Raw genomic sequence first — 281,491 nt, 5'->3', positions numbered from 1 at the left:
CACCATTGTTGTTCTCTATAAAAATACCAAATCCACACAGACTAGAAGAAAAGAATATTGAGGTTGAATTTTTTCACCTGTCAGTGTCGGAAAAGCATATAAACTAATGAGTGAGGAAATGACCTAACTAGTTATTTGCTTTGAAATAAAAGCTGCCCAGCAGAGTCACTTGGCTTGCAGGCAAATAACATTCAGCCTTTCGAACCATAGAAGTCTGGGAAACAAAGTTATCCCCTCCCAGTATTTCAGATTTTCATTTCCCTGTTAAACACAGTGAAAGGACAGGTGAACCTGCCATGCTTACATGCATAAAGGCTGGGAGACTTCCCTGGTAGCAGCTCCCTCCATCACCAGCATGCCCAGTTTGGTGAACAAGTTTTGCTTTGTGTTTTTGGCTGATGAGAACAGCTCAGCCTCCTCCTGCAGATGCATGCAGCCTGTCCAACCCTGTGCCTAATGTTTCCTGCAGGATTACACAATCCAAACCAACGCATTTATGGTTCACCTTTCAAAGGCAGAATGGTTGACAATGCTTCTGTAACTTACCAGTTGCTTGGGTGTGAAACCTTCAGCTTCAGTTGAGAGTTGGTGCTGTCTGCAACTTTGTACTTACATTTATTCACTCATTTACTGGCTTTGCACATGCTTGTGCTTTGTAGTATTTATTATTAGACTCTCAGACAGCACCTCTGAGCATGACATGAAGCCTTTAGTAAAAGGAGGGACAAGGTTTGACTTTTGTGTGGCAGGTAGCTGCCTGAACCAGCTATCAAAAAGCTAAAGGCACCTGTCTCTCACAGCCCTGCTCTTAACCCTCACCAGCCAAGGGGGCAATTCTGAAATACAATTTACACCCAGAAGTAAGAAGCTGATAGATCTGACCCTGGAAAAGAACACATGTTCTTGGATGCTAGCACAGAAGCACTGCATGAAATTGGAATTGGATTTGTTGGTGACTTTCCTGCTCTGCCATCCTTACCAACACATCAAGAGGTTTCTGTTGCAACAGCTGCCAGTCTACACCAGTGCTCAAGTGTCTGCACTGAGCTGTCAGGATTTTTAATCTGGTCCCCAGGTGGATTTTATTTGAAATCACTAGAGGTATTCTTGCTATTCCAATCCAAGTGTGATGGCTGGTAACTACAGAAGTGGGAACAGCACATTTGAATACATCCTGTCAATGAAAGGGGTTGAGGCCTTTAGTAAAGCCAGGATTAATAAATTACAATCTGGAATTAACAGAAAGAGCCAGATACAGATATTTAACAAGTAAACTCTACTAATGGCTCTGACACACAACACTGAGCAGCTGCAGAACACAGAGACGAACAGGGGGTAAGGCAGGAACACTGTCACTCAACACTGCTGAAAACAAGTGAGGAAACACAGAGTAGAAGCTGGACAGCAGAATCAGCTTCTCTGCTGCCCACAAATCTGAATGGAGAGACAGAATTTAGGTGTTATCTTCCCTACAATACTACAAAGGTAAGCTGTGGGAAATACAAATGTACAAACACAACCAGGTGTCATGGAAGCAAAGTGACAACACCCAGGACAGGAGATCAAATGACCAGCACATTTAACCATGCTCCAAGGGTATTCTGTTCCCAGACACACAGAAACCAAAAATATCATGGAATAATTTGGGCTGGAAGGGATCCTTAAAGGCCATCTAGTCCAACTCCCTGCAATAACACAGTGAGGGAGTCAAGCACACCAAACACAGACCTCTGGAAGTGCACTGGCAACTTTATGCTCTCCAGAAGAGAAGGGAGCTGGGGAAGGGTCTGGAGCCCCAGGAGAGGCTGAGGGAGCTGGGAAAAGGGCTCAACCTGGAGAAAAAGAGGCTCAGGCAGGATCTTTTGGCTCTGCACAACTCCCTGACAGCTCCACAGGAAGAGCTGAATAAGCTGCAAAAACCTGAGAAAACAAGAGGTCAAGGCTGCTTTTTGTCAGGCTTTTGGGGAGGGTTTGGGTTTGTTTTGGTTAATTTTCTTTTTCAGGAGCCACTTGCTGGTCCAGTTCACAGCGTGGCCAGGCAGAGAGCAGAATTAGTACAACCAAGGGAACAGCAAAGGCTGCTGCAGCAAAGACAGCAGCAGCCCCACAGCTACTTTTGTGCCCAAATATTCCATAGTTGTTGGCTCTAGGGTTCACGATGTCCTTAAAGCTCTCTAAGAAGAATTTACTCATAATGACTCTCCTAACAAACTCTTCATCCACCACTGGCCTTGCTGTCTGCTGTGAGCTTGTCCTTCAGCCGCAGTTCTTCCTTCTGTTTGGGATGGGGAGAAGTGGAAGCTGAGCATCCTGCAAGTGGAGGTGAGGAGCTTGAAAGTAAAAGGATTCCCCACCTGACACAGGAAGGAATGTTAGTATCACAGCTTCACATGATTTTCTAAAAAGAAAAAAGCAGTCCAGGAGCAGAGCACCCAATAGTGAAATTTTCTATCCTTGGATATAATACAGCTCTCTCCCAGGCATGGGTAATCAGAGGAGGGGAGTACCCAGAACTATTCTGCTTAATTAAATGAATGTGAGAGATTAGAAGACCACAGAGATCCCACCTTGGAGCAGAAAAATGTCTCCAACATTACTTCAGGTAACATGTGCACACAAAACTGGCAGCAAGATAAGAGGACTTAAGAAGGGCAGCAACCTCATCCAGGTTCAGCACAAAAATTCATGCTCAAATTATCACTCAAAAAATTCCTTCTGCTAGAGCTTGACAGGATGACTGAGAGATCTCCTGTGTTTTACAGCAGTAAGATGAGGAAAGTTAATCCCATTAAACAAAAGATGATACCGTGAAATCCTGACGAAACCTCACCTCAAACGCACCATGCAGCAGGACTAAGAGAGGAACTAGGATGGCCACTGCAGCCCAGAGCCTATTCCCAGATGTGACCCAAAAACCTGGGTTGATCTGAAAGGCAGAACAACTTGCAAGGCAGAGATGCTGTTCCTGGGGGAAGCTGGGACACAACATTGGCACAAGAGTTTAAGCTGGCCATGAGTAGAGTGAATGCTGGAAGTTGTCGTAATCTGATTTCAAAAGAGCCAACAGCCGAGAAATAAAAAAGAAACTAAACACAAAACCCAGCCTTTAAGATGAAGCACAGTGCACTTAGAAAAGGACTCTGCTGTGCCAGCAGGAGCTCCCTGATGCCATCAATCAGCACAGTTCAGCCTTTGCATTCGGCTACATCCTGCTGCAGCTCTGGGGCAGGCTCAGCACACCAGTGCTGTATTCCAGAGAGCAGAAAGGAGCAGCTCCTTCCTCAGCCGCACTCAGAGATCCTTGCTGACACTGTTTGCATCCCTTACTGACAGGAACTTGCCTTTTACTGTAAGAGGCAGAAAGGGGAATTCCCGAGCTCTCCAGGCTCCTTTTTACTATTTGTACTGGGTACAGTCCTTAATCAAGAGGCTGAGAAGAGGAAAGGTGATGCAAAAAAAAAATAAATTTTCAAGCAGTATTTACCCTGCATCGGAGCCACGAGTTGTTGATGAGAACTTATCCCAGCCAGTTCCTTTCCTCACACTCTCACCCAGACACTCAGCTGGGGCAGGGATGTGAACCATGGGTTCCTCTCCACACCTGCATTTGCTGCTGCGACCCTGAGATGGACAAGAGTTCTCCCTGTCTTCTTCCTTTCTCCTTACCTCGCTTCCTTAAGTTTCATTCCCACCTTTGAAAAACCTCACTCGATTAAAGCATCGGCAGAACAGGACTTTCCCTAAGAAAATTCAAACCCGTTCTATCTGCTAATCGAAACAAATATTCCCACCCTGTCTGAACACAGCCTCGCTGGAGGGAGGAAGAAGGGAACCCACAAGTTCCTCTGCCAGGGCTTGAAAAGTTTTCATCAGAGGAGAGGAAGCAAAAGCACTTGCTCTGCTCACCCAAACGAGAGGTTTACGGTAGAATGGAAACTTTACCTGCACAGAGTTTAATAATAAAACCCCGATATATTTGGGGAGGGAGGGGACAGCGAGACATACAGGTGATAACAAGGGAGCGCCGGATGAGTGATGCGGTGATAGGGTAACGACGCTTCAATAAATTTATTTCAAGGAATAAAGCAGCCCCTCTTGGGCTGGAACCCAAGCGGGACACTCCATCCATCCCCGCAGCCCCGGCAGCGCTCCCTACCCGCGATGGTCTCCTGGTAGCCCTTGGTGAAGAACTGCATGGCGGTGGCCGCTCTCCAGGGCGTCTTCAGCAGCCCCTGCCGCTGCGGGTCCTCGCCCAGCGCCCTCAGGATGGAGGTGTAGGCGGCGGCCAGGCTGGGCAGGCTCAGCTCGTTGTCCTCCTCGCTGCGGGGCCGCTCTCCCCGCCACCCATCCCCGCCGGTGCCCGGGGGAACGCGCGGCTTCTCCCCGGGCGGCGAGGGCGGCGGCCGCTCCTGCCGCGAGTACCCGTTCCAGCCCCGCGCCGCCTCCATGGGCCGCGCTCGGAGCGGGGCAGTGCGGGCAGCACCGGGGCCGTGAGGGCAGCGCTGGGCCCGAGCCGCCGCAGCCCCCGGGCTGTCCCTGCCCGGCCCGAGCGGTCCCGGCCACCGCCGCCGCCGCCGCTTTTATCCCGCCCGCGCCGCCCCCATTGGCCGCCGCCATTGGCCGCCGCCGCCGTGAGGGCCGCGCTCGGCGGGAGGGGCCCGGAGGGGGCACGGGGGGATCCCTCGGGCTGAGACCTGCGATGGGGGTACCGGGAGGTCTGAGGGGGGATCCCTCGGGCTGAGACCTGGGATGGGGGTGCCGGGAGGTCTGAGGGGGGATCCCTCGGGCTGAGACCTGGGATGGGGGTGCCGGGAGGTCTGAGGGGGGATCCCTCGGGCTGAGACCTGGGATGGGGGTACCGGGAGGTCCGAGGGGACCCCCGGGCTGTAGAGGCGGTACCCCGGGCTGGGGGCACGGGGGGATCCAGGGGGATCCCCCGGGTTGAGGCCCTGGTCGGGGTGCAGGGGGGGTCCCTGCGCTGAGGCGTGGGCCGGGGAAACGGGGTGTCCGAGGGGATCCCCGGGATGGGAGAACAGGGGGATACTCGGGGTACTGAGGGATCCGAAGGGATCCCCCGACTGAGATCAGGGCTGGGGGTACTGGGGGGATCTCTGGGCTGAGGTATGGGCAGGGGCTATGGGAGTATACCAGGAGATCTCTAGGTCTGAAGATATGGGATCCTCCAGGATGAGGTGTGCGAGCAGGGGAGGAATGCCCTGGGCTGGGGCTATGGGAGGATCCAGAGTGATCCCCGGGCTGAGACCTGGGCTGGGGTTCCAGGAGGGAATCCCACGGACTGAGGTGTGCTGGGGGTATGGGGGGATCACTGGGGCTGCGGATATGGGGCACCCTCGAGGCTGAGGGTGTGGGGGATCTCTGGGCTGAGGTGTGTGATGGGGGTACGGGGGACCCCCCAGTCTGGGGGTACAGTGGGAATCCCTGGGCTGAGACATGGGAGGCAGGTACAGGAAGATCCCCCATACTGGGAGTATTGGGGTTCTCCAGGCTGAGGTGTGGGCTGGGGTTATGGGGGGAATTCCCTGGGCTGAGGCACGGGCTGGGGATTCAGCCCCGAGCTGCTGTAGGGTGCTCCCTTCCATCACCCCACTGTGGGGAGCCCAGGGTGAGCTGCAAGGGGATGGATGGGGCAGGGGATGCAGGTTCGTGCCCTGCACAGCAGCTCCCAGTACCATTCTCCATGTTCTCCCCATCCCCTCAAACTCCTAGGGCTGGTCCCTTTCCCACCAGGGTGATGTTGGTGCTTCCCACCCAGTCACTCCCTGGCACTGCTGGAATGCAACCACCACCACTCTGAGGTGCTATGGGCTGCTGGCCTTGGCATGCAGTCACCAGAATGATGCCAGGCATGGACTGACCCTCCTTGGTGACCATTCCCACGCCCTCATCCCAGCTGGGCTTCCAGCCCTTCAGACCCCTGATCTCTGCAGACACCTTCCTGCTGCAGGGCTGGCGTGTCCCAGTGTTTTCATGTTCCCACCCAAGATTCTGGAAATGTGCTAACTCTGATGACCAAGACCAAATATTTTGGGAATCCGTAGGGATCTTGTTGGCATGTCATCCCAAAAGGTGGTTTGAGCATCTTGTGTCCTCCTGGGCACTTTTGGGGCAAACCCAGCAGACAGAGCACAGTTTGGGTTCAAGTGTTGGTGAACAAATAAATGCTGGGGCAGATTTTTTGAACACAGGTGCCCTCCAGCTGGAGCTATTCCAGGATTTTATGGGCTGGAAACTGAGTCTAAAGGCTCAGCTGAGCATAGCGTGAATGTTCCATCACCCAAGCACAAGCAGGGGGACTCATATTTTCTGGATTGCAATCAAATAAATGGCCAAGATCTAAAGGAGCCACAAACCGTTCTCTTCACACCATCAGTCCTTAAGGCAGCAGGGACAAATTGTCCCCCTCTTGTGCCTAGGAAATGGTGAATTGCTGGGAAGATAAGGAGGGGAAGGAGCTGTCAGAGGGTGGGGTGTGACTCACTGGCTTTCCTCCTCCTGACACAAGAGCTGCATTTAACAAAGACAGGCAAGAGGGGGAAAAAAAATTTTAAAAAAATACCCCAGCAGCTGTAACATGTTCCACATTTCCACATTTATCATTTGGTTTCTGATCACAGGTTTTACCAGAAGAGTCAGGATGACTCAGGTGAAATCCAGGGCCCTGCAGCCAGCCAGGCTTTACTCTGTTTTATTGCCCCGAGCTCCGACTGGGAACAGGAACTGCTGTACCAGAACGATTTGGAGCCCTGAACTGCATCCCCGCTCCTCCCCAGACACCCAGCTCATTTCCCAATCCTCTGAGGATGTCCAAATCCTCTTTTTGAACCAGACAAGTTCCCTCACGGAAAACATCAGCAGAAGGGTTGCACTTCCCTTTGGATCCCGGCCGATCAGACACGGTTCAGAGGGCTGGGTAACGTTCCTGAGGAGCTTCAAACCACTGAGACCTAATCATCCATACAGAAGAGAGGTTAGCAAAGGGTATCTAAGCATCTTGTCCCTCCCTCTTCTTTGCTCTCTTTGTTTTCTTGGAAAAGAAGATAAGCTCCCTCCAGAGTCAACCTTGACTTTGTAAGCGCCTGAGCTTAGCTGCTGTGGGAGCTGGTTGTAATTTTTCTCTTATTTATGGGGCAAGAAGGGCAGTTCCCAGCTTATTTACCAGCATGATCACTGCCTGGCTATGCAGAAAACCACTTTTTTCTGAGGATGTTTGAGCAGAGGTTGCACACACAGGAGCTGATGCCAGCACTTCTGTTAGCGGCCTTTGCCAACGCGGCATTAGGAGGTTCAGGTAATTGGGATTTGTGCCAGGATGTGGAAGGACACAGCCCAATTTCCAGCCACTGTGGAATCCTCTCCCTCTGAAACACAGCCCCACATCAGCTGGGTAAGAAGAAGCACTAGGACTTGGCCTTTTGGGTTCTTGAAGTATGTTATGATGAAATTTTATTGATAGTTCCCTGTTATTTACACCCTATGTTCATTAAGCCTTCTCAAAGAAGTTTTTCTTTGCTATTTATGAATACATACAAAAAAAAAGTTAAATACAGACTACAGACCAGAGGAATCAATGAATATTTAAGGTTGGAAATGAGCTCTAAGACCATCAAGTCCAACCATTAACTCAGCACTGCCAAGGCCACCACTAACCCATGTCCCCAAGTGCCACATCCACAGGATTTTTGAACACTTCCAGGGATGGTGATTCCACCACTTCCATTGGAAGCCTATTCCAATGCCTGAGAACCCTTCCAATAAAGAAACTCTTCCCTAATATCCAATCTAAACCTCCCCTGGCATGACCTGAGGCCATTTTCTCTCATCCTGTCCCTGTTCCCTGGGAGCAGAGCCCGATCCCCCCGGCTGTCCCCTCCTGTCAGGGAGCTGTGCAGAGCCAGAAGGGGCCCCTGAGCCTCCTTTGTTCCAGGCTGAGCCCCTTCCCAGCTCCCTCAGCAATTCTCCAGCCCCTTCCCAGCTCCCTCAGGAATTCTCCAGCCCCTTCCCAGCTCCCTCAGGAATTCTCCAGCCCCTTCCCAGCTCCCTCAGGAATTCTCCAGCCCCTTCCCAGCTCCCTCAGCTGCTCCTCACAGGACTTGTGCTCCAGACCCTCTCCTAGAGGGAATGTGCCCTGTTTTTCTCTCCTCTGCTTGCTCAGAGCTTCAACAATATTTTCACTGTTTAAAGAGAAGAAATTCTTAAAGATCAACAAAACAGGGAATACAAAAAATCCTGAGATTGCAACTTGAATTATTTTCAAATGTAGAATAAGGTTTAGAGGAGGTGAAAGCTCTGTGCACCCACTGAAGGGTAATGGGGGGTCCCTGAGAGAGTCAGGGGATGCTGCTGAGGGTCAAGGTCCATGGGAAAGCCCTTCAGAGGCCTCTCTTATCTTTGAAGGTGGGAGAAAATACCAAGCTGGAGCTTGATGGACACAGGATGGAGCAGGTCTGTGTTCAGGCTCCCGCTCCTTGACCTGCTTTAGTCTGCAGAGCTTCCTCATGGTTTTGGTGGCACTGAGTGGGACTCAACTGGGAAGGGCTGGAGCATCATTCCCCATGTGCAAAAGGTGCTTCTCAGGGTTGGAAGAGTGGAGTCCCCAAAAGAAATCTCTCCATGCCAGGGCTAAGGATGAAATACCCTCAGCAGTCCTCACTGGGGCAGATGAAGCCATCAAAAAAGTGTTTCAAAGGCAATTTCTGTGCCAACAGCTGCTAAAAAGCTGCTGGAATAAACAGAAATGATGCACAGAAGACACCTGCTTTTCCTCTGTTGGCTACAAAATGGGATCATTCAGGACTGGGCTCAGAGCTTAAAGTTAGAGATGATGAATTCCACTCTCTCAATCCAGCTGCGCCGACCCGGCACATCATTAACAGCTCAAGCAGCAAAAGAGCAAAGCAGATCAATCCTGCTGTTAACAGCAAGCCAGGACGTGGCCCCAAGGTGATCCTGGAATAACAGCTGAACCCACAGAGGTGATGGATGGCAACATCCCAGCCTACAGGCATCCTTCCCATGCTCTGGAAACACAGCCTGAGATTTATCGGCCACTGGAATCACAGTGCGTCAGTTGAAAGAGTGAATCACGAGCAGTTTAATTCTATTACCCAGAATAACGAGCAAAATTGATTACAGGCTCCTCAAATACTAATCTGTTACAGGAGGATTTGTTGCTCCATGAGGACAGAGAACCCCCAGGGTCTGAGGGGTTTTCTGCAGATGGGATCTGCACTTTAACTTCCTCAGCAGGGTCTCACAATTTAGGGATGAGACTGGAGGTGGAGGCAGCAGTTTTGCCCTGGCCCAGCTTTCCTTTCCTGCCTTCGCAGAGCAAGGGCACAGGATCTCTTGTCAATGGGCCTTTCCTCCCCCAAAACTTGGAAAACTTCAGAAGGATTGGCCTGGGTAGGCTGTAGTAGGTGAATTCATATTTAGGAATGTGAAACCAGACACATCACACAAGTCTCTTGGCTCTCATGGACAGAACAGTTCCCAACAGAAGCTACCTGAGATCATCCAGGATGATCTTTAGCTCCCTCCATTCCATCTCATTCCACAACCAAGAGTGGCTTTGAACTCACAGCCCAGGCTAATGGGAACAGCAGCCGTGTCCTTGCATCGCTCCCCTCAATTGCTCCTCACTGTTATTACCCCAAGATATCGATAATGTGATTTGGAGACCAGACTGTTCCCTGGCAACACATGGCTTGAAACTATTCCTGCAAATTTTCCCTGCCATTCATGTCCAATTGAGTCAGGATCAAGTGGCTCTTTTCACAGCCTGGGTCAGTATTTGTGTTTTGCCTGCCTTTAAGTAAATTATTTACTATTCAATTTGTTTGGCAGCATTCAGCTGAGCACATTTAGTGCAATAACCAGGCAGAGGGAGAAGCCAGATCTGCTGTTCTCTGTCAAAGAACTCCATGAGACACCTGACTTCCTCACAGGCAGCTCTCACAACTCATCTCCTCCCTGGATTATCCAGCCAGGACCACCAGGTCACTCCATGACCAGTTACATTTTTTGGAAGGAAGCTGAGGTGGATCTCATAGCCAGAGGATCTTTGAGAAGGGAAGTCTTGTCCAAATACAGGTTCTCCCCTGCCCAGCTCCACCCTGAGAATCCAAGAGTGATGGATCCATCCTGACTCACCCTTTCCACAGAATCATAGAATCATTTGGCTTGGAAAAGACCTCTAAGATCACCAAGTCCAAACATCAAACCAAACCACTGGGATTTCTAGCACAGCCAAAGAAAAAGCATCAGGCAGATTCCTTGGCACAGTTTCCAAGTTCCTGATTTTCCAGCAGAAAGGCAGAAAATTCAGGAGCATTTCTGAAGAGTTCAGTGAAATTCTATTGAATTATTCAGCCACATTGTTTACATAGATTGAAAGCAAACAAACAAACAAAAAATCAAAACCAGGTAGTAGAGATTTACCTGTTTTCACTCAAAAATCCATTCCACGTTTTCTGTTTCTTAGTCTGGCATTTCATTTCCACTCGAATTAGGATTTATTCTTATCCCTGTTCTGCCAGCGCTGTTGCTGGATGAGTGCGCCCCGTTCCTGGCTGGCTCAGCACAGCTCCCTGGAAGGCTCCAGGTGATGGAGGATGTATTTGTAGCTCTGCCTGGAGCTGTGTAATAGAGCAAAACCCATCTTTGATCATAGAAATGTAACAGCAGCCTCATGGGAGATGATCCTTCCAGCACTAAAGCAGCTGGAATATTCACTGCCATGGTCTCAAGAGCCTGTTTGCTGTTTATTTTAGGGTCATGGACAGAAATCACCAGGGAACAAGTCCTGGGAGGAGAAGCTGAGGGAGCTGGGTGGGCTCAGCTTGGAGAAAAGGAGGCTCAGGGGGATCCTTCTGGCTCTGCACAACTCCCTGACAGGAGGGTGCAGCCAGGTGTAGATCAGGCTCTGCTCCCAGGGAACAGGGACAGGAGGAGAGGGGATGGCCTTCAGTTGTACTGGGGGGTTCAGATTGGATATTAAGAAAAAATTATTCATGTGAAGAGTTCTCAGGTACTGGAACAGCTGCTCAGGGCAGTGGTGGAGTCCCCATCCCTGGAGGGATTTAAGAACTGTGTGCATGTGGCACTTGGGGACAGGGGTCATTGGTGGCCTTGCCAGGGAATGGTTGGACTTGATGGTGTGGGAGATCTTTTCCAACCTTAAAAATTCCATGATTCTACCCACAGTCACGCAGCTCCGATAAAAATTTTCAAATCTGGCATTGGAAACAGCTCTGCCAGTTCTAACCTGCTATGAGGTGCAGACTGTGACCCCAAGGCTGGGGACTTTGGGTCTGAGGACACTCACAAATATTACACTGCAAAAACTGTTACACAGGGAGAAAAACCACGTGGAAATCAGGGTCCTGCAGGATGGTGCCCAACATCCCCAGTGACTTCCATGAGACCACCCCCTAAATCCAGGAGCCTCCTTTTAAACTGACCTTTGGTGTTTGTTCAGAAGAGCTGCGAGATTGCAAACATCCAGCTCCCAGAAAACTCCCCTGGAAGTTTACTTTGGCTGTTTCCTCCCTCCACTGGGAGCCAAAAGGACTTTGGATGCTCTGTAGGACCAGTTGTTTGCAGCAGTGGATGCCTCCCCAGCTCCCTTGGAAGTTTTCCCTGCCCTCTTCCAACATCAGGTCTAGAAAGGGCTCTGGACAGGCAGCCCAAACATGGATTTTGGATGTGGATAAGAATTACCTGGAAAATCTCCCAGCACCACACTCGAGATGTTCAAGTCACCCTCAGAACAATCTCATCTAGGAGAAAGAAAACATTTCAGTTCACCAAGCCCAGTGATTTTTCATCAGGATGTTTTCCTCACCACTGCAATCCCATTTTTTCCCCAATACACCCAAACAGGCTTTACTACCTAAAAATAAATCCCAGTCTCTGATACAATAATTTCTTCTCAAAGAATACAGAAAAATCAGAATGCTTCCTGCATTATATCAGTGCAGAAAAATTATTATTTATGTTAAATATTACTTGCTGTCCACTATCAGCTTAAACAAATAAAATGTGAAATGATAGATAAACACTGTGGATGACAGAAGTATTGAAGTTATCAGGTCTTCAGGATTTTCTGTTTCCATCCCTTGTTGACATCACCACCCTCTTTTTTTTTTTTGTTTTCACCAAAATGACCTACAGCCATTGCTAAAATAGTCTAATAAAACATTTCTTATGTTAAAACTGAATGGTTTTTAGTGAAATCTCAATTTTCAATCTACAAATTTCAAGGTTTAAAGTGTGTTTTGAATGGAAAGTCATCTGCCTTTTATAGAACCAAAGAATCGTTGAGGTTGTAAAAGATCTTCAAGATCATCAAGTCCAAGTGATGTATTTTCAGTAATAATCACAGTGGTGTGGGTGGGAAGAGACCTTAAAGAACATTCAGTTCCACCCCCTGCCATGGAAGGGACAACTTCCCCTATCCCAAGTTGCTCCATGCCCCATCCAACCTGGCCTTGGACACTTCCAGGGATCCAGGGGCAGCCACAGCTTCTCTGGGAGCCCTGTGCCAGTATGAAGAAGAATGAAAAAAGAAAACAATGAAAGGCTGTGCAAACAGGAAAAAAAAAAAAAAAGAGATCATTTGAGAACTCTTCAGTCTCAGCTGTTATGCTAAAAAGTTATTTTAACTGATCTTTGAAAACTTTTCAAAAATTGAGTTTGCTTCAAATACATTTATTAGACATAGTGCTCTGTCTCCAGAGCAGGGTAAAACCAACTGACTGTCTTAGGGCTGGTAGGTAGAAATCTGTTTACTTCAATTACAACTCCAAAGAAGATTCTATCACCTTAAACAAAGAAAAAGCCATATTTTATTTAAAGAAACAAATATTACAGAAACAAACATTAGAAACATTACAAGTTCTGAGCAGTTTCTGGATCCTGCTGAGGCAGGGATTGGGAAAGCACCTTTGCACAGTCTGGAATGGCTTGGCTTTGCACACCTGACCTTCCTAACTCAGCTTCTATTCTGGTTTTCTATCCCTGCCCATATCAGGCTCTGCCACTGCCACAGGTGTTGAAAATGCAGCTTATCAAGTTGCTGGTGTTTCTCGCCCTCACACCCATTCCCTTGAGTGTCTTACTCTCAAGGCAGTAGGGATGGGTAGGGAAGCCATTGTTTTGCCTCTCTAAAACCACAGGGCAGATTTTGGATGTAGTTTACCCTCCCCAGAAGGATTAAGCTGCATTCAGCACCCAATATCACTGGCATCAAGGCACACAGGGTGTACCACAGCTACACAGTGCTGCTCAGGGCTGTGCTGCCAGGGAACAGACCCATGAGCAGGAACTTGTAAAAGACTGTGAGAGGGAACTCAGCATTCCTTTCAGAAATTCATAATAAAACACTTTCTAACAGACTATTTGGAGCCAGGCACTCTTTTTGCCAGTGCTCCTCAAGCACAGCAGCCAATTCCTCAACACAGAGGAATTTCTTCCACGAATGCTTTCAGAACACAGACACTGAGAAGGTATCACTTCATCTAGCTCTGCTTGAAGGCAAAAGATGACAATCTGTTGTTTGTGGATGGATCTAAAGGCTTGGATTTTTTGGATACATTTGTGTCCTCGGATTTCTGCTCCTGGCTCTTTTTCACTTCATCTTCCTCAGCTGTGGGACGCTTTCGCTTTTTGTCTTCTGCCAAGTCACCGACGCTTCCTCCTCTTGCTTTCTCAGTCCACACCTTTGAAGGAGAACAGAAAACTACAAATTAGGCCACAAAACTCACTACTTTGTTTTATACACATTATTACTCTGATTTTAAGGTACTGAACTAATTCCTATGAAGACTTATCAGGGATTAAGTAAGGAACTATTTCCTCACTTTCCTTTCTTCTAACAACATTCTCCTTCAAAACTGGACTTCTTTTGAAACTGTATATGAAATTGAAGCTCTTAATTGTCTTTCTGGAGAAATGAGAAACCCAAAAGGCCCAACAAGTTAAATTAGAACAAATTTAATCCCCAGTAAATTGAACCTGGCTATGTGACTTTAAAGTCGTTCCTTTTGTTATTTGTTCATTGATTACATTCCTCTCACAAGCCTCACATTGGAAAAGCTGCTTTCTGATATTGCTTATAATTCAGTTTATATTTTCATAAATTATATGTCATAGATCATGGCACAATTCAAAACTGAAATCCACAAAGATGGACAAGAGTGGATTTTCAAGAAAAAATTCCTAACTGAAAATAACCAAGGGATTCACTGGAGGGAAAGAAATTATAAAACCCACAGAATTAGAGAATGTTTTCTTACCATCCTTTCCTCTGATGTCAGCATTCTAAATCGACTCATGCCTTCTTTTATTACTTCTGCTTCATTCAGATCAGGATTATCTGTCAAAATGTTTGCTCTGTTCTCTTCTAGCCACATCTGGAAACCTGTCTTTGGTCTAAAGCAAGCACACAAAAAAATTGTCTGGTTAAGAAGATTATAGGAAAACCACATCCTCCCACAGCAACATTTCTGAGCAGCACCTAACTGGGTTTTTTCTCAGAAGACCTCTCAGGGCAGCAGCCTCCTCTGTCCCACTGCAGGGTGCTCAGAGAACATGCTGACAAGACTAAGTCAAGCATTTTTACTAAAAACTGTGATATATATATATATGTATATATATATATATATGGAGATTAACATTCCAGTTTTAGAATGACAAAGCATAATGTCTCTCTTCCTTTCCCCCATCAAGCTAAAAATAGAGCACATTCATTAGCACAGCTCAGCTCATCCTTCTCACATCTCTCCTTGCCACTTGTTGTGGAACATCACCTGTAAAGGTTAACAAAAAGAATGCCAGTCCAAATGAGTAATAACTACCTTCATCTTCCTCAGCCAAATGAAGCCTAAATGAAACATGGTCGTAATTATGCAGATTTCATGAGGATTGCAATTGTTAGGAAACACATCTGCCTCCCAGGAACAAGACAGATTAGAGCCTGAGCTAGGAAAAGATGAGCTCCTCAGGCAATTCAGGTTTTTATTGACCTTCTCTTTTAAAAAGCCACCAAAATAAAAGCATTTACTCTTTCACATAAGACCCTTAGCTTTGAGACTTGGACATTTTCTAGAGCTGTTGAAACTTCAGTATTTCCTATACTTGGAACTGACACAGCAGCATGGTTTCATTTATCAAAGGTCATTACAAGGAGTATCAAGGCAAAAATTGTTGCTTAGAGCCCCAAAATTATAGTTTGAACTCATTTATTATATTATTTATTATAGTTTGAGCTCATTTATTATTCCCTCCCACATTTTTCAAGTGGATTCATGAATGTGACAACTTGTGGGCTAAACTTTAATATTTATGTTATATTTCTTTGGCCAGTCCAACATCTTCAGAAATAGAACAGATTTTGAACTTGCATTTCTATCAAAATTGGAATATGGCACTGAGATGCAAGTATCTCTCACCTTCTGTTTTCAGTGTTTTCCTGTGCAGTGACTTTGGCTTCTTGGGACTCGTTTCCTGCTTTTTGTTCTCTTTGTTCCACTATTTTTTCACCAGAATTAGATGCAGCTGTGCGAGCCTGGAAGAAGGAGGCTGCTAAAACCTACAGAAATCAAGAATAAGAAAGAAAAAAGTAAAAACACCTCACTCTCAGACAACATGTACCATGTAGCCTAACAAACCCCAAGGCTTTCCTAAAGATAAAATAATCACTTGCATTAACAGAGTATCTAGTCCTTCCAATTTCAGAACAGCAGATGTTTACATGATTTAAAATAAAAGCACAAGGCCCAGTACAGAAAGTAAACTGATCTTTTTTTTCTGCTGTTTTATGTGCCATCATAGTTTTTGCACTATGCTTAAATGAATCCTGCTGCTTCACTCACAGGGTTTCATACTTGGATAAAAGCTGGTAAAATTCCATTTTTTCGTTCGTTCTTCACTGAAATGATGCAAGAAAGACTGCAAACATTACCTGCTTGGTCTTAGGTTTGGGAGTCAGAGGCTTTATAACTGGAGGGTTCTGCTTGTTTGCAGCTCGACTGCCAGATGAAGATGTTTTCTTTGAGTATTTGGTCATATTGTCTAAAATATTTACTGAGGGGGCCACTGGGTCCTTTTTGCTGGGTGACACCTAGCAAAACAAATAAAAAGGTGTTTTATTTATTTTCTGTCATGTTGCTCTCCAAAGTATCTGTTATATTGGAAACTCCAGACAGAATCTGGATTCGCAGAGCATCTAAATCGACCCAGCTGCAAAATTCTTACCTTAAATGGATTCACTCGTCCTCGGCTGCTGGATGCAACCAGAGCTATTTCAAAGAGAAAAAAGAATGTAAAAATGTCTGCACTCACACATATATCCAAATCTTTGAGACAATGTGCACATTTTAGATGAGTAGAGAGAGACTTTAATAACCCTGTGAAGGTTATGCTGTACGTGCTCAGCTATTCTTAGTTATCAGAAATGCCACACAGGACCAACAGCTTAAAATACAAACCCAGAGGAAGACCCAGTATTTCCTCCACTCCCAAATCCGTTTCCACTCCTATTATTCTTGCCCAAGGGTTGGCAGGTTGCTGGAGGTCACATTCTGCCCCTGCCTGCCCACACTCACAGTTCTACCTCAGGATTTCTCACTCTGCCTTGCAAGTAATAAATGTTCCTGTGATTAGTGACACAAATCCATTGACCACTGTTCTCATTTCTCCCTTGTCCCAAAGAATGCCTTCATGGAATAGCCAGGCAGGCACTGATTCAGCATTTGGCACAGCTAAGGCCATCAGAATAGTGTTAAGGAACATCATTAGGTGGTGAAGACAGGAATAGGGAACCTCTTAAAAACATGAGAACAATGAGTGTGACCAGGCCAGCTTGGACAGGGCTTGGAGCAATCTGGGATAGTGGAAGGTGTCCCTGCCCATGGCAGGGGGTTGGAATGAGATGAGCTTTAAGGTTCCTTCCAAGCCAAACCAGCCCATGATTCTGTGGGTTTGGTAGTTCTGTGAATTTACCATTTGACAACACTGCTATGCACTAAATTTAATTAGTAATGGGAGAACAAAGGATAAAAAACAGGAGCAGATATTGTGAAGAATGACAAAGGTGTCATCCTTTTGTCCTGGAATTAATGATTTACTCACCAGGCTTTGGAGTAGTCACCTCTGCTGAAGTGACACTTTTGGATAAACTATTTGGCTCTCCTGAAGAAAGAAAGGAGTACATATTTAAATGCAATAAAATATTGTAACATAAATTCCTTAAAATAATCAAGCCAAACAGACAAGTAAGGAAGGATGGGGCTTGAGCAACCTGATCTAGTGGAAGGTGTCCCTGGTCTTGGCAGCAGGGCTGCAACTGGATAATCTTTAAGGTCCCTTCCAACCCAAACCATTCTGTGAGTCCATGATTACAGTAAAATTATCTATATTTTAAAGCATGACTTTTCATTTTCAGACAGTACAAACACTTTTCCAAAACCATCTGTCACCTCTACCTAGATTTAGAGTTGTAAATTTATTTCTTAAACCTTAAGCTTATTCCTTAAAGTGTACCCAGCAAACTACTCAATCAATCCAACTCCTGCAAGATTGGAGCTGAAACCAAAGCAACTGATTAGAAGGTGAGCCAGTCCTTCAGGAATAAAATCAGGCAACAGGAAAAAATCCCCCAGGGCCCCTCTAATGGATACTGAGCACAGTGCACACACAGCTGTGACACAGCACAGTAAACTTGTTTCTCTGCAGTAACTGCAGGCATAGGCTGGAATATGGAGCCACTTAATTCCTTATTAAGTCTGCAAAAGTTGTCTGGATAACTCCCAGTCTGTTCAGAGAATATATTTTTTCTTACTCTCTTTATGCACTTCTGGGGTTTCTTCTGCTTCCTCACAGGCATCAATTTCTTCAGCATCTTCCACTTCTTGGTCCTGCTGCACATTCCTGCCTGGCAGCTGACCCCACTTCGTGGCAGAGCTGCTGTAACTAAAAGGAAGGAATTCAGCAGAAAGGAAGTGGTCACTAAATTCAGAAGGAAAACAAACAACAGATACCAAGCTCACTTACCTAATTTAGGCAATAAGAACAATAACATTTGGCATATGTGCATTATACCTTGATTAAACTGTGATGATTAAAGATTCATTAACCACTCCATAACTTTATTGCCAGAACACTTTGCAACAAATATAAATGCAAATATTAAAGACCTTCTGTAATCTCCATGTAAACATATATACCTAAAGTATCATCAGATTACTTTTCTGCATCCATGAATATAGACACAGGTGGTAAAATGGATATATAATTTCATACTGAAGGCACCAGGTTTTAAAATTTAATCTGATTATTCTCCAAATTCCCAGTATAGTAGGATGCACAATTCTTGCATTTTCCTCCTAAAATTTGCCAATTACCAAAATCTGTGTAACATATATAAACAAAAGGCCCATTTCTTTCAACCAAAACAGTCAGTATTAGATTACTCTGGCACTAACAACAACATGGTGTTTGTGATGGATTTTAACCCTCAGAGTGGTTGAAGTTGCAGACATGGGATTACAGCTTCCACACACGATCCAGAAGAACAAGCCAGAGTTATTTAGAAATGAGTTTTGACTGTGCAATTTAACACAGAAGAAGAAAGAAAAGGCTGCAGATAAGTTCAGGGACTTATCACTTCCTTTTGCTTAAATAAGTCCCAAACTTCATACATAAAATTGCTATAGGAAGACATTGCTTCCAACAATATGACATAAATGAATATAAATATTTATTATTATTGTTATTGTTGTTGTCATTATTATTGTTAATAATAATAATAATAATTTAAATATGTTAAAAAACAATCCTGTAACAATTAAAAAAAAAACACCAAGACACACACACACACCTTTTTCCTCATTGTGTTATACAAAGCAGATGCAGGTAGGAAAGACTTATAGCCCAAAGAGAAAAAGAATGCAAAGCCAACCTGTAGTATGTCCCATAGTTTTGAAGAGCTGGGATTAGTTAGGAGGGAACAAGACTAAATAAAATAAACTGAGATGGGATATTAAAAAAAAAGGGATGAGTGGGGAAAGATAGGATTTTAAGATAGGTGTGAAATGAATCAAGATTGAGAGACAAAGAGCTAAAAAAAATAGGTGGGAGCCAAATAACCAAAGGTAGGGAAAGGTGGGAAGAGAAAATTCCAGTCAGAGTAACTTAGTATTGAGCCTGCTTTGGCTCTGAGGCTGCTGGACACAGGCACACAGGAAATGAGGAGTGGAGATGTTTCCCTCTGTGCTGGTATCCTGGGACTGAGGAGTCCTCACAAGACACCAACAAGGATGTGCCATTTCACAGGTATCATTTACAGGCACAGCAACTCCAAGTGTCACTTCACCCACCAATACCCTGCAAACTGTGGGCCAGAGAAGTGCATCAAAACATCAACAGAGCAGTAAAAACCAACCCAGCTTTTCAGCCACTGAAATCCACGTTACCCAGCGTTCGAGTGCTGTCGGAAATCCTCTTCCTCCTCCTCATCTTCCTGTGCTGCTGCCAGCTCTGAGGCTTTTTCCACAGCCACCTCGCTGAGGCGCTGGGCTAAGTTCAGCCTGCGGGAGCGGGAGGCGTATTTGATGGCCAAATTCACCACATTGTGGGTCATGAGGTCAGCGAGTTCCACGCAGCGGAACTCACGCTCCAGCTTACAGGAAAGCTGCAAGAGAAGAAGCCTGGGGAGTCACACACCTCAATTCCACAGCTCCATCAAGCCTGGCCCTTGGCACCTCCAGTCTCAGGGATAAATCTTAGGGATTTTTTTCTATCATGTATTTGTACTTACAGCAAACAGCTTCATAAGAAGTTCCTGCTGTTCTTTCACTGCCTGATTTTTAGCATTTTCATCAAATTCATAGCCATTTTTTGACAAGTAATCCACGTGGCTGTGAAATACAACAGAACGCCAGTACTGTTCCTGAAAAAAAAGGGAGAAGGATGAGTGTTGGAATTCAGAGAGGAAAAAACAGTCTATAACACAATGCCTAATAATTTACAATGTATTTTATCCACTTATTCTTAAATTTCCCCTTCCTCTGATAATGAGGGTGGGGGGTAGACAATTCTCTTTCAAGTCAATACTTACGAAGGAAAAGATGGATAACAACCACACTTATACAAACTGATCCAAACAGTTGCCATATATGTTGAATTCCATTCATTTTACAGGCTTGCAGCAGGATGAAACCTACATGTTCATCAATATACTATCAAGATAGACAATTCTAGAATAAGTTCTTTTATCTACTATCCCACAGCAAACTGGAAGTATTCCAGAAACTTATGAGTTTACCTGAGAGACACATAAACTATAAGGCTAGCCTTGTTCAAAATAATTATAAAGTTATTCAAAACCAGTATGTTTTCATCAGATATATTAGAATAACTTTTCTTTACCTACACATATTACCTCAAGCCAAATTAACAGTTCTTGGCATTCTCATCCCATTATTTTGGGTAGAGGGAGGAATGGCAAACATACTTTATCAGATAAAGAACAAAACACTTAACCAAATGAGGGAGAATTCATTAAAAATGACAGTGTGTTTACTATTGAAACTTTTTATCTACACTTCTATCAAAGAGGATAAATTTCAAATAGCATTTAACTGTTCAAAGGCTGAGGTTAGAATTTCATGTTCATTTCTCTTTTGTGTATTACAGCTGAGCATCACAAGTCTGAAATATTTAAAACTGAAGAATAAATAATTATTTTTCTAGACGTTGTCCACAGGCACATCTTGCTTCAACCAGCCTCTAAATTATCCAAGCCAGAAGACCTGTGTTTTCAGTGATTATGAATCTGGATACTTAGTACATCTTTTAAAAATTTTGTTATGCCTAAAATAGTAAAACCCAGACATTTTCAAGAGCATCTTGCCTGGGATCCCCAAATCTGTTATCACAACCCACTAAAGAAATAAGAGTGAGAAATACTTCACTGGTCAAAAACAGATCGTGTGTAAATACAGCTTTGCACCAGCTCTGCCTGTTTTATTTTGTGTTCACTTGGAAACAGTTGTGAACCAAATCAGAAAAGCCCCACAATACACTGAACCCAAATAATCCACTTGGCCACGTGTTTTACTCAGGGTTTGCACTGTCCTCTTTCACAGCAGAGGTGATTAATAGGGGTCTTAGATAATCCCCACTCCAGGGACACCTGAGCCTCCCAGCTGTGGACCCCACACCATCCCATACCTCCATCTGCCCCTTCTCTGTTTCAACTTGGCAATAAGGAAGTTTAAAAGGCAGGATTACTACAGCAGGTCGTGGCAGGGTGGGAGGGAACCGGGCTCCTTTACAAGGAATACACCTGTGCACAGGAAACAAAACACACCCACACTCACCAGATGTTCCACATCTGAACCAGGTCTCCTAAGCAGCAAGATAATTTAAGAGGATTTGTCCTTGGGAAAGTGGCAATTAAATGACTGGCTTGAATGCAGCAATATATTAGTATTTAGTATTATTATTAGTATTATTAGTATTTTACAATTAGCATTTAAGACTGCTGTATTTAATGTGCATAAAAGGTTATCTTTACATGGCAAGCAAAAAAAGATTTCAAAACCAACAAGGCACACATTGCTCTTGTTCACACTTTAAAATCCAAATGTGGCACATAACACACTCTGATCTTGATCTCACATAATGTTTGATTTAACAGCTGTTACAAAGAGTAAATGCAACATATTAAACTCAGAAACCACTGAATAACTGAAGGCACAGACTTATTGTTTCATTATATTGAAAGGAGTAATTTCTGGGAACAATCACTTAAGCAAACCATTGACTGGGGAAGAGCTGTGCTTCCTGCAGCACCAATGCAGCATTGACAAAAACATCTGGGTTTCTAAGCTGCTGTTTCAGAGACTTGGAAAAAAAAAGAACAGGAAGCATCAGTGTTCTGGCTATCTCTTAATTAAGGCATGTGGTGTTTCTACAACAACCCTCCCCCCTCCTTAGCTTCATTATGCTGCTGGCTTTGAGTAAAATGTTCTTTGCAATTCAGAGAGCAGCACTCTCTTTCTTGGAGTAGAAGGAAAAACTCAGGATGAGAGACTCACAGTTAACCATTTTTATCCATGTGATGTGACCTGCACATTTTTGGTGAATTTTCTAGAGGCCAACATAATGGTTTAGAGGGAGAAACAGGCAGGGAAGTGACTTTTAAGCAGAGGTATCAAATTACTTCCCTTAGTCCAAAAAAGCAGAGTATTATAAAGAACGCCACATAAGTTTAAATAAAATGCAGTCTCTCATCAAACTCTACAATTGTCCATAATTAGTAACGTAAGAGAGTCTAAATTTTGTTAAAATATGTGAGCTAATAGTTTCTGCCCTGGTAGGAAAAGGACACACATCACTGAATAAAAAAGGCTACAAATAAAGCTTAGCAACAAAATGTCCAGCATGCAGGTCACACTAAAGAGAAACAGTTATTTAGACACAGCAGTGTAACATTTTATAAAGAAATTGTTAGCTTTCAGCTAAACATTTGAGCAATTTTGCATCCAGAATGGTTCTTCAAGGCCACAGTTTAAGTATTAATATAATATAAATCAGACAGCTCTGATTTATCTACGTCTGATGATGCAGATGAGTTACAGGATTGGATTCTTTTCAAAGTCAAAAAAGGGGAAAACGGGGGGGTTGGAAGATACCAAGAACCCCCAAAAACTTGTGAAAAAAAGAAAAAACAACCAAAACCATCAAAAGCAGGAGTAGATTTCTAACAGTCACCATAACTTTAGAAAGTTTCTCTAGAAAATCGCAGTTTTATGAATGTGTCAATAAAGTGCACACACATCTCTGAGCCAATTAATCCGTTACAAATTATAAAACTCTAATGAGTTACTCAAAACAAGTTTAATAATGAATCCTCCATGCAGAGTTCTATTTGGGGAGTTACCATTTGCTGTGCAAATGTAGCAGGCACCTGTTTCAGCACCAGCTGAAGTTTGCAGTTTCTCTCTGTAAAAAGGGATTGAAAAGAGATTCTCTAGGATTGAAAGCCAAGACAAACAAAGCATTTCCTTGTGAATTATCTGACCTGAGCTGCTGGGGATTTTCATGGATGCCAACGACCCAATAATGATCATATTTCCCTTTGCAATGCTCTCTGGTGTTGCACACTGGAATCCAAGTGTTGCCAAGTCCTCGGTTCAGCATCTGCACGATTCCCTCGGAATCCACGTAACAAGGGGTACCTGTTTGTTATAAACCAGAGCATTTCCTCTCAAAGGCAGCAAATTACAACCCAGCACGATGGGAGTGGTGGATACAGCTGGGAAATGATGGTTTACACGTTTCAGATAAGACATCTTCTCCCCCAAACACAGCACAAATGAGTTTGGAAAAGGCAGTTTCCTTGGAAAGATGCGCCACCTTCTGTCAGCCAACATCACTGCTGGTCAACTGATAAGTTCAAAATTAAAATATTTTATGGAGAAATCGAATTTATACTGCTTGGACAGATTCCCAAAGGAAATCAGCTATTATACAATTACTTTTTTAATGTTTATTATAAAAGGTCCTCCCAAGCTACCAATTTTAGGGGGTTGGGGTGCTTTTATGGTGTATTAACACAGTTTATTTCTTTTGGCTGAGCAGGAAAACCAGTCAGGAGAACAAGTTCTGATAACATTTGAATGGGAAAATATTAAAGATTTCTGACAAATATATTGAAAGAATAGAGAAATAGAATTTTGTTTATTGTTGAGGAGGTTGGAAGAAAAAGTTCAAGTCCTAAGACCAACAATATTGAGAGGGCATTAATTAGCCAAATTTATTCATAGAATAACAGGATGGTTTGGGTTGGAATGGATGTTAAAAATCATCTTGTTCCACCCCCTACCATGGCAGGTACCCTTCACTATCCCAGGGTGATCCAAGCCCCATCCAACCTGGCCTTGAACACTTCCAGGGATCCAGGGGCAGCCACAGCTTTTCTGGGCACCCTGTGCCAGAGCTCCCCACCCTCACAGGGAAGAATTTCTTCCCAATATCCCATCTATCCCTGCCCTCTGGCAGGGAAGGATTTCCTCTTGTCCTAAGTCCCTCTCCAGTTTTCCTGTAATCCTCCCAGCAGTATCAGAATTTCTCAACACTTCTCATGCAGGTGTTTCATACCTTCAGCAGAGAATCCAACCCACACCAAATAGGATTTCCTTGTAAGAGAAAGAGGGTCTCCATGCAAAATTTGCCTTTTCTTCATTCCTAGCTCCATCAGCTGTACCCCAAGGCACTGGTCCCCATCAAACCCAGTACCTAGGGAGAAGTTATTCAATGACTGTGTTAAAAAATAGAAGAATTGGCTAAATTAGTTTTGAATCAGAAATTAATTCTAATGCAGCGTTAGCCATGGATACCACTGTCAGACTATTTGATATTTTGGACACAGGAGATGTGCACAACAACTTCCTTAATTTCCTGTTGTAATTCCTTCTGGCACATCTGAACCCCAAATTTAATATATTAATTTCACTGTTTCAAAATTCTCCCCTTCCCCACAGTTTAATCTCAGCATCCCAATATCAAACACAGGCTCTGCTGTCAGAAGTCACAGATCCATGGGTTGTGATGGATGCGTTTGTAAAAGCATCACCCAGAAAAGGAGAAACATCATGAAGAAGCAGAAAACACTCTCTGGTGATTACAAACAAATTAACCAGTGTGAGAAGCCAGTGAGAAGTAAGGACTGAAAACAACCCCAGTTCAAAAAAGGACAAAAGGAGAAAACTACCTCTGTGATAAACAACCATCAGCTGCTCTCCATGTCCTGCCATGGACACCACTGGGCCTGGGAGACTAAAAATCTCTTTTTGAACTCCTCCAACTGTGAACACACGGACCAGCAGGGCAGTGGTGGCACAGGCAGCCCAGCCCTGACCCAGACAGATGGCCTCAATCTCCTCATCCTTTGGCATATCCACAGTCCACTCCTTGTTGGCATCCCAGGAGCCAAAATGGATACAGTGGAGCTTGCTAAGGCAGAGACAAAGAACCAACAAACATCTCAACATGAAGTAAATACAATATCTGAAAATACACTGGTATATTAAATTTTTATCAGAGATCTTGATGGAACTACAGATGGTACTGCAAATTTCAAGTGGTCATTTGCAAAGGTGTTGCTCTTATTATTCAAAAACTGAAGAGCCAGCTTGACCTCCAGCACTGTAGATCTGAAGCCTCTAAAGCCTGAAGCACAGACAGTTGAAAGGTCTGAGGGGAGATTTTTTAGATGGAAGCAGGTAAATATCCTCCTTGGCACCCTGAATATCAGCCCTCATTAGAAGTCAGTCATGTTATGCTCTCTTTCAAAGGGAGAAAAAGATTAGAAACTTCAGTTCTTAATAATTGAAAACTGCCTATGACCAATCCACAGACATAGTGCTTTTTGAGAGGTTACCCATTTCCATTGAGAAAAACACTGACACTTTCAAAATCAGACAATCAAAATATAGCAAATAATACTTTTAAAGGGTGCTTTTCAACTTACCACAAGGCTGTATGTGTGAAAATAAGAAGAATGCTTTTTCTTCAAGATATTTCCACAGAAACCAACAATAAAATACTGTTGAAATTATTCTTAAATGCAAGAACAGAGTTTAGCTGGCCCAGCTGCTTAAATCTTTCTGTGGTTTTCATAAACTTGTGTTCTTTACACTTGAAATTATTATGGGTATCATCAAACACCTCCTTAGCAACAGTGTGAAAAGAAATAGCTGAACCCTTATGATTGATCTTTAATCTGAGCAGACTGAAAAACTATTGTTCATGTTTACAATTCCCTTTGAGCCTGCAAAGTGTGTGAAGTTTCCAGTACATATACATTTGAAAAAGCAATTTAAAAGAAATTCTCAAGAAACAAATTACATTTTTCAGTACTCTTGAAGTCTTCAAGTAGGTGGAATCTAAAATCCTCCTTGAAAGTGGTCCCATAAATAAAAAGCACGATCAAAAGCCAAAAAGCTCAAAATTGATGGAAGCTGATAATAAAAGCCGAAATATTAGAAACAAGTTGATAGCAGCTCCCTATTATGGGTTTTGCAGAGCAAGGCCATACCTTGCAAGTTCCTCTGTACTCTCACAGGCCAGCAGAATGGCTTCAGTGGAGAGGTCAGCCATGGTGTGGCTCAGGGAGTTGGGGAGGTGTGTGGCATGATGCACAGAGGTGTCGTGGAATTCGATGTCTATGGCGTTGTCCTGCTCGTCGTTGTAGCAGCGAATGATTCCAACCGAGTTCCACACCTGGCAAAAGGAACCACACACACCCCCAAAAAACCATATCAAATCAAATGCCCTAAACCCATCAGATAGACTGCCCTAAACCAGCCTGCTGTAATTATTTTATCTGAAAGCAGACTGGGTGGAAGGCTGGAAAAAGATTGAAGAGCTGTGTAATTAGGACTTGTGGTTCCTAAAACAGCTGAATTAGGCAGAAAATAGTTTCAGTCTCATTGCTCAGCCATCATTCTCCTTACCAAAATAAGTGTAAAAAACTTGCAGATAGAAAGAGTGAATGATTAACATAGAAGTCTTAACAGCACAAAAATATCCACAGTTCTGACTTAAAAGGAATTTTTAAATGGATTTGCTAGAATTGAGTAGCATGGGTACAAACTGCACAGCTTGATTTTGTCTTAAAGCAAAGTATTTCTTTCTAAAGCAACTGAAATGTAAATCAAAGCATTATGGAGTCCTCGCATGAAAACAAAACTGTTTTCCATTATTTAGTTTCACACTGTAAAGTATTAAAATTTTTTTTAAAAAATATTGTATTAGATTAAAACATGACACAAAATGGACAATATTAAATATAAAAGAAGCATCTAAATCACCACACAGATTTACCATGAACCGATGCATGAGATGCACAGGAGTGGAGCCAGACTGGAAGGGCTTTTGCCTGGGGGTTGGCATTGGCCCATCATAGAAAGGCTGTTGTGTAGATGATGGTGGCAAAGCTGGAAAGCCACCAGTCTCATCATCACCATCATCCTCCTTTCCAAGAAGGCCAGAACTAGCTTTTATCAACCCAATATCTAGAAGTTAAAAAAAAAAAACAAAACCAAAAACTTACACACAGTATTATAACATATTATAAGTTAAAAAAAATTAAACAGTCAAGATTTCTCTGGAAAAACAAAGCAGAATATATCTGACTAGAGGATGCTAAAAGATCATCCCAGTAGAAGAGCTCTGGAAAATAAGTTCATTGTGTACCTAGTGAGTCATCATCATCATCATCATGAATTACTGCCCGTCTCGTATGGCCTGGGGGTTGCATAAGGTCGTCAGCATCATCCTCATTTTCTCCAGTTTTTGGGGAAGAAGGTGGTTCAATCATATCCCCATTTAAATAATCATCATCATCTCCATCAAACAGATCGTTGTAGTCTTTGGCCACTGCACTGGCAACCTACAACCAGATCAGCCATCAGCACAAAACTTCCTTTGGACATGAAACTCAAGAAATAAATTAACACACAACAGGGAACTTGCAAGAACAGAGTGTTCCATATAATTTATGACCTAAATAATGATATTCATTCAAGAAGTCATTGGTACTGAGCACCTTGTCATGTGGCTTCTCTACATCACCAATATTCTCCAACAGCCCCAGATTTCCTTCAGTGTCTGTGTAAGCAATTTGTTTATATTTAGGGTGCCATGCCAGCCCACAAATTGAGTATTTTTTCTCGTGCTTCATCCTAAAAAGAATATGAAAATAATGGATTTTAGTAAGCTACTCAGGACACAATCTTCCCCTCCAAGCGTTATTGCAAAAAGTGGTAACTTTTATTAGTACAAAAAAGTTATATTACATGTAAGATAATTAATAGGTCATCTTCAGAGTAAACAGCTGCTATAAAAATAGAGCAAGTCTTCCTTTTCTACAAAGAAAATAATTTAAGGTTTAAAAATCAATCAGAATCATATTCTTAAAACAATAGTTTCCTGATACACACTTAGAGGACAAAGGAACTCCTCAGCACTCATTTATTCCAGAACCATCCAGTTATAGAAAGAATATTATTTGTTTCTCTTTAATAAACTGATAAACTAATCCTCTATCTTTTCCACCTTTTATCCTTACAAAAATCAACCCACAAATTATTTATATAATCTGTCTATAATTCTTAACATAGAGATTGCAGTTACAATTACATTTCTTACACAAAATATTCAGATAATTCTCTTCCTCTCTACCACATTTAATAATACCTTTGATTTTAATTGGGGGGATATTTAGGGGTTTTTAAGAGCTTTAATTAACCAAATTGCAATTTGTCAGTCTGTCCTTTTGGCCTACAGGTGAGGATGGCTGACTGTCTGTTTCTAGAAAACATGTTACTGGGGTCTGGGATGTGAAAATTTGTTTCCATCAAAGCTATCCTTTAATCAAACATCAGTTTCAAAAATAATAACAGATACACACAAAGACAGATTCTGGGATTTGAACAAAATCCACATTCAAGTCCCTTCCCTAAGGTGCATGACAGGTTAAACCAAAAAACCGTGTAAATCTCACCAGGGCTTTTCAAGAGGCAGAGTTCTACATTTGCACAAAAACAAGTTTTACAGAAAAGACCATAAAATTCTATTTTGAGAAAAAGAGATGACATTGGGGATTTGTGGAACAACACTGAATACCTCTCTATGCACTGCTGGGTTTCCACATTCCACACCACTATATTCCCATCCACACTTCCAGCTGCCAGGAACTGCCCACAAGGAGACCAGACCACAACATTCAAGGGCTAAGGAAAAAAAAAAATAAAACAAATAATCATAAAAAGTGACCAATGCATGCATAGCATTCCTATTCTGGAGCTTAAAACAGACAGATACTCTGGAATTAAAAAATTGATAATCATCTTTAGCAGACCATATTCAGCCTCTTGTATATGGACTGGGGTTAAGTCGCTCTTTTTCTTTGAAAACTATTATAAAAATGGTTGCTTTAAAAAAACACTCTTTAAGATAGCACACCTGTATTTTTGTTTCAGAATATGCATCTTTTGTCATTAAACACAAACACATTTTTTTTGCCATGAGGCCAAACAAAACCCAATTCTAGACATGCAGAAAGAAGCTGAGTGTATTTTGTAAACTCAGCACTAAACATAGCATTATTTATTTTGAACTTAATACAGTCCCATAAATTAAAATCCAAGGCTGTGTGTTCTGCATATTAATAACTCCAGAAGGAGAGTCTTTTGAACCCAAAGATCCCTAAGTACATAGTGAGGCCAAAAGAAAGAAGGTGGCACAGTCAAATTTTGTCTCAATAAAATATAAAGTGAACAACTGACATCTCTGCTCCGTACAGAAATAATACTCCTGACATTTTCTCTAAAAAGCTCTGTATTTAGAGCAATTTGTGCAAACAGATGTTCTTCAGCTGCAGTGGGTGAGTCATCAGGAGACTTTAGAGACCTGGTGGGTTACTATAAATGAAAGAGGGGAATCAGAGCCACATGAAGGTGTTTGACACCACTCAGTATCTCTGCCCTCTTTTCCAACAGGAAGTAACAGGATCAGAAATTAAACAGAAAATGTGAACAATCATTACCAAGAGAAGGGGACCAGGGAAGGGAGAGGTACTGTGCAGAAGACAATTTCTAGCAGAATAACATTTAAAATACAGAGTATTTAATAAACCCCTGGTTTCTGCAACTACCTGTGTGATGGAGGCATCTGACAGATTGAATTGGCTATCCCAGGTTTCTCTTCGGAAGAGTTCAACAGCTTTATCTACAGGAACTGCCAGCAGCTGCTCAAAGGAAAAATATTACACAATTTAGAACAAGTTACCTGTCAAACAGAGCACTCAAACAGCACAGTTCCTCCATTCAGAAGCCTCACAGATGTGACTGCCTCAGGATTTAACAGCTCTCTAACATCCCAGCCATGCCAACTGAGAGAGGAAGCTGAAGTAATTTAAATTACAAGGTTCTTTAATGCTTTCCACAGGCAACAGAGCAAAACATGCCTGTTTTTACTGTAATCTTCATTTCCTTCTGGCAGAAAACTGCACCATAAGGTTATAATTTCTTATTTATCAAAACATGACATACACACTCATAGTTTTCAATGCCCTGAGCACAAGGCTTAGGTGATTCTTTACCCTCCCTCACCAAATTCCTTTTGATCAGGTTACAATTTCTCAATAAATCTGATTTGAATACCTGATTCCCAAACCAGCTCATTTCATCTTCCATAAAACTAGATAAATGTTAACAGCTGGTTATTTCTTTAGGATTTATTTTTGTTAGGATCTTAACAGTTTGCTTTGTAAGAGAAGCAAGACAACTGCTTACATTTTGAATACATGTGTGTGTGAAGAATTAGCTAAAAATTGAAACTATTTGGTTTTATACAACTTGGATATTGAAACAATTTGTACTAAGGGTGACATTCACTCTTCCTTGGAAAATTGATACATAACACTGTCATAGCAGCCAGGGATTTTGAAGAATCATGCAATCACTTAGGTAAGAAAAGACCTCTAAGATCATCAAGTCCAACCATTAACCAGACAGCGTCATCTGCACCACAAAGCCATGTCCCAAAGTGCCAAATCCACACAGCTTTTCAATCCCTCCAGGGATGGGGACTCCACACTCCCTGGGGAGCTGTGCCAGGTCTGACAACCCTTTGGGTGAGGGAATTTTCCCTAATATCCAATCCAAACCTCCCCTGATGCAAACTGAGGCCATTTCCTCTTGTCCTGATGTTTGTGACCTGAGAGAAGACACTGACCCCCACCTGGGTCAGTGCAACTTTGATCTTCAGGTAAAAAGAAAGGAAACAACTTACTGAAGAAACATTTACTGACTAGGGCAAAATTTACTTAAAGCAGACAAGGACAGGACTCATCTGATGCTCTGTTGTGAACAATTTGATTACTTCCCTCGTGTACAATGTTCCTTCCTATTCAGCACACCAAGACTGTTTAATGCTGGTTAGGGCTGACAGCTGGACTCCTGCCAAACTCAGTCTGGAGTTTAAACAAGGAGCCATTTCTAGCTTTTTATGTTTTCTAAAAGGGAATTTCACCCCAAATATCTTCCTTACTCCCAGGACAATTTGGGCTTGCCCAGAATGAATTCTGCCATCGGACTCAGAGGCAAAAGAAGGATTAAGATGTGATAAAACAGTCACTTACCTTGCCAGTGCCAGGTTGCCAGGCAAGCCTGCAGATTGATTTAGCATCTATCACATCATTACATTTCTGCAGCAGCAGCCAGCTTTTCATGCATGTCTGAAAACAAAATTTTAAAAAACAAGCTTTTTAGCTCAGCAAAAATCTGCTGTTTAGTACAAATTCTTAAAGGAAAAGGAAATCTATCTGAACTGAAATAATCTCTTTCATCAAAATACAGTAGTACATACTGCCTTAAAAATACTTTGTCAATGTAGCCCTGAAACGATTTTAATGATAATAAAACTACTTGTAACAGAAATAAGATCACAGAACATGTATTTTTAATCAAGTACAGAAGAAATGAGCCCATCTATTTTTAGGTTATAGAGAAATGTGGCCAAAAAGCATTTGTCAAACCCGCATCAGCTGCAGCAAGGTGACACACAGCAGCCTGAATATGGTCCCAGCAGTATAAAGAATGAATGGCTGTAATCTCAAATCACAGCACAGATTGATGCATCAAGCTGCCCCAGTCCTGGAACATTCTCAGTATAATTTCCCCAGAAGGCACCCACTGTCAGTCTGGAACATGAGATTTCACACAACTATGCTTGTGTCTTAAAAAAGTAGCAAGCCACAAGTGTGGGGGGTATATTTTCAACTGTACTTACATGAATAATTCCACAGGGATTCTTATTCCAGTCAGTGGCATTTAGCAAAACTAATGCCATATTCATATGCAGAACTGACTTATTAAAGCCTTCACCTGAAATTCTCAAATCCCTTAGAGTTCTAAGATTTAGCTCAGAGGCTAAATGTGTTTACTACAGTTAATAAATTGTTTATTATAATCGAAATTCCTTAGTCCTGAAAGCTGAAATTCTGAAATGAGGAGTCTGATGTCAGTTGCTATCCTCATTTTGTCCTTGGCACTTACAGTGTTGGCCAATTAGGAGAGATGAACGGAAGGAATCGGGGATTTCACAGACAGGAAGAACAAAACACAGCTACCCAGGCAACATTTCATAATCAGGTTTTGGAATTTCTCCCAGAAGCAGATAGGAGTATTCTGTGAAGTGTAGCTAGATTTCATCCCCAAAAGGAAAATCCTACTCCAGGAGGGTTATTTCAGTCCAGCTCCTCTTACTGCCTGTGAAATCCTGGATTTCTTCAGAAAGATTTCATGTGGGAAGGGCAGCCTTTACCTGATCTGCAAGGTTCCAGACTCTGACAGAACCGTCACAGCTCGCCGAGGCCTCGGGAAGAGAATGGAGTAAACAAATTAATAATTAAAGATGTAGAAAAATTAATGCTACAAAATGGAAAAATCCCTATAACAAATGCCACAGACACAGGATACACAGACAGTTCTAAGAAAGCCTCCCTATTTAAACCACTTTAAGATTTAAAACTTTCCAATGCTGTCATCTAGATAATTGTACTCAGCTCCAATAACAAGTTTGTAATTTCAAACCCTCATACTTCAAGTGAGCTATTTATTTGCAAAAGAAGCTCAAAATTAATATTAAATTTTTTAGTGAGGCACCTTTTCTCCTCTAAATTAAGATTCCAGAAGAACACAGACAGTAACTGATTAGTAAAGCAAAGACTGAGTCCTCCTGGGAGGCAACAGACCCCATCACCAGGAAGGTCAGATGAAATGAAGTTGTCTCCTCTGCCCACCCACTGTTGGTTTTTTTTTGGTAAAAATTACAGTTTATTTTTTTTTTCCCCAGGGAAAATGAGATTCAAAGCAGAAAGCAAGTAAGAAAAGTGGTTTTTTTTTACCAGGTAAGCATCCTTGGGGTCAAAAGACAGGCTTAAAACAGGAGCATCGTGTCCTCGGAATGTTTTCTGCTTGCTGCTATTGGTCACCTCCACAACTTTGATCATAAAGTCACTGCAGATCACAATGACATAAAATTGTCAACATTGCTATTAACAAAACCAAACTATGTTTTTATGGCAATAAAAATTGGGCATTAAATATCTTTTGGGGCAGCTACATCTCTCAACACTATATGATGTAATGGAAAATGAGAACTGAGGCTTGCTACAATAGGAATCATGCCAGACTGTTTTTATCAAAAAATTATTTTTGTACATGTCAAAATTCATAAAATATGGTTGTTTTTTGAAGAAGATATTATGCACACACAGATCATATATACCTTCAATATAATATTCTACATGATCTAATAAAAATCCTTGTTCAAATACCAGAGAGCTGATGACTTAACAAGAACTATCTGCTGAATGGGACCAATATTCATTACTATAATTATTTGGCCAAGTGGCTTTTAAAAAAAAGATGGTGCAATTAGCTCGTTTTGTGTGACCTTTTCAACAGGATTTTAAAGAATATTTAGTGTATCAGATACAATAAGAGAATTTTTACCAGTTTCATTCCTTCTTCTGAAATTGCAGCCATTGCTGCAGTTTAACTCAAAATATCAATCCTAACTGCTAAGTCAAAGAGCTCCTGTGACAAACTTTCAGTACCACTCCCTCTCAAACCTCATTGCAATACCCTCAGAAATTTCATTTTAGGATCTAATTCTATAAGGTTAACCATTACTTTTAACCTTTTTCACGTAGTTGAGGCCAGCTTTGGCAGCCAGTTGGTTGTTAAATTTATATACAACTGAAGTTTGAAGATTTCATGTAAGAATGGAGAAATATGGGACAAATAAAAGCAATTCTTCTCAGCTGCACTCCTTCACTTCATGTTTTCACCATTTTCCTTTAGTATGACACAGAAGACCTCACTGAGGGGTGGCTCACAGTCTTGTGAGCTCTTTTTCGTAAAAATGTGGGAGCGCCAGCCAGGCTGCAGGAGTACTGGGGGGTTATAAAAGTTTTAAAAACAGCAAAGAGTTTGCTGTCTGCCTAATCTCTCTAATCAAAGTCAGATCCTGGGGCAGAGCTGTTTTCTCAGAAACAAGCACTGGCAGAGGGCCCAAAGCCATGATCCCTGTCAGATTTGGAGATTACATTGGTTACTGGCCAGTTTTGGTGGAGCTGCTGCCAGAGTCCAGCATGTTCATCCAAAATGCTTTTCTGGTTCAATTCACACTTAGAGAAGTCAGGAAGCAGATCTCTGCCATCTCCCCTGTGGAGCAAAATTCCAGAAGAGAGGCAAGCAGACATCCTGAATTAGCTATGGCTGCCCAAAGAGGTCACCAAATCCAATTAAGAATCACCTGAGCCTTAAACACATAAAAAAAACCCACAAAAAAACCCATTGCCTGCTGGCTATTTTGCCTCCTCTGTTAAAGGACTAGAGTATATTCTGTCAAAGCACACGTGCTGCCCTAAGAAAAGAACTAAACTACATATTAAATTCCCCTCAGGCAAGTCTTGAAAGTGTCATCTGTTATAATTTGGCAGATCGGTGATGCTTATGCCAGAGAATGACTCAAAGCTCTCACACAAATCAGAACAAATCTAACTTTTAGATGTGCACATTCATCTGCAGCTCCATGATCCTGAGCAGTTGGGACATCATCCTCAGCTCCCAGTGACAAAACCCTCAATGAGAGGAGACATCCATAAGGGTGAATACTTGTGCTTCAGACTGAGAGCTGAAAACACTCAAGCCTCCTAAAGAAATGAAATTATTTCACAACACCAGCCTTCTATATAAAACTACTTGGTGGATCAAGTATCTCCCAGAGCATTGTTTCCTAAACTCCTCTTCATTCCTTTCCTCCCCTCCACTCCTCTGAAGGCATTTCCCAATCCTTTACAGCCCTTGGAGGTTTGGGGGTTCATGACCTCGCTGGAAACAATCAGCCTGTGAGGAATTTTCCAGATTCTGAAGGGCAGCAGTGTTTTCCTCATGGTTCCCACATTACCTGGATCCAGCAGCAACTTTGGTGCCATCAGGACTAAAGGTGACGTGGTTGACGTGCATGGTGAAACGAGTGAGGATCCCATCAGGAGCTCCCTCGGGAAACGTGTGGATCTGGACAGTGTTGTTGGAGACTGCTGTGATCAGCCTTCCATTCTGACAACAAAATCAGTCACAAAATCTGTCAGCAAAAACACATTCATGCCACAGAGACAAAAATCCCACTCTGATGTCACAAATATTCTGGCAGGTTAACTTTATTCATTCCAAAAAGGTCTGACAGCAACAGCAGTAAGGGAAATACTCTTTAACTATTTTTTTTCCACCTAAAAATACAGACAAGCATAGTAACTTTAATAATTTATCTCTTTAACCAAACTAACTTGCATGCTATTTAGATTCATCTGCTGCAGCATCAGGAGAGGGCACCCTTGGACTGGAATTCTCAATTAAATGCCACCAGAGAAAGATGAGAAGTTCATGAGCTATAGCTCAGTTCTTTGCAGAAAACAAAAGGCAGATGTTTACTAAAAATTAATCCAGATTAAAAAAAGTGCAAAACAAAAGAAATGGTTATCACACACTTGGAAAATAATACCTCTTTGAGCGACAATACTATTCCTTAGTTGCACACAGCAGTAAATCTTTAAAATAAATATAAAGAAATGCCTTATTTTCTTTTTTATTATGTGTATTTTTTGGGGGGAGGCTGTATTTTCATGAGGTTTTTTGTTAAGATGTATAAAATTATAGTAAAAAACCTGAAGGCAAAGGAAGCAGCAGTCAGTAATGAATAACCTAAAAAAATAAGAGATTAGATTTACAACGTCAACATCTCAGATCAGTCCCTTGTGGCATTTCCCTAATGAAGTGTAATTTTTGGAAAAGGATTTCCTGACATTCAAGTCTCCCACTGTTTAAAAATAAAACATCCCTCAAAACTAGGAGCACCTTTTTCAGTTTTTCCCAGGATTTTTTCCTCATCTATTCTTTAATAGTTTTAGCAATTTCTGCCTCTGCAACTGATTTGCTAAGAGAACCCATTTCAAGTCACCTCACTTGGTTTGTGAAACAATAACTGATGTGATGGAAATCTACAGCAAAAGACTCTAAAAATCAATGATGAAAATAGATTTTACAGGTTTGGGTTTTTTTTTTTCTATTTTGAAAATAGATTTTTTACAGGCATTGAGGAATAGATACCTACATGCATAGAGGTAATGTTAAAAAGGACATAAGAAAGAGGATTCATTTAAGGCAGTAATTCTGAATAAGATCTCAAATGATAACTCGTATAATGCAATATGAATATTTTAATACTCATTTATTTCCTCTTTCATACTACTCTACAAAACCACTGGTAATCGAAAAACAATTTCAGAATTTCTCTTTATCAGAGAAATAGGTTAAATACACAGTATTTGTGGAACTGATGTTGGCTTCTGGAAGTCTTCTCTTCTAAAAGTGCCACAAAGACATTATTTTAGACCCACTATGATTAATGTAATATTAAAAAAATTGGACATGAAGGAAATGATGTCAATTCTCAAGCTAAACACATGAACATGAATAGCAAAAATAATTATTTTCTATCATATAAATCCTCTTCTCACTTTGAGGACACAGGGCCAGAGGCATCTTTAGGCCAAACAACAATTTTGGGAGTGAAACATCAACCAATTACTAAAAAAAAACGTGTTACCACACCATTACTCACTTTGTAAAAGCAAGTTTTGATTAATACAGATTATGAGTCCTTGGGACTTTAACACAGGCCCACATAAAACAACCTCCTGGCTTTCTTCCTAATAATTGATGATCACACCCTATGCTGGGAAAATTCTTGCAACCCACATGGTGAGAAAACACTGAAACAGCCAAAAAAGTTCACTGCATAATTAACTTAATCTGCTGGGTTTGTTTCTCAGAAAGGAGATCAAAGTCAGAAATTAATATAACTGAACCTGAAGGAAGAGAGGGGAAAAAAACCATTACAAAAGTTTTGTATAAGTGATAATTCCTCTACAACTGTGTGTGGGGTAGAATGAGTTGTCAGAGGTAATTCTTGTTTATTGTTACCCACAGAACAATCCCTGAGCTGGCAAACCCACAACCTGCAGGAAGACGCACAACTGTGAGGAGCTGTGTTAACAACCCTACCTTCAGAGCACATGAGAAGGCCTTTTCTCCCACATTAATGGACTTTGGATCATCGTCATCCAGGTTTTCCCAAATCCTAACATCTCCATCACTGCCACAAGTCACAATGCAGCTGTGGAAAGACACAGGATTTGTCAACATCCAGGAATGTGCTTGGTTGTAATGCCAAACGAGGCTTTTTGTGGTTTCAAGGGTTTGTTACCAGACAATCTCTTATGAACAGTCTTTGCAATGATAAATGAACTTAAAAAAAGAATAAAATAATATGGACTTTAACCACAACCACTATATAAGGTTATGTTATATATCCTTTGAGTTTGTTTTGAGAGGGCTTGGGCTTTTTTCAGTTCACCTTTTAGTCTATAAAAAGGTAATACTAAATATATAGTTTGTATTTATACATTCAAGAACTAGCACAAGGAAGAGATGAAAAAATAGCAATCCCAATATTGCATTCCTTCAACTATATTTTTAATTTCTTAGTGCATACATAAACGTATTTACTCCCACACTACACTGATTTCTGCTAAAATCAATGAAGTCACTCTCATAAAATGTGCATAGAGTTTTTCTATATATATAAGAGTTACTATATATATATATATATATATATATATATATATATATATATATATGTACATGGGGATATATATATGCTTACATTTAAGTTATAAATCAATCACTTTTAAACTCAGAGCACCTAAATATGTCACACAGCCAGTTCTCAGCACAGGCAAAACACCAAGGATTTCTTGAACCATGCCAGGCCATAAATCCATCCCAGTATCTCCCACAGCAGTGGCTGATATAGAAACTTACAGAATCATTAAGATTGAAAAAGCCCTCTAAGTTCATCAAGTCCAACCATTCCCCCAGCACTGCTGAGGTCACCACCAATCCGTGTCCCCAAGTGCCACATCCATAAAGCTTTTAAACCCCTCCAGGGATGGGGACTCCACCACTGCCCTGGGCAGCTTGTGACAATGACTGACACTCTTTTAGTGATGAAATTTTTCCTAATACCAAACTCCTGGGGAAGCTTGAGAGAGGAACAAGCCCGTTCCTCCCTCGGTCTTGAGGAATGGGGCTGTTACCTGCCGGTGTCATTGAAGAAGACATCGGTGTGTCCCTCGGTGTGGCCATACCGCATGGGCTTCTGCGTCGATGGCATCTCTGCTCCCACCTGTCTGCTTAGGGAGAGGAAAAAAGAGGAGAAATAACACCAGTTAAAAGGAAACACCTCAGGAAGAGCATCAGATTATGGGGACAAAGTGAGAGCTGCTGGGACACCCACCTATTCAACCACCTGCAGGGAATGGGGACACTAAGGGGACACGAGATGGGAGATAAGGACATTATGAGGACGAGGACACTGTGAGGATGAGGACATGGGAATGGGGACATTGCTGGGAGAGGAGCACGGAGATGGGAGAGGAGGACACTCAAGAGGTTATGGGGACTGGAGATGGGGACACTGTAGGGATAGTGACACCGCAGGGATGGAGACACGGGGTTAGGGGGAGCCACAGGGATGGGGGCATTGGGAAAAAAGACGTGGGGATAGGAGATGGGGACACTGGATATTTTGGGAATGAGGGACATGCTGATGAGGTCAGTGGGTAGAAGATGGGGACACTGTAGAGACGGTGACATTTCAGGGATGGGGATATAGCAGGGATGGGAGATGTGAGCACCGTGGGGATGGGGACACGGGAATAGGGAGCGTGGGGATGGGGACATCGCGGGGATGTAGGCCCGGGTTCCCGAGGCCCGGAGGGGCCTGGAACGCCGGGGCCTCTCTCTCGGCCGTCCATCCAGGCCAGACCTCGGCAGGGACCCCCATCCCCCGCGGCTGCCCCCGCTCCGGAAAGGTCCCGCACGGCCCGCGGGGTCTCGGTGGGGCCGCAGCCGCCATCCCTCTGCCTCCCTCCCGCCGCTCACCACCGGCCCCGCCGCCCGTTCGAGCCTTCCCGCGCCCGCCGCCGCCGCTCCGCCCTCAGCGGGGCTGGGCCCGAGCCGTCAGCGCCGGGGCGGGGCCGGGGCGGGCCGGCCCCGGCAGCGGGGATGGCGGCGGCCGGCTGAGGGGTCGCGGCTGCCAGCGCCGAGCCCGCCGAGCCGCCGGCACCCGGCTGCGGACAGAGCCGGCGGAGAGCGCCGGCCCCGCGGGCAGCGCCCGCAGCACCAGCGTGAGTTGGGGCCGGGACGGCGCTGAGGGGCGGCAGGCGGGGGGCGAGCGGCGGTGCTGGGGAAATCGGGCTCTCCTGTCACCGGGGGGCTCGGGGTCTGCGCCCCCGTCAGTCACCGGGGGCTCGGACCGCGCTCTGCTGTCACCGCTGCGGGGTTGGCCTGCGGTCACCGCGGTGCTCGGACCGGGCTCAGCGCTCCGTCCCCCCGGGGGGGCTCGGTCCAGGGTCTGCTGTCACCGGGGTAACTCGGCCCGGGGGCTGAGCCTTGTCACCGGGGGAGGCTCGGTCCAGGGTCTGCCGTCACCGCGGGGCTTGGCCCGGGGTCTGAGCTGCTGTCGGGGACCGAAGGGCTCAGGGTCTCCTGTCACCGAGGGCGTTCGGTCCGGGGTCTCCTGTCACCGGGGGGATTCGGTCCAAGGTCTTTGCTCTGTCACCGCGGGGCTCCGTTTGCTTCTCCTCTGAAAATCCCTGTTCCCGACATATGTATCCTAACACAAACAGGGCACATATATTCCCTGTTTATCCTTCTGTACATGGATTTAATGGCAGCTCCTCAAGGGGCACAGGAACGGCAGGGAAAGCCCAAATGAGGATCTGTGTCCTTCACCCCCCTTGGACATCACCCCCATAACAGCGGGGGCTGCTCTCACCCAGCCGCAGGATCAAACCCCTTTGGAGATCCTGCTGGTCATTATGGAATTACTCTGGAATTCCAGCCATCCTGATGCGTGTGCGAGGTGGAGTTGACAGCAGTGGTAGTCAGGCTGGTAGCGATTGCACTGCAAAAATCATTAAGCTTTTTTCTTTTTCTTTTTCTTTTTTTTTCTCTTTTTGGCTGAAAAATAGGGAGAAAGCATCCTGACTGACCTCTTGAAGGATTAAAAAAAAAATGCTAGAATTGAACATACCTGAAATAAAGAGGAAAAACGGCGTTATCTGTTTTCCCTTTATGTTGCCTTAATGATCTGGCCCAGTTTATTCCTGTTTTTAAGAAAAAATTGCTTCCAGGCAAAACCCTTTTATCTTCAGTTTTGCTCTGCAGCGGGGTTATTGGTGGTTGGGGTGAGCAGAGTGATTTATTCACATTGGAAATGTGTTTCTCTCTAACACTCACATTGCTGGTAGTTTCATGAATGAATAAGTGACAGGATTACAAAGCAGGCACACTTCTTTAAAAAAAATATAGAAATATGGCCAGATTTCATTATTAAACCTCGTGGAAGCTGTGTAGAGACATGTTTTCCATGGGTGTATCCTACATATTTCAGTAAATCGTGATTTCTGGCGAGGATAATGTGTTCTAGAGAAATGATTCGGAGCTGAACTGCTTATCAGATGAGTGGGAAGACCAAGCTATTCCTGCTGCAAGCCTCTGCCTGGGATGGAGACAAATGCCTGTCAAATGTGTTTATTTTTCTTAATCACTTTTATTTTCGGAGGCCCTGATAGAAACTGCACTTAAAATGTTTTGCAATATAAAAGCCATTTTACATTCGGTTCTGTGTAAAAACTGATTTCCTTGTCTGGAGGTGCTGCCTGCTGGGATAACTCTTTGAACAGCACAGGAAAAGTGGGGGGAGGTTTTTCAGGGAGGTGTCAGGATCCCGTGGTCACTTGTCCAAGGGACTGCAGGTGCTGTGGTTTTGTCACATCTCAAGTGACACGGCACCAAATGCAAAGTTATACTTTAAATCCGGTTGGGAACTCGGGCTGCTGCTGGCTTGATTAATAGGTGTGAGTGGCTGGGAGCGGGGCGGGAGCCGGGAATCGCTGCCCTGCTCGGTTTCTGGGTGGAGCACGGAGTGTTGGTCATGGACCATGAAGCTTTCACTGATTTAGTGCTGGAGAGGCTGCTGGGGTTTGCCAAGCTCTGCCTGCATCTCTCCTGCCACACATGAGCAGAGCTTCATTAAGGCAGGAGATACGAGCAACCCTCACCTCTGGCACCTGCTGCCAGCTCAGTTCCACCTCCTGGGAGTGAATAAAATATCCCCCGTACTGGGGTTAGCTGGGCATGCCCCCCCTCTTCCTACAGTTCTGGGGATAAAGCAAGGCTGTTTCCGAGGAAGAAATATTTAGGATGCAAATAGTACCTTTAAAAAGTCTTTTTCTTTTGTGTATATGTGTAATAATTGCTTTAATTTGCTGTTAAAGCCTCTGGAGTCAAGCTTAGGTATTTTTAGGTGGTATCATAAATCAAAGTAAAGCCAAAACTGAAGAAAAATAATTTAAGACAGAGGACTTGAGATTTATTGTTATCCTTAGTAGGTTGGGAAGGTCAGGTTTTAAAATGTGGTCTTGTGGCCAAAATCTAATCAGGTGAAATTATTGAAAGCGGCTTGTGACCAGTGAGATTTTGTTTTAAAATAACTTTTATGTAAGTTATGGAAGAAAAAGTACTTCAGTTTATTGCAGCTTGCTGTTTTCTCTCAGGATTTTATCAGCTCTACAAAATCAACTTCCATAACAATTCCAAAATTGATTCATTGTTCTTTGAGAGCCTTCTTTTGTTGTTTAATTAGAGGCACAATACAGCGACGTGTGCTTGGACAGAAAACTTTCCAAGTACTTCCTGCACTAGGAGGGTTGTGCAGCATGGGAGCACCAGAGAGGTGGTGAGACCTTCATCCTGGGAGTTTTCAGGACATGGCCATGGCTCCCCTGAGTCCACGCTGGCAGCAATCCCAGTCCAAGTGGGAGGTCGGGCTGGAGACCCCCCACCATCTGTTCCTTCTTTATACAGAAAGGGAAGCAGCTTGAAGAGGACTGTTGGGCTAGAGGCAAGGATCCAGCAGCTCAGGACATAAGTATCAGGTTAAAGCAGTTCAGTATTCAAGTACTTATTGAATAAATAAGTACATTTATGGTTTTGATTCTCCTATTGGCATTATTGATTAGACATATGGTGAGGCTGTCTCTGTCTTATCACAGCTGTGGGTTGCAGCCTACCCCTGGCTAGGAGGGAATAGTGTTATCCCTCCAAACAGCAGCTGGATATTGTTTTCAGTCTGGGCTTGAAGTCTCAGGTTTGAGGCATCAGCTTGTGAAAGAAAAAGCACCTTGTCTGCAGACAAGAGAGAGGAACCTCTGAAGGAGGGAGCTGGGCACAGCACAAAACCAACAGCAAAAGCCACCCAGCTTTCTGCCTGTCCTTAGGGACTGTAGCTGTGACAGTGTTGAGTAACCTTGGACTAACAGCCGGGTCCTGTGGCCCAAAGTGAACTCTGCTCATCTCCCCATGTGTCTTTATCTTTGCTGTTTCCGTAGGCAAAAGGGTTTCCAGCATAAGGGTTTTGTAAAATCTGCCGTCATCAGAAGTGCCTGAGGTGTCCCCGTGCAAGACGAGGCTTTTCAGGCAGGACACTCATTATTCCTCCCAAAAGGAGCTCAGGCCTGATGCGTGTGAGCTGCACAGCACTGGACTCCTCCATTTAACCTTCCCCTCTAGGGAAAAGAACACTTTGTGTTCCCTCTCTTTTATCCTTGCCCTCCTGTCCTGCTCTTCCAGCAGCGCTCCAGCCATTAATGGAAGTACGTGGCATTTCCCTTGGATGCTGCTTTAGATGGATGGCCCGAAGTGGTAATAGAGCACTGAATGCCTTCCCTGTCCTTTCTGCCTTTTTCCTTTCTGACATTTTAATTATTTTTGGTCCCTGTTTTATTGGTGGGGCTGTGATTTACTGATCCAGAAGGGTGTGAAGGTGTGATCCCTCGCTGTAATGCCAAGCAGTGGGATTTGGGAGGCAGCTCACAGACGTTTGTAACACACAGTCAGGTTCAAACCTGGCTTTAGTAGGATGACATCCCTTTTTTCCTTCATTTGTTCCCTGCTCTTTTCACAGCTCTAGTGTTCTGTCTGATTAGCAATTCCTGCTCTGACGTGGCAGAAGCAGCGCCTGGGCTCCAGCAGCCCTTCAAACCCCAGGGAAGCAGCTCTGGCTAATGGTGCGTGGCTTTGCAGCATCACGTGCTGCTTCCCCAGCTTCTCTTTCAGGGTTCAGGTACCACTAATGATTCATGACAGGAGAAAGGTACAAAGGAGAAGGTGGTGTTACAGCTCAATACAACAGCAGCCCAGAAATTCCATAAAACCCAAGCTTCTTTCAGTTGGAAGGCTGAAGCTGGGAGATAACAGGCACTTCTGGGTTTTGTATGTTTTGCAGTTTTTTAATTAAAAGCCTGTATTCTGCATGTTCTTATTCCTTATATGGGCTGGATGAGCAGAATGAGATAATTGAAGGTTTCAAAAGCAATTACAAACTGTCGTATCCTAATTTTTAAGTACTTGACTTTGCAACCTCAGTGATATCTCTCTGTCCAATTAAAAATCCCATATATAGACAATTAATGTATTTTATCACAGGATGAATCTAAAAACTTTTTGTCTTCAGTGACTTCAGATTATCACCAGGGTAAATGAGATTGCTTTTTTCCCTCTTTTTTTTTGAATTGTGGAGAAAATTCAGTGCTCCACTCTAGGTATTTCTGGATGAAAAATATCAACGTTCCAAAAGCAATCAATGAATCCTGGTCTAAAAAAAGATCTTTTGAGTCTCACATGCAAGTGTTTTCTTTCTCCTGTCTTCATTGTGTCTTGCCATGCTTTCACTGGAAAGCAATTTGCAAAACCCTGAGAGAAGAAAAATAAATCTTTAGTGTAATCTTTGATTTGTAATGGCTGAAATATGGACCCTTTCCTGTGATTACTCTTGGTACCAGTGAGATGATATTCATCTGCATTCCTCTAATGCCATTTTTCTTCCCAACATTTTTCCAACATTGAACCTATCTTACTTTCATTCTAAATTTCTGCATCTCCTCCCTTCCCCTGCCTTTTCCTTTCCCTCACATCTCTCAGGTCTGTGGGTTTTAAATAAGGAATGCCATGTGAAAAATTCCTGGGTGAAAGTTCCATCTGGGATGCATTTGGCCCACAGATTGCATGTGAGCCTTTTGGCAAGGCTGTCTTGTTCTTTTACTGAAAGCAGAGGCTCGAACTCAGCCTGCGCAGCCCCGGGGGACTGCAGAGAGGTTGTGTCATGCTGGCTAATCCTGATGATGAGAATGGATTGAATGGAGAGAGGAAGTGGATGCCCTTTTCTTTTCCTGCTTAGTCTTTACCATGTCAATTAGCTGTAAAAAAATCCAAAACCCCAAAACAACACGACAGAAAAACCCACAGCCAAAAAAATACCCCAGTGCAACAGAGGAGCTGTGCATGGTTTTGGTGCAGAAGCATCACAGAATCATAGAATATCCTGATTATGATAAGTGATGGGAAATATTTCTACATCCTGCCATGCCTCAGGGGGTATAGCATCCATACCATATTGCTATCTACATATCTTGAAAAAATCCTGCTCCACTTTCAACTGAGTAATCAAAAGAGGATTTTTTTCATCTTTTTTTCAAAGTGCAGCAGTCAAAAGGAAACCTCTTATCTATTTGAGAATTCAATATACCTTTGGAAACAAAAGAAAATGAAATCAGCAACCGTAGGTCTCAAAGCAACACTGATTTTAATAATGTAAACTTCCTTCTCTAATGAGCAATAAGCAGTTCCATCTTTCACGGCCTTTTAAAATTGCTTTTAGTAAGGGGCTGGATTGTTTTAATCCTTTTCAGTATGTAAAGCCCCAGATATTTCAATCCCTTAGGGCCTCACTTATTTCGTAGCTCCCTTCCTTTGAAAAGGCAGAGAAAACAGCTTTCAGAAACTGACAGAATCTGTGACTGATAAAATTTAGGTGTTTTGTTTTTTTTTTTTTATCCTGAAAGTGACCCAAAAGTGTCAGTTAAGAAAAAGATCTCTGGCATCCCACCCTGTGGATTAGTAGCAAGCAGGCATATCATCTAGGTACAGTAGCTCTTTGTACTCTGACCTACTTGTTTCTGTTCTGGTTTGTTCCTTCTTGAAAGGTTATTTGGAAGAGATGCAGAATTTGCTCCATAAACAGCTAAAGCAGTATCACCTGCCCCAGGAAGGGTTTCCTTTTGAAATGGGCCCTGGCACAATGGGGTTGCCAACACCCAAAACGTTCTGCTCTGCTGCATAATCAGAATGAAAACCCAACAAATCAGATCGTTTTTTCTAGAGGATGCTTTTCCCAAGGAAGGGCTAAGAGAGCTTTTTCTGGGATCAGGCTGGTTTTTGTGGGGTGTGCTACTGAATTCACCTCAATCACATGATTTTCACATGGTCAGTAATTAATTGTCCCTGTTGTCCTGTATCCACCAAGCACTGCTGCTGCTGCACTGTGTGTGTGCATAGCAGTTAACTGAGCTGTGTTTTCTTTTTCCTTAGATATTTCCAGAAAGTGCCTCAAGGAAGCTTCCTTATGTAGAAAAACCCCACAAGAAGCACAGTGTGCGCTTCCTGGCAACTTGTGAAGCAAAGCTGTCACAATGGCAGAAAACAAGGACAGCAGTGCGAAAAACGCGGATGTGAGGCCCAAAAGCAGCCGGAGCAGAAGTGCAGACAGAAAGGATGGATATGTCTGGAGTGGGAAGAAACTCTCCTGGTCCAAGAAAAGTGAGCACTGTCCTGATGTTGAAACAGCAAATGCTGCAGGAAGGTCAGGGACTAATTTAAGGAGCCAAGAGAGGAAGTACAGCTGCTCATCCATCGAGCTGGATCTAGACCGGTCCTGTGGCCACAGGTTTTTGGGCCGGTCTCTCAAACAGAAGCTGCAGGATGCTGTGGGTCAGTGCTTTCCCATAAAGAACTGCAGCAGCCGGCACGCCTCCAGTCTGCCATCCAAAAGGAAAATCCATATCAGCGAGCTGATGCTGGATAAGTGTCCTTTCCCTCCGCGCTCGGAGCTGGCTTTCCGGTGGCACTTGATCAAAAGGCACACGGCCCCTGTAAGTCCAAAGGCAGAAGAGTGGATAATTGCTGATTTATCCCAGCACGAGGAAAGGGAGGATCAGCTGCGAGACGAGGACGTTGCCAACGGGGGAATGGACTCTCCCTCCCCATCCTGTGACTTCACGGACAGCAGTTCCTCTCGGGGTGAGCCGAGGCCTGAGCTGGTGACAGGTAAGGTGGCAAGGAGCAGTAGAGATGAGAGCGACATGGACTCCGATGATGAAGTCATAACTCTGTGCACAAGTTCTCGAAAACGAAACAAGCCCAAGTGGGAAACGGATGACGAGCTGCTACGGATGGAAACGCCCCCGAAATACCACACCCAGATCGATTATGTCCACTGCCTAGTGCCAGACCTCCTCCAGATCAACAACAATCCCTGCTACTGGGGAGTCATGGATAAATACGCAGCTGAGGCGCTTCTGGAAGGAAAGCCAGAGGGAACGTTTCTGTTGAGAGACTCTGCCCAGGAGGACTATTTGTTCTCCGTGAGCTTCAGGCGCTACAGTCGCTCCCTCCACGCCCGGATAGAGCAGTGGAATCACAACTTCAGCTTTGATGCCCATGATCCCTGTGTCTTCCATTCTCCTGACATCACAGGACTCCTAGAACACTACAAAGATCCGAGTTCCTGTATGTTCTTTGAACCACTTTTATCCACTCCCCTGAACAGGACCTTTCCCTTCTCTCTCCAGCATATATGTAGAACGGTCATTTGCAACTGTACAACTTACGATGGTATCGATGCACTTCCCATTCCTCCCTCGGTGAAGCTGTATCTGAAGGAATATCATTATAAGTCAAAAGTTAGAGTGCTCAGGATTGATGTACCAGAGCAGCAAAGCTAGAAAATATTTTTGTGAAAGAAATTTTCTCTGAACAGACAATAGTATGTTCAATCTCTTTTCCTTCTAGGTTTTTTGGGATTTTTTTTAATAGCAACTTATTTTTTTCCTTTTTCTGCATATTATTTACCACCCAAACTAGTCTCTGTTTAAATGTACTTTTGAGTCTTCACAGCTCTCTTTTTTAGAAATTATATTCATTGTGGGCTTTTGGAACAGTCCCTAGGTTAGAGTTTTATGGAATTCCAGGTAGGCTTTCTGGTATTTCTATAGATGGATAGTCGTTAGATCTAAAACCCCCTGAAAATCAGTTTTGAACTTGATCTGTCTTTTCTATTGTAGTTGACACGTGTTGCTGACATGATTTAAATAATTCACTGTTAACTAAAGATTGACTCATCTGTATTTTCTGCATTTCTTTTAAAATGAGTGCTCTAGCTTGTGTGTGTGTGTGTGTGTCTGTCCATCCCTATCCACTGCAGTAAATTTGTCAGTCTATTTCTAACATTACTATTCCAAGCAAAATGAAGTTTGAAAGAGGATATGATCTTTCTATAAATATATCAGGGGACTAAATACCAGGGAGAGGAAAAACAATTCAAGTAAAGGACAACACTCAGTGCAGGAACAAACATGTATAAACTGGTCCTGAAAAGATTTTGGTTGGAGAGGAGGAAGACTCATCGTCGTCAGAGCAGCAGGGTTCTGGAAGAGCTTTTCATTTTGTATAATAGCAGTAAAAATCAAACTGCTCATAAACTGGGATTTGATCAGTGTCTGGAAGAGATAATCTTGTAGTTACTTATGATAGATGGGACTTGGACTTGGGAGCTCTGTTTCTGTGTTACTCTTGCATTATATGAAATACCCAGTTTTTGCTGTAGGAGCTGCCACTGCTTAAATGATAAAGCACAGGGTAAGAGAGTGGGAAGGAAGATATTTCCTTAAAAATCTGCATATTTAACGATTTGATTCTGCATGGTTGAGCCTGAGGTGGTGGTGAATAACTTTCCTACTTTGTTAGTGGGGGGGTTGGTTTTTTTAATAAGTATAGTTAAAAAAGAAAACAAGTCTGGTGATTTTTCTTGCAATGTGAAGCATTCAGTCAAATGGCTTCCTGCCAAATTCCATGTACGGGAAAACCATGCATGGATAATGCTCCTAAAAGCATTACTTACATTGCATGGATAGGCAGATCTGCTGCTGAGTCGTTGGTGGAATCCCACGAGACTCAGTGGATGTAGGTTCAGGCAGGAAACTCCAGGCTGGCCTCGGGGTGCAGCTCCAGGAGGTGCAGCAGTGACCTGCGGTTCTGTTCCCTCTATGTGCTTTATCTCCTCTCCATAACTTCACCCTGAACTCCTCTGCCAAAAGAATGTGAGATGGTGTAATTGTAACTCCAATGAGCACATTGTTTCCTCTCCTTTGACCACAGGGAGCTTTTGTATCCTCTCAAAATACTTTTGAAATTGAGCCCCAAGCCTGCCGAATTACAAATGTGTTTAATTTCATGCATGTGAAGGATCCTATCAAAAAATCAGCAATGACCTGTGGGTGAGGTTATCACTGAATGGTTGGGGTTGGAAGGGAGCTCTGGAGAGGATCTCATCCAAGCCCCCTGCTCAAGCATAGGATCACATCCAGGTGGGTTTTGAACATCTCCAAAGCAGGAGACTCCACAACCTCTCTGTGCAGCCTGTTCTAGGTCTCCGTCACCTGCACACTAAAGAGGTTTTTCCTCATGTTCAGATGGAACTTCCTGTGTTTCAGTGTGTGCCTGTTGTTCCATGTCCTGTCTCAGGGTACTGCTGGAAGAAGTCTGTTCCCATCCTCCTGACACCTGCCCTTAAGGTATTTGTATGGATTGATTGGTTCCCTCCCAGCTGTCACTTCTCCAGAGTTGAGGCCCAGCTCCCTCAGCCTTTCCTCATAGGAGAGAGAGATGATCCAGTCCCCTCACCACCCTCACAGCCCTTCCACTGGCCCACTCCAGTAATTCCTTGCATTTCTTGTACAGCAGCCCAGAACTGGACACAGCAGTCCCAGCTGAGCCCTCACCAGGGCTGAGGAGAGGGGCAGGATCACCTCCCTTGACCTGCTGGCCACACTTTCCCTCAGGCAGCTGAGGATACCATTGGCCTTCTTGGCCACAAGGACACAGTGCTGGCTCACCATGGGGTTATTCTTCCCCAGGATAGGGGCACCCTGCTTGAACTTCCTTAGGTTCCTCCCTGCCCATCTCTCCAGCCTGTTCCGGGTCTGGCTGAGTGTCAGCACAGCCTGGTGGTGTGTCAGCCACTCCTCCTAGTTCTGTGTCACCAGCAAACCTGCTGAGGGAACACTCGGTCCCTTCATCCAGGGTGGTGAATAAGCTGAACAAGACTGGACCCATCACTGATCCCTTGGGAATCTGTCTGCAGGCAAGGAACAGTTGAGCACAGTGCTGTAGAGTCTGGCTGCAAGATTGTAGACTCAGACTAAGCAATACTTCTGTTTGAATCTTTTTATTTCACCTCGTACAGACTCCTACAGATTTGTGGACATCAAATACGTCCTTCAAGGTGGCTGCTCAGGACTTACCAAGGGAGTTTTGCCATGCAACTCCACCAGGACCTTCCACCCTGCCCTTACCCCCAGCCTGAGCAGATAAAACCCTTTCCACTGAGCTGCTGCCACTGTGATGATGTAAACAGATTTCCAGGGACATCTGCCTAGAGACCAGCCCGTTTGTTTTCACTGGGTTTTAAATAGGTTTGGAACCAAAGTCTCCAGGGAGAAAATGCTAACACATCAATCCATGGCATCGCACATGGATGAACGCTCTCCGGGACGAATTCTCAGCTGCTATAAATCAGTGTGGATTTATTGATACACTTATAGTGGCTTATCCCAGCTGAGATCCTCCCTCCTCCATATCCTAATGGAATTGTGGGACTGATGTCAGAAAAATGACCCTGTTTTTTTCTGTAATTTTTATCTTGTGCTGCTTCCATTCATTGTCTTTTGCATAAACTGTATTTTATCAAGGGCAGCTTTATTGCTAAGTCTATTCTACCCTGTCACTGCCATTTTCCAGACACAACGTAGGGATCGTCATTGCTCTGCTCTTGTCCACTGTGCCCATCCCAATGGGATGGTGGGTTGGGATTTGGGTGGCTGCAGTATGAAGGAAGAGCTTCTGGTTCAAGATCTGGAGTGACACCAAAGATATGTGCAGTCTGCTTGATTAAAATTCTCTCTTAGAAACTCCTAATTAGGGCAAAAACCTCATACTTTTAGATAGGGAGTAGCATTATTTTTATGGCAGGACCACAACAATTAGATTTTGACCAAAAGTTGTGCTTCAGAAGTTGGTGAAGGCCGCCACCATTTTCAATATCAGCAAAGATTTTGTCCCTTCAAAATTAAAGGCCAGGAGAGAACCTTTTTTGGGGTATCATTCCCCAAAACACTGCATTTCAGTGTCACTTTGGATGCAGCCTACATTGTTTTGACATGAGTTGATGCAACACTTACCCCAAAAAACATCTTGAGCACTCCAAATTTAGGAGACCTATATAATACAGCAGTTGGGGGGAAAAAGGTGTGACACATAAAAATACTGCCTTTGGACTGTGGAATCAGTTAATTGCATTAGTTTAGAGAAATCATATGTGGAAAGTATTGATGAATGATATTTTGTGAAAGTTCCTGCTATTTTTTCCTGATTTTTGTCCACCTGTGTGACATTTGTCCCTAATAACACTGAGTCGTGTCACACATGCAGTCTGTGCAAGATCCATGGCATGAACTGTGCATGTTTTATGAAACAGAAGAATTCAAAAGGTCTATTTTGTTTAAATCCATTTACCTTTTTTTCCTCTTCTTTCCCTCTATATTTTAAATAAACCTGGTAGGACTGGTTTTACAATATGCCAAGAACTGTCATCCTGAAGTTCTCCTCCCACTGCTGTCATTATCAGTCCTATCAGTGCTGCTCGTTCCAGTACCACCTTAGTACACCTTGACCCAAAGACAAGCAAGTGGAATTCCATTTTGAAACCCTCTTAAAAATTAGCCTCAAAAACAGGGTAAAAACTGCCATTTTCTAAAATCACAGAATCCCAGAGTGGTTTGGGTTGGAAGGGACCTTACAGATCAGGCAGTTCCACACCCTGCCATGGGCAGGGACACTTTCCACTACCCCAGGTTGCTCCAAGCTCCACCCAACCTGGCCTTGAACACTTCCCAGGATGAAGAGTCCACAGCCTCTCTTCTCAGCCCAAATCCTGCCAAGACAGAAATCGCCCATTCTTCAGGATGAAGATTTAAAGTGGAACAAGGAAAGGTGCAGAGATGTGCCAAAACCCACGTGTTCAAGATGCAGCAGGCCAGTGGCTGAGCAAGGTCAAAAATCCAGAGGTGACTCTGGCCACAGCTCCCCCGTTTTGGGGCACCAAACCAGATTTGCATCAGGAATTGTGTCTGCAATATGTGCTTTGAATTGTTTTGAAGGTTGTCCCATAGCAGCACAGTGGAAACAGAGTGTATTGAATTGGTGTGAACAGCTTCTGGTTAAAAAAAGATCTGATTTTCATAAATTATTTTGATATAAGGGAGGAAAAAATGGTCAGGTTCTTGATGCACGCTGGGCCAACTACATATACAAGTTATTTTTATGGGATGGTTTAGAAAAAAATTAAACACTCTTTCCATTAATTGTGTCCTCTGGAGTTTGCTTTTGCCTGGAATGACTTTTTGCAGGTTTGTAACAATGTCATTTGTTGACCTGGGGCCATTGATACAGAGCGACTTCAGCTCCAGCAGAATCATTGATGGGCTTGGGGTAGTTGGTGTGTCTGATAATTGGAAATACGTATTTCTTCTCAATTTTCCTGTTCTCAGCATTTGTCTTGATTAAATCCAGGCTGTTTTTGGAGTAGGATATGTATATATATAGCAGTACATCCAACTTTAAAAAAACAAACAAACCAACAAATTATCATGATTTAAATGCTTTCCTTTTAAAGATGCAGGTGGGCTTCCAGTGTAAAAAAGAAATCCTTGTATGGTGCAGTCATACAGGGCCTTACTATAAAATTGACATGCTCTTAAATAATTAAAAACGGGGATACTTTAATTTTGAAAAAGGATGCTGGAGGAAGGAGGTTAAAGGAAGCTTTTAGTCAGATCCAAGGTTAGATTTATTGATCTAGTGATCAATCCTTTTCTCTTTCCTGAATTTAAAGCTAATGGGACACTGTGGTCAGAGATGAGTGGCTTTTAGTTAAGGTTTTTGACTCTTATAAATAATACAACAAATGTCCTAATAAGTAATAAGAAATAAGATACTCGCTCATTCTTTTTAAATAGAACAAACGTGGCAAACAAGACTCAGCTGTAATTTTTGAAGTCATTTATTAGACAAATTGCTCTTCTCTACTTCTTTTACAAGAGAGACATAAACCATTATATTATTTATTCATGAATCATAGCCATTAAGATGATAAATCAAATTATCAGCTTCCTGTCTCTCTTCAGTTTTAATCATTTTTTATAGTTCATACACTAAAAAGACAGCTTCCTTCCTATGAAACAAGAGACCTTCAGAGACCTTTTTATTGTAAATGTACATTTCCTTCCCATTTTTAAGTATATCCTAGTGATTTTCCTTGTCACTTTTATCTGCAATAAAAATCCAATAAGGAACTTGTTCATTGATTCAATATAGCAAAGTTAGCCATGAAGTAAGTGATTTTGGTTAACCTCTGAAACAATGGAGCACTGGAAAATGTAGTTAGAGGACTTCCTTTCTGCCACCCCTAAATGTGCATGGTGGCATCATATATTTAATAGAGAGAAATATTTAATAGAGAGAAATCTTGACACAAGCTGATAGCCAGACCCTTTACAAAAGGTTTAATGTAATCTCTGCAGTAGTATCACTTTTAAAATGCATTCAAGCTTATTTTTTCTGCTCTGTTCACACAGCCTTTGCCTCTGCCCAGGCGGTGGGAGAGCTGAGGCTGCTGTGTGTGAGCTGAGATGGTTTCACACATCCTCCCTTCGCTCGCTTTCCTCCCGCGTCTGTCTGGCCCCGCATCTCGGCGAGCCGCCCGTGACGTGGCGTGGGTGGAGAAGTGTCCATTCAGAAGGAAATGCACATCGATTTCCATTCCCAGCAGCGGCAGCCAGCTGGTTTTAAACTTGAGCATCCTCGGTAAAGGATACTCCTTGCTCAGGAAGCACCGATGAGGTCAGAGGTAGCCAGGGTGAAAGAGGAGCCTCTGCATCGCTACAAATACTCATCTGTGCTGCAGTGTAAAAATCAATACTTGTTTACTCAACTCTATGAATAATAGAGTTTTGGACGTAAATATATAATTTATGCATCTAAAATCTATAGCGTGGGGCTGACAGGAGGTGCAATAACTTCCCTATATCCCTTTTAAAAATCCCCTGGGCGTCTGGGTGATGCGTTATCTGGACAAAACACATCCTCAGCCCAGCCTCCCCACAGGCAGGTCATTGCAAACATCTTCCTGTGGGAATCCTTTAGGAATGACTGCCAAGTGCCCCATGGATGGCCTTGTGCGGGCATCCCAGGTATTTTATTGCTGTGGAGAATCCCTTGAACAGGGTTTGGGACCAATCTGAGGGATGCCTGCAGCGAGCAAAGCTCCCGTGGTTGCCACAATGTGGTCAGAGGGCTGGAGCAGCTCTCTTGTGAGGAAATGTTGAGAGAATTGGAATTGTCCAGCTTGGAAAAAAGAAGGCTTCAGGGTGACCCAATGGTGGCTTTCCAGTACTTTCCAGTGGCTTTCCAGAAGAGAGCCTACAAGAAAAATGGAGAGGAACTTTTTACAACAAACAGCATAAAGTGACAGGGTGGGGGGGAGTGGATTTAAACTGACAGAGAGGAGGTTTAGATGAGATATTAGGATGAAATTCTTCCCTGTGAGGGGTGTGAGGCCCTGGCACAGGGTGCCCAGAGAAGCTGTGGCTGCCCCTGGATCCCTGGAAGTGTTCAAGGTCAGGTGGGACAGGGATTGGAACAACCTGCTCATGGCAAGGGGTGGGATGTTATGATCTTTAAGGTCCCTTTCAGCCCAAACCATTCCATGATTCTGTGAGGAGCATTCCACAACATAATTACCATCATTTCCCAGGAAGGATGTCTGGCCTGTGTTGAGGGCCAAAGCCAGAGTGCTTCTGCTAAAGCTGGGCCTTGGGAATATGGATCCCTCTTCCCTGTCCTCTTGTTATTCCTGTGGTTCTTGCACATCAAAATGATGCAGTAGGAAAAACACTGGGCCCAAATTACATCCTATAATCCAACATTGCTGGGAAGTGCCAACTTAAAGATTTGAATCCAGATTCAAGGTAGGAGATCATTTGACTATCTAGAAGTTCTTCCATCTTATTTTCCTTAATTTTAATTCTTTTGCAGAAAAAAGTCTTAGTTATTTAATAAGTCTGATGTTGAGCCAGTAGCTCAGAGCATCTCTTGAGTTTGTTTCAGATGAGCAGGTTCATTGCCAGACCTTTTATTTTTAATGTGTGTCAATTGGACTAGACCACAGTCCATGGCTTGTGCTAATGTGGGATTTTTTTTGTTCAGGAAAAGGCTGGGTTTGTCCTTCCTAGCAGTTACATGATTGTATTTATAGGCCAGGTCTTTATGTGTAGCCAAATGAAGTTTCAAACTGGACAAAACACCTAGTAAGGGTCTTGATGCTGTTATGATTAGAAAGTTGTCTGATCAAATTTTGTTTCCAATTAAAAAAAAATTGGATTAGCTTTCAGACTGAGACCTTCACTGTTATTTTTAGTCTACAACTAATGAACCCCTGAAAATAGAGTGTATAATGAAAATACGGTGATTGGTTCTGCTGGGATGGTTGAGAAAATACATTAGCAGATCAGAAAGGGTAATAAATCTTCCGTCACAACCTTCCTCATTAAACTAGATAATTTGAAATTGCCTCTGGTGTATTAAACAGTTCATTATTTTGAGGGGAGCAACACACAAGACAAAAGAGTTGTGTTCTTTTAATTGATATCCAAAGCCTGAAAAAGAAAAAAAATTAAGCAAATTTAGTCAAGAATAATCAATCTGAGCACTGCCTGTGTTGTTTGGAGCCATCCAAAACTTCTCATTCTCCAACTCAGGGGAAGGAGGAAAGGTCTTTATGAACACAGAGGCAGTGAAAAGGGAGTATCTTTATTAAATATGACATTTGCACAGTTGCAAATTGAGGTTATTTCAGGTTTGTGGCTATTTTTTGGAAGGTTTTCACATATTAGAAATTAATCCACCCACACATCCCCAAACTTCATTTCTTTATCAGCATTGTATTATTATTCCAGAAGCCTCTCATGCAACAAACGTACAAAGGGTGCTGTCAGCCTGAGGGAAGGGTGTCTGCAGGGGCAGGAAGGAGAACCAGACTGGGATAAAGAGGAGCAAGAGAAGGGAACCGGGTTAAGAGCTGGAGCAAGGAAAAAATCCAGTGCTGAGGTTCAACAGAGCCTCTTCTCTGTGATGCTGGCCACGACCTCGCAGCAGTGGGAAAGGGAACCTCCACCCTGGTGGTTTTTTTGACATCTTTGACCTGGCAAGCTGGAAGCTGAGGACAAGCTGAAGGCTGTTTTTGTCCCTCTTTTCCTAGCAGAACCTCTGGCATCAGACAGGGAGCTGCCTGAGATGTCGCCGCAGCCAAGGTGCTGCAGGGCTGGCCACGGGGACATCCTGTCATTTTTACACTCTCCGAGACAAATTATATCCCAGTGTGATACTGCTGGCTCTGGTGTCCTTGTACACCAGGAATCTGGCTCCTGTGCCCAAGGAGAGAGCACACATGAAGGGGAAATAGGAGAATATTTTATTGGGGAAGATATGGCCAAGGGGGACACTGAGTGGGAAGGTGTGAATTTGAGCACTCAGCAGATGAGGCACTTCATCATCTCACTAGGAACACACACATTTATTAAGGTAAGATTAAAAAAAGTTCCCTGTTTGAGCAAAAACCTCTTCCCAAGTCTTCCCCTCCTCTGAAGGAGTTGGAAAAAAAAAAAAAAATCAGCTCTCCTCCCCTTTCCAGGCAGCCTTCCTCACACATGAGCAATGCCTGGTTTCTGCTTGATATTCCCTCCTGACAGGATCTTCTGCTACCACAGGTATGATCTGTTGGTACAAATTACCTGAGTGGGCGGCAGATTCTTGGCTAGACAATAGGCCAGCCAAGGAATAAAGGGATCCTTTCTTTCACAAGGAGCTGGGAGGATGCACAGAATACTTTGATACTGTGCTTCAAATAATAGCTAAAGCATAAGGAAATAATCCCTTGCTTTATCTGATGTGCTCCTTTTATTGATTCCAGACAGGCAGGATTATCGAGGGGGAAAGGAAGGGGAGGAAGGAGACAGAAAGAGGAGGCAGAGAAACTGAGCAACCGGAGTCACCTCTTTCCAAAGGCTTCCCAAGCTATGAGTTGTGTCCCTGCTCTGTAATCTTGTGTCCTCCTTCCCCCAGCCTGCACTCCTAATTATTTCGATACCCACACGCTGTCATCAAATACAACTCCCAAAAGCACACTTTGGAACTTTGTTTGCCAAATGTTTGGCCACGATAGGGTGGAAATTATTCCAGATAAATTCATTCAGCACTTTATGAGCTAAAAATGGCACATTTGTTAGCACACAAATAACATATGGCATTAGCAAATGAAATTTAATACTGTAACAGCTGAAATCACAAGTGGGTCTTATCCACCTTAACCTGAAATGTCCAGTGGGAGGGTGTAAAGCAAAAAAACCATGTACACTTCAATCCATCGCCTGCTGGCTGGAGCACTGTCATGAGCATCCAAAATTCCTTCTTGTGCTCTAACACACGACTTACTTGGTTTTCTCTAAAAGCAGAAGATCATCCATGGCCATGCCAGGCTGGGCCAAAAGTCCATATGGATGAGTCCTCTGTAGCCCACAGTGGCCAAAAGTGAAGGCACAAGGAAGAGGAGCTCAGGCAGTGGCCAGCACAATTTATCAAAGTGTGCTTCACTCACCTCAAAATAAAAATAAGCATTATTGTATGAAGTTGTTTTGAATGAAACATTGAATTTTTGCATTGGACAACGGTCTCAGGCACGTGTTGGGATTTTTGGGGCTGTTCTGTGCAGGATCAGGAGCTGGACTTGATCCTTGTGTGTCCCTCCCAGCTCAGGATATTCTGCAATTCTGTGATTCTGCATTCATGAACTAAATGTTATAAAGTGTCTGAATTTCTGTCAGTAGGGAGAGTCATTGTGAACAACTGACTGCAGATCAGTGAATGAGAGTGGATCTCCAAAAAAAGTGCTCTTAATTAATTTGCTAATTATAGCTCGTTTTTAACTATGAAAATACGTTTTGGCACACGTGAAATATATACTTTGTCTAAAAGAAAAGTAATTCTTAGCAATAGCAGACCTAACCTCGATGAAATCTTTGCTGAGGGAAAGAGTCCTTTCATTTTTTGCTGCACTTCAGTACAATGGTTTTGCTGGAGTCTTATCCTGCAATCCTTGCTCCTACCTACGTGCTCTTCAGAAACAATGTGTGTGATCAGGAGCTATTCAGAAGTTTAAAGAGCACTGCACTGGCTGTTTTTACCTCCTGTTACTTTATTAAACCCGAGGTTCAAGCTGGGGGAAGGCCTCGTGTTTGGGGAGTTGGTCCTCTCTGCTATTTTGGCAGCATATCTTGTTGTTTTCCCAGAATGTGTTTAGCGCCGAGGGAAGGAGGGTGACAGTCCCGAGCAAGACTGGTTTTCTCAGGTCACCAGCCGGCCTGAGAGCTGTGACACAGGGCTGGAATATCACCGAGGAAGCGTTCTTTGTGTCGCAATAGGCGCTCGGTGCTGCACACCTCGAAACCAAAGCAAGGAGATGCTCCACGTCCCGGAGAAATTCAGAGTGGGAAACAATGGATGGCTGCAGGAGCGGCGGTGGAGGCGGGAGGGCTCAGCAGTCATGGGATGGGGAATCAAAGGACGGGAATTTCCCAGAGGAGGAGGAGGAGGAGGAGGAGGAGGAGGAGGAGGAGGAAAACGAGCTCCTGCCAAGCGGAGCAAAGGCAACGAGGGAATCTGGGAAAGCAGGCAGGGGGGAGCGGAGTTTGCTGGAGGCACTTTGTAAGTGCCCGCTCTGCTAAACTGCCTCCAGCACAGCCCTGGGGGAGCACGAAAATAACGAGGCAATTATGTCCTCACATCCCTGCGATGCTGTTAGAGCTCAGCCCGGGATGTTTTGCCGTGCACTTTATCACAACAGTCAGTCCCTTTGCTTTCTAAATGCCTGTAGAGAGGAGTGTTCCCGCTAATTAATTAGGATGCCTTCGCCCCTGGGGGTGGAGAAAGAGTTTACGGTGGGGATTTGGAATCTGTTTCTTCCGACAATACTGCAAACATTCACAGGAGGAGGAGTGCAGGGAGAGCTGAGGTAGGGGATGATGCTCACTCACAGCCTGGAGTTGTAAGGCTCTGCTCTGGCCGGGGAAGAGCAGCCTGGCTGCTGGGAAGGCTCGGGATGAATTCTAGATGTAGGATTTCCATGCCAAAAAATCCGGAGCTGAGTTGACATTATTTTGCCCTGCTTCAACGAGAACTCCCCAGCGTGAGCCTGCACAAAGACAAACCTGCCACTCAAACTCAGCGGGGTTGAGACTTTCTCATCTCAAGCCTCATCCAAACGCCCTGAAATCAGTGAGGAAGATTGGAAATGAAGTTTGGATCAGGCTCATTCCCAACCTTCCGTTATCTCACTTGCAATTTATCACTGAAATGGCTGTAATTCTCCCCAGGGAGAATTTCTAGTATTTAAACAGCTACTACTCTGCATAATTTCTTCCTGTTTTCATAAGAGAAAGAGGAACTGAGAACATTATGCTAAATGCCTCAAGAGTCCAAAGAATAGTGATTTTCATGGAATTTTCTGAATTTATTATCATTGTGAGAGATGTGTCTGGAAACAAGCCCAAGGTTAAAAAGTTCAAATTATTGTTTTCATTTTTTTTAATTTTTTTTCCTTTTTTAATGACTGGAAGTGATTTGACTTCAGTTAATTCCAGCTCTATTTGCACTTTAAAGGATCTCTGTTAGGCAGATATTAAAAATATGTAAGTCTCATTTATTTATAGGACTCCTTCATAGTTGGGCAATTATTGACGTGACAAATCCATTTGACCTAAAATATGACTAAGAAGTGTATTTTTGCGGTTTGTTTATTAGTTGAGAAGTCCTTCCCGGGCTAATCTGTTTTCTGGCTGTACTCTTCCAGCAGGATGACGGAAAAATAAAGACCCAAAGAAGGAAGCGGATTCTTAACAGTGATCATGAAAACTGCTTTATTCTCAGGGCATTTTTGCATGGCATTAGCAACTAAAAGGCACCACTTCAGCCTGGCACTTAAGCTATTTGCTTAATCAGGGCCGGAAAGCTGAGGAGGAGGAGGAGGAGGAGGAATAGCATGGGTGTTATTCCCACAGAATTTCTTGAAGCATTAAATGGCTATTAGCTGATGGGACAAGATTTAACTGTATGAAGTTCCAGTGGGTGAAATTCGGGATTTTTTTTATGAGGTAGCCCAAAACTGGCAAAGGAATTGCAGCCATCAAATCTCTGCCCAGAGCAGGGAGGGTAGAGGTAAGATACAAAACTCAGTCCTGGAATGGAATCAACTCTCTTAGCTGCACCAGGCACTTGATAAATGCCCACCCCAGTTTAGGGAAGAAATGGGGAAAATTTCTCCCACCCTGAAAGATTCCTATAACTACTGAAGTTACCAGAAGAACATAGATAGGAAAGCAGAAAATGCAGCTCAGCCCATGCTGCCACATCCTCCCCCCGCCCCCGATCAGCTCTGGATGTAACACTTTGCACAGAGTGTTTTTTACTCAATACTCCTGTCGATAATTCATCACATTCCCTTCAGTAGCACCTTTGTCACATCAATGACTTAGAGATCTTTCACGAGCTTAAACGATCCTCATTCCCTGCATTACTACAAGCCATTTGCCTGTAAATGTGTTCTTTGGCACCCATCAGTGGATCATTGACCTTGCCAGTATGGCCACACCATCAATACACATCTGAACTAGAGACATGAACAGCTTGGTACCGAGCATTTCATGTCATGTACAAAATCCTAGAATCATTTAGGTTGGAAAAGACCTCTAAGATCATCGAGTACAACTATTATCCCATCACTGCCATATTCACCACTAAACCATATCCCTGAGGCTTGTGTCAGTGGCTGTGCAAAACCAGACCTCAAAGGCCCTCAGAGGTTTGCAGAGGAAAGTGCCCGAGCACCGAAACATCACCCAGTGAGCAAACGGATCCAAACACAGAAAGATAAAAATGAGGAACAAAGATACAGCCACAAATGGTGTCACGAGGAATTGATGAAAAACGGAGTGATTGAGATTTTAGCAATCCAGACACATCCTTCCTGCTGGGAGCTGCTCACAGGAGAGCAGAGATCACCAGCAGCCACCCCATGGCACAAATGACACTGTCCCACAGCCTGGCCTTGGGTGGGTCTCCCACGGCTGCTGCTGCAGATGTAACCCCAGAGTGCCAATTGCCAGGGGCCTGGAGCTTTGGCAAGGGGAGGATCACTCCACATTTCTTGTCTTTCTCCTTTTCCTGAGGACCTGGTGCTGCCCACAGTCATGAGGCCAGCTGGACCTCTGGGCTGTCCCAGTGTGACTGTTCTAAAATCTCACCCCCAGGGATGTGTGAATGTGCCTGTGTGTTTATATCTGTCAGAGCATCTGGGCCACAGAGAAAATCAACTCTGCCCTCACTGCCACGGCAAAGCCTCCACAGCCAGTTATTCCTCACCTCCTCCTCCTCCTCCCTCTCAAAAAAAAAAAAAAGAGCTTTGTTTACAATTGCAACATCAGAGTGAAATAAAATAAGGGGTCCTTTTATCTGCTTTTCAAGGTTTCGGAAAATGAATTTTTCCAGCTTTTTCTCCACAGCACTGAGCACTTGAAAACTTGATCCTTCAGAGAATGAAGGGCCATAATTCTATATTATCATCTGCCTGTTGGAGCCATGGCTGCCAGCCAGACAGCAAATGTCACACAGCTCATTGAGAGACTGCAAGGATTGCAACACCATGCTGGGAGCCACGCTCTGGGACTGGGCATGTGGAGCAAAGGGGAAGGGCAAGAAGGGATCAGAAGGAGGAATCAGAAGGAATTTTCGATATCAGAAGGAATTCCTTCATGGAAAGGGTGGTTAAACACTGGGAAGGGCTGCCCAGGGAGGTGGTGAAGTCACCGTCCCTCAAGGTGTTCAGAGAATGTGAGGATGTGGCACTCGGTGCTCTGGTCTGGTTGACATGGTGGTGACAGTCACAGGTTGGACTCAATGACCTTGGAGGTCTTTTCCAACCTAAATGATTCTGTGATTCCATGACAGAGAGTAGTGAAAAAGGTTTGGATCAGTCCAGGAAATGTGGTTCTCACTTTGGGGGTGAGGAGAAGGTGAGCACCTCTCTGAGAGGACAGATGATGAGGCGGGTTCCATTGCTGTCACCCACAGAGGAATTTCCTACTTCTTATTCACTAAAAAAGAAAAAAAAAGTGAAGAGAGCTCTGTTTTCTGCTGCCAGACATAATCACTAACTCCAAAACCTGAAAACAAACTCATACAGTAACTTGACACATGATCAAGGCTTTACATATCCACCACTGTGGGAAGAAAATGTACCCAAAAAATTCACTCCTTGTCACAGAAAGCTCATGTGTTAGTACCAAAGTGACTGTTGGAGTATCTTTAATGACAGTTCACCTGCTCATAATTTCACAACAAGCAGACAGCTACACTTCCTCTCCAGTTCAATCCAGTTTATCTCCTCTCCTCAATAGACTGAATTTGCCATCCCCATGCACTTTGAACCAGTTTTATGATTTTATCTTCATGGCAATAAGCCTCTGCTTTGAGGAAGAGCACTTATTAACTAGAGACAGCGTCATTTTCAAAGTGATTTATTTTATGAGAGTTTTGAAATAAATGATCAGTCAGTGATTTGCCATAGGGGAAAAGCATATAAAAGCTTACCACATGCATTGAACATACCATCTGGTATCCCTTAAAATCTAGCTTCAGGGTGGCTCAGCTAATTCTTCACAGTGCTTGATGTTCACAGAGCACACTGAGGCATGAATTGAAAAGCGAGTGACATCGCCCTGTAAGAATCAACACTGGAACTGAAGATTAATATCTTACATCTCACTGTTCCAGCCCATCAGCAAGAGACTGGCATTTTGTTAATGAAAGCTGACGTTACATTCCAGAACTTTAAATTTGTTAAAAAGACCTTTTATTTTCGGGTTGGATAGCAAAGTGATGCCTCCACTGTGTGCTGTTCCTCCTGACTGGCTGATGTAAAAGGGAGGTAAAACAAAGATATTGTTATTGTTCCTTTGAATTTACTGTTCATGGCATGAACAGCCCTCCGGGTGTGATAAAGTTCCCTGCCTCTGATGCCTGTCACAACTCAAGATCTGTGTTATTGTCCCTGAAAAGTACTGAATCAGACAATTTAAGTACTGTCTGTTGGTCTTTTACCCCAAAACAAAGGCTGAGGCAGGCAATTATGCCCAATTTTGTCACTGAAAGACCAGAGAGATGCTGAAACTGGAGGGAGTTCAGCAGGGGCCACTGGCACAGTTGGGGGCTAGAGCATGAAGAAAGGCTGTGGAAATTGTATTTTTGAGCCGGGAGAGAGGGTAGGAAGGACCTCACGGCAACCTCCAGCCATCCAGGCGGGTGGTACTGAGTGGGCAGAGGTATCTGGCAGGAGGACAAGCCACAAGTACAGCAAGGGAAAGTCTGACGGGATGTGGGGAATAATGGCAGCACTCACAGGGGCTGTTTTTAGGGATGGAACATCCACAGAGGTTGAGCAATCTCCAACTTTGGAGACACTCAGAACTCATGCAGACAAGGTTCACAGCTATCCCTGTTTTGAGACAGAGGTTAGACCAGACCTTCCTTCCAACCCAAATATTTACATGAAGCTGAGCTAAAAACAGAGTAGCCAATACTTGTAGCACACAGGCAGCGGTGCAGGCCCTGCAATGCAGGCCTGTAATGAAGAACTGCCCTCACATTATTACACCAAACAGCCTTTCTGAATAATTTAAATTCACAGTTTCATCCCAACTTTTCCTTCTTTACATAATTTAGTGCGCAAAGTACCATCTTCCAATAGGATGTGGCCGGGGCTTGGTGTTAGCCCCTCCCAAGACCTATTCCTGGCACTAAAATTAATCAATTGAATATAAATTCCACACTGGCACGGGCTGCTCAAAGAAGCTGTGTCTGCCTCATTTCTGGAAGTGTCCAGGCCAGGTTGGATGGGGCTTGGAGCAACTTGGTCCAGTGGAAGATGTCCCTGCCCATGGCATAGGGCTGAAACAAAATGGTCTTTAAGGTCCCTTTCAATCCAAACCATCCTGGGACTGATTTTTCCACCTTCAGCATATACACATACAGAGCTGAAGAGCTTCATTTGCCCGAGGGGGGGGAAAAAGTTCAAAAACTCATCATCCTTTTCTGCTTCTACATATTGTGTGGTCCTAACACGAAGCTCAGCGAGGTTGGCTGATGAGATTATTGATTAAAAGTGCTATTGCAGTCCCAGTCTGTTGGCTGCATGTTTGCTCGCTAATTAGGGTTTCTAACTACCAGATTGCTCAGGAAGAAACGTCAAGCTCTGGGGACTCCTGCTGTCACCACTGGCAGCCCAGGACATGGCAGCAGCTGCCCACAGCGCTGCCCTTTCAAGCATGGAAAAGCAAAGGTGCCCTGAACACAGCTGGGAGGAGGACTGATTTCATTCTTATTTTCTCATTTCTGCCAACAAGGCCACGCCAAAAGGGCTGTTCCTACAGGAACGCCCAGTGATCGCTGGACTCAGAAGGGCAATTGTGAAGGATCTGTGAAGTCAGCCTAAATTTTCCATTCCAGCCTAGATTTTATTTAAATTCAGAGGGCAGGTTGTTATGTCCTTATGGGATGGGGTCTATAGCAAATGCCCATTTAATTTTGGTAGTAATTATTTATGAAAATTGCTCAGTAAAAACATTGCAGCTTCATGCCTGTTACAGCTTCCATAGAATTTCAGAATGGTTTGGGTAGAAAGGGGCTTTAAAGACCATCTTGTTCCATCCCCTGCCATGGGCTGGGACACCTTCCACCATCCCAGGTTGCTCCAACTCCATCCAACCTGGCCTTGGACACTTCCAGGGGTCCAGGGCAGCCACAGCTTCTCTGGGCACCCTGTGCCAGGGCCTCAGCACCCTCACAGGGAGGAATTCCTTCCCAATATCCCATCTAAGCTGGCAGTGGGATCTAACCTGGCATCCTCTGGCACTGGGAGTCATTCCCTGTGTCCTGTCCCTCCATCCCTTGTCCCCAGTCCCTCTCCAGCTCTCCTGGAGCCCCTTTAGGCCCTGCAAGGGGCTCTGAGCTCTCCCTGGAGCCTTCTCCAAGTGAACAACCCCAGCTCTCCCAGCCTGCCTCCAGGCCTTGGAGCATCTCCTGGATTTACTTTGGACTTGCTCCAGCAGCTCCACTTCCTTCTGATTTTGGGTGCCCCAGAGCTGGACACAACACTGCAATGGGGTCTTAGGAAACTGGAGCAGAGGGGCAGATTCCCCCTCTCTGCCTGCTGCTCACGCTCCTGGGAACCCAGGGCCTGGGTGGTTTCTGGGCCGCCAGCACCCGGCTCCTGCTCCTGCCGCTGAATTTTCCCTGTTACTTCAGAAACAGCCAAATAATGACCTTGAAAAGCACAAATAGATGATCACTCCCAAGGGAAGTGCGCCAGCGGCCGGGTCGGCATGTGCTGGGCATCGCGTGTGCCCGCGTTTCTGCTGAGTTTAACGGAATTACCCGGGCATGGAAAGGCTCGGGATTAGTGCCATAGCTGGGAAGGGCAGGGCAGGGAACCACTCCGCGTATTTGGGCCCTGCCACAGGGGCTGGGGACACAGAGGCACACAGGGAGAGGGCAAAGGGAAAACGCAGATTTTACGTGCAACTTTAGGTTTGGAACATGAAAACTGGATGATTTGGGATAACTTAAAATAAAATAACTTAAAATGAAAATTTGGTGAGATTTTGTGCAAGATGAGGGGAAATCCCAGCCAGGGGTCACGGCCCCAAGGCTGACAGAGCTCAGGGAAAGTTTGGACAAAGCTCTCAGGAACTTGGTGGAATTGTTGGGATTAACTTCAGACGTTCTTATTGAGTGAGAAGAAAATCAGAATTGGACTTTCAGCAGTCATATAGATCCATGACAAACAGCTGTTTATATGATTATTAATTGCACTGTTTATATGACTATTAATTAGACTGTTAAACATGACAGGAGTTGTGCAGCTTCTGAAGTGTTTGTGCTGGCGGCTGTGGATATAAACAAATCAGTGTTCTTGGAGCTTTTACTGGAGCCATCAATGGCAATTTACCTTGTACACAGAAATAACATTTTAATTTCTTAGTAGCTAAATTGATATTTATATTTTTTTTACGGGGAAAATATTTTGACTTTTTTTTTTCCCGTTAAAGGGACAGAAGCGCTTTGCTTTGTTGGTTTCTGCTGGTGCTCTTGAACTGCACGGCGCAGATTTTGGTTCACGGACGAGGGGGGCGACAAATCAAGATACCACTTTATTTTATTTTTTTTTTAATGAAAGCGGTGCAAACGGTGGTGAAATGCTGTTTAGCAGAAGCTCTCAGAGCCCCGGGGACATTGCGGGGGACACTGGGCCGCGTCCCCTCAGGGATGAGTCACGTGACCTCGGGGAGGGGGGGGAGCCGCGCGCCGGGTAAGGGCGGGGCCGCGCTCGCTGTCACGTGACCCCACCCGGACAGCGCGGCGGTTTATGGGCGGATATGGGCGTGGCCTAATAATGATGGGCGTGGTCTATGACGCATGCTCGTGGCGGGGAATGGGTGGGGCGTGGCCGGGGCTGGGTGTGAACGCTATCGCGCGTCGCGTAAACGAAGTGGGCGTGGCCAGACAGGGGTGGGCGGTGCCGGTGACACAGCGGCCGTAGTGGGGCGTGGCCGAGCGCGCGCCCCTCCGGTGTGGCGAGGTGGGCGTGGCCGTCGTGACGCAGTTCCGGTTCCGGTGCCCGTCGCGGTGGCGGTGGAGCTGTGGCCGCCGCGTCGCTCCGGGCCTGCGCCGGCTCCCCCCGCACAGGTACCGCGACCCGGCCCCGCCGCCAGCACGGGCCCTGCGCCGCCGCAGGGAGCGCGGGAGGGCGGGGGGGCTGCGGCCGGGGGGCCGCCGGGCCGCGCCTCAGACATCCCGGAGGTGCCGCCCCGCCTGCGGGGGGCGGGCGGTGCTGGTCCCTGCAGAGCACCGGGGGTCGCTCGTGGTGGGGCCTGGTGGCTCTGTAGCGGCGGCGGCGGCGCTGTCTTGGCTGGGTTAAATATTTCTTCGGCTTTTTTTTGTGCGTTGTGTAGTCGTAGTTTATTAATGAGCGCATCAATGAGCGTGGATTGCATATAAGTGACTTTAAGTTAAAGATTACTCTCTAAAGAAGGGCTCGGGAAAGCCAGTTTTTCAGAGTTGATGACAAGTTGGTTTATCAAATTTTAACGTATTTAAGGCAGCTGGCTTACAGGGGAGGGCCAACACTGATCTGCCCGCCTGACAGGTTTTGTTTCTGACAGAACACTTGTTTCCAGGTGAATTCCCTGAAAATCGATGCTGATGTGACGGTACTCAGCCTTAATGTCGATGGTGTGTAAGAACAAAAGTAGCTGCTTTGTCTTTTTGAAACCAAAATGACACGCCCTGAAACTGCCCTTCCCAGGACCTGTGGAGATCAGGGAAAAAATTGTGATCAATATCAGGCCGGTCCTGGAAGGCATTTTTAGTATTCTTGAAGCTTGAGTTCGTTCAAGTGCATTTTAACAGTGCCAGTTGAAGAAAGATGCCAGGTGTGAATCCTGAAAAGCGATTTTCCTGGGGAAGAACCTCTGCCAAGGAGCAGAAAGGTGTCTGGGTTTGTGTGTCAGGTGGGGTTACAGCTGGAATGTGACACATGGGTTTGATGTTTTTTTAGGGGGTGGCACACCAAAGCCCTGCAGTGAAGCTGTTTGATAGTCACTCCTTGGAGTCATAGTGTTTATTTCATCCAAAACAATTAAAATAACTAAGCTGGTAATGCCTGAGAGGAGAACAGGGGCTGCCCAGGAAAGCTGTGGCTGCCCCATCCCTGGAAGTGTGCAAGGTCAGGTTGGATGGGCCTTGGAGCAACCTGGGATTCTGGAAGGTTTCCCTGCCCATGGCAGGGAGTGGAATGAGATGAGCTTTCAGGTCCCTTCCACCCCAAACCATTCTGGGATTCCATGAAGTGAAGCTCTGTAGCTCTCAAGATAATTTGGATCTGAAAGATCAATTTTAATCATTCCAAGCTGCTGGACTAATAGATCTCTTTCAGGATTCCCAGGGCTGGGTGGTGTGGGCAGGGGGGATCTTTGGCAGGGGGGAGTCTCTGTTGTGCCCTGACTTGGCACACAAACAAGGCACCTCCTTTTGCTCCGTGCCTGCCGGGTGTGGGGCCATCTGGCTGCGTTTGGGGACCAGATGAAGGGATCAGCTCTGGGCTTGGTGGGGAGGCAGCTGTGAAACTGAATGGCCTGATGAGGGTGAAGAGCTGGCACAGATCGCAGATCCGTATGGCTTTGTGTTTTACAGGTCTTGGAAACTGCCAGGACCTCTGTTTTTGAAGAATTATTTTCTTTTGGTAGTTGACAGTTTATAGCAAGTGCCACAATTTGGTTGTTGGTGTTAATGACATCTGTCCTGAAAATCTGAAAACTGACTTTTGGCATTTTTTCACTTAGACAGGGAAAGGGGCAGAAATATCCCCAAACCTCTCATAGCCACTGATGATGTAGCTTTTGGTTTCATTTGTCAATTAGCTTTATTCTCCCAATGGATAAACACCCAGGACACACCAAATTATTTTATGGTATGTGAGCACTGGGGAGGCTTTAAAGGTGGGAGAAGGGTCAGAGGAGGGGCCACCAAGATGATCAGAGGGCTGGAGCAGCTCTGCTATGAGGAAAGGCTCAGAGTGTTGGGATGGTTCATCTTGGAGAAGAGAAGGCTTTGGGGTGATTTAATTGTGGCCTTCCAGTAGCTGAAAAGAGTCTGCAAGAAAGATAGAGAGGGGCTGTTCAGAAGAGAAAGGGGGAATGGCTTCCCTCTGCCGGAGGGCAGGGTTGGATGGGATACTGGGAAGGAATTCTTCCCTGTGAGGGAACCTGGCACAGGTTGCCCAGAGAAGCTGTGGCTGCTCCATCCCTGGAAGGGGATGGGCCTTGGAGCAACCTGGGATAGTGGAAAAAGATGTCCCTGCCCATGGCAGGGAGTGGAATAAGATGAGCTTTAAAGTCCCTTCCAACCCAAACCATTCTGGAATTCTATAAAGGCCGGCTCTGAAGTGTTGATATTTAACGCCTGAAGCTGCAGAAATTTGCATATTTTAGAAAACATTTAGAAGCTGTCAAAGACTTGGTGTCTCTTCCATTTTCTCTGTGTGCTATGTTAGGTAGTTACACTTATGTGGGCAGAAATCCTGTCGTGGATGAGGTTATGCTGGCAGGAATTAGTCATGTTAGAGTGACAAAGGAACCTCTCTGCCGAGGCAGCCGTGCCACCCAGTGGAAATGCAGCACACCCTGTTGCATATCCAGAAAACCTTTTTCTGTGTTTGAAAGATGATCTTGGAGACAGGAACTAAATCTGGCACATCAAGTGTTGGAAAAATGTCATACAACTCAAAAAAAAAAAAAAAGAAGGCAGTTGATGCTTAGTTTTGGGTAAGGAAGAAAAAGTGCTTTGGACAGCTCTTCCTAAAGAGGGTCTGTAAGGACTGATGGTGGATAAAAGCCAGAAAAGGCAAAAGCATGGGAAAAATTGCTACAACATCCATAGTTTCAGTGAGATGGATGCAATCCAAGAGGGTTTAGAGCTGAAAAAACCAGCGTGGAGCTGGTTTGTTGTGGAAGCTGTTTAGTAGGACAGATTTAGCACGGCACACGTAGCACCACGCTTCCAGAAACAGGCGTTTCACAGACCTCTCTGAGAGTCACCAGTTGGTTGTGAACGCTGTTGGAAGAACTCTCCTGCCAGATCCGTGTTGGAATTGTGCTTCCCAGCCTTCCTCTCTTCCCAGTGCAGCGTGAGCCCAGCAGCCTCGATCATCTCACCTACCTGCTGGTAATTTTGGGAGCAGCTCATGGATATTCAGGAGGCCTTGACCTGTGGCCTGAAGGTTTTGCAGGGTATAATTTCTGGGCAGGTGCAGTGAAGTCCTTCCTGCCTCTCATGGCTCTTCAGGATAAAGGGTGAGAGCGATTCAGCTCCTGGCAGTCTTTTTTTTTTTTCTTATTTTTTTTTAAGCATTGATCATCTCTCTCCATCCCTCATTTCAGTTTCGTGTTTCTGGCTGTTTATGTGCTCTGAGGTGGCTGAGAGGTGGTGCCCTGACCAGCAGAGCTGGAGGTGGCAGGCTCTGGGCTTCTGGAAAGCCAGAGATGTTTCCAGGGGCGTTTGCCTTCAGAAAACAAAGGGAATCTTATCTTACAGCATGCTGGATGCAAGCAGGACTTCACTTTGAATGCTGCCAGCTCTGTTTTTCTGCTCTCTGCCAAATTACTTTAACTCCTGAACCCTCCTTCCATTTGCTCTTTCTGCATCCCAGCTGCAGGGAGGATAATTTGGAGTAGAGTTTACATGTGGCAGAATAAATGTCTGTTACATTACTGGGTTTCTCTCTGCTGATAACAGTGCTTGTGCACCAGGAAAGCTTCAAGAGATAATTGGTTAATTCAGGAGTCCATTTGTTAATTCTGATGACTCTAAAAATCCCATCAAGATCCCATTCAGTGTGGGTTTTTTTTTCTAAAATCTTGAGCCCATGTGTGACCAGGAGGGACTTCAAAATTTAGTTACTTGAAGGTCTTCTGTCTGACACTGTCTCTGAGTCTGATTGGTGAGCATTTGAATGCCTTGGGCAATAATTGTAATAATATAATTGATATTCCTGTAAGGTTTTGACTGGAATTCTTTAACTAGTGTTGAACAACCTGAATGGAATATAGATTCCAGATTTAAGTACAGATGAGTTCATATGTTGTCTGAATGTTAAGGGTAATTTCAGTTTCTTTTTTATGAAATGAAGGTGGCAGTACCCAGATTAAATGTCTGTTTAAAAAACATCCCTGAAATAGGCCATCCTGTCTGCAAGAGGATCCTTGACATGCTTGGCATGGGCTCAGTTATCCCAAATGTTGCCAACAAATGTTGCTCTTGTCTGCTTGCCAAAGTAAAAAAGCCACTAAATCTCATTATAAGCTATGCTTAACTACCTTTTTTTTTTTTTTTTTCCTCCCATAAATCATGCAGTAGAATTGTTCCATTCATTTTCATGGCACAGAAATATTTGGGAATGATCTGCTAACAAATATTGGGGATATTAGTTGATATTTGGGAAGCAGGCCTGTTTAAACCTTGTTCACCCACTGCTTGACTTGAATTTGCTCTTCTCTGACACTCTTGTGACAGATCACAGGATTTTCATCTGAGTTCTCCTTTAGTTTCATTTCTTCTCTTCCTTCTCTCCCTCGCAGCAAATGTTCCAACTTCTTCTGTGGACTTTTTTCAATCTGTTATAGATCTGGTGTTCAGTTGGTCTTACTCCATCTCTCCATCTGCCTGAAATCAGGATTCTCTTGACCTGTTTTGGTGGTGTTTTTTTTAATAACTTGATGATGATGATTATCTGTGCACTTATGTGTTACATAAGGGTTTTTTTGTGCTTGTCTGTATATTAATGATTGTTTTCCCTTATTTTTGGGGTTATATTAAATAGCTTCTCTGTCCATAGAAGTAAATTGAACTACAGTACCACCAAAAAGCACCTGCCAGCTTATTATTGAATGTGGTTAATTGCAAAAATTAATGAATTCTCAGCAGAAGAGGTATTTCTTGAAGATAAATTGAGTTTCTGGTGGAAACTCAGACAGCTGAGCTGTTAATAACAGGAGCAGAAACCACTTCCCTGATGTAGTTCATTTGGTTTCTCAATTTTAAACAAATAGTCCTTTATCTGAACATGTTCCTCATCTGAGACAAAGAGTCCTTACTTGAAAGAACTAGTGCTGTTATAAATTAATGCTGGATTTTTAACAAACCTTTGTATTCATGCAATTAGGCACTGAATTCCAACAACTTTGTAGATACATATTTCTTGAAAGGTTTATTTAAATTGCTAGGTATTTCTTGAAAGGTTTATTTAAATTACAAGGTATTTTTTGAAAGGGTTATTTAAATTACAAGGTATTTCTTGAAAGGGTTATTTAAATTATTAGGTGTAACTTGAAAAGTTCACTGTGTTTCCACAGAGGTCTGGGTTGTTCCATGTGGTCATAAATAACTTGGGAAATTAGATGAGCAGTGTCTTGTTGATACAAAGTCATTCAGGAAAGTAAGGATTAGGTAATAAATTCGCAGAAATAATTCAATGGCAATAAATCTGCTGTGATTCAGAGTAGATAAATGTAGAGTGGTGCATATAATTTCACATATAAAATGCTGGGCTGACCCTTGACACTGAGGAGTGAAATATTGCCACAGAAGTGTCAGTTCCATAGGGATCTAAAAGCAGCTGAAAAATTAAGAAGTATTAGGAAGGAAATAGAAGACAAACCAGAGCATAATTATGATACTGTATAAATCAATGGTTATCCCACATCTTCAGTTCTCTGTGATTCTTTCTTGTCATTCATCCCAAAAGATCCCAAAGAGTTGGAAAAGCCTTTAATTGAGGTGAGGAGAATACTCAAAGGTATGGAATAGCTGCTGCATGAGGGTCAGAGGAGTAAACTGGAGCTCAGCCTGGAGAAGGGACAGCTGAAAGAAAACGGTAAAAAATTTTAGGATAATGATCAGCATGGGCAGGGTGGATAAGAATAGACTTGCTGATTTCCTCAGCTGGTAGAATGGAGGAGCAACAAGTGAAACTAGTAAAATCCAGGTTTAGAACAAAAAAAGGAGGTGGCTCTTGTGCAACAAATAGCAGCCTGTGGAGTTCCTTGCCAGTGGGTGTTAAAGGAACAACTCTGAGGTAGGCAAATGAGACATCCCCTCACCTAAGTGAGGAAACTGGATGTGTTAGTGAAAAAGGAATTATTTGAGGGTTATTGCTCCATGGAAATTACCTAAAGCTTAGGAAGTGTCTGAGCTTGGAATCATTGAAGTGTTGGGGTGAGTGTCATTCCTGGTCTTGTTGGTCTCTACTGGTCATCATTCAGATAAAATGGATGCTGAGATAAATGGTCCCTTGTTCTGATCCAGAGCTGTCCTGAGATTAGGAGATTGTGTAGATAATAAATTTACAGTACAGTTTCAGAGATGAATGTATAAATAATGTAAATATATATTAACCTAAAGGAGCTTATAAACCTATTTGATCTATTTCCATACAAACCTTCATCCCTGAGACCATTCTCTGTCTTGGAAGTCAGATCTTCACCATCAACAAGGGGAATACAAGGATTATGTTTTGTGGGAACCAACTTTGCAGTAGTATTTGTACTCTTGACTTCTATTTTATGTTTTTCCTCCTCTTAATATTCCTTTCTGGATCCTAAACTCTCCCCTAAAACTTCCTGACTGCTCTTGGGTTATTTTTTTAACAGTTCTCACCTCTGGTTATTTGTTAATATGGCTCATTGGTCCCTATTTTTTGGTGCTTATTTTTTTTGGAAGCGTGGAGAGGTTGGAAATTGGATGCATATTAGTGACACCTCTGTAGTCACTTGCTGGAGTTGGTGAATGTAAATAAAAGCATCCTTTGCCCTTGGTGTTATTATTTATTCTGAAATAATTGGAGGATAAACAATCAGCAATCTATAGTTCTTTTATTTTTGGCAGTAAGATCCATGTGGGGATTCCAGCTCTGGGGTCCCCAACATCAGAAGGATGTGAAAGTATTGGCACAAATCCAGAGGAGGCCATGGAGGTGCTGTGAGGACTGGAGCCCCTCTGCTCTGGAGCCAGGCTGGGAGAGCTGGAGAAGAGAAAGCTCCAGGGAGAGCTCAGAGCCCCTTCCAGGGCCTGAAGGGGTTCCAGGAAAGCTGGAGAGGCACTGGGGACAAGGGATGGAGGGACAGGACACAGGGAATGGCTCCCACTGCCAGAGGGCAGGGCTGGATGGGATATTGGGAAGGAATTTTGAGGGTGGTGATGCCCCTGGATCCCTGAAAGTGTTCCAGGCCAGGTTGGACAGGATTGGAGCAACCTGGGATAGTGGAAGGTGTCACTGCCCACATCAGGGACTTGTAAGTGGGTGACCTTAATGTCCCTTCCAAACCATTCCATGATTCTCTCATTTAATCATGTTTTGGTTTAGAGGCACTGACTTCACCCACAAGAATCCAGCTATACCTTTCCCGAATCCCAGTTTAGAAAACAGCTGGAGTCCTTCCCAGGCATCCCTGTCTGGGCAGGCTCCATATGCTCCATATGAATGCTTGAAATATTTTTTCCTATTGCAATGTGACCCATTTACATCCTGTGTGGCACCTGTCTGAGAGGAGGCAGGTGGAGGCTCAGGACTTCCCTTTTCGTGGGACCTTCATCCAGAGAAAGGTGTTTGGGTTGCTCTGTGAGCACAGGGAGGCAGCTGGGACAGCAATAAATCCAGGGCTAAAACACAAAGAGTAAATTAATTCCCATTATCTCACTGAACAGGAATCCCTAAAGGAACAGCTGGCACAGGTGTCCCAGCAGCCAGGGGCAGTGAACACCCTGATCCGTGCGCCAGGAGCTGCCGTGGGCCAGAGGCAATGTGGAACCAAGGCACCAAGAGGTGCTGCCGGTTCAGCACCTGCTGTGCTCCAAATGAGACAAATGTAGATGTCTCATGAAGTCTTGCTTAAAAATACCTTTATTATTTTCAACAAATTTCACTTTATCTTACCTTACTTTTCAGCACAATGTCTGGAACTGATGATTTTTCGGTAAGTAACAGTTTTTCTTTCCTGAAGATCAGCCAATTGTGTTGATTATTCCAAAAGCTGACATAGTTTTTTTGAAGGAAAAGGGGAACTGACAGCTGAGAGATTTCTTCTGTGTCACAGTCGTGGTGTTTTCCTTTTGGGTAGATGTAGCAATCCCTGGACTAAACATCAGAAGCTTCTGGGTGCCTCGTGGGTTCTCTCCTGTGACTTTAACAAAGGAGCTGTGTTTTCATGGCATCAGGATAGTCGTAATGGAAATCTAGGAAAATGTTTTCAGCTTTGTGCTGCAGTTGCTTGTTGTTCTGTGTGGTGGGTCACCTTTTATCTCTCTGGTTTTTTAACTGCGGCCTGTCAGAACGCCTGTGCTGCCTTAGTGATAGGAGCTGCACAGGAACGAGTGTAAATCATCTGTGCCGCCACCGAGAGCTCTCCTCCTGCCGCTCCGGCAGCTGGGCTGTGCTGTGCTGGGGGGATGTCTGCAGCCGGGAATTCCGCCGGGCACCTTCCCTTCTCACCAGCTCTTTGTCTTTCAGTTGGCAGATGCTTTACCAGACCAATCGCCTGCTAAAACCTCCAAAGTGAGCAGCACCAAGCCTGGCCAGCAGCCCGGGCAGCCTCCGCAGGGCTGGCCGGCTTCCAACCCTTGGAATAACCCCAGCGCCCCCCCTATGACTCCAACCGGACTGCCACCAAACACATCGGCTTCCAGCGTGCCCTTCGGACCTCCTCCCACGGGAATGTATCCTTCAATGCCCCCGGGACCGCCTGCTCCATTTCCTCCTCCTCCTACTGGACCCTCCTGCCCTCCTCCTGGTGGTCCATATCCACCCCCAACTGTGCCAGGTCCTGTCCCGCCAGGGCAGTATCCTCCACCAAATATGCCCTTTCCAGAGCTTCCACGACCTTACGGAGGTCCAACAGAGCCAGCTGCACCTCCTGCTCCTGTTGGGCCATGGGGATCCATGCCCTCTGGAGCATGGGGACCAACAATGGGAGGGCAGTATCCTGCTCCCAGCATGCCATATCCACCCCCCGGGCCATATTCCGCTCCTACCCAGACTCCAGGGGCTGCGCCGACAGTACCGTGGGGTACAGTCCCGCCTGGAACGTGGGGACCGTCACCGCCCGGCCCATTCCCTCCACCCACAGGATCATATCCAGCTCCAGGACTATATCCTACGCCCCCTAATCCTTTTCAAGTGCCATCTGGTCCTGCTGGTGCTCCATCAATGCCTGGTGGTCCCCATGTGAGTATTTAATTTTTCTAGGTCTCAAATTACTCTATTTCACTTTTAAGCGGGGAAGTTCAGTAGTGTAAAACCTATTAGTGCAGGTAAGGAGTTTCAGCACACCTGTTTTATTCCTCGAGTCAGTGGGATAATAGCACCTTGTTAAAATATTAAATATACTAGAATGGTTAAATTATGTTTAATTGGAGCATGCCTCACATTATAGTGGTCTTACACTGCTTGGAAAGACTCTAAAAGCCAACAAAGCGGGGAAAGTGTTGTAATAATTCTGAAAGAGAAAATATTCTGATCTTTTTAATCTAGAGAGATTACCGATAGAGCAATAAGGAGAGAATAACAAAATAAAAGGATGATTAATCCTTATTAAATTAAGGTGATTAATTAACAATATTTAACTGTGAATGAACTGCTGTGTGAAAAGCCTGTACTGACCATGACTTATTATCTCTTGCAGCCTTACCGCTGAACACATTCTGGGCAACAAAATACTGTAGTTTTCCACCTTCATCCACTACTTACAGAGATTTTTACAGTTTTTGTTTCAGTAATGTATGGGGCTATGAAGAATATTGCCTCTTGTATGTGCATTTGAGGTATGAAGGAGCAGTTTACATCAATTTACCTTGCTCATATGCTGGCATAATTATTTGGTTTAATCAAGTGAAATACAAAGAGAAGAAATCAACTAACACACCTGTGGTTCTTATGTTGGCAAGTATTTCTTGGAAAAACAGTAGTTGCCATGTAAGGATTATAAAGAATCAGGCCCATGGAATTCAAAGTTAATTCTTAAATTTCCATTAATGCTTTAAGTCACGTTGCCAGACTCCTGCTGGTCATTGAACGGATGGATAGTCATATTTTGTCTATTTTCAGGTTATTCTAAAAAGTCAATAGAGAAAGTGTTTCAACATTTTAGTCAAGAAACCTAATTTTTGAACATGCTACGGTAATTCAAACTAACAAGACAGAGCATGTGAACTCGAAGGTTTTCTCAGCATTTTGTACATACTCAAACCAATTGCTCGGTCTGGGACTACGGAGGAGAAGAGCCACGTTTGGAAGCCTTGGTGTGACTTGTCAGCACACTGGTGGTGTTCACAAACAGGCATTCCTGTGCAAGTGAAATAATCTGGATGTGCAGTTAACTTTGAATCAGCAAAATGTGAGTTTTATGCATGCAAATGAGGACATCCTGTTGCCAGTTCTCATTCTGTGGTGGTTGGAAGTTTGGCTTGGTCTGTGTAAAGAGAAACTGATCCCCACGTAGGTACTTCCCTATTTCTGACCTGGGTTCTAGTCATTTCAAATTTGACTTGGCTGCTGGGTTGTGTAAACCTGGCAGACTTTTTCAGAGTCCCTGGAAACTGAACTTGAGCTTAAAACCCAACCTGAGCATTCCCTTCCCAGCAGTTTTTGGCACAGTTGTGTCACGACAGAGATCCTCGTTGCCGCGGTTGGGCGCGAGTGGGGTCTCGTTTTGCTGTCCCTGGGAGCAGCCCCCTGTTCCCAGCTGGGTGTCTGCATACCTCACGGAGTAGGTGGAATTTGGGAGAAATTGAATGTCAGGAAGCCTGTGCACTGCTGAGCAGCTGCCTCCCCCAAGGGGCGCTGCCCTAAGTTTTTGTGTTCTTGCCATATCTGTGCCAAGCGCATCCGAGGGGTTTGCCGAGACACAGCCACGTCTCTTGGTGGTACTTCATGGCCTACACTTGGACCACGGACAGTTTGTTTCTTCCCCAGCTGGGGATCTCCTAACTTAGCCTCTGTGGGTAGAATTAGGAACAGATTTTGCTTCACATGGTAGCTCATTAGGGAGTCTTTGTATCATGGAACTGTGAACACGAGTTAATTCTCTTCCAGTACCTTCATGGCTTCCTGCATGCGTGTGATGGACGCTCTAAAAGCACATGGGGTGACCTGGTGGTGATGCTCCTTGGTGGCCAATAGCCTTTATGGCAAAGTCCTACAGTATTTTTTGCAGGAGAAGGCAGCCAGCTGAGTTGTGGCTGCTTTAATCCAGCATCATGAAAGCTGATAGCAAAGGAATGTCTATTTTTTTTTCTTTAAGGAAGACAATACTGGAGCTGAACAAAAATACTTTAACATTTCAACTTAAACCCCAGCAACTTAACCCTTGGAATAAGAACCAAAAGTGCAAGTCTTCATTAACCTTAAAAAAAAAAACCCAGTTACCCCCCCCAAGCAGACTTGGCAAGACTAATTAAAAATTAACATAAGCAACATTGACTGCATTTGCTCAAGTGCTTTTTTGATACCTGCAGCCTTAGACTGTAAATCATTGTAGTGAAAAAACATTTATTCCAAATGAATGGATCATGCAGTAGCAGCACTCCAGTTGGAATTGCACTGGCCATACGTCTCTGCAGGGAATGGGAAGAGGTAGGAAAGGATAAAGCAAAAGTAGCAAGTAATGATTTTTGGAAAGGGGTTTTGTAAAAGTAACTAGACTTCTAGGTTCTTCCTGAAATAGGCAGGATTTATTACTGGAACATTTAGGCTAAAATTCAATATATATGGGATGTTTTTCAATGTATATTCGTATTTCTTGAGGTCATGAAAACTGTTTCATAACCCCTTTGTTTTTGTGAGCAGAGTTCTTTGCATAGCAGTGAAAAGGGTATTCCTGTTAATCTATTGTGTAAAAACTCAAGGTGTCACTATATACCGTGTAGTAACTTTATCACATGTTATGTCAAGTGTGAGCAACTTCTGGCCTGAAGCTTTTGCAATGGAATTTGTACATTTCTATGCATCATTTTGAGTTCAATTGCTGAGGAGTTCGTTTTGACTTGTGCTTTGAGGTTGACATACTGCATTTGTTTACAATACGAAATATAAGCAATCACATCTTTAAAGTATAGATTATCACCTGCTGCTGTATTTTCTTTAGATGAAACAAATATTGCTGTATGATAGTGAGAAGCTATAAATACAGGATTTGATATTTTTTTGAAAATGCTGTCACTTTTGTATAAGATTAGACATTAAACGTATTTTCAAGACTGTTGTGTTCACTGTTTTTCAATTCCTGCTTTTGACATGCCTGTGTAGACTTTTGCCTTGAATGAATAGTAAAAATAGGACATCCTTGATTTGCAAAGCCTGAATATAAAATCAGAATTACTTGACTTCTGTGAGTGTTTTTCCTCTTCCTTTTGTGATATTTGCAGCCTGTACCTAAGGGATATTAAATGTGGATGTGACCATGGCTCTGGTGTAGCATGTCAGCCCCAGCTATTGCCTGTTCACAAATTCCTTGGTAATTAGGAGAGAAAAGATCTGGTCTTGCTTGTTCCAGAGGAGGAATGGGACTGTTTTTTACCTGTGAAGAGTTGTGTGTGTGTTTTCTCTGCCTCTGAACAATTCCTGTGCTAGATTGACACACGTGGATGTGGTAAGTGACCCCCAAACCACTGATCTTACACACTTACCAGGAGTTTGATGGGATAAAGTGAATAACAGAAATTCCAGGGCTTGGTATCAGTGTGAACTACTACCTTGGGGCATCACATGTGGCTGCATTTCCATATATTGGCTTGCAGATCAATTCACACTGAGCTGGCCAATGCTGCTGCCTTGGTTCACACCTTCACCCTTCAGGGAAGGTAAAAATGGCAGCAGTGAACAGGAAAGATTAGAAACAAAATTATTTATCCACTTTAGGGCTTGAGAAAAGCTTTCTTGGCCATGGTCCAAAAATAATCCTTACATCTGTTGATAGAACAGTGTAGGGTGTGGGCAGTGCTTTATCCTGACTGTCCAGCAGTGGGATTGTCCCTTCCTCTGGATTTCTCAAATGAATTCTGTCTGCAACTCCTGTGCATCAATAAAGACATGGCCATGTAGATCCAGTTATGTTAATTTCTGCCCTGCAGACCCAGAAAACTTCAGGTGAATATTTTTAGGGACCACCTCCAACAAGGAGCAGCTGAGGGAGCTGGGAAGGGGCTCAACCTGGAGAAAAGGAGGCTCAGGGGGCCTTGTGGCTCTGCACGACTCCCTGACAGGAGGGGACAGCTGGGGAGGGTCAGGCTCTGCTCCCAGGGAACAGGGACAGGAGGAGAGGGAATTACTTTAAACTGCACCAGGGAATATTTGGACTGGATGTTAAAGAAAATTTCCTCCTGGGAAGAATGGTCCAGCCCTGGCACAGCTGCTCAGGGCAGCGGTGGAGTCCCCATCCCTGGAGGGATTTGAAAGCCATGTGCACGTGGCACCTGGGGACAGGGGTCAGTGGTGGCCTTGGCAGTGCTGGGGGAATGGTTGGACTTGATCTTCGAGGGCTTCTCCAACCTAAAGGGTTCAGTGGTTCTCAGTGGTATTTACCTATTTCATTGTTAGCAGTAGAAGCTGTTCCAGGATTCTTGCAGAGTGGTCAGTGCATGGTTCATCCACAGGTGGATGTGTGAGTTCTGCTCCCCTCCTGTGAGGGCAGGTGCCCAAACTCCTGCAGCTGAGTCCAGATCCATTGCTGTGCCCAGACATCAAGGGATTCACTGCCCTGCCAGTCCCAGCTGGCCCCAGGGAGAGATGGTGATCACAGCATGGTTTGGGTTGGAAGGAGCCTTAAAAAACATCTCCTTCCACCCCCTGCCATGGGCAGGGACCCCTTCCACCTTGATGGGAAGGGTGTCCTGAGCCTCAGTGCAGTGAGAGCCCTTGAGCATCTGGGGACAGATGAAATGTTCCATGCATATTTTTATTAATATTGGCTGTCCTCTTTCTCAAGCTCAGAATTCCAGTTGTTAGAGGGCAATTCCACGTGCACCAAACAGCCATTATTCACCAGGCACCAGTATCTGAGTGTTGGGAAATGAAAACCCTCAAGTCTCAGCTTTCACACAAAGCTTCCAATCAACGCATCCACGCAGCAGGAATAACTCCCAGTGTCTCACACCGGGGTGTGCTTATCCCAGAGACAGCTGCAGCAGGATCCCGAGTGGGCTTGGATCCAGATGTGCCCGTGGGTGGGTGTTGTAGGTGTTTGTGCCATGCAGGGAATGAGCTCTGCACCCACAGCCACCCATCCCTGGGGGCCTGTGCTGCTGCTGGGCAGCCCCTGGGACCCAGGAGTGTGATCTGGAGAGGGGTGGTGGCTCCACTGGTGGGATACTCCCCATTTCACCCCCTGTTGGCCCAGCTTTTCCTTTTCCAAGGTTGGTGTAGTGGGATGAGCTCCTGTAACTTTTCCTCTGCTCTCACAGGTCAGTGGAATGAGTTACCTGAAAATGCCAGCTGATAACAGTGGGGGAGGATATTTTGGTCACCCTTGCCTGCAGAATCTCTCAGGGTTGTTGGGAGCAGGTTGCCCATGGAAGCTGCAGCTGCCACATCTCTGGAATTGTCCACAGTCAGGTTGGACAGGGCTTGGAGCACCCTGGGATAGTGGCAGGTGTCCCTGCCCCTGGCAGGGGGTGGAATTGGATCACCTTTAAGGTCTCTTCCAACCCAAACCATTCTGGGATTCTGTGACACTTTTGTCTCGGAGGTTGGCTGGTCGGTCAGGTTGTTCTGTTTGATGACAGTGGGACTTTGTATCCCCTGCGCAGCAGATCATGAGCTGCGATGGAGTTACAAGTTACACCCAGGTGAGTGACAAGGGGTGGTCAGTGTAGCAGTAGGAACAGTTCTGCTCCCTGTTATCACTTTCCAAAGTGAACCCTCCCTGTTAAATGAGACACAGGGAGATAAAATCGCAGTGCTGTGTTCCTGTCCTCTTCCCAACTTTCTCATGACAAGACAGGGAAGGGCCGTGTTGAGCAGCCCTTGGCACACCTTGGGTTTCATTTCAGGTCCTCCTCCTGCTGTCTGTGCAAGATCTTACCTGCTCCTGCACATTCATGTTCTTGTGATTAGGACAGGGAATTCTGTAGCAATTAACCCCTAAACTCCTGCATCAGTTCAGTTTCATTCCAAGTGAGGGTGAGGAACAGTGTCCCTTCCCACCAGAATCACACATCACTCTTAGAAAGCAGTGCTGTTTTATGCCTGGTTAAAAGCAAATACGGAATTTATCCATTCTTGAAATAAATTTGGGAGATGACAAAAGGCACTAAGATGTCATTTGTGAATTCCTGGGCTCGGTGTGAATGGGGAATGGCATGAAGCTGTGCCAGGGTGGGTTTAGGTTGGATATTAGGAAAAATTTCTTCCCTGAAAGGGTGGTGGGGCACTGCCCAAGCTTCCCTGGGAATGGGCATGGCCCCAAACCTGCCAGAGCTCCAGGAGTGTTTGGATGATGCTCCAAGGGATTGCTGGGGTGTCTGTGCAGGGCCAGGAATTGCACTCTGACCCCTGTGGGTCCCTTCCAGGTGAGGACATTCTGTGACACCTCTGGCTCATGAATGCAGTGTTGTTCTGGGGCAGATCCATGGTGAGAACCCCACAAGTGTGTGCTGACAAGGGCATTTGGACAGGATACTCCACTTTTCTGAGCTGTTAAAGTATAATGAAAAGCAACCCTGTGCTGTGGTGCCTTTTCAAAGGAACATGCTTAATTTGCATGATGTGAAAACTTTACATCACAGTTCTTTGTGTGACAGAAATGGTTCAGAGTGGTGCTTCCAATTTGCCTTCAGTTACAGGCAACACCCTCCAGCAAAGAGAAGGTGACAGAATATCACAGTTTAAATTTACTTAAAGTGGGGAAAATTACTGCTTTATTACCCTGGTGCTGCTCTCACTGCATGCCAGGCTCTGTAAAGCCTCAAGTTGAGGAGACAGAGTTGTTTATCTTGAAAGTTTTTTAATTGAAAAGTCTCAAAGTCTCATCAGTTTCCACGCCAGGCTTTCATTTCTGCATTTCTGCCTGGATTCTGTCCTGTTTTTCCCTCAGAAAGCAGCACCCCATAAACCTGGAATACTGGGGTGATCACATTCATGGCTCTGTGCTGCCACTGTCTCCATCCTTGGGGTGCTCCTCTCCTGGGGCTCTGTCCTGGCTTTCAGGGTAAGGAGCTGCTAAAAAGAGGGTGGAAGTGGAGTGAAACCAAGCAAAAACTGCTCTGAGGGGGTAAAAAAAAAAATAAAAATTGTAAGATGTTGGAAAAACGAGCTTGTGAGTGTTGTGTAAAAGCCAAGCACAATGTCTTTTAGACATTTTTGCAAAATACCTTTTTTGCTCTCGGTGCTGGAGGCTGCCCCTCCACATCCTGCTCATCACCAGAGGCTTCTGCTGCTGCTCCACCTGCCCTGCAAAGCCTCTGGGAGAGGTGGCTGTGCCTGGTATTGATTATTTTTAACACTGAACTTGATAAAAAAATTGTGAAAAATGACATTTTAGTGAATATGGTGCTGCTGGGAGAGGTTGTTATAACCTGCACAGACATTGTCCTACCCGAGCTCTGGCTGCTGCAGGAGGAGCACAAACACACAGGGTTTAAATCTGAGCCCTGCTTAGTGTAAGGCTTCCTAGCAGAATGAATTTCTGTGCTCTACAGAAAATCTAGTGCAGGAAAGAAGGAAAGGGACTCCTCCAAAGCTCCCCTTTCCCTCTCCTCTGCTTTCCTGAGATATGGCAAAAACCACCCATTGAGGTTGGATTTGATGATCCTAAAGGTGTTTCCCAACCTCAAATAAACAAATAATAATAAAGCTGTTTTAAACTCTTCAGGGTGGTTGGTTTCTGCTGGGTGAGGCTGAGCTGTCCTGGCTTTCTTTGCCCTTCATGTTTTTTCCAACCCCTTGTGCTCAGTGTGGTGTCACACACGGAATTTCCTCTCCTTATGGAGCACCTGTCCCAGAGACAAGGGGGGTTCTCCCTGCCATGAATTGATGAAATCCCTTCCCTCAGCACAGCACTATTCCTCACAGCTTTTTAGGCTGGAGTAGTTTCTGGAGGGATTGGCTGGGCAAGAAAAGCACTTGGATTTTGATGGCAATGAGCCATGGGGGTCTTTGACCCCATCTGCACCAGCATTTGGTGTCACTGGAGGCATTTCTCCTGCAGTTATTTAAGAATATTTGTATGAAGGAAGCTCCATAAGGGCCCCTGGGCACCAGGCTGCAGAGGAGGATGGAATTTCTATGAAGTTCAAAGCCAGGGGGAGTTTGAGGACTTTTGTAAATCTCTGTTGACACAAATTGCTACAAGACTCATTTAACGCTTGAAAAGCAACTTATGCTGGGATCTGAATGTCAGGCTCAAAGTGCTTCTCTTTTTCTGGTCTTTAATAATATAAAAGCTTCAAGCCTCAGCAGGGGTTTGCTCATCTACAGCCTCAGCTTGAGAAGCTGGGTGAAGCTTTTAGGGGTGGACTTGCAGCTCTCCTGGTGCTGCCAGAGCAGGAGGGGAATGGCTGAGCTGCAGTTTTGTGTTTTCCAGGAGGAGGAGGAAGCTCCAAAGGCAGGAGTTTTGCTTTGGTGCTTCATAAAAAAAAATAAAAGAGGACAAAGAGAGCAAGTCCAGACTCGCTGGTACACGAGGGTTCATGTGAGCAGCAGGGGTGGTGCTCCTTTATCCTCTGATTTTCCTTTCTTTGCCATCAAACTTGAGCTGCTGAAGTTCTCAACCTTCCTCTCAGGGAGGTTTTCCCCAGTGCTGGGGCAAAGTGATTGGGGAGGGTGAAATGGGGATGCAGCCAAGGAAGAAGAAGAAGAAGAAGAAGGAGGAGGAGGAGGACGGTCACAGAGGAGATCCCCATTGCCTGATTTTGCCCTTTTTTATTGCCGAGGAGAGCCGGAGGTGACTCAGGCCCTGGAATGTGGGGCTGGAACTGCAGTGACACCCCAGGGAAGGGCAGTGAGGGGCTCCACAAAGGCTCCTTAAAGCCTCATCCCCAGCTCTGAGAAAGGAGGTGATGTTGCAGCTCCCCAGGCTGGGAGGTTGCACGGGGAGGAGGCAGAGATGGAGGCTGAATTTAGCGCTCTGGGACGGTGCCAAGCACGGCCCCCGTGGCAGATCTGCAGCCCAAACATTGCACACTGTGGGTGCTGCCAGTCCCACACACGTCAGGCCACAGAAATCACAAGGCAGGGAAACATGTGGATGTGGGCTGTTCTGCTCTGGGAAGGGAAGCAGATCTCTCAGGCCATGGAGTTTCTTGCCCTCTGCATCGGTTTCCTCCACGTTAATTTGCCACCAGGAAGAGAGGAGCAACTTCCTGTTTATTATTTTCTATTAAGCAGTTTGAAATTGCTGCTTTGAAGTGATTTAACTTTTAGAGATCAATGATCTATTGCAGTGGGGTGTTTTTCCACAGCCCTGCACCAGCTGCAGGGAAGAGCATCAACCTCCCCCAGCCAAACCCAGCCACTGTTGGATATCCCCTGGCTCTTGCCACTGGAGAAATGCTGAGAATTCTAAATGGGGAAAGTAGTTTGTGCTAAGAGTGTTTGGCTGCAGTGAAGGGCAAGGTGAGAGCACATCCCCAAGAAATGAGGTGGTCTCATGGCTGATCCACCTCCCTGGGTCCTCCATCTCCCACCCCCTGGGTTTGCAATTTGGGGCTTTAAATAAGGAGGTAAGGAGGGTTTTGTTTTACATTGAGGATTCTGTAAAGCAAACAAAATACTTGGGAGTACTTAAAAAATTCAAAACCACAGAATATATCGATTTTTGAGGCATGACTAATTCTTCACCCACTTTGGAAGAGCCAGGGCTGCATGGCTGGACATCACAACGCTGTGGGTGAGGAGATCTGTGTCTTGCATGTCCCTCAAAGCCGGGGTGTGCCAGCCCTGCTCTGCTCACTCCTGGCAATAAACCAACCTTTCACTTCCCTGGATCCCAGGAGGCAAAATTGTGAAGCTCAGTGGCCACACCTTGGCATCCTGTGAGTCACCATGGGGTCACTCAGACGAGGAGCATCACTGGCTCTGTGTGCAAAGGGCTCCAGCACCCACCCCATGGCTGCTGGATCATGGAATCACAGAATGGTTTGGGCTGGAAAGGACCTTAAAGCCCATTTCATTCCACTCCTGCCATGGCCAGGGACACCTTCCAGCACATCACGTTGCTCCGAGCCCCATCCAACCTCACTCATCATCCTTGCTGCAGCTTGGTTTATTTAAATGAAGGAATTAATTAGGTCTGGTTTTGATTTCTGTATTCACTGATTTCTGTATTCATTTTGGTCAAATATTTGGTCAAATATTTTTATTTATCGTGTGTCTGTTGCATAACTGAAAGGACAAACCTTAGGCCATTGGAATAGGAAAAAAAAAAAAAACAGGCAAACCTTTTTGGTTATTGTTTGAAGCTTTTTAGTAAAATCCTGAAAACAGCAATACAGGTTTTCCATGAAAACCTCTCTTCCCAAAGGCTTCTTGAGGGAATCTTAGGGAGGAAGGGAGAATCCTGTGCACGAAGGAATTCATCCAGCCTGGTCTGTGTGGAAGCTGCAGCTCCTCATGCCATGGATCAGGGATCCTTCAGCTTTGCTGCCTTGAATCCTCTCCAGGTCCCTTTGCCCTAAAACACCTCCAAAGATATTTCAGTGTCTGTTTACTGTGGGTTGGGTGCTGTGAGAGGCAAGTGAAGCAGCACTCCCTAATTAGGTGTATTTCTTATGCACTAATATTCTTAATATATATTACTTAATAGGTATTAAGTATAATACACATATTTCCATGAAATATTTAATTTCCAGCCACTCCCAAGGGCAACCCTGGAATTTTTACACCCTCAGGTTTGGTTTGAATCCCTGTGACAAATATTAAATGAAGCTGAAAGGTGTAAAAATCCAGGCTGGAGCCCTGATGGGAGGCTGCCCTCTTTTAAACCAAATATTTTAAATAAGCAGAGTTAAACCAGAGGATTTTATACTAAAATTAATCAGAGCCAAAGTGAAGAGATTTTTGCCCTTTTTTGGGGGGGAATATTGGGTGCAGTATCAGCTGAACTGCTGCCTAAAAGAAGCACTTTCTATATCTGTAATGACACCAATTATGGGGTGAGTCCCTTAATAACCTTTGGTCAGCCCTGAATTGTTCAGGGAGGTGGATTAGATGGTCATTGTGGTGTCTTCCAACTGAAATCCTCTGTTCTGTTTGATTCTAATCCAGCCCAGTCTATCCCATTCCTTTCTAATTCCCCTCCCTTCCATTCTTTTCCTTCCCTTTCCCTTCTCCCAGCGGCACATCGGCATTTCAGCACAAAACCACCTTGTTCTTTTCCACTGCTTTAAGCCGTGGAGCCCATGGAGCAAACCAGAGATGATTCACCCTCAACCTCAAATAAAATCGGGCTTGTTGAAATTCCAGCTGCCTCCATCAGCCTCCCAGAGCCCATCCTCTGCCGGCCTCACTGCGCCGGGTGAAAGCAAAACTCTTTTTTTGGATTTTTTTGGGCTTTTTTCCCTATTTTAATTTTTTTTTCCTTGGGGAGAAAACGTTCAGAACTTAAATCCAATTGGTGTTTTACCGAGCTTCACTAAAGCCGGAGGGATGGAGACACACGGGCAAACATCTGGCAAGGAGAACATCTGGCAGCGGCTCCAGGTGGGCAGGGCAGAGGAACGGGAACCTCCGTGCGAGGCGCAAACCGCGAGAAAAACCAATTATTCTCTGCTAACATCCCCTGTGGGTGATGTCAGCGCTGCTAAAGGGAAACACAGCGCTGTTCTGGGCTGGCACGGCTGGCTCCGGCCCGGGGACCCTCCCGGTACCGCCCCATCCCCGCCCCGGGCGGGTCCCGCCTGTCCCGGAGCCCAGAGCCGCCGCACGCAGGTGAGGGGATGCGGCTCCCGCGGGGATCCCGGGGGGAATCGGGGGGATCAGGCACAAATATCCGTGAAAAGGAAAGGTTTGGGGTGCGCTCGGCCCCTGGGAGTGCGAGGTGGGACGCGCCGGAGCTCCCGCGGGCGCACGGAAAGCCCTGGCTGGGTTTAGGGGGGATGGAGGGATGGAGCAGCAGCCCTGGCTGGGTTTAGGGGGGATGGAGGGATGGAGCAGCTCCAGGGGTGTTTGCAGCTCGTGGGGTGCTGGGCAAACCCTGCCCGTGCCCCAAAATCCTTGCGGGGTGGGGGTGAGGGTGGGCGCACGGGAGGCTGGAACGCCCCGGGGAGCAGCTGCAGGAATAGCACCGAAAGGGAGAGAACTGGTGTTTCTTTCCCAAATAGAAACTTTTTTCCGCTTGGTGTGAGCACTGGGAATGTTTGGGGTCAGCTCTGGGATGTTCCCTGAGGCTGATCCTCTGCCGGGGCAGGGAGAGCTCAAGCGAGCTCGGGCTCAGCTGCCCAAATGCTGCTGGAAATCAGAGCTCAAGTGCTCGACTGGCCAAGGGAGGTGGATTAAATGGTCATTGTGGGTGTCTTCCAACTAAAATCCTCTGTTCTGTTTTATTCTAATCTAGTCCAGTCTATTCCACTCCATTCTAATTCCCTTCCTTACCTTTTCCTTCCCTTTCCCTTCTCAGCTGAGGAAGCTGGGAAGGGGCTGGAGAATTGCTGAGGGAGCTGGGAAGGGGCTGGAGAATTGCTGAGGGAGCTGGGAAGGGGCTGGAGAATTGCTGAGGGAGCTGGAAAGGGGCTGGAGAATTGCTGAGGGAGCTGGGAAGGGGCTGGAGAATTGCTGAGGGAGCTGGGAAGGGGCTCAGCCTGGAGCAAAGGAGGCTCAGGGGGCCCTTGTGGCTCTGCACAGCTCCCTGACAGGAGGGGACAGCCGGGGGAGGCTCTGATCCCGGGGAACAGGGACAGGACAAGGGGAAATGGCCTCATGTTGCACTGGAGGAGCAACTGGAGGAAGTTTAATTGGTTATTAGGGAAAATTTCTTTATGGAAGAGGTTGCCCTGCCCTGGCACAGCTGCTCAGGGCAGCGGTGGAGTCCCCATCCCTGGAGGGATTTGAAAGCTCTGTGGATGTGGCACTTGGGGACACAGTGCTGGGGGAATGGTTGGACTCAGTGGTCTCAGAGAGCTTTTCCAGCCTCTGGTGCTGTGATTCCCTTTAATCCATCACTGGGGCACTGCTGAAGAAGGTGGGAGAAAACCCCTCCCCATGGCAGCAGCAAATAACCCAGAGGGGCATTTCCAGAGAGCTCCAGCCCTGCAGAGGAGGAGAAGGCGACACCGGGCTCCGAGCCTGGTGCACCCTTTGGTGGCAGAGGATTTTAGGGGATTTTAGTAACAGACTCCAAACTGTCCAGACCTGTCTGGGAGACACGAGGCTCTGGCCACCCTGTCCCACCGGGTTGTTCCTCAGGGAGCAGAACTGCAGCTCCCTGAGGTGTTCCAGGGGAACTGGGGGATCACACAGCACACTGGAGCAGCACAAACCACGGAGCAAACCTGACCTGGCTGGATCCATTCTGTGTGTGCACCCCTGGCCTCACCTGCCAAACTAATGGCAAACCCAAGGGCTTTAAAAAGAACCCAAAAGGCAAATAAAAGCTTTGGGAGACATGAGCTGCTCAAACACTCCGGGATTCTGCTGGGAAAGCTGCCTTAAAAACCTTAAAAACCACTCCCATGGGCTCAGGAGAATGAGTGTTTTGCAGGGAAAGGAGAGATTTGCTAGATTTTGTGAAACTTGGGGGTTTGTTATTCCCGAGGCAGGGCAGCCACACCTGCAAGATTTTTGCATCCGAATGTTTCTTTCAAGGAGAATTTTTCTTCTGTTTTAAATTTGGAATTTTCCTTTCCCCGTTTCTGGCTCTCCCTTTTTCCTTCTCTTATGAATGCTCCCTTTGATGGGAGGAGCCCAGCTCGGGCTATTCCTGTTCACAGGCAGGTGTGTGTTCGGCCAGGCCGTGGTGTGCACTCTTAAAACTTGCAAAGCAGCTTTTATCTGCTGTCCTTCCTGGAATGGGACAGCTGTGGATGGATGGAGGAGGAAAGGGACCTGTACCCGTGGCTGCCACCCTCCTCTCCCCGTTCCAGGCCATCCCATGTGGCACGGGATGGCTCCTGCTTGATGCTGTGCCTGCACCCCCCGGGAATTCCATTGGGTTTTTTTTTTTTTTATGGAAATACTTTCCTGGGCGGCTCCTCGGGGCTGGGGAAGTGAATGAGGCCGGGAGTGTTGTAAGCTCAGTGGTGGATTCCATCCGGAGGCTGTCGGGGCTGGCTTCACTGGGTTCTGCTCCCAGCAGCGACTCCCGTTTATCCCGCAGGTGCTGGACCAGGATTTGTTCTGTGGCACCGGAGCTGTCAGCTCTGCTGGGCAGGTAAGTGATGGGAACTCAGCAATTCCCATCAATTGCCACTCCAAACTGTAACTCCCCTCAAAAATTCTCTGGTTTTTTTGGATGGGGCAGGTTAAAAATGACTGAAACTTCCTTTTTTTTTTTTTCTTAGGAAAAATGTCAGACGGTTTCTCTGTAAGTATTCTCTGTAAAGTTTTTTCTTTAAAAAATGGAGACCTTTGGCTGGGATGGGAGGGAACACGTCCTTGCTAACCTGGGTCAATCCCCAAACCCTCTCCAGTTACACCAGCAGTTACTGGTTTTCTGGAAAAACCCCGGGGAGCAGCTGGGAGTGGAGTTCTTGCCCTGGACCACGCTGCAGGCTGCCAAAGATGGACTTTGGAGAACTCAGTGTGATCCCAGGAGGAATCTCCCACACCTGACCCTTGTCCTCTCCTCTGTCCCCAGTTATCTGATGCCTTGGCCAACAGCAACAACCCAGCCCCCTGTGCCCCCCCAGCCCAGGGCTGGCCCTCCTGGGGGAACCAACCAGCAGCTCCTGGAGCATTCCCAGGATATCCTGGAGCACCAGGGGCTTATCCTGGAGCACCTGGAGCCTACCCTGGAGCACCTGGAGCCTACCCTGGAGCACCTGGAGCTTATCCTGGAGCACCTGGAGCTTATCCTGGAGCACCTGGAGCTTATCCTGGAGGACCAGCAGGACCAGGAGCCTACCCTGGAGCACCTGGAGCATATCCAGGAGCACCTGGAGCATTCCCTGGAGCGCCAGCAGCAACGGGGCCATCTCCTGCCCCAGGACAACCATCCAGTGGCCCTGGGTTTGGGCCTTCTGCTCCTCAGGGAGGACCAACAGCTCCACAGGGAGGATCAGCTCCTCCCCAGGGAGGACCAACTCCTCCCATGGTAATGGCTCCGTCATTCTCAGGGTTTCTGTGTCTCCAGTGGCTGATTTTGCTTGGCCACAGCAGAGGCCTGGGGCTGGCTGTCCCCAGGGATGGCCCTGGGCTTTTGACATGATTTTTTTGGCTGACACCAAATCCCTGTTGTTCCTCAGAAAGTCCCCTTTGAGCTGCCCCTGCAGACAGGACTCGTCCCTCGGCTGCTCATCACCATCACTGGGACCGTGAACCCCAACCCCAACAGGTACTGGGGGTGTCCAGTTCCTATGGGGCACTGCTGGGTAGAGCAGGGGGGCTGGAACTTGCTTTCCATTCCTGAATAACCTGCCTGCTGTAACATTAAATATTACACTAAATAAGTGTGTAAATGACCTGTTGTTGCCCAGCAGGGTCTGTGGGGTTTTCTTTCTGCTATTTTTGGGAAGCCCTATAGCAGAGTCCAGGGATTTTGTGGCAAAAGCAGCAATTCCGTTCTTGTTTTTGCAGGTTTTCACTGGATTTCAAGCGAGGGAACGACGTTGCCTTCCACTTCAACCCCCGCTTCAATGAAGACCACAAGAAAGTCATCGTCTGCAATTCCATGTTCCAAAATAACTGGGGGAAGGAGGAGAGGACAGCTCCCAGGTTTCCATTTGAAGCTGGAAAACCCTTCAAGGTACCAGAAAAACCCATCCCAGCTCAGTCTCAGTGCACCAGAAGCACTGGGAGGGTTTGGGCAACAAGAGCTGTGTAAGGACAATGATGCTTCCACACAGGAATCGGCTTCCAGGGCTGTTTCTGGGGCAGACATCCCTGGCTGTCCCTACAGCACCATCCCAGCTTTTCTGACCCCCTCCTGCAGCTCCAGCTGCCCAGGGCATAACATCTCCCCCCTTCTGGTATCCCCATGGATTATGAAACCCTCCTTATTTACACTGTTGCTCTGCACAGTGGTTGAACAGGTTTCTGTAATGTGTTTTCCCTGCTGGCAGCTCCTCACAAGGTGTTTTTTCCTGCAAAGGAGGTTCACGATGTGGAGTCCTGCTTTGAGGGACTGGCATTGGGGATGAGGTGGCAGAAACTGGGCTAAAACACGGAGAAGGGAGAGCACAGGAGAGTTTTGTGAAGGCAAAGGTCACTGGTGTTGCAGCTGAGCTGCTGCACCAGCTCCTCCACACGCCCCAGGGCTGGATTCAGCTGTCAGCAGCCTCCAGCCAGTACCAGCCCATGCTAGTGTGTGGCTTCAAAACTTCTTCTGGAACAAATCCAGTTGGGTTTTGGGGCTGATTTGGGGTTTTTGTTTCAGCTCCAGATCCTTTGTGAGAGAGATCACTTCAAGGTGGCCGTGAATGACGCTCACCTGCTGCAGTACAACTTCCGTGAGAAGAGGCTGAACGAGGTCACCAAGCTCTGCATTGGGGGGGACATCGCCCTCACCAGCGTCGTGCCCACCATGATATAACGGGGGAACTCTGGGCAAACTCTGTGCTCTTTTATGGTGTAACACAAGTTCCTTCTCACCAGATCACTGAGAGGCAATAAAACATTTAACCTGGAAAATTTGGTTTTAGTAATAGCTTAAAAGACATGACACCCTCCAGGGAAGCTGAGATCTGATTTGGAATGAGCTGAATTCTGTACAGACAGCAACAAGGAGTTTGATTTCTGTGGAGGAACTTGAGAAAGCAGCCTGTGGCACTCGGTCCCTGGTCCTGTGAACAGGAGCAGCAATCCTTGAGGAAGCACAGGGAAAACCTGACAGCCTCTGAGCCTGAGCAGGATGAGGTATTTCAGGAGAGGGTTCAGAGCTGGAGACAAAATCTCTCTGCTAGACTGGCTGGAGAAGCCATCCATCCCTGTCCTTCATGTCTGCCCAGCTGGGACCCAAAGCCGCATGTCCCAGGTCCATTTCCCAGCCCAGGGAGATCCCATCCCCACGAGTGTTACGTACTCCATGGAACAGGTCACGAGCCTTGTGCTGCTCCCCACTCATCACCCCTGTGTGAGTCAAGACCGGTTTCAAGGGTGGGGAAGTTTATTGGCAACTCTACCCCGTGAGTCAGGCTGGTAAAAAAAGAAAACAGAAGTATGTTCTCTTTGCTGTGAGTCACTGCAGTCTTGTCTGGAAAACAAGAACAGTGCAACAGCCACCACTGAAGTTTCCAAAGCTTTCTCTGACGTGGCTCATGCTGTTTTATAACAGTGACTCCTTTTATACTTTGAGTGCCAAGTTACAAGTAGAATCCTTAAAATTTCCAGCAGATGCAGCAGTCTAGAGCAGCACACTGCTACCACCAGCACAGAGAAGCTGTGGCTGCCCCATCCCTGGAAGTGTTCCAGGCCAGGTTGGATAAGGCTCAGAGCAACCTGGTCTATGGAAAGTGTCCCTGCCCATGGCAGGGGTTGGAACTGGGTGGGCTTTGGGTTCCCTCCCAACCCAAACCATTCCTCAGTAGCAAAGTCATTAAAAGATACCTGAAAGAATCCCTAGAACTGGAGTTTAGCAATGAAGAAAATGGATTCCAGCACACATCAGCTTCCTCTCTTTATTCAGTGTAATCAGTACACAGCTTCCAGGTTAAAACTTAAGCCAGATGAGCTCCCCTGGCAGTGGCAGCAACACTTTCTGCTGAGGGACTGAAAACGCTGCTTGGTTTGGGATCAAGGCTGGTGGAAGGATGTGTGTGTTACACTCCGGTCACTGGCACAAGAAGAAGCCCAGTGAAGTATCAGTTAAAAATATAACAGCCGGTGGTACTGTAATGCTGCTCCTCCAAATCCAGAGTCTGTAGAACTGGAATGTTCCTTATGCACAAATATGTTACAGTCTAGATGGGGAATGCACAAGGAACAAGATGAGAGAAGAGACTGAGCATAAACATGTCAAAAACAAGTAGAAAACATGGGTCCCTAAGAAACTCAATAGAAAACTGCATTCTTACAGGAAATAATATCAATGCCTATTTCAATACATTGTCAAGAAAAGGTACTATTTAACTTAGAAATCCTTGTTTTGAATTAGTTTCTGATATTATAAAGCCAGTAGTTCCTAAACACCAGGAAAACTTTCCCAGGAAATAATTGCATGTATCCAACACTGTCCTAGCTGGTGCTGAGGCAGGTGTTAACACATCAGACACTGCAGCCTGAGGGTGCAGAGGTACCCCCAGAGCATGGCAGAGTGTTCTGGGGAGGGAACAGGCTGGGTCTCACCCCAGAAGGTGCCCTCCAAGCAGAAACAGGGCACAGGCACAGCTGCTGGGGTGGGCACCTTGCAGTAACAAATCATGAGGTCAGTCAGGTCAGGGTAGAAAAGTTTAAAGGTGAAAAGTTTTACAAACTGGAGGACACAGAAAATACATTAAATGATACCAACATCAAAATGCTTCAAGTTGCAGTCAGAATTTACAGCCAGAGGGAACAGCAGGGATCACCAGAACACAGCCCACTACTGATGTACAGCAGAGCTTGGTGCATTCACAACTGCACCATAAAATGATACAAACCAGATCCATTACCACAGACACTCTTCCTCTCTCAACACAGTTCCAGGGTAGCAGACTGTGTTCCAGATACCCTCTGTGGGCTTCCTGTTCATAGAATATACATATTTTGCATTTAAAGTCACTTTTCATTGATCCCCAGAGGGACCAACAGGAGAAAACACGATGAGGTCACTGAATACTTCAGCTGCTGCAAACTTCTGGGCTTTGGTCTTGACTGGAGTGAAGGGAAGCTCAGCATCCAGCATTGGCTGTGGGAGGAGCCAGAGTGTGGAGTCAGTGTTTGAGGAACACTTAAACCACAGAGCACTGGAAGGACTCTGATTTCCCCAAGAGTAATTTTGCAAGCTTATTTCCCAGGCATAAAATAAAGTGATTACACATGGTCCGTGTTGAAGACAGACACTCCTTACTCAAGTCAGTAATCCATATTTTAAAGAGGATTTTTCACAAGAAATCCTACCCCCAAATTCTATTAATTCTATTAAGTGTGAAAGCTTTTGAACACCTGCTTTTCCCTGCTGAATGTTACTTCCAGCCCTAAATGCTGAAGTGATTAAAAAAGAGTTGGGGTTTAAGAGTTAAAAAAAATCCAGGAAGAAAAAGAAGACTTAGTGAATATCTACAAGGAAATTTTTAAGAAACACAATTTAAAAGCTCAATCTGACAAGAATCAGACATTGTCCTGCTACAAATGTCTTGATTCATCCTACACTCATCATGTGCAATAAGGAATACCAGTGTGAGCCCAAGCAAGAAGACAGCTGGAATGTGGTTTGTATTTAAAGTTGCATCAATTGGCTTGATAACATCTTTAAGAGTTTAATTTTCTTTGTGCAGTAACTGAGTCTGCAGCAAAGGTGAACAGTCCTGCAACATGCAGCTTGTCTTAGTCAAATAAACTTGAAGGTCAACTTACCATATCAAAAGGATTTCTGTCAATGAGTGTCAAATCATTGCGTGAAACATCTGAAAAATAAGTATATAGTTTACAAAAAAAAACATTAGTCTGATGCTGCTGATGCATTTATTAAAAGAAGAAATCCAAACCCTAAATGTATTTATTTCTTTAGCTCTCTCCTTCACCTATCACACAGAAAATACAGAGAAATCCAAGGGCACTGTTTGCTCATGTGCAATGTGTGTTTAAGTCACACCAGCTAAGGGAGGCTTTTCCAACAGTACACACAAATCAAGCTGACATTGATTTCAAAGAGTAATATACAGATTATCATAAATCCTCAGAATAACCAGAAAGGCCCAAGCAATGCCACCCAAACTGCACCATGCAGATCTAAGATAAGCACCTGTCTGATGTATTTGTGGCTCTCCAGACTGAGCAAAATCTGTCTCCTTCTCTGGGCTGCACATGATGATGTCTTGTCCCTGTTCTGCAGCAGACAGTTCCATCTCTTCCATGCCATCCATTGCCTTTGATTCACTGCTAGAACTTCCCAGAACCTGAAAAACAGGGGTTTTCTCTGTTCCCAGCCACATCCTTGTTATGTCAGACCAAGTCCACACATCTAACCTACAGTTTTTATGGACAGTTCAGGAGAGACAGAATTTTAACTCCAGGCACTGTACAAGGCACAGGCAGGCCAAAGCTCAGTCAGGGTTTAAGGCTGTGACTCATATCCCAAACACCCTTTAAAGCCTGAAAATCCCTCTGAGTATAACAGGAGTATAAAGGAAGTTCTTCCACAGAAAAGAAGATTTTGAACTTTCAAGCGTTATCTGGTGACTTTTTCTCCAGAAAAACCTGTCAGCCACACTGAAAGGTTTCCCCAGAGAGTGAAATCACCAAAAAGTAATTTCTCATTTTATTAGAGAAAGGATGAAGTAAAAGGCAGAAGAAAAAAAGCAGTAACCAGGATTTTTAAAATATATATTATACATAGGGGGATGGGAGGGGAAATGACTGCTGCAGTCATGCACAGATCCAAGCAGTAACAAAATTTAAAGACTCCATTTCCAATGAAAGTTACTAAAGGATGACTGACTCCAGGGCACTGCCTTTCACTGGTAGCACAGTATCATCTAAATTAGAGGCCACATTCCTGCTTTTTTAAAGGCTACTCAAACACAGGCAAATGTCACCAAGTCTTCAAGCCTTTTCAGGACATGGATTTCTGACACTTGGGTTAGTTCTTGCTATACCTTTAAGGAGATTAGGAGCCCAATGCTTTACTGTGGAGGATGCTCTGAGGACCTTTTAGTCAAGGGCCCATAAATGCAAAAACATTTGAAAAGTCCACACCAGAAAACAGGAGGTGGTGGACTTCTAGGAACATTGCCTGTCCAAGTGACAAGTGTCCTCCTGGAGCAGCCAGGACCTCCAAAGTACAGCTCTAAAGAACAAGATAAGGTCCCCAAACTGCAGCAGTCCCTACCTTTGTTCACCAAGAGATAAAAAGCCCTGAGGAATACACAAGATTTCTAAGTGAGGATTTGGTCAGAAGTCCAAGTGTCTTGGGTAATCAAAAGAATTTTTCCTTTGCTAGTAACAATGGAATATTTAAAACACATCCATGAACAATGCATGACTTACCTTATTTCCCTCTGCTGTGTTAGCAACCAGACACATTTCTTCTGCAACCACAGAAAGGCTGGAAGAGAAACCAAAACATTTTCATTCTTCTCAATCATCTTCATCAATCACCTTCAATCATCTTCTGACTTGTCCAACTAATCTTACCATTTGTTCTGTAGTTTTGCTACCTTGGTTGGCACTGGTGAGCTACATCAAACTTCCTGGGCAAACAAACTTCTACCCCAGCAGCAAAATTACATTTGGGCAAAGCTCTGAATATTTGCTTAAGGGAAGGAAAAGTCACAAGTACTTTGCAAACTTTATCTGCCAAGTTGAAAAGTAACATGTAATAGGTTTTAACATCATGTCTTTCAGTTCCAACTCTAAAATTATTTGTACAAGGTTAATTAAAAGCTGCTTTAACATGCCTACCTTTGTTCAAGACCATCAGCGGGTTTATCCAGTGGGGGAGTGCTTTCAGTGGGAAGTTGGTCCCTTTTCAAGCTTTCTGCTGGGTGGAAGTCTTTGAGGCTTGATGGGGTTTGTTTTGCAGGTGCATCCTCAGGGTCACGGAGAGGAGAAGGAACATTCAGGAGCAAAGATCTAAAGGATGATCTGGGATTTGCCAGTTTTCCAGGGGTCCTTGGAAGCAAACCTGGAAAATGTGTTTAATGGTTCATACCTACAGCAGTTTGCAGAAGCTGAAATGAACTGATCATTATGATTCTAACCAGGAACACAATTGTATTCTCCTTGCTGAATCATTTTATAAAGTATTAGATGGAAATCTTATATACACACTTGCAAAGAGAAATTGAAATTATTAACTTCCAACTTTCAAATTAGGCAATTTTAATAGAGTTTAAAAGACACAGATTCAGAACTGATGCTTATAACAGATTCTCTGCTGGAGTTGGCTTAAACCCAGTGCTGCTCAAAGCTTTTCAGGAGTTCTCCCCTACTAACAAGAGGCACATGAAAAAAATTGTTAGTTTTGTGATGAAAAGAGATCTGCACACAAAAAAAAAAAAGGAAATTTAAAATCAAATTATGAACTAGAAATGGGAGAGAAGCAGAAGTATTGGAAATACTGGCTGCACACAGATGTCAATAAGATAAGATGCTGAAAATAAAGTTATATTTTGAGCACCTGTTAAAAAACCTGAACTTCAAACAGCTTTTATAGCAAACTGGATTATGTTACAATCTTGTTAACCATGAACACAGACTATGGGCTGACTTTATTTGCAGCTTTGAAAACAGCACTGAGAGAGGTTTAGTTAGAAAAAAAATAAGAATTCCAATTCCTGTCCTACAATTAGAGGATGTGAGCTGTCATTGATGACAAGGCTCATCAGCTGAATCTGGGAATGTTCAGATTAGAATTTCATTATTAAATTTATGCTGGAAAAACATGAACCAGCTATTTCACCTCTGTCTAAGCAGGGATTTCATGCTGCCATAACCACACAAATCAGCACGTTCACGTACACCAGCTTACTTTGGATGAAATTAGTCACTGGTTGAAACAGTGTGTCCAGTACTGGAGTTGTAGCCAGTATAAACAGCACAATTCCTCTCCCCAGTGAAATGGATTAAACTCTCTTCAGTACTTTCAGGTCACAGAAATCATGATTAAACTTCACCTACCTGAAAAGTTTTTCACAGGGCTTTCAATCCTGAAAAATCCTGCTTCAAAAACCACTTTTTCCACCTCTGGCAGCCTCTCCTGTTGTGTACCCTCAGCAGCTCCCTCCTGCTTCATTTTATCCCTCATGGCTGCTTTCACAGAAGCCAGGCGGTTCCGGGCAGCAGTTCTGGCAGCTGCTTCCAGCTTGGGTTTGGGCATTCCATTTGGAACTGCCTTTTTCTGGAATGGAAAAAAGCTGGGTCACACCTGGAAATTCTGGACAGGAGCAATTACACATGAAGCTCCACACAGGTGCTGCTGCCACAGACACAGCAGGGAGCAAAAGGAGGTTCAGGGGGAACCTTCTGGCTCTGCACAACTCCCTGAAAGGAGGGGGGTCAGGCTCTTGCTCCCAGGGAACAAGAATCAGGATGAGAGGAACTGGACTTAATTTGCATCAGAAAAGGTTTAGATTGGATATCACAAAAAATATATTCACTGAAAGGGCTGTCCAGCCTGCCCAGGGCATCCCTGGAGGGATTTAGAAGACTTGTGGATGTGGCACTTGGGGACAGGGGTCAGTGGTGGCCTTGGCAGTGCTGGGGGAATGGCTGGACTTGATGACTTTTCCAACCTCAACAATTCTACAATTTTATGCATCAAAGGCCTCTGGCCATCCCCAGCATCTCTTGGGCTGCAATCCAGTTGTTAAGATAAGTCTGTGATGGCAACATTAAGATTTATTTTTTTTTTCCAAATGAATCTGCAGTTCAAAAATCCTCAATACAACTTTTTTTTCCTAATAAATTCAGTGAGATTTTGGAAGCACTGGGATGCAGGGACTCCTAGTGGCAGGGACATAGTGTAACCACAGGACAGACTCCAGGCTCTCAGTGAAGTCTCACTTGGCATTCAGTTTTCCATGGGAAGTTTTGTTTTGTCCCACCTGAAGGGTTCTGGCATTTATGGGCAGCTCCCACAGACCACATTCCCTCTGTTTTCCCATGCCTGGAGTTTCTTATCCACCTTCATCTCAAAGTTATGATTAGTTAAGCAGTCTCAAGGAACTGCACTGAGTTTAGGCAATGCAAATACAACTCGATAGTAAGAAGCAATTATTATTCAATTATACTTTGAATTATAACTGAATGAAATAATAATTAATTATTATTATTAAGCAATTATTTCAAACCAAAGAGTAGATAAAACAACTCACAGCTTATTTTGCCATAAGCACTAACTTATTTTGGAGAGTGTCAGATCCATTTGTGCTTAGAAAAGCAGCAGTTTAAAGCCACCCATGGTGTTGGCTTAATGAGACATCATTATAATTAAACACTCCCTGCTCAAAACTGGCAGTCATTCCCAAATTTCTGTATGGTTTCCTTTCCAGTTAAGTCAGTGGCCCAGATAAATTGTTTTACATCTGAAGGGTAAGTTTATATCCTAAATTTAAGAGATAGGCCTTGCTAGCATAGTATCCCATGACTCAAAAAAAGTCATTGTTAATTCTTAGCTCTAATCTTACCAGCCAAAAGCAGAAACTAGGACTAAACTCACTAAATAATACAAGTATATGTGGGAGAGGTGAGGGAGATGGGTGCACCCTGAGAAGAATTTCATTTAATAGTCAATATATCTAAAGAAGCCATACAAGATGTACTTTAGGGGCTATTCATACCTTGACAACTGCTTTTCTTGGGACATCAAGTGGCTGCCATTCATTGTCTTGAAGCTTCTTCAGATTATCAAATTTTTTATTCACATCTTCAATCTGTTGGTCACATTTAAGGAAAGCAAAAGAATACATTGTAAAATAACCTTTATGCAAACAAGCAGACTCTTCCATCCTGCAGGAAACACTTCTCAAATACCTCAAACAGATCAAACTTTTATGCTTTCTGCTGAGAAGTCAAAACCTATGACTAGAACCATAACAAATCCATCTCTGCATTTAACTGCTTACAAACTCCTTTGCTGAGTGCTGATTTACAAATACTGTTGAGAGCTCCTTTGATAATTCAGATTATATTTCATTGTGAAACTAAAGAAAGCATCAACAGAGGAAAAGAGATGAAGGTTTTCTACCACCTAAGTTCAGCCCTAAATAGGGGTATTGTAGTTTCTGTATTATTCTCATACTGAAGCATGGAACCCCTACTTTTCAGTGAGCTTCAAGAATTTTCCAAAAACTGGGAGGCAGACATTGTGACTGTATTCTCACTCCAAAACAATAAGATTTGGCCAAACATATTCATTCCAGAAACAGACAAGATACACAGGCCACAAGAAGACACAACAGAAAAATTGGTCCATGAATTATAAAACATAGTATCCCAATTGCAACTATTCACTGTCACAAAGTATTAAAACGAGGACATGCATTTTTTTACATTAAAGATAAAAAAATAGACTCCGGATATTAAAAAAAAAGTTTCAATACTAAGTTAGCATGCAAGTACATACCTGAAAACTAATCATATCCCAAAATCCATCCAGGTCTGTACATGTTGTTTCTTTTTCACCTCGTTTAAATTCACAATTATCAACCAGTCCTTCAAACTGTTTGAACCTTTCTCCTATGAGCAGCCTTGTCTGACCAACTGTGGTACGAATCAGGTCTTTAGCTGGTAGCAACAAGAAAAAAATACAGGACATCTTGGATAAGTGTTTCAGAAGTCTGGAATTTGTTGTCCCATCTATTGCAAACCTGCAATTCAATTCAGATGGAACCTTCCTGTCCACTGAAATGCTCTTAAGTTGCTTCTTTCAAAAAATAAATTTCTCTCTCAAGTCTGAAAGATATGTATTGCTGGAGTCATCTATATTTTCCCAAATAAGGGCACTTATTCCACCCTAAAAACTGAATTTATTTCTAAAAATCAGCTTGGTTGAAGTTCATACATTTAAATACACTTCAGAGCAATACAACAACTATTTTGATGTGCACTTTGTTCACTTTATCACTCACCATCACAACAATTGCTACACAATTTTTAGGAATAGGAAACTTGTATTTTGGGGCAGACACCTCTAAATTTTCTCTGGTACAGCTTTGCAGATTTTTTTTGCTATTTTGCAAAGAGCAGATACATGTCCTACCCTCTGTCCTATTCAGTTCCCATAACTCTCCTCCCAGTGCTTGTTGTTGCAGCTCACTCTTACCATCCTCTGGAATCTCCAGCTCAAGGTTTCCATCCCACTGTAGGCACTGAGACAGCAGCCTCTCCGTCTCAGTCCGAAGAATGTTTCTGAAAATACAAGGATAGAGAAAAAAATAAGGATTTGGAGAATTTCCTGACTCATGGCTATTAATGGTTACTATCTTTTTGCTCTCAGAGAAGCCACAGTCTTTAAGCTGAAGATTAGACTGTGTTATTTTGCTGAGTGACTGAGGTGCAATTTCTTTTCTACTGCTTTCAAGCTCGTGGTCCTTAGGACAAGGTGTTAGTCTCCAGAATTTTACATTCTTTCCTTGCACCTAAGGTACAAAAAGGAAGACAGGAATGCCTGCCTGCTGAGATCACAGCTGACAGACACCAATTACCATTAAATTCAGCTGATCTTTAGAAGAGGACTCGTTATTAAGAACCTTCAAATGGACATCAGGGAAGTGAAACAAGTGAACCCAAACCTGAAATAGGCCACATCATGCTCTTGCTCTCTTGTATCATCTGACTTCACTGCAAGTCCTGTTGAGACAGGAGTTGTTTTGCTTGATCTCTGAGTGGAAGTTCTCTCATCTGATTCACCTGCAGCAAAACATGAAAGTGTTCAGAATCTGGTGATAATTAAAAGCATTAAAATAAACTAAATGTGAACTTCCTACCTTCTCCTTTCAAACTTGTGGTCATTTGCTGTTCTTGAATGCCTTTAACAGGTGAAGTTTGTATTTTTAAACTAGGATTTTGTGATTTAGTTTCACTGGATTTTTCAAATATTTTGCTGGAAACAAACCCAAGTACATTTAGTTAAGACACATTGAGAAAGTGACATCGAATATAGCCAATATTACAAAAATGCATAGTTTAGAAGGCAATCTCCACACAACACTAGAGAACTCAAATAAATAAATCTGTGCAGATAGATATAGGGCAGAGTCCTTGACAGCTGCTCCTCAAGCATGGAGAGAATTACAGACTATATCCATATCTGCTGCTAAGTCCACATTTAAGCTATGATAGAAACTATGAGGATCAGGTGTTACAACACCATAATACTTGGTTTACAATTTAATGTTATCTTTCTATAGAAAAATGGTTTTTTGCATCCCCACAGAGAGGTTCACTTGCATTTTAGGCCCCATTAGAAGGAAGAATCTTACACTGGAGATTTTGAAAAATTCCAGACAGCACTGGGTGTCAAAAAAGCATTTGCCCTTGAAGGAGACATGGGTGTCACAGTGTAGGTTGCCAATCCACTCAGAGGCTGAAACACAAAGTTTTGAGGAGCAAAGGAGCGTGTTCTGGGTCTCCTTGGAGAAAAATTGTTGTTATCCACTGAGGTTTGTTCTTGCTGAAGTTCTTCTGGCATTGAGTGCTTGGAATCAGCTGCAGAACTTTTCACTCCTGGATCCACTCCAGCATTTGTCTCCACTGCATGTTTAGAAGAAATTATCTGTAACAGCACAGATAAACAAATCAAATCATCAAATCAATCATGTGTTTGCAATAGGCATGGGTTGAATTATAACACGAATGTCTGAAAGCCATCAAGAAGGGAACAGCTTAAGGTAAATAAGCTCCTAAAACAGCACACCTGGGCAGAAGTCATGAGTTACCAAACAAGCCCAACCATTTTTGACACCTGCAAATTATTCTAGAGACAGAAGTAACACTTCACTACAAAGAATGTAACAATCCACTCCAGGGGCTAAAGCAGAACACCTCACCTACCAAAACAATAATGATTATAATTGGAAAATGCTTGCTCCCACAGCTAGGAAAAAAAGCTTTAAGGAGATAAAATCCTCAAGAGCAGAATTACTGGCTCTAAATCCAACTAGGCCTGTTGAATAATCATAGTTTATGCATGTACTCCAATCCAAAGACTGAAAAACAAGCTGGAATAAGCTGATAGCTGAGGAATGCAACCCAAGACAAGTGCAGTTAGAACCACAGAATGTCATTAAAAGAGGAGAAAAAAACTAAACAATAATTCACATTCTTATGAGATGAGTGACCAGATAGTCACACAGAACACATTTCTGAGATACCTAATTCAGACTGTTAGCTCAAGCCAGCCAAAAAACTTTGGGTGTTTTTCAAGAAAATATGCATCTTCAACCCACTGAAAGTCTTGTTATACTTCAGTCACCTCTGCTAGGAATGTAAACCTTGAATTTTGCTTTTAACCAGCCTTTTTAAATGAGCTGCCTGTGGTTACAGAAAGAGTTTACCAGCTGGCAGGGACTCCTGCCTGTGAAGAGGTGCTTGTCCAAGGAAGATACAAGTGCTCTTACCTCCTCTCTGGGTGTGATTGCACAATCTCAAACACACTAAAGCAGAGCTGAAGTTAGAGGAACAAAGTGGAAATGGGAGGTGTGAGAGGGAAGAGTGGAGCAAAAGAAGGAAAAAATTATGGATACCTCTTGCACAGAACTGGCTGCACATCAATGCATAAAAAATGCTGGAAGTGATGACACCAAGAACCACAATGACTGCCTTCAGCTGTAAATCATGCAGAGATTAGTGTTCTACTTTGCAGAGAACAGCATTTCCACCTTTATTTTTTGGTGGTTCAAAACCCAAAATTGTGTTTATTTCTTAGCTTCTAGTGTCTCATATTGTTACCTGAGCAGAAAAAGGATTCATTCAGAATACACTTCAAAAAGGAATGAACTGCACGAAATTCACAGCTGCTTGATTAAACCAGCAAAGTGGTTTTTTTTGGTTTTTGTTACTATTTAAAACATTGGATATATGTCATACAAGAACTTCTTCTCTATTTTAAATCATTGTCCAGATCTTGATTAGTAATCACATCATCCATCAGTCATGTCCATATCCATGGTGGGATTCTTGGAGCTGTCCTATGAAGGGCCAGGAGCTGGATTGCGATGATCCTTGTGGGTCTTTTCCAATTCAAAGTATTCTGTGATTCTATATGAGCACTAAATTTGATCTTAATTTTTAAAATATGGCAGTATAAATACATACAACTCCTTCCCAAATTCTATCTTATTAGTGAAATTATTACTTTAGGCTCGAGCACTTCAGCTACAATGACACAGTTATTGGCTCTTAAATCAGTTTTACTGCTTTTCCATTTCAACTATTACATGACCTACCTTTGTGGGATCAGGTTTGACAGCTTTCTTCTGCTTTCCTACATTTGCTGTCTTTCTCTGTGACTGGTTACCTACAAAAAGAGACACTCCCAGAGGTCAAAAAGGTATCTGATTAATGTAATCTTTCACCAAAACACTGCCATAAAAATCCAGTTGCTAAAGACATGGAGTGACTGTTTTATTTCTTGGGTGGGAGGTGGCTAGAGGGAAGAAATAGCATTGTAAAAGTTCATTCAAAAGAAAACCTGGCCTAGGATTTAACAACCTAGTAACAGATGTATCACTAAGAAAACAGACTCATTAAGTCATCAATCTTTTGCTGTTGCCATATAGTAAAAATAAAAGTCACCTTATTTCCTAAAAGGCTTAAGAAAGTGTCAAGCCAATTTGAGTTTAGATTTTTAATTTCTATATGGCATAGGAATCCTGTTGGTGGATTGAATTATAGTAAATTCAAGTTAAGCTAACTTAATTTAAATTAAGTTTAAATTTTAAGTAAATGAAAAAAAAATATATTAAATTATAGTAAACAGGCAAATACAAAGAGAAATTCCTGACCTGAAGAACAAAGGCTCTCATGTTTTCCAGAGATCTTCCTGCTCACACATTTAATAATTCTGTGGTCATAAAGAGCCACACACCAAAGTGCCAGTCGTTACCAGTTCTGGCTTTGTTCTTTGAGTTTGTAACTACCATGTGGACATGGATGCTCCACACTGATGGATTTTGTGGGAAACTGTCCAGTGTTGGTTTAAACATGTTGATGTAGATATTGCACTAGAGTTCCAGACAAGAGTCTGGGTGATCCAGCTTTTGGTCCTTTCTTAGATGATAATTAAGACTTAAATGCAGTCTAAGGTACAGCTGAGCTACACAACTCTGCCTCACTTACCAGCAGTAGCAGCAGCTGGTTTCAGCACCTGCCTGGCTGCAGCTGCTCTGGTGACTCTCACACTTGGGGCTGGTTGGGCTGCAGTCTGCAACACTGCAAGAGAGATTAATCCCAGAGATTCCAAGTTTAATAAGGAGCTGCACACAAAAAAATAACTGAAAGTTTGCATTTTGTAGAAATCAGAAAAATGCACCAGCAGTTATCAGTTGCATGAGTTTGCCAGAATGAAGAGGGTTGGGTGGTTTTGGTCAGTTCAGTGCACAGCTTGGCATCCAGGCAGTGCACTGAGGGATCCTGACTGGAGGTGATTTTTCTGTACCGATCCATCAGGGTACCCAAGTGCTTGATGCCATGCACAAAGCTTAAGGAATGCTTCCCACTGCTCCCTGCAATCAGAGTCAAGGCCCTCCCTATTTTATAGATGAAGTTTTTTAGAGTAATATCTTTGCCACGGTTATTTGCACAGCTGGAAGCTTAAGCAAACCATTGGGGTAACAAAGAGATGCCCTGGCCATTACATGAAAGTTTTCCAAGGTCAGAATTTAATGCAGTCTAAAAAAAGTACTCTTAAGACTTATTGGCTCTGAAATATTTTATAAAACATGACAAGTTCATGCACCATATTACCCATCTTAATAATTTTCATCTTTTATTTTAGCACTGTTTCTAATAGGCTTTTAAAATGACAGCATTTTTCTGCACAGACATATTCCATGGGAGCTCTTTATTCCGTTCCCTGTGTGTCTGAAATCCCCACTTGGTTATTGTTAATGCTATTCCTGTCTTTAATGTCAATCTGTGATACTGTAGAAGCTAGAATGAAAAGTTGGGAAAAAAGTTACTGACTAAACTACAATGGATTTATTTAGCATTCACTTCCCAAACACTTTTATATTGGTGTTACACAGAATCACAGAATGGCTTGGGTTGGAAAGGACCTTCAGGATCTCCTCATTCCAACCTCCCTGCAATGGGCACAGAAGTTTAAATGCATATAATGCATATCCTTGATTCAGTACAAAACAAATAATCGATTTTAGAAAGAAATAATCAATGGATTTAAAAAAAGAAATAATCAATGGATGACCATTTTGCAAAAATTATAAATTTTAATTGTTATATCAAACACTAATAATACATCTTTTCAGTAGTCACCAAAGGCACTACTGAAATTTATTTAAATAAAGGTCTGCTACTTGTTAATTTGATTAATGATGTGAAAGTCATTTCACTCTGAATTACTGAATATCTTGCATTAACATCAACATTCCACATGACTTGGTTACATCTACTTAAGGATATCACTGAGATATGAGGAAGTTTCTGATCCAAGGTAATCTATTCCTTTAAAGGTGGCACAGGTTGTTTGGGGTTTTTTTTTTTAATTGCTGTTTTCTTAAGAAATATCTGTAACTGTGGCACAGAAAGTGACAGACACAGAAGGCACTTGCTCTTTTCTAACAGCAGTCACCACCTGTGATATTCTTCTTGAGGCAAACAGAAACCTCTACCCAGCTCCAGGAGTTGAGACATCTGGCAGTCGTGCAATCTGCCCACTGACCTGTTTCTTTTCCCTCTCCCAGGAGGAATAATCAGTAACCAGGACTGTCAGGATCGTGCATTCCATTTCCCCCAGCCTACGGAGGCAACAAGCTCGTGTGATCCCTGGAGCCACACACTTGATAATCTGCCAGCTGCTGCCCTTGGTAGGAATGGCCATCTTCAAATCTCCCCCTTCCTTCCTACACCCAAAAATGTACTGTGGATCTTTCCCTGAAAAAACCCCAACTTTCAGGTTCAGCTGTATTTCCATACCTTTCTCTTTCTCAGCCACTTTGACTGTACTCATCTGTTTATGTCCTGCCTGTGTAGAGCGCACACTCTGCCCTTGAGCACTGACCTACAAGAAAGAAACAGGTTTTTTGTGAAGTATCAGATTTCCAGAAATTCAGCAGCCCAATTGCTTTCCTCATCTATCTATCCTAGATTACAGTAAAGGAAAAAGTCAAATAATTTGGCACAGAGGGCTTTAAAAAGTAGAGACATTAAGGATAACTTAAAATAGATTGGTTTAGGGATGTGTTATCATGCATTATCCAGCTAGTTAATAAATTGTCAAAAAAAGAATGAAGAAAAATATTTAAGCAACAGTTTAAGTATCTGGAAAAACTTGATTGAAAAATAGATCCAGAAAACCTGTGCTCTTTTCTGCTTGTACTGATCTAATCAAACTTGTAAAGATACTACCCTGAGTCTGAAATTGCATCTCTTTCTCTAAATTTATTTTGTTATATATATATATATAAAGTTTTATAAGGATATATAAATATATATAAGTTACATATGTATCTTAAAAAAACAAACCGTAGAGGATTTAGATGCAGTTGGCATCAGAATTGGTATCATAGTTTTTCCTTCTTGGATCTTGGCTTTTGATCGAGTAATCCTTCCAGAGAAAGCAGGAGCTGCCTGGAAACACCCCCAAGGAAATGAGAGTTAATAAACTCCTTTTTCCCCTTGTCACTGAGAGACTGAGCAAGAAGCATAAATGTGAAAAACAACATGTCTGTGCAAAATGGGTCAAGTCTGCAATCTGGGAAGCTTTCAAAGGTAAATTGACTAAATATGAACAAGTTACTAGTTCTAAAATAACGCAGCTCTTTCATTTGCGGATGAATCATTCCAGTTTTTAACTGAGCATAGTCACAAATACAAAAATCCACATATCATTAGTACTATTTCCAGCTTTGTTTAAAAAAGAGAATGAGCCAAATTACTCCCTTATTGTTCCTTATCATAACAAACATTAATAAGGCATTTGGAAAACAAACAGCTTATTTGGAATAACACACACATCTTGTCCACAAATAGCAATTTAAACGGAGTACACAGATGCAATTAACTTAGATATGAAATATTACCCTTGTTACCTTCTCTCTCGGCTTTGCTACTGCTGGTTCCTCAGCAGCAAGTGCAAGAAATCCAGGTGCAGCTGGTCTGTACAGCCCAACCTTGAACACCTCTTTCTTGGCTTTCTCCCTCTGCTCCTGCAGTTTGCGAAGCTCCTTTTCTTCCTTGTAGCGCTGGAGCATCTCCCTGCGCTCATTCAGCCTCTTGGTGGCTGCATTTGGGACTTGTTCTGCAGCAGATAAGGAAGACAGACGTGTTATAAAATCATGAAGGTGTTTTTGAGCCAATAAGAGTTCAGAAATTTCCAATAAACTTTTCCAAGCTAGAAGAGGAACGTAAGTCCAAGAGCAGAACCGACTGGAATCTCTAAATTGTTTTAAACCCTCCCACTAAAAGGGAACTCAGTGGTAAATTTCAACTTAAAAATAAACTTCCCCAAATATCCACCTGAGGATTACTAGAAATTCACTCCCATTTCACAGGCTTGCAAGATTACTGGTACGAAAATTAGCACTTCAACTTCTTATTTGATTTATTTGTACCAGTTTCTCTATTCAAACACTTGCAATGTCATTGAAAACTAAGCTTTAGCTCAGCTTTAGATACCGAAGTCTGACTCAGGCTGAGAAAAAATGAGGCAGAAGTTATATGAAAGAATAAAACCTTAAGATGATGCCAAACTTGAATTATGTCTACTTGAAAAATGAATATCCACTTTAAGTTGAAATTTACAAAAGATAATCAAGACAAATTTATTTAATTTCATATGATACTATTACATACAGACTGCACTCCAAAAATCTTCAAAATATTACTATCCTCCAATAATCTTCTGCTATCAAAATGCTAAAGGTGAAAGTATTTCCAAAAAAAACTTAACATTTTTAAATATTAACTTAGACCACAAGCATCCAGGAGAGGCAGGAGGTAGAATTCAGCATATATGCAGGTACTATTTTCTGAAAGGAAAATTAGTTGTCAAAAACTAGCTATTTTCAAAATAAAATCATACTGTGCATTTACCCATTAATGATTTTATATATAATATAAAATTGCCCATTGCTACTCACACTTTAAGCACATGACAGGCATCAGTTATATTTTAGATGGTATTTTAGATTGAAGTTTTTCAAACCTTAAAGGACAAAGTAAGCATAAAGGCACTTCCTATCGAATATTAATAACAAAATGCATTCTTCCTTTAACTGCTGCAGTCACATCAGAGCAAAGCTTAATTCATACAACTGGAGCAGTGAGGAGGATATAGCTGTATTAGGATTTTATTGTCTTGATTTTAACACTTGGGAAGGCTGATAGGGTTTTAAATCTTAAACATTTTCATCAAATTAAAATGTTGACTGCTATTAGGTTTCTGTGATAATGCTACTAAACTTACTTAAAATATTAAGATTTAAAAACAAAAATGTCTATAGCACGACTTACTCTGTTTCACATTGCTGTTCTCTTGAGAGCACAAATCCCTGGTTTCCTTGAGCTCAGAAATTCCCCTCTCCTTGGAGAGCTGAACATTGACATCTGCCAGCCCAAACTGCCGGCCCTTTTCAAAGAGCTTGTGCCTGTTCTCCTTCTGAAGGATGGATTTCCTGCGGGCAACCTTGGTTCTGAGGGCTTCTGTGCTCAAATTCTTCTTGTATCTACTGGCAAACTGGGAGGTAGCAGCCATCCTGATGACCTTAGACAACAATCACAGTGATTAGGGAAACACTGTCACAGTTTGTTTGCCATTTTTTGTTAAAGTTTGCATGTTATGGGCAAAGCCCTGAATTCTTTATTTCTGTAGGTGACTAGAGAAAACTTAAATGACAATTTCAGCAATTAATCATTATTTTTATTCATTCCAGGGACCAGTTTGGTTGTTGAGTAGTCACCAAGTCTGACACAGAATTAGGACACTGCACCCATGCCTGGGATTGGCTGGGCTGCTTTCTCCACAGCTGTTTTCCACATTAAGGAGACGAACAAGTAAATGACAAAGCTGTAGGACAATACTTGGAAGCAACATTCCATTTAGATTAGACCTATCTGATAGCAAGGAATTTTGTCATGCAGCAGAGTACTCGGAACCAGGATGTTTCCAGGATGCAACTGCAATACAATAGTTATTCAAGCAGCATTTTTCCCATCTTTTATAACCTGAGGAAGCCTTAAGCCCATTATCAGGTGGTTTGCACTTGCTGTGCTAACAGTACCTAAAGGGGCTGCAGGAGAGGTGGAGAGGGACATTGGGCAAGGAAGAGCCTGGATTGACAGGACAAGGGGGAATGGATGTAAACAAAGGGCAGGATTAGATGGGATGTTGGGAAGAAATTCTTCCCTGTAAGGGTGAGGAGGCCCTGGCACAGGTTGTCCAGAGATGCTGTTCCAGGCCAGGCTGGATGGGGCTTGCTGTAAAGTGAGACAGTGAAAGGTGTCCCTGCCCATGGCAGGGGATGAGAACAAGATGGGCTTTAAGGTCCCTTCCTACCCAAACCATTCTGGGGTTCTGTTATCCCTGCATCCCCACCAAAACCTTTCCACCTCAGCTGTGCTCTTTCACATCTCATTTTCCACCACTTACAGAAAACAGCTTTACAGTAAGCAGGGTGACAGAGCTAAACACTCAACAGTTATTAATTAGTTGGTTATTTAGTCATTTCAGGACAGCATGCTCTGATCAAACTGAAGGAACCATCTGAAGTGTTAGAAGAAAAAAAGCAATGCAAGGTAACAATAATGCAGAAATAAACTGAATATATGTATGGGAGAGTCAAGGAGAGAACCTGAGCTGTTGAAAGAAGGACTTCACGCCAAGCCTGTTCAGATGCCATCAGTGCTGGCAGTGGCAGCATCCTGTTCCCCACTCAATGGAAGTTCTCATGGAGGAGGGAACTTGCACAGCACCAATAGCACCTGCACAACCTCCTGGAATTGCTTAGAACAGATACTGCACATAAACCTAAATCAGTGCATTTTGCCCCTTTTTTCTGAGATGTTCAGTGCTCCATGACAGCAAAATGGTCAGTGAAAGTTAGAAAGCAAAGGGGAATATAAATCAAAACTCAAATTGAGTACTGGATCTCTTCCACACAATCCTGGAAGAGCTGGTCCACACCAGCAGCACCTGATTTGTGAATATCTTGGGCTTCACCCTGCATCTTGCATTTCAGCTTTTAGAAATTGATTACAAATGCCAGTTAATGATAAGTGCAAGAACTCCACTGCAGTTCATAGGTTGTATTTGCCCTGCTTTACATTTAAGTGATTAAGGGAGGTTAATTCATGAGCATCTCCAACAATCATATTTGAACTGATCCTGCTAGTAATTACAGAATTAGTCATTACAGAATTGTTAGTAATTACATGGCATTACAGAAAGCCATAAAGAAAACAGTGGGAATACATCTCTACTATCTGTGTCCTAGAAGCAGCAGGCTTTTGAGCCCAGTGGATGATAAATATTCCTCAAAGCAGCAGTTTAGTCTCTACACTCATCCTTTTTCAGAACAAAGTTCCTAAATTTACCCTTAACCATGTTCTTTCAGTACAGCAAAGTTACCAGTGATACCTGTGGGCTCATTTAAAATGTATGTCATGCTCAATAACCCAAAGATGTGTTTAGAACAAAAATACCTGTCTTCTCTTCTTCACAGGTTACTGTTCCCGTGGACTATCTTGCCCAAACAGGAGCCTAAAAGATTAATTGGTATTTAAATTGGCATAAATTCAAGTAAAGACTATTAGCAAAAATGATAAAGAGGGCTTACACAAACTATTTGTGACTGGCTAAGGTACAGTACCAAAAATTAAAGCTGGTAATTTATTTTGATAAATAACAGAGAAGGGAAAGAGACCCTTTTGACCAACAACACCGTAAGAACCAAGTGCAATATGAACATGAAAACATTTAGGCGCTCTTTTAACACGAAAAATGAGAAAACAGAGCAGGAAGAGCAAACATCGCTACGTTTAAAGCGGACAGAGACTGAGTAAAACCTGGACTCCACTGTTTCGAGATGGGCCCCGGGGGTCGGGCAGACCCTCAGTCCCCGCTGTGAGGGGTCGCCCCAGGATTGTCCCCTCAGCCCCTTCCCCACCAGCGCCTCCGGGTCCTCCCACCAATCCAGAAAAGCACCGCTGCCAGCCCACCGCCAGGCGAGACCCCCACCCCGGGCCGCTTACGGAGCACTCTGCCGGGGAGTCAAGGTCCTTCTGACCCCTCAAAGCCCCTCCAGGACTCCCAAATCCCGTCCTGGGTCCCCCAATCTCCCCCCGGGGCCCGACATTACCTGCCCCGCGCGCCTCTCGGCCCCCTCCGCGCGCCGCCCCGCCTCGCTTTCAAATCTCACCCGCCAACGCTCATTGGCCAGCCCCGGCCGCCGGCTCCCACTGGCCTCAGCCGCGGCCGGTGATTGGCAGCGCAGGAACCCCAAAGCCGGCTGCTTATTGGCCGCCTGATGGCCATTCTTAATTTCTATTGGCTGCTCGGGGAATTTCCCCGCCTACACTTGCCGCTCATTGGCTGGCGGAGTGAGGGAGCTGAAGCCGCTGAGGGCGCGGGGGCGAGGCCTGTCCTTGGTGTCCTGCGCGGAGATGGCGGCAGGGGTCGCTTGTGCCGGGGGTCACCTGAACCTGGAGTCCCTGTACCTGGGGTCACTTGGCTCCGGGCTCAGCCGGACCTGACGGACACCTGGCACCGGTTTGGGCTTGCAAAGCCCTCACTCCCTAGCGGGTCTCGGGGACATCTGATGAGCCCTTCCATTACCCACAGAATCTCAGAACGGGCAAGGCTGGAAAGGGACGCCAGTGGCTCATCTGCTCCAGCAGGGACATCCCAGAGCACAGGACTGTGTCCAGACAGCTCTGGAATATCCCCAGTGAGGGACATTCCACACTCTGTGGTCTCTGTTCAGGACTCGGTCACTGCACAGGGAAGTTCTTCCTCATGTTCAGGTGGAACTTGTGGGCATCAGTTTCCACTCGTTCCTGTGGTGCCATTGCTGGGCCCCCAGGAGCAGAGCCTGGTCTGTCTGTGAGCCTCCTGCAGACAGGGATGGACAAAGATCAGGTCCCCTCTCGAGGCTGAACAGCCCCCGCTCCTTCAGCCTTTCCCCGTCAGAGAGATGCTCCAGTCCCGCTGTCGTCCTCCCATGCACGCGCTCCAGGAGCTCCGTGTCTCGCCTGAACCGAGGAGCCCGCAAGGTCTGTGTCCACACCTTAATATCTGCATTGTGCCACCTCCTGAGGAGCCGAAGCCGGGTCTCCACAGGTGTGAAAGGGCCATAAACACATTATTAAAGTGGTTTTTATTAACGACCTTGCATTTCCTGCAATACCCGCATCGCACTAACCCCGCGGACTGCTGGGGTGGGCTGCGTTTAACCCCGTTCTCAGCAACCGGAGAGTTCTGTGTTAGTTTTTTAAGTGGTAACCGGGGAAATTCAAATGCTAACGGGGGAACCATCCACTTGGTGGCACTGCAAAAATGGGGACGGCGTTTGGAGGGGGAAAGAAAAAAGTGTTTGGAAAGGAGAAACTGCTGAGCAGCGGGAGCGGTGGAGGATAGCTATGCCCTTCCAGCAGCTTGAAAATGCGGGATCCCCTCTGGCGTTACACAAATATATCGGTAATTTTGTATATAAACGCGATTTCAAGACAGCAATAAATGGATTAAGTACTACAGTAAGAGCACAGAGCTGTTCCCCACGGCAACGATCAGACTGAGTGGCTCTGGGCATCCCAGAGCAGTCGGGGAAGAGTCACCCCCTGTTTCTGCAGACTGACAAAGGTTCCAGCGAAGGTCACAAATATTGACCATCCAGCCTAATCCTACAGTCATTTATTTGCTAGTGATAACAAAAGAAATCAGCATGGAGGTTATTGAGTGCTGCCAAAGTGATGGTTTGAATAAGATCCAATTAAACGACAGAACCACAGGAGCTCAGATCTGTCGAGTGCACAGAGTCCAGTCCAATGCAGTCCTCGGTATTTGCTGATTTTTTCTTAATCCGCTTTTTCGCCTATGGCAGTGGAATTTGAGGGCATTCAGCAATTCTACCTTATATCAGGATACAGACAAATGATGTGAGCCATGCTGAAACAAGTTTTAGGGAGAAAGTGAGTTTAGGAGTGTCATCATTTCGACCAAAAATCGTGTTTTTTCCTTACTGCATACCTGAATATGCTGAAACAATTCTTGTTTGTTCCTTGGAACATCTGGACTTTCACCTTTGCTCATTTCCACTCTCGTGGGTGTTGATACAGAATTTAGGAAGCTTTGCTACAGCCTGGGCTTAATCTCAGGAGCTCAAGTAACAATAGGAGTGATAACACAGCCGTGGACCCTTGAGGAACCTGAGTAGCTGCCCTGGGTTTGCTGTGCACTGCTCAGGTGTTACCTAAGCCAGGTAGGTTACAGCCAGAATGGGTTTCCTTAACGTGCTGCAGAGACACCTTCCACTGACAATATTTAGGTCAGCACAAGCTGTGTTTGAATAACGCCAAGATTTTAAAGTGTTGTGATGTCACTGAAGATAAAACACTCTAATCAGGTGTTTTCCAGCCAAATCCCTGATTGCTGCTGATTTTATTGTGCTAAGAGGAATATTCTGTTAAGAGGAATAAACATATTACCATTTCACAGAGATAAACAAGAGATATGAATTTCTAAGCTCATTATCCTGTGCAGATATTAGCCATGCTGGAAAGGTTAAACTCATTGTTCTCATACACACCTGATGACTTTATGATAATATCCCATTTTAGCCATAGAGCTTTTAGAACCAATTTGAATTTCTTTATTTCTTGGCAATATAACTGTCATTATCCTACACGTTTTGTACTGAGGAGATCATTATGTGGCAATCTTCTAACTTGTTCTTTCTGCTCTTCATTCCTTGACACAGAATATCGTTCTTTGTGAAGGTGATTCTCCCCACCCTTGCACAAATGAAGAGCAATATGGAGTGTGTAGATAAATCTATCCTCAAATTTATCCCTGAAATAATTACATTTTCTGATCATGTTTTTGGTGAAAGTACAGGCAAATGGAGTTACAAAGCTGTACCGCACAGCCACTTGCATGCAGTCCAAGAAAATCCTCTGTAGGCAAAATAAGACACTGCAGAGGGAACAGGTTGCCAAATTTAATTGATAACCTCTCAATCAACTATTGAACAACAAATTCATCATGATGCATTGGCTGCTGTTCCCACTTCTGCTCAAGGTTTTCATCTGAAGTGGTTGCTAATTTAAAGACCAGAACAAATTCTAGGAGAGAAAATAGAAGTGAAATTCCTCTCTTTGAGCAACTAGGGAAGCACAGTTAAGCTTCTTGCTCTGTTCTGTGATGTTTATTTTGCTCTGCAGCCCATTATTACCAGGAATAGGAGGAAGCCACCCCCCAGTGTCTCAGCCTGTAACCTGGGAGGAGGGCATGGTCCAAGCAGGTAGAGAGAGATGTTTGGACTCGCACCTGGATGAGCCTGCAGAGTGTCTTCCCTTTCCTGGGTATTTTTCCAACACCCAGTTCAGCACATACAACAAATAACATCAAATGCAACCTTGACACCCACGGTGTTAAACAGAAAATGTTATTGCTCCAATCCTTCAAAGAGAACTGACAGACTCTTAAACCCCAAAGTTTGGGCCTGGGATCCTGAGCTGATGGAAACACCTACACTGGCTGTGCAAAGTGATTCTAATACAGCCCTCGTTTGATGTTTCCTTCCCCCTGGTCTCTGCTCCCAGGTGGGAGTTTCCACTTGCCCTTGGGAAGTGTCTCTCTCTCTGGACTATAAATAGAAGGATGAGGTACCTGACTCTGGAGATTCTATTGCACTCTGGCAGCTGATACCCAGAAGCTGGATGTTGTAGCACATTTATTAGCTCCCAGCTTTCACAAAAATGCAAACTAGCAATGTCAGGATGCAAAGTACAGTTGGGAACACAGCTTGAGTGGTTTTATCTCAGCATATCTGTACATCCTCTCTCATTTATGGCTTGTTTACACCAAATGTTCCCTGCTGCTACAGATTTCACTCACAAACCTGCTCCAGCATTGGAGGTGAAAGCGTCCTCAGCTGGCTTCTTTTTTCAAAGTCCAAGGCCACATTCTTAAGGATATCACACTTCTTTCCAAACAGACTCAACCCTTCTTAGTTTTCTTTCATGGCAAAGAAGAGGATGGGAATTAAACCCAGAAGAAATGCTGGATTCAACAGTAAACCAACCATAAACTGAGTTGAGATCAAACCTTTTTTTTTGTTTCCGGGGACTTTGAGTGGGTTGCTTTGGTGGAAATGTGTTTTTATCCCCTTGAGCAAAAGCAGATGAAGAAACCACTTAGTGGGGTGGGATTAGATGAAGTTTCAGCAGTGGGAAGTAGGTTTCTGAGTTAGGTCAAGACTATTACATTTTCCTCTGAAAGGAGCATTTTTTTCCCTACTTGCACAATAATTCCAGTTTTTTGGGTTTTTTGGTTTTGTTTTTAATTTTGGCTGAAAACCTGTATCTTTTTTTGGCATGTGCCTCCATTGTGTCTCCACAGGAGTGGAGTCCATGTGCCCAGGAGCAGAACACCTCCTGTGGAAGCTGGATGGAACTGCTGGAGTTGTGTTTCATGGTTAAAATTAATACAGCCAGTAAGGAACTGTTTCTTCTCTTTGTTTAGAGACTATGACACAAAGCTGTGAGGAATATGACTGCTAATCAAGATGGGAACAATGAAGGAACTGTAAGGACTTGGTTAATCCTCTTTGCTCTGACAGAGTTAAACTTATCCAGGTCTCTGATAAGATAGGAGAGGTTTTCTTTATCTATTGTTTTTTTAATGTTCAAGGCTACTGAAATGCAGAAGGACCAGATGGCCATTTAAGCTAAACAATGTGCAAAATCTTTCTTATATTATCACTCAGTGCCCCGAGGGGGTGGGAGGAGAAAGGTTGTTTAATCATTAGGAGTCACTTAGCAGCAAATGGCAGTTTACTGTCTTTATCAATTTACAATAGAAGATTGGGGCCGTATCTTTGTGGGGCCTTTTTCTAATACAACAGGGCACATATTTCATTTCCCTTTAAGTGATCTAGGGATATCGTGCATCTCCCTGCATGTCACCAAACTTGGGGGCCATGCTAGTAAATAGTTGTTTTTTTTCCGTATGCATTTGGTCCTGTACCAAAGTACAGAATTTTTCCCTGGAACACAGGAAACTACTGTGTCAGCAGCAGCTAAATCCTGTTGTTGTTCTGTGGTTTGTTAGAGTCCAGTGGAGAAAGTACTGGAGAGGTGAGAACAGTGAGAACTGTTTTCTGTCCTGATCTAATATTTGACCTTCAGCCATTCAACTTACCTCTATCTTCCCTCCCACCCTCGCTTTGTATAGCAGCCATAGTCAAGAGACTTTGGGAGGTCCGTCTCAGCCATTTGAGACACCATATAAATGTGATCCTGGGCCTTGGCTAATTAGCTCTGCCCCTTGTCAGGACTGTCATGGCACAGTGCTGTGCTGACACGCTTACACTGCTTTTTAGCTTGAGAACAGTCTCAAGGATCTCCTCTCAGCAGTGTACACAGAGAGTAAGTAGTGCTGCCTTCCAAGAGGTAGGGCAGAGAATATTCTGAGTGGAAAAGGACCCACAGGGTTCATCCAGTCCAACTCCTGGCCCTGCACAGACACCCCAACAATCCCACCTTGTTCCTGAGTGTTCCAAACTCTTCTTGAGCTCTGGCAGCCTCGGGGCTGTCCCCATTCCCTAGGGAGCCTGGGCAGTGCCCAGCACCCTCTGGGGGAAGAATCAGGAAAGAACGGCTTCCTGCTGTTCCCTGGGCTGGAAAGAAACCGTGCCTTTTCAGTTTGCTGCCTGCTTCCATCCAAGTGGAAACGATTTGCCAAAATCTTTTAAGGAGAGGGGAAGCTCCTTCTTGTAGAAACCTTTTTAGGTTCTGTTGCTGTAGTGTCACAGTGCAGCTGGTCTGGACTGGACAGGGTGGGTCTAGACATAACACGGATCTGGTCTAGCCATAACACACATCTAATTTAGCTAGCCTAATTTATGTCTGAACCACTGCCCACCACTGGCCAGGACGCTGGGCAGGAAGAGAAGTATCAGCCAATGGCTGTCTAGCCCGGGAAATTTGAATTGAGTATTTAAGTGAGTTCTGAATAATAAACGAGGCTGTTTGTCTCATGAGCACCTGGAGCACGAGTCTTGAATCTTTGTCTCCCCACCCAGGACCCTCACGCTACAAGGTTCAATCTATCATCTGATGCCACCACTTAATTCCTCGTTTCCCAATGTTTTCCCTTTTTGTTTCTCTTGTTCTCAATACCTTTGATTTCAGAGGATTTCTCCAGTGCCCTTCTCTCTTTCTCGCTGCAGGCTGAGGCTTCTTGAGCACTGCACAGCAAAGATGGCTGGGGTGACACTTGCATGACAAACCACTGCTATGGACACATCTGCAGCAGGAACAGCAGCTCACGTTTTCCTCTGCCAAGGACAGATGGCAGCAAAGGGTATTTAGTGATTTTGCTGAGGAGGAAACGTTGCCAAAACAAGCTGGCAAGACTGGCACCACGCTGGTGGGGTTCCAGTAGGGAGGGACAGTCTCAGTGACCTCCCTCCAGCTCGTTTGGGATGGACTGCCCAGGGAGATGGTGGAGTCACCATCCCTGGAGGTGTTTAAAGAAAAACTAGACGTGGCACTCAGTGCCATGATCTGGTTGACAGCGTGGTGTTTGGTCATGGGTTGGACTCGATGATCTCAGAGGTCATTTCCAACCTAATTGATTCTGTGATTCTTTTGGCTCTGCAGTGGGGTGTTCAGTAGGTTTCAAAGACAAGAGATTTATCGAACGACTTTTTGGCCTCCTGTAGAGGACCTTACAGATTTTTAGCTCGTTATCACCAGACTAAAATTCACTGATAAGCTGCCGGTGCCCCGCAGCGGGCTGGGAACTGGCACCCTCGTGGCTTCCAGTGCCACGTTGGTCGCTAAGCCTCGTCGGCGAGCTGCAAGCCCGGCTCACCGGGGAGAGAGAGCGGGGGACCACGGGGTCGCCAGAGCCGGGGGCTGCCTTGGAACTCGCTGGCCTCGAACAGGGCCTTGCAAGGAGCGAGGAGCCCGGGAAGCGCCCCGAGCCGAGCCCCCGGTGCCTGGTGCGGCGGGGCGGCCGGTGCCTGGCGCGGCGCGGGGGCGGCTCCGCGTCCCGCCCCGTTCCGCCCCGGATTGGCGCGGCCGCCCGGCTCCTCCCGCCGCCGCCGGGCGCAGGGGGGATCCGGCGGAGCCGAGCCGAGCCGAGCCGAGCCTGGCGGCTCCGCCACGGCCCGTCCTCCGGCCCCGCTCCCGGTAGGCTCCCGCGGGCGCGGCAGGGGTGGGTGGGCGCTGGGTTCGGCGCGGTGCGGGCAGGTGGGCGGCGAGCGGCGAGCCGGGCCCGCTCGCAGCGCCCGCGCTCCGCCGGCCATGGCGGGTGCGGGGCCGCCGAGGGGCCGCTGCCTCCCGCAGGACGGGGCCGTGCTGAGGGCACCGCGCTCTGTCCCCGCTCCGCTCGGCTTTATTTTATCCTCTCGCTTTATTCTGTCCGCGGTGCTCCCCCAGCGCCCGTGCCCCGCTCCCGGCCTCCCCGGGCGTTTTGTGGTGCTCCCTCCCGGGCGCCGCTGGCAGCGCTGCCGCGGCTCTCCCGGCCCGGCGGGTCGGGCAGCGGGAGCTCAGGAGCGGGGCCGTGCCCCCCGCACCGCCCGATCACCGTGCGGGGTGCGGAGCATCCCCGCTCCCCGGGATTGCGTAACGCGCCTGTCCCACGCGTGGCCGGGGACACCGAGCCCCCCCTGCTTTCTGCGGGCCAGTCTTTTCGCCGACCCTCTTTTAAAAGCAACCCCCCTCCCAAACCGCCTGTTTTCCCCCCAAAATTTGATCTCCTCGGTTGCGGTCGCTTCCTGGTCGTGTTTTTTCTGCACTGTTTCCCCCGTGGTTCATGCATCGATCAGCCGCCCTTCAGAAGGGAGGGGTTGTGAACTCGCTGAACATAAACAGTGGTCCGAAAAAAGCTTTAATGGTTACTAGGTATTGTGATAATTCTTGAATAACGCCTTCACGTGGGGATGGCGTAAGAACCTAAGGAAAGGTTAAAAGTACAGTTACAGTGGAAGTGATTTCTTCTCGGAATTACTTCCTCCAAGGCCTTACTCGAAACAATAAGCGTAGCTTTTAATTTCTTCAGTAAACCGAGGTTATTGACTTGTGCCATGCGGCTCCCAGTTGGAAAAATCTGCTTGGATCAGCCGGACAAGTGGGTCTAAGGCTCGTCCTGCGAGGTGCTTCGTACAACGCCCAGCAGCCGCGTGTGTCTCTGCTGTGTTTTTAAATAACCGGCTTGGATGGGGCTGCAAAGCTCAGCCCCAGCAGCCCGGGGCGTGTTGCGGGCTGTAAAACCCTCCTGCGAGGCCGTGTAAGTACTCCTGGGGCTGCACTGCCCTGCCGGGCGCTGTCCTGGCCGTGCCACAGCGCTCGGCATCCAGTTTTGGTGGCTGGAGATACCCAGGGGAGCTGTGGAGCAGGCGCAGGCTCCAGCCGAGAGTCTTAATGAGTGTTTGCGTAGTGCTTCGTGTTTTCTCGGATGAAAGGTTTTACATAATTGGCCATTATAATTGTCTGTCACCCCTAGAGAAGAGCCAAAAAAGCCCCTAAAAAACAAGCGTGGAGGTAGGTAGTTGTCTTAAAAGTCCAAAGTCTAAATGTGCCTGTAGGTTGTGGATGCTGTTACTGTTCAGTTTGGAGGCAGCAAAATGACTGAGTAAAAAACCAAAATTAAATAATTAATCTAATTCTGTCCTCCTTTTGAGTCATTTGATCAGCATCATCGGGACAAATTACATCCTGCTAGCATTTGAGATGCTCGTTCTTTGGTGCCCAGAAGAATTCCTAATGTGACTCTGGTTCTACTGGTGTTAATGTTGGTTGTATTTTTTTGTTTGTTTCCCCTTGAAATCTTAACTGGAAGCCTTTTACAGTGTTTTGATTCCTTTTTAATAAATGGCTAATCCCTTGCTGCAGGGGATGGGAGTGTTTTGAACGCAGCGTTTTTGGATCCTGAGGGGAGGGGGAAGGGAGTGCCTTGTGTTGCTTTCCAGCAGCCACCCGCCTTCCCCAGCCTGAGTGAAAGGGCCTTATTGACTGATTTTGAAGGTAACCTGCCCAATTCTCCTCTTACATGCTAAAAACCCATAAATTTGCTGTAGCACAGAGCCTTTGAGGGGAAGAAATGGAATGTCAAGGAGCCTGGGCTTCATCAGGAGCAGCCTGGTAACAAAGGCACTGTCTGTTAATTGCATCGTGCTTATCAAAATCTCCCCTCCTAATGATTTAATAGGTGTGAAAAGTTGTGGGATTTGATTTAATACCACTGTCTTAAAATCATCCTGTATGCTCAGTATGACTAAGTTGTCGCTTTCATATTTAATTGGAGAGCGAGCAGAGGCTGAGGAGAAAGCTGGGGATGTTTCACTTGCACTAAATGATTTTTAAAATCATTTCTCCATTTGGAGAAGGATGGTGAAGAATTGTGAGTAGCTTGTTAAGTGCTAAGCTGCAGCTGAGTGACTTATACATTATAAAACATCTTTCTGTGTCTCTTAAATTTGGAAGCTCATCTTGATGCTTATGCTGCAGGTGTTTATCCCAGTGTTCCCAGACTGGTCTGCAGCTCCCATGTAAGGAAGGACTGTGCTTTTGGGGTGTGGAAGTGCCAGGTTAGGTTTGGCAGATGTGATGGTGAGCACTGTGTGGTGGATGCACGACACTGCCTGGGTAGTAACGCTCCCTGAGGTTCCAGGTGTCAACACGTTCATCACGATGTGTTATTTTAACTTCTCGGTGCCCTACAGCATAACCAAACCAGCATTTTAGTATAATCCTCACACAGAGGTTGTTGTATTCCCAGCAAATTGGGGATATTTCAATATTCCTGTTGCAGGTTTCAGAGAAGAGAGCAGCTTTTCTTGGACCTGATTGTTGAGTCTATAAGGAAAACACAGGACTGATCCTAAACCTATCATGAAAGATAATATAGCCTGGGAAACATCTCTTGCCCATGTCTGCTGGGATTTTTTGTCTCTTGTGGATTATTTGGTCATTGGATTTATCCCTGGATATTCCTATCCATAGATTTGAGCTTTTGAGGGAAATACTGGTTTAGTGAAAATTATGGTTGGAGATCTCTTCCCAGCTCTATAAGCTCTGCAGGAAGGAGGGCACAGGAATGCTGCTTTGGTATGTGTGGCTGCTCCATTTTTATTTGTACCATATTTTACTGGCTTTGTTTTCTAAGCTATTTTGATTCTCTTAACTTATTAAACTTAGAGTCTATTAAAGTCAGTGTGACAGTCTTTCTTTAATGTAGGAATGTTGTCCTTTTTTCCCAAATGTCATTTTTTTCCCCCCTAAAATATGAAATAGAATAATTGTCCATAGTGCAGATTCTGCCTGTAATTGTGGGATTGGTATTTGGAATTCACACTGTAATTGTGGATTTAGTGTTTTATTCCCCAAATAACTTTTTTTTTTGTCTTTGTTGTGGAAGGGGAATATCTGCTGTATCACTTGCTAATCCTGCTGTTGCAGTTTTATGCCTAGAGCATAACTGGAGCTGAATCTACCGCTGTAGGCATGGTGCTTGGTTTATTTAACTCATTTGGGTATCAAACACAGAGAAATCACAGCACAACTGTTTGGTGTAGGTACAGGATGAGCATCAGCGATATGATGACCTGGCTGTCCAATTTTGGGTGTCTGCAGCGTCATTGCAATGGGTGTCAGGGAGAGATGGATTAAATATAGTTCAGGTGTGCCCCAACATGTTGCAGCTCTCCTCCTGTTGCAGTACACGGCTAATAGGAATGTTTACATAGATCACCTTCCTACACACCCCAGGTTCAACCACCTCTTTGGTAGTAAGTTGCTGCTGGACAGCCACATGACTGCTTAAAGCTGTTTGGAGAGTAGAAGTACACTGCAGAGGAACACCTAAATGGCTGTTAATAAAGTGTCAGCTTTAAAAAGAAAAATTTAGAAATGGCTGACTGGTGTCTCGGGGTGTAGAAAATAGTGCTGTTTTTTTTTCTGTGTGATTAAAAAATAATCCTGCTTTAGAAGCTGTTCTGTCTGCAGTTCACAGCAAAGTGATGGCATTTGGGTAGCAGGGAGGCAGAATTCCTGCCAGTTAAAATCTTGCTGTCCTAATGTGCCATTCCGTGCAGTGCTTGGAAGCTGATATATAGTGTTCTTCTGCCTTGCAGCAAAACAACTAGTGATTAAAAATTCAGCAGATGCTGTGGTTCACTTAACTACTTGTTCTTGCATCATTCAGGTCATATCACACAATTAATGTTGCTAATGTTCAGTCTAGATTTTTTTTTGCTCTAAGAATGAAAATTATCTGAACTACCATGGGATTTACAGAACTGTTTTGGCAGGAACTGGGCTATGCAAAGTAAGTTATTCAGGACTGTTTTTGCCCTTCCCCTAACTTGGAGAATCTTCTTTTGATTTCAGAAATATTATTTCTTTGTGCCAGACAGGGCTGTAATTTCTGCAGCTTTTCTGACTTTAAAAATCAAAGTGTTTTCTTTTGATTGCTTTGAGATAAATGAGACTCCCTAGATGAGAAGGAAGAGGGGGAGAGCACGATAGGTGTAAGTGCTTGCTTTCTTATTTAAACTCAGTGTTTCATTTGGCCACAGAGGTATTTTTGTAAGAGAGTTCTCATTTTGTTGCGGGCAGGGTTTCTGCTGCTTTCAGTACATCCACTTTTAACTTGTACAATTTTGGTTAATAGTATTCAATCCAGGGTGTCACTTACTTGACTTTGAAATTAGCGTTAAACTTTATCTTCCCCTCCCTATGTTCCTTTAATTATGTAAGTTTTGGGTTCTTTTTGTAACAGGCACACATTCTAGAAATCTTTTCTGGGCTGCCTGAAAGTAATATTCATGTAGGAAGAGACTTGTGGTTTGTTTTTACTTCTTTTATCAGTTTTTTACTTGGAAGCTGGTGTTTAGGAAGAAGCTTAACCACTCTGTGATCAGTGCAGCAACTTGGTTTTGGTTGTCCTCCCTGCACCTTCTCAAGACTCTCCTGCTGCTGCTGCAGTGGGAGATTCTCCTGGGTGGTGCTCCCTAAACTGGGTGGATGTATTGATATGAGCCTTCATGGCTTGTGCTGTTCTAAGGAAGATAAAATGCAGCCTGACAACACAGAAAAATTGCTGGGTCTTTCAGTGTCTTTGAGAGGAACTTGCTGTGGGCTCCAGAGCTGGGGAGATTAAATTGAGGATATGGAACACAGGTAGAGTATTTTGGTCAAGGGCACACACGAGGTTGAGCCCTTGCTGGAGAGCTGCAGGGCTGAGGGGCAGGTTGTGTCTTTTTAAGTGCAAAGCAAGGGGCAAATCCATAATAGGAATGGAAAAGTTGAATTTGTATCACACAGTATATGATGGATGCTCCTGTGAGCCAGGTTTTGGAGAAGTAATGGGCGAAGCCAGGAGCCTTTGTTGACACATGTTGTTTGGACTTGCAGTTTGGGTGACTTTTTGTGATCTGTCAATTAGCACATCAAGAAGATGTATTTTTAGTCAAGGCAGACATTTTTCTTTGGAAAAACCTGTTTGGACTATTAACTCTAAATGTTCTTTGAGAGAACTTGTCTCATTCACGTTGTCAGCAATCAGTTTGAAAAATGAGGTCTTAAATATGTAAACCCTCCCCCAGCCTCTTGAGTGTCCTGTTCAGAATGACAGAAAAGAAGGATTCAGGCTGGTTTTTGCATATTCCTGCTTCCATGAATGCACGTATCCAATGTGCTGTACTTGCAGAATTGATATTCAGGATAATATGTTTAATCTTCAATTGCAAAAAAATAGCTTCACACATAGCTAATTCCATCTGCTGGAGAAATAAGAGCGAGGCTAACTTCATCACTTATTTGGGACCTGCTTTTTGCTCTGCTAATTACTATGTATGAACTTTGGAAATTTGCATAATTTTTTGGCAAACCTAAGCGGCAGCCATTTAATTTAGAATTTTTATTAACTTTAAACATCCCTAGCAACTCCTAAGCTACTTCTGGTTCATTTTGTGGTTTTGGTGTTTTACAGGTTTTGATTTTGAAAGCTTCAGTAGCTTCTTTTTTCCTTGCAATGACTTTGTATAAGCAACAGCAGCTTGCTGCCATTTTCAGTATCTTTCAACCTGCAACGTGACACAGAATTCCTTCTGTCATTCTGATAAAAAAAAAGTGTTGAAGTTAAGTTCTTGTAAAAAAAAAAATCTAAAAAAGTAAAATTAGAAGGTAGGTTTTGGTTGCTCTTCTGCAGTGTGAGAAGAGCACTTGCAATATTTTAAGAGTAGATGCATTTCCAAAAGTAACCTTGGGGAAACTGGGGCATGTCAAGTCTGGTCCTAATTCTGGTAAAAGCTGGTCTTATGATGTGAATTTTTAAGCTCCAAAGAATTTGGATATAAATTCATCATTGCAGATAGCTAGTAAATGTTCTGTCTTACTCAAAGGCTGCATTTTAACACTTTTTCAGCTTCCCAAGCTTCAGCATGCCTTTTCCACTTGGTTTGCTTTTGTTTTTGTGACTTCCACCTTTCACTGATTTTGCTGGTTGGCAGTCAGTGGAGGCAGATAATCTGTAAAATATTGAAGCAGTTGGAATTTTATAGCAAAAAATACTGTCTGCTTTATTGGAATGCTGTCATTTGGAGTCAGCTGTTACGTGCTGATTTTCTTTTGGAGTCAATAGACTGGATTAATTTTAAAATTTGAATTATTCATGCCCACTTTCTGTCTCAGTACCATCTGAAACTTCCTATGTTGCTCTGTGCAGTTACGCTCCTGAGTCTTTGTCCCTCTTTTCTCATCCCTCTTGCTCCGTTGACCACTTAAAAATGCAATTTCTTCCTCAGGATGAACAGGGTTATATTGCCAGACTCTTTAATTCCTCTCTAATTGGCAGAAAGCCAAGCATAAAATCTTCTTCATAAGTCACCCTAGAGGTTTCTTTGTATGTGCTATTATTTTCTTTGCGTGCTAACATTACTGAAAATACTTTTTCTTTTTTTTTTCCCCTCCCCCCAAGTCTAGACCAAGCATAATTATGTTCGTGTGTATGGGTAGGCTTGGGTGTTGCCATGCTGCAGTCCAGCAAACAATTTGAAGTCCTTGGGCAGTTTAAAACCAAAATTTCTTGTAGCATCAAAGGCAGCACTATCCCCTCTGCATCTAGGGAGGTGAAGTAATTTTCTGGTGTATCTGAACTTCAAAGACAAGCTCATGGCTTGTGCCTGTGGTCTGGCTTTCTGAGATGTGTCATACTGGAGGCTATATTTTAAAAAAATAGTTTGGACCCTAAGTTCAAGCAGGACTTGTGCATCAGTGATAGTGGCTTGTGTTGGATTGTGGATTATGTTCATGTGCTTCCAGAGGCACCCCAGTTCTCTCTTCACTTATGAAACTCTTCTTTGAAGTCTTTGTTCTGAGCTTCACCTTTATTGTAAAAATCCTTTCCATCATGAAGCCTTTGCTCTTGTGTTGAGCCTCTTAATGTTTTTATGTCTTCAGAGTTTCTGTGCTTCCTCCCACCTTGACTCCTGAGGTTGAGACAAGCTCCCTGTAAATGTACATCCAAAACTGCCCCTTTTTCTCCTGCTGAAAGGCAGCTCTTGCTTTGCCATGATGTCAACTGTGATTTTCCCTGTTCATTTCCCTTCCTGACCTCCTACATGTGTCCTGGAGGATCCTCTGCTGAGCAGTGAGGACATGCAAGGCATAGTACCTTAAGACAAGTGTCAGGCACTTGGTAAGGCAATTCTAAAAGAAAAAACCCTTAAATCTTGTTGCCTGAAAATGGTTTTATACACTTCAGTTTAACAATCATGGCACCAGAACTTGTCAGCAGGTGTGGGACAGACTGTAGTTCCTCGCATTTTTTCCACTTAATTTCCTCACTAAAGAAGGATGACACTCTACCATTGGTTGTTTTTTTTTTTTTTTTTGTTTCGTTTCTTTTGTTTTTTAATGAGATAACTTTATCTTAATAAACAGATGAATGAAGTGATGCAAAGAGTGCTTGGTTTTGCGGCTGAAATCTCTGGGAATCTGCTGCTGCTTCTGAAACTGGGGCTGTGGGAGGATTACTGATAGCAATGAATCCATCTTCCATGGTGTTAAGGAAAAAAAAAAAAGTTCCTGTATTTCTCTTAAAGTGCTTATGGATTTTTTTAGATGCAGTAGGACTGCAGATGTAATCATACTAAAATATAAAACAACTCGAATTGGTCTCTCAGCAGAAGGAGTTGGAGACGTGACTTTGGTAGAAGTTACCGAGAATTGTGTTTTTAATGCAGCTTTGCAGCCTGTGTGGATGGGAGCCCAGAGCAGTCTGAGTCATGCTTCCTCCATGGAGAGGACATGGGATGCCACCAGCAATGGACTAAACCAGTTTTCCTAATGATCGCTTTGTTCAGCTTTAGCTACTTATGGGGTTGTTAAGATGGTGTCAGCTGATGTGTCAGCTGGAGGCCATGGGGTAAATTGTAGGATAAAGAGCAGTAGTTTACATACCTTTGTAGCAAATGTCTCTGCAGCATTCTGTACACTCTTCTTGCCTTAAAAGGGTTTTTTTTTTAGCCCTTTTTGCTGTTTTGGATCAGTAGCTGTATGGAGTGAGGAAAAAAGGGTTGTGTATGGATTTTGTGAGGTTAACACAGCTTCATTCCTGACTCGACTGAATCCAACAAAGTGAAGGCACCAGTGCATCCTGCAGGGATGGCCCATTTTCTTAGGGAAAATATTTTTAAGAAATTGGGAAGAACTTAGGAAAATGTCGAGGAGCAAGTAAAAACCGAGTGAAATTCACTCAGTTGAGTGAATTCAGGGAGTGAAAATGGTTGCATCTCTAGTGGACCTATACAGAGCAAGTTTGTTGATGTTGCTTTAATGGTGGTTGTAAGGTTATTTTAATTTAATATTTATATATTTGTTTTATTTTAAGGCTTTGGGGAATGCCTCCTATCACCTGTGTTCCTTGGGTCACAAATAGACTTTACTGGGATATATATGTAAGGCAGAGGCTGCTGAGAGAAGCTTTGTCTTTAATTAGACCAGTGGGTATCACTGGGGTGGAGGGGAAGAGATGAGTGAGCTTTTGAGCCTGAATAAATGTCAGATTGTATTTTATCAGAATTACAGTTAGGAATCAGGGATTCACTGAGTTTCCATTTGGCTGTGGGCTGTCTGGGGCTTTTTTGCATCTTCCATCTCTTAGCTGCAGTTATGGGAAAGCTGCATCTACCACTTTACAGACGTAAGCACAGCTCTTCAGGGGAAGGAAGGGTAAATGACCCAGGTAAAATGAGCCAGGCTGGAGTCAGTAAAACTACCCAGAGTGCCAGCAAGTGATACCTGTGTCCTGAGTTTAATATATTCCCTTCCCAATGGGCATGCCCAGGAGGATTAGTGAGAGATGCTTTAACCTAAAGCTACTAGGATCAGCAGTACTTTTTTTTTCTCCCCTCTCAAAAGTGGTTTGCTTTTACTAAAATAACTAAATGCAGACATGTTAAGCTTAATATATACGTGTGTGTGGGTACCTGAGAAAGCATCCCATTAGGTAACCCTGTAACTTTCTTCTGGGGAGATGCTGAGAATATCACCTTTGCTGCCAGTCAGGACCAAGCCAGGCTTGTTAGCAGCTTGTAAGTGACAGCCCTACTTTGCTTTGTGGGTATTTTAAGTGATGAGGGTAGCAGAGCTCCAGGGAGAGGTGATAACGTCTGTGCTGGTTTTCTTCTTGATAGGGGGGTGGCGGAGGAGGAGGAGATAGGACTAATTGCATACCTTCCAATTCCAGTTACTTCATTACAGAATAATCATTGGAGCAGCCCTGCAATCTGCTCTGATAGCAGATAAGTGGCATGGCTCGAAGCACTTCAATCTAAACAAAACTTAAGTGCTTTTTCCTTTTTCCCTGGAGTAAAACTGTAATTTCGTTATGTGAATGTTAGCCAGGACAAAGTTGTTTTTGCAGCTGTCATGATGATTCTCTGGACTTTGTGTTAGAGGTATGTCCCCAGTGTATGTAGCAAAAATATCCTAAAATACTGCATTCCCTTACCTGGAAGCTTCAGTTGAAGGCTCTCCAAATGTTTGCCAGGTGAAGATCTGTTTAGCTTTGACGTTAGATGTCTCAGAGGGTTTAGATATAAACCAGTGAAGGTTTGGATTATATTCCTTTCCATAGCAATACATGTTAATTAGCTTCTCTGTCTGCATTGGGCCCTGAAATAGTTGAGTGAAAGAGCCTGAGTGCATCTCGGCTGCTTCAGAATACGAGTCCCTGTGGTGAGGGTGGTCGCATTGAAGCATTGCCTCATTTTGGTTCTCTGGAGTAGAAATGGTTTCAAATGTAACTTGTGATGCAAAGGAGAATTATCTGGCAGAGCTTGGGAGAGAGAATTTGCCTTTCTTTGAAACGGGGTAAAAGTAAATTTGTACTCCAGGCTGAACCCTGGGAAATCAAAAGATCCCAGAATGTTTAGGTTGGGAGGGACCTTCAAGCCCATCTTGCTCCAGCCCCGTCCCATGGGCAGGGGCACCTTCCACTATCCCAGGTTGCTCCAAGCCCCATCCAGTCTGGCTTTGGACACTTCCAGGAATGGGGCAGCCATGGCTTCTCTGGAAAACTTGGGTCAGTATCTCATAAAATACCTGGAATTGCTGTTGATGATGATGACTTTAAGGTACCGATTTAGAGCCACAAGAGCACCCCAGACAAGTGCCTGGTATTGCACAGTGCAATACCGTCCAAACCTTAAACTCTCTTCAGGCTCATTTTTTTCTGAACTGCCACAGAACCATTAAATCTGATCTGTTCCTAAAAAGACAGCTGACTGTGCAATCTGAGCCACATAAAATTCTTTGTCTCTGCTTTGCACTTGAATGGAAAAGTAGTTTGTTTTCCCATTAAATTGACCTCAACTGTCGCTGCCCCAAAGGGGGTCTGTTCTTGCAGGCTCTACTTGGCCGGGAGGCAGAGTGTGCTTGGCTCTCCCTGTGTTTTGCTGCAAGCCTGCTAACTCACTCCAGGACAACGGGAGGATGGTAATGCACTAATGCAGGTATTTGTTAGCAGGTTAAATGTTTTGGGAAAGAAAATGTAAAATACTTGCCCAGTTAAAAGTTAGTAGTTTTGTAAGTTCAGGCTTGGTTGTGTTGGTTGTAACTTGGCTGATTGGGTTGATTGTGTAGATGCAACTGCAGCATTAAGCTCTGGGAGTAAAGTGAGGTGGTGTGAATTTCAAAGGAACAAAGACTACAAGGCCCCCTTAATTTAGTCTTACATTTTTAGGGTGGCTGTCAGAGGGAAAGGCCCAAACACACTTTGCAAACCAACCTGTGCATTATATACTGTAGTGGATCCATACCTTGATAAGAACAGTGTGACTTATTTAATGAGATGAATTACATCAGCTTTTTTGTTAGAAGAGGTATTTATTTATTCATATTGGGGAAAAATACATTTTTCTTGAGAGTCTGTAGCTGATCAGACTCCTAAATGCCTTTCTAGCCACTGATGTTGCAGGGACAGGAGGCTGGCAGGCTGGATTGGGTATTGCTTAAACAAAAATGAAGTTTAAGTCTGGCAGGGCTGCCTGACCCCCGCCTGCTGGGGACATTGACTCACAGTGCTCTTTGCTCATGGTTTCTTTGGGAGAATGTTTTAGGATGTGAGTCTCATGTGGGAGCACAGGTGCCACAGTGCCTTTTAAAGAGGTTGGGTGCCTTGACTTTGTAAGGAAAAGAAGCCAAAAAATGGGCTGTGATATCTTTCATGCTGGCCAAGCTGCTCCAAGGGTAACCCAGGTGGAAAGGGACTCACCTATGGAGAGGAGGTTCAGCTGGGTAGTCAGGAAGCATCAGCAAAGCACAGCTCCTTCCTACGAGTGGGCAAAGTTCCTCCACCTGTAAACACCATCACACACACCCAGCCTTGGCTCTTCTCTGGCTTCTGTTTGCCTTTTAATGGTTGTAGAGTGCCTTGGTGCTTCCTTCCTGTCTTCCTGGTGTTTGGCTCAGGGGTTTGATGGCCCCTCAGATGTTGGAATCAGCACATAGGAGCAGGTGGGTACTTGGTGAATGTCTGTGGGATTACACTGGTGTTTTTATGACCTGGGATGGCTGCACTGGGACTGCTCATGTGATTCCATATCCAGTACTTAGTTACCATCCATCTTCACTGCAGAAAATGAAGGCAAATTGTTACTGGAGACTTTTCTAGGGAAAAAAAAATTAATGAGTATCTGAAGGGCCACAATCCTGTGGATTGTGTGTGGTGTTGTGGAGCTGTGAGCAGGTTTTCCTTATTGCAGAAGCTGGATTGATTCCTTGGGGCTGGATAACATCTGATTTTTATACGAGGGAGGGGAAAAAGCTATCTGACTTTAATCTGAATTTACTAGGTAGTTAATAAGAAAGACCTCTGCCCTGAGTGACTTGCTCAGCCTATGTTGTATTGCAGGAGCTCCATGGAGATGAAGCCCGCTGGCTTTATTTTGCTCTGAAATCCATTTAGCTTAAACTCGCTTCCAGAATCTCATCCTCCCTGGTACTTCAGACTTGTGACTGGGTAACCTGCTGAGTGTTAAGGGCTGTGGCAAAGCCTGGGTGCTTTGGTGGCTGGGAGGTGACACTGGCACATGGAACTCATCCTTCAGGTGACAGGCAGAGGCACATTTCTGAAAGCTGTGTGCTCCTGCCTGTCTCATCCCTTTATAATCTGCAATTTATATTTAAAAGGAAAGGGATTTAAATTGTTTTCTGTGCAGCTGTGGTCCGTGGGAGCAGTTGGTTGTTGTGGTGTTTGGCCCTGGAGCTGCCTTGGTGGCCGATTGCGTAAGCCAGCAGGGAGAGAGCGAAGGTATTTGCAGCAGTCACTTGGAAACTGGGGTAATTCAAATCTCAATCAAGCTCAGGCTCAAACAGGTTGTGGAATTTATTTATACAACACCAGTGGGGTGTGTGACACTGCAGAGCCAAACAAACAGCGGTTCCCAGCCCCAAGGCTTGTGTTGGGTATTAGATAACGAGGGATGGGGTAATTACAGCCAGGGACATGGGTGGAGGGGTTAGAAGTGGGTGAGGGCTACATCCCTGTGGAGAACATGAAATGTGCCTCATTAATGGCAGTGTTAAGAAACTGTGGGTGCAGCTGGGGTTATGGGAAGGCTGGAGGTCAGCCCTGCAGAAGGAAGTGTTGACTGAGTTATTGGAGACGTGTGGATTAATAAGGGAAAGCGGAAGGAGGCAAAATGAAACCAGCCAAGTGTACAGGGAGGGGCTGGGTTACGCAGAAGCTGACGTACAACAGCAGTGGCTTTCCAGGGGCTTGAGGAATCTGGGTGTTAGAACAGCCACTGGGAATCCACACCCAGACCCCAAAACATGTGTGCTTGATGGGAAGAGAGGAACAGGTAAAGAAAAGGGTCCACTGTGACTTCTGGGGGCTTTGTGGTCCTTTCTCTGCTATATGTGTTCCCTGGGCTTTCATGGTGCCCGAGTGGCTTCTGCCCAGCCACCTGTAGTTTTGCTGGGATGTTTTTGGGGTGTACTCGATCAGTCAGCACTGAAGACCTTGAATTGGTGGTTTTCCATGTCAGCAATGCATGGGTTGCTGTTCCCAACATGTTCCCATGTGCCCTTTGCTCTGGGAAAACGGGATTTTTGATGTTTTAGGAGCTGGGTAGTGGTTGTTAGCACCGTTACTGTGTCACTAATTTCCTTTTTCCTTTCCTTTTGCTCTTCAGAAATGCCATTCTCGTGAGTGTGCAAGGAACCTACAGAACTGTAATGTCTAACCCTACATGGAATAACAACTCTTGGAAGGTACCACCCTTTTTTAACTACATGGCTTTGTTACAGGTTGGGTTAATGATATACTGATCTTTGCTTCAAAGCTTGAAATTGAAGAACTGTGTCTTATGTAATGCTGTCCTTTTGAAAGGGCTGACAGTACTGTGATCCTCCAGTCTCTGATTTCCAGAAAAACTGGGTGCAGCCTAACACTTGGCTCAGGGTGCTGAGGGGCCATCCCTGTTTCTCTGTGGATGATGTCTTCAGGCAGCTCTGGTGTTGCCTTAGGAACAGATGGTGGTTTCTATTCAGAGAGCTGAACTAAGCTTTCTTCTTTTGGTGGCCATCCTTGGAAACATATTGCCCTTCTTTTTAGTGATGCATGATGGTTTGCCTATTTCTTCAATTCATTGACCTTCTGGATTGTCTTTCTTGAGGCTTCTAGGCATATTTATGAGGAATATTGTGAGGAAGTGCAGTTACACTTTAACATTTAGATTGAAATGTCTTGGCTGTTCGTGCTGCATTAACCAGCTCTCAGGCGTTGGCTTGTTCTGCTGTCTGATCCCGCAGTGATGCCATAATACTGAATTTTGGACTGCCCTGTGCATTGCCATGGCAACAGACTGATGTCACACGCTCAAGGACATGACTTCAGTGCACGATCATGCAGAGGCACAATCAGATTTGTGGAGGAGAAAGCTGACTAATGCACATCTCAAAAGCAAACAAGGGGAATGCAGGGTACAGCTGACCGGCCAAGGTGCCTCAGTGTGAAAATTCCCTACTTAGAGGAGGGGCTGATCCTGTTTCTAAGACAGGACCAGTTGTCTTGCTGAGCTTCTCTTCACCATGGAGAAGCAGATGACTTGCAGGTCTCCTATATCTTTAAAACAGGTGGTGGAAGAGATCATCGTTTCTGGGGTGGGGAAGTGCTCTCTGGTTTCAGAGCTTTGAAAGGGTACTGCTTTCTTTTAATTTTAAAGACCCTCTCAGTGGTCTTGTAAGCACCCTGAGAACACTTTGACTTGCTTAATGTTGTTCAAACAGTTTAATTGGTTTTCCAAAGCTTTTATTTTATCCATAACATTGGAAGGTGAAAGGGGAACTCCGCATCTGCATTATGGTCACATTTTCCTATATCCTATTAGCAGATTCCAAGATTGTTTAATGTGATCTCCACCCATTTCATTTGGCTGCAACCTTTGCTCCCATGAAAACAAGGCTGATTGTTCTGAATTGCTGTGTATATGTGCTTTGGCACGGCATGAAGGTACCTATAATAACACAACCATTGTCTGGAAAAAAAGGCAGTTTGCAGTAATAACTACAAATAAAAGGGTGCAGTCCAGGGGTAAGACAGATAATGGTCGTTTTCCCACCCGTTGCACAGGGCAGATTCTCAAACATGGTCACCCCTCAGCATGACAGGGCTGTGGGCTTTAGCCCGAAATGTGAATGCTGGGAATAAGGGACTGAAATATTTGCACATTGTTCCAAGTTTCTCTTTCCTGGCCCCGGTTCCATTGCACATATCTATGGATGGGGAGACTGAATGACTTTTGCACAATGTGGTGTTTTATTTGCATGCTGTGAGCGGTTTAACAAGTGTGTGTGTGCTAAATGAAGCATTCCCACTTTCAGTGAGCAGCTGATGCACCCTTAAAATAAAATAAAAAAAATTAAAAAGTGCCTTTAGGTTGAACAGTGGGGTTTTGAGGGGTGACATTGTGCTGTGTGCTCAAGTGGATGGTGGGTCGTGCCAAGCCTGAATGTTAACTAGGAATGCTGTGAGATGCAGCAAATAACCAACTCACACTTCTTGGTGCTAAAGTAGTTTTTGCTCATCTCTGAACTTTGTGGGATAAAAGCTGTTATAGTGCAAGATTTGGAAGGAATGTAATTGTTTGAAATGCTCAGTGTCACAGGAATTGAGGATATTTAACAGAAACTGGCATTTCTTGTGGCAGTTTGGTTGCCTCCCAGGACAGGAAACTGTGGAGTGCTAAAAAAAAAGAATCAGGGAAGAAGTTTAACACCCCTCTCTGTAAATCACAGTGCTTGAATTCAGATCCTGGCCTTGAGCTGAAAGGACTGGAAGCTCTGCAAGACCCAGTGATTCGAGCTGCTCTGCGGAGAACAAGAAGATAATGGTGAGGGACTATCAAGAAGGCAGCCTTGCTGAAAAGAGAGGCTTTGTGATACAGTCAGGGGAAGGAAGTCTGGAGAAGTCAGAAAAGGAACAGATGTGTTTGGTGGTGGGGAAAAACTTAACTATCCCTGTAGTTTGCTCTTGCAGCGGAGCCAGCTGGAGGAACTTGATACCAAACAAAAGTAGGCACACCCAGGATTTAGCAGAGGGGTCCTGGAAAGCTGAAAATCAGTGCTTTGGTGCTTTTCTTTTGACAAATTCCTTATACAATGGCATCTGGCAGATATATTTTATATGTGTGTGCAAAGGTGTGTGTAAAACAGCTTGAAGGTGTTTGATGCTTCTCTTTAACAACAATAAAAGTAGTATTGATATATGAAGTGATACTCAAAATGGGGAGCCAAGAGAGATGGCGTTCCCTGGGAAGGAAATAATGACAGAAGGTGCATTAAAAAAGAGGGTGAGGTTTTTTTTCTAGGGTGTGTTTATGGATGGTGATGACTTGACGTGTGATAAAACAGATTGCTGATCCTGTGTATCAAAGTACCAGTGGCAATGATTTTTCAAACTGTTGAAACCTGCATCCACAAAAAAAATATATCTGTTTTGTTCTTCCTAATGGGTTAATCCACTGTAATTGGCTGTGAAATCAACCTGGGGGAATTTTCCCATCTGTAAGTGATGCACAGCCTCCTTGCTCTCTACTTGGCAACCGTACCTTCAGATAATTAAAAGCTGTTTTTTAAAATCCACTTTTCTTTCAACTCTTGTTTTTCTGCATCTTGCTACTTCTCTGAGAGCTGTCAGTCACCCTTCTGGCCAAGGTGTAAAATGAAGATAATGTGCTTTTAGGAAAGGAAAACTGCAGATGATCTTTATACTTTAATTTTTTTAAAAAAGCATAAAAACTACAAAACTAGGTGAATATGAGGAGCTTTTTAGCATGCATGTCACTGCTGCATTTCTGAAAGTAACGAAACTTTCCCAGTCCAGTATGGAAAACTTTGACTTTCAGAGCTCTGGTGCCACTTGCCCCTCTAAAATCAATAACCAAGCCTCCATGGTTTGCTTAGGAAGCAGTTCCAGTTACCCAGAAATTACAGGAGTTGTTCAGCACAGGGATCCTCTGGTTTCAGCACATACTTTCATTGCTGTGTAGTGTTTTGAGAGGCCGAAGGGTGGGATGCAGCTCCAGCGAATTTCCAGATTTCTAGCAGTGTGAGGGACTGTTTTTAATAGTAATGATAAAAACAGCTATTCCCAGTTGGAGATTTAGTCAGTGGTATAATTATCAGAGCTATGAAATAGTGCAGGGATGGCTTGGGATGGAAAAAACTAAGGCTTGAAACTTATTTTCTTGAGGGAGCTGTTTGAAATTATTTTCTGCAAGCTCATAGAGAATTGGTGAGAGATGTCAAATGGTGATGGCTCAAGATTGGTGATTGCTTTGGTAATTCAGTGTTTGGGCTGGCAAGCTGCAGCTGGCTTTTGGGAGAGAATTAGATGTTGAAAGCCAGGGTGGGGGAGTGGGAGCTCTGGAGTGGCACATTTGGTTTGTAAAGTGCTGAGGATTTCCACAGCAGGGTCGCAATCCCCAGCTCCAAAGCTGGCTCACTTAAACCATCCCTTCTGAACCAGAGTTGTGAGCGCCTCATTTTCTGCTTTACTTTTTAGTGATTTGGTGGTGTTTATTCATATTTTCTCCATTTTGTCCAAGAGGGGGAAACTGAGAATAAAATACTGTTTGTGCTGGAGGAAGCACTGGGAATATTGTGTTAGAGAGCAATGCAGGTATTTTTTTCCTTTTCTGTCTTGATTATAAAGCTGTTTTTTGGACCTGCTAGAGCGGATCTAGAGGAAACCACAAAGATGCTCTGAGGACTGGAGCACCTCTGCTCTGGAGCTGGGAATGTTCACCTGGAGAAGATAAGAGTCTGGGGAGACCTTGGAGCCCTTTCCAATGCCTAAGGGACTTGGGGAAAAAGAGGGAGTGTGACTTTTTATGTGAGCAGATAGGGTTGGGAAAAGGGGGACAGTTTTAAAGTAGAAGGGGAGAGATTTAGATTAGATACTGGGAAGAATTTCTTCCTTGTGAGAGTGAGGAGGCTCTGGTGCAGGTTGCCCAGAGAAGCTGTGGCTGTCCCATCTCTGGAAGTGTCCAAGGTCAGTTTGGACTGGGAGCAGCTTGGGATAGTGGAAGGTGTCCCTGGCCATGGCAGGGTATTAGAACAAGGTGATCATGAAAGTCCTTTCCAACCCAAATTGTTCTAGGATTTTGTTTGCTGTGTTTTTTCCTAAAAAAAGTTTAAAGTCTTGTAAAGCAAACCCAAATCTGATTTTTTTTAGTGGACTTTAGAAAAATTCATACATCCAAAATGGTTATTAACATGGAAAGAATAACACCAGAATTGTTTCTGCTGTCCTCTTATAGGTCTGTGCCACTGAATTTTGAAGAGGAAATGTAAAAAGGGAAAGGCAGAAGCAGAAAGCAGAAGTTGTCACAGTTCATAAGCATGCAGAAGTTGTCCTTTACTGAAATTTCAATGCTATTTTCGGGCTTTTCTTTTTTCCTTAAGAATGAATGCAGTGGAATTTGTGCTATGCTTAGGATTTCTGAAATTTTAATTGTGTCAGTTGCTAGGTGTATTGACTACAAAGCTCTGAAAATATCAAACTATTTTTTACTTCAATAATTCTTGAGTTATTAATGGGGAAAAAATATCTTTAAAAATAGAGCTAAAAAAAGATTAAAGATCTGTGGAGTTGGTAGGTTTCCAGATTAGCTTAGATTTTAAACAGTCCTTTGAAACAATCATGCAATAAGATACTGTATTTAATGTTGGTCTCTATTGCAGTTTAGTTTTTTCAGAGTTTATCTGAAGCTGAGTGGGTTCAGCAGATGTTTTATGTATAACATTCTCTTGAGAATAAACCCAGGTGATAGTTTGTCTGGGAAGGATTTGTAGTGTGTCCTCTTGGCTGCCTTCTGTCTTCATCTTGAGCCCTTTGGCTGTAATGTGTCACATGTCTGGGCTTTGGGTGTTCAAAGTCCTTTCTGGTCCCTTTAAATGGTTTCTTGCTTTTTTACAAGCTGCAAAGCAGTTTAGGGTGGGAAATACCCTGATGCTGCTTTGGCATCGTTCACCTGTGTTTGTGTGAGCCCAGGTCTGCTCACCAAAGCCCTGTTCCCTCCCTGTTCTGCTCCTGCAGCTCTGTCTGTGCTTGGATGAGCTCTGCAGGGGCCTGGTTCTGGCTCATGGATATTGAGGGGTTCGCTTGGATCATGATGTCGTGCCAAGCGCTGTGAGTCTCATTTGCCTTGCTGTGCTATTCCTCCTGTAACTGGTGAGAATTCCAGCTTTGTGGTGCTGGCTGTGACACCCTGGTGTCCTGTTTCTTTCCCTTTCCTTGCATGACTTAATGCTGCAGGCCTGGAGCTGGAGGAGAGGTGCTCATTCCTGGCAGCCCCAATGATGTCAGAGGGTCCCTCCCAAAGAGACCTGCTGGAAATAGAGCTCTGGAGGCCTCTGGGTTTAGAGTGGCTGCTCCCTATCCAGGAAACTGGGGCTGAGAGTCATCTCTCCAGAAGGTGTGTCCTCATTGAAGAGCTGTGTCACCAGGTCCAGGAGTTGTATGGGAACGTGAGAAGGTTGTGTGGCGTTCATGGGAATGAGAAACCTCATCAAGTTCCACAAGTCCAGGTGCAAGGTGCTGCTCCCGGGTCAGGGCAGTCCCAGATGTGAGTACAGACTGGGACGAGAAGTCATTGAGGACAGCCCTGCACAGGAGGACTTGGGAGTTCTGGTGGATGGAAGGAGGTGTGTGAGCCAGCCATGCATGCTCACAGTCCAGAGGGATAACTGGGTCCAAGCCTGCTTCAAAACAGGAGTGGGCAGCAGCTCAAGGGATGTGGTTCTCCCCACAAAGGTTGTCTGGAGAAGCTGTGGCTGCCCCATCCTTGGAAGTGTCCAAGGCAGATTGGATGGGGCTTGGGGTTGGGATAGTTTAAGGTGTCCCTGCCCTTGACTGGGCTTTGAAACTGGATGGATTTTAAGGTCCCTTCCAACCTGAACCTTTCATGTGTTCTATGAAGTAGGATGTTTTCAGGGAGCTCAGAGACTCAGAAGTCTGAATTCCCTCCTACATCAGGGATCTGATGGGATCTTCTCACAAGAAGTCAGAAGTGAATAAAAGGGGGAGACTGGAAAGTGGTCACACTCCATTCAAGGAAGAATATTCCTGTCCCTCCTGAAGACTTGACATTAATAATTAGCTGTGAGTGATTGTAGTGGGTGGCTCCCTGCTGCAAGGGACAGACACATCCATCTGCCCACCTGATGGGTTGTCCAGAGGAGGAGGTTATTGCCTGCCAGGAACTGGAACCAGAGATGTCACGGAAGGACTGCCAAGAGAGCTTAAAGGTCAAGATAAAGTTCATGAGGTTACTGATTACTGTTGTGGACAAAACAAAAACTCATCATTTAATGATGGCTAGAATAGTAAAATAACAGTAAGAAACAAGTATAAAACCACCATATTCTCTCTCCAGTTTCACTGTGGGGCATGACCTGCTCCACCATGGGGCCTGGCATTAATTAGTGACTTTTTTTTTTTTGGTCTTAGATTGTAACCTCTTCTTTAAGGAGCTTTATGTTTCGTTTCATAAGACACAGCTGGAAAGCCCAGGGAATCCAGAGCTTGTTCAGAGGGTGTGGGTGGTGGTGTGTCTTGCTTGTTTGTGGGTGGGTGGGTTGTTTTCAGATGTTTCTAAGGAATCTGTTCTGGTGGAAGTTTGCAGATGTAATGAGGCACTTTGTTCCAAAATGTGCTGTGAAAATTTTTATGCTTTCTGCATGAAGTCTGTCCTGGAGTTGGGTATACTTGGATAGCTCTTTCCCTAAGTGTAGAGCAGACTTTTTTTGTAAACCGCTGACCTATAAATTTGAGATTTCTGAGCTCAGCATTTTTGCATTGTCCTTGCAAGGTGGAAGACAGTTCTCTGTGAAAGTGTGACATTGGGGCACCAGCAGTGGCCTACTTTAAACAAAAGTTAGAAAATACTTTAGATTTTGTAACAATTCATGAGACATTGATGCTAAAAATAGCAGAAAATGCTTTTATGTGAGAATAGAATGGATTCAGGAATATGATAGAAAAAACTTGGGCATTTTGGATGACAGAAATCATGGAATCATAGAATATTAAGGGGTTGGAAGAAACCTTAAAGATCATCTTATCCCAACCTCCTGCCACGTGCAGGAACTTCTCCCCCTAGACCAGGTTGCTTAAGGCCTTATCCAGCCTATCCAAATATTTGCAAGTAATTGGCACAGTTACTTCTAAAACTCTTTTTTGGTACTGTTATATTTAATCTAGTGTTTGTGCTGCAGAGTAAGGTTAGCTGAGTTTGGATTTGGAGACCCTGAGGAAAAATCTGGACACTTTAGAGATGCTTAATGGATATTGTAGCCTCTCAGCTCTGCAGGGGACTGGCAGAATGAACCCAGGTGGAAACTGTTCTGATTCTTTTGTGTGTCTGTGTGATTTTGGTTTGCTTGGGGTTTCTGGAGAGTGTTTTTTGGGGTTCTTTTGTGCCTCTGTCTCTGCTGAAAAGGTATCCACAGTGGTATAGAACAGAGAAAAGCACAAAATAACCTTTTGGTTAAAGGGTAAGATCCCACAGAAGTAAATAAAAATGAATTGTCCCTTATTCTGCTAAACTGTGGAGGTCTGGACCTGTGATCAGGGAATATGGGGTGGTCTTAGAAAGGAGAATGGGCAACCCAAGAGCAGGTCCAAACCAGTTAGAGCCATAGAAACCTGTTAAAGCCATATTTTGTTCAGTGAATTGAGTTTTAAATCTGATGAAATTAGTGCTTAACCTTGAGTCACCTGCTGTGGGGTTTTTCTTGTTAGCAGAGTTGCAAAGAAGAAACTGTATTTATTTTTTTGCTGGATGTTTAGAAGTCAGCTGTAAGTTTGTTTTGCTATTTTAGAAGCCATTTCATGGGGTCATGGAGAGGTGTGCAGGAGCAATTATTCCTGTGTGTTTTGTGCCATGGTGTAGGGGGCCTTCTTCCCTATGTAGTGTCCTGTATGAGATTTTTGGTGTCCTGGTGACATTTTCCTTTGTTACCATTTACCAATCAAAAGGCCAGTCCTATGCTGGAGTACACAGATGCAGAGATACACAAAGATACACTTGTAATCAGAGTTTTGCAACTGAGTTTATTTCTGTTATGTTACAAGATCTGCTATGAAACAGGAGAAGGAAACTTTAGGAATTAAAAGGGGTCGTTATCCCGCGCTGCTGGATCACTAACAAACTGTTCCTGGTGAACTGGTGAGGCATTTCTGTCAGGCAGGGCATGTCATGGTCACTTTATGAGCTGTCACAGCAAAAACAAACCCACCCTCTGCGTGCCAAAGTGAGTCAAGTCCACCTCTCCAGCCAGGATCCCTGCTATCACAGGCAAAACAGGGTGATGAAGTGATTGTTAGCAATCCTAATCTGCCACATTGGGGTTGTAATAATAATAAAAATAATAATCAGGATCTTTTTTGCAAGCTTATGTTGTGTTCTTGAAAAAGATGGATTCTTCCTGCTGGTTTTGACTGGCTTTCTCTAAAGTGGGGCAGGTTGGCTCTCTCCTGGTGTTCATGTTGATCTTTCACAGAAGCAGTCTGGGTTTCTGCCTCTGGTGTTTGTCCTGAAACTCCCTTTTCACGTCAGTTTTGCATCTTGCAGTCCTTTCTACCCATCTTTGCATGAGCAGGAGCAATCCAGTGAGACCTCAGCCTCACAAAATCAGGGCACGACGTCTCCAGAGCTCTGGGAGTGTTGCTCTACTATATTTGGAACCAGCTCTATTGCTTCTATAATAGGAAGGCTTCTGGAAGCTTTCTCCTTCCTCTCGCCCCAAGAAAGTAGCCTTTCAGCTGAGCTTTCATTAATTCACAATCTGCATGGCAAAACAGATGTAGTTTTATAGGCTAAATAATTCAGATGTGGCTCGTGGGTCACATGGCCTCGAGTGTGGTGTGTTCAGGGAGGATTTTTGCCCTTGCCCCATGAGCTGAGGGTGCAGCAGCCACAGCTCCGCTCACGGGGCCTTTGCTACCCCCAGTTTGTCATTCGGGGCACGCGACACTGACAAGAGGTGCCAAGGCAGCTTTCTAGAAAGCAAAGTGATGTGTGAGCCCCGTGTGTTTGTCACCAGAGCTGCAGCAGCACTGCCCAGTGAGGGATTTACTGGTTTTGTTTTCCTCTTGGATCAAGCAGAACAAATCTAATGAGCCAGTTCTTAACTTCTTCCCAGCTGAGCAGCGAGTGATGTCCTTACCCAAATTGAGTAAGGCAGCGGAAACCTTTCAGGAATAGTTAAACAAGGGAAACACTTGTAATATTATTTTTCCCAATACTCATGCAGGGCTAAGAGGGTGCAGCAGAGCTTGTCTTTATTTTCTTTTTCCCTTCTGAGGTTTTCTTTTTTTGAGGTGACAACTTAGTCCTACTAATGCTTACCCCACCTAGAGAGAAAGCATGTGAGCCACAAACGTGGAGCTTTTCATTCTTTATTGACGTGATCATGGAAGGAAAACAGGTTCTCCCTGTAGTGCTTCATTGGAATAAACATTTCACATGCTTATCAGTACAGCAAGTAGTGCTGTTTGACAGCAGTGAGGAGTCAGATGTTGCCTTGGAGCCCTACATACTCATTTCCCTGCTTCTGAAACACTCTGGATTTTGCCCACTGTGCATTCAGAAGTGTTCCTTTCCATTGAAAGGACCTAAAATCCACTTTGTAGCAGGCATTTTCCAACATGATTTCAGGTGTGGATTGGAGATGGCTGAGTCTAGTCTGAGTGTCTGAGAACCTTGTCTTGCTGGGCCTTGTGAGTTCCTGCCAGGTCAGGGGTAAGTGGATTTAGTTCTGACTACTTTGGGTTAATTCTGTCCTAGGTCCAGCTCCCTGAAATCAGACAGGGAGGCAGTGCTGATAAAGGGGGAGGTGTGAAAGACTAAACAGGCCCAGCTCCTGGAGTCTTTCCTCATAAGAGAGGTGCTCCAGACCCCTCATCATCAGCCTCTGCTGATTCTGCTTACATGGACATCTTTAGTTTTCATTTAAATTGCTGCTCTGTCCGATGGGATCCAAGGATAGGAGATTGGAGGAGCTTAGAGAAGGAAGGGCTGGAGTGAATTTGGTGGAGAAATGAGCAAAGAGCAATGGTAACCAGGTCCTGCTGCTTTGCCAAGCAGAAGTGCCATCATCAGGTTTTGGTGTGGGAGTAGACACAGGAAGCTTCCTCACATTAATTCCATCTGGAACCCTGTGGCAGTTTCATTGCCTTTAGATCAGATAATACCAGATCTGATTTGGCATAAACAGGGGAAGCTTGAGCACACAAAGTTTCACAAGGCAAATGATGCCTGTGATGGCTCCTTAAGGGTTAAAAGGCAGTTCTTTAGGTGTTTTAAATATGTAAATATTACCTGAAGAACAGTTAAAAAGAAATGGTTGTGTTGCTATAGGTGTCTAAGAGGCTGTGGACCTGGTGTGTTAATCACCTCTCTGTCAGACCTAGCCTGGGAGCTGCTGTGGATCGTTCCCAGTGGGAGTGTTGGGATGAGGAAACACTTTGTGCCAAAGTCTCTTGCTTAGAAGGATCTGGTGCTGTTATATGTGTCCTGAGGGGTGTTTGGGGAGGGAGGAAGGGGTGACTTGGCTGGGGGATGACAGAATTGCATGTCTGGTGAATTACTCTTTTGGAGACAAGGATCATATAACAACCTGAGCTTGAGCTCCGTGGTGGGAGAATAAACATGGAACCTGCTTCTTGCAAGAAAACAAGTACCCTTATCTTGCTATAAAGCCTCAGCACTGACTTTCCAGCCTAATGACTGCTTTTGGTATTAACACTCTGGTCTGAAATGCTGCTGATCCTGAATATGCTGATGCTCTTTGCCCAGCTGATCCAGAGTGACATCCCTATGGAGCATCCCAAAGCTTCCCCTGCATGGAGGTGGGGTGGTCAATTGTGTTTTTAAACATGTTTTTACCAACAAGGCAGTTGTTGCTCAGTTCCAGTCCAGAGGCCATGGCCTCCTTTCAAGAAAGTGAATTTTCTGAGAGGATGTGCCCACCCTTTGAACTGGTTTGTTGATCAGTTACTGTTGCTACAGCTAAAACACACTTGCACTTATCAAAATATCAAACGCTGTAGTGAATTGCTGTGCAGATGGGGAGACCTTGACTGCAGCCTGGTTGAGTTGATACATTTGTTTTCCTAAGCTGCAGCAGTCTTCAAACCTGGTGATAAGACAGGGAATTTTGTGGGACCGTTCCCTGAGCTGCCATCCGCGGCTGAGAGGATGTGATACTTTCTGCTGCCAAAACCCAAGTCCTTCCCACATCTTGTGCAGAAAGGCATATGTTTGGGGGTGGTTTCAGAGAGGGGGAAGAACACGATTAGGGTTTTAACTTCCTCTTCTGTTTTGTTTCTCTGTGCATCTGTATTTCAGTTTTTTGGGCTGTACCCGACTATGTGCAAAACTTAACAAATCGGCTGCAGCTCCTGCTAAGGATCAGCCTTGGTACAGAAACAGTGGTAGTTAAAAGGCAGTAAGTATATCTGCTAGCTTAAATGCTGGGGTTTTTTTTCTCTTCCTTTTTTTTTTAATTCACAAGCACAGCTTTTTACTCCTCACACAGTAGGAATTTGTCAGGAGCTTGCTGGCATTAATAGTCTATTTCAGCCTTTTTCTATAGCCCAGCAGCTACAGAGGGGGGAAAAAGCATGCTTTGTATGGAGCTGTGGTTGGGTCTGTGCTGCAGTGCCCATCTGAACTTGGCTGTGTCTATTTTGTCAGCTTTTGCTTCCCTCTAGTAGTTGCTGGTCCCTTCCTAAATTCACGAAATCTCATCACACAGTGCCTGTGCTTGGATCAGGGTTCTGGCTGCTCCTGACCTGAACCACTTCTCTTGATGGTTTTGCTTCTTGAGACCTTTACTGCAAACAAGATATCTTTGGGTTTCAATTCCGTCTGGCTTTTTTATCTTTTACTTCTCATTTGCTGTCCAGAGGAGTGGGACTTGGACAAAACGTGTGGTATTTTTAAGCAGGGATCCATGGAGAGGGGTTAAGCTATTGGAAAAGTGAGTGGCATTCTTGAAATGGTGTGGTTGTGTTTATTTGGGTGTGGATATAATCATGTTTCTGTGATACAGTTCCTGCTGAGTTTGAAATGCTAGTGTTAGTAAAACCAGAAGCAGAGCCAGACAAAAGACTGGAGAAAAGTCAGAATTTCAGTGACTCTTAGTGATGGTTCGTGGGAAAGTAACGATTTTGTGTTTGATTTTCCTAAAGCACTTGGGCACATGCTTTTTCTTCTCTGTGAATTACTGTTTGTGGATATATATCTTTACAGCATGAGAACATCAGAAACAGCTGGTTTTGTGCCTAGGTTTCACTCATAGAGAGGTAGGTCCTTGTTAGAGACTCTGGGTAGTCTGATGAAAATGGTGTTTAACTACAAAGCTTCAATTTCTGCTGTTGCTGATCATGGCAGCCTAATTCCTGGTCATCCTGAATCCCTGCAGCAGAGTATATGCTCTCCTTCTCCTCCTGCTCTGCCACTGCCCTGCCTTCGTCTTCTCCACCCCACACGTTTCTTAGCCTTGTGTAGAGCTCAGCAGAGATTTCTTCATGAAGACTGGAATGTGTTTATATAATATTTTATATATTATTTTAGGCTGCTGCTACTCAAATGTAGGCAAACGCTTAACCTCTTATTCGCCATCATTAAACGAACCGTGAAATTGCTGTAGCAGACATCAAGTCAGGTGGATCTAAACAAGCTTCTGCTTTTCCTGCCTGGAAGGTTCATCCTTCATCATTTTCCTGGCAAGTGTGGCTACCAAGAGCAGGTTTTCCAGCCAGGAGTGTTTAGTGGGAGCATTGGTTGTGAACCACACTGGTCAAGCAGTGCTGATCTGGGTGTAGTGGGGGTTCTTCTGTGTGGGAGGTGTTGGGAAGGGGGTGATGTGAGAGGCTCAGTCTCTGCAAAAGCAGGGGTAGAGCAGCAGTAGGAACACTGGGCAGAGCTGCTGAAAAGGAGAGAACAACCTGCTGCACTAAATCACAGCTCCCTGGGGACACAGCTCCATAGTTAGCATCCTCAAATGGCATTCCTTTATTACGGCATCATTGTGCACGGTCCTCTGGAGAGGAAGCAAACGGTCTCTAAAACAATCTGCTGGCAGCTCAGGCTGGGCTATTTGAGGTTTTCCAGGGCTCTTTTGCTGTGTCACTCTTCCCTTTAATGTTCCAGCTTGAAGGTTGTTGTTCTTTCTCCATCAAAGTGCGTTAAAGTGCCGGTAAGAGTATCTGCTCCAAGGACAAGGTGGAGAAGGCAGCAGCCAAGGGAGAACAAGAGATACTGCAGAACCAGCTTTGTTTTGGTGTAATCTTTATCTGCATGTGATGCAAAGACAGGGCGGTTTTCACAAGACTTAAGAGGCTGCGTGGTGACATGTTTTCTGTCCTTTTATAAAATCCACCACGTTATTTTGATTAGAACACTAACGTAACTCCTGGCAGCCTCAAATCTCACTGCTAGCAGCTACTTCCCTCCAAAGCCTGATGTGGTGCTAACAAGCAGAGAGATCTTGTGCGTCCTGTTTACATGGAGCTGGGAAGACAGCGTGTTCCGTGGGAGGTGCCAAGGTAGCACTGCAGTTGGATATAAGGTGAAAAAACTCTGTGTGTGCAGACAGGCCGTGGTGGGGCGTGTTCATTTGTGTTTGGTGGTGTTCAGGAACTCCAGCTGCAACACTGGCATGATGGTGTTCTTTTATATCTGAATATGTATCTTTTATATCTATGCATGCGTAGCATGTTTGTGTTTGTATATATTTATATTTATATCTGTATCTATTCTCTCTCACGGGAAAGTCCATGTCCTGATCGTCTGTGCTTGTGATCTTCTGATGAATTCTCTGTTGTTCAGTTTTTAGGTGGCAGAGACGCGGTGAAGCTGAGTGTGGGGCAGGCAGAGCTGATGGGGGAGCCTGGGGTGTAGCCCAGGATGGACTGGCTGTGACGACGTGCCTTAGCCGGAGAGGTTGTTACCATGAAGAGTTCCTGCAGAGCTGGCCTCCACAGGGAACCGCTGAATTCCACATCCTCCACCTTCCATCAAGTCAAACGGTACGAACAGACTGGCTGCTCTGCCTGCAGCTGAGGATTCAGCACCGATTTTAGCCTTCTCCTTGTCCCCTCCTATTGTCTTGTGCTGTCACTCAAACGTTTGCTCTAAATTCTGACTCTGGGGTAGTGTTTAAGCGAAACGTTGTAATGGCTTAAGGGCAGAAATGTTCTTTGACGTTTTTATTTGATAATGACAACTACAGATTTGCTGCAGCTGGTAGTGCACTTGCAGAAATCCTTGGGTTTTCTAGCAACAGCTGTAAATTAGTTTGGGAAACATGACTTTGAAGTAAAACTTAATTGGCAAAAGGATCATCAGAGTAGGCTTTAAAACATGCAGGCAGCTTAAAGCAAGTGGAAATGCTGGCAGTCATTGTTGCGGTTTGTCTTACTATGGACTAAGTAATTAGATTAGTTTAAGCTCAGATTTTGCATTGCTCACTCTCCTGTGTCTCTTATTAAGGAGAAATGCACGATTGATTTCAAACACTTGTGCTTATGTGACAATTAAGTGAATGCCTCTCACTGTCTCCTTATAGGAACACCGTGCAGAACAACTTGTCCTCATGCAAATGCAAGGACATGCCAGTTTGATGGAGTTCAAACTACTTCAAAATATATGTGTATTTTTTTTTTTAATTCTTTTTTTTGAAACCAAGGCTCTTAAACTTAGTCTGGAGGAAGAGTGCCAGCTTTTTGGTTTCCAAAGGCTGTGTGGGTTTCAAGGAAACTTTTAACCTTTGTTCTTTGTGGTTGTGTAGACAGCATATACTTGCTATGTTAGTCTCATGGTAATTTAGTGCTGGAAAAGACTTCCTGGGTCACCCAGCTCCCTGCTTTCCCAAGCAGGATCCCTTTTGTGAACTTAGTCCAGCCTCAAAACATTTACATCTTTTCTTGCATCTTTTCTTCTCTCCTCCTGTAGATTAAGCCATTACTGAAGATGACAAATCTTGCTGTGCAATTAGGAATCATCTTTTCTTTCCCAGCTGAACATTCATGGCAGTTTATAGACTCAAATGAGTTTCTGTTCCTCTATTTTCCTCCTGCCTAAGGACCGCTGCTTATTTTCTGTGGTTTACGTCTTCTTCTGCATTCTGTAAAAGGGGGTTGTGACCATCACCTGTGGTTTTGCTAAGTGACCCAAGTGTTCTCTAGTAGCTTCTTGAGTAGCGATTGCTGCTGTTCTCAGTCCTGTGCTATGCTCTGGAGCTGCTCTAGCTTCTCACTGCTGTCACAGCATCACCTGCACTTCCCTATTTCATGGATGTCTCTATGGTGGCCAGTTCACCTCAGTTACTTCCAAAATTTCTTGGTGTTCCTCTTGCTGGTGCATCACTGCCTGCATTTCAAAACCCTCCTCAGTTTGTGTTACTTGGAGCTTTGTGCCTCTGCTGTTATGGAACTGCCTCTATTTCTGTGGGTGCAGAATTAGTGCTGAGGTCATTCCTAACAAAATCAGATGTTCCCAGGGCTGATTCTTGAGGCATGTCTTTGGTTTCCAGGCTGGTATTTTCTTATTCAGCATCACCTGGGGCTGTCTGCTGCTAAGCCAACTCCTTTGTCTGTTTTCCCATTCCTCTGCCAATCTGTCTTAACCAGTAAATCTCTTTGTGCTCTCTGAAGTCCATGTGAGGAAGATATAGTAGATTGGTCTAAAAAGATGGCTTTTTTTTGAGAACCTTGAGTTTAGTCTGGCATATTGAACTATTCCCGCTTCCCTCTTTTTCTCTGTGTCACATTAATCCTCTTTGCTTGCAAAGCACCTTTGTATTGGAGTCAGAATACGAGCCCTGGAGAGGCTGCAATCATTCTTCTCCTCTTTCTCCCCTGCAGTGCCCCCTCCAATGTGCCACATGTTTATTATCTCCTATTGTTGCCTTTCAAGAGGTTTATAAATCCTGTTTCTTGGCCTGCAGTGCATGAGTCTGTCTGGTTTGGATTCTAAAATTGGGATGAGCCAATCCTCACAATTTTTATGAAGCTCTCTAATCCTCCCCCTGCCGATGCTCTTGTTCAGATTAACGCCTGGGCTTTTGCCCTCACCATCACCCTTACCTTCCCTTTTTAAAAGTGGTGCAAAGTCAAATTTGGTGTTTCGTGTTGTAGTCTTGATCTCTGCCCTGCCCTTGCTTGCAGCCCTGTTTCTCTTTTCTCTCGCAAACTGAAAAAAACCTTTCACTATTTCTTTGTTAAATATCTCTGCAGTGACTTAACGCTGCGCCAGTTCTCATGTTTATTCCTGGACTTTTTGATCTCTAAGATAGAAGTTTCCAAGTGATGTGACCTGAAACTTGTGTCTGCTTCTGGTATCCTTCACAAAGAAGGATCACATCCAGTTGGAGTTTGGATCTTGTTTGGGATGTGTTCTTAATAATGAAAACACCTTCTGACTCCTGGAGAATGCTGTGTGCAGTGAAATCCTCCCCAGCACAGCTGACTTCATGAACCAATTTCTTTCAGTCTTGAGTTTCAAAAGGGCAACCTGATAACTTGCCCTCAGCTCTACTTTTGCTTGTTTATTCTTTTGAATGCTGAGTCTGTTACTGAGTGTGTGGTCCAAGGTTAATTTCTGCAACCTTTCATGTGTTCTCATTAAGTATGCACAAAAATGAAGGCTATAAATAGCTTCACTCTGTGTTGGTTCATTAACACAAGAAATTTGTTGCACTGTGATATAAAGAAAGGTCTTGGTCCTCTTGAACTTTATAAATCAGGAAACAAATTAATAAAGGTAAAACATTTCTGGAAGGACACTTGTCATTTACCTGTGCTGCTCTGGGCAGCTTTCAGCTGAGCAGAAACCCACCAGTTTTTGTCTTGTCCCTCTATGATTTCCTCTCAACCACAACCACATGTGCCATCCCATCATCTCTGAGCTACATGTTTCTGGAGCAGCTGATAACCTTGAATTCCAAATCTTTCAGTTTCTTTTGTTCCCTTCTGCTTTGTCATCTCTGTGTCGTGTCTGGTATGGTTGGGAAGCAGGGCTTTGAGCTTCCTGAGACTCAGCACAGAATTCCTGCTACATCTCTCCCTTCACGGTAAGTGCTTTTATACAAAAGCCTGCCAAAGCAGTGGCACTTCTTTCTGTACAAAATTTAGGAAGTAGCCAGGGCAACTGTGCTTTACTGAAGGGTGTGTTTAATGTAAAACGTGTTCAAAACATTGATGGGTGGGAGCCCTCAAAGTGGAGTGCTCTGTGTTGGGTTTGGGGCTGCATGCTGTCACCCCAGTCTCTGTGTGCTGCAGATGATGGGCTTTGTGCGATGGGTTTTCTGGCTGTGCTGTGTGCAGCTGTATTTGGGTGTTGTCTCCCCCAGAGTCAGGTTATCTGAGCACCTGACACAGGTGAGCAAGCTGGGGAGGGACCCAGCCTTAGGAGTTTGATTCTTACAGTGCATTTGTCTCCTATGCTCTGCTGGGCCAGCTCTGCCCCACGGTTTTGGCATTCTTCCACTTGCCCCAGGCTGGCCACTGGAGCAGAGAGCTCTCCTTCAGCAGCCACATGCCTTCTGTTTGCCTTCAAATCCCGCTCTAATCCTTGCTGGCTCTCCTTGTGCTGCAAGAGGCATTTTGGAGGTGTTGGGAAGTGGGTCAGGAGCAGTTGCTGCTCTAAGGGGAGTGGGTTTTCAGGAAATCAGATGCTTCCACAGCTGCCAGAACCCACCCCTGCTCTGGAGCTTCCCAGGCCTCCTTTCTCTGAGCTTGGACCCTTGCCATGCTCCAGAACAAACTCCACGAGTAGCAGAGCTCCTTCCATCCCGGGACTTTCCCGCCCCGGCAGAATCCATGGAATGCCTTTGAAGCAGCTCTCTGTCTGCTTTGCTTTGCCCTGGCAGTGCAAAGGGGATGGAAATGGTACTGGAGATCGAGCCCAAAGGACCCACCAAGCCCTTCCAGAAATAACAAGTGGTTGACCGTGGTTAACTCCCACTCTGTGCTCAGTCCTTGCTAATTGTCAGTGTCCTTTATTGAGGAGGAAAACTCTATGGACAGAGAACTGGGATGCCAGGGAAGAGGAATGCTTTACCAGAGGTGTGGGGTTTTTATTGTTATTGATGTTTTTTCCCTTCTCTATTTTTTTTTCTTTTTTGGCTTCTGCCTTGTGTTAGTATGTCCTGAGGGGTTTTTCAGAGTTGTAGTTGGCACTGGTTGTGCAGTCAGCAACATGAGGAGCTGATTGTTGATTGGAGTTGGTGTTTACAAGGAGAAATCCATAGGAAACTTGGGGGTTTTGATGGAAATTTTCACCCTAATAAAACCTTCCGGTGCTTTCCTCAGAAAACTTGCAGTGTGAAAATGTTGTTTGTGAAGATTAGGCTTTTTTGTTGTTGTTCTTGCTGGTGAGAGGAAATCTTTTGGCTTCACTGGGCATCATCAGAGTCCCTGAGTTGGGAGCTGGAAGGGGAATTAAGGCTCTCTGTGGACCTTACAAAGGAGCTGAGAAAACTGAGTGTTTTATAAGATTTTTTCCTCCAACTCTGGAGTTTCCACTAAAGCAAATATATTACTGTTTTAGGCTGCTGTGATTTAGAACATACATAAATACAAAAGGATGCTGCAAGATTCTATCCAGCTTGGCAAGTAGAATCATGGAATGATTTGGGTTGGAAAAGACCTCGAAGGTCATCTCATTCCAACCCACTGCCATGGGCAAGGACACCTCCCACTAGACCAGGTTGTTCCAAACCCCATCCAGCCTGGATTTGGACACTTTCAGGGATAGGGAGTCCACCAGTGGGTTATGGATCTTCCCTTGGGTGAGGAAAAAAGGGCTGTGTGTCTGAGCACATATAAAGGAATATATTTCTGTATCAGCAATGTGTAGTAACCAACTTGATAAAACTGCTGTGGAAACAAGCTGTAGTTAGGACTTATAAAAACAGCAGTGTCATTCCAGCAGTGCAAGTATCCTGTTTTTCAGACATGGCTGATTAGAAATAGAAAAACTGGCCCCTTTATTTCATCAGCTTAAGGATGGAATAACAATATAAAGGCAGCACTGCTCGTTGTTTCAGTGCTGATCATTCCTGGCAGAATTCTCTTATCAGCAATTTAAAACCGCACATTTGGGATTGAAAACCTTTTATGTTTGCTCCCGTGGACTTCTGAAGAGTTGTTGTCTCTAAAGATAAAATTAGAGAGCTTGATAACTTAAAGGGTGGAGGAAAGCAAACAGAATTATTCTGGAATGAAGTGTCATAGGGAATATGTGATTTCACCTTTTAACAACTATTTTTGGTGGTTTTAAATATTTAAAAGCTTACCTGCAGCTGCCACAACTCTCTGCTTGCCAGCACTGAGAAACAGGGGAGTCTGTGGGTGGGGACTGGGCTCTGGTTCATCTTCAAAGCAATTTCTGCTGGGAAGCCTTGTTCTTATTCTAGAAGTTAGAGATGAAATGTGCTGCTGACATGCAGGGAAGGAGCTGTGATTACCTAAAAGTTCATTCTCAATGTCCACAACAAAGGATGTGTGAGGTGGGGGCCCGTTTTTTCCCAGTGACACTTTCAGGTAAGGCTCATTGCTAAGATGGCTTTTAAAATGAAAGTTCTCTTCCCTGCTGCTGGAAAACTCTGAGGCAGGTGGCAGCTGGTCTTGTGGAGTTTGCAATGCTCTTTATAGCTGTCTGAAGTTATTAGATGAAGGTTTTCTTTAAATCTGGATCCATTAAAACATGTGCAATGAACTGAATGCTGAATTCAAATGAGGCAATTATTCTGGCAGTAAAACTTTTGACTAAGGCGTAATTTTGTTATGTAAATTATAACTTTTCAACCTTAAATGGTATTGTTGGCTTAGCCGGGGATGAACTGAAACATAGGAAATATAACCTTAAACAAGAAATTTGTAATAGGTGAGGCAGAATTTTACCCTTTATCTTTCTCCATAGACCAGAAATAGCTGGGAGCAGCTGAACCAACTCTGCTGGCTGAACATGTCCCCTGAGCCTGTTGGGATAACCAGTTTGGTTCTGGTTTTATTCATATAATACCTGCTCTCACCTCCATTTGCAGCTTCTCTTAATGAAGGGTGTTGAGCTGATTGTCCTGCTGGATTCCTGAAAACTGCTTGAAGAAAGCGTTTTAGAAACAAGCTCAGCTCATCTTTCAAACACCTTGGCATAAAAACTCATGAATGAAATTTGATCTTCTGCTCCTGGCTCAGGAGATTTCAGCATGCAAAGTCGTGTTTTAATTGTATTCACCTCTTCTCCCCAGGGTACAGTGGCGAGCAGCCACCGGAGCTTTTCTCTCTCCAGTCTGGGAAATGTCCTTCTGGAAGGGAAGGGAGGCGAAGGCTGCAGGCACTGTTCCCTGCAGCAGTTTGCTGCAGTGCTTCACCTGCTGCTCTTCTGGGCTGGGCTTTAGCCAGGCCACATCAGTGGCCTGACCCTGCTTCACTGTGAAGTACAACCAGAATGAGGCAGCCCCTGTGAAAAATGAGGCCAAAGCAAGCTCCAGCAGGCTCGATTTCCCATTTTTCTCTCCATGCATCTATTTCAACGCCCCAAAGTTCTATTTTTATGAGATTATTTTAGTTTTTAGCATCCAACTGAGGAGGCAAACAAAGTAGCTCAGCTGCATTTTGCAGAGGAGACTAAACTGGGAGGTGACCCAATTCCAACGAGCTGGAATTGGCACGCAGGAGGCACGGGGAGAGAATTAACCCAGGGGCTGTGTAGATGTGTCTGCAGCACTGGGATCTTTTACTCCCACAGTCTCTAGGTGAGATGCAGGTGGTTTTGGCATTGTCTGGTAGCAAGAACCAGGTGATGGTCTCCCTAAAAAATCCAGAGGGAAGGAACATAACATCTGCCTTTCCATCAGCTGCTTCCTGGCCTTGAAAGCCCTGCTGGGACCAGAGAGGTGCAGAAAGGTGAACTAAGCCCTTCCTCCTGATGTACCTCCCCAAAATCTCTGTGCCTGCCCTCCCTTCTTGTCACTAGGGCCAGAAGGAGGAACCAAACCTCCAGGGACAGCAGTGGTTAGGCAGCACAGCTGCTTCTAGTCCTGGAGGCTTCCTCTGCTTGGGCAACATCACTCATAAATTTGTTGGACTTTATAGACCAATGAATTGAGGTTTTTAATTAAAAGCTGCTTTTAGGCTAGAAACCTACAAAGTTACTTAAACTTAAACAAAGTTACTTAAACAACTCTCTTGGTGTTGGCTCTCAAGGGAAACACATTCAGTGCCTGAATGTGTCTGTGTCAGCTGGTGATGAATGTGGCATTGAACCTGCTGCTCTTCAACTCTCGAGCACAGATCATCCCTGAACACCCTTTGAGTGCAACAACTCAAAGATTACCATGGAAACATAATCTATAGTTAATTCTGTAATGTGCTTATGTGATACAGCTGGGAGAAGAGCTTGGAGTCTCCTGTGTGGCAGTGCCCCGGGTTCTGGCGTTCCTGAGCTTTGAATGGAAGGTGACTGTGGAGGTGTGACAGAACAGAGGAGTCTGGGGCTGCTGCTGCAGTGTCAGCAGCATCCAAGGGGTCCTTCACAGCTCTGGAATTCCTGACTCTAAAATCCCATCCTTGAGAGTGGGTGTCCTCAGCTGGTGTCATGCTGCTGTCACTTTGGGGGGTGGCAACATAAGGGCTCTTATGGGAAAGTCACCAAATTTGCCATTATCAATATGCTAAAGGAAAGGTTTCGTTGCCCAGAGAAGCTGTGGCTGCTTCATCCCTGGAAGTGTCCGAGGATGGGTTGGTTGGGACTTAGAGCAACCTGAGATGTAGTGGAAGGTGTCCTGCTCATGGAAGGAAGCAGAACAAAATGACCTTTAAGGTCCCTTCCAACCCAAACCACTGTGTGATTTTGAGTGATACTAGGCGATTAGATATCTCCTGGGATCTCTGGTTAATACAATTACTCTTACTAATTTCCCTTTTGAGCTTTAACCACATTTTATCTACCGAAAAGAGCGTGCGTGGTAGCTGATGTCCAGATAAACCTGTGACCCACGTGTGCCTTAGAACTGGATTAAGGAATGAACAGGCAGAAGGATGGCTCTAGCTCAAGAATGAACCACTAGCTATGTTTTCACAACTGATACAATTTAAACTGTAGGATTTCTCCTCGCAACTGCCTGGAAACAGATTTCTCCGATGGGAAGTTCTCTCCTACTGCAGGAAGTTCTTCAAGGGTGGATACTGCAGCCTTGGTGGCTCTTTTCCTTTCTCATGTGGTTCCTTTTGAGGTGTGGGCTAGTGCCTGCTCTGGGCCACCTTCTCTAATTCCAGACAGGCATATTTTGCAACTATAACTTCTTCCCTCTCTGTTTTTTCAGGGTTTCTGGTATGCACTTAAAGCCATATCTCAAGTTACAGAAGAAAGAGCGATCCCCAGAAATAAGCCAGGATTCCCTGCGAGGCCACCAGGGACCAACACAAGGAGAAAAATACACCAACTGCAGCAAACTGAACGTTTTCCCCAAACCCTCCCTCGTGACTCCATCTCAGAAGCTTCTGGGGATTATTTATCCAAATACTATGTGCAATATGAACGGGAAGGGCCCAGCGGACGCTCCAAGCGCAAGGGAAAAGAAGAACGCCCTGTCTGCGACGATCCACCAGGGAGAAGAAGGGGAAGGGCCGCTGGATGTCTGGGCTGTGGTGAAACCTGGCAACACCAAGGAGAAAATCGCCTTCTTTGCGGCGCAGCAGTGCAGCAGCAACACCCGCGCGGGCTCCATGAAAATCAAGAGCACGTGGGACATCGACGGGAGAACGGCCAAACGCAGGAAAAAATCGGTGGATCTTAAAAAAGCCAAAATCCAACTGGAAAGAATGAGGGAGGCGAACGCCAGGTACTCCCAGCCGGAGCCTTTCGCCTGCGGCATCGAGCACTGCTCGGTGCACTTCGGGAGCGACAGCGGGGAGGGCGCGTTCCCGGGCCGCTCCCTGTCGGTGATCGAGATGGTGGCGTTCCTGGAGCAGCGGGCCAGCGCCCTGCTGGTGGACTGTGCCAAGACCTGCACGGCCACCTCTGCCACCAGGCTGAGCGCCCAGCCCAAGGCCGCCCCGCCCGGCTCCGACCCCTTCTCCTCAGGCGGGGCGTGCGAGGCGGAGCGCGGCCCCGGCGAGCCCCAGGGCGAGCCCGTGCGGGTGCTGGACATGGTGGCCAAGCTGGAGTCCGAGTGCCTGAGGCGGCAGAGCGAGCGCGAGGCCGGGAGCCTCTCCCGCAACAACAGCTTCCGCAGGAACGTCGGCAGGGTGCTCCTGGCCAGCAGCACCCAGCCCGAGGGAGACGGGGAGAAGGGGGACCCGGCTCAGGGGGACGGCCTGGGGGAGGCAGGGGTGGCAGAGGCTGGCTACGGAGGTCGCTGTGGCCCTCTGGGCGCCACCGAGCTGTGGGATGGCGGTGCCTCTGCTCGGCAGCCGTTTCCTTCGGGGCTGGATACCCGGGTGGGGAATGTGAATTCGGGACTTGCCCACGCGGTGTTGGCGATGACAGCTGGCAGGAATGACACTGAAACGCAGATTGAGCCTCCCAGGGCTCTGCTGTCCCCGTGTCCAGCTGCTGCCAGGCTGCCAGCGGATCCCTTGCAGAGCAAGAATGCGACTGTTGATTGTATGTCGAAAGAGCCTGTAATTTTCCCAAAGCATCCTGCTAGGAAGGAGCCCTTATGCATCAGTATATCAGTCACCAAGACAGAGGAAGGGTGCAGGAAGGAGAAGCTCTCCAGTTCTGGTGAGGATTCACTCCCAGGGAGGCTGTTTTTCCTCCAGGGTGAGCAGCCTGCTGCTCATGAGCAACAGCCACGGCGGGAGAGTATCCAGGAGAAGCCAGGGGAAGTAGCCCCAAACGAGGATGAGGATGCTCTGGCATCTGCTAGATCGTGTGTCAGAAGCAGTGTCCCTACAGAGCCATCGGCCCCTTCCGTCCCTCCCACAGAAGGGGCTTTGCAAGTACTTGACGCTTCCTGCCTAAAGCGGCAGGTTTCACATGACTTTCTGGAAACCAGGTTTAAAATCCAACAGCTTTTGGAGCCTCAGCAGTACATGGCTTTCTTGCCTCACCACATCATCGTGAAGATCTTTGGGTTGCTTCCCACCAGGAGCCTGGTTGCCCTAAAATGCACTTGCTACTACTTCAAATTCATCATTGAGTACTACAACATCAGGCCGGCGGACTCGCGCTGGGTGCGCGACCCTCGTTACCGGGAAGACCCCTGCAAGCAGTGCAAGAAGAAATACGTGAAGGGGGACGTGTCCCTGTGCCGGTGGCACCCCAAGCCCTACTGCCAGGCCCTGCCCTACGGGCCTGGCTACTGGATGTGCTGCCACCGCTCCCAGAAGGGCATCCCGGGCTGTAAGCTGGGTCTCCATGACAATCACTGGGTCCCTGCCTGCCACAGCTTTAACCGTGCGATCCATAAGAAAACCAGAGGAGCTGGAGCAGAGGTGGAAGAGGAATATTAGTGCACAAACACTTTCCTGCAAGATTGTTTGGGATAGGAGGAGGAGATTCTCATGCCTTGTGCTGTTTACAGTGTATATAATTGTCGTGATTATTTTTTTTTTCCCCCACAGGGCTATGAAACTGCACATACTCAAACACAAGAGCCTTTACCTTTTAGATTAAAAGAGAGCTTTTAGTCCATCTCTGTAAATAACACTATAAAAACTAATTGTACATACAGAGTCTACAGCTGGCTGAACAAGGTAACCCCTACAATGCAGCTATCCCAGTGTTGCGGCTATAGGTGTGTGTGTTTTTAAGTGTCTTGTTTCAAAATCTGTATATCCTGTATAATATATGAATGTTTCTGAGAAGAAACTCTAAATAGGTAAAGGTCAACTTGTTTAAAGAAGCTGCAGACAACTTAACTGGACAACAAACTTTAGACTATAGAGCAGATCCATTATATTAGTGTGGCAGTGGATTAAAAAAAAAAAGAGAAATATTATTGTATAGTCAGAATATAAAAAAAAAGTTCTTGTCTACCTTACCCATGTTGTCTGGTTGGGGTTTTTTTTTTTTGGTTCTTTTTTTTTTTTTTACATAAATAAAATGTGCATTCTAGATCTGCCTTACCAGACATTCTCTTGTAAGACTTTTGCCCCAAAATAAAAATGCTGTAAAACACGTGGCAGAAACTTGGTGCTGTGCTGTAGTTCAGACGTGCAATGTGCTTTCTCTAGCAAACCTGTCCTGCTAACAAAGAAACAAAAACTCCCAGCTCTCTAGTACTTGGAGAACTCCCTGCTGTAAGAGTCACAGATTCCAGCTTTTCCTTTCCTTCCTGCCAGCCCTGCGTGCAGCAGAGGCTCCTTTCATCGGGAATTCTGGTGCTAGGTGTGTAAAGCTTGCAAAAACTTTCTGGTCCTCCCGCTTCTTGGCTCTTGTGTGGGCACCTGCCCCATTCCCTGGATGCTCAAGGACGGAGTGTGGGTCCAGCAGGATCAGTGTGGAGTTGCCTTGGCTCTGTGGTGTGCCAGAAGCTTTCCTATCTCTCTGTATGGAGTTTTCCCTTGCAAGAAGAATCCTTGCAGTGCTTTGCCCTGCTGTGCTGCAGCCCTTGGCCTCTCCTGCCAGTGCTGTGGGTCGCTGCTTTCCAGGAGAATCGCAGAGGTTTGTGCCGGATCAACGGCGATTCCTCGCACTCGGAACGGGAGCGGAGCGTGGAATCCGTGGCAGAATTTCCCTGGATCCATTCCTGGCCATGCTGTGAGCCAGACCTCAGCCTCCCGTTAGAGCCCTCGCAGGGTGGATGGTTCGGAAGCCTGGGAATGGACCTTGTTCAGTCCAGCAGCCGCATCCAGCTCCATCGGGGGAGCAGCAGCCGTTTTCCAGGGAGCCCAACGGAGCGGGGCAGCCGTGCCTTTGCCCTGGCCACGTCTTTCTCTCCCCCACTTGGTGCTGTTGCTGTTCCTCTGCCCCTTCTCAGGGCACGGATGGACTCCTGGCTCTCACCATTCCAGCTGGAGCAGCCGAAATCTCTGACCTGGTGCAAGAAGAGCTGGTGCCACCTTCCCATGGGGCTCACCTCGGGCCTTCCTCTGCCCTGCCAAGCCCAGGGAGCCGCTGGAAAAGGCAGGGATGGGGTGGCCCTGTGCCTGGCTCATGCTGTTCTCTATCCTTTGGTGCTGGATCAGCAAGGTATGGAAAACTGCTGCCTGTGGGGGCCAGGCTGAGCCACCCACCTCCACCTGCCCTGGGCTCCCAGGGAGTGATTCACCTGGTTTTGGAGCGTCAGGAGGACAAAAGAGGGTTTTGAAGGCTTTTGTTCTTTGACAGTGGGAGAAGGAAAATCGAGCCCTGGCAGCCTGAAATGTGGGTTTAGTGAGCTCAGGCTTTTCAGGGAGGTTTAAAGGATGTGCTGGTTTTATATTTTGCCTTCACCTGCTCCTGCCACCCACCGGGTGTCAGCCACCCCTCCCAGAGCTGCTCAGCCTCCCTGCACTGCAGACATGATGACAAGCAGGAGGAATGAAATTAGGAATCTGAAAGAAGGGTGCGGCTGCCTTGTAATCGGCTGGGAAGAGGGAGAGGAAAAGCGGGATCCCTCCTTAATCCCTGACTTCATCCTCTAACAGGGTGCAGGCTTCACCCAAACTTCCATCTGCTCCCTCGGCTGCGCCCAGACCAGCAGCAAAACAACCTCCAGGCTGTTGTTTTGCCAAAACCATCGGCATCAAAGGCCTTCAGCTTAATTTTGATTAGGGGAAAAGGAAAAGAAGCTGCTTTCCTGCCCCCCCACCCAAGACTGTGGAAAACTTGAGGCTGACAGCAGCGAGGAAAGTCCCTGTGAGGCTGTAATGGAGTGGCAGAGGAAAATATTTTGTAATTAGATAAGGGGCCAGTGAGGTAATTTTATTTGGAACAGGGTATAAGATTTTGTTGAACAAGGGGAAAAACGAGGATAAAATAATACCATGAGGCTATTTTGTTCTTGGAGCAGGTAAATCCAGAGGACAACTTGCTATCTACCCTACCCCATCTCTGCCCTCCCCCAGGCTGGCTGGGGAGTGTGGGCAGGTTTATACATCATTTATTACGTTGTCTGCCGGAACTGTCCCTCCTGCACAGCACTGCTGTTAAAAATTGTTTCATGGAGCAAGCTTTTGCAGCCAGAAGTGGGTTGGTTCTGAATGTTGCCATGCTGAGCTGCCTGCAAGCTTTTTTTTTTTTTTTTTTTTTCCTGTAATGTTGTAAAATGCAGATTTCTGTTTCCTTAAGGGATGGTTCAGGGAGAAGCCAAGGTCTGATCAATGTTAGGGTTTTGGTTTTTCTTCCTAAGAAGCAATTAAAAAAAAATAAAATCCAGTGTTGGATTTACAAAGTTCAGTGTTTAGAACTGAGGATGAAGGACTGCACCATGTGCTTGACTTGCCTGCCTGGGAGCATTTGGAGTGTCTGGACTGAATTTCCAGATAGGCCTGTGAAGAAGTTGTAATAACATTTCCATTGTCCATAAGCTTCCAGTTCTCATCAAGCTCTGGGGCTCTCCTGGCATGGACAGCACTGAGAAAGCTGCCTGTGGCTGAGTCTTGTGGTTGGGTTCTTGCTCCATCCTGGCTGTTTCTGCAGCAGCTTTTCCCTTTGCTGGGCCCTGTTCCCTGTGGAGAAATCCTGGGATGCTGCAGCAGAGTTCAGTTCCTTGTGTTGGACCCAGGTCCCTTCCTGCAGCATCTGCCCCTATGCCCTGGAGCTGTTGGTAAAGCCACGGAAAAGCTCCAAGGGCTGGAGCCCCTCTGCTCTGGAGCCAGGCTGGGAGAGCTGGGAATGTTCACCTGGAGAAGGGAAAAGGCTCCAGGGAGAGCTCAGAGCCCCTTGCAGGGCCTGAAGGGACTCCAGGAGAGCTGGAGAGGGACTGGGGACAAGGGATGGAGGGACAGGACACAGGGAATGGCTCCCACTGCCAGAGGGCAGGGATGGATGAGATATTGGGAAGGAATTCTGCCCTGTGAGGGTGCTGAGGCCCTGGCACAGAGTGCCCAGAGAAGCTGTGGCTGCCCCTGGATCCCTGGAAGTGTCCAAGGCCAGGCTGGACAGGGCTTGGAGCAGCCTGGGATAGTGGAAGGTGTCCCTGCCATGGCAGGGGGTGGAATGAGGTGATCTTTAAGGTCTCTTCCAATCCAAACCATTCCAGGATTTCACACCTGCACAAAACTGCACTGACAGATCCAAGCTGTGTCTCCACTCCCACTTCTTGCACGGTGGAAATGGTGCTGAAGCCTCACCTGGGGCTGTTTCTCCTTCCCACCTGCCTTTGGCTGGTCCAGGCAGTGCTGGTGTAGGGACAGGTGAGGGCATTATCAGGCTGCTCTCCTGCCACAAACCACAGTGGGCAGAGGCCAAAAGCTGCTGCTGCTGGTCCTGTTTAAGCAGAAGTGGCCTGAGCATTGTCTGCATGAGCTGAGCTCGGCCCAGACTTTGCTCTGCCGCTGGCCATGACCCGACTGTGCTGTGACTGAGGCCATGAACTGCCCCAGCTCTGAGTGCAGGAGCCCCAGGTGGCTGCTGCTCCCAATCCCGAGTGTCCAACAGCCAGGAATCGCAGGGCCATCGCTCCTTCCCATCTGATACATCACAAAAAATGCAGTGGGAGGGGTTATTTCTCCCCCATGGTCCAGCAGCCTGTGATCCATGGGCTGCCAGGGCCCGTGGGCAGAGCCTTCCCTGCCCCTCTGACACCACTTCAGTAACTCCATCCTTCAAAAGTCACCTTCTTGCATCCCAAAACGAGCCTGTAACGAGGAGCCTTTGCATGAAGAAAGAATCCAGCAGCTGCAGAAACATCCCCCAGCACAGGAGCAGCCCCGAGCCAGGCTCACCCAAGAGGTTTATCCGTTTACATGTACATAGAGGGATGTGTGCGTGTGTGGGTGTTGTGCAGGACTCCACCCCCTGCTCCCATGGAGATGCAGTTATTTTATGTAAGAGTATTTTTTTAGAATGGGTATTGCTTATTCCACCGCTGTACAACTGATTGCACTGTAACAGGTCTGGTCCCTGTGATGCTTTGAAGGCTGGAAATTCTTGTGTTCTTTGCCCAGCACGGTGAAAAACAAACCACACAGAAATAACAGTCATAAATATACAACTTTAAAAAAATTACTGTTAAAGATTTATTGCAATAATACAATAAAATTTAGAAGAAAAAAAAACCAAAAACAAAACAAAAAAAACCCAACAAAAACCAAACCATTTGTGTTTAGTTACATTTTAAGTCTGGAAGTTGCAAGAGAGGGGCCGCGAGTTTCCGCAGGTGAAAAAGCCACCCCCAGAGGTCCCCACCCCAGACCCTGCCCAGGCACCTGATTTTCAGCACAGGGCTGGGCCCCCAAAAATCAGGCTCTTCCTTGGCAGCCTGAATTGGCCACCCCAGGCCACTGGTCAGGACCAGAAATCCCGGCCCAAACTGAAATTCCCGTGTTCATGCTACACAAAATGTTTTGTAAACTCTCAGCTGGCTGCCTTCAAATATCTATAATTACAGATATTCCCATCCTCCCTCCCCCAACCCCCCAAACAACCTGGGAAATGAATCCTGGTGATTGCACTCAAGGTTTGGACATACTGTTCTTCCTCAGCTACACATGTGCAAAACACTTTAAAAAAAACCCCACCACAACCTTGTGTTCTGTTACAAAAAAAGGTTCCATGAAAAGCCCTCTCTTAACACATCTGAACACCCTCATGGTGCCCTTGTGCACTCTCAGAGTATGACAGGGTTGGAAATAAATTATTTTGGAAAACATGGATATGAAATATATGGCTTAGAAAAGTTATTGTGTTGGATTTTCTTTCCCTAAGTTCAGTGACAGTGCACGAGGCTGAGTCATGGCCTGACCTTCCAGAGCTCAAAGCGCAAAGGCAGCAATGAAAAAGGGACTGAAATGCCTGTTAAAAAACAACCAAAAAAAGGTTTTTAGATGGCGAGGTCCAGTGCAAAATCCATGGGGAAGCTGAAGGGGCTGGGCTGTGAGCCCAGTTTCCAATACTGGCGTGTGCTGGTTGCTCAGAGCTGTGAGTGATAAAGTGCTGTGAGCCACAGAGCCCAAAGGCCTGGGCTGGGCCTGGCAGCGGGGCTGGGGGCACTGACCCCCTTGGGCTGCAGCAGTCCAGGGGCCTGGGCTGTTCTCCTAAAACAAACCCAACTCTTAGAGCAGAGGAACGGCAGGAGCGAGGGTGGTGTTGTCTGACAACGTGAGCAGAGTTAAGGGTCTTTGGTTTAAAAAAAAAAAAAAAAAGAAAAAATTGGAAGAAACTGCTGACAAGAGATGCCCGAGCTCAGGGCTAAAGCTGCCGTGGAGGGGTGGGTGATACAATGTTCAGCCAGACCCCTGGCATGGGGCACACAGGTGTCACTGCCACACCTGGCTTCCCACCCCTCCTGGCTGGGGACAGAGGCAGCGCTGGCCAGCCTGGAGAGGAACAGAGAAATCCACCACAGCACACCCTGCGAGGAGGCTGGGAAAGCTGGGATCGGGCAGGGATGTGCCCTCTGTCACCGCGTCCTTGTTAGGAGCTGTGTCCCCACAAGCTGTGGGGCAGTGCCAGAAATCCTCCCTCGTGCAGGGAGGGCAGGAGGCTCTTCCCTGGCTGGCCCTGTGGAGGAACTGTCCCAGCTCTAAATGTAAACGTTGGAAGCTCTGCTGAGCAAACCCCCCGTGGGTGCCCCATCCTGCAAGGCAGAGGAAGAGAAGGAGCCCTGGCTCACCGAGTCACCGTTCAGCACCCACCTCCTGGGGATCCCCGAGCCAGCTGTGCCAGGGAAACCAAACCAGCTTAGCAGTCAGTAAACAACAAACCCCACCAAGAACATACAATAAAATAGGGTTAAAAACACATATAGTGTGGAGAGCACGTGACTTCACCAAATTAGCTTGAAATGAGGTTTTTCTAATGCTAAAAAGTGGCAACGTGGTGTGGTAACCGATGGATATTATTGCAAAAATGCAATTCTGTATCAGCATCGAATGTGGGTCTAGCAAGAGAATGTCCAGTGTTTCTTTGGTGTATGGTATTAAAGAGCACAGAGCCTGTGTGCCTCAGCACAACACAAAACTTCTACACCTACCAGTGGAAACAAGCATGGAACGAGCCAGTATTCTGTGGCAAAACTGGGTAAAGATTCACAACCAAATCTAAAGCAAGAGCAATTTGCTGTGTGAATTCCCTGTCCATGCTGATCATTTGTATTAAAAATATGGCAACAGAGATTAGAAAACATGTTAAAAATGCATAATTTTCATGTCCTGAATGAAAAAAATTTAGAAATACGCATTTTTGCATTATGCAAGACAGATTTAAAACACACACACAAAGGAAAACCCTGTAAGGAGTTAAGAAAGTGGGAACTGCGTTTGCACCACTGTCCAGACCGCGCCCTGAGCAGCCTTCCCTGCGCTCACCCCAATCCAAACGCTCCAAAATCTGTTTCTTCTTCAGAAAGTAGAGCTGGAGGTTGCTGGGTCCTTTCACAATCCTCGATGCAGACAGAACCGAGACACAAAGTGCCCTCGCGGAATCCGTGGGGAGCACGGAGCTCATTTACAAAACGGGGCCGTCACAGTCGTCTTGGGTAAATAAAAAGGTTTTCTCCGGTTTACAAAACAGAAGTCTGACCTTTCCTTTGTTCCAGGCACTACTTAACTGAACAGGTAAAGGTTGACTACAGCACAGTCAGGGAGGGGTTCCTGGCACAGCCCCCTGTGCCCGCTAGCGGTGCCCGGTGTAGGCCTTGAGCCACGAGGTGACCGAGGCGGCTGCGGACGAGATCATCCCGCCCGCGCTGCTGCTGGCGATGGGCTGGGACACCTGGGTGCTCTGGCTCTGCAGCATCTCCACCTGCTGCGAGGGGATGTCACAGAACCTGGGGCTGGGCAGGTTCTCCCAGTCCGTGCCCAGGTCCGTCTCCTCGTCACTCACGTGCTCGTCGCCGCTCTCGTCCGTCTCGCCCGCCGCGCTGGGCTCCACGAACTCCATGGAGTCCTCCAGGTCAGCGCTGATTTCAAAGGGGCCGGACCTGTGGGTGAGGACACGGTGCCATCAGTCCCTCTGTCCTCTCAGCACCCTGCTCTGGGCAAAGCAGAGATCAAAGTCTCTATCAGCTGGCAGAGGAACTGCAGAGGGAACTTGGTGTCACCATGAGAACACAAACACTTGGCAGAGGAAGGGACGGGGTTCCAGACCACAGAGCAGGAACGCTGGGAGAGCAGTTCTGCTGTGGCAGGGATACAGAAACACACACAGAAAGCTACTGGTGATAACTCAGGGCTCCAGTGGTGGGAATCTTGCCTTGATGTGGAGCAGCTTTAAGTTCCAACACCAGCCCTGGCCAGGCCAAGAGAGCTCAGCTCTGTCAGGCTGTACCCTGCAACTCGCAGGTCTGGCACAACTCACCAGTGACTTCCCACTCTGCCCCAAGCAACACCTCAACCTCACTCTGAGGTTGGCCAGACACCAGAGCAGACTGCCCAGAGAGGCTGAGGGGTTTCCCCTGGAGACACTCCAAACCCCATCACACAGCATCACAGAATGGATCAGGTTGGAAGGCACCACAGTGGCTCATCTGGTCCAATCTCCCTGCTGAGGCAGGGACATCCCAGAGCACAGGACTGTGTCCAGACAGCTCTGGAATATCCCCAGTGAGGGACATTCCACACTCTGTGGTCTCTGTTCAGGACTCAGTCACTGCACAGGGAAGTTCTTCCTCATGTTCAGGTGGAACTTGTGGGCATCAGTTCCCACTCGTTCCTGTGGTGCCATTGCTGGGCCCCCAGGAGCAGAGCCTGGTCTGTCTGTGAGCCTCCTGCAGACAGGGCCGGACAGGGCTGAGGGCCCCTCTCAGCTGAGCAGCCCCAGCTCCCTCAGCCTTTCCTGGGCAGGGAGATGCCCCAGTCCTGGGCACTGGCTGTGCTCTGAGCAGGGCATGGGCTGGATCTCCATGGTCCTGCAGGGTCCCACCTGTGCTGTGACTCAGAGTTCCCTGCTGCCACTGCCTGGTGGGAGAAGCGATTGCATCCTGCTCCATCCCACTGCTTTGGGCTGCCCGTATTCCATGGAAAAAGGTGGATTCCCCACAGCAAGCAGCGTCCCTGACAGAGTTCACTCCAAGCCAAAACTGCCCCGTGAACATGAGCAAGAATTTGATGGAATCATGGAATCGTTTAGGCTGGAAAAGACCCCCAAGATCACCGAGTCCAACCATTAAACACAGTAACCATTTAACACAGCCAAGAGTTTAGTCAGCCTTAGAGGGAGAAGGAGCCTAAAGCAGTGATTTATCATGGGAAATATTAATCCAGATAATTAAAGCTTGGTAAAATTATAAGTGTATGAAAAAAGCAGCATATAAAGGAGATTGTCAGGCAACCACAGGCTAAGGTACCTAAAGGAAAATAAAGAGAGCTGGTTGCTGCAAACTTTGCAGCCAGCTGAGAAATTAAAGGCAAACACTCCTCTTTCATGGTCTGGAAAGGAATGGGAGTGCTGCCTCCTGGCAAAGCCTTTTGCTTAACAAGGCAACTCAAGAAGGGAGTCATCAGGGTTGAGGCCAGAAGAGACCATTAGATCATCTCAAGTCACCTCCTGTCTAACAAAGGCCACTGCGTCCCACCCGTTCTCCCTGTCCTGAGCCTAGCAACTCCTGCCTGATGACAGCATCCATTCCAGAAACTCATCCAGCCTTGAGAGGATGACAGAAGGAAACAGAATCCCCACCTTCATTCCTGTGGGTAATTAATGTCTCTGCTAAGTGCACGGGCCGCATTTCAACCAGCTCAGACTCTTTGCTCCCAGTGGTGTCTGTAAAGCCATTCAGCAGCCTGGTGGGTATTTTATCCAGCTCTCCTGTAACCCTTTCTTTTACCCTCTGGACCCAGCTGATGCATGTGCAGCTCTGTGACACCTGCACAGGTGCCCAATGCAGCCCCTGGACCTTTTAGAGCAGCTGCTTTCCTTTGAGGACACAGCTCTCCATCCTCTGGGTATTTCCAGCACTCTATTTTCAGGCAAGCAGCAGCAAGCACAGATTTCTGTCCAAAATCTTTTACAAAGATGTGGTTCCCCAAATCTTTGGGCTGAATCATAGGGATGTATCCAGAGAACACAAGGAAGTGGGAACAGGCAGCTCCTCTTAGTGGCACTGCAGGTTTTTGAATAAAACCAAATCCGTACAAGAGAACAAAGCAGAAAAGTAGATTTCAGAACATTACTGTGTTTAAGGGGAGAATAAAACACCAGGCACATCAAACAAATATTTGCAGACTGTCTTGGGCACAAGTGACTTGTGTCTGGGTTATCCCAATGGGGCAATCAGCTGTTTGCTTTCTTATATTTAATTTGTAAAAAAAGAAATAAATTCTTAAACCTGGTGTGTGCAGGCCAGAACTGACGTTCTTTCCATCACGTTCTAAGCTAAGAGAACAGCTGTCTTTAATCTTAATTTACATATAAATGAACATTATTTGAAGGGTCAGCTTTGGTCTAGGCAGTTCATTGACTGGAAGTATTTTGGGAAAGGTTTGCCTGGGATTCTTTTCAGGGTTTGTTACTGGATGCTCTCAGGTATTTGCATGTTGGCAAGGCGTGGGCAGGGTCACCCTTGGAGCATGGGCCTGGCATTGGTGCTGCTGTTCCCTGGAGGGAAGGAGTTCCTGCTCCTGGGTGTAGGGGGAATAAATCCCTCATCAGCTGCAAAGCCTCCAGCTTAGCCTGCCATAGGCAGAAGCACAACAAACACACATCTGTGAAATTTAATTCCCTACTCACGAGCCCCTTTTTCTGTCCATTCTTTCCTCCTCCTGGAACTACCCCGATTTCTGTGCTGAGGACTGATCCATAGGCACAGCAGAAGACAATTTCCCTCACAAATAACAAGGCAAAGGCAAAAATTCAAAAGGGATTCAGCCATAGGAGAGTTCATATTTTTTTCTTACCTGCCCAAGTTCTCGGTGTCTGGGCTGACCAGGTACATGAGGTTCCTGAGGGTATGCAGGGGGTGCAACAGATCTAAATTTACATGCTGACATGGGGAAGGGGAAAAAAAAAAACATGATCAGGCCCTGAAGGAAACCAGCAGGCACAGCTGATATTTAAAATGCTATTTAAAGACATCAAATGTTCACCCCCCCTACCTGAGAGAAGCAGAGGTGAAGGATATTAGCATTCAGCTTCTTCACTGCCCGTGTGAACCTGTGTCTGCTGAGATTCTCTCCACAGAATTCACTGTTAAAACACCACACACACAAAAATAACAAGAAAGCAAAATGCTGTGAAAATACACTTACTGGAGGCATCAGCATTCCGTGCCCTGGCATCCTAACAAATCCTGGAGTAAAAATCCTCGCAGCGAGCACTTGTTCAAAGTCTACAACCAGTTTTAGAGTGCTGAGGAGATTAATTTTAAACCTAGCAGGACTGTGAGCATTTTATCAACAAGCTCTGCTTGCCCTGGCCTCACCAGTTTCCACAGGACAGGTGGTGTGAACTGTAGGAAACTCAGATCCACCAGAGCCAAACGGTTTCAGATCTCCTTTAAAATCTTGCATCATTTCCTGTTCCCAACCTTTTCCTTCTGTGAGGGCTGAACACTCAAACAAAATCAGAAAATCACAGAATGGTTTGGGTTGGCCTTCAAGATCTAAACCTCCAGCCACAGGGTGGGGAAAAGCTGAAATCCTGCACAGCTTTTGTGCCCTCACTTTGACAACCACTGTTTTAAAACACTTCAAAGAATCTCAGCAGCACCTCTGGGAACCCTGGGAGTCTGACCAGGTCTGCAGCTCCTTCTGTGCAAGATCCCAGCTGCTCCACACAGACACCAAAATTCTAGCAGTGCTCTTCATCCCAAAAGGGGTTTATGCAGTGCACTCCTAGGTGTGTTCCCCGTGGGGGTTTTATCCCATTGGGAATGACACCATTATCCCACTGGGAATTACAGCCATTAATGTGGCTGCCATGCCATATGACAGGACTTGTTCTACAGCACAGGAGGCAGCAGAGCTGTTCAAGAGCTGCTGGGTTGGGCTGGGATTTTGTGAAGCACAGTGGGGTCCAATAAAATGAGAAGTGCCACTCATGCAAGTGCCATTTCATCTCTCATGTGAGGATGCTGAATATGTCAATTGTTGAGGTGTTATTTGCAACTGTGAGATGGTTGGTCTCCCTCTCAGGAAGTAAAAAAGGAGGGAGGGACTGTTAACTGTGGTGTAAAATCCTGCTATCCCTCCCCTCAAACGGCACAAAAATCCATGAGCCACCTATGTTATCAAAAGCTGTTCCAATTCATTACTTTCTTCCTCAAATTAAACTGATCTAAGGTCACTGATTCCTCTGCTGTGTTTTTACTTGCCTGTTGCAGAGCTTCTTGGGAAGATTTACATCAAGTATGAGAGACAAAGTGTTAACAAGCTGAGTTGCATAGCACAATGCAGCACTGATGGTATGAGCAGGGTTATTATGTTCCATATCTGAAAGAAATAAAAACAACATGAAATCTTTGTTTTAAATGAAGCCTCGGTGGGTGTGTTAATATGTTCCTGGAGTCTACTCTGGAATATGTCATTTCTCAGTATGGAGAACAGCCTGAATCTAGCAATCATTTCCAGTGAAATCTGTCAGAAGTTGGAAGAAAATAGTAATTCTTGGAATTCCTTTTAAGATGATGACATGTGAACTGTGTCAAAACTGTGAATAATTAACTTTCTCTATTTCACTGTGCTGTGCATCCCAGGGAGCATTTCATGCAAAAGTTTTCAGCAGACTAATCATAAAATCACAGAATGGTTTGGGTGGGAAGGGACTTTAAAAGACCACCTAGTTCTCCTAAATCTTCTCCTAAAATCCCTACTCTGGCATTTATTTCTGCCTCAGGATGAGAACAAATAGACCAGTCTACTGCTCCTCAGTGCCTTCTGCTGGCACCCAGAGCTTCTGGAGTGTCCCAGCTGCCTAGAACCAGGCCTTGCCCCTTACCAGGTCCCTGTGTAGTCTTCTTCTCCTCCACCCAGCTGTAGTAAGCTGAGTAGTCCCCGTTGTTGGGGAGGATGATCCAGGGCCCCGTGATGCTGATGCTGGTGTCCCCGTTGTGGTCGTCACACACCCACCTCCCGGACAGGTACGTGGTTCTCCGTGCTTCTGCCAGCTTGCTCACAGTGCTGGAGGTCATGGCATTGTCACTCTCTGAGGACACATCCGCAGGGTCCCTGCAGGAGCCACAAGGGGTTGAAAAAAGGTGGTTGAAAATAGAAGCAAAGGTGGACTTGGCAGGCCCTGAGCCAGATTTCACTCAGGGCAAAGTGACAGTCAGAACGCTCCTGCAAAACTCCTCAGTCCCAAAACTTCTTTCATTTGTTCTGAGGTTTTTAATTGGCTATTTTTGTAGAATCTAGGAATGGTTTGGGTTGGAAAGGACCTTATAGACCATTTCTGAAAAACTCCTCACTCCAGGAGTTCATTTTCTCCCGGATTTCACATTCTCATTCATGCTTCATTTTCTCTGGGACTTTTAATTACCTGCTTTTGTAGAATCCTAGAATGGTTTGGGTTGGAAGGGGCCTTACAGACCATCTCATTCCACCCCTGCCATGGGCACAGACACCTTCCACTAGACCAGGCTGCTCCAAGTCCAGCCTGGCCTTAAACACTTCCAGGGATAGGGGAATACATATTTTAAGGAAGTTTAACTCTGGACATGCACCTCAGATCTCTCAGTGGGGAGATGCAAGCACCTTCAGATTCAGATTCTTCTGTGGGTGAGAACACAACTCCTCCTCCCCACAGACCCTAAGGGAGGCAGACCACCTATCTTAGACTGACACAACTCCCTTCTGGCTGCCTAAAGCCAAGCCAAATGACCCCAAAAGGACAAGCCTGCCATACCTCATGCTTGTCTTCACCTCTTCGATGGGGAAGATGACCGAGGTCAGCTCCAGGATGTGCGTCCGCCGCAGGTTTGCCAGGTGCTCGTACTGCGTTTTCAGGTCGTAGGTTTTCTTCTCCACCAGGTCTCCCAGCTTCCTGTTGTGCTTCTGGATCTTCTCCTTCTTCTCCTGGTGCCTCTGAGCCCTGCGATAATGCTTCTGGTTCTCCTCTTTAATCCTCAGCAGCCCCTCTGTGTCTGTGAGAACAGCAGAAGATGTTATCCCTTGGAAAAGGAGCTGGGAGGTGCTTGTAGGAAAAGCTTGAGAAAAGCTTAATTAATATTTATGGAAAACAAGATGTGTGGCAGCCTAAAACAGAAAACCCTGCTAAACTATTAACTTCTTCCAGCTGCTCAGTGGTACAAACTTTTTAATCTCCTCTGAAGATCTCCAAAGAGACTGCAACTGGGATTATTCCTTCCCTATCTTTTACCCAGCTATTTTTGGATTTGGAGCACAAAAGCCAAGATTTCCCAGTTTAATTAAACTCCTGAGGTAATCATCCTGACAGAAATACCCTGACTGTACACGTTTGCATCATGCTGGCCAAAAAAGCCCTGCCCTGCTTGCAGCCAAAATCAAGTGCAGATAGCATCTTCATTCACCATTTCTGGCTCCTCTGCTGCTGTTAGTGTGGGTTATTTGGGCTTCGCTCCTGGATGTGCTCTCACAGCACCTGGATCCCAACAGTGCAGGCTCCTTGTTGCCACAGGGAACACTGGCTATCTCCCTTTCCACTCACAAAATGGGAATTGTGCTCCTGTGCTGAAGTGCTGCAACTGCCTGGATTCACTCCACGTGTCAGGCACACTGAGGCTTGGAAAAATACCCTGCAAGAGAGTCTTGAAGTATCCAAGGTTGGGCCTGATGATCTTAGAGGTCTTTTGCAACCCTGATGATCTTACAGTCTGCTAATTCAGGTATAAAATAAGCAGCTGCAGTAAAGCTCCCACAAACAGACAGTCAGCCACCTTTAAAAGCACAGGGAAAGATTTGTGCCCTCCCCAAATAAATGTTTAAAACTCTCCCTGTGCCCTAGTTTGAAGTGTGCCTGCCCCTGCAGACACAGAGGCTGCTCTCTCTGAACATCAGGAATTATTTCCAGTCATCTGATCTGCTGCAATTCATGGTGTGTCGGTTAGGAAGGAAGATCTGGCATGTGGGAGATGCAAAGTCCCAAATTAAAGGAGGTGAGAAAAGCTCCTCCATGCAGATAAGAACTAATAATCCTCAGGTTTATATAATATAAAAAAGTGACCCTTGTTAAAGGAGCAACAGAAAAATCCACTTTTCTCTGAGCAATACCAGAATTCCTATGTGTCAGCTGTAATTCCTTTTCCTTTAAACAGTCCTGCAACATCAACAGAAAATCAATTAACACTTGTATTCATAGTCCCAAACTCTCCCTTTGCCTAATGAGCAGGAGACAGAGGAGGAGGAAAACATCCATCTGTTCAATTTTCACATTCATATTCAACTTGAAAGGCTACTTTTTCAGAGTGAACTCCCTTCCCTGCAGGTCCAACAGCAATTATTTGGGAGCAGGGGAGACACTGCACTCACGTTTCCTCTTCAGCAGTCCCAGTGCATAAACAATTGTCCTGCTCTGTGCACAGCACCTCTGCTTTATGACCCAGTTTATGAGGTGATTAAATACCTGTCCCCAGGAGTACTTCAGGACAGCACTGTGTCCCACACACCTGCACTGCCTGATAAATGCAAGCCCAGGCACACTGATCTCTGCCCAGAGAGCTCTGCCAGGTATTTGCAAGCCTGTCTCCTTGAACTGTTCTGCACAGAAGGAAGGCAAACACACAGATTTTAAAATATTATTTTAAGCACCACCAATTATTGAGGTCTCCAGGAGAGTCAACTCCAAAAGCAGGAACCCAGTGTTCTAGAAATGGTTTTTATTTCAGAAAATTAAACTATGCCACATCCAAGAGCAGAGAAACAACCTTTTCACACTTTTCAGTGTGGCCCAAAAGTGACCAAGTTGAATCCTGATGTTGGCTACTTACAGCTGGAATTCATTTCTGGTCTCTCTCCAAAAGCAACTGAGCTAACAATAGGTCAGTTGGGCAATAGTCAGCTCAGTTTCTAGGTTAAATCTAATCAAATGCACTGTGAATCAGGAGAAGTTGCAAAAGTTGCAGATAATAAATTCCACAGAAGAGTGGGAAAATGGAGAACTCCACTCCCTAGCTGGTCCTAACACTCTGCCACCTTCAGAGCAGAGCACTGTGAGAAAAGGTGATTTAATTCCTTAAAGTCACATTGATTTCCTCTTTTCCTTTCTTCACAGGCAAAAGACAAAAAGTAATCTAATAATCTAATCTAATCCCTATAACAATAATCTTCTACCAACTGAAAAGTTTGTTTTTCTTCAATTTTCTCTTCTCTAAACCAAACATGAATTTTCTTAGCCATTCTGTTTCATTTCCAATACTCAGATTTTCCCCAGGTGATTTGTATCTTTCTTAAATTGTTTAAATTGGACACCAGACTTCCACTGAAGCAACAGCAATACCTGACACAGCAGGCTAACTGCTTCCATCTTAAATACAGCATTTGTATTAGTTAACCCAGAAAGAGGCCTGAACCTTTCTGGAGCAGCACAAGATTGATAATTTTTATTTAATTTGCAATTCCCCAGATCCCTTCCTGCTAAATCTCACCACCATCCCCCATTCTGGGTTTGTTTCTCTTTACAACAATGTATACCTTGATTTTTGTCCTTTTTAGATGATGCTGTCTATTTATCTGCACGATTTTGAATTTGGTCCTGATTTCCAGGAGTCGTTTCACCATCCAGCCTGGCTTCCTCCATTCCACCCTCTATTCTACTTAGCTATTATGGGAAATACTGAAGAGATCTGGGGCAGGAACTGGCTCCTGCTGAGCTCCACCTGTCTCACCTCCTCAGCTTGACCAGTGTCCCTGCTCTTTGAATGCAGCTTTTATAACCTTTTGTGATGACCTTGCAGGGGTTACACCCAGAGCAAATTCTGTTTGCTCACAAGACAGATTCAGACAGTGCCCAAATCCAAGTTATGTGCAGCTTCTGCTACATCCTCCACTGCACCACTTGATCTCCAGATGGGGGGTTGATTTGACACGAATATCATGACGTAAATAACAAAATATGGATTTGACATGAATATCATAACCAAGTGATGCAAATTTTTAACCACCTTATCTATCAGTTACCAGCATAGCCCCTCCAGGTCTGTTAGAGGATGCCTGTGTCATCACTTTGAGGTTCTCTCCCTTCCCTTTGAAAGCAGGGACTGTTTTCAACTTCCTCAGATACCCTTGTCCCCTCACGTGTTCCCAAGCACTCCACAGACCACTTCAGCTTGTTCCTTAAATGCTTAAAATGCTTCCATAAAGCAAACTAATGTGTAGCTGTCTGATTCCTTTCCTCAGCCTGCAGTCCTCTCATGATGTAAAATTTAACCTGGCTAAGCAGCTGATCACATTTTCTTTGCAGGAAGATGAAACAAAGGCAGCACTGAACGAATGCTTCAGACTTCTCTGCACTGTTATTTGCTCTCTTTCCTGTTAATTAACAAACTTGTCTGCTCCTTCACCTTTTCTTTATCATCCATTCGTTATTGTTACTATCCATCCTCCTTAATAATTGAAAATAATTTTGCATCTCAGCCTTTTTGATTTGTCACCCCAACCCGTGCTAATTCTTTATGAGTCTTCTCAGGTTATGCCTCTGCTTCCATTCTCTGTATGGCTCTTCTTGAATTTCAAGCTATAAAAATAACCCAGATTCAATCAATATGCTTCTGAATATGCTTCCTCTACTTCCCTTGCATGTAGGTGGTAAGGAGAGCTGCATATTCTCTTCTGAAAAATGACCCTGCAAATTTAGTGTAAAACAGTTATTTTTTTTTCATTTCAAAAACTGAAGTTTCTGAATGGAGCCTACACTGTATTTCAGTGACTCTTGCTCAAGTAGGATTATAGGATTTTCAGACAGGTGTGGGTTAAAATTCAGCAGTTTCAGGAAATCTGTGACAGCTGCAGAGCTGTTTGCTCCTCTTTATCAAGAGGAAGTGATCAGAAACACTACACTGAATAAAGCCATCTCTAGGGACACAGCCAGAGTCACAGGCTGCTAAGCATTTGCTCTTAAAGCTGTTGCAAAACCATCTCCATCCAGCTGAATAATGTCTGCTGTTTGCTAATTAAAACCCAAGCATAAAAAGGCCAAAATCCACTCAGTGATTTGCCTTCATGTTGATTTAGGAAGTGATGGTTTTGAAATTCACCATTTTTTAAAAACCTAACGCTCAAATTCACCTCAATTGATTTTTCACTCTAAGGCACAGGGAGTTTTTCCACATCACAAAAGCACAGGCATTACTCACGTCTTGTCATTTCATCATTTTCTTTGCAAATGGTCTGTTTCAGCTGCTCAATCCTCATCTTGCAAGACATTATTTTCCATCTCTGAAAAAGAACATTCGGCAACTCTAGGGCACAAACGACTTCAAACACACTGAACTAATGATTAACAACAAAGCCAGCAGCTTTAGTGCAAAAGTAGCAGGATGCTCTTGAATGGATCAAACAACTAAATATTTCATACAGTGTTCTGTGCAAAGAAGAATGCCACAAACAAAACGAGTGCTTAGTATAAAGTCAATCGGTAAAATAAGTTATTGAACAAACATCTAGTGAGAAATGAAAAATTCAGCTTGGAACACTCTGCTGGGCAGAGCCCATCGCAGTTTTGCTTACAACAGGCTATTTGGGAAAGCAACACAATGCCCTCAAGGTAAACTGTAACTTTAAACTATGAGAACTAGGAATTTGGAGAGTTTAAAAACCATGGGACACTTGGAGCAACTCACCAGCTGATCAGTTATTTCTTTCCCTTCCATGGCCTTCAAAACACTAGAGGAAAAAACATGATTGAAAGTTTTATGACTATCTGGACTCTGTCTGCCTCCAGCAACAGTGTGTTAAAAGAGACTTTTTCATTTTATGAGATCTCTTAGATTTTAAATCAATTTAATAAATACAACTTACTGTTTTTGGAATTCTCTCTGTTTGGTTTTAAGATGCATAAGCCTCTCTTTCTTGTCTGAAAACCTGGAAGAGATTAAATTCTTTTATTGGTATTTTGCACAATTTCAGCACTGTAAGTTGTCTGAAAAAGATAATAAAATTGGAGCTTGGGGATGCTCCAAACCTCAGCTATCTGTCTTCATCTTGGGAAGTTAATGGCTCAATGTGTAAAACTCTTGCAGAACTCTAGAGCATGTGTCTCACTGGAATTGCAACAGAACCTCTAAGCTGGAGAAACACCAGAATGTCAAACTATCAAACAAATAGCAAAGTACTGTTATTCCTAGATTTATAGCTTAGCAAGATCAGTATTTTGTGTGTTACAAAAAACACCGAGTACTTTAAAAGCCTTCAGCCACTGGAGAAATTAACAGTATTATCTCACATAGCCCATGACCCAAATGTCTGCTTCAGCTCTGCTTCACTGGATTCTAGGGTACGGGAATTGACCAGAAAGGAATATTTCAGGATTCATCATCCTGTGTTTTCACCCTTTGAGTACACAGAAGCCACATTCTGCCCCCCTTATTGTTCCACAATTCTTTCTATTTTCCTCTGCAACATACAGAACTGACAATTCCACTCTAACAAAGCTGTGACATTTGCAGATGTCCCCAGATCCCTGGAAGTGTTCAAGGCCAGGCAGGATAGGGCAGGAAGGTGCCCCTGCCCATGGCAGAGGTTGGAACTAGATGGTCCTTAAGGTTCCTTCCAACCCAAACCATATAATTTTATGATTTTACCTTCATTTCATGGATATTTAAGCTTTATTTAGAAATAATGGTACACTAAGCCTTGACAGAATGACATCTTGGATTTCCCTCTCTGTTACTCTGTGGGTTTGATTTCAGGTAAAACTTCAAAATGCTTCACTTTTTTCATTCAAGTGCTGAAATCTGAAAGCCTGGTGACTACCTTTGGATTCAGAGCATGTGTAACCACCCTCCCAGATGACATTAGCATTAAAACAACAAAACCACTGGCTGCTGCTTCTGTAGTCAAGCAAAAGAATCTGTTTTCCTTCTAAAACAAACCAAAACCAAATGCAGGTGCTTGGCACAAAAGCCAGAGGCCACACATGAGCTGGAGGAATGTGGTGCAACTGGAGCCCAGCTGCTCAGCCCAGCGTGTCCCCTCTTCCTGTGTGTCCTCACCCCAGGAGTCACCCTGGAAATGACAAAAGGCCCTGCATGAGCCTCCTGTTTACCACAGAGCAGCGCACACCTACTGCACCCCGATTTTTGGCTGCCTCCAAAAATCCCCTGGCCCAGAAACAGAGCTCAGCAGCCACACAGGCAGAACGCTGGGGTAATTTGGCAATTCTTGGGCTCAAAGCTGGATTAATGGGCACAGGCTCTAAAGAGAATTACCCAATTGCCATCCATCACATCAGCAAAAAGTTGAATGATGCGTAAAAGAATACAGGAATAACTTAAGTTCTGACTGTGGAGAGAAGACAGAAATATTTGTGGAAGCCTGTAGAAATTCCAGCTCACCACGCGCTCCGGCAGCGATGTCGAACAGCTCCTACCAACTTCTCCAGCAGGTTTCTCCTAAGCAAACATTTCCATTTCTTTATATAGCTCTGATTTCAATTGCATTGCATCCTGCAACTCGTTTCTCTTTATATATCTTTAGCCTTTCAATTTGGCAAAGAAACAAAACTTGGGATGAATTATTATAGGAACTCCCATAAAATGTAAACTGAGATGAGAGAATGTCTTGAATTACCCATGAAATGTTTGTCTTTCCTCAAGTCTTATCACATTAAGGTGAGATTTTCTGTGGTTGCCTGGCTTATTTCCACATGTTCATGATTAGAGAGAAGAAACCAGAGAGAGGGGCTTCCTAATCTACAGGAGCTGATTAATGCTGAAGGAGTTGAGGGCACTATATCCACTGCAACTCCCTTGCTGAAAAACAGTGGCTATTCCTAATCATAACCCATAGCTTGGAGAAATTAGCCAGGCTCAGACGTCACAATTACATTGTCTTTGGCTTTTGCCATCTGCAGACACACAAAGCAAAACAATTCAGTAGTCTGGGAAACACACTGTGAGAATTCATGCACATGACAGGCTGGAGGACACTCCCGGGAGGAAGAAGAACCTTTGAGCTGAGACCAACATCAAGATGCCAGCTTGGCTTTTGAATATACAACACATTACTCATGAAAAGAAGGATGACAGTGACTGTTTTACTGGAGGACTTCTGGACTACTCATCCTTAATTGTAGCTCTCCTTAAGTAATTAATCTTAACAGCTGAGGAGCTCCCCCTCACAGATACGGGGTGTGATTTTTGCCAGACAGATGAAAAACTTCCAATTTTACTGTAGCTCTTCTAAAAATTAGCACACAAAATAGCCCCATGAAATCTGAAATAATTGGAACACGAAATTGTTTGTCTTCATATAAGGAAAATTCACAAGAAAATTATAAAAATAAACTACTGTTGGATACAAGGAGTAATGCTTGGTTTCTTTATATTTAACCAGGAAGATAATGATCCTTTTCCCCCACCTGTAACACTTTAAAAAGACAAATGGGAGGCCCAAGTGTCCCCAAACACTTCCATGTTCTGAATTTTGCCACTCAGCAAAGCCCTTGTCATGACACTCCTCCAGCACTGGCTGATCTAAACTTAACCCAGGTACTACTAGAAGGCATAAAATAAACAAATAAATAATGATGGCTGTAAACACCAGCTGAAAGGCAGCCAGTGAACTGCACCTGTCCCTGCATGGATTTGCCCTGGTGGTGCTTGGTCACCATTTCAAACATCTCCCCCTCTCCAAGGGCTCACATCACAAGAAATTCAGAGACACTCACAAAGAGCAAACAAAGAAAACTGACCTCTTCCCCACACTTACATCAGTCATTCCAAATATTAATTAGGGAATGCAAACAAAGTATTTCAGGCACAGTTTAAACATAATCCCATTATCCTCAAAACCCAAGCTTTTGCCCTACACAGTGTTCCTGCAGCCATGGAGGATATTTAGGTTGTCAACACAGTGTTATTCATAGAGGTGTGCTATTCCTTTAATTCATTTGAATAAATTTGCCATTTTAAATGGCTTGCACAACTGCAATTCATTAATGGAAAAGTTCTGAGCAGCAGGAGAAACAAAGCCTGGGGAAATGGAGTGTGTAGGGAGGCCCCAGGTTAATACAACAGTAGTGACCCCCCAGAGATGGAACTGTGATTCAGGCAGAAGAGGGGGAAAAAAAGACCAAAAAAAAAAAATTAGATTTAATCCTTGCAGTTAAAAACACAACGTAAATATACAGGAGCTTTTCCAGCCACAGACAAATGGGGCAGTGAAAGCTTCTCAGGAGGATGCAGTGACAACTGTCAGACAGAAAAGCTGATCCTGTCTCATGTGAGAAGATAAAGAGGGTTTTCTGTTACACTGCTGCTTCTCTGGCTAAAGCTGCTTCTTTATGACTTCATTTTTCTGATGGGCAGAGACTTCTTAAGCCTTGGTTAATACAGAAAAACAGTGCTTCAACTCTAACAAAGGCTACAATTGAATTTCTATAATTAAACCTGATATTTAGCCAAAAACTTAAGGCTGCAAAAGAGACAGGAAAAAACCGAAACTTGGTTTATGTTCCAAGCTCCGTATCCAATCTTTTAATAGAATCTGCAGAAAACCCTAAGCAGTCTCACACAACTACACGTTTTCTACCTATTTTAGAAAGGCTAAATCTAGTTTGTGGTTCTACAACACAGTTTTTTTATATTAAAAAAAAAAAGGGAAAGCCATCCAGTGACAGACTAAAGTCTCAATTCTGCAAGCTGTGTCACATTGGCTGACAGCTCTCTCGTGGATGTTGATGGGTGAAAGGCACTGCTATCCCCTTGTTTCTGGGGACACAAGGAGCCTTTGGAGCGAGGACACCACCACCCCACCCGCTGCTTGCCACTTTCCCAAAATAGCTCCAGGAATCGCTCCCAACAGCTGCTAACCAAGCTGTGAGAGAGGGACCAAGAGCACAGTGCCAGCCACGAATCAGAGCCATTCCAGACACGGCACTGGGAGACTTTTTAAGAATCTGGGATGGACACGCTGTGAACAACAGCGACGGAGGAGCCATCTGAGTCATATCATGAGAAAATTTGTTTATGGGCATAGCACTCATCCAGCCTCCCTCGGGGAGAGCCAGTGCCCCAAAAGGAGCAGGATGGCACACGGTTAACTCAAGTGGAGTATTTTTTTGTAATGCTAAAGGAGGGGGTGTTCACGTTTATGGGTCTACACACAACAAAACGTTTAGTTTCTTTCTTATACACCTTCCTAATTTCGCTTAACGATCCAGGAAACTCCTGTTTCAAGGAGTGTTGACGAAAACAAGTAACCCGTTTGAAATAACACTGTACGGATTTCTGTGCCCTGAACTGCCTGGAGCTTCTGTAAGCGACACGGAGACCTCTGCACCTGACTGCGTGAAAGTCGGGGTGATTCCTTAATTATTATTATTAAAGCAATTCTCATTTCAAGGCCCGTGCCGGGGGTCCTGCTATGTCCGCCCCCAGCCCCGGGGTGGGCCCGGCAGCCCCCGGCGCGTTCCCCCGCCCACACCCCGAGCCCCGGGACAGCGGGGAAGGGGCAGAACCCGGCCCCTCATCCCCGAGGCACAGCCCGAAGGGCCCCCGAGGCGAGGCGGCCCGCGGCAGGGCAGGGAGAGGCCAGCCCGTTCCCCTCAGCACCGCCGGTACCTCTCGGAGTCGCGCCCGTCGAAGAAGACGAAGTCGCCGCTCTGCACGCACTTGGCGCAGGTGAGGCGGCGGCGCGTGGTGTTGCAGAGCGGGCACCGCTCCACCGCCACGTAGAGACCCTCGGCGTCCTCCTCGGCGCCCCGCAGAGCCCCGGGCCCGGCCCCGCTGCCCCCGCCCGGCCCCGCTGGCTGCGGCCGGCGGCCGCTGGGAGCCGCCATGTTGGGCGCCGCGGGTCACGTGGGACGCTGTTGCCGGGCAGGGCATTGTGGGAAGGGGCGCTGAGGCGGCGGGCGGGAGCGGGGGAGGGCGCGGGACGGGCCGCGCTCCGCCGGGAAAATCCCGATTTTTAATAGGAACTGCGCCCTTCTCCTTCTGCAGAAGGAAAGGCATCACCCCTGTCCTGCTCTCAGAGCGATGTGGGGTGTTGTATGCTGAGTCGTAAGGCTTCCCAGCAGGTAGCCGTAGCAGTAACGCTGCCGTAGGACTACGGCTACCAACCAAAGCACGGCCGTGTATTTACAGTAACATCCAAATCGCTTTGGCCAAATAGCAAATACAGCTGTACATCCTTGAAAACGACGCAGGGGGAGGTTGAGTCAACCCGGCCTCCATGGTGGAGCGACGATAAGGAGTTAAATACAGGGGATGATGTAGAGCTGAGGAGAAGGGAGCAGCTCTGGATCAGGGAAGGGAACCTTAAAAATCATCCAGTTCCAAACTCCTGACCTCGAGAGGGAAGCCTTCATTAGACCAGGCTGCTCCAAGCCCTGTCCAACCTGGCCTTGGTTGAGCAGCTTGTGCCAGGGCCTCAAGACCCTGTTCTGAGTGAAGAACTTTTTCCTGATATCTAATATTTCCTAATATGAACCTACTCTGTTTGAAGCCATTCCATCTTCTGTCTGTAGTGAGAAACACCAGGCCATTAGAGTCCACAGAAGCCAGAATAACTTCAGCAATATCCCCATATCCCCCTTCCCAAAAGAAATGCAACTGCAACAAAACATTGTCCAACTTTTTTTTTTTTTTAAAGAACAATTCCCAGCCTATATTTCTCCCAGTCCCAGTGTTATCAAACACTAAGCAGGAACAGCACTGTAGAGGTACAATCAAGATTGTTGTTTTTAAGACAAGAGTTACCATAGCAAACATTAACTTAATCAGTGAAAAGGCACAGAGCCCATTTCTTATCTCTAAGGCTTTATCCGTGCTTCTAAACAGCACTAATTTTACCACTGAAATCATGTGGCAAGCTCAACCAAAATGTGATTTCTTGAAGAGGGCTCATCTTAGACAAACATTTTTCCCCCACCAACACCTCAATGAAACCAGGTGTTTTCACTTACAAAAGATGATTGTAACTGAAGCTCATCAGCTGCTCCTACAGCTGCGGTGCAAATAAAAGTCCAGCCCATGGCTATGGAAAGTCTCCAGTGTTAGAAAGCAAACAGAAAAGTAAGCCTGTGTTTACAATTGACTTGAGTGTGGAAATCCACAGTTCAACAGAGAAACCGATAACAGCTAAGACCAGCTTATCATGAGGAAGTGCACAAAGTTTTTCTAACTCTTTTCCAGAGAAGCAGGGAGATAGATATAAAAACACTTGTGAGAGACACATAACAGATACCAACGATGAAGTCACACCCTTGCCGAATCAGAAATAAACTTTTGTGGCAGCAACTAAGCCCAGCAAGACCCTGTTCTGAGTTGAGCCATAGGCCATCCCGAGTATTTCCAGTAAGGACAGAGGAGGATACCACTTAAGTCATCTAAGAGCAGCCTCTAGTGGTGTTTCCAGACAGGTACCACACCTTCAGGAGGGAAGAACACAACACAGACTGTTCTGGCTTGCTTCCAGGGGCTTTCCAGAACAGCCGTGGGATCGGCTTTGCACTGTTCCTGCTACCAGAACCACTCTGAGCAAGACACCTTCTGAAAAGAAAGGCTTGAGTTCAAACCAAATACAGGAAGCCTCATTGTTTTTGCTCAAAAATTACCAAATGTACTGCCATTGGCTGAATTATGCTTAAATAATAGAGATAATTAAGTCATGAGTATCCAAGACTTTGCATATTTTCCTCAAATCCATTTTTAACAAAGTTCCAAACCAACATGGTTTTGTCTGCACCAAACTCACATGATCTAAGGGTATTTCAGTAATACAAGTGGGTACCATTTAGTTAAAATCTAACTTGTCCCGTGTCAAATTAGATAATTTAATTAGTTACCCTCCAGATTTTTCTAGGTATATTCCAGCAGTCAGGAGCTGCAATATCTTCTCTGTGAAGGAAAATCCTGCACCATCACACACAAGAGTTTACCCAGCCAGTGGGATCAGAGCGATTCAGTACATGTCTTCTAAACACCAAAATTAACTCATGGAGGATTTTGTAAGCCATGTTATAGACAATAATATATGTTGAGCTTAAAAACATGAAGCTACAACACTGCAGGAGCATTTCAGGACACTTAAAGTTGAGGATTTTAATTAAGCCAGTTTGAAGTGCAGTGTGGATTCACCTGTTCAACAGGAGAGAGACACATGGCTCCTATTACAAAATATTTTTAAGTGCTACCTTAATATACATCCTATTAAAAGTGTGTTCACTTATCAAGTGCTGTAACTTGACAAGAGTTGTCCGAACTCAGGTGGATTACAGACAATCTGAAAGAAAAGAACATTTCACAAGCTATAGAAAGGCATCAGCGTATGTGGCATTCAGAAATGAATAGTTTGCTTAATAATCCACAACCCCACAAATGGGTCCAGGAATGCCCTTGGCTTCTGTTCCATGCACAGCAGCACAAACCCAGGTGTTATTCTGGATTGCTCTGTGAGCTGTGTCACGATGGTTTCTTGAAACCTCTTAAAATGGGGTAGATGTTCTCAAATGCTTCATAGATTTCAGAACGGTCTTTTGCTCCTAAACAGACATTTAAGAAAAAAAAACAAAGACAAAACAACCCATGAATTATCAGAGTGCTGAGAGTAACTGAATGCAGTTTAAACCCAGTAGGATTACAAACCACGAAGAAACCCAGGGGATTGAAAGCACCTTACTAATATAAAGGCAGAATTTTCATCTGCCACCTCAAAGAACAATTTTTAGCTTGCTTAGCTTTAAGACTAGTTTTGTTTAATCTGTGGAAGCAAAACAGCATTTTTTTGCTCTTGACAGGTGTAAAATAGTGGGTTTGAAGAAGGAAAAAAAGCAACTGAGCACCACCATGGTGTTATATGCTTAAGCATAACAGCTCTGCCAGTTCATAAAGTGAAGGGAAAGGTAGGAACAAGAAGTGAAAGGCCTTTATTTCATACTGAGAGTTGTTCCACAGTTTGAGAACTCCCCAGCTCTGAGAAGCAATTTTAATTTTAAGCTGTGTGTTAAGGCACCTTTGATTTCAAATCCCTTTCTGTGGTACTGTAAACAAATCTTTAATACCAAGTCTTACACACAAACTGCATTGCAGTAGGCAGGAACATTCCCTTCCAGAAACACTGTTCATGCTGGTCCAACAAACATCAGCTACAAGAAAACTGCATTTAAATGAACTAAAAGGAATAAAGCCCTACTCAAGTTGAATGTGTAAATCTTCTCTCATGTCTTCACTTGGACATAAATAATTAATCTGCCTTATCACAACTTTTACTTTCAAAAGTAAAGTTAATTTCTTGATTAGGGAAAAAAAACTCCTCAAACCTCAGAAAATTCAGTTTTATCATCACAGCTGGGCCCAATACTCAGAGAAAAGAACTGAGTGTGCAGCAGGCCCTGAAGCAAGGGCATTACAATTAGTGTACCCCAAAAAATGCAAGCATCAATGGAATGGAACTGACCAGTATGATTTTACTAAGACCTAAGAAAATGGAGGACATTGGAGAGGGAAGAATTTAAGCTTTGTCCTGAGTGCCCCATCCTTCAGTTCAGTGAGCTCATTCCTGATTTATGGTTGTGAGGATCTCTGGCTAAGGCAGGCAGCACTTCTCTTGCCTTCTACATGTCTCAAAGCTGTGTTGTGAATATGAATACTGCATTCAGAGCTTCTGGGGACAAGCATCATCTACCTTTCAGTACATCTGAACAGAAGCAGTTTCATGAGCTTCACAAAAAGGATGTGCCAAGAGCTCAGAAATTCACCTTTTTTTTGACCTGGGATCTGAGGTACAGGTATCTGCTGAGCACACTGACTCAGCAAGGCTTTTGCCTCATGGTTTTTTTCCAAACAGCCTGGAACAAGCTCTTAGATCTCCACCCTTTCCTCTGATAATCCCTGCTAAATGTTGTCAGTGAAGTGTTTTAAGAAGTTTGTTTCCTGTCCAAGCAATTCTAAATTGCTTATTATGAGGTTCCTATTTAAGTGCCTGAGTAGTTGCTGGCATGTCAGCATCCTGTTGGCATCCTCTGCGTTGGCATGTGGCATCAGGCTTTGAATGAAAAAAAATACTTAACATGGAAATCTGAGACTCTATATATGAAACATGACAAGATTCCAGTGCAACAACACTGATGGTATCTGCAGAAAACACAGATAAGATGCAGCAGCCATTAGAAAGATCCCTGAGTGGCTTTGCTCTGGCAGGATACTGATTTTTAGTTAATGTTTAATTTAAATGCTCTCTCAGAAAGTGAAGTAGCAGTGGGCTACAGATATAGAGAGGCATCACTTACCAGTCAGTACAACTTTTCCAGACACAAAGATAAGCAGCACTATCCTTGGTTTGACCATCCTGTAAACCAGGCCAGGGAATAGTTCAGGTTCATAGCTGTTCAAAGCAAGCAGGTAAGATTAGTAAAATGCAAATGCTGTTTCAGTGTTGTATAAATAAAGTATAAATGAAGTGCTTTTTAGTTATAGTAACAATAGGGTAATTAACCACACAGGTTTTTTCTAGCTGCCCTGAGAAAGGCAGGTCAGGTTTTGGACATCTTGAAGGGAAACCTGTTAAACCCAGCTGGAGTTGGTGAGGGATCTCCATGATGTCTTCTAAAGACTTGTGAGCCACTTCTCATTTGTCATAGCATTGGAACCTTTATTGCAATCTTCAAACAGTCCTCAAGTCATGGAATGGCCCTTAAAAATCACCCAGTTCCACTTCCTGCTGAGGGCAGGGACACCTTCCACTATCCCAGGTTGTTCCAAGCCCCATCCAGCCTGGCCTTGGACACTTCCAGGGATCCAGGGGCAGCCACAGCTTCTCTGGGCGCCGTGTGCCAGGGCCTCCCCACCCTCACAGTAAATCCTTCCTCAGTCTGCATAGAGCCCTTATCAGGAAGCATCTTGTGCAACTTAGACAAGATAACAGCCAACATAAATATTTAATATAGATCTAATTCCTAAATTAAATGGAAACTATTAGATGCAGTGCTAATAGAAGACAACTGAATTTTGGTTTTGTCAGTGCTGAAATCATCCTTTCCTGATGGCAATATCTAGTTTTGGACAAGCTGATCTCACAGGCACATGCCCATCACTCAGCTACAGCTTTACTTTCAATTCTTGGCTAAAGAACATCCAAACAGAACCAAAACAATATCCCAGAAAAACACAATATACCTGAAATTCTGGATTTTGCAAATGCAGTTTGGCTTCATGTCTGAAGGCTGGAAATCCTTGCAGACAGGAATCTGCTTTGCTGGGAGTTAAGAGGCCACCTTGGTACCAAAATCCAGAGTGGAGCAAAGGCATGGACCAGGCTCCAGTAGCTGCAGACCCTGCTGCAAGGTGCACAGGGTTGTACCCGATTTCCTCATACCTGCTGAACTGCTGGTGGGTGAGAACCAAGCCTTCCAGCCGGATGGGGAACCTCACATCACAGCTCCCCACCATATTCTGGATCTTGAAGTCCAAGAACTTGGCAGGGAAGCCGAGCTTCTGCACCACCCGCGCGTATTTCCTGGCTGCCAGCCTTGACTGCTCTTCACTAAAGGAAGAAACCTTTATTGTAATCTTCAAACAGCCCTTGAATCCCAGAATGGTTGGGGCTGGAAGGGACCTTAAAGCCCATCTTGTTACACCCCCTGCCATGGGCAGGGACACCTTCCACTATTCCAGGGTGCTCTATGCCCCATCCAACCTGGCCTGGAACACTTCCAGGGGTGGGGCTTTCACTGAAGGAAGAGCAAAGGGGAAAAATCAACTTTTACTAGTGCTCTCCCTAAACACCAACAAGGTGGAATTCAGTTTATAGCCACCACTGTGCTAATCTGTACTCCAGAAAAAGAGATTCTGCTGCTCAGAATAGCTAGGTTCCATCCCCAGAACAGCTGCAGGGAGCTATAAGGAGTAAGGCACTTGTTCATTCACCTTCCTGTGGTCTGGTGGAACCCACTGGAGAGGTTTCATCGCTCAGAGGTTCCCCTTTTGAGAAGTTTTCAGTTCCTCAGAACAGCTTCTCAGTGCTGATCCAGGAGTTAGACTGCAGGCACCAGTACAGTCACCTACCTGAGGTGGTGCTAGGGGCTGGGGAAGAGGTCTCTTAAGCATAAGTTAATTCAAATTGACTGTTTTGGGATATAAAAACCAAGGAAATCTCTGCTGGGCTTCAGGATAAAAAGATTCAGAGTACAGAAATAAACTTTTGCTTTCCCCAATTCCTATTTCCTCTAGAGGCAGATGTGTTGACTCTTGAACACAGTCACTGATGAGAGTATTGACAGACACAAGCTATGTCCTAAACACTTTAAAATCAGTAAGAAATGCAAATAATCCTTAATCTCTTAATTTCTGGGAATTTTAGCAGCTTTTCTACTGAGGTCTGCTTAGCTCAATCTAAATTCAGAGACAGAAGTACACAATTCAGAAATTACTAAGGTGCCATCATGAAGAAAGAAAGATTTTCAATATCAGTGCTTCACTTTTTCTTGCAATTAGTCCTTTGTTAGATATTTTAAACAAGACTTCTGCATATATTCTGATGGAGAATGTTTGATAGTTGCAAGACCCAGGCCTTTAGAGGGAAGGGAAAAAACCAGAAAAATACCTCTTTGCTCCTGTGCAGACCATTTTTCCTGAACTGAAGATGAGGGCTGTTGTTCGTGGTTCCCTGATTCTCATGATCACAGCAGCAAACCTCTACAAATTCAAAGGAGGACTGAAGTTTCTGTTCAGATTTGCAACAATTAACACTTTCAAAGTTTATCACAACACATATTTGCTTTTTAAGTGTTTCTTTACCACCCTGAAGTTATTTTCCACCCACCTAGGAGCGTGAGTATTAAGACCACAGTCATGGGACCGTTGGGTTCCATCAGCACTGGGAAAGGGAAGTGAGGGTAAAGCTTTGAGTCCAAGATTTACCTTTGGGTTGTACTCTGCATTTCTGGCATGCAGAGCTATGTTCTTCAGATCCAGTTTACAAGCCAAGTTTACAGTTGACACGATATTCCTGAGGAATGAGGGAGGAATTTTCTCCTTGCAAAACCCAGCCACTGCAGAGCCACCCCCCAGCAGCACTGGCTTAATGTGGAGTCACATTCCAATTAATAATTGCCATCAACTGGTTTCCTGCCTGTCTCTTCTCCACTCTAGCTTTAAGCTTCTTCTGTCAAAACTTAAGTAATTCGATCCCAAAAGTGCACTTTGAGATAGAACAAGGCATGAAATTATTAGCCTCTGAATTATAAGTTTGTGTGTCTTCCAAAAACTGTGTCACTGAAGTCTTTCACAGCCTTGGATTGAACCATTATTGACTATTTAGAGTTGCAACAGCACCTAAGGTAGGTATGGATGGGTCATTTTCTACAAGTATAAACTACTCCAGAGTTGCTCTATCCTAGACAGGACAGCACCTTTTAATGAGGGACAGAGTTTCTCACAGACAGTTCTGTTTCTCTTGAAAAAGCAAAGTGACATCTTTAAACACCTGGAGTCTGTTGTCATCCTTCACATTCTCCCTCCTGGAAGAAATCCTCCTAGTCAAGTACCTTCATATATTTATCCAATATTGACAATTCATTTTCTCCACCTCTCCCCTTCAAAAGGAACAACTGCTCCTGTGAGTTTTTTGGTTTATTTAAGACTGAGCCGTGCTTGCTACATTCTCCAAGTGAAAAGTCAGAGCAACACCTTGCGGTTTAAGCCAAACTCTGACTATGGTGTGTGCTACATAAATAATACATAACTTACTGTAGCTGAGGGACTATTCCAGAACTTTCTGAAGGAGAGATCGCTGGGGTCATCGGAGTCATTGGAGTCATGGGAGGACACACGCCAGGTGCCTCAGGAGATGGCTGAGCTGCGCCTGGATGTGACAAGCTGCTTTCATCCATGAAAACACCACTGTCCTCATTACTTGTTGGTGACCCATCAAGCTCTTTTTGCATTTTGTGACCATCCTCAGAGAGGTTTTGTTCTTTGTTATCTTGGGTAACATCTGGGAGAAAGCTGAGATCCACGGAGGAGAAGTCTGTACAGAGCTCCTTGGAATGACTGAACTGGGAAGCAAACACCCCATCTTCAGCTGTTTGAATTGGAAGTTCTAAATCATAAAGGTTCATAGGAGTGAACAGATGAGGACTAGTGGAGAAGTCATCCTTGAATGAAGAAAAAGTGCCATTAAAGGTCTTGTATTAAAGCAAGACTGTAACTCTGTAACTGGCAGAGTAAATTAAGATTAATCCTCAGTGATTAATCTTAAGATTAATCTTCATTGAGGAAGTTTCAGTAATTTTCCCCCAATATATATTTTAACAAAGGCTAGTTTTAAAATGGAAAGTGCTTTGCTTCTCTGTGAGTGTATAAAAATCCAGATAGCTTGTATAATGCATTTTCCTACCACAGCCCTTGGGCATCCTAGAGAACTCCTGGGACAGCAGAAATTGAGAAATGCAGATGTAACACTGACACTTCACCCTTCACAGCCACTCTCACCCCCCTCAGCCATGCACACAACCACATTATCATGCTCATGAGTTTTTCCAAGGAAGACAGACAGCATTTTCTGGCTGTCTTTATCTCCCATTCTGTATATTATTCCATTTCCTCTCTCTGCAGGGGACAGTGTCAGCGTTGTTTTGTGCAACAGAGGGCAGCAGCTCACAGAACCAGCAGCAGCTCATTCCTCAGCTCCTGGAGGCCACCAGCCTGATTGAAGCTATAGATGAGAAGATGGGACTAAAAAAAGCCTCACCACAGTCAGCTGAACCAGCATCCTGCCCTGCACCAAGCACACAACACACCTGCAAGTAAGCTCTTTCATACTAATGTCCTTCTTTGTCAACTATTTATTACTAAGAGCTGTTTAAAAAGCATCATCATGTCAATGTGGCAAGAGTTTCAGGGTGGGATTTATTCCCTCCTCTCCATTGGTGCATAAACCTCTTTCTGAAGGGAGTTTCTGCCAACATCCACAGCAGGTGACAGCTTGGACTAAAGAATCCATACAAGAGGTTTTGTGTCTAGTCAGGCATTTTTAGGCTCAAGAGCCAGAAGGACTTGAAAAGTCCAAGCACAAATCAGAACAGGGAATGGTGTGTAAGACTGAGGCTCTCAAGTTGGCAGCAGCTGCTTGACTTGGAGCAGGATTTCCAGATCAATGCTTCCCAGCCCTGAGCTAGTGCTGCTCTCTTCTAAGGCAGCTCAGCTGACAACCCAGCCATGCTCATGGGGAGATCTCTGCACCTACTTTGCAGTATATTTACCTGCAGACACTTGGAAAACTCTGACAAAGTGACAAATCCTCCCAGAGGACCCTCACCAGCCTGAATACAGATGCAATCAGGAAAGCATTGCCAACACCTACATTTAAAATTGCTTTTAAATTACAGAGCTCCACAGAAGATCTTGGGGGTGGGGGGGCAGGGTGCTGTTGAATAAGTCTAGGTATTCCTTTACCCTTTAGAAAAAAGCATTAAATATGTAATTAACAGTTACAAATAAAACATTATGGAATCACAAAAATACATCTATTCTAAACAGATATTTTTCAAGTCAGCAGCAAGGGAAGGAAGTCACAGTCTCCACGAGAATTCCAGTGGATGAAGGATTAGATGTTCAGCAGCTCATTAGGGAGGTTTTATATGAACCACAGTGTAGAGAAAATGGTACAAAAGCTCCCTTGTGAGACTACTCACATCATACTAGTGGGCATCAAAGAATGAACATAACAACTAAAAAAACACCCACAAACAAACAACCAAAGTCAATTTGTGACATATCTTAAAGAAACTGATAGAGAAATGAGTGGTGCATGAGGCTGGAAGTATCACACAGCTGTAAAGTTTCCAAAAAGTAGAGTAAATTGCCTGGAGCTGGTAGAAACAGAAAGCAAATTTTCCTTTCTGCTCAGGTTTGCACCTAAGAGGTCTGAGGAAAAGCCCTGATAGGGTTAAGCACTGGGGAATATTTTCTTCATGTCAGACAGATGCTCAGAGGCTGCAAAAGGGGCACAAGACCATGTTTGCATTGGGCTGGCTGCCAAGGGTTATTGCTATAGACTCTGGGTTAATTAACTTCACCGAAAGCCCCACCAACTGCACAGCTTTGGATATCTCCCAGCAGCTCCAGGGAGGAGATTTCACACACAGATCCTGTCTGAAATCCCTTGGTTTGGGGCAGCTTGAGGGGAAACAGCCTTTCCACTTTCACTGCAGAAATCCCTGCAACTCAGGCAGACACAAATCAAACCCAGCTGCCTTAAGCAACAGACTTAGATTTTTTTTTCTTCCCCTCCTTGCAGTGATATCACACATCTGCTATTATCAAGTGTTCCAGCAAGTCTAAATATAAAAAGCTCATTAAGCATTTGTGAAAGCTGTATTATACCTTACCACATTATATACTTTGTGAGGGCACATTCAGAGGGCTTTACCCACTGGCACAGGATGGACTCTGGGATTTAAACAGCTTGTGCTAAGCCTGTTTGCTGAGCTGAAAAGTACTTTACAACAGGATGCAAAGAAGTTTTGCTCCCCGAGTAACGATAATGCTCAGCTGTAGAGTCCAACCCTCTCCTAATCCCTCACCCTGTTGTTCCTACAACCACCTGAGATCAGGACAACCACTCCAAATACCGAAATAACAAATTTTTACAGACATTTATCAACCCGAACGAGGAGACGCGAGCCTCGCACCCTCTCAGTGCACACCGCACCGGCACCCGGGCTGACCCTCACAAGCAGCATCCCACAGCAAGAGTTTAAACACAGCCATATCATCCCTCTTACAGGGAGAAAAAGCTCCAGAGAGCTCCTCCGTGCTCCCAGACAGGAGGAATCCCTCGGGACAGAGGGATTTGGGGCTCAGCCCGGCAGGAACGCGGTAATGCCGCAGTTGAGGCGCGGCTGCGGGGCTAAACTCAGCGCGGCGTTGGTGGTATAGTGGTGAGCATAGCTGCCTTCCAAGCAGTTGACCCGGGTTCGATTCCCGGCCAACGCAGCTTATTTTTGCTTCGGTTTAATTTCTCTTTTTCCCCTCACTTTATGTTTTCCTTCCTCCCTTACCTGCCCGCTATAGCTCTCTAGGTACTGCTCCAGCGGGGTCTCGCCCTCCATGGGCACAGCCGATACAAATCCCCAAACCTTCCTCCGGTCCTCATTTTAATCCCCAGGGACAGCACCGGGGCCACGTGCGGCTTGTCCGGGAGCAGAGCCCATCGCAGCTGGGAGCTCTGCCCTCATCAGGCAGCCTTGGAGCCTCTCTCCTGGCCGCACAGCTGTCTGAGAGGGTTTGCCCCGTCCTGCAGGACTAGAGAAATCAGGGTGCTCTTCTCGTGTGCTTTACAGGAGCCTAAAACCACAACCTGTCCCCGAGCTCCTCTGAGCCTATTTTCCTCTGCAGGGTTGAAGTGAAATGGAGTTGGACCTGTAGTTTAGACCTTGCACGGATTATGCTTTTTAGCAAGTGTCGTGTGCCCCTGAATTTCTCCCACCTGCCTCATCGAGTGCAATGAGGCACATCTGGTCCTTCGAGAAGAGCTGGGAACACATCCCCGTGCCTGCCTGGCTTGGTGGATGTGCTGACTGTCGTGATCACTGCACCTGTTGCTCTGTCAGATGAGACTTTGCTGTCAGATTTGCTTACAAACAGCAAGCTGAGCTGAAGAAACCCTTTGGAAGAAGATGTCAAAGCTCACACATGCAGCAGGTCTTTGGAAGGTGCTGCCAGGCTCTTCTCACTGCCCCAGAAGTGCAAAGGCTTTAACTTCGTGCTCTTTATCCAAGGAACAGAGCATACATGGCTGATGAACATCCTTCCCTCCTCAGCCAGCCTGCTGGGCTTGTTTGTGGTATTTCTGGGACTCACCTCACAAGTGAGTAATAAAAGGTGCCAAATCCTCTCAGCCCCAGAAAAATCCAGCCTCGAGCAGGTTGATTTACATCACACAGCCTGTCCTGGAGCACCCGGGAGGCAAATCAGGCAGCAAAGCAAGGAGAGGACTCAGAGAGGTTGTCTTTTGAATTAGGGAGGCTGGTGGAGCTAGCTCGGGTCAGCTCAGGATGGTTAAATCTAAAATGTCCCATTTAGGGCTGGCAGGTGATCGGGGTGCTTGCAGACAGCTCCATGGTCTCATGTTAGAAAAAGCAACTATTTTTCCCATGCCAATTTTAAAAAATATTATTTCTCTTTCAAAGTGCTTGGGGTTCCACCCACCCCCTTTTTCCCCCCTCTCCCTTTCTTCTTCTCTTTCTCCCCACCTTTGTGGGCACAACAGGTGGGGTGCTGAGGGCTGTGGTGGGGGGCTCTGCTCCCACCTGCAGTGTGAGCCCAGCCTTCACAGCTGCTTCCTGACAGCTTGGGCCTGCCCTGCCCACAGAAATGGTTGAATTGAGCACGGGGATTGTGCTGTGTTGTCCTTGCAGTGACATCTCAGGGGGCAGGAGGTTGGTGCTCCCCCAGTGCCTGACGCTATTGCTGTGTTTGAGTTGGGAAGCTGGAGCTGCTCCTGGGGCTCCTCTGGTGTGGCCCTGCCTGTAGCACTGCAGCTGTAGTGCTGTGAATATCCTCAGCTAATTAATCCTTCATTTGAAGAACCCCATGGAGAGGAGCTATGTTCATCCTGCAGCCCCTGGGAATTGATTTGTCTGTATCTTGTGAACCTGAGATACAGAAGGTCAAATTATGGTGTTCAAGTGTGTGAGGCTACATCAGAGAGGAACATAAAATACAAATCTCTTGATACTGATGTTGTTTCTTGCCTTGAGTAAGGACAAATGGCAGGGGCACAAGGAAGTGTTGAGAGTTTGGGTGAGTCATGGAGTTTTGGTGTCTCAGGTTAAGTGGGTGAAAGATTGCTTACCCTTTTGAAGGGAAGGTGTTTAGAAAGCTGAGAGAGCATGTGAGGACCCAAGAGTCACACTGTGTGTGCAATTCAAGCTTTCAGGGTTGCTTTGCAGTAGGGGAAGGGTCTTGTGACCTCTGCCCAAAGGAGGGCAGCTATGGCTGTGCCTCGGGAGGGCTCTGTGCTCGCAGCCTCCTTTTCCAAGCTGGGCATGTACCCGTGGGGGAGGCTCCATGAGAGGGGTGTGCAGTGATGGGCAGCCCCAGGGAGTGAAGGCCCAGGTGGTGGGGAGGTCCAGAGAGCAGTGTTCCAGCGAGCAGGGGGCACTGAATCCCTGGCCTTCTCCCCTCAGCCTCCCTGTGTCTCTCCTTAGTCAGCAGAGGCATCATTCCCTCTCTGCGCCTTCCTTCCTCAGCAGGAGACTGACCCCTGTCATGGGTTGGACAGATGTTAATGCAAAATGTAGCACTTAGAACTCATGAGACCTACCTGCTTAATTTCTGATCACCCAAGTCAAATCATGTTAGAAAAAGCAACTGTTTTTCCCATGCCAATTTAAAAAAATATTATTTCTCTCTCAGACTGCCTGGAGTTCCACCCACCCCATTTTTTTCCCCCCTCTCCCTTTCTTCTTTTCCTCTCCTTCTCTTTCCCCCCACATTTTAAGTTCCTTTGGGAAGCAGCAGCCACCCAGATCCCGGCCTGAGTGGGTCAGGGCAGGGAAGGAGCTGATGCAGGAGCCCTTCCCCACGTCCCCGAGAGGAGCCGGTGACCAGGTGATCAATCACTGCAGTGCACAGTTCCTGTAGTGATGAATTGTCATCAGCCTTAATTAGCAAATTGGTTAATTTTACTTAGAAAGTTGATGATTAGCGCCACAATAAGTGCTTTGTGCATTCTTTGTAAGAGTCATTCAATATCACTCTTCCTTGGATAACTAATTGGAGAAGACTGTTCCACAGAGCCCTCCTAGCACCTCTCAATCAGCCTCTTCAACATTTCTGCAGCAGGCTCTGCTGCTTCACCTGGATGCTGGAATCTCATCAGGGGATGGCACTCATCACAGGAGACTTCCAAAAACCTGGAAGGGACAAGGAGCAAGTCATTAAGGAACCTCTACCTGTTTAATTTATCAGTGCTCTGCACAGCTGCATTCTATTCTAGCATGCCCTAAATGCCTTGCTGTTTGCTTTGAAGTTGGTTAATCTGGTTTGGCTTTATCTTATCTTTTTTAGGAGGCAATTTCAGAATTAAAAGCTTGTGACTGACAGTGTTCTGCTTTCTGCTCTCCTGAGCTTTATCCTAAACCTTTATAGCTGTAATTGTCTCAGAAGAGTGTAGCTTGCCTCAGGTGTAGCTTCCATCTCCCAGTGCCTGCAGCATTAAAGCTCTGCCTTTGGAGCACAGAGAAGAGCAGCTGAGAGCTGGATCGTGTTCCAAGGGAAAAAAAAATCAATATATTATGCACAAGATGTCTCCAAATTCAGCACCTTCTAATTAGTCCAGGAGCCAGCACCCCTCTGTCAACAGCAGAATCCAAGTTTTGTTGTGGAGGTTGTTCCTTCTGTGTGGTTCAGCCTTATTGTGCCTTGATTCCCATCACATCAGAGATGTTAATAGAGTGAGGTGCTGAGGGAGACCCCAGAGAGGGTCAGGGAGAGGAGCAGGCGAGCTGCAGTCAAGTCAGTGGGAGCAAAGGATCTGTGTGGAGCTGGAAAAGCTCTCGAGAAATGCCTGCAGCCCGACAGGCAACTCAGAGAGAGATGCTGGAGTGCCTTTGGCCTGCCAAGTTTGATGTGTGCCTTCATCCTCGTACTTATCTGTCCCATAATACTCCATTCCAGACCTGGCAGTATCAGCACATACTGGATTTATTGCTAGGGAAGGAAAGAAGTTGCCATGACTACTCACCGAGTAATAGTGAGTAATTTGATTTTTAATTGTGAAATATTTAGCGTCATCATCAGGTTGTGCTGGTGTAAACAGGAACCGAATCAGGTCCATTAGAGTTGGTAGCTGGGTCTAACTTGCCCTGTGTAAATCAGGAGTAAATCTCTGGCAGAAGTGAGGTTACAATGGTTGGAAGTTGAGCCAGAAGCCAGTGTGATTTCCCAGGTTTGCTGGGTGATGGGAAGGGCTGTAACTTCCCATTTACTCCCTGGTGCTGTGTGCCCCTCCCTGGATCAGGTGATGCAGCCCAAATCACACAGTGTAAAGGCTGCCTCTTTGCCCTGGTCAAACTGGGGCTCTCTTATTCCCTGAAAAGGGCAGTAATGGAGGAATTTGATACTTTTTGCAAACATTAGTGGACTCTGAGCATTTATGTGCTAATGCCTGCGCCTGCCATGCTCACTGGCAGAGATCAGGGTGTGTTGGCTTCCGGATCAGGCAAGAAAATCACTTCTGTCAGATGGGAAAGGGGTAAACTGGCTAGAAAAGAGCCATTTTTTCTGGCTTTTACAGCTCCATTATGTGCAATGGAGACACTGACTGCCCCCATGTCAGAGAATTGCTGAGAACCAGACCCAGAGAGGATTGCCAAATTCTCCACTGAATGCCAGAGGAAGAAGCACTGTAAGTAGAAGTAATCTGTCTCAACTGAAAGGCTGAATAGTGACTTGAAAACTGTACAGTTAACTTCATTTAATTTTCCTATCTGTGTCAGGCAACCAACTGCTTAAAGGAAGGCTTTCTGTGTGTTGTTTGCATAGAAATCCACTCATCCTGTCCCAGCCTCATGTGGGGCAGGGCACAGCAGTCTATTTTTATTTTTCATTCTGTGTTGTATTTAAAATGTGGATAGGAAAGGGGGGAAAGGGATGAGGAGGGTTTTAAACATTGGCTGCCACCTTAATTGCAGCCTAGCAATGAATAGCTGCAGGCTTTCTTGGACAGCTCCTCCGTGAATGTCACACACAAATCCATCTGACACCTGGGGTCAGAAGTATTCTTCCATGCTTTTTGTTAAGTCATCTTTCCCACTCTAGTGCCAAAGGGTCTGGCTAAATTGAATTGCATTTAAATGAGGTGAGTGTGTGATGGATCATCCGAGTGCTGCTGTTTGCCTCCAAGTTTTGTGACAAATCTCTCTAATGCAAACACCGTGTCTCATACCTTGAACTCACTGCTGCAATTAAATGCTGATCCTTTAATCCTTGTCTGGAAAAACAATATAGTAATAGCAGTCCTGCATGTTTGCACAGGAAAGGAGAGGTGTGCACGCAGCAGATGCTGCCAAGAGCTCTGGTAATTCAGTTTGCAGGGGTCACAGTCACATTGGAGACACCAGCAGTGACATTAGCACGTCCAGACCTTCAGTGCAAGCTCTCCAGGAATTAGAGCATGTACTGCGATGCCTTTGCTGCTGTGTCAGCTGAGCTGTGACACCACCACAGCTTTTATCAGCTTATTGTACAAACTAAATGCAAATGCAATGAGCCAGAGAAGGGTGGGTGCTGACCAATCACTGAATTCCCCCTAAAACTGGGTTTTGTCTGAATGATCAGCAAGATATAATGACTGACACTGGAATGAGTCTGCAGGGCACACAGCTCGGTGATTAGTCAGTTCTCATTACCTCTTCCTCCAATTAACGTCAGCAAATCAGTGCTCTTGAATCAAGGAGGACCTCAGGAGAAACTAAGCTTCCCCAAAACGCTGCCAGATGTCAGCAGAAGCTCCAATCCCCTCTCCTTGATGGTTCAATACTTTTTAAACACATAATTAACTGTTAACACCGTCCTGTTTCTGTCACTCCAGCCCTTCACCTGTGGTGTGCTGATAAATGCTGTTAGTTTTGCTGTGATGGAGGAGTCTGTGCCCAGCTCTGCTGCCTCATGCTCCTGCACTTCATCTCATTTCCATGCTCATCCCAGCCAAGCAGGAACCCAGCCTGAGATCCCTTTTGCTACAGCTTCGTCACTCCATTTGGATCTTTCTCCTTGTTGTCTTTGCAGTTTCCCTTCAGCAGGTGATGGCATTTGGCTTTCATGGTCAGTCTCTGGAAGTGGAATATGAGTTAATTTCCCTCACACTATCCAAAATACTGTAGGGAATATTTTTATATATTTTTGGTATCTGCAGGTTGTGGAGGAAGCTCACTTGTCACAGTGCCCTTCATTACAAAGGTGTTATTTTTTTCCTCTTTTTTTTTTCCCTGTGACTTGTCAGGAATAATTAAATGCTGTGGTTGCTTTGGCCTCCCTTCAATGGACATTTACCCAACTCATAAATACAAGAGTAGCTCCCCTGAACTCTGTTTCACTCAGGTAGAGTTGTGAAGGTTTGCTCAGCGATGCTCTGAGGAAAATGAGGAACCCAGATGGGCTTGTGTTTGGGAGGATCCCAAGCTGGTTGCTCTCTAAAACCCAAATAGTGTTGCTCAGCTCAATTAAGAATTGCTTATTAATGTTTAAAATACATTAATCCCCAGGTATTTCCACGGTCCTTTTTGCTCCCAAATTGGCAAGGGCAGTGCTGCTGTCCAAAATAAATGAAGTGTGTGAAGACAGTTTAAAGGCATTGAGGAATTTCAGACCTTTTACATCTCACTCGGCTTTCACCTAATTTGTTAATGGGTATGTTTTTCCCTGTGGGAAAATAAAGCTTTTTTTCTCTGACATTTTGTAAAAGATCTACTAAACCTTCTTTTGTCCCTTTGGGTAAAATCAGTTGAATTAGCTTTTCTGGTGCCTTTCTGTTTTTCCTAGAGATTCTGTGTTGGTTCTTAACCCTTTCTGCCCCCTAGTTTTGAACAGTATGACAGAAATCCTTAGATACCTTAGAAGTCTAGGTACAATGTGGGCAACTGTAAGTTCACTAGGGAGAGGCTTATTACTATGTAAAAAAAAATTGATATATAGGTGAAGAGAAAAATATTTGCTTATTTTAGGTGTGAACTAAAACAGAAGCTTGCAGAAGGATGCACGGTGAGTTTGTGACATTGCTGGGAATGTTGGGATCTCCTGGGGCACCAGAGAACAGGATGTCTCCTCAGACCTAAGGATTTGTGAAGGTTTCCAAGTCTCCAACCACCCTTGGGACACAGATGTGTGTCACCACCAGGGGTGGCAAACTGGGGACCTTGGTGTGACATCGCTCTAGGCAGGCGGATGCATCCCTTGTGAAGCTTTAGACAAAATACTTTCATATTAAGCTACTCTGCTGTGGCAAGAGCAGCTGGGATGGCTCCTGTGCTCTTTGATTAATCCAGACAGGCTACCAGGGTGTTTGCTGCACGTTTCCTTAGAAGTTTGACACACGCTGTTCCCGTGATGCCTCGCACAGCTCAATCAGTGTCCTTCCCTGGCTGCGGGAGGAAAACATGCTGAGCCAGCCTTGCAAGCTGCTCCAGCCATGGGACACCTGATCCTCAGGCTGAAAGAGCACGAGGTCTGTCTGACCCTCCATTGCTTTTTTCTCCCCATCTCTCACTTTATATTCTGTTTAATGTCCATCCTGCTACATTTCAGGTGAACGACAGGTGCTGAGGAGGGACACGTTGTGTTGGTGTTGCAAAAGTTTTTCTTTGCAAAGGAAAACATCTTCATTCCATAGGTATTGATGAAGAAGAGTATTAATTAAAACCTGCCCTAGATTAATGTAGAACAGCATAAATAACGAACGGGTGCTGTGAATGATGAATGGGGGAAAAGGATTTGGACTGTCACCGTTCCACCACACAGGGAGTGTTTTACAGGAGACAAAGGTGTTTACTGTGTCATTTCTGCATTTGCTTTACATAACAATAACCATTATGTGCCCACTCTTAAAAAAATCATCTTCTGCTAGGATGCTACCAAGAAAGAAGAAGATAATTAGGAACTTGCCTTGAAATAGCACTCTTTTGAGAATTCAAAGCATGGTTATTATTGTGCTGTTTAGAAAGCTGCTTTTCTGTCCAGCTTCCCTGTGATCCCTTTAGCTCTATCTGATACCAAAGGCTTGAGATCTCCAGATTAGAAATTAAATTCCACCTCTGTGGCCCAGACCTGATGACCTGCTGGAGTCACAGCAAATAGGTTTTACTTTACAGTGAGTGCTTCCAGCTAAAGCTATTGCTTTTTGGACAAAACCAAACTTATTTGGAAAAAGAAAAAGATAATTAAAGGCATGCGATGCAGGTGTAGGAATAATAATTGACTTGAAATTGAGTAGGGATTATCCAGAGTGATGGCAGGCCCTGATCTTGCAGGGATTTAGGTGCTTGTTTTGTTCTGCTGGCATGTGTGAGTACACAGGACAGTTGGGAGGGCTCTGTCCTGGGGGATTTAGGGGAGGCTGTGGCATGGCCAGGAGCTGTGCAGTTGGGACAGCTGGGTGGGATGCAGCACTTAGAGCATCAGGCAGCAATTCCTGCTGCTGAGCTGGGTATAAACCACAGCATTTCAGGGGTGGACAGGTGTGCTTTGGGTGTCTGGTACAGAAACAGCAGCCTGAGGAGGGCAGGAGAGGGATTTTCCCATTGAGATTTCTGTTTTATTTTGCAAATGTAAGAACTGGCAGTGAGTGGTGTCAGGCCTGTGTTGGGAGGTGGGGACTGAAGAGCCTCAAGGGAAACTGGCAGAAATCATGATTTAAGTGTGATCACTGTGAAGTTGTCAGTCACTGAGATGGGTACTCAGCTATCTGGGGGCCTCTAATTGTGCTGCTCATAGTTGGTTATATTTTGAATGTGATAAGATTGAACAATACAGTTTTAAACCAAATTTTTGACTTTTCTGTGCTCTGTTAAAATGATGAAATCTAGAAATGGAAGGTGAATGTAGTTTATAATTTTTTTTTCCAGTGAGCTTTGAAACAGTTTCAAACAATTAGCTGGATTTGCAGCAGCACAAAATGTGACCATCTCAATTTAATTAACAGCATGTCTACATTGTGATAATGGGGGGATTCTGTGGAGACTGGTAGTAGCCAGATGGATTTTCATCCTGCTCACATACAATGTCATGGTTTAGATTGTTGGTTTTTTATTACGAGCTTTTACTCTTCTTGCAAGAGTTTCCAGTGTCATTTCTGCTGACAGATGCTGCTTAGGACAGATTTATTTTTATTCCCTTACAGTTGAATTGGATCAAACATCTTTTTCCATATAGCTCAAGTTTCCACAATGGAATTACTCCTAGCTGACTACTCTGAGAAGAAAATTGTAGTAATTTTTGTGACCTTCTTTAGCAGCAATTGAAATGTTTTTTGGCACGTGTGCCTATAATCTATTAATTTCCACTTCCTGTCAATTGCAGAGATTCATGATTATAAATAGTATGAAAAATTTTAGTGCAAATAGAGAAAATCCAGCATTTGGTATTTTTTTTTTCTTCCTAGTTGGATTCAGTGAGGTGTTGAAACATGCAGGGTGTTTGTTTCAGGCTTTGATAAAGATCTCTCACATTCTTATATAAAATGCTAAATTAACAATAATCAGCCCCCACGACTTACAGCCCTGCTCAGCACATAGCTTGCCTTTCTCTTGGGCTTCCTCTGAATCCACAGATTGGAGGGCTTTTTCCCTGTGATCTGAGAAATCAAAATTCCTGACAAAACTAATGACTTGGGGCTCCTGTGGTATTTTAAAACCTTTACTTTTTCCCCATGAGTGGCTGCCTAATGTGAGTGGGATTTCAGTGGCTGTTTGCATTATTTCCTCCCTGCAGTTGGGACATTCAGCACCATTAGCCTGCCCAGCTGCTCGGCACAGCGGTGGCTCCGGTGAGGTTTTCCACCAGGTTTCCCAATCCACACAACTGAGATAGTTTATTGCCTTACGTTTTGGGTAATGGTATCTGACATGGGATTTTAAAGCATTTTCAGGTCCTTTATGGTGTGATGTTGTGGCACATCTCTAAGATGTGAAGGACCAGAGACTTCTGAGCTGGTGGGAAGTGGAATGTTCTCAGCTGGAATCCTTCAGAGCAAGCAGTGACTGCCCAGCAAGGAAATCAATTCTGGAAGGAGGAAGAGGAGATAGTTCTGAATCAGAGAATATCCTGAGTTGGAAGGGGCACACAAGGATCATGAGTCTGACTGCTGGTCCTGCACAGACACCCCAACAATCCCACCCTGTGCCTGAGAGTGGTGTCCAAACACTCCTGGCAGCTTCAGGGCTGTGCCCATTCTCTGGGGAGCCTGGGCAGTGCCAGCACCCTCTGGGGGAAGAACCTTTCCTGAAATCCAACCTAAACCTCCCCTGGCACAGCTCCAGCTGTTCCCTCAGGTCCTGTCACTGGTCACAGAGTGCAGAGATCGGTGCCTGACCCTTCTGTAGCTGCAGCAGCTGGATTTGCTGGATCTGCTCTTCCATTGCAGCTCCACTCCTGGCAGGAGGGGCAGCTCTGTCCCTCCAACGCCCTTCCCAGGCTTGTGGCTCCAGTCTTTCTGTTGGCAGGACCCTCACCCACTGTCTGTGAGGCAGCAAATCCCATTCCTGGGAAGCTGTGGTTTGCTTCTGATGCCAGCTGGAAAACTCTACTGTGGACAAAAGTAATGAAACATCTGCAGAATCTGCTGCTGCTGAGCCCTGCTCCTGACCACCACTCCTGGAATGGTTAATATTAGGAAGATTTGGCCTTAAATTTTCACCTTGGAAGCGCAGGGTGGGGATGCTGCCTTTGGCTGGATCATGTGCTGATCTCAGTAGAGGAGTGACTGGCTGGGATGTGCTGAGCCAGGGAAGCTCCAGGATGAAGCAGCAAAACTCTGCCCAGCCAGCTGATGGCCGGTCACACATTGCAAGAGTCCGGCTGCCTCCACACCCCCCGTGGCCACCCCTCCAGCGAGGCCTGTGGGCCCATTTCACCTGCCAGGCAAAGGCACAGCTTCCATCAACATCCACCTCATTCCACTGCCTTTGTTTGCTCCGGAGAGTTTGGGAGTGCAGCGGGATTGCAGCTGAGTGACTCACAGGAGGGGAATGCTGAGCTCTTCCCAAAGCTCTGTGCATCGTATCTTTGATACCAAGTGCTGTGGAGTGGGTGACTTCTCAAAGATGCTGCGGGACAAATAAACAAATGGCTTGCTCTGGGCAACAGGGCCTGGAAGTGAAACCAGGCTCCTCATTGCCAGAGGTCAGAAGAAATGATGGGAGGGTTTGTGCAAAGCCCTGGGGTGATGCCAGCCTCCCTGCTGGGATGACTCCCCTTTGCCAGCTGCAACTGGGCCCCATGGACCTGACCAGCACCAGAACTTCCCTGTAGCCACCGCTGGCTCAGCCGTCCTGCTGAGTCAAAAAACGTGCTTTTTCTTGTGTTTTCCCCAACATGTTTGGGATTCTGGGAAGCTGAGAGTTAATGTCAGTCCCCCAGCGATGGAGCTGGACGGGTGCCCTCGGTGGCTTCTTGGGCTGTTTTGCTGTCTCCAAGTGACTGACAGAGCATCACTTTCCATCTCCGTGGGTACCCACAGGTCCGTGGTCAGCCGCTGAGCTCAGGCAGGGGAAAGCAATCTGCCCTGTGAGCACTTTGGGAAGGATCTACATCAGAGAGAAGGGAGAAGAACTTGGGGCTCTGTGTAGTCAGAGCTGAAAAAATCTGGTTCATCTCCTTCCCTGCAGACTCCACAGCCTGCTGGGATGTCACTGAATGAGTCCCTGTGTGGTCTGTGCTGCAGGCAGGGCCGACGGGCAGTTTTAAGACATGTAAGGGAAACTGAAGGACAAGTTCTATTCCCAGTCATGTCTGGTCTCTTTCATGTCCTGGAGGAGACCTTGGGGTGTGCTCTGTCTGCTTGCCTTGGGTCCCTGAGATCCCACACCTGCCCATTGTGCCAGCTCCGGGAAAGGGCACGGAGAGGGATATGGTGGGAACTGGTTGGGACTGGGGAGGCTGAATGGGCGGTGAATGTGCCCGGTGAGTCTGGGCAGTGGGATTCCTGCATGGGGCAGGTCTGGGGAGAATGGTCCCCACACATGGTTGGGGAGATCCCTGGGGGGACCTGGGTGAGGGAGGTGATTGGGTGGGGTTTGTGTGGATGTACCTGTGTTCCCTGCGTGTGGAAACCTGGGTGGGAGGATGCCTGTCCATGGGTGGGGAGATCCCTGGGCATCCCCCTCTGGGGCAACTTGGGGTGGGTGAGCCTTGGGGATCCCTGCCTGCTGGAAGTCCAGGTAGGTGATCCTCAGGAGCAGGTGAGGGATTGCAGCATGGGAGAGCTTGGGGGTGGTGGGATCCCCGCGTGTGGGGAGTGTGGGTGGGTGATCCCTGGGATCCCCGCATGTGGGGAGTGTGGGTGGATGAACCTCAGGACCAGGTGCGGGATCCCCACGTGGGGAGCTCGGTGGGCGATTTCCCAGCGCACGGCTGATGCACCCACACACGTGGCAGAGCCGGGCGGGCTCTCCCCGCAGCCGGGGCTCCCCCGCGGCTGGGCTGCGGCCGAGATCCGTGCCGGGCAGGGCCGGGCGGTGCCGGGGGCTCCCGGCCGGGGCGGTGCCGGTGCCTTTAACGCGCGGGGGGGCGGCCGCAGGCGCGGCGGACGTGCGGGGCCGCCTCCTCCCCTTCCTGCCGCCCGCGCCGCGCAGCACCGGCCGCTCCCGCTCCGTCCCCGCAGCCCCGGCCCGGCCCTGCTCGCCGCCGTCTCGGTGAGTCCCGCCCGGGGAACGCCGCGGGCCGCAGTGGGGCCGGGCCCTCCCGGCGAGGGGCGCTGGGCCCAGGCCGCGGCGGGCCCGGGGTTGCGGCCCGGCCTGGGGGGGGGGGGGTCCGGGCGCGGCCCCACGGCGGGGAGAGGCCGCTGCCGTGGGGCCGGTGAGGTTCGGGGGGCGCTGGCGGGGGTCCCGTGGGGCTCCGGTGCTTCCCGAGCGCATCTCCCCGGCGAAGCGGGGCAAGCACGCCGTGCCCGCGGTGTTCCCGGAGCCCGCTGCGTTAAACCGCCCGCCGAGGGGCGGCTGGGCGAGCACTGACGGCCGGAATGTGATTCCGGAGCCCCGGGTGAGGTTTGGCGAGAGGCGGCTGCTGCAGCGCCCGGGTGGCCGGACGAGCTTTAATGAGCATTGCGCTTCATTACCGCGGTCTGGGCCGCCTTGGGTGCCTGTGCTGGTGTCAGATGCTCGCAAATGCCGCTCCCCAGCCTCGTGTTGTCACTGGTGTTTCGTTTCTGAGGTTGCCCTTTGGTACAGCCCCGGTCCGGGTTGTGTGCAGCTCTGTTAACCCTGGAGGTGTTCATGCCCCCATCGCCTCTCCCCTACTCACAGCTGACTCCCTTCTTCCAGCCTGCAAGTTACGGGGAAGGAAAGAGGAGTTAAGGTGACAAAGCTACACCTTTCGTACCCGGCTGCCTTCAGTTGATGAAGTGTTTGAGTAGGTGGTTATTAAGAATAACGCAGCTTAGCATCTTTTCTGCATTAGACAGTGACAAGTTCTGCTCTCTAGTGAGGTGCATCCACCTATGTGCTTTAGGTTTGTCATTTTTTAACCTTTTTCACCCCCACACCCTCCCCGAGGCTGTGCTGTGTATTTTGAGGTCACTGTTAGAAAACTTCAAAGATAATGCCTTGCTTTCTGGAAGAGGAGCTGAGCTGATACTCTGGTGTAGATCTTTTCTGTTTAAAATTCTCCCTTTTCCCCTCCCTTGTTCCTTTAGCGTTTCTGTTGCTGCTCTGTCCACCAGCACAAGTAGTATTTAGTTGGCATAATTATTCTATTTGACGTCTCTTTACCTATGACAAGGCAAAAATCTCTCTCTGGGCAGTCCAAACTGGTTGCTTAAAAGTTGAGAAGGGATTCAGTTCCTATGTTCCACCTCGTTTGAGATGTTTTTCCTTGCCTTTTCTCTCGGTGGATCATTATCGTCCTCCTGTTTGGCTTGGGCTGGAAGCATTTCTCTGCCTCGTGGACCTCTTGCCTGTAACTGCGCTGTAATTTCTGCCCACGAACAGGCCATGCAACTCGCTTTACCACATATTTTTTCTCTTGCCTCATATGCTGATGCTGCTTTCTGCATACTGTGATTAAAATAACTTTTGTGTGTAACTGCAGCAGTGAAAGGTTGGGGATTGGAGAGAGCCACTAATTCTCTGGTAGAGTTATTACCAAATACCTTTTTTTTGCTAGTATTTTTCCTTATTACCCCCCTTTTCTAGCTGCTCTCAAGATGATGCTTTCTGCTCTCAGAAGTAGCAGCAGGAGGTTCTGAAGGACACAATGAGATTTTAATTTTATCCTTTATCCCCTCCGTCACAAAACCCTGTCACAGACCTGATGACTACTTTGTTTTTGAAACCCCTTGAAGAAAAGGGAAAGACTTGCTCAAGCCTGTGTAAAGCTGTGGTGTTGCTTGGTTAGCTCTGTAACAGCTTTCATTTGCGTCATCTGCTCTTGCTGTTGGAGATTTGGTGGTTATGGCTCAAAGATGTCTCATCATTCTTGACCCTGGGTGCTCTAAACCTAGGGCTAAATAAAAAAATCCCTTAGGAACTGGAATTCCCTGTGAATTTCAGAGATGATGGCCAGGTCTGTGTTTCAGCTACACCCAAGATCCTGTGAGGACACAGGGGACAGGACATGTGTTTTATTTTAAGCATCAAACTTGGTTGCTCCTAATCCCTTCCCCTGCTGCTGCCAAGGCACCCACCTCTCACCATTGACTCTGTGAGGCTTCAGCTCCCAAGTTTAGTTCCCTGGCCATACCCCAGTGACGTGCCTGAGTAAATAGTGTGAATGCCCCCTGTGCCATCCCGGAGGGATGGGGAGGAAGCAGAAGGCAGAGTGGCAGGAGGAGGTAATTCTTCATCCTGCTCTTCACTCCAAAAGCTGTGGCAGCAACCCAAATCGAGTTTAGTTTCCCTGTTTTCAGCACCCATCCGTGCTGAGGATCCCTTTCATAACATACCTACCTCCAAGGTGAAACTTGATCGGTTTATTCTTTCTCCATCTCTGCAGGAGAGCTGTTGGGAGAACCTCCTTGAAGTCTGGAGCAGCTGCTGAATTTCCATCCTCAAGGTGTTTGTGGCCTGTTTGTGTAATTTGGTTTTGGTTCTAGTGTTTCCATTTGCTTTAAATGATTGTTTTCCCTCCCTGATGTAATTAGAGCAATCGGATCCCCTCTTTGACCCCTTGTTTTCATAGGTTAAACAAGTTGAAGTCTTTAAGTCTCCTTGAGTTGTTCTCTTATCGATATTCTCAGGATTTCCTTGTCAGTGACAACCTTTACCCATTAGAACCTTTTTAGTATAAAGGGAATTTTATGCATCTGTGTTCAGCCCTTAAACTTCCTGCTCTGCATTGGCAAAGCAGCAGGATTGGGCTATTTTTAAAAGTAGGAATATTTTGGAGGGGGTGATTGCTGCACTAAGCTCACAAACTTTTTGACATTCCTCGGGTGATTGTTTCAGGCTAATGAGACAGGGAGTTGCAGGGCTAAATCTGTCCCAGACAAATCACTTCTTGTTAATGACTGTGCATAAACTATGGAGATGATAAATTGGAGAATTACCAGCCCATGACTCCCAGGAATCTGCTTCTCCTCTCATCGTTATACAAGATGTCCAAGCAAATAAAGCACATGGGGACTTTTTTTAAAAAAGAAGTATTTATTTATGTTTTTAGAAATGTAAAAGCTTCTTCCTGTTCGCATGCCTGAACTACAGCTGGTGGCAGGAGAGAGGGTACTTGGGAGCTTTGAAAACTTCCTATTTCTTGCCAGAATGGAGCCTTTAAAGTATTTTCTTACAATGTGGACTCCTTGGCACTTTTTCCAGGCTGATGCCTGTGGTCTGCAGTTTGGGAATGCATCTGTGCCTGCTGGTGTGGGCACTGCTTTAGAGACTGATTCCTGCTTTTTTTTTTTTTTTTCCCTCCCATTTCCAGTGATTTCAGAGCAGAAGCAGCAGCCCTTTCATGGATAAACACCATTCATTGATCTGGACTCTGCTGTTGCTTGCAGTTGAGGAATTTTTACCTGGTGCAGGGAGGAAGCAGAATGTATCCAGGTGCTGCTTGCGAGATAGTCTACAGGCATCTGCAATTCCTACCATTCCTCTGCAAGGATTTTTTTTCCCCCTCTGTGTGAGAACTAAGCAGCACCTGGGCTGAGTTCCCTGTGTTTGAACTCGTCCTCTTCTGGTCACTGCCATGCCTGTGTTTAGGACTGCTGCATCTAATTAGATTATATTAGAATGAATAAGTGAATCTCGATAAATGAGCTTACGGGGGCACTGTCGGGTCAGCTCAGTCCCTAAATATAGGTCCTGGGCAGAGGGCAGGCTTGGTGCAGGATCTCTCCATACAGCAAAATTAAACAGAGATCTCCTGGGAGTGCATAAATTACACTGCCTTGACCATCTTGTCAGCCTGGATGCTCCAGTGTCTTGGTACAAGAAATACCCAAGTCCACCCAAATATGAAGATTCTTTAATTAAAGCTTGGTGTGCAGTTGGAAGGGGAAGTCATGGCAGTGGAAACTCTAATAATCTGAGGTGCTAAAGAGTGCAAATCTCATGATCCTTTTTAATGCTTCCAATTTAACTAGAGGTGAGGGTTTTTTTTTTTTTTAAGTCTCTTAGATACTCTTAGATAGAAAACAGGGAAAAAGAGGAATGGTACCTGTTACATGAAAACTTTGGAAACAATCTCTAACTGTACTAACACAAGTAAAGAATATTATCTCCTTGTGTGGTGCAAGAGTAGTTTGAGTGCTCAAGCCTTGAGTTTTGCTGTGGAATGAGTGTGGGATGGGAGGGAGGGGAGATGGGCAGGAGCTGTAAGGTTTGTAGGGTAATCAAGAGAGTTACTTCTTTGCAGCTCTCCTCCTTCTTTTCTGCAGTGTTCTGTTTTTTTGGTGCTTTTTGCTCACCCTGCTTATCAAAATCCGCAGCTCTAAATTGCTGTTACTGAAGAGAAGTAAAAGTAGTTTCTTCCCCTTTTCTTCCCATGAAGATTTATTTAGAGGAATAGCATTTTTTCTGTTTCAAATGAAAGCTCATCTTTGCTCGTTCATTGCTGGGGCTGCATTGTAACTTGGAGAAAGCGTATGTAAATCAGTCATGTGGACAAGCTACACATTTTGTTGCACTAATAATCCCTATTATAAATAGTGTTGTCCTCTGCTTGCATTTACAGCTCTTTGATGCTGCTCTCAGGTGTGCAGGATTTTCTCTGATAAAGAAACAGAGGGAACAGCTCTTCTTGCAGGGTATTTTTCTCTTTTTCCATTGGACACTCTTCCTTCTGGCTGATCCCTCTGCCTGGCTTCCCTGTCTGGCTCTGCTCACAGCCAGGCAATCCTGCAAATCACTGCTCTGCTGGAGCTGCTGCATCACAGCTCCCCTGCTGCAGGAAGCATCTTTAAGCCCTTTTATGCTGTGAAGTTGAGGAAATAGAGCAAAACTCCTGTTTTCCTTCAAGTTGCAGTTGAATGAGTAATGGAGCATCAGGGAAGGGCTCTTTTTCTCTCCGAGGAGTTGTGTTGATGTTATCCAGCAAAACACAAGTTCTGGTTTTGGGTTTACACCTATTAATTGAATAGGTGACCTTCTCAGCCTGCCTGTCTGGTGTCCAGCTTGTCGAGCATGTGTTGAATGACCCAGGGAAAATCAAGCTGGAGTTCAGAATTATGTGGGTGTCAAAGGCTCTTAAAGCCTGGTATATTTATGCCTGTGATTCATGGTGCTTCCAAAAACAATCCAGCTCTCATCCTGCAGAGGGGAAGTACCTCAGTCCAGTGTTATCAACTTTTGCTTAGCTGCCAGAGCAATATAAACTCAACCAGAGTTATTTTGGGCTTCTTATTCTTTTGCTTCCAAATCCCACCCTGCAAGTTCGTTGTAGAAGAAATGCTGGCTTAATTCTGTTTTACACTGTCCTGTATGGACTGAAAACGGCTAAGCAGGGTATTTTATTTCGGTGTTGTTTTAGTACATCTCATTCCTGTCTGGGGTGTGAAAAGATGTCTTTTGTCCGCTTGCTACCACACGGGAAGGAAGTTGTTGAGTCTGGGAGATAAAAGCTTTATCTCCTCCCCTGCAAAGGATAAGCTGCCCACTCCTGGGCTGGCACCACTCTGCTCTGTCCTGCCTGTAGATAGGGAAGAGGGGAAAACTTTCATGGGAAAATGTGAGTGGACTGAAATCTGTTTGTAAGTGCATAGCTGTCAAGGAAGATGATGACTAAGCTATTGCACAAGGTGCAGCTCTTCAGGGAGCTCGCCAGGATTGGACCGGATCATGACTGACTCATAAAAGAGCCTATAATATCAGTCAGCTCCTAATTTTAATTATTACTGGTCTGATCTGACCACTGGCCATGACTACTTTTCTTTCCCAGCCACTTTGCTGTGGGGTTTTAAGTTGGACAGTCTACATTTGCTAACAGCAAATTAAAAAGTCCAGTTTATTGGAGGAACTGAATGGTTTCCGGACCTTGGGTGGGAAGTCCTGTGTGGCAGGAGTGCTTAAGATGTCTTATGTCTTGCATTTGGCTCACATGGGTGTTTCTCCATCAGGCACCTGCCCTGTGCTGCTGCCAGGCTCTGCCATGACACTTACCTGCCCATTTTACAGAAGGGAAAGCAGAGGCAAAGCAGGTGAAGATGCCTGGAGGTCTCCAGCAGAGCAGCTGATGGTGTCTTTTTCTTGGTCCCATATGAGACCTGAACCCAGTGACAGGACAAGGGGGAATGGATTTAAACAAAGAGAGGAGAGATTTAGATTAGATATTAGGAAAGAATTGTTCCCTGTGAGGGTGGTGAGGTCCTGGCACAAGTTACCCAGAGAAGCTGTGGCTGCCCCATCCCTTGAAGTGTTGAAGGCCGTGTTGGACAGGGTTTGGAGCGACCTGGGATAGTTGCTCCATGGCAGGGGATTGGGCTGTGATGATCTTTAAGGTCCCTTCCAATCCAGACCATTCTGTGATATGATATGAAACTGCTTTCCTGCAGCAGCCAGGACTGTTCCCATGTGCCCCCGTCCTTTCAGGGTCTCTTCCCTGGTGTGTGTGTGAGGCCAGGCCTAGCCCCAGAAAGTGATGTTACTTCTTGCCTCCCAAACTGATTTGAAAGGCTGCCTTGGTGTTTAGTGCTGCTTTGCCCTCTGAGTTATCACTTAGTGTTGCAAGTGGGCATTCCAGCTTGGCTTTCATGTAGGCATTGCCTTTAATTCTCTGTGAGGACCTAAAATCTGGTACATGGAACCAGTTGCAGCATCTCTGCTACTCCTCTCTGCTTCAGCTCCAGGTGTACCTGAGAGCATCACCATGGCTACAGCAGCTCATAGCCACTGCTGTGAGCTTTTACAGGGCATTTTCAGATCTGAAAAGTGATGGGAGTTTAGGGTGCTATGCCAGGAAGGGTCCTTTCCCCCAGGACTAGGTGGGAATTCTTTTGCCTCCTTTAGCTTGCTGTTCTCCAGGGAGAATTTGTGTCCTGTCCTTGGAGCAGGCAGTGTCTGCAGTTCTCAGGGGGGTGTGGTGCTGGGAACTGGCAGCAAATGGAGTTTACATGTCAGTGCTGTATCTCCTGTCACACCTACTGACCTTTGCTTGGTTCAGCACCTGTTGGCAGCACAAGTGGCTCCAGGTGTGATGGAAGGACAAAGGACTAAGCTGCTTTTTCTCTTCATGCTGCCTGGTTTTGTTTACAGCAGTGGTTGTGGAGGTCCATCAAACTTTACTTCCCCAAGCTCATGGAGAATTGTGCTAAGAAGGTTCCTCCCAACCCTGTCCCCAGCATGGACAATGAGCAGCGTTGTCCAGAAGAGAGATGGAGGTGGCATCTCAAAGCCTTGGAAACAACCAAGCTGCCTGGAGGATTTATGGATGTTTTGTTAGGATTTTATTGGGTTCTCTGGGCTTTCCCACAGCAGCTCAATGGGAGTACTGACAGTTTTTCCTTGTTACCTTTACCTAAGGTCACTTCCATATCTTCAGCCTGCGCTACACTACTGCTAGGATTGGGTTGCATGCTAAATTTAGTGAACCTTCTTACAGCTTGGTTTGTGTATGTAAAACCAGAGGGTTTTTTAGCAGTTTTTAAGGGGTTAGAGCCTGGTTCAAGATGCCCAACAAGGCCAGGCTTTCTTTGCACAGGTGGCAGCACCCCAGGCCAGGTGTGGGAGGGTTCTTCTCTGCCTCAGTGTACTTCCACACAGGGATTTGCTGAGGTGCAGAGCCCGTGGGTGGGAGGGAGGGCTGTGGAGGCACAATTAGAACTTGCATAACATGGTCTGCAGTCTGAGGCATGTGAGAAGTGCTGGCGAAGGGGTTGGGTTTCAGAAGTTTTAAAGGCTTGTGAAAATTCTTGATCAGATGTTTCCATTACAATCCTGCCTTTTTGGGCCCCTCCCACCCTCCCCTCCATCTCCAAGTTTCTACCTCTTTTCCGATGCTGTTTGAGTGCCAAAAGAAGAATTTTTTGGCTTCAAGTCTGGCGTACCTATTTCTAACTAAGTTTTTTAATCCTTGCTTGGCATTACAGGGTACTGGAGCAATAGTTTGAGATGTAACTTAAGTTGGAGGCAAACAGATTTAGATCTGTGTAGTTGCAATGAAATGTTTGTTCAATTCTTGCATGCCGAAGGAGGAGCAGATTGTGGGACAGCAAAGCAAAAGGAGTGAGAACCCAGAGAAGCGTGAGAGAAATGACCTCAATTACTCTGCATTTCTGTTGCTGAGCATTTTTAGGCCTTTTTAACAACCTGGCATGTTCTTGAGTTCAGATCAGTGCTGAACACGTTGGGGTGGGTGTGTGTGCTTGTGTTAGGAGGCCGTTTTGGGGGCAGAACTCTGGGATGTTGGGTTCTTGATTTCAACTCAAAACTCTTCAAATATGCAATTCACTGTTTCCAGCTTCTCTAGGAAGCTCCTGCAGTCTTTGGTCACAGGTGGAAAGAACCAGGAAACCTTTAGAGATGTGCTTTGAACATGCCTTTTGCAGGGTTCTCGTGTGGCTCTCAAAACTGCACTGAATGTGGGGCTATGCAGTGAACTGGGCTGTGGAGCTGGGACCAGTAAGGAGGGTTGCAGCATCCCCTGGGCTGCTGCTGATCAGAGGAGCATTAACAACCCTCAGCATCACTCATCTGGGGCATCAGCATGAGGAAGGTGGTAAAAGAAAGCTCCTTCACCATGTGGCTCGGGTGTGATTCGAGCATTAAGCAAGTCTGTGGAGGAGCTGGAGCCCTTTCCCTGCTGCTGGAGGGGAGTCTGGTCCCCTCCTCTGGGTGTTTTAAGAGGCAAATGTTGCCTTGGAGTGTGCTGAAACACTGCACTGATTCCTGAGTACATGTGACCTTCTTAAACTGCCTGCCAGAGCCTAAAGGATGTGGGTGATGACACCAGGAGATGACACCAGCTGTGTATCATTTCTTCAGCTGTGAATGCCTTCAGCAGACTGGTCAATGAAGCACAGAGGTTAACAAGGTGAAAAGAAGCCTTGTGGGCAGGAATGTATGGTGCTGCTGTTCAGGAGCACATCTCCTTGTTGTGGAAGCTGAAAGGATGGCATCTTGGTGGGGCTGTAGCCAGTGAAATTCTTGTTGTAGTGCAGGAGGTGTTTTGGATGATGAGGTGAGCTCTTAGTGCTGCCCTCGATAAATGAGATACATGCAGTGTCTCAAAAGAGAGCAGAGAAAGGCCTTAACACTTCACCTGCCTCAGCAGGGAAGCGGCCACAGTTCTGCAACAATTTCTAAAACTTCATGTTGTGCTTTTAAATAGAGTTGGAAGTTCCAGCTTGTGATGCAATTTTTACTTTGAAATGCACTGGTGTAACTTTTATGGTGCCAGTCCTGCAGGGATTGCTTCTAAAGCCTCTTGTTCCTAAACCATTTTAAAACTTTATTTCTAACAGTATTAACAGCACCATATTCTACAACATGAGGGATCTGGCTTGGATGTAGAAGTGCTGTCTCTGTGCCTGCATGATAATGTGCTTTAGGATAAATGTTGAAGGACAACTTTGCTATGGAGCAGTCAAACTCACTCTGTCTACTGTGGAAGTTTTCATGATGGAAGTTTGTTCAGCCTTCAAATTTGCAAATTTCTGCTGGAGCAGAAAGTCAGAATATCTGCTGTAGTAAGCCCCTTCACCAGCAGAACCTTCTGTGGTCCAAATTCAGTCCTGAGCACACCTCTAAACATTGCCTGGCTTCAGAGGGTTTGTAAGTAGAATGCTTTAATCTGGCAAATGATTTTAAATTCAATGCACAGTTGAAATAAAATCCAGCCCTCTTTGGAGGTGTTGTTCCTAATGTGACTATGGATTAAAACTCATTGATTGCTACCAGCAAAAGAATGGAATGAAACACAGTACCCCTGTTCCATGCAGAGGCTGCAGATTGACCATTACAAGCACCAAGCACCTTGTTGGATTGAGGATTGAGAGTGTTTTCCTGACTTGAAGCCCAAATGCAGCCATGGCCCATTGCTACCCATTTGTTCCCCTGCCAGCATTGTCCTCTGGCTTCAGCCCCTCCCTGCAAGGTGGGAGCAGAGGAAGCAGGGCAGGGTCCTGTTCCTTGGGTGCAGTTCAGGGCAGCAGAGCTGTTCATGCATAGAAGGGAGGGTAGCAAGTAATGCCTGCTCAAGCCCAGCTGTTTGGATTTTCCAGTGTTTTTGTGTCTTTCTGACCCACGACTTTGGTGTAGAATATTAAAAATAGACATGCTGATGCAGTGCTTACCAGGCTGTGTAGGCTGAAGAGGAGGCAATTCCAGCCTCATAGTACTCCCTAAATTCTAGTTTGATAGTTGTGCATGTTGGTGATAATTTCATTTATGATGCCTCTGTCAGTTTACAGGAACTTTGACTTCTCTGTTTTTAGTCTCTGTTCCTCTGGTCGTCCAGCCTGAATTTGAAGGAAGCTTTCTTTTTAAAATCTTGGGGTTGAGAAACTAACTGAACTGCATATCCCTGAGCTTTAAACTCTTGGCACATTTGAAAAATTATTATCACTCTGTGAACTTTGGTTGTTTAACTGATAGATACTTTTCCCCCTTACTCTTTTATTGTACTGTGTGTGGTGACAAAGAAAGATCTTCCCTGTTGATTCCTCTCTGTTTGCAGCTGAAGAATTATCCAGACTCAGTCTGATGATGGGGTACAGCAATCTTGTTTCACTTGCTGCCTTCTGATGCTCTCATTTAGCTACATCTGTGCCACATTGACAGTAATTTTGATACAGCAATCCCATGTTTTCCCTTTAGAGACAACTGAAATCACTCAACTCCTTAGACATAATGTGTGCAATAAATAATGCCTCGAGACTTCAGGTAGTTAGAAGAAACCACATGAAAGCATCTAGATCTGATATGATTCACAATCACTGAAGTTTTGATTTCCCTCTGAGCTATCAACTCTTCTCTGCCTTGCAGCCTGTTCCCAGCACAGCTCAATTTCATTTTCCTCTAGGAATTTGGGTAGATGAGAGCATCCGTCTGCTGCTGGCTTCTCATTTTGTCCATTGCTGTTTGACAATAGGATTGTCGAGTCACTGAGAGGTTAATGAAGCTTTTTTTCTTTTTGTCAGTGGTCCAACCTCTTTGTATAGCTGTGTGGAACAGCACACTGAACAGAAATAATGGGAAAATCTTGTTGCTGGAATGACCGGGGTTGTCATTTTGTGATACCAGGGTAAAGAACTGCTTAAGCTTCAGGCTTCTGGCTGTGTTACGGAGTGGCTGAGCACAAATCCCTCGGCAGGAACATTAAATATTAGTTTCTCTGTGTTCTCCTTGTGTCCAACAGTGCTGGAGCACGGAGAGAGAATCTGAATGATTACAGTCGGTTCAGCAGTAGCTCCCATTTAGTATTTAGGATGGTTTTGTTACGAGCCTTTTGGGGTTTGGCATTGGAAAAAGGGTAAATTGTAGCCCTTAATTATGAAGTGTGGGAACAATTGGAGCCGGACAGACAGGCAGCAGTCCAGCTCCTCTTCCTGAGCAAGCAAAGCTTTTGTGCTGTGCCATCCCACTGCACAAATGACCATGCCGGGCTGTTGCTTGGATTGATTGGTTTTGATCCCTTTTAGGAAGGGGTTTGGAAGCTCTGATTTTAGGTTTATCACAGTAGTCAGGCTCCTGCCCTGTTGCTCTGAGCATTCCTGTTACTGTGGCTGCCACAAAGAATTTCCCATGGAGGGGAGCATGGGATTAAAACCCAGTTGTTAAATCCAGTTGAACTGGGACATCAGTGTCTTGCCTTCTGTGGGTTCAGTGACAAAATAACTGTGATGAAAGATGTGCAATTGCTGTGTTTTGCTCGTGCAGGGAATGGAGAACTTTGAGGGGGAATTAAGCTTGGGATAGTGTGGGATGGATGGCACGTGGGTGAGCTGTGACTTGCTGGATATCACCTGGGGACACTTCTCTTGCCCTGTCTCTTATCAGCTTGTGGATGAGGCCACCCAGCAGAGCAGGGTGGCAGTGGGATTTACAGGAGTGTTTGCTGGTGGCAGTGCTCCAAGAAACTCTCACCTTTTCCCTCCAGAGCACCTCTCCAGGCTGGGTTTTCCCTACAGTTCAGGCAAAGTGCACCTGTTATCACTCAGACCTTGCTGCTGGCCCCAGCCGTGCCTCCTTTCCAGGCTCTCATTGCAGCAGAGCTCCTGCTGAAAAGTGGAAAATACAGAACTCCTCTTTGGGACACAACTTCACTTTTTTTCTCCTTTTTTTTTGTTTTTATTTTCCCCTCCTGGGAGCTGCTGAGCCTCCGTGATGGCTGGTGTATGCATGGCCCTGCATTCTCCTGTTGGGAATGTTAAAAATACCGGCTACAATTTTCCCTTTCCACATACCAAAATATATTAATGTGCCGCTGCTTTGATTAGTCATTTCCTCCTCTTTTGTTCCTTTCGCAACAGGGTAAAGGGACAGTGTGTGCACACTTGAGTAAAATCTTGTCTGGTTAAGAAGTCTGAAGCTAAATGGATTCTCTTAGGTTAATACCTGTCTTTGTTGGCAAAAGACTTCTGTTCTGATCCCTTCAATATACATTCAAAAATAAGTCTGGATAAAGTCACTTTTATGGTGTTCAGACTAAGAATATCCTTGTGTGATTTATTTTTGCAGTGGAAAGAAATTCTAATATGAACAAGATTAATATTCTTACCATGAATTTAATATATTCTTGCAGGGAGACCTTTGGTGATACATTGCTATAGGAAATTTTCCAAATTCACTTATTTTGGGATTTCTTGTCTTACTCCTGTACCATCACCTTTGTGCACACATCGTTCCTTCCCTGAGCTCCTGTGAGACCTCAGTGAGGGTGGAAACTTGGTGAAAGCAGCAGTGTGACACTGTTGGGCTGTGTGTGGCTCAGTTTGGGGGGTAGTTCTGGCAGCCTCTGCACCCTTGGGGTGTGGGGGTACAAAGGTTAATAAATCCAACCTATAGGGACCTGCAAAAGTTGCTGTGAGCAGCTTGTTTGCCCTTGAAGGCTGAATATTTTTTGCTTCTCTGTTGCTGTGCCTGCCTTAGTGAGAAATTTGGGAGAAAAGCTTTAGCACCAGGCAGTCTGAAGAGCTGAAGAACAAGTGGTAGGTTTAAAACTTCCTTGTGTGTGTGCAGGAATTCAAGTGAATAAGCTAAAAAGTTGCCTGGCAAGTGTAGCTAAGGGCAAAGTTGAGTAGAAATCTGGAGAATCGAGCAATAAATTAAGACTGATCTCTTCTCAGTTACATCCAAACTTTAGAAACACAACCCATAAACAACATGCCATCCTCTTTAGCAATCTGTCGTGGTTTTCCTGTCGCTCTGGCGCCGAGGGCGTCTGCTGTGCCCTGGATTCAGACGGAGGACAGCTTGTGCCTGCCTGGGGAGGTGAGGCTTGGGCAGCCTGAGGGGAAAACTCTGGTGCTGGGGATGTGCAAAGCTTGCAGAAAGGGGATTTTACCTCTCCTGGGATGCACAGGCAGGTAATACACTCGAGTCTTCTCCTTGTCTCTTTGCAGCTCTTGTATATAAAAAGCTGGGTTGTTTTTTTGAATGAGTATTAGCCTCCCAGTACTCGGATGCCATTCATACTTTCACAGAATCTGCTAAGGCAAAAAAAAAATAAAAAGCTGAACCAAAGGCCTTTGCTTCTTTTGTTTCTGTCTCCTCTTATTTTACATTTATTTTTTAAAATATTAACAAGAATTCATAATACAGGATTGTATGTTTATACAGTTATATTTGCTATATACACTGGCAAAGGGAAAATGGTTAATTCCAGCTGTTTTCTCTTTGCAGATTGCTGTGAAGGTATGAGAGGAATTTGAGTACTGAGAAGCTACTGCTCATACCTGCTTTCCTATGTTATAGAATCATGGAATGATTTGGGTTTGGAAGGGACCTTAAAAGCCATCTTATTTCCACCCCATGCCATGGGCAGGGACACCTTCCAGTAGACCAGGCTGCTCTAAGCCCCATCCAACCTGCATTTGACCACTTCAGGAATGGGGCAGCCACAGCTTCTCTGGGCCACCTGTGCCGGGGCCTCCCCAGCCTCACAGTCAAGAATTTCTTTCCACACTTGGAATTGGATGTAAGGAGATGAAAGGGATGTAGCAGCCCTGAATTTCTTAGGAGATTATCTTAATTTTTTTTTTTTTTTGGTTTTACTTGGAAGTTGGGGCTCTGCCCCATTTGTGAGCAGAGGGTGGTCAACTGCATCATTCCCATGGGTGCTGCAGACCTTGTTTTAATTGAGTTAAAGTAACAGAGCATGGCAGGGGTAGGTGCAGAATGAACATACACTAATGCACCTTCTTCCTGTGTCAGAAGGGGATTAAGCTGTATTAGAGTGAGCAAACCCAGCTGGGCTCAGACCTGTATTGTACCTGCCCTGGCTTTGCTTTTTAGGGACTGGTAGCTGCTCCCTGAGGCTTTCTATGGGTCCAAGGTGAAGATTGGACTGTGTATGCCTATTTATACGCTAGACCACAACAGCTGTCTTCAGGCCTTTGTTGAGGTGCACAGCGGCTTTAAAGCTGTGTAAATGGCTTTGGTGTGTGGTAAAGCTGAGCTGCTATGGAGTGTCACAGCAACCCAGATTGTACAAACTCCTGTGAACTTCCCAGACAGCTAATTAGAATAAAACCAGGTGTGGCCTGGTCCCTCCCTCCTGTCCAGGTGCTGGGCAGAAGCAGATTTCAGGTGTGGTTGTGTATGTTTAATGCTTTTGCCTGTCTGACCCAAGAGCCTTGGCTCGAATCTGGCTTGTGCTTTTGGATGAGCTCGTGTTGCAGGAGATCCCTTGATGCTCAAAAACTGCACGACATATGGAACTGCTGCTCAGACTGGGAACCTAAACTCAGCTCTGGCCATAAATCTGCTAGATTTGGCTCTTATTTATAGTATTATTTTGAGAAAATTCTGTGATCTTTTTTTTTTTTATGCCTTCCTATTTTGAGAAGTATCACTTCCCAGTTCCATGTGCATGGAAGCGGGTGGTGATTGAAGAGCAAATGTCTGATCTGGTCCCTGCCTGCGTGGAGAGCAGGGAAAGGGGAAATGCTTACCCAAAAACCTGAGCTGGCTGCTGGGGTGTTTAAATGCCTCTCAAATAGTTCAGGGTGGTGTGGGCAGAGCATGTCTATACATGAATGCATGAAGGAAGGAGCTGGGGAAGCCTCAGGGGTTCTTTGGAAGTAGTGATGGGAAGACGCAGACTTGCTGAGTAATTCCTGCTGGAAGAAAGAAACCTTTGATTTTTACAGGCACTTTGGAGAAAGGTAAAGATAATTTGTTATCTTCTGACTCTGGAGATAATAGGTGTGTGTGCCTGTTAGCTGCTAGTTATTTAAAGAGGAAACTTGCAGTTTCTGAAAACTGGTGGAGCCAAGGGCATTTTTTGCTGGTCCTGGCACATGCTGGCTTTTATCCCAAGTAACATCCCCTCACAAATACTGCAAGGAATGTTTTGGATTCCTAAGACTTTCCTGTGCTGAACAATATAGACTCATTTAGGTTGGAAGAGCCCTGTAAGATCAAGTCTAACTATTCCCTCAGTACTGCCAAGGCCACACTAACCCATGTCCCCAAGTGCCACATCCACATGGTTTTTAAATCCCCCCAGGGATGGGGACTCCAACACTGCCCTTGGCAGCCTGTGCCAGTGCCTGACCACCCTTTCAATGAAGAAATTTTCCCTAATATCCAAACAAAACCTCCTCTGGTGCAACTTGAGGCTGATTCCTCTTGTCCTGTCCCTTGTTCTGTGGGAGCAGAGCCTGAGCCCCCCTGGCTGCACCCTCCTGTCATGGAGTTGTGGAGAGTGAGAAAGTCCCCCCAAGCCTCCTTTGTTCCAGGCTGAACCCCCTCAGCTGTCCCTGGTGCTTCCAAACCCTTCTCCATCTCTGTTCCCTTTTCTGGACAAGCTCCAGCTCCTCAACATCTTCATTTTCCTGAGGGGCCCAAAACTGCCTCTAGGACTGGAAAATCCCTGCCCTGGTTCTGCTGCCACACTATTCCTGATACCAGTGTATTTATGCTCGTGGTTTGCTGAGCCCAGTGGGCTGCTGCTGTGACAGGGTCTGTGCAATTTGGGGATCTTTGTGTGAGCTTCCAGGCAGGAATGTGGAGCCTGGCTTTCCTCGCTCTGTGCCAACAGCAGGCGTGTGCACGTTTATCCCGGGCTAAACGCGAGGCTGCTCGCTCCGCTTTTGCTGATGCTAATTCCAGTTCTGGGCTCTATCCTACAGCCCAGGTGGTTTCAGGGCGTCAGCTGCTGCCTGCTGAATCCCTGCCCTGCATTATCTTGTAGGAACTTGCCCGAACAGCCAGGCTTTGGTGGAGGTACCTGGGTGCTCCCCTCTGCCGGCACTGGGACAAGATCAAGGACATCTGCTGCTGCTACTGGTGGCAAGGTGGTGCAGCCGTATTGCGCTCCCGGCTTCCTCTCGGTGCTGCTGCTGCATTTTGTCAGGTGTTGGCTCTGAAGCTGTAGTAAAAAAACCCTCAGAAAGTAAAGGCTTTTGTTGAAGCAAAGCTACTCTTTCTGGAATTTAATAAAGAGCTTGTCTGTGTTAACTAACATCAAGTGACTGAGAGCAGACAGAGCCCAACAGATGGTACAAACAGCGGCATGTTTGGAATGGAAAATATTTACCTAGAGGGTATTTGAAGTACTGAGCTTGTGCTCTGCAAATGGCTTAATTGTATCAGTGTAATAAAGTGGAGAGCAAGATTTATTGACAAGTTTTGCTCTGCTCTTGCTGTCAGCACCTTGGAGGGGGTGTCAAGCACTGTTGAGCTTCCCTTGAACAGGTCTCCTTCCTGGGAAGAGGAGTTTTAGCACCTGAATGGCTCAATTGGTGTTTTTGAGTGTCTGCAGCTTTCTCCTGTGGCTGCACAAATCATGCTGTCAGGGCAAGTATTGAAATGAAAAATTCAGAGCTTGAAATGCTGTTTATTATGTTTCCCCTCCAGTCTTGGGTTTGGGAGGATTGGTGTAAACTGAGCATGGAAATACAGATATAGAACTATAAAAACTAAAATTATATTCTTTAAAAAGGATACAAATATGTAGGTTAAATTTTACCCTGAGTAATGTGTGCAGTTTGAATGCCACAATATAAGGAGGTTATAAAGGTATTGGAGAGTACCCAAGGCCCATGTAAGTGGTGAAGGGTCTAGAGGGGAAGCCATGAGAAGAGTGGCCGAGGTCACCTGGCTTGTTCAGCCTGGCTTGTTCAGGATGAGGACAGCCTTCATCCTGGTCTGCAGCTTCCTCACAAGGGGAAGGGGAGGGGAAATGCTGATCTCTTCTCCCTGGTGACCAGCAACAGGACCGGAGGGAACAGCTGGAGCTGTGCCAGGGGAGGTTCAGGTTGGATTTCAGGAAAGGTTCTTCCCCTCAGACAATGCTGGCACTGCCCAGGCTCCCCAGGGAATGGGGACAGCCCTGAGGCTGCCAGAGCTCCAGGAGGGTTTGGATGATGCTCTCAGGCACAAGGGTGGGATTGTTGGGGTGTCTGTGCAGGGCCTGGAGTCAGACTCTGATCCTTGTGGGTCCCTCAGAATATTCTATGACTCTCTTCTGTAACTTTCTGATTCACCACTGGGATCAAAACTCACAGGTCCATTTAGACCTTCAGCTTTTCTGGCTGCTGAGTGCCTCATGCGTGACTTCAAACTGTGCCATTTTAGAGGTGACCTGTGAGAAGGTTGTGTGTGATCTTACTGGAAGCTGTGCCTTTTCTTTACATAGGTGTCAGGTGGGGTTTATGTGCGATACCTTAATTATCCTGTGAAAAAACTGCTCAGTGTTGGTGTTGTCTGGACTGGGTGTTTTTGGGAAAGCTGAGGACTGCAGGGGCTCCTTCCTTCCCAGTGTGGCTCACCTGCTGAAGTTAGCCAGGTGTTAATGAACTCAAGCAAGTTTGATGGGCTAAAATCCCTGCCTGCTCCAGCAGCTCCTTCGTGTCACATCGCAGCAGCTCTGCTGTCTTTTGTGTCTTGTCTTGGGGCATGAAAAACCCATCTTGTTTTTTCAGTAGCACACAGCGCTGCTTAAAAATCCCCAAACTAAACCAGCCTAAGCTGTAATTCTGCAGTTTTCCCACACACTGTACTAATACTGATGTTAAATGAACTACTCTGAGGTTTTTCTGGCAGCCCCCCTTCCAAGAGCTTGAGCCCAGCAGTGCTTTAGTCAGGTAATACTCACGAACAAGTCCCAGAGTTGCTCTTGCTGTATGAGTTTGGAATAGGCTGAACTTCTTGTTTAATTTCAGACCTTGCCTGTGGCAGATGTGGGTTTAGTTGCCCAAGTTGCTGGGCATAATCTCTGGAAAAGCTCTGAGGGAGGATGAGCTTGGGAATGAAGCTGTTTTCAAGAGGATCCTCTTTGCAGCTGGCTGATACGGAGCATGTTCCAAACTGCGTGCAGATCAGGGAGAAGAAAAACAGTGTTATCTGTTTGAGGAATTTATTGAATCCAGATACTGCTCTGAGACTTCTTGCTGTGTTCCTAGTGGCTGTTGGATGTGAGCTGCTTGCCAGCTTGAGAAAATCCCAGGGAAATATCCCAATTAAAGGAGCTGTTGCCTTAGCTAAATCATACGTGGTATCTCTTAAACTCCTTAGTATTTAAAAAAAGGCACCTTGGTACCTGTATTTCCCCCCTTTAATGTTAGTTTTTCAAAGAGGCACAAATCCCTGGAGATTATGTGCATTTTGGGACCCAAGCATTTATAGAAGCCATGCTTCTCATGTGCTGGGGCTAAGCTATGAGTGACTCATTAGCCAGACGGAGCTATAATTTATTTCTATCTTCTCATGTAAGTTAATCCCCTGGACCTAAACTGAATGAATATCCTGTGAAATGTGGTACCTTCACAGAGTGAAACTTGAGATTTAAATTCAAAAAGGCAGAGGGTGGGTTAGAAAATCCAGGGCAGCTTGAACTGCAGGGGAAGTCAGGTGCAGGCAGTAATAGCGCACTGGAGTTCAGAAATAGTTATTTTTCTGTGGCACGGGGAACAAAAGTGCAATTCTTTTGTTAAAGGCGGGATGGGAACAGTAACTGGGTCTGTGCACTGCCTGGGACAGATGCAGCTTGTTCCCCTTTTTCAGAATGACTAAAGGGATGTTGTGAGGTCTGGAATTTACGGGTGAGACAGGAGCCTGTCTGCAAGGGGGGAGCCTGGCACGGGTGCTGGACTCTAAGAAACGTGATCAAGAGCAGGTTGAATATCACATAAGAATGAAAGGTGAGTATTTAACCAGATACCTTGAAATTTAAATGCAATTGAAGTCACTGTGCATCTGTAGGGAGAGGGAGAGCAATGTGATTGCTACTGGGAGTGCCTTGCCTGGGATTGTGGGTTTGGGTGGCTGGGGAGAGTTCTCTGAAGGAGCTGCAAGTGATAAAAGTCCCATCGCAGCACTTCTGGAGGAGAAATGCCTTTTTCTTTGTGAGAGTTTCTCTTAACCAGGATGGTAATGGAGCAGTTAAGCTGGTAGGTGAAGGTGTGTCAGTGTAGCATTTGTTTTTTTCTGCTTTAATAGATTGAATTTCTTCATCCTATTTCTTTCTGCATGGCATAGAATTTTTCTTCCCATATAGATTGATTCTTTTTTTTCCTAGATGGTTTGTCAGTGGAATACAGAAATATAAATGGAAATGATGGAACTGTTTTAGTAATTGTAGATTGTCAGAGGACTACTGGAAACTGTGTGTGAGCCAAAACACTGCCAATTTACCCCATGGCAAGGATGCCACTTTATAAAGACATTTTGACAGGGGGTGGTATGATGGATGTTGTTCTGTCATTCCGCATAGAGCCAGCAGCAGTGGGATCCTCCTAGAGTGAGTTTTAAATACTCTTGCTGGGCTCAGATGAGAAATTAATGTATGACCATCAGAGCAGAGCTTTGGCTTGCTGTTCCTGTATGCTTAATCAATTCTAGTTACACCCAGAGACTTTTATTTAGATTTGGGTTTGTTTTTTTTTTTTAACTGTGCTTCCATGTGAAAAACTGGATGTGTGGAGTTCAGAGATCAGATCTACATTCCTCTGGTCAGTGTTTGGGGTGGAAGGGTCCATGTGGCTTGTGTTTGGCTTTGCTCTGATGAGCAGGAGGGGAACAGGAGCAGGATTGGGGCCTGGGGATGCTCTGGACTCAGCACTGCAGTGTCATGCTCCAGATCTGGGAGACGATCCTGTTTTTGGTGAAATGCAGGGAGGGGGGATGGAGGCTCAGCAGAGCTTGTCCAGCTCTGAGATCAGACCTCAGCTAGTCCAGCATGCCTTCCCCACCCGGACTAGCTGTTGTAATTATGTATTTATGGCTCCTCTGGAAGCAGCTGTAGCTTTTAAGTGTGTCTCTCCTCTCTGGTCTCAGAGCAACAACCACTTTGTGGAGCACGTCGTGCCTCGATGGCCTCCTGACCCTCGAGCCTTGAACCTCTTTACCAGCACATGTTACCCTGAGCCTGTGGTTTGCCCTGAGCATCTGGTGTCAGATCTGGGAAATGTGCAGGGACTGGCAGGGTGTGAGTGTCCATGCCATGAGTTCATGGCTGGCTGTGTGCTGGTGTCATGAGCTGGGCTCTGCTGGGCTCCTCCTGCTCGGCCATTGTGACTGTTGCACTCATGTGTTGTAATGATCAACTTAATTACACTTGTGAAAAATCTGCTTAATTACATATTTACTTTGGGGATTAGCTCCCCCCCCCCTCACCGTAAGCATTCAATATTGACTTTGGCTGAGACAAATTTTCAAGATCTGCTTCCTTCAAGAGATGACTAATATTAGATTACTTAGTGCAGGGAGCTGGGTTTATCAAGTAGCTGTAATTAATAATTTTGAAAGCTCCAGCTTAGTTTTGAGCATCTGTGCTTTTTCTCTCTGAAAAGACAAGCTTTTCTTCCCTCTCAGCCCTCCCAAAACTTTCTGTGCTGGATGTAATTGTAGACCCTGTAATTTTCAGTGAGCTGTGTGCATTGCAGAAAATAAATACAAACTGGGAGGAGACTTAATGTTAAGACAACTGATGAATAATTAGTGTATTGAAGTGTTAGTCTTTTATTTGGATAACTTAATAGCCAAATTAGAGTTCCCAAGTCTTGCTTTCTGTGCTGCTCAATGCACTGTACAAATATATTATCACAGTAACTCCCCTCTGTCCAGAAATTATTCTGTGTAACAACTATTCCCTCTTGAGCCAGTGCCAGACTCCACACCGAGCTCTCTGCAGTGTGGCAGGATGGCACAACCCACTTGGTGAAAGCAGCTTCCAAAAGACTCAGGAATTGAGGTAAAACAACTTCAAATGAGTAAAATCTGCCCAGAGGCAAGGAGAGACTGTCCTCTCCCTGCACCACGTGGCTTCTCCGTGGACTTTATTCCCTGTGCCCTCGGTAGGCACATCTGTTTCCATTTTTCAAGCAGCAGTAAAAATATTTTGAGCAACCTGGCTTAAATCCCTTGCCTTGCATTCCCAAGAGGATGGGTGTCCCCAGGGATACTCGAGTTGAAGAGTCATTTTTTCTTGTGTAAAGGAAAATGTAGTTGTGGCATGTGCTTCCCATGATGGGGTTTAAACTGAGTTGGTGGATTGGGAATTGCCTAATTAGTTTGGATTATGTCTGGATTTTTTTTTTTTTTTTCAATATTAGGTGGTGGTTGGGTTTTTTTGGGTTTATTTTCCTTCTTGGAACAAACAGTCTAGAGAAGATTTGGATTCTTCCTGCAAAAAATCCAGGTCTGTTCATAGCAATCGGTTGTGAAATGGGAAAATCTGGCTTGTTTTGACTCCAAAGTTAGTTTTTTTTAATGTTGTTCTGACTTTTTTTAACTCTGTGGTTCCTGCTTTTTAAAAAAGAAAATAAATTAAATGTTTGGGACAAAAATATTTTTTTCAGCAAATTATTCTGGAATCTGGTCTGTATAAGTGCCTTGGAAGTTTTATACCATCACATGTTCAAAATAAGTAACAGATCTCCCTGTTTCCCCATAAATGTATGGAATTTTCGTGAGTGTAAAGCTGTATTTTAGGCTTCAAAAAGCAGTTTTGAAAATACCTGATTGTTTATGGTCAACTAAAATTCAGAACTCTCTCCTGTCTTCTCCTCATTCCACTTCTGAAGCTGTCATAAATCTGGGAAGAAAGGGAATGTGAAATTTAACTTCTACTTGCCAGGATAAGAATCTAAATTCATTATGTCTGATTTATGGAAGAAAAAAATAAAAATAAAAGTGGTGTTTTGCATGTACTGGTCCTTGTTTCACAGCCTCTGGAAGTGCTGACACGTATTTCTGAAATCAAAAGTTTTAACTTTGTGAAAGTCGTGGGAAGAAAGAGTGAGGAAGATGAAGAAAAGCAAGGGAAGGGAATTATTCTCTCCTCAGATCAGCAGTCTGGCAAACTGCACTTCTTCCTATCCAAGCCAGCAACTTTGAAGCTGTTCCATGGTTGATACAGTTTGGTAATTTTATTAAAACTGCTTTGAGGCTACTTTATAACGATGAGAAATATTTTTTATTATTGTAATTGGTGGAGGAAATAACACTGAGGGAAAACCTGTTCAAAACCTAATTTTTCTTCTTTTTTTCCTTTCTTTTCTCCTATAGGTTTTTAAAGAAATCATAGCTAAGAAAAAGCACAATGGAGTTTTACGAGTCTACCTACTTCATCATCCTCATTCCTTCTGTGGTTATTACAGTCATCTTCCTCTTCTTCTGGCTTTTCATGAAAGAGACTTTATACGATGAAGTCCTCGCCAAACAGAAACGGGACCTAAAGTTCCCACCTACCAAGGCCGACAAAAAGAAAACCGAGAAGAAGAAGAACAAGAAGAAAGAGGCTCAGAACGGGAACATCCACGAGTCTGACTCTGAAAGCGCCCCTCGGGACTTTAAGCTGTCTGATGCCCTGAGCACGGATGAGGAGCACGTCACTGCCGTCCCCTCGGGCGTCACCGAGGCCTCCGCCGGCGTCAGGGAGCGCAAGAAGAAGGAGAAGAAGCCCAAGGCCAACCAAGATGATCACGTAACTAAGGACTCGGAAGGATCCAAGTCTTCAGGCAAGAAAGTAGATCCAGTCCCTGTTACAAAACAGCCCACTCCACCATCTGAACCAACAGCAGCTAAGAAGAAGCCTGGGCAGAAGAAGCAGAAAAATGGAATGGGTATCTGATGTTGCATATGCTTCTTGCACAGAACGCCAAAATCGTGTTCTGCTTTTTGCAAGGCCACAGAGTGTCTCTCACAACTGTTCTGCCTGATCTCTACGGGGCAAAGCTCCCTTCTAACCTTTTCCTTTTTTACGAGCTATTGCTTTTTTCCTCCTTGTTTTTCATCTGGCAGCAGTGCTCTGGTTTTCCTCCTCCCGTCCTTGCTTTCTTCTACTAAAGATGAAGTGAAACAGAGTAGCTTGTTCCTCTGCTTTGCTCTGTGGTTTGGCTGCTTTGCTCTCAATCAAAATTTTGATTACCTGAGAGAAGTCAGTCGATGTTTTTGCTGTTTGCATTCTGAGCCAGGCTGTGAAAAAGTGGAGTCCTAAGAGTGGTTGCTCTGATAAAGGAGGGCATCTCAAGAAACCTCATAGCAAAATAAATTACTGTTTAGGTGCAGGCTTAATGCACAGAGAGGTGTTTGGTGGCTGATTCATGGATTAGTGGTTGCTTCATTGCTGCCCACCTGCTACACCTCTTTAACTGAATGGAAGTGATGCTAAAACTGATCTGGCTGTTGTGACTGAAATATCCAACCTAGAACAGACCAGAAACTCATCAGAATCACTTCTGACTGTCCTGACCATATCCTCAACAGCTGACACGTCACAGTGTGGTTATCTGGACCAGGAATAGAAGTGAAAAAAGAATAAAAATACCCAGTTCTAGAAATAAACCAAAGATATTTGCAGATCTCCTTGTGAGGTGCAGGGACAGCAGGTCTGCACAGGGAGTGAGGAAAATGAATGACATTGCTGCTTGATGTGGGTAGATTTTTTTTCTTTTTCTGAAAAAAAAGCTGGAGGAAAAAAGACCCACCCACTACCAACAGAGAAAGTATCCAATCTTGTTTGTGGGTGTTCTCTGAAAATCTCTGTGGCACAGTTAAAATGTGGTCTGCAAGCACAGTTCTGAGGGCAGCCACAATGAACTCTTATCCTTGATTACAGGAGCTGACACCAGAGCCCTGTGCTGTGCGTGTCAGCTCTGACAAGAATCTTAATATAGCACAGGCTGTCCAAAATGATAAAAAAAAATTATCACTAGAAACTGCTTTTAAAAAGAACAGTCCCCTAATGGGAAACACTTATTTTCTGCTTCTCACAGTCCCAGTAGCTATTGGGGATGTGTGTTTAAAGTGCCCAAGTGGGTTCATGGAGGGGAAAAGTACACTTGTAAATAAGAAATTAATACGGGTAATGCGTGCTGTCTGCTCTGTCACAGTGAAATCTGGATTGGAGTTGTTAAACTGTTCCTTGCTGTGTGTTCTGCTTGCACATGAGATTCCTGTCTTAAAAATCACTGGGTGCTGTGGCTCTTGATTCTTCTAAACCTTCCTGTTGCTTTGGGGTCTCACCTGATCTGGGAATTGTGTGTGTGTGAGTCTGTGTGTGAATGCAGATGTGGATAAATTTGTGTTCTGACTTAAAAGATGTGAGTTTGTTTTCCTGTGAGTTGAGAATTTGGTTATGATAGATTTGCTGATTGAAGAGTAATGCTGAGAACATACAGAAGAGCATATATTGTCTTAATTGTTTGTTGCAGATGATCAAGATAGTAAGACTGATTCTGTTGTATCTCCTGCCAAAAAGCAAGAACCAGTGCTGCTCCACCAGGAGATAAAGCAAGAAAATGTGTCAGGGAAGAAGAAGGTCTCTGCAAAGAAGCAGAAAGTTGATAATGGTGAGAATTCAGTGTGTGACATTGCTCAGATAAACCTGACTGTTAAACTTTTTTGCCATCCGTCCTTTAGCTTACCTTCCTTTGGAAAAAGAACTCGTGGAATAGTAACTCGTCTGATTTGAAAAAGCAGGAGTTCCAGGAAGGAAAGATTGCTGAGCCTGAGATCCTGTTAAATTTTATGAACATCTGGTATCATGGGATAATGAATGTTGTGAACCTTTCTGAGCTCTCTTGGATCCAAACATCCACGCTTGAACGAGGAGGAATGTGCAGATTTAGAGTACGAGCTGAGCTGGCTCTAAGTTGCTCTGAGCAAGGCATGTCTGGAAGTGCTGCAGTCATCTGCCTCAAACAAGATTGCAGTTTTTTCAGCCAGTTGCTTTGACCACATTCCTCTCTTATTGTCCTTTTGTTGGCTGGCTCTTGCTCCAACATAAACTGTTCATCTTTGCTGTCAAGGCCTTCACTGTTCGTCATCCCTTGTTCTCTGCCAAGATGCTGCTTCTTGTGTCCTCTTGGCTCACTGTGCCTCTGTGTGTGTGTGTTTTTCTAATTTTTTTTTTATTTTTTTAGATATTTTACAATGAGTGCTGTTGTGTCTGGCTTTTGGACACAGTGTGACCATGAAGTTCTGTGAGGCCACCTTGTTAGCTTCTCAAAACTCTTCCCTGCTGGGGCAGCTATGAAGTTGGAAGCTGATGGGCTGCTCCTGGAGGAGACACTGTTGCCCACTGTTCCCTTTATACTTTGGTGTGGTTATCAGGTGCAGATCTATTGTGGGCCCTGTTCTGTCCAGCATGGAGTTAAAAGTGCTGTAGGGCTCCTGTATAACTGAAAAACTCCTAAATGATTCCTGGAAAAAGCCTGATGGTGGGGAACTCAGGATGTGATCACTTTTTATGGATGTTCTTGTGCTTTTCCTGATGGAAGTGGGTGTATTGCACTTTTTTAGGGGCTGCAAACTTGTCTGTACATGGCAATTCATGTCAGTACCAGCTTAGCCAGTAGCAAAGCTGAGCTGTCAGTGCTACAGGGCAATAGCTCATGCATTATTTCAATGCAAGCTGTTTTCTTTTCAAACCACCTCTCCAAAATGACAGAGTAAAAATGAGCTGTGGTGGACACCAGGATTAGCCAAGATATGACTGTGGTGATTTCACATTGCAAAATGTCTCATTGATAAAAGGGTTTTATAAAGAGAGGAAGGGAAAATACGAGGAGAGCAGCTGGAGTAGCTTGTGGTTGTTTCTCCTGGAGGAGAGCTCTCTTCTCTTCTAAGCTTGCAGTGTACCTGCAGGTGTTTGCTGGCTGCTTAAGTGGAGAGACACCAGGTGACACAAAAAGGTCCATCTGGCCTATTCTCCTCCTTTAACAGCAGCCAGAATTTGAGAGTGTTTCATAACTGGCTCTCTGGCAGCCAGGAGTGCATACTTGTTTTGCACTGATGCCCAAAACCCTGCATCCCACCCAATTCCCCTTCTCTCTGTGCTGCTGCCTGGAATCTCTTGTCCATCAGCTCTGCAGTCTGGGCTGGCTGGAGCAGTGATTTGCCTGCTGGGCCATGCACAGCCCTTGGCATCCTGCAGGCAGTGTGGAGCAGGAGCTGGGCAAAGCAGCAGCTGCAGCTCTGGCTGTGCATCCTGCCCCAGGTCTGTCACTCCTGCTCTCCCCTCACCTGCTGTTGTCTGCTGAAGAGCTCTTTGGGCAGAGGCTGATGCAGAGGGGTGGGAGTGGAGATCTGGGCTCAGGCAGTACCTCTGGGTACCTCTCTGTGTACCTTAATGATGCCCAAAGCCTGCTCTGACAGATGAGAGATCTTCATTAAGTGCAGTGGGGTCTGCATGCAAAATAAGCTCGATTGCTGCCCCTGCTGCGTGTTCTGCCTAAGTGGTTGAGTTCACAGGTGATGTAATCCATGGAAATGCTGGCAGTGAAGTACCAGCTTTTAACAGAATAGGAACAAAAAGCTGTACTCATAGTTTAGGGATGCTGAATGATTTCCTGCACAGCCACAAGTAAAATCATCTCATTGATGCCATGTGCAACTTTGTTACTAATGTGAAATGAAAGTCATAGGTAAAGGTTCTTCTCTTCCTCTTGTTAAAATGCTAAAAGACAGCTCTGGAAGTAGAAATTTAATTGAAGCTATTAAATTACTATGCATTAGAGACCTTTATTTGATGGACTTACCTGAAGAGCTTTAATGAGTTAAACTGTGAAGGATAATAGAAATGGAGAGTATAATTAACTATTGAGGTTAGAGATGCTTTACTTAAACTCTTAATATATTAGGCACCTTCTCTAAAAATGCTGGTGTCAATTATTACAAAGCTTTAACCCATCCTGTGGACTTATGATTACAGTTTTGGTGGATGAACCTCTTATTCAAGCAACTACTTATATTCCTTTGATGGATAATTCTGACTCAGGCACTTTGGAAAAGCGTGAGCCGGTTGAAGTTGTCAAACACAATGTGAATGAGGGCATCCAGAAGAGCAGTGGCAAGAAACTGAAGAATGAAACAGATAAAGGTAAGAAATTGATAATTCAGTCTGTTTCTGGCATAGCCTGCTTGCAAACTTCAACAGAGAAGATGTGTGGGGAGGGAGATCCTCTGATGTAATGTGAGAAAGGGATTTGAAGAAAACATTGTGGCTGCAGGATGCTCTTCTTGTGTGTGCTCATTTCTGCCTTGTCTTTGGCACTGTGGAAAGGGCTCTGTGCCATCTGAATCCTTTCAGCTCTGACTGAGCTTTTGTGTCCCCAGTGAGCAAAGGGGTGATCACAGACCACACAGATGCAGCAAGGGGGTTCTCAGTGGAGAGTTCAGACATTGCTCACAGGGATGGACTCCAAACCCAAGGGCATTCAGCACAAGCTCTTGGGGTCTGCTGGAGGCTGAAGGGCAGCCTGCATGCTCCAGGGCTGTTCATGGAGCTATCTGAGGCTGACCCAGTGCAATACAGAGTGACCTGATGCAGATTGTCAGTGGAGAGAGTCTGGCAATTTCCAGGGAGACTCTGAATTTTCCCTTCAGTGCAGCTGGAATTGGTTGGGACAGGGAAACTTCCTTCATATTCTCCCACAAATGCCTGGAGTGATTAAAGAGCATTATGTTCCACCCTGAAGCTTTAAATAGGCCTCTGACCATCTCAAAGCTTAACACACTTTCTGATCCATGAGGTGAGACCTCAAATTTGTGAGCAGTCAGAGAGAAACCAGGCGGCTGAGCAGTGGTACCAGCTCAGGTTTGGGCAGCAGGCTGATTCTTCAGCATTGTCTGGTCACTCCCTTCACTCTTTGGAACCTCTCTTTTTAGTCTTGTCTTCTAAAATGCCCCCTCAAAAGCTTCCTGGCAGCTCTTTAATTGGATTCACACATTCCCAAGGCTCCTCTTGTGCTTCTGGCTCAGTGGCTGCACGTTCCTGTCCTGCAGCATCAAAGCCCCTCACATGCGCCCGTCCCTTCTCATTTCCTCGGCACGCTGTGACCTTCTCCATGAACTCCTAATTCTCCTGTGTCAGCTGGGATTTGCCCTCCCAATATAGAAGTCTTTCCCTGCTCTAATTGTAAGCTCCTTGGATGCAAGGGCAAGGTCTCTGTGCCTTCAGGGAGCACAGGGGCAGGTCCTGCCCCGGCTGTGATCAGTTCCCAGCTCACTGGGCTGTGGTTTCAGAATATTGGCATATTCCTGGTAATGATGTCAATGCAGCACTTATGTGAGCTGAAGTGAAGACTAAGTTGGATTTAGGACTAGGAGAGAGTGTGCTAAAATTCCTCAGCACTCCCTCCCCATGCTCTGTCATTCAGTGATTTTATGCTTGATAATTTCTTTTAGGTCACAGTGTCACTGCTGCTTCTTTTTCTTCATTTATTTCTCAGACAGGTCTTTGGGTTTGATGTGTAACTTGATTTCAGGGGCACGTTTAGCACCTGTGGTGAGAAACACAGACCTGTCTCCATGATCTATGGGATAATTTCTGACCAAGCATCACTTCTAAGCTTGTGCTTTTTTAAATTCTTCCCATCCCTTCACATACTTTTGGGCACTGGTGAATGCTGGACAGGCGTACGGGGTGCCTTGGTCTTGTGCTCCTATTTCCTGGAGTCAGGGGGCCACCTAATGACCTGTCTATGTGCAGCCAGTTTGTGAGCAGTGTTTTTTGTTAGAGAATAGTTCAGCTGAATTGTCTTTCCTCGTGTGTGTCTTTTTAAACACTTGGTCAGCCATTAAGGGGGATCTTACTGATTCATCTTCCTACTGCTGAACTCTTCTTGCAGCAGTTTCTTCAGTCTAAATTTGGAAGTTAATATTTTTGTCTTCCATATACTGTAATCAAAAATGTGCCAGTTTTTAAATTAATTAACTTGTCATGTGCATATTGCTTGTGCAGCCAGGCTGTCCTCCAACTTGAGAACTCACTTTAAATTATTGTCATGATACACTGGAAAGGACTTTTCAATTTTTCACATTTATGCTATTTTTTTCTTCCAAAATCTGTGTTATGCTTTGTCTTCTTGCTAGCAACACTATAAACGTTCCCAACTGTGCAAACAAAGTGGTGGGATTTTCTCTTTTCCCAAAATTATCAGCTGGCAGATTGTTATCTGGTTTAAATTGGAGGGATGTTGTTTTTGCTGAATGTTCATGACCTCTTGCTTCTTGGCATTTCAGACTGGAATTAAATATAATGCATAATGATACCACATCACATGCTGTTTCAAGGCAAAATAAATAATTCTGTACAGAGTCCAAAGTAAATAAATCCTCCCTTCTGTGTTGCAGAGAATGCTGAAGTAAAATTCAAGGATTTTGTAACATCCATGAAGAACATGATCTTCTCTGAAGACGAGGCCCGTTGTGTAGTGGAGGTGTTAAAGGAAAAATCTGGTGCAATTCACGATTTCTTGCAAAAGGTGAATGACTGTGGAGTGTGGTGGGAAGACAAAACTTATTAAACAAACAGAAACTGGAAGAGATGCTGTCAGATTAGCTCTGTCAGTGTTGTTGTGATCTGGGCAGTCTGTCATTGGAAGACTCTCTCCAGCTGCTCTGTGCTTGCCTTGCATGCAGGAATGAGCTGTCAGATGCCTTTGTCCTGCCATCTGCCACGCCAGGAGTGGCTCTGGCCACTTGGAAAGAGCAGGCATGGCTATGGAGAAGAAGGAATAAAGCAGGAATGCTGCTGCTGACGCGTGTCTGTTGGCACAGGGAAGGATGGCCGCTGACTTTTGGGAGTGGTCTTTCCCAAATGTGTAAATAGGATAAGCTGTGGGAGGAATTCAGAACAAGCTGCTGTGGCTGTGCACTAGATCAGCTAACTCTGTTTTGCAAGGCTATAGAATGTAGTTGGACTCCTTTGGATATTTTTCATAGTGTTGTAGGGCAGTCCAGGTTTGGAAGGGATCTCAGGGGGTTTGGAGTCCAGCTTCTTACCTAAAGCAAGACCAGCTCTGAGGTCAGCCCGTGTTGCTCAGGGCTTTATCCAGTCTGGATATCTTGAAGCCTTCAGGGAATGGGACTGCTAGACCCCTCTAAGCAACCTGTGCCAGTACTTGGCATTTCTTTTTAATTCTTGTAGTCAAGAGAAGAGGATGGTGTCCACCAATATCTTACCAGTACAGAGTCACACAGTCCTTGGTGTTGGAAGGAAGCTCTGGAGGACATCCAGCCCAAGCCCCTGGCCAAGGCAGGGTCACCTGGAACAGGTGACACAGGAATATGTCTAGGTAGATTTGGAATGTCTCCAGAGAGGGAAACTCCACCCCTTCCCTGGGCAGCTGTTCCAGGTCTCTGCCATCCTCTAGGGAAAGCAGCTCTTCCTCATGCTGAGGTGAAACTTGTGTTTTAGTCTGTGGTCATTGCTTCTCGTCCCGTTGCTGGGCACACACCTACTCCTCCCTGCCATGACTCACTGTGGGTGTCACTCTGTGCTTGTCACATCCCGTGTGTCACACTTGAGCTCTTGCAAGCCTGTGTTCCGCTGCAGACACGGTCCCAGAGCAGAAATGCAGAACTGGCTGTGTCTCAGTCCAGTTAATGCAATATATCAGCACAACAACACAGTTTGGGCTGGGAGGGCCTTCAGGATGCTGTGCAGTCTAGCTGCCTGTTCAGAACAGATCCAACACTGAATTCTGAGCAAATTGCTCAGGGATTTGCCCAGTTGCATGTTGAAAATCTCCAAGGACAAAAGCCAGTAGTGCTACCCTTGGAATGGTGTTGCCTGTTGAGCAGCCACCCTGCTTACTGTGGCTTTTTTTTTTTCTTCAAAGGAAGGTTTGGTGTTAAAGCTGAACCTTTAGGATGAAAACGAGTTCCTGGGATTGTATACAACAAAAGAATGTAGGTTTCTGTAGGTGAGAGTGTGAATTACGTTCTCTCTGTAGCTCATTCAAGTCATTGATGGTGTGTTTGCACTGCGGGCATGCACATTACCACTAAAGGAGATTTTCCAAACAAATTCAGGGTCCTTTTATGGAACTGGCACTTCTGTCCTTCTTCAGTTTTCAGACTTCAGTGAGTGAAGTCTAAGTCCAAGTAGTCCAGCCTTCTCGTCAAAGCAGCACCAGCTCTGAGGTCAGCACAGGCTGCTCAGGGCTCTATCCACTCTGGGCTTGAAACCTTCATGGGCTGAGACTGCACAACCACTCTGGGCAACTTTCACACTTCACTGAGTCAAATCTGAGCACAAACACATAGAATTTGTGCTCTTTATTACATTTATTTCATTTGTAGGAGCAGTATGCAAGTAGCGTGACCATGGGGATTGTTCTTCTAGGTCTAGTCCCCAGAGTATTTCTGAAGCTTTGTGTCAGTGTGCCAGCAGAAATGTAATTACATCAGCTGGAGGCTCTCCTGGGAAGTGGAAGGAGACACCAGATCAGTGTTTCCTTTTCCCTTTGTGGTGAGATACTTCAAGCAATTACATTTGTTAGATTATACCTGCTCAGAGCGTGGGCTGGACCAGTTGATCTGGGAAGTCTTTCCAGCCACAGCTATTGACTGATTCAGCATCTCTGCATCTTTTCCCATTATTTCTCTTAATGGCTGTTCTTTGTTTTCTCCACTGCCACCACAGCATCTCTCTTCCAATGGGAAGCATCTTAAGAGTCCATTTACCCCCTTAATTGGTTCCCATGCTTTGAAAATGCATTTCTTTGCCTGGTGAAACAGGATCCATTAGCAGCAGAACTGGGTACCGGTGGTGCCATGTGCACCGCGCAGATAGAAAATTTGGGGGCAGGAGGGGGTTTTTCCTCATCTAAGGTTTGCTCTCCTGCCTTTTAGTGTGCTGTGGCACTACTTGTGGTTGTTTTTATGTTATCCTGCTGCAGGCCAACAAGGCTGAGATGGCTGCAGCTCTGCACCAGCTCCAGGACAAGGAGAAGATGCTCACGGCGGTGAAGGAGGAAGCAGCTGTTGCAAAGGAGCAGTGCAAGCAGCTCTCCCAGGTAAGTATTGAGGTGTTCATGGGTATAGAGAGGAGCAGGGGTTTGTAGAACTAGCAGCCAGCAAATGCTGAGCTTAGTATAAGCCAAAAGGTGGAATATTTTTACTGAAAAAGCTTACCAAGATGCTACGTTTGGTTTTACAATGTATTTATTTATGCAGTTACTTTCCAGTAGTTTTTCCAGGGAGTTAATTTACTGAGATTTGTAAGCTGAGCCTGTTTTTCTTTTCAAATGGTTACTTTAAAAACACTTCCTTCACCACTGTGAGTCTGTTCTGTGGATGCAAATATTAAATGTCTTTCCTGTACTGCAGTTTCAATTTGGTGTATATTGTAGCATTCACACGCCTGTGTGCTTCTAGGCACAGCAATCACTGCTTTTCTTCAAGAAGGAAAATACAGAGAGTGCAGACTGCCTGCCTATCCCCTGGAGGTGCAGCTCTGATTGCTTTGGACTAAGAGGGATGCTGATGCATCACTGTCAAAACTAGCTTATGAAAATTTACTTTTTTATGAACGTTTCAGAGGAAAACAGTTACAGCAGACCAAATAATGAGGCAGATATGGACTGAATTTTAGAGTCTTGGGAGAAAGTTTTGTCTGGTTTGGAAGCACATGAGCATTAGACTTGGGAAGGCCACGTTGTGGGACATAATTTGGGCACAGAAAGCTGCGTGGCTGAAGGTGGGGAGCAGAGTGGCCAGAGAGGATGCAGGAGTTGGGAGCCTTGGGAGATGACAAGGGAGGATGTGGGTGCTGTGTGAGCTCCTGGCAGGGCAAAGCTGTTTACAAGTGGGATCAAGAGGTTTGGGATAGTCAGTGTGTAGCTGCAGGGAGAAGGGGCTTGTGATGTGTTTGGAGGGGAAGAAAGGAACTGGCTCAGGACTGCAGAATGAAACTGGAAAGAGAGGATCTGCTGCTGAAGGAGCAGAGGGAATGGGTGAAGGAATATGTGGGAAATGCAGATGTGGTTGGGGAAAAAACATCTGCCAGATGGTACTTGTAAAGGAGGAGCAGGAGCTGTAGAGAGGTAGGAATCATCAGGGGTTTTTCCCTCTGTCTGGGGAAGGAAAAAGCTGGGAGAAAATGGATAAAAGCCAAGTTGCTGCAATGCTGAAGTATCAGGATAAACAAGTGATAAAGCTCAGCTTGACTGATAAAAGTTCTTATCTTCCAGTTAATGTGTTTCTCTGAAAACACTGTCAAAAGCTAAAGGTGCTTTAAGGTGCAGAAGGATTCCTGAAGGGATCTTGATAAGGATAATACCTGGAGAGGATAAATGAGAGCAAGAACTGAGTACCTCAAGACTCAGAGGTATTTGGCAAAACACAAACTAGAGAGAAGTTAATCTTCCCAGGATCTCTGGTTCTACCCTGATGGGGTAGCTGGGTTACTGAGAACTACAAGTGAATGGTGGGATTGGTGTAGGGATAGAGGAAGCTGCAGTGTGTCCTGGCACCCTTCTTTTAATTGCATCTTAGTTAAAAAAAAAAAAAAAAAAGGAGAAAAATTTGTTTTAAGCTGTCTGTATTGTATTTGCAGAAGTAACTTGGGAGTTTGATCTACAAGACAGAATAGCTTTTATTTAAACTAAAAGGTGAAACAAACTGTGCAGTTACTCCAAAGAGATGGAGGGGTATTTAGGCTAATAAATTAGAGCATTTAAATTGTGTCAGGGCTTCCTGGCAGTGTTAGGAGCTGTGTAGCTAGAAACACCTGAAGCTCGGGTGGTACAAATTCCTGTTTGTGTGATGGGAGCTGCTGAAAGCTGCACTTAAATGTTTTTGCTTACCACAGCAAGTGCATTTATATTGCAGAGGAGCAGCTCTGTGGATTTCTCAGGTGTCTGGGTTGAATTACTGGCTAATAAAAGATGAAAAAGCAATGTGTATTTTCATCTGAAAGCTATAATATGGCATCATGCTGGTGGGATTCAGGGCTTCTCTGGCCTTTGTAGTGCACTAATAGCCCATCTCCTGTGGCAGAGCTGTTGGCTTTGTAACCTGCTGCAAAGCAATTATTTTGCTCTAAAGTGCTCTATTTTGCCATGGTGCTTTACTTGCGTTCTTCCATTTTGCTAAACTTGGGATGAAAATCTAAACTTTGTCCTGTGGTATCTTTTTTTTTTCTGTGATTTGGCCAGACATGATAGAAACAAGACTTCCATCTCTTCTGAGACAATGCAAGATCAGTGTTTAAATTGTTTAATTTAATAATCAGTGTTTAAATTGACAAACTTCTTAATAAACGTGAGATTTATGATGATACAGGATCAGTATAAAGTCTTGGAATTTTGATCCGATTCTGTAAATTTGCTGAAGATTTGATGCTGACTTTGGTTTGATGCACACTTGCTGTATTTTTAGTTATCTTAAAGACTCTTACGCTTTAGAAAGCAACAGTGGGTGACTTGCTTTCCTTTTCCTGTCACTTCCCACTTGCGTTCTTCCATTTTGCTAAACTTGGGATGAAAATCTAAACTTTGTCCTGTGGTATCTTTTTTTTTTCTGTGATTTGGCCAGACATGATAGAAACAAGACTTCCATCTCTTCTGAGACAATGCAAGATCAGTGTTTAAATTGTTTAATTTAATAATCAGTGTTTAAATTGACAAACTTCTTAATAAACGTGAGATTTATGATGATACAGGATCAGTATAAAGTCTTGGAATTTTGATCCGATTCTGTAAATTTGCTGAAGATTTGATGCTGACTTTGGTTTGATGCACACTTGCTGTATTTTTAGTTATCTTAAAGACTCTTACGCTTTAGAAAGCAGCAGTGGGTGACTTGCTTTCCTTTTCCTGTCACTTCCCACCCCAGGAGCTGGTTGCAGAGAAGGAGAGGAATGGTTTGCTCACGGCCAAGATGCGCGAGCGCATCAACGCGCTGGAGAAGGAGCACAACACCTTCCAGAGCAAAATACACGTCAGCTACCAGGAGTCTCAGCAGATGAAGATCAAGGTAAATGCTTTGCCAAAACTGCTGGAGCTGATGCTCATGCACAAGCAGATAAGTGGTGAGGAATCACTGCAAAACTTTGCGGCAGCTTCCTGATTTAAAAGAAAGACAGGGAGTTCTCACAGGTGATTTTTGTGGTGTGTAAAGCTCAGTGCTGGCCAGGCAGCTGGTCCCTGGTGTAGTTACTTCTCCTTACTTGTGTTCTGCTGAAATGTTACTCAAAGTGTAAAGTCTAATTGAAATACTCAGCTTAAGGGAGCCACTAATGCCAGTGATCATTTACCAGCAGATAAATGTCTCTGAAATTATAGTACAGAGTGACAACATAGCATAATACACATGAAATATCAGTGCCTGAGGGAGTGCTTTGCTGGAAATATTTCAAGAGCAGCCACTTGTATTTTTTTAAAGACCCTTGTTACTTTCTATTGTAGTTGCTTTATGATGGAGTGACTTTAGAAGGGTTTATTTCATCAAATTGAAAACTTTACCTTAGAGTTTTCTAAGGAAAATGGCCCATCTTACACTTAGATTTCATTCTAGTTGTTCTTTCCTTCATGGATGTCACAGCATTAAGCCCAACACATGAATTTCCCAACTTCAAAATTGTATCTCTGTCTTGGCCCTTTGGAGAGTAGCATCTCTGCAGTTTTGGAGCAGAGGAAACCTCCTTGGAACCTGTGGAGGTAACTGGACAAGGAGAGGGTCTTGCTGCTGGCTGGGGAAGGGGGAAGGAGACTTGGGCACACCTGGGAGACTTTAGCAAGTGCTGCTGTCCCAGGCAGAGCTGGAGAAAGGAAATACAAAGGATCCAGTGCTCTGGTCTTGCTCCCTCTGCTGATGTGCTACAGCATGGCAGAGGAGCTGAAAATGGTCACAGCTTCCACTTGGGTGGGGTTTGTGTCCCTGCTTCTCTTGGGATCTTGTTGGCATTAAAAAACAAAACAAGAATTCCCCAGTAAAAGTCCAAGGCTCAGCTTGTTATGTTTGTTGGGGCAGAACTGGAGGTGGCAGCCCTACAAGGGACTGCTCCCTGCTGCTGGGTTTGTTACACAAACATTTCTTTGGATTTTCCAATGTAAGAAATGCTCACTGATGAATCAGCCACTTGATGAAACTGGGTTTTGGAATGGTGTCAGCCATATCTACAAACTGGCACTGATAAAGGAAGAGTGTTGTGTGTGCTTGAGGATTTTCAGAGCAGACTTTTGGGTTCCAAGACCAGCTCTGCTGTGTCTGCATATGCAGAGTCCATTTTTTCTCTTTGAATCCTCTCTTTTGATTTTGTTCACACTATTCTGAACCTTGGGTTATCAGGACTTCTTTCTGCCTCAGCTTTGGAACCTTGCTGAAAATCAGAATATTAGATGAGGTCTAGCCTTTTGCAATTTGCATGCTGTAATCTGTGTATTGTTAATTGTTACTTTTCCTGGTTTGTTGAAAGGAGCAGCAAATGAGGATTATCTAATGATAATTCACAGCATGTTTGCTTTATTTCCCTTTGGAAGAGTTATATATTGGTGTCCAGTTATTGATAAATATCTCAGGTTATGTAGCTGAGCAATTGGTGTTCTGAGTAACACTTATGAAGCCTTTTAAACAATAAAAAAAGTTGCCTTGATAAATAGAATTGATGCACTGATACAAAAGGAAACCTGTGCTGTGATTTGAGCACAAGGGTCTCTGTAGCACAGTTTAATTTAAGAACTGGTGCATGAGGAAGGAACAAAGCTTCCCCTCTCCCAAGAAATCCACTTAATTTTATTTACTGAAACTATTATGGTATCTTACCTACTTCTAAAAGCTGGTTTTGGTTTTTTTTTATTGCTCTTTAGCTTAATCTTTTACGGAATTGATCTTTCTTTCCCCATCAGTTCCAGCAACTCCGTGAGCAGATGGAGGCAGAAATAAGCCACCTGAAGCAGGAAAATGGTATCCTGAGAGATGCTGTCAGCACTTCCACCAATCAAATGGAGAGCAAGTATGTTGGCAGCTATTTGGAGCTCTGTGTGTTTTTGAGCCTCCCCTGAAGAGTTGTTCTGGCTTCTGCTTCTTTTGTTTCCAAGCCCTTGGCTGTCTCTGAATTAATGGTTAAACTGGGAGCACAAATATTTTAGGCTGGACAGGTAGCTGGTGGTGTTTGCATTGAGCCAGGGTTTTCAGAACAAATAATTACCTTTTTTCAACTTGAAGCCTGAGCTTTTAAGGCTGTGGTGCTGAGGCTTTAAGAGCAAGGAGTGCAGCAGTGCTCAGGCACCCCTGGTGTTTTTGGCAGGGTGTGTATCCTTCCCCTGGGGCTTTAGGGGACGTGCTGGTTGTGGCCTCCTGGAAGAACTGCAACTCTAAACTTAGAATATCAATACCCTGCAGGTACTGGTGCTGCTGGGGTGACACTTGGATTTATCTGCTGGTGGTATAAATGTTTGGAGAAACAAAAATTGTCTTTTGTGAGTTATGACTTGGGCTGCCCCTGAGCTGGCAGGGAGGATTTTGTGCATTGTGCAGGGCACCCTGGTTAAGGTGTGTAGAGGTCAAAACTGACACAAATATTCTCTCTCAGGTATTTGTTACTGAGTGTCAGGTGCTCAGAGAAGGGTGTGGAACCCTCATTTTAGGTGTCCTATTCATTTAAATGAAGCATTATTACCTTTCAGACAGTTATCCTGAAAAGGCTTTAATTCAAGCAAACTTAAGATAAAAATGAAATGCTTTTTACTTGCTTAGGCACAAAGGGGAGCCTCTTAAAATTCTTCCCTTGGGCTGAACAAATGCATCCTCTCTCCCTGCTGAGAAAGTGCATCAGATACCTCCATAAGTTAATAGCCAGGTCAAGGCCAGGAGGCAACAAATAGTCTGAGGAAATGTGTGCAGTTAGTAGTCCAGGAGGAATAGTCCTCAGCAAGCCTGAGATCAATAATCCTTTATGGGAAGAGGAAAAGAACGTGAATTTTGATGTGAGCCCTTTCCTTCTGCTGAGCCTCTTTAGTTTACATCAGCCTGCCCAAATCTTGCCAGTCAGCTTGCAGACCTCTTCAAGGAGCTGATGCTTGTGGCTTATTGCTCACCTTTTTTTCCTGACCCTGGCTTGGAGCTTCTGAGCTGTGCTGATGGCCAGGAGTGATGGTTTTGCTGCTGCAGCCAGGCATACCTGACCCTCATCCCTTTCCTAGGACAAAACAGTTTTAGAGGGGGGAAAACACCCCAAACCCACCCTCTACAGCTCTTTGGTTGCAAATATAGGACTTGGTGTTGAGATTTGAGTAGCAAATCCCTGTGGAAATGTTTGTTCCCAGGCAGTCGGCCGAGCTGAACAAGCTGCGCCAGGACTACGCCAGGCTGATGAACGAGCTGGGGGAGAAGAGCAGCAAACTGCAGCAAGAGGAGCTCCAGAAGAAGAATGCAGAGCAGGCAGTGGCTCAGCTGAAGGTGCCTGGGGTTTTCTCTGCCTCTCAGGTTGTGCTCAGGGTTTTATCTGAGCCGGGACGTGAGGCATGTGGGAATTGCTTTTTCAGCTGCTTGTTTCAGATGGGCTCAGCCAGCCTAGGGGTTTGTTTAATGTTTTTATTCAGTGCACTGGGTTTTGAGTGATTACCCAGCTCCCTGTGAAGTGAAACTTACCTTCCAGGTAAATATCTTTTCAACATCACCAGTTAAGATTTTTATTTTGCTTTCTGTGAGAGTACAGTTCCAACAGGAGTTGATATTTCAGAGCCATTCATCCAGATGGCACTTTCCTTGTGTGGTTTTTATTTGAAGCTACATGCTTTTGCTTAAATGTATGCTTAATTTTTAAAATAAATATACTTTTTAAAGAGTTTAAATGTAAGTGGACTGTCTTCTGGATGAGTCTCTTTCTGTTTCTCTGGAAGGAAGTATTTTGCTTTTTTTTTATTTTTAAGAAGAGAAAGTGTTTTCAGGTGAGAATGTCAATCCAGAGCTCACAATTTCTTTAATATTTGCAATTAAATCTCACATACCAGAAGCTGTCCCTGCCTTTTGCCCTGGCAGGTGGAGAGTTGGTATCTAGAGTTGAGATGTTTTAATTACTGGATGCAGATTTATGTGGTGCTTGGCTGGTCTGGCTTCTGGTGTTAATTCTGAACTATCAGGGCAAAGATGCTACATTTTCATATTACAGAAACCATTCTGTTAAGAGCCTGTAATGAAATCCTGTTCACAATTTGCCTTTCAAATTAATAGGCTAAACTAGTCTAGGAGGAGGATTACAGAGCACTCTGTCTCTCTGATGTGCCCTAATGGAAACAAGAAACAATTTCACTTCCTTGCCATATGTTTTGGGAATAGCACTGAGGAGATGCACTCTGAATGCTTCAAAAATAAATTAAAGGTTAGACTTCTTTTCATCAACTCTTTCTTTAATGTGAAGGTCCAGCAGCAGGAAGCAGAGAGAAGATGGGAAGAAATCCAGGCTTATCTCAGGAAAAGAACAGCAGAACACGAAGCAGCACAACAAGGCATGTATCATAAAATTCCCAAATAATGATTATTGCAGTGAACTGGGTGTTCCCATTTGTAAGAAAAAGGGCATCATTGAGTAAATGTCTTAAATAAAACTCAGGTGAAGTCAGCCCTGCTTCAGCACCCTGGGGAAAGTGTTTTGGGATCCCAGGTAGTCTGAATGCTGATGGGGGAGCTGAACCTTGTTGGAGTGAGGCTCATAATCAGCCTCCCTGTTTACAGTGAAAATGATTTCCCCCAGAGTTAAATATTGACTTCTGAATTAAAATCCTGACATTTCTGCTACAGATGTGCAGAATAAGCTTGTGGCCAAAGACAATGAAATCCAGAGCTTGCACAGTAAACTTACTGATACAATGGTGTCAAAACAGCAGCTGGAGCAGAGGATGCTGCAGTTATTGGAGGCTGAGCAAAAGAGAGCTACTGAGGAGGACTCCATGCAAATGCAGGTGCAGGTAGTATTGCTCAAGTGTTTTAAGGGTTTGGGGTTTTTCCTTTCACTTTGTGTCTGTGGAAACACAGAAATATCCCTGAAATGCTGCTTTAGTAAAGCTTTCCCACTGAAAAAAGGATGAAAAAACCCTACTTATGAAGTGAGACCTTGTGTGTGGTGCTTTGAGGAGCCACCTCACACCTGGGAAACACTTGGGGCAAGTCAGGAAAAGGTGCTGACCCCATTTCCCAAGCTGTGAAATAATCCATGGTCTGGGGAACACCCTGGGACAGCAGCTTTGATGTTTGTGTGATTTCCCTCCTCCTGGCATCAGGAGAGGCAGCGTGGACATAACTCTCTTGAGGGTTTCAGGGAAAGCAAATGGATTATGGTGAAGCAGGGAATATTTTTTCTTGAAACAGAACAGGTTCTGGTGCTTCCACTCCAACTGGTTGGTTGTAGTGGGGAGAAAAAAAGCCAGCATCTTTTGTGAAGTGTCTGACATGTAAATGCTGAACTGTTCTTACTAACATAATCATGGCTAAAAGCTAATCCTAGCAAAAGTTGAGTAGCTGCAGATCTCAGCCTGCTTTTCTTTCTGTGCTCTCTTACAAGGAGCTGATAGAGCAGAATGATGCTTTGAATGCTCAGCTTCAGAAGTTTCATTCACAAATGGCAGCCCAGGTACAGCATGTTCTCAGACTTTCTTCTGTAGTCATGACTTGTGAACTTTCATTAAAAGTAAGACTTTTTGTAGCTGGGTGTAAGACTGAAAGCAAAGACTTGTTAGCATCCTCTTTTCTAATGTTCCTTAAACTGTTTTAAAACTTTAAGCTTTTTTTTTTTTTTTTTTTGGGAGGTGGGTTGGAATCCAATTATTTGGTCCCATAGTGGCTTTCTTTTATAACTAAAGGGTATAGTACCTTTTTCAATATTTTTTCTCCTATAGCTTTGCATGTGTACAGTTCTGTCTTGTGGTTCTTTTGGTCTTTCTGCAGTCCTCCTGTCAACCACCTGATTGTGCATTTTCCCTTGTGGTAGCTCCTGTCTCAAGCTGTCTGTTCATTTTAGTGCTGATTTCTGTGCAGAAGCAAAAAAAAAAAAAAAAAATCACACCAAAATCCCACCAAACCTGCACAATTCCTTTCTCGGTTATTTTAATCTTTAAAGTTTTGGTTTTGAGACATTATTTCTGTTGTAAACACTGTGTAAAGCCTCAGGATCAGTGGAGTTGCCTTCATGTAGAAAAGGTCACAGAAATCAGCTCAGAAAGGCTTTGGGGACACAAGTGGGGGCTGTTCCTATGCAGTTGGGTGCTGCCTTCTTTTAATCATGGATGTGCTTGATGGAATTTGATTAAATTCAACATCAGGCTGGAAATCTGGCTTTGCTTTGAAGTGCTTTAACCCATTGGGTGGGGAGAGTAGTGAGGGAAGAGCCACTCAAGATTTACAGCATCTTCATGGTCTGCTCCTCTCATCCCTTTAAGGGTTTTGGAAATAAATTCCTAGGGAAATGTTACTTTTTAGCTCTGAGTCACACAGGGAGGGTACTGGAGGTGTGTGCTTTCCCCAGGTAGCCTCAACTAGCCATGAAAATTCAGGGATGTTTTTCCACCATGGACAGTGGGTATGAAAATAACACTTTGGAGAAGTGAGTTGGGGGCTGTGTCCTGCTCCGGATGTCAGGGACGATTAAACCCTCTTAGTTATTAGGAGGGACTGGAATTGTGAACATGGAAGTCCTGCCACAGTTTGCAGAGGTCCCTCGAGACCTTCAAAGCCAGTGTGGTGGGTCTCTCTTGCCCTGGTGTGTGTGACAGCCTAGGGACAGGCTTTTTCCAGAGGGAAAAATGCCACTTGCTGATTTTGTGGTGCTGTTTCTGTTCACAGCACAACTCCTGATGCACTGTGTGCAGGGTTTTCTTATTTTTTATTTTAATTGGAGTAGTTTGTCAGCAGAATGTCCCATAAAGCACTTAGTTCCTGGGAGGGAAGTGCTGCTGAGCCCTGTGGCTTGTTTGGATCTAATGAAGGGCAAATAATTGGGGTCTTTTTTCCCTTCATGTTGCATCAGGCCAGAGGGGAAGGCACATTGGTATGTGCTGGTATTCCTTCAATGTTCCTTAGCCAGGAAATAGTTGGAAGCATCCTGTGCTAGTTTAAAATAACCAGACAAATGCTATTCCTGCCTCAGTGTAGATGAGGATTCTTTGACTTGCTTTACTTGCAGTTATTTATTTATTTTTTTTTTTTCCCCTCCTGCAGACCTCAGCTTCAGTCCTGGCAGAAGAACTTCACAAAGTGTGAGCATCCATTTCCTCAGGGATTTGGGAGGTGTTGTTGGCTTTCAGTGCCTGCCACCTTCCCTCCACTCACTCACAGAGCATATGGGAGGGACTGGTGAAGGAAATGCTGCTGTCTCTGCTTTTAACTTCTCATGAGATCAACTTGGGAGCTGGGAAACAGCTTCCTACGGATTTCCCTTCCATGTCTGGCCTCAGGTTTGGAGTCTGCTGTAGCTCTGAGCTCCAGAGAAAGCAGCATCTCCTCTGTTGTTCATCCCTGCCTGTGTGCAGGATGCAGGAATGTGCGTGACTGTGAGAATTGTTATTATTTGGGCTGTGGGGCTGTGCCAGGAGGTTTCTCCCTCTGGGAGATGGGGTGTTAGTTGTGTTTCAGAGCTAGGGAATGTCTCATAAATTTTTTGGCAAGCAGACAGCATTTAAAATGGAAAAGTTTTGGACCCAAAGTGTACAGTCAGCAGGATTTGGAGTAGGAGCTAGACTAAAGGGCTGGGGTGTATTTTGGGTTTAGCCTGATGCTTCCTGCACCACTTCCATCCACATCTTCTGTACTGATCTGTCACTGTTACCCCCCTGTGCAGGATTGCAGAGAAGGACAAACAGATAAAGCAGATGGAGGACTCATTAGGCAATGAACATGCCAACTTAACCAGCAAGGAGGAAGAGCTCAAGGTATAATAAAAGCCTGTGCAAATGCCAGCTGATCCAGGGAGAGCATGTACAATATGAGGCCCCCAAGGCTGCTGTCTTTGGGTCTAGAAAGAGCCTTTTCAGCTACAGGTCTGCTCTTCTAAGCAAGGCCAATGCTAGATGTTGGGAAAACTGTTGATAAGGAAACTTGAGGATTTTCCTTCAAAAAATCCCCTGAAATTTCGCTCTGGAGAGTGAAAGACTTATCAGTATGAACTGCAAATACATTTCTTTTTTTCCTTCCTTCAGGTCTTACAGAATATGAACCTCTCCCTGAAATCAGAAGTACAGAAGTTACAGGCTCTGACAAATGAACAGGTAAAGCAGTTGTTTTGATTTTCCTCCCTTCCCAGTATTCTGTCATAAGTGCAAATGCAGTTCTGTTGGCTTTAAGCAAGCTTTGCTTAAGCACATTAATGGTGTGAGGCTTCCGGATTGGGCTAATATCTGATTCCCTGGAGTTCTTAGAGCTGGTAGGACTCCTAATTCTTCCCCCTCTTTCACCAGCAAAGTCTTGTACTTGGATATCCAAGTTACTGAAGCATTTTGCTTGGTTGGTTTAGATTTTCAGGCATGAAAGGTGCAGGAGACTTCACAGGAGTGAACACATCTGTCTGTGGATATGCAGGCCTGGCATTTGCATACAAGATTCATAAACATCCCCCCCAAAAAACCCCAAAACCCACAACTCCCCGTCTCACCACGGAGATGTTTTTAGAGCCAAACAAAATACTGTCCCTGTGTTGCTGCTACGTGGCCTGCTCATTACAGAAGTGGAAATGAAGTGTTTAATTAGAGATAATCCCAGTTGTCAAATAAATCTCTTGGAGATCGACTTCCCTTTGTATAATTGCATGCTTGTAGATTGGTGGTGTAGAAGTGCATGAAGACAAGCTTACCCCTTTCACTCTTGATTTCAGTCATGTGCTGGGAGGCCAAATGACTTGTTCTAGCTTTTTAATATTGTGGAATGAAAGGTTGATTGAATCATGTGATGTATCCTAAGTCTGTGTTAATCCTCTTTATATCTAGGCTGCTGCTGCACATGAGCTGGAAAGGATGCAGAAAAGGTAAATAGCTCTGGGATTTGATAAACAATGTTTATCAGTCTTTTATGTTCTTTTCAATGATGCTTTTTGTAAGATCTGGATGGGGAAACGTGTTTAACTGTTCTGCTGTGTCTCAGCATTCACATAAAAGATGACAAAATAAGAACTCTTGAAGATCAACTTCGAGAAGAACTCACTCAGATTTCAAACACAAAAGAAGAATTCAAGGTAAGATACAGAACAGGTGGTTTTGTGCTTGTTTTCAGTAAGTTTTCCAGTCTCCAGAGGTTGTGGAGCAACTGTAGAACAGTGAAATAAAACTGGCCTTTGAGTGCTAAGGTAAATTACAGTACTGTGTTTGTAAGGCAGGAGCAATGTGGGATGTCACAGTAGTAGCAGCAGAGTGAGAGGTGGGATAACACAAGTTAAATGCAGTGTCTGCAGTTGTGTAGAGAGAGGGCTTTGAATTCTGCAAGAGGAGGTTGTACAGTAAAAACTGTTGTGATTTCCCTGCATTCCACCTGCAAATGGCCTTGGTGCTTTGGTGTGGAGCCTTTGTTGCTTGGATTATCATGCCAAGCCTCTGTTTTCTGTCAGGCAGATATAAAAATGCTTATTTTTAATTCTGCCTCTTTCCACGTTTTCTCATAAGGCTGCAGCTAAACTGCTGAAGCTTTTGTTCTGACATCTGGGGTCTGCACAGTAAAGCTGCTGCTTGTTTCTGGGTGGTGTGTGCAGAGAGCAGCTTAATTCCTCCTTGCCCTCTGCCACTTTGGCCTTTTTCTTCTGAGCTTGGGCTGTTAGGAGCAGCCCTGCTTCCCGAGAGAGGTGCTGATCCATCCCCTTAACTCCTTTAAAGCCTGTGGTGGGTGCTGCTGCTCCTCTGATGTTTCTGGGGTGAGGTCAGTCCCTCTGAACCTCCCTCCCACTGTCACCTTGGTGAGTTTGCTAGTGAGGAACAGAGCGAGTGGGCAGCGATGCTTTTGTAGGAGAAGCCTCTGGAGCCGCCTGGAGCTCTTTGAAGCAGGTAGTAAACTTGATTCTTGTATTAAAGTGACACTTTCAAAGAGGTTTTCATGAGAGTCCCTTGCTGATGCTCTGTAGTTTCTCTAAGCTGTCAGAGGGTAAGAGGGAAGAAGTTTGTTGAATTAATGAAATAGGAAACAAAGTACAATTTGAGTTGATTTTTGGAAATAAAGCTGTTGACTGGATTTTCAGTGAAATGTGTGCTGGGTCATGGGTGCATGAACAGGGTGGAAGAGGGAGTGGGAAGAGGTGGCAGGCAGGGGTAAGTGGGCAGATCTCAAGTTAGTGACACTCTCAGGGCTTTCAGTGTGGTGGAACATTATAAAATTGTAGGTGAGGTGAAAAAGAATGTGAGAAGGAATGTGAGCATCCTTTCAGTGGGATGGTTTCTGTAGTAACTGTTACCCAGGAAAAAGGCCTTAGAGGTGTTGTGAATGGTTATGTGCTTTAATCAATTCAGTGCTAAGTAAGAGCAGAAATCACCTGCAGGCAGTTCCAGCAGTTCTTGGGAAGTGAATAGAGAACTGAATGCAGATCATCATCATGGTGATGGTGCAGAAATCCACAGTGTGCTCTCAGCATGAATATTATGTGCTGCTCTCTCCTTCCTTCTCTCTTTGATCCCAAACAGAAACCAGACCAGTGCTGTTGTAAATGCTTCCACTTAAGGAAGTGCTGCTTTTTTCCCAGGCACATGAAAGAGGGAAAAGCCAGGTTCAAAACAGAACAGTGCATTTAATCCTCACTGTTGCTCCCTTCCTGCTTGTGTTTTCCCTGTGAGGCTTTGGGGCTGGAGCACAGAGCACGTGTCCTGCTTTTCCCTTTTGTAAACCACCAAGCAAGTTTAGAAAAAGACAAAAAGCAGCAATAGAGGATTTTAAAATACTGTCTGCTGAGGGATGCTGTGACAATTGTATGGAGCAGGAATGCAGGAGGAGAAGCAAAGTCTGTCCTCCCTGTCCACCTCTTCCCAGCCTTCAGTGGGACCAAGTGTGGGAGCTGTGCAAGCTCCTCTGCTGCTGGACTGCCAGTCCCTTGCTGTGCATTGAGGCAGCTGAAGGGAGCTCAAAAAGGGGATCTTGAACCATTTGCTTCAGCAGATGAATGTTTTGTAAGAGGTAGTTATCAAATCTTGACACGATGCTGGTTCTGCTTTAGGAGTAAAATGCGTTTTTTTCTGAGCTTCTCACTTTTGGTACTGTCTGATTCTCTGCCAGAGAATAAGGATGGTAACAGCTGAATATCTCATGGGGACATAAGGACAATACTTTTGTCCTTAATACAGAAAAGCAAGACAGAGAAGGAAAGGACTCTTTGTAGTCCTGTAGCTTCCAAGGAACTCTCTGTAATGACTTCTGTGCTATTTAATTGCCTCATTGCCATTATGAAAGAGCTGTATTTAGGCTCTGCAAATAATCTGATAAAATGCCTCAATTTTCTTCCAGGTTCTGAAGGATCAAAACACAACTCTGCAAGCTGAAGTTCAGAAGCTGCAGACTCTTCTGTCTGAGCAGGTACAGCCAGTGTTTGCTGAGCTTTTATCAAGTTTCTTCTGTGCTTTTAATTTCTTCAGTATTTTTATTTCTTCTTAACCTGACTGTAGGCTGAGCTGGTTGGTGTCAAAACCTGATGTTTGTTTTAGGCATTTTCTCTTCCATGGAGGGTTAAGCAGGGCAGTTGTGACTGTCTTGTAGACCTAGTCAGGAGTCTCCAAACAAAATCTGGATATTTTTTTCCCACTCCTGAAGACTTACATAGCTTATCACAAGCGAGAAATTATTTCTGCAACCACTCTGACCCTTGGAAATAGAAAACTCTTTACATTGTGATATTTTTTGCCTCCTGTTCTGTATTTTTGCCGATGGCTCACCTGCTGCAGCCAGACAGGCGCTCACAGGATGCTGCAGGTTCAAAGCTGTTGTGTTGTTCAGCTCCATCTCCTTTGGGATGTTCTCTGGGAGAGCCCATATGAGCATCCCTGACTTTGCACCATTGTGGAATGAGAAAACTTCCTGAAACACTGGAGAAAAAACTGGCAGGACAAGAAATTTTTTCTGTACTCCTGCTAGTCAGGAGCTCCCTGTCTGGAGCTGCTCCCTTTCCTGTGGAGGAGAACCAGATTTGCAGCCACTGCTCCCCTGGGTCTGGCTGATCTGGTGTCCTGTCTGAAAGACTGGAGGTGATTTTTCCTGGAAGCTGCTTTCTGCTTCCCATATGGTCTCTCACAATGGGGTGGTTGAGAAATTATGAAATTTCAGTTGAGAAATTATAAATGTTTTGCTGAGTGAGCCTCAGGTGGAGCTTGTAGTTCTGATAAATGCTCAGAAGAGGCAGATTTTTTTTCAGGTACTGAGCTGGCTGTAAGTTCATCAGTATAAAACCATCAAGGCATTTGGGCTGGATCTATCACTCCTCTGAAAGCTTGACTTCTTTCCAGCATCTGTTTTAGACACATGTGCCATGAGGACTTTCTCCTCCTACTTCCTTGTCCTTTAAATTTGTGCTTTCCAATTATTTGTTTTTTAAATCCCAAACCATTATTGATCCAATTAATGATGGCCCTCTTTTTTTTTTTCTTCATAGACAAACAAAGACTTGATAGAGCAGATGGAAAAAAGGTAAGAAACTGTTTCGAATCAGAGGCTAAAATAAAGATTTTGTTAAGTAAGGTTACTGTTGATAGCTAACTGCCTTGAAGGTTAAACTCACCTTTTTCTTAATTTTCCCTCTTGCTTTTTCAGCATGAGAGAGAGGGATGATAAAATCAAGACAGTTGAAGAGCTGCTTGAGGCTGGACTCATCCAGGTGGCTACTAAAGAGGAGGAGCTGAAGGTAAAATCCCTCCTATCATCTTTTGTGATGGGGAAATAGAGATTAAGTGCTCTTGTGCAAAGTGAATGTTGGAGTGCTCATAGTTCAGTCTGAGTTCATTCTGAATAGGAAAAGCACCTCGTAGAGATGAGGTTAAAACCTTTTCTGTAAGATAGGCTAAGCATGAGCATCAGCAGGGTAGAATAAGTGCTTCTCTCTGCTTATTTTAGGGCAGATTTTGCTTGGGTGCCCTTTGGAATAATGAGAATACATTTCTAGAGCTGTACATTTGGTCTAATCTCCAACAAATCTCCAGTTAGGAAAGGATGTTTTGTAAAAATTTGGTATTATAAGACTCCTATTTTTTTTTTTGTTTAGTTGATAATCTGAAGGGTTAAGTGGATTATAAACTAGTGACATTTCTGGGATGGTGATAACGTTATTTCCTTCCTGTTTGTTTATAAAGAAGGTAGTGATGGGAAGCCTGGAGAGCCAGTACAGAAATCCCTGTCTGTTCTGAGCTGGCTCTTGCTGGAAAGCTGTGTCCACCTGGGCATAGTCAAGACAATGTTCCCTTTCTTAAAGTGCCTAAATTCCAGGGGCATTGCTGACCCCTCTGTGCTGGGGAGGGCTTGTAAACCCTGAGGTTACTGAGCAGCCAGAGCTGTGAGTACATCACAGACTCCTTTAGGCTGAAAAAAAACTCTGAGATGGAGTCCAGCCATTCCCCAGCACTGCCAAGCCCATCACTGAACCACATCCCCAAGTGCCACATCCACATGGCTTTTAAATCCCTCCAGGGATGGTGGTATTTTTCAAGTCACTTGTTTGGAATAATATTTTACAGATTTTTATAATAATATAATATAAAATACAAAAGTATAATGCTGGCAGTGATGTTTAGATTATGTGATTTTTATTCTTGTAGTGCCTTTCTGTACAAAGGCATCTTTGAATTCTTATATATTTTGGATGGTATTACTGACTCCAGAGTAGGATCTAGATTGTTAAAGCCCATGGTGTTAGATAATTTATATTTGTATTCCCAAAGTGGTGAGAAGCCTGTCTGTGGGAGAATCCCAGTATTATATACATAATACATATAAATATGTATATAATTATATATATAATATATATATGTTACATATAAATAAATGGGCTGTCCAAAAGATGGGCTGTAGCATGATTAGTTACATTTGTTTTTCTGACCTCTCTGCTCAGTTGCAGCATTCCCACCTTGCATCTTAGCTGGGCTCTAATTTCCTTTAAATTGGTGTCCACTCCAAGTTATCCATGGTGAATAATTAGTCTGTTGAATACTTTGTCTCCAACAGCTGCAGAGGGGGGTCTCTTTCAGATTTTCAAAGTCTTTCACTTATTCTGAAAGAAATTACTTTTCTGTCAAGCTTAACACTTTTTTCCCCCACAAATGAGGCTTTCATTATCTGTGTGTCTGCTTTCAAAGGCCCTGCGAACGGAAAATTCGTCTCTGAGAAAAGAACTTCAAAGCCTGCAAATTCAGCAATCGGAGCAGGTAGTACTTTTCATCTAAAACTTTTATTACACCTAAACTAAATCTGAAAGAATCTTGCTGTGGTTGCAGAAGTCAAGGGAAGAAGGTGGAGATGCCTTTGAAGCCCGTTGGCAAAGCATCCTGTTTTCTTTCAGCGTTGGTCTGGGAGCTGATACTTCTGTCAAATATTTCCTTTGCAGAAGTGTCAGAAGCAGGGCAGACGTACAGGATGCAGTCAGTGCTGGCTGGGGGTTGGTTTGAGTTTGCCATGCTCTGAAATGGCTGTGGATCTCCCTTTTCCAGAAGCCTGGAGCAGCAGGCATAGCTGGCAGGCAGCTTGTGCTGCCTCAGCTTCATAATGAATGTTTGAGCTTCCCAGTGTCAATCCACACTCTGCAGGTGTCACTTACCCCCTTCTCCTTGTGTCTGATCAGTGACACTGTCACAGTGTTGTCACTTTTGATGTGCTGATCAGGAAGTGGCTTTCCTTGACATCCAGCTCTGCTTGGACACCTCAGGAGGGCAATTAGTTCCTAGAAAATCATTTATGGAAGAGGTGAGGCACAGTGACCCTGAAGAGATGTACAGCAGTATCAGTAATAAAGGGTAGCTGATGAAATGCTGGTCCTGAATCTCACCCTCTCCTGGTAAAGATGGTGTGGGTTTGCTTTTGTTTTCCTGGAACTTGCAGTGAGCTGGTTTGCCAGGAACTAATATTCTCAGGAACAGCCATATAAATAAAACCATTAGGCTTTATTCATAGTTCATCCAGAGCCAGAGAGCTCCAGCTCTCTGTCCTCACCCCTCAGCATTCACAGATTGTTCTGCTCTGTTCTGTTTTTCCTAAGATGAAGCTCTGTTCTTAACAGGTTTCCTTCCAATCACTGGTGGAGGAACTGCAGAAAGTGTAAGTTACTGCACAGATTTAATTCCTGATTGTTAATTGTCTTTATTCCATGACTGCAACTGTATTGCTTCCCTGAAATGTTTGGCTTTTAACTGGGGGAAGTGTGTGTGGCAGGAAGCATTTTCATTTTTGAAGCATGTCGCACCAGATCAATACCTGCTGAAAATCCAGTTGCTTCTCTGCTAAGCAGTTAATTTCATAAACCTGACTTTGACTAGATGAGGAATTGGTCTGATTTGTCAGATAATCATTTTTTTGTTTAGTAGGCACTTTAAAAGGAGTGGGATTGTCTCCTGTGTGTATGTTTTAAGTTGATAAATACTTTGCTGGAACGTCCAGTGAAGGCTGATTTTAAGTGTGTGTCATTACAGCCACTCTTAATATCTTAATTTGCATTTTTTGACTGTAATAGTATTGATTTAGCATGTGAGCTACTGGTTTTATAAAGCCAGCTGGTTCTGCACTAGTCCCAGTCTTATTCTTCCCATTTGTTCCTCCTGCTTGTTCCCACTGTGGATCTCAGAGGCTGGTGATGGGATGTGATGTGATAGCAGAACCAAATTTTGTGGATTTGCTTGAGTAGCTCATTTTTTTTTCCAGCCAGCTAATGTTTCTCTGCTCTTTTTAAGGATCAATGAGAAGGATGGAAAAATAAAATCAGTGGAAGAACTCCTACAAGCTGAAATCCTAAAAGTAGCAAGCAAGGAGAAGACTGTTCAGGTATTTCTGTGCAATCCCTGCCTTCCTTTCTGTGTTGATGTCATGACCACGTTTGTCTGTTACTGCATGGCATTCTACAGTGATCAATTTGTAGCATCCATTTTTGTGGTGTTTTTGTGTTTCCATTGTCCAACCCTGTCTTGTTTTGTCATTGAAAAGGCTTTGACACAGGAAATAGAGGCTCTGAAAGAAGAAGTAGGAAATTCCCAGCTTGAGATGGAAAAACAGGTAAAATACTTTAGTGCCAGCAGTGTGAACCAGCCTTGCCTTGGATGTGCTGCTCACTCATTTCTGTTCTAGTGTGTTCTGCTTCACTGGTGAATGTCATTGGGTAAGGAACTTTTTAATGCTGGAGCTATGCTGTTCTTGGATATAAAGCCATAAAAACGTAGGATAACTAGTGCTGTCCTTCAGAAAACCACACACCTCTGGAAGCCTCTGAAGCTATTTGGATCCTTAGTGTGAAATTTGGCAGGAATTGCTGCAGCTTATTGCACTGCAACATTAGCTCTGCCTGGGCACAGTGTCCCTATAGTAAACATGAAATCCTGGGACATCCTTGGAGGCTGACAACTTGGAAATTCCAACTGCTGAAGTTCCTGCTCCTGTTGTTGGCCTTTCTGGGTTGCTGGAGCAATACTACAGGCCCAGATAGTATCTGGTTTCTAGGTAAACCCAAGACTTTTTTTTTCCCCCAGTACCCAAAAAGAGTTTGGTCTTGGCACAGTCAGTTTTACTTTAGCTATCAGGGGTGGAGGAGTATGGGGTTTTTTGGCATGATTGCTGTCTGGCATCCAAAACAAGGGAAGCCCACGTTTCCTTAGGGAGCCCATTCTGCAGGCAGCAAATCCATCGTGCTGTCAGGAAGTTTGCTTGTTTGTGTGGGTTGTGTTTTTGGTCTGCACTCTTTTTCAGTCCCTCTAGCTACATTCCAACGTGTCACCCCCTTCTCAGTGTTAGAGTTTTGTCCTTTTTAGGCAAAGCTTCACAGAATGTGTTTCTGTCCTGGGCTTTTCCTGCAAAGCAAATTTCCAGGAGCTGAGGGAGTTATTTGAATGTATTTCCGTTCCTGGAACTGTCAGAGCCCAGAAAAAAATGCAGTTTAGGTTTGCTGTTTCTGGAATGCTCTGTGAGAGATGCTTGCTCCAAAGGTGATGTATCTGTGCACCTTTTAGTCTCCTGCAAGCAGAAGAGAGATTTTTGGCAGTGTCTGAAACTCCTGCCATATTCTGGTAGAGGATTGACAGATAACCACTGTCAGGGTTTCACACAGCATTCAAAAGTAACATTCCCACTAAATCTTATGTCTCCAATCCATATTCAGCCTTAGAATGGGAATTTAAGGGAGTGCTGACTTTTCAGAGAGCACCCAAAAAGCACTTCCTTATGCAAGGGTCTCAATGGCCAGGGATGATCTCTGTGGTTGGAGCTGCAGTTGCCAGTGAGATGGTGGTCACAGTCACTCTCTGCTTCTTCCTGTGTGTCTCCTGTGGGTCTGCTTCTTGTTCCCATTTGCACTGTTCCCTTTGCTGCTCTGGAAGTCACATTTTATAAGTGGGGAATGTAAATAGTTGGGGACACTTGGTGCCTTGTAATTTAAAAAGTGCATTTATGCTTGCTGCAATAAATGATGCCTATTTTGATAATGTCAGATAGTTTCCCTCCTTGTTTCTTCATAGAGCAATTTTTAGCATTTATGTGCCTTTTCCATTTGCATTGTACTGAAGTGCTGATTATTTTCCTTAGGTGACAATAACATCACAAGTCAAAGAACTTCAGACTCTGTAAGTGCAGCTGTTCATGTCTGATCTGCCCTGTGCACCCCTTACTGACCCCTTAAATCCAAGTCAGAATGGAGGGATGGAGGCAAGGCATAGTGGAAATCCTACTTTGGTGATATCTGAGCTGTAGGGGTGGGGAAATGATCCCTGTATCCTCAGGGAGGGGCAAGGAAGTATTTTTGGATGAGGAGAGAGCACACATTTGTGAAACCCCTGCAATGTGTCAGCACAGAGTTTGCTTTCCCCTAATGAGCAGTGCCATTGATCAAGGGCATCTCGTGCTAACCCAGGCTGAAGTGGAAGTGTTCACACATTGATTTTTTAGTAGGTGAATTGTGCTTGTGCCTTTGATCAGAGATGCTGCTTTTGTTAGGTGCTGCAAAGCATAGGATGTTTTATTTTCAGGTGGATGAAGAAGCAGGGGGTTTATGCTGTGTGTCTGTGTTCAATGACACAGGTTGAAGGGGAAGGAAAAGCAGGTGAAAACCATGGAGGCCTTATTGGAAGAGAAGGAGAAAGAGATTGTTAAGAAAGGAGAATGTCTGCAGGTAAGCTGCTTTAATATTCTGAAGGGAAATAAGTTCTGCTGCAGCACTTCTGGCTGGGAAAAGTAAATTCACTCTTCTAAACTTGCTTTTTATCTATCTAAAGGGTCAAAAGGATACAATTGCACAATTAACCAGTAAAGTTCAGGAGCTGGAACAACAGAACCTGCAACAACTCCAACAGGTACAGCCTGCAGAGTGGATGTGGTTTGGGAGTGCTGCTTGGTTGAATAGGAAGCTGTTTTTTCTCCTCTACCTCACACTGAGGATTTGCATTGGCTTCAACTTGGAGATGTTTTAAATCCTACTTGCCTAAGCTGTTTGTAATTCAGAGAACCCACTAGTTCAGCTGTGTTCATCCAAAACAGGTTTTACATGGATAGCAAGTTCTGGGAGGTTTTAACTGGGATGATACTGTCCATAAAGAGGAGCTTTGGTGGTCTGAAAACCTTGGAGCTCACAGACAGTCCCAGCTGTGTCCCAGCCACCTCCTTGCCAGGCTGAAGCATCTCTGCAGGGTTCTGGTCATGCAGGAACTTTGGCTGTAACTGAACATAGCAGCATCTTTTGAAGTGGCCAGGCTGTGCTGTGATTCCTTCCTGCCTTTCCCTGGGGCTGGAATATTTTGTGTTTGATTTCCTGTGGTGGACTTGAGAGCAGACAACTGGACAACCTTGAAGCCAGGTGTTACTTAATGGAAGAATTTTTCCAATAAGGTGGTATTCTGGCTCAGTTTGGATTTTTGTTGATGGTAAAAGGAGGAGACTTGAGTTGGATTTTTATTTTGGGTGGATGTCTAGACACAGGCATTTATCCCAGGGGAAAGATGGAATGGAGAGCAGTTGGCTGGTGTGAAGTTTGAGATGCTTGGTGTAAGCTCTGTTTCTGAAATCCATTATGTGTTTAGATATTCTTGGAGCAATGCCTGATGCAAAATTCCTGGTATTTCTTTGGCAAGTGTCTTGCAAGCTGTGTGTTGTCCCTTCTTGTGCAAAGAGCTGCTGTTAATTTGAAAACCGTGCCATCAAAATGAGACTGGGAATTGCTTTTTCAGGTACCTGCTACAACCCAAGTCCAGGACGTGGAGAACCTGTGAGTATGCAGAGTAGCAGTTCCTCAATTGCCTGCTGGGAATATGCATTGAGCTTATCTTCAATTGCAACGGTTGAATAGGTGTCAGGAATTTCATGGGCTTTGCTAAAATAAGCTGTTAGTGCCGGTGGCTGGCTTCCCTGCCCTGAGCTGTGCTGCTCACACACTGGGAATGTGCACCCAGGGCTCTATTAACCAGTGGAACTGCTGCTGCTTCTCGTGGCTGGTGTTAATTTCTCCTTCTGTTGAGCATGTTTAAGGGTTGCAGTGCCTGTGGCTCAGTCGGTAGCAGCAGCGAACAGATCTGGTTTGTGCCATTTTCAGGCTGAGATGCAATAGCCAATTCTCCAGCTCCTGCTTTATGGAGAAATTCTGCCAGGCTTTTCTCTGTTTTGACTCTGCTTTGTCTGGCTGCTCCAAGTCAGAGGAAGGTTGTATGAGATTGTGCCAGGAAGGGCTCTGTCTTCAAAGCAGCTCCTGCTCTCCCAGAAGAGCTCTGGTACAGCCCGTGTGTGGTACCTGAGGCAGCCTCAACACACTAAATGGGTTTATCTTGTGCTGCACAAACTGTCCCAGTTTGAATGTCTGTCCCTTTCTAGCATAAATTCTTACTTAAACTTTTTTTTCCCCCATACTTTAACCCTTTCTCCTGACTTCCTAAACCATCTCTGCAGGTTGAAAGGGGAAGAAGAACAAATGAAGAAGTTGAAAGCTATGGTGGAAGAAAAAGAGAGAGAAATTGCAAACCAAGTAAAACAGTTACAGGTAAAGTTTTGATAAAAACACCTTGTCTTGAGGAGTGTATTGTGAGTGCATATCTCTATTTATACTTGAGTATATATTGCCTTTTTTCTTTCTACAGGATGTGCAAAAAGAAAATGAATCTTTCAAAGCTCAAATACAGGAATTAAAGCAGGAAAACTGCAAACAGGTACAGTCTCCAATTGCACTGTTACTGAGTGAAGCCAAAAGTGAGTGGTGGTAGGTTGCATGGATGGCATGGAAAAACAGGAGTTGTACTGCCCATGGAAATCCAGGGGCACCTTTGGGGTTGGGTTGCACCAAGCCAGCTTTTCTGGCTGTTGTATATCTGCTCCTGCTTTCTTTTATCATATGGATTTGCAGCCTTGTGCTCTTTCTTATGCCTTCTGTGTTGCTGGCCAGAGGAGGTTGGACAGGATTCCCTCAAAGGCCCAGAGTGTGCAGCTTTCTGGTGTTGCAGCAGTGCCTGGTTAACAAGGCAGATCCTGATCTTTGGTGCTGCTCTGCTCCTATCACATCTCTCATCTCTTTGTAGGCATCTCTGGCTGTCCAAAGCGAGGAGCTTCTCCAAGTGTGAGTACTGCCAGGAGTTGAATGCATTACAGAATTGATTCAGTTCACTTAATTGCTCAGGAAATTTAGAAATAAATGCCAAATGTACGATATTGGAGTATCTGACGTGGCCAGTAAAAAAAACCATTAAATTAAATTACTGTCTAATAAAAGTTGAGCATGGGAGATTCTGCTAATCCTCAGGTGTAATCTCCTGCAGACAGATAGTACTGGCAATATGTTGTGCCCACCACAGAAGTAAGCCTTGATTGATGTTATTTTGAATGCATGCCAGCTCAGCTGTATGGCTGAAGAGTTAAATGTTGGTGTTTCAAGCAAAAGTGACAGGCTTTTTTCTCAGAACTTCAGCTTAGCAGAGGGTTGTTCCTATTATAAAATCTGGAAATCTCTTCCAGGGAAAATCTCATGGGTAAAAGTGTGTTATAATGTGGGGCTGAAGCACATTAAATAACTATGTGGAAACTAATGCTATATTGTGCTAAGCAAATTGCCACTGTCATGCATTTTTGGCTGGCTGAATTATTTGTCTTTCAAGTTAAATGATTTACAAATTGTGGATTAGGTGCTTGAAAGGGAATGCTCTCATCCAGCAGGCAGTGCCTGTTCTGTGGTGTTGTGCTGGTGTGGGCTGGCTGACTCTACCCTCAGCTAATGTGTTGCCTTTCCATGGCCTTGATAAATGTGTGCTGATGCCTGTTGTAGGCAAACAACAGCTTTACAATGGGTTTGCTCAGGCAGAGCAGTTCAGGGAGCAGTGGGAAGCAGGCCATGCTGCCAAGTCAGTGAAAACAGCTTTTCAGAGAGAGCGTGTTGCTGGAAGGGAAGGCAAGTTAGTGTGTGGGAAAGGGTGTCAGTGCTTCACTGGAAATTTCTTCAATGTCTCCTGACTTGTTTGTGGTTCCCTTTGTTGATTCAGGGTTGCAGGCAAAGAGAAGGAAATCGCCAGTCTCCAGAGCGAGCTCGCCTCTCAGAGAAATGCTTTTGAGCAGCAGAGGAAAAAGAACAACGTAAGGAAATTCTTCCCCCACCACCCCAGAAAACCCCCCAAAATAACCAAACCTGTGTTCCCAGCACTTCTTGAAGCCTCTGGGGCATTTTGCAGAGAGCATTTCTGACAGCTGTCTGCTGTATTGTGTCCCTGGGCACTCCTTTCCTCTTGGGAGTGACTCAGCACACCTGACTTGAGTGCTCAGAGTTGTGTCAGCTCCTGGACAATTTCTTGATTGGATGAGAGAAGGAGACTTGCTAGGGGACACATCCCACAGCAAGTTCTTGGATTTGGATTCAAAGCTGGTTAACCCTGTTCAGAAACATGTCCTTTGCCAAGGGAAGGGAGGGTGGGAGGAGGAAAGGTGCTGTGATCTGACAGAGTTCTGGTCCTTGTGTGTGGGCATGGGGGAAGACATCACCTTCAGGGTGCTCAGATCTGGCTCTTCCCATTCCTAAGAGTGGCTAATCCTGATCTTCCAAAGGAAGTGAAGGATGGAGCCTTCCTTCACAACAGCTGCTGATGGTGCAGTCTGGGTTGTTTGTAGATGGAATTAAAGATTGTATCTTCAGTCACAAAGCTGTGGAGTTACTTCCTTGTAATGCATTACCTGTGCAGGGCAGGGGAGTGTTATCTTTTAAGTTACAAGGAAGAAAGTTAAAATACAGGGTGTTTCTCTCACCTGTCTCTCCTTGATACCCTGTAAAATCCAATGAATACCAGGCAATAAGCTTTATTTCCTAATAGTCAAGCAATCTAAGGGAAATGCACAAGGAAAATACTGAGAACTTTTGAGCAAGGAGTGCTGTTTAAGAGTTGAAATAAAGTAGAAAGAGGCTGAGTAGTCTCAGAAGACAGATGAGCTGGAAAGTTAGAACAGAAGGTCTGATCCTGCAGATTCACAGGGTCTGAATACCCTTTGTGCTGCAGGCAGAAGTCTGGCTGCTGCTAAAGGCAGACCAGACCTGTAGGTCCCAACTTGTTCTCAGTTTAATTCAATGTTGTGTTTATATCCTGTGAACAGCCCTTAGGATTGTGAGAAAATAGAATTGCTAAGGTAAAGCCTAGTGTTAGGTGCTTGCTAGGCTTTTGATGAATTTAAAATGCAACCCTTCCAAAACAGCCCTTTGCTACAGGAGATTTGCTCTGAGGGTTGGAAAAAATTAAGTCTAAATCCCAAGCACTGTAATCTCCTCGGTGCAAGGTCCCACCATCCTTCCTAGAGGAGACTGTGAGGCTGCTCTTAGAAGAGCTCTCAGCCTCTCACTGACTTGCGTTGACATCTTGTGGAGTACACGTTTGATGACCTCGCCAAGAAAGACACAGGAGGAGCACGGCACCATGGCCTTCCCACGTGGATCTGGGATGTGCTCCCCACTGCTGAAATCCCAGAGCCTCCCAGGAGGGCTGCTGAGCACCAAACCAGTTTTCTGTGGGTGCAGTGGAGAGAGCTGCGAGCCCTGAGCTGCGTGTTCCCAAAATCAGCCGCGGCGCAGCATCGGGGTCGGGCCGAGGTGTGGTTGCAGGATCAGGGGCGTGAATGTGCACACCTCCATGTCTCCTGGGGCCATGCTGGGTTCTGCACTGCGACATGCCTAACACTCTGTTGTGTAATCTGTGGTTTGGTGTCTGTGTTCCTCACTACTTTTGAAAACTTCCCTCTTTCTTCTTACAAGTGCAGTCAAAGTGTGGGGTCGCTGTAGTGATAACGCTCTGCAGTAACATTTGCATCAGTTTTGGACACGGGGGCAGGTTGGGCAGAAATTGGCATTTTTTTCCCCTCCACTTATCATTCAGACTCTTTGAACATCACACTTGTTTTTTGCTAGTGTATGTCACACTCCCCAGCAAAATCACGTTGCAGTAACCAGCATTTAAATGCAAATGGTGGAATGTAATGCGAAATATATCTCTGAAGTAAAAGCGAAAACAGTTTGAATATTGGCTGAACTGAAATCATTCTTTCTAAAAATGATTAGGACCTTCGGGAGAAAAACTGGGAAGCAATGGAAGCATTGGCATCAACTGAAAAATTGCTGCAGGACAAAGTGAACAAGACTGCCAAGGTTGTAATGTTGACTGCTAGAAATGATGCGTTAAGCTAGAAGCAGATCTGCAGCTGTTTTTTTTAAGTGAAATGGAGACATTTAACTTTTACTGCAGTTTAAGTATAATCTCTTCTGAGTGATCATTCATATACTTTCACCTCTGCTTCTTCCTGTTGTCTTTAGGTTGTTTGTTTGTGTTTTTTTTAATGGTTAGTTTGTGGGCATGCTGACTTTTGATTTCTGTTTGCATAATTGTTAGAGCTGTCGTGAATTGTTTTTGATTTGTGGGGAGCTCCAGATTAAAAGCTGTGCTGGTGAGCAACCTGCTTTCTTCTGCTGGGCTTTGGCTGTGAATGAACAAATCTGTTGGACCTGGGAAGAACCAGGACTAAATTATTATAATTATTGTTATTATTATCATTACTATTATACCTGGGAGCTTCTCAGAAAAATGGTGTGTCCACAGCTGTGAATTTCCTCCTTGAAGGCATGCGAAGCTCGACAGGGACTTGGACCAATGTTCAAAATGATACGGGGTGTGAACTGCTCTGAAAGGAGCTTGTGTTTGCTGTGGGCCTGATTCAGTGTTCACTGCCACTGTGCAGAACTCAAACAAAAAAAGCATCCAGCTAACTCCAGGAGCAGCAGTGGGGCAGCCAGGAGCAGAGGAGCTGTGTTTGGGGTTGTGTGTGTGTCCTGGAGCCGTCTCCGCTCTGCGCTGGAGGAGCCTGTCCCTGCTCTCGCTGTGTGCTCACACTTGCCTGCTCTCTCTTGCAGCTGGAAGATTTCAGCAATCTGCCCCTCTGCCACTTCATGGTGGCTCCCAAACCGCTGCCAACTAATGCACTTAGCACAGCCTCACCACCTAATGTCTCCTGTGTGTTTCTGTCTCTGAATCTCAACCTGCTCACGCCACCGATCCCTTCAGCAGAGGAACTCGGAGCAGCCAGGCAGCAGCACTGATGTCAAAGGGAAAAACAATCCCAAATGTCAGTGAAGGATTTTGCCTGAAAGCTGCCCTTCTGTGCAGTGTGTTGGGCTTTCTACATTTAAGTTTAAATGGGAGCCTGAGTGTTGTATGGCTAAACTAACCCAATCTGCCACAAGTGCATATCCTGTGGCTGCTCTGCTTTTGATGTTAAATACATGGAAGGGCAGATCTGTGGTGCCTGTGGCTCTGGGTATTTATATTTGCAGAGCACTAACAAAAAAAAAATAAAATTGGAGATTGTCACACAGCTCTAATAATTATCCCATTGCATCCAGGGTTGGGAAGAGAGGATGTAAGTGGCTTCCTCTTAAGTATTTAAAAGTAATGTTTAAAAGTCTTCCTTTCTTGGCCTGGTTCAAATGTGCATTAACACAAAATTTCCTTTTGACTTGACTTCTGTTTCTGATGTGATGACGTTACTTTATGGTGATTTTTTTCACACCTAAAATTATTTTAATAGTACGGATTAAAATATAAAAAGAGGTGATTGACCGAACTATTTGATTTTGAGCTCACTTAACTAGAGTGGCAGGGCTGGTGTGATCTGTGGGTGCAGTTACTCAGCACAGTGCAGTTTGTGTTGTGGACAAGTGAACAATGGTGTAATTTCTGTACAAACAAGCTAGCCTGGAGGAGATCTTCAGAAAATAAAAGCTTAAGAGCAAATGCGATGGCTGAATTCTGAAGCAATTCAGTGCCCATTTCTGAAGCAATTTACTGGCAATTTTAGGGACTGTAGCGCCTTTCTCACTTAGAAAAAGACTTCCTGGGTTAAGCAAATTGCTGCAGGCACAGGAGAGGCTGTTGGCAGGTTGGTGCCCAATCTCACCTGTGCCCTCCTCTCACTTTAGGAGAAGCAGCAGCATTTGGAAGCTGCCGAGGTGGAGACGCGCCAGCTCCTCCAGAAGCTCTTCCCCAAAGTCTCTGTTCCTTCCAACATGGTAAGAGAACTTCCTAACCTGCTGCTGAGAGTCAGGGAGCTCTGGTCCTGCTGTGCTGGGCAGTCCTGGAGTGTTTCCTCACAGCCCCTCTATCCCCCCCAAGGGTTTTGTTTGCAGTGGGATGAGAGTTTCTCTCGCTGGTACTGCCTGTACTTGCACAGGAAGGCAAAGCTGCAGATAGGTTGCTTCAAGAAGTGTTAAAAGAGCGAAATCAAAGTTATTTTCTTGTGTTTTTTATGCCCCAACATCCGATTTACCTGTCTGTGTTATCTTGTGTCTCACTGAAATAGTAGATTTTCAGGGGTGGATAATGCCTGCTGTGTTTGTGAGACTGTCTGGCATGATGGGGATTGATACATTCCCAACCTTTCCAGAGGAGCTACAGTGCCTCAGTGACAGTTAATACAATTTAGGGGGGGTTTATTTTATTCCTAAGCACCAATTTCCAATTTTATATTTTTGGTGGCTTTCAGTGGTTTGTAGGGAAAATGCCCTGAGTTCATGGGGTTCAGATGGGGTGAATAACATCAAGTGAGTCTGGAAAAATTTGGTGTATTTCATTTAAAACCTCTGGAGGTTTTGAATATCCATATTTAAAATTGTTCCCAAATGTGCTGAAGTAAGTGTCCTGATGAACCAGTCTTTAGAAAGACTTTCTGTAAGGTTGGAAAACAATCTTAAGAGTTGTACAGCATCTGCTTGAAGTGCTCAGGAATTTTGGGAAAGGTTCCTTTGAATCTTCAAATGTTTATGCAGAGTCCTGACACTTGCAGGGAGTCCTGTGTCACCCAGCTGTATTTCAGCTCATCAGGGCCCCCTGAACTGTGTGTGTGTCTCATCACCTCGTGCTCCTGGGTTGCTGCCAGCTGTGTGTGGCTGAAAACAGCCATCGAGCTGTGTGTGAGCTCCAGGGACTTGTGGCACTGCAACCCTGCTCCCTCAGCCTGCAGTGGGGAGCCAAATGTCCAGGGGAGTTCTCCTGAGGTTATTCTCAGCCTTAACTGAATGATTTCCCAACAGAGCCACAGCGAGTGGATATGTGGGTTTGAAAAGATGGCTAAAGAATATTTAAGAGAGGCTTCAGGATCTGAAGATGTCAAGGTAGGCACAAAGGATGGACAAGTGGTGGGTGACATAATGTGTTTGTCTGTGGGTTGGGAAGTTCAGGTTCTCAGGCAAGTCACAAGAAAATAATTTTTTATTAATTCTAGAATGGTTTGGGTTAAAGATCATCCAGTTCCCACTCCCTGCTTTGGCCAGGAATGCCACTCACTATCCCAGGTTGCTTCAAGCCTCATCCAGCCTGGGCTTAAAAACTTCCAGAGATGAGTCGGCCACAGCTACTCTGGGCAACCTGCTGTTTAGATATTTACAGAAATGTATTTGCATCTTTGATAAGTACCTTGTGAAATTGAAAATCCCCATTCTCTTTTTAAGTAATGGGTTTTTTTTTCAGTAACTCAAAAGTTTGTGGTTGGGTATTGAGAGTTGTAGGTGTGCACTGCACTTGCTGGTGTCTTTTCATGGCTTGGAAAGACACAGACGTGCCCAGGAGTGATATCAGCTTGTTGAAATAAGATGAATAGAACTGAAATCCATCCACTGTGATGTGACTCTTGTGGTCCCTTTCCTCCTTTGCCAGGCTATGGAGCAGAAGTTGAAGGAGGCTGAGGAAATGCACATCCTGCTGCAGCTGGAGTGTGAGAAATACAAATCTGTTCTGGCAGAGACAGTAAGTGGGATGCCTGGTCACCTCTGTGATGTTCCAGCTGCCTTTCTTCTGCTCTGAGCTTTCAAATCCCTCTCTCTTCTTAGGAGGGGATTTTACAAAGGCTACAGAGGAGTGTGGAAGAGGAAGAAAGCAAATGGAAGATAAAAGTTGAAGAATCACAGAAGGAACTTAAACAGGTATTTCTGAAGTTGTTTTTTTTTTCCCTCAGCAGCCAGGCAGGTTCTGCTTGAAGTCAGAGAGGGTGTCTGAGCTCTGTGAAGGCAGGTGTGGAACAGCCCTGACTGCCTGGTTTGATGTTTGCATGACCAGGGGATGAAAAAGGTGAAGCTTGCAAAAGTATAATAGGAATGATTCCTCATCTCAGTGGTACTTTGGTGCTCTGATACTTAGCTTCATATGAAGGCTGGGTTTTCATTTTTGAAGGGATGTATTTCCACGAAAGAGACTGAAAAATGGAGGATTTGTTGAGATCTTTACACTTGTATCACTATTTCTGTTGCCATTTTTGCAGAAGCAAGAAAAATGAACAGCACAGGTATAAAGTCTTTGAGCATTATGATAAATCTGTGTCACAGTCACAGAATCCCAGAATGGTTTGGGTGGGAAGGGGCCTTAAAGCTCATCCAGTTCCATCCCCTGCCATGGCAGGGACACCTTCCCCTATCCCAGGTTGCTCCAAGCCCCATCCAACCTGGCCTTGGACACTTCCAGGGATGGGCAATCTATGGCAGATGCTGCAGGAAGCAAATACTAAGCAATGATATTAATGCTGATGGGATAGGAAACTGAAGATTGAATATACAAGTGTCCCATTAATGTGCCCAGGAATATATATTTTTCTGATCATGGTAACTTGGACTGTGTTTTTATTGAGCACATAGGTTTTTTTTCAAGTATATTTGTGAACAGATACGGACTCTTTGCGCTAAAATTGAAGTATAGAATCATAACAGTTTCTTGAAAGCTGTTAAAGTAGTGTTCAATCCATTTTGATCAACTAATTACACTTGAAATTGCCTGCAAAGCTTTCCTTTTAGGAAGGCTCTGTTGCTAGCAAAAGTGGGAAGAGAAAAGGCTTTTATGTTTTTTTCTGAATCTAGAATTAAAGTAGGTCAAACTGCTTTTTGGAAAACTAGTTTCTAAAGTATCTCTGCTTAGTAAATTTGAGTGCCACTGTGTGGGCCTGGCAGCAAACAGATGATTTATAAAAATCTTGTTTGAGGGGCTTGTAAAGGCCATCAGATCTCGAACTATAGATGTGCTGCCATCTGCTGCACTTACACAGCCCCAAATAAGGCTAAAAATGCTGGTTTTGGGTATGTGGATGGTGGCTATTCCCAGTCTGGGAAGGATATGTTCCTTACAGTGGTTAATGGACAACTGGATTAGTGCTTATATTCCAAATCTTTCAGGCATGTGGGCTCTAAATATGTCAGAGAACTTGGGCTGAGAATAGATAGGAATGGTGTAGAATTAGTATATTGAATTATTTGAGTGAACATCTTATTTTATTCAGCCACTCTGATCTCATCCTTAATATTCTTAGATCGTTTCTACAGTCTTGTATATTTATACAGAGTTTGTCTCAGACCAACCCAGCTAAATATCTTTATTTTTCCCCCAAACTGCAGATACGTTCTGTGGTCACTTCTTTGCAGCACGAGGTGGAGAGGTTAAAGGAAGAAAACAAAGAAGTTGAAACTGTACGTGCAGGTGGTTTTTTCTTCTTGTCTTTGAAGCTTCATGTTGTTGAAACACCATTTAGGCTTGTGCTGTAAATCTGAACTTCTCACTTTAACCCAAGCCTTTGGGGGAGTGTTTTGAAAAGGCAGAGAAGCTGGAAAGTTGTTCTGGTTTTTACTTCTGTACTCACCCACTGGGGCTCTTTCTTGTGAGACTGGGCAGTTCACTGCTTGTTGACAATCATGGGCTTGATTCTTTCTCTTTTTATCTTATTTTTTGAGGTTTAAATCTGCACTGTGCAATCACTGGGTTTGAAATGCTCTCTAAACATCATGGAATATTTGATAGAAATTTACAGCCAATTATAAATCGAGCAAATGATACAGCAAAGAAAGCACTGAGAACATCTGTTTTTAACTCTGTTTTTCTGTTTCTAGCTTAAAAAAGAGAGAGAACATTTGGAAAGTGAACTAGAAAAGGCAGAAATAGAACGATCTACTTATGTTTCAGAAGTCAGAGAGGTAAACATAATTGTCCAAGCTGTATTTTTTTTTTTTCCTTTTGGTTACCAGTTGGCTGGCAAACTAACCTAGTGCTTAGCCCCTGAGGCTGAGGAGTTTGTATGCTTGTGACCTTAGGGTAGAGCAGCACACTAATAACTGAGCAGAAGAGAACAGGCATCCTAAGGAGACAAATCCTAAAACTCTAAACTTCATTTCAGCTCAAAGATCTCTTGACTGAATTGCAGAAAAAACTTGATGATTCATATTCTGAAGCAGTAAGACAGAATGAAGAGTTAAATTTGGTAAGAAGCTTGTTCTCCGTTGGGCAAAACGAGGCTCCCAGCATACGTATGAAGCGGAGACTTATTTCAAATCCTGTCTGTTCTGCTAACCTCTTCAGCTTGATATTTTTGTCCATTGAAATCATTTATGTAGTCTTTTACAATTTGTCTCTTTTCTCTGCTCCTAACAATAGCATGTCTGGTTCTTAAAGACTTTTTCCTGAAGCCTGTAAGACTTTCGTTCCTGAAACTTCTTGAGAAGATTTGCAGTGCAGGCATATGCAGCAGCACATGTAATGTCCTTGGAGCAACAAAAGTGGTGCTCTCATTGGTTTAACTGGAAGATTATTCTCTGGTGGGGTTTTCTTTTCCCAGAGCTTTTGAGGATGCTGCAGTGCTGTGACTGTGCAGAGCCTTTTCCATCCTGCTCTGTATGAACAGAAATTGGCCAGACCCAAAGTTAGATTAATTCAGGGTATTCAGCCATTCAGCTGCTGACACCCTGCTGTGGCTCAATGGCTGTGCTGGCTTGGTGCTTGCATGTGTTACAGAGTGTTTGGCTAGAAATGCTTCCAGCCAATAATGCTCCTACAGCAGCTTTCTCAAGAAGGACTTGGATTAACAGGATAGACCTAAGGATGCATGGTTTTCCATTTTGAGCCCTTTCCCTTCTCACTTGTTTCAGTGACCTGTTTTTTAAGGTTGCAGGAGCAGTCAGAGCCTTCCTCTGCTTGTTTGGCCAGTGCTTTCCTGCTTTTGAGCCAGAATTGGGGAAGGTTGTCTCTGTCACTGTGTCTGTGGGAGGATGGGACAACCAAGCTACTGCCACTGATGTAACTGGGTTGAAAGAGTTGATTTAGAAAAATCACCACCACCACAGTAACAATCTGCTGAAGTTAATGGTACACCAGCCTCAGCAAGCAAAGCCTTTCATTCTGAAAGCAAGGGAGATGGGAATTGAATGCCTATCTTGGAGTTAATCAGTAAACACCAGCCTCTTTGAGACAGCAGTTTATTACCTCTGTGCACAACAAAAGCTTAAAAAGCTGAGCTCCCTGCTAGGGCAGCTTGAGTGCAATGTGCTGGTGGGAGTGTGAGGAAGTGTTAAACAGCCACCTCCATGCAGCTGGCTCAGGAGAGCTGTCCTGAGCGTGAGTGGCTTTTGCAGGAGGCTGAGGAATAGAAATTATGGGATTTCAGAATGGGTTCCCCACTATTTAAGAGGTGAGCATGGAGAAGCTGAAACTGCAGAGGAGCTTCCCCAAAATGTATAAGCCCAGCGTTCACCAGCACAGGTGCTCCAGAGGGGGAATCCATCCAAGGGTGAGACAAATAAAATGTGTAGGTTTGGAGTCAGTGAGAATTGAGGGCTCTGAGTAGCCCATTGTTCCCTCCTTTAATCTCCTGCTGGCTCCCAGGAAGATTGACAGCAGGAATAGTGAACATTAGCACAGCACACTTCAGAGACACAAATCCAACAAAATTGGCACTCGAGTTCCTTGTTAGCACTTCTGTTTGAGGCTCAAGCCTCAAGTGCTGTGGCTGGTTCTGTGTGCTGTGTTGAAGAGCAATCAAAATACCCTTTAAAAAACTGTGTATCCTTTGGAAGGCTGCGGTTTAAGTACTGACTGCAGCCAGTAGGAAGTATTCATCCCTCTTGACTGAAATAGTTTCACTTTTTTGGATTGAATCTAAACACAATCGACAGCTTAATATCCCCCTGTCAGTGATTCATGCCTTGATGTGCCATTAACAGACTGGTTAAGTCAACATAGTTGTAGTAAGTGGTGCTCTATTAAGATGACAAGTAGAGCTTTTTAGTTTATTCAGCAGTAGAGAGACTGTTTAGCCTGCTCTAGGAAGATGACAATCCTCATTTTTGCATATTTGCTGTGAATTAAGTTGGAATCTGGGCTGACTCCCGTGGCAAGGATGCTGGAGAGGCTGATGCTCCTCCTGGAATGGAGTTGCAAAGTTGAAACCACTCGTAAGGAAGCCAATGCCAACCACGTTTTTGTCTTCTGTAGTTTCCATTCTTTACCTTTATCTTTACAGATGGAGTCTCTCTTCCTTGACTGTCCTTGTAGACCTCATCATACATGTCAACTAATCCCGTGTGTGCAGTAATTGTTAGTAAATCTTACTCCCTTTGCAGTCCATGTGCACTGGGTTAATCTCTGGGACAGACAGATGAGGTCTGTGTGTGTGAGGGAAACTGATTTGCTTTGTTACTGTTTTGCAGCTGAAAACGCAGCTAAATGAAACATTGTCAAAGCTCAAAGTTGATCAGAACGAGAGAGAAAAGGTAGCTGGTGACTTGCCCAAGGTAAGCAGAGACCCTCAGCAGTTGCACATAGAAATGTTAGCAAAACCCCTCAATGTCTGTAGTTTTGCAGTGCTGGAAATGATGGTTTGAAGGAACTTGATTTGATCTGCCTGCCTGGTGGGGTGTCCTGCTCCACAGGCTGGGACTGTAAGAGCTCTACCTGCACGTCTGCAGAAATGATAAAACTGCAAATAAAAGCTCTGTTTAATCATCCTTCTTGAAAGACTCCCCTGTTCATGATAATTTTATGCCAATAGGAACAAGTGGTGATTTAGGGCTGACAAATAACCCTTTATTTAAAAGAAACCCCAGCCTAACAAAAAGCCTGTCCCACAGCCCTCCACCTACACTGCAGCCTGAGGCCTTTAAATCCAGTCTCAAATGGCAGAGGGTTGCAAGCTGGTTTACAAAGCATCTGCCCTCTTGCACATGGTGCCATATCCACTGTAACCCAGGAGACTGCAAATCCTAGAAGTTAAATCTGTGCAAATGTGATGGGACAAGCAGGTGAGTTTCCTGTGCTTGTCCTCAATGACTGCTCTTACAAGATGGGGTGGAGTGGAAAATCTTGAAGCATGAGAGAGGTCTCAGTGCTGACTGTCACTCCAGAAACAAAAGCTGTCATGGGAGAACTGATAAATGGAGACAGGAATAGCCTGTGGAGTGGCTGGGCTCTGGCTCCAGACCCTGCAACACCTTGTTCCTTCAGCACAGTAAGCAAATGGGGCTGAGTTCTTCCAGGATTGGAGTGGGTAATGCTGTTGGGGGAGCATATCTGGTCCTGGACAGGGATAGATGATCATAAAAGCACTGGAGGAGGTGAGAAGCTAAAGGAAACCTGCTGTAATGAAGAATTTAAAACATTTCGTTCTGGACAGTTCTATTATTGACATACAAAGCCAGCTGTGCTGATGTCTGGTTCATGGTATATCCTGCATAAATACAGAGCTGGGGTTAGGATTTTGGAGATCAGCATTCCTGCTCTTGTGAAATTTACTGCATGATTTTTACCTAATAACTTGATGTGAGACTGTTAAAGCTCCCCTGTAGGATTGCTCTCAGGTGCAGACAGGCTGACATGCAACATGCTGATTGTGAGGAGACATGTCAGTCTTGGCAAATGGGTTGGTCCCTGGAGCAAGTCTGGCATAAAACAGATTTCCTCCTGAGCAGTGATTTCCTGTGTCTCTGGTGCTCTCAGGGAGATGGGGGCTTGCTAATTGTGCCTTCCCTTTCCTGCCTTTTTTTTTATGACATCTCTCCCTTACAGGCCCAGGAGTCTTTGGCAGCTCTGGAGAGAGAAATTGGGAAGGTTTTTGGGGATGCCAATGTTATTGAAAACAGCGACGTTTGCACAGACTCGGTGAGTGTTTCCTGGAGCTCCTGCTCAGGGGCCACACAAATCTCAGGCAAAGTGGCCTCTTTGGGGAGTGAGGTCCAGCAAAGGAACAGGATGTTTGCTGCTGGTGGGTGATTGGGAATGAAGATTCCGGTGCTACAGCTTGCCAGGGTGTCAAGGATTGACTGGGAATTTTGCTGCTGTCTGGGTTGTGACCTCCTTCCTGTGGCTCAGATTTACAAGGAGGGAAGGGGGAGATTCTGGGCTTTTGATGAGTTTTTGGCTTGGTTTGGACAAAAGTGGGGAGATCCCCAGACTTGTCCTTTCAAGAATGGAAAAAGAAAGCTGAAACTAACTCTGCTGATGACTAAGTGAGCTGAAGACACTGTTGGGTTGGCCCTTGCTGACATCAGTAATGCCAAAGAAAGGCAGTCTTGCACAGCCTGTAACAGGCAGAGATTCTCTTGCCAGAACTTGGTTCCTTCTGCTCCTCTGCAGCTGTGGCCAAGAGCCAGACCTTGATTTTAGCTGGTCCTGGCTCCTGGGAATTTGTGTTGAGCTTGATGTGGCCCAGCAGCAAAATCTTGCTAAGATGAGCTTCAGTAGGGAGCAACCCTGAGTGCTGTGGGTGGGTGACTCTGCTGGTGTTCCTGTATCCTCCAGCAGTGGAATTGCAGCTTGAGGGTCTGGAATTGGGTGGGCAGTTTCTCCCACTTGCAGCTGACTCCCCTGAGCCTGTGAGTGGTTGTTTGCACGCTTGGCTGTGGAGCTGGTACTTAGAGTGTCACCCTAAAGACACCACCTGCACAGAGGCTTGGGCTGGGGCTTTGTCACTGGCTGTTTCCATCCCTGGAAAAACACACCAGCCCTGGCATAGCTTTCCAGAAGGCAGCTGGGAAGGGGAAGGCTGCAGGAGATTCTCTCCCAGCTCACTGGTGTCAGTGGAACTCATTACCCATTTTCTTCTGAGGGACAGAGTGAAGGGAACCGCTGTTGTTTGAGGGGGAGAGGAGCACTTGCTGATAGGACAAATGATTTATATCGACTCCTTTTGGCTGCTGAACCTAAGTGGCTTCATCAGCTGCAAGAAGCTGCTCAGGGTCCTCTGAGGAGAGCTGCAGAAAAGCCTTTTTTGTGGTCATTAGCAGGAATGAAATGGCTTTCCCAGGCTAATCAGTCATGGGTGCTGATGGACCCCTGCACTGTGAGACTTGAAATATGTCAACCCTGGGAGCTGATTCCTGCAGGAAGGGGAGGGCTGCTGAGCCCTCCCTGTGTTCTCAGGGTGAGGCCAGGGGTTTGTGGTGCCAGTCAGGTGCTGTGTGTCCCTGTTTGCAGCAGGCTGGAGAAAAGCCCTCCTGAAGCCATTGCCCAGCTCTCTCTGTGCTTGTCCCTGTGGTGCATGGGGACAGTGATGCCATCAGCCCTGGCATTCCTGGCTGGTGGCTCTGCTCAGCCCTCCTGAGCTGGGCTGGCAGGAGATGTGTCCTGTGGTGCCACAAACCCGCTCCTTTGGCTTAATTCTCACAAAACCCCTCTGGCTCTCACGTTGCTCTGCTCTTACTGCAAATCGTGGAGCCCAGGTTTCTGCCAGAATATCCATGGCTTTATTCTAAAGAGGAGTGTGGAAAAACAGTCCTAATAAACCTGCAATTAAGCTTTCATTAGTAAAAATACATTAATTGTCTAAGCAGCACTCTTGACAGGTAGCCATTGGCAGAGGCTGGAATTAGAACATTATCTTTTCTCCAAGGCTTTTCTGCTGCCTTTTTTATTTTTCCTCTTTTTGAGGGGAGAAAAGGAATCTGTCTCCCCAGAAGCCTAAAAACCCAGCTGAAAATAGCTCTGAGATCAAAAAAGAAAGTCTTCCAGCCCCTTCCACCTAGCAACAGTGCCTCTTTTTTTTTTTTTTTTTTTTAAACGAAGGACCTGAAAACACATGCTTGAAAATGAACATACTTGTTCCTTCTGGGTGCTGGAACCAACCCACAAAATTGAGAAATGATACATGCATAAACCCTCAAACACAACTCAGAGTGTTTTCTTTAGACTCCTTTTCTTTCTATTTAAAAATAGACCATTTGGGGCTTCTAATCAGCTGCTTTGTCACTTAGGGGACCAGCTGATGACTAAAGGGGGCTTTTTAGTGTGCTTTAAGGAAGTCATTTATATTCAGCAGCTTGCTTAGGCACTGAGCTTATTTTAAGGCTTATGAGAAATCTAATGTGCTTTTCCCCCCAAATCTCAGTGCAGAGCACTCCATCACTGGAAACTGGGAATGCCATATGTGTGAAACAGCGGAGGGGAATCTGTGCAGGTTCAGCTCCTGCTTTAGCTGCTGGGCCTGAAATCACAGGGGCTTCCCCACTACCATCCTCTTCCTCTCTTCATCCTCATGTCCCAAAGAAGTGGAGTCACAGAATCCTGGAATGGTTTGGGTTGGAAGGGACCTTAAGGACCATCCAGTTCCACCTGCCATGGGCAGGGACACCTTCCACTAGCCCAGGTTTCTCCAAGCCCCATCCAACCTGGCCTGGAACACTTCCAGGGATGGGGCAGCCACAGCTTCTCTGGACACCCTGTGCCAGGGCCTCCCCACCTTCACAGGGAAGGATTTTTTTCTGTATATTTGACCTAAATTTCCCCTCTTTTCTCCTGAGTCACAGAGAGCACGGGGCTGGGGCTCAGCAGTGGCTGTGTAAGGCAGCTGTGCACTCCTGGGTTAGCAGGAGCTGCAGGAGGTCTGTGCTGAGTCCAAATCCATTGGGATTTAGTCAGGATTGGCCCCAGGAGGATTGGGGATGTCTGTAATTCATGAGTGAACACTGCCTGAGATTAGTGAGGTCACAGAACAGAAGGGAGATGCAGTAAATGAGGGAGGAGCTGTTCCCAGAGAGGGAACAGCTGGAGTTCCCTCTGGAACTCCACTGGGAGTGGGCTGGAGGACTCGTTCCTTGCTCCTGCTGGTTCTGTGCTGCTGCCCAGGCAGCCTCACTGCTGGTCAGTGCTGGATTAATTCATCTGCTGGGCTGCTAATTGCCTTTGCCTTTCCACTTCCATCAGTCTGTATGAGACTGCTAAGCCAAGGCTCAGCCTTGACAGACCTGATTTTCTACTTTAATAAGGGTAAAACAGGTTAAGGCTACCTTAATACAGATCCCAATGTCTTTTTTTACAGTAGAAAAATGTTTACCAGTTGCACAGGAGTAAGAGCTTTGCTGTAGATTTTGTTCTCTTGTCTGAGCTCAGAGTCGTTCCTGTAATGGTGCAGGTGCTTGAGTTTGATTTACTGCTCATTCTGCATTTCCAGCCAAATGGGAGCAGGGAAAATGGCCCTCTCTGAACTCCCTCTAATTTCCCTGGAGCTCTGGGGAGAGATTTTCACCCCCATTATGCATCAGTCTCGTTCTGTGGGTAACACCAGAGTGGGGCTGACAGATGCTGAAATGCCTGCAGACCCCTCTGTGCTCCTGTGCAGGATTGGGTACTTCTGCACTGCTGACCTGCTGACACCATGGCAGAGTTGCTTATTTTTAGCTGTTAAATTTCAAGGAAAAGCTCTCCTGCAGGTGATCTGCATGTCTGTGCTCTGAGCTGAATAAGGAAGGTGTGTGTTAGGTGTGGAGTGCTCTGTGTGTCTCCGGAGGAGTTAATCAATAAAGGCAATAAAACAGGGATTACACAGCACTGTTAGCCCAGCAAGGCTGACAGGCAGGAGGGGGAGAGTCCATCTTCAGCTGTGACACTTCCTGATTAATAAACTGTTGGATTCCTAGGGAAAAAAAAAAAGGCATTTATTTAAACACAAGCACAGCATTTTCATTTCATCACAGGAAACTTTCTAGCTTGTGGTAGCTTTCATTTTCCCTTTTCTCTGTGTTTTCTGGTGCTTGGACTGCTTTGTGAAGCCCTCATCCAAGTCCAGGTGTTGCTGGCAAGTGGGAATTTCCCAGGGCTTTGGAGCAGAGGGTGAATCCATGGGATGGCTGTGGCTGGGGAAGGCTGTGGCTCTCCAGGCAGCTGTTCCAAATGCTGTTTCACAGCTGGAGCAGCTTTGGGCTGGGGTATTGGGCACTGCTGAGGTCACCATCCCACAAATCCTCAGTCACACCCAGGCCTTGGTGGTCCAGGAGTTTTGCTGTGGGGCCAGAAGTCGTTCCTGTGTTACAAACCACGTCTGTGGGGGATTCAACCAGGCTGGTGGGGGAAATAACCTTTGAGATTGGATCAGCTGTGGATATCAGCACAATTCCTGGAAACAGGGAATGCTGGAGTTCCAGGCAGGGAGGGTAGGAGTTGGATGTGCAGGTGATTCTTGGAACAGGAAAGAACTCCTTGACTTTGAACCTTTTCTCCATAAACCCTCTGACTGACAAGAATTGTTCCCATCTGCACCATGGGTTGTAATTTTATACAGAGGATCTAATTCTAGGCTTTCTTGGTAATTAGATTGTAAATGAGTTTTTAATGATTTCCTTTTTTTTCCTTCTTCCAGGAATTGAGTGATAAAAGGCGAAATGTGGCGGTGAATCTTACCCAGGATGTGGGTCATCTCAAGAAGCTGCTCATGTCAATAAGCCAAATGCTGTCAAAGGGATGAGGACACTGCAGCCAGGTGGGTGTGGACAGTGGCCCCCCAGTTCAGCTGTTGGGAAGGTCACTGGTGTGTCCTGGTGGGACTTTGTTCAAATTAACAAGTCTCCTGTCAGAATGAGATTTTTTAGACTCAGTTCACAGAATGAGTGAATTATTAAGATTGGAAAAGCTTTCCAAGACTGAGTCCAGCCATTCCCCCATCTCTGCCAAGGCCAACACTGACCTTGTCCCCAGGCTCCACATCCAGGCTTTTAAATCCAGGGACAGAGATTCCATCACTGCCCTGTTGCAATGTCCCTGCTAACACTTTCAGTGAAGAATCTTTTCCTAATACTGATCCAAATTCCACATGCAAATCATAAAAAGCTTTTGGTGGGCACTGGATATGTTCCTCTCTGGATGAACATGAGAATTACCTGAGACTGATCTTGAGTCCCCATGTTCCTCTGTAGGCATGTAATTCCTCCCCTCCCTTCCACTCCCTGCCACTTGGTTGCCCCAAGTTCTGTTCTCCTGTGCCTTTTTTCCTCTTTATTTGCTCCACCAGCAAACTGCCTGCACTTCCATGCTCTGATTGCTTTGGGATGGAGGATTTAAAATAACCCCCTGGGCTTTCACTGAGCTGCCAGCAGGGCCTGGCTGTTGGGTGTCTGAAGCATCAGCCTGGCATGAGCTCTTCATCCAGTCACAGACACGTGGACAAGGCTTTGAGTACACAGCCAGCTTGGAAACCTGGACCTTTGTGCTGATAAAGTTAAATGACCCAGAGTTAGCTGAAGGCTGGATAAGCTCAGGATAACACTGAACCTTTTAAGGAAGCTGATGCAGATTTGGGTCTGAATTTGTCTTGGGAGGCAGCACTGAAAAAGGAGTGTCAGAGCTCCCTTTCATCTGCTGAGGATGGGGACTTGTTGCATTCCTGATTCAGGTGCTTTTTATGCTCCTGCCTCTGTAACTCAGGGCCAGCAGAGCTGCTGGAGGGCACCTGGGTGCTCAGGTGGGAGGGGGGTGCTGCTGCACCTTGGCCTCTGCCCTGGGAGGCTTTTCCTGCTCAGCCTCCACCACCCAGGCTCCTTCCCCTGGGCTTCCTGGTGAGCTGGCACCGAGGAACTGCAGGTGGGGGCCTGGCTTTTCCCTTGGGAGACTGCTCCTCTGACCTGTGATTTGTGTTTCTCTTGCAGAGTGAAGTCACGGGGGAATCGTTCATTTGAGGATAGCAGAAGGCATTGTATTATATTTTGCCAAATTAAAGCCTTATTTATGTTTTCACCCTTTCTACTTCGTCAGAAACACTGAACAGAGTTTTGTCTTTTCTAATCCTTGTTAGACTACTGATTTAAAGAAGAAAACCAACTCTCTAGACACCTCCAGAGTTTAGTTTTATAATAAAAACAAACCTGTTTGGATAATTAGACCTTTACATTCCTGGAGAGACAGTAAACACATAATCTTTTATCTTATTTTGCTCAATAAAACTTGTTCAGAAAACTCCAACGTGGTAAAGTCACCGATGGGAAATGACATTTTAATACTGATGTTGTACACTGTTTAACTTAATTACATTTTTGGGATTAGCTGCCTCTGACTTCAACCTCAAGTAAACAAACACTCTTTTTTTTTTTTTTTTTTTGTTGCTAATGTAATCAGTTTTTGTAATGGTGTCAGCAAATAAAGGGATGCTATTATTCAAGGTGTTCCTGCTCTTTTCTTTCAAGTGAATTTGGATGACTCAGGTGAGGTTTCCACCTCTCCCCTCCCTGAAATGAGCATCAGGCTGCACCCACTGTGTTTGTTTTTGGGCAGAGGAGGAGGCACCAACAAACTGGGGAGAGTTGGCAACTCCAGAGTGAGTTTTTGTTCTAAAGAAAAAAGGTATTGGGGTTTTAAAAAATACAAGAAAACCCCATCAGAGTGCAGTGTAAATTGTGGTTCTGTGTCGTGTTTGGGAAGGATCAGGGAGTGCCAGGGGGAGGAACAGCTGGAACCCCTGGATGTGGCAAAGCCAGTGGTGAGCAGAGTGTGTCCATTTGCCCCAGATCCACCCCCTGCATGGGAGTCTGGGGTGGAAGGAACTCTGGGAGAGGGTTTGGATGCTCTGTTACCTTCTGCTTTGTTGGGAACAAGTGTGGGGAGGGTCTTTGAGGGGACAGGGATTCTCCTGGGGGCGTGGGGAGATCAGGTGTCCCCTCCTGTGCATCTTGGAGGAACCTCTCATTCCTGTGGGATTCTGCAGTGGGCAAGGTGAGGGGTGGTTTGGTTTTTTAGAACATTTGAGGATGTGATTATCTGAGGGCAGGCAATAAAACAGGGGTCAGTTGTTAATTGGGGGTTAATTGCAGAGGTGAAGCAGATCAAACTGCTCACCCTGAGCTGTTCACACCCCTCTGTGCTGGTTTCTAGTTAACATTTGGCCTTCACCAGGCAGGAGGTAAAGAAGCCTCTTCCTTACGTGATTCCAGTGATTGGATCATGCCAAGTCCTGCTGGGAGCTGTGAAATAGCTCAGAAGAGGGAGAAAAAACTGGAAAATGTGGTTTCCTCAAAGCAGGAGCTACCCCTGGGCTCCAGCTGTGACCACTAAAGCGTTGTGTTCCATGGAGATGTTGTTCCATGGAGTTAAAACCCAAATGCCATTAGCCTGACTCCTGTAGGTGTTTGATGGCGAAAGACACCCCTGCAACTGCAGATCCAAGGAAAACCTGAACCCTGGAGGCTCTCCACACTTGCCCAGGTTGGGGTCAGAGGCTCTAGCAGGTGTCTAAACACCTATTTTTGGGGTCTGAGTGGCAGTTTAATGGATCCCTGCAGGTTTGACTGGTTTAAAATGATTTAAGAACATAACCCAGGAGCTCCAGTGATGAAGGTTTGGGCTGGGGGTGTCCCTGTGGCTCTGATTCTTTCCTGTCCCTGAGGCAAGTCCTCTTGGCCACCCATGCTAGAAAACTCCTCTGAAGCATCATCCCAGTGGGAACTGGGCTCTGCAGGTAAAGTGATGTCCTTTTCTCCTTAAAAAGGTGCTTTTGCAAATACTGGGGGTGCCTCATTCAATAAATAATTGCTTTTGGAACGGACAGCAGTGCCTGGAGAGCCTCTGGATGCAGCCCTTGGAGCCTGGCTGTGTCTCCAGGCTCTTGACTTTCTGTGGGCTGTGAGCTGCAGGGGCTGCAGTGCTCACTCGAAGAGGGGAGGGATTTGCAGCATCATCCCCTTTCTCTCTTGGCAGCAATTCTCCCTGGAGAGGACGGGAGATCTTTTCGTTTTGAAATTTAAGCGTGGGGTTTAATTCCGCTGCAGGGGATGTACAGAGGTG

General features: G+C 45.0%; 10 protein-coding genes and 1 non-coding gene across 33 annotated transcripts in view; 6 read left to right on the top strand and 5 right to left on the bottom strand.

The window, feature by feature from the left end:
- GCH1 (GTP cyclohydrolase 1) overlaps positions 1 to 4,535 on the bottom strand; it is a 20,335-nt gene extending 15,800 nt beyond the window's left edge. The window contains exon 1 of the mRNA XM_005528562.3: positions 4,157 to 4,535. Within this exon, the coding sequence (XP_005528619.1) occupies positions 4,157 to 4,448 (292 nt within the window). The 5' untranslated portion in view covers positions 4,449 to 4,535. The remainder of the gene's footprint in view (positions 1 to 4,156) is intronic.
- An 8,314-nt stretch (positions 4,536 to 12,849) lies between these two features.
- WDHD1 (WD repeat and HMG-box DNA binding protein 1) lies at positions 12,850 to 39,220 on the bottom strand. 3 transcript variants are annotated; one of them, XM_014257455.2, is made up of 26 exons: positions 39,168 to 39,220; positions 38,321 to 38,413; positions 37,227 to 37,338; positions 35,071 to 35,222; positions 33,002 to 33,113; positions 32,419 to 32,469; positions 31,235 to 31,330; positions 29,747 to 29,839; positions 28,717 to 28,823; positions 27,638 to 27,773; positions 27,286 to 27,481; positions 26,914 to 27,104; positions 26,126 to 26,310; positions 24,800 to 25,041; positions 24,187 to 24,324; positions 23,108 to 23,264; positions 21,253 to 21,367; positions 19,838 to 19,969; positions 19,494 to 19,711; positions 17,861 to 17,991; positions 17,152 to 17,211; positions 16,276 to 16,319; positions 15,983 to 16,141; positions 15,471 to 15,610; positions 14,316 to 14,451; positions 12,850 to 13,739 (listed from the first exon to the last, which is right to left on the bottom strand). In XM_014257455.2, exons 2-26 carry the CDS (start codon positions 38,395 to 38,397, stop codon positions 13,539 to 13,541), a joined length of 3,381 nt encoding a protein of 1,126 aa, XP_014112930.2. In that variant the 5' UTR covers positions 38,398 to 38,413; positions 39,168 to 39,220; the 3' UTR covers positions 12,850 to 13,538. The 3 variants fall into 3 exon arrangements, with proteins under 3 accessions (XP_014112930.2, XP_087913715.1, XP_087913714.1); XM_088057589.1 differs by having other exon boundaries at positions 38,321 to 38,416; positions 39,168 to 39,183; XM_088057588.1 differs by lacking the exon at positions 39,168 to 39,220 and adding an exon at positions 38,521 to 38,543.
- A 101-nt stretch (positions 39,221 to 39,321) lies between these two features.
- SOCS4 (suppressor of cytokine signaling 4) lies at positions 39,322 to 47,563 on the top strand. The gene is made up of 2 exons (XM_005528560.3): positions 39,322 to 39,412; positions 45,717 to 47,563. Exon 2 carries the CDS (start codon positions 45,818 to 45,820, stop codon positions 47,126 to 47,128), a length of 1,311 nt encoding a protein of 436 aa, XP_005528617.1. The 5' UTR covers positions 39,322 to 39,412; positions 45,717 to 45,817; the 3' UTR covers positions 47,129 to 47,563.
- Positions 47,564 to 66,286: 18,723 nt separating this feature from the next.
- Positions 66,287 to 78,486, top strand: MAPK1IP1L (mitogen-activated protein kinase 1 interacting protein 1 like). Its single transcript, XM_005528559.3, has 4 exons — positions 66,287 to 66,368; positions 74,182 to 74,209; positions 74,743 to 75,456; positions 75,914 to 78,486. Exons 2-4 carry the CDS (start codon positions 74,186 to 74,188, stop codon positions 75,923 to 75,925), a joined length of 750 nt encoding a protein of 249 aa, XP_005528616.1. The 5' UTR covers positions 66,287 to 66,368; positions 74,182 to 74,185; the 3' UTR covers positions 75,926 to 78,486.
- Positions 78,487 to 87,072: 8,586 nt separating this feature from the next.
- Positions 87,073 to 92,004, top strand: LGALS3 (galectin 3). Of its 2 annotated transcripts, none has more exons than XM_014257457.2 (7): positions 87,073 to 87,150; positions 89,534 to 89,587; positions 89,718 to 89,740; positions 90,014 to 90,469; positions 90,621 to 90,709; positions 90,952 to 91,120; positions 91,751 to 92,004. In XM_014257457.2, exons 3-7 carry the CDS (start codon positions 89,723 to 89,725, stop codon positions 91,904 to 91,906), a joined length of 888 nt encoding a protein of 295 aa, XP_014112932.1. In that variant the 5' UTR covers positions 87,073 to 87,150; positions 89,534 to 89,587; positions 89,718 to 89,722; the 3' UTR covers positions 91,907 to 92,004. The 2 variants fall into 2 exon arrangements, with proteins under 2 accessions (XP_014112932.1, XP_014112933.1); XM_014257458.2 differs by lacking the exon at positions 87,073 to 87,150 and adding an exon at positions 87,237 to 87,259.
- Positions 92,005 to 92,983: 979 nt separating this feature from the next.
- On the bottom strand, positions 92,984 to 112,525 carry DLGAP5 (DLG associated protein 5). 3 transcript variants are annotated; one of them, XM_014257452.2, is made up of 20 exons: positions 112,488 to 112,525; positions 111,832 to 111,889; positions 109,645 to 109,894; positions 108,222 to 108,430; positions 107,656 to 107,760; positions 107,107 to 107,191; positions 105,292 to 105,384; positions 104,400 to 104,470; positions 102,435 to 102,727; positions 101,940 to 102,055; positions 101,745 to 101,862; positions 101,276 to 101,361; positions 100,577 to 100,737; positions 99,792 to 99,884; positions 98,131 to 98,350; positions 96,913 to 97,135; positions 96,499 to 96,556; positions 95,255 to 95,408; positions 94,867 to 94,916; positions 92,984 to 94,198 (listed from the first exon to the last, which is right to left on the bottom strand). In XM_014257452.2, the coding sequence occupies exons 3-20, from the start codon at positions 109,883 to 109,885 to the stop codon at positions 94,076 to 94,078; spliced, it is 2,499 nt and encodes an 832-aa protein (XP_014112927.2). In that variant the 5' UTR covers positions 109,886 to 109,894; positions 111,832 to 111,889; positions 112,488 to 112,525; the 3' UTR covers positions 92,984 to 94,075. The 3 variants fall into 3 exon arrangements, with proteins under 3 accessions (XP_014112927.2, XP_087914484.1, XP_005528615.2); XM_088058358.1 differs by lacking the exon at positions 112,488 to 112,525 and adding an exon at positions 112,381 to 112,403; XM_005528558.3 differs by lacking the exon at positions 111,832 to 111,889 and having other exon boundaries at positions 112,488 to 112,512.
- Positions 112,526 to 119,433: 6,908 nt separating this feature from the next.
- FBXO34 (F-box protein 34) lies at positions 119,434 to 158,581 on the top strand. Of its 10 annotated transcripts, none has more exons than XM_014257465.2 (5): positions 119,434 to 119,544; positions 133,059 to 133,137; positions 144,783 to 144,882; positions 147,270 to 147,469; positions 155,770 to 158,581. In XM_014257465.2, exons 4-5 carry the CDS (start codon positions 147,393 to 147,395, stop codon positions 157,901 to 157,903), a joined length of 2,211 nt encoding a protein of 736 aa, XP_014112940.2. In that variant the 5' UTR covers positions 119,434 to 119,544; positions 133,059 to 133,137; positions 144,783 to 144,882; positions 147,270 to 147,392; the 3' UTR covers positions 157,904 to 158,581. The 10 variants fall into 10 exon arrangements, with proteins under 10 accessions (XP_014112940.2, XP_014112939.2, XP_087914294.1 ...); XM_088058168.1 differs by lacking the exon at positions 119,434 to 119,544 and adding an exon at positions 130,251 to 130,373; XM_088058169.1 differs by lacking the exon at positions 119,434 to 119,544 and adding an exon at positions 132,085 to 132,172.
- Positions 158,452 to 181,423, bottom strand: ATG14 (autophagy related 14). The gene is made up of 10 exons (XM_005528556.3): positions 181,171 to 181,423; positions 176,408 to 176,470; positions 176,230 to 176,272; positions 175,744 to 175,825; positions 171,318 to 171,555; positions 170,412 to 170,641; positions 169,789 to 169,906; positions 168,572 to 168,662; positions 168,374 to 168,459; positions 158,452 to 165,459 (listed from the first exon to the last, which is right to left on the bottom strand). The coding sequence occupies exons 1-10, from the start codon at positions 181,386 to 181,388 to the stop codon at positions 165,153 to 165,155; spliced, it is 1,476 nt and encodes a 491-aa protein (XP_005528613.1). The 5' UTR covers positions 181,389 to 181,423; the 3' UTR covers positions 158,452 to 165,152.
- A 748-nt stretch (positions 181,424 to 182,171) lies between these two features.
- TBPL2 (TATA-box binding protein like 2) lies at positions 182,172 to 192,968 on the bottom strand. Its single transcript, XM_005528555.2, has 7 exons — positions 192,609 to 192,968; positions 189,295 to 189,701; positions 188,467 to 188,554; positions 188,150 to 188,241; positions 186,923 to 187,090; positions 185,838 to 185,932; positions 182,172 to 184,091 (listed from the first exon to the last, which is right to left on the bottom strand). Exons 1-7 carry the CDS (start codon positions 192,657 to 192,659, stop codon positions 184,012 to 184,014), a joined length of 981 nt encoding a protein of 326 aa, XP_005528612.2. The 5' UTR covers positions 192,660 to 192,968; the 3' UTR covers positions 182,172 to 184,011.
- Positions 192,472 to 192,543, top strand: TRNAG-UCC (transfer RNA glycine (anticodon UCC)). Its single transcript has one exon. It is a non-coding gene; the product is annotated as a tRNA-Gly (tRNA).
- A 2,950-nt stretch (positions 192,969 to 195,918) lies between the features above and the next one.
- Positions 195,919 to 279,867, top strand: KTN1 (kinectin 1). Of its 9 annotated transcripts, XM_088057263.1 has the most exons (45): positions 195,919 to 196,306; positions 196,850 to 196,960; positions 227,370 to 227,926; positions 229,517 to 229,654; positions 232,018 to 232,185; positions 234,441 to 234,571; positions 236,993 to 237,109; positions 239,931 to 240,071; positions 241,943 to 242,049; positions 243,362 to 243,494; positions 244,456 to 244,543; positions 244,836 to 245,002; positions 245,596 to 245,664; positions 247,248 to 247,285; positions 247,867 to 247,957; positions 248,225 to 248,293; positions 249,008 to 249,045; positions 249,162 to 249,252; positions 251,496 to 251,564; positions 252,634 to 252,668; positions 252,792 to 252,882; positions 254,327 to 254,395; positions 255,244 to 255,281; positions 255,911 to 256,001; positions 256,161 to 256,229; positions 257,748 to 257,785; positions 258,240 to 258,330; positions 258,434 to 258,511; positions 259,382 to 259,419; positions 260,094 to 260,184; positions 260,282 to 260,350; positions 260,717 to 260,754; positions 261,671 to 261,761; positions 263,722 to 263,808; positions 265,633 to 265,722; positions 266,743 to 266,823; positions 267,365 to 267,454; positions 267,538 to 267,630; positions 269,086 to 269,157; positions 269,575 to 269,658; positions 269,859 to 269,942; positions 272,164 to 272,247; positions 273,518 to 273,610; positions 278,082 to 278,201; positions 279,364 to 279,867. In XM_088057263.1, exons 3-44 carry the CDS (start codon positions 227,404 to 227,406, stop codon positions 278,184 to 278,186), a joined length of 4,068 nt encoding a protein of 1,355 aa, XP_087913389.1. In that variant the 5' UTR covers positions 195,919 to 196,306; positions 196,850 to 196,960; positions 227,370 to 227,403; the 3' UTR covers positions 278,187 to 278,201; positions 279,364 to 279,867. The 9 variants fall into 9 exon arrangements, with proteins under 9 accessions (XP_087913389.1, XP_014112964.1, XP_014112962.1 ...); XM_014257489.2 differs by lacking the exons at positions 195,919 to 196,306; positions 196,850 to 196,960 and adding an exon at positions 204,856 to 204,959 and having other exon boundaries at positions 232,084 to 232,185; XM_014257487.2 differs by lacking the exons at positions 195,919 to 196,306; positions 196,850 to 196,960 and adding an exon at positions 204,856 to 204,959.
- Positions 279,868 to 281,491: the final 1,624 nt, after the last annotated feature.

This window comes from Pseudopodoces humilis, chromosome 7 (genome assembly GCF_049639895.1).
Source record: "Pseudopodoces humilis isolate 2021_Gansu_Grassland_sample_001 chromosome 7, ASM4963989v1, whole genome shotgun sequence".
NCBI classification, from domain to species: domain Eukaryota; kingdom Metazoa; phylum Chordata; class Aves; order Passeriformes; family Paridae; genus Pseudopodoces; species Pseudopodoces humilis.
The sequence above is the reverse complement of the archived record's forward strand: the minus strand, read 5'-3'. Positions and strand labels throughout refer to the sequence as shown.

What these genes read in the sequence shown, in the direction of transcription:
- ATG14 (XM_005528556.3), bottom strand. Translation starts at nt 181,388, where the DNA reads ATGGCGGCTCCCAGCGGCCGCCGGCCGCAGCCAGCGGGGCCGGGCGGG. An exon ending in CAGAGAGAATTCCAAAAACA is followed by an intron (nt 176,273 to 176,407) that starts GTAAGTTGTATT and finishes TTTTTCCTCTAG; the next exon opens with TGTTTTGAAGGCCATGGAAG. An exon ending in GAAGACTACACAGGGACCTG is followed by an intron (nt 169,907 to 170,411) that starts GTAAGGGGCAAG and finishes TATTTCTTTCAG; the next exon opens with ATATGGAACATAATAACCCT.
- DLGAP5 (XM_014257452.2), bottom strand. Translation starts at nt 109,885, where the DNA reads ATGGCTGCTACCTCCCAGTTTGCCAGTAGATACAAGAAGAATTTGAGC. An exon ending in TCAAACCTGATCCCACAAAG is followed by an intron (nt 102,728 to 104,399) that starts GTAGGTCATGTA and finishes GTGCTGTTACAG; the next exon opens with ATAATTTCTTCTAAACATGC. An exon ending in ACAGAAATCCTTTTGATATG is followed by an intron (nt 94,199 to 94,866) that starts GTAAGTTGACCT and finishes CTCCTCCCACAG; the next exon opens with CCAATGCTGGATGCTGAGCT.
- MAPK1IP1L (XM_005528559.3), top strand. Translation starts at nt 74,186, where the DNA reads ATGTCTGGAACTGATGATTTTTCG. An exon ending in CTGGAACTGATGATTTTTCG is followed by an intron (nt 74,210 to 74,742) that starts GTAAGTAACAGT and finishes TTTGTCTTTCAG; the next exon opens with TTGGCAGATGCTTTACCAGA.
- TBPL2 (XM_005528555.2), bottom strand. Translation starts at nt 192,659, where the DNA reads ATGGAGGGCGAGACCCCGCTGGAGCAGTACCTAGAGAGCTATAGCGGG. An exon ending in GGAATAGTCCCTCAGCTACA is followed by an intron (nt 188,555 to 189,294) that starts GTAAGTTATGTA and finishes CTCATTCCTCAG; the next exon opens with GAATATCGTGTCAACTGTAA. An exon ending in ACCCACCAGCAGTTCAGCAG is followed by an intron (nt 185,933 to 186,922) that starts GTATGAGGAAAT and finishes TGCTTTGAACAG; the next exon opens with CTATGAACCTGAACTATTCC.
- WDHD1 (XM_014257455.2), bottom strand. Translation starts at nt 38,397, where the DNA reads ATGCCATCGACGCAGAAGCCCATGCGGTATGGCCACACCGAGGGACAC. An exon ending in CCTTCTCATGTGCTCTGAAG is followed by an intron (nt 35,223 to 37,226) that starts GTAGGGTTGTTA and finishes TTTTGTTGTCAG; the next exon opens with AATGGAAGGCTGATCACAGC. An exon ending in GAAAACACTGAAAACAGAAG is followed by an intron (nt 14,452 to 15,470) that starts GTGAGAGATACT and finishes TGCTTGCTTTAG; the next exon opens with ACCAAAGACAGGTTTCCAGA.
- LGALS3 (XM_014257457.2), top strand. An exon ending in GAGGACCAACTCCTCCCATG is followed by an intron (nt 90,470 to 90,620) that starts GTAATGGCTCCG and finishes GTTGTTCCTCAG; the next exon opens with AAAGTCCCCTTTGAGCTGCC. An exon ending in GTGAACCCCAACCCCAACAG is followed by an intron (nt 90,710 to 90,951) that starts GTACTGGGGGTG and finishes TTGTTTTTGCAG; the next exon opens with GTTTTCACTGGATTTCAAGC.
- KTN1 (XM_088057263.1), top strand. Translation starts at nt 227,404, where the DNA reads ATGGAGTTTTACGAGTCTACCTACTTCATCATCCTCATTCCTTCTGTG. An exon ending in CCATGCAAATGCAGGTGCAG is followed by an intron (nt 245,003 to 245,595) that starts GTAGTATTGCTC and finishes CTCTCTTACAAG; the next exon opens with GAGCTGATAGAGCAGAATGA. An exon ending in TCTCTGTTCCTTCCAACATG is followed by an intron (nt 265,723 to 266,742) that starts GTAAGAGAACTT and finishes ATTTCCCAACAG; the next exon opens with AGCCACAGCGAGTGGATATG.
- SOCS4 (XM_005528560.3), top strand. Translation starts at nt 45,818, where the DNA reads ATGGCAGAAAACAAGGACAGCAGTGCGAAAAACGCGGATGTGAGGCCC.
- FBXO34 (XM_014257464.2), top strand. Translation starts at nt 147,393, where the DNA reads ATGAAGAGTTCCTGCAGAGCTGGCCTCCACAGGGAACCGCTGAATTCC. An exon ending in ACCTTCCATCAAGTCAAACG is followed by an intron (nt 147,470 to 155,769) that starts GTACGAACAGAC and finishes CTGTTTTTTCAG; the next exon opens with GGTTTCTGGTATGCACTTAA.